A 286,221-nucleotide genomic window follows, 5' to 3' on the forward strand; every position below is an offset into this window, starting at 1 on the left:
CATATTTAATTCACAAAAAACATTTCTCTTTGTATGAACATTCGACTCACTTGAAATGTTCCCCAAGAGTTGTCCTTTTTAGCATATCCTCAATCATCATTACATATGTAGATGCTTTTTTAATGTCTTTGCGTAAATATGGTTCTCTTGGGCTTTACATAGTCCAGTATATAAAGTCCTCTACTACAATGACCATGCATTCCAAACATGCTAGCATAAATATGAGAGGTATCATCCATATCAACTCCTTAGGTGAAGGTGTTTCCAATTTCTCCTTTTCAATCCACAGATAACAATGTCATTACCATTAAAGGTCGCATCCACCCATGACTTTATGCATACATTCTACATCCTGCCCACATCATGCCTCATTGTGTCCATATTCTCCTCTTTCGATTTGAAGACATGTTTAGGTGCTCATTCCCCACCAACAAAAAAGTGCTTACATTCTTTCTCTTCATCCTTAACATTTCATTGCAATGCCAATCATGTTTTTTTTGCTTGTTGTCAATAATGCCGGCTTTTAATAAAAATATCATACTCTATTATAAATGTTGTCAACTCTTCTTCTAGTATGTTGATGGTTTCTTGTGAAGAAACTAATCCATTGATATCATGGTTTCTATTAGTAAGGCCATTGTTGCATTAGATTGAAAACCGTTGTTAATTTACTTACCTCATTCTCCATCTTATTATCAAACTCTAAAGTCCCCTGTAAGACAACATCCAAAGAGAGAGAGAGAGAGAGAGAGAGAGATTGCATGATTGCCCTCAAAGGTCGATATAAATTATGAGATCTCATTGTATTTTTTCGAGAAAGGTGTTCAAGGATTGAATTGAATTGACAATATGTGGAAAGGAAATTCGAATGTGATGAAGCATTGTATTAAAGTATGATGCTCAAACTCACGAACTTATTAATGTAAAAATATGTATAGATGATGAATCTCCTCATTATGCCACAATGTACATCTCACATAAAAGAGAATGTGGAAGCAATGGTGCATATGGTGATCAAAGAGATGAACTCCAACATATATTGGCGAGGGTGGTTCTCGCATTTAGAGAATAAGATGGCTTTGTGGTTTGGTGCAACAACATATGTGTTTGAACGTGTGAAATGTGAGCTTCCACATCTTTCTCTAGCTATTGATACATTGGTGTTGCGAAAAAACCTCATTCACAAAGGAATGTATTGCGCATAATCAAGAAAGTGCAATTCAACTCATTTTCCAAACCATTTGTCCACATGGAGCCCTTTTTCATATCATTTATTTCAATGGGAAGTGTGATCCGATCCTAAGAAGTAGGGCCACACACACATATGTGTTTGGTCGAAGATATGTGGAAAGCATAGACAAATGTGATCAAAGGCAGAGCATTGTATCAAAGTGTGATACTCATACTCCCGAACTTGTTTCGGGCAAAGTGCACATAGTTGACTACTCTAATCACTTGTGCCCCAACAACTCGTCTCATATTGCAATGCATATGAGCTAAGTCGCATGGAATCAATGGTTTAGATGGTAGACAACGAGATGGGCGCTAACATGTATTTATGCTTGCACTTACCCCGTTCGACGAAGAATATGGTTTTGTAGTTCGGTGCAACATATGTTGTAAATTGTGTGAAGCATGAGCCTCCATGTTTTCCCCGTGCCATGATACATTGGGGTTGGCAAAAGGCCTCGTTCAAAGAGGAATATAGTGATGCATCTTGAAGCAAGTGTGATGCATCCCATCTTCCATACCATGTATCCAACCATAATACAAACTTTTATGTTTATGTGTCTTTTGGATCTTTTTGCTTGTTTCCCATCCAATTCTAGGAAGTTCATGTGAGGGTCTTTTTTGAACCTTACACATATATTCAACAACTCTTTCCATGGCCATGGTTTCATTACGAAGTGTTATTGTCTCGAAAGTAGGAGGGTGTATGGTGTTTGTTTCTTGACTTGGGAAACTTCGTAGAATATACTTCATGATTCAAACTCTTTCTAAGTGGACTTATGGGTGCTACCACACACACACACACACACACACACACACAACATAATAGAATAGATGTTTTATAGTCCATGATGAGGCCAAATTTAACATACGGAACCAAATCAACATATCATCTTTTATGCGACTCCTTCAAAATAAGGGAATTTACTACTCTACAATAAAAACTCACGATATGAAAATAATGGACGCACATATGTGGTCACCCTTATTGTTGGAAATTTGAGTATGACACTTACATTATTGTGCTTGATTAACAAGTCATCGTATTCTTGGCTAATTACCCTATTCACACTAAGCATGTGATAAGTAAGCATTAATCTTCCATTAGGATGTTATTACATACCTTATTCACATTTGGGTGATGATGCCTTGCTACCTCAACACCTAAATTGTGTGAGCGAGTCCGAAGAAGTGTTAAGGCTCATTGAAAGCCAACACTCATGGGGGTGGCGAGATGTCAAAATTTCTACCTCTTCCTTGGTGCCTCTTGTAATCTATCCTCGATGATCGCATATTTCGTAGCATCACTTGAGAGCTAAATATAGCTTTTACTCCCCATCTCTTAAACCATTTCATCATATCAAGTACCGATCAAATGAGAGGATTTTGTTTTTATTAGTCTTTTGTACCTTACATCCTATGTTCCAAGCTTGTTTTGGCAGTCTATGATCATAAATTTTCTTAACTTTTGTAATATACTTGTAAATTCTTTGCATGTTTAGTACCTCTATTGGCTGAGCACCTATTTTTAATAGCAAATTCTTAGGCTTTTACACCCAATTGTCTATGCAAGAACATATTGTGGATTTCCTTTATTTCGTTCCATGCTCTAAGTAAGATGGTGCAGCCCCACATTTCCACTCCATAAAGCAACACCTGGACCACCATAGCATTGAATAACATCAATCTCCCTTCGCATCCTCAAGTATCCCTTTGGTTGCATTAATTCTCAAACATATAATAACTATTCCAACCCGCTTGAAGTCCATGCATTGAATGAGCTAATGCCACCCCACACTTCCATTCCATAAAGCAACACATGGACCACCATAACATTGAATAATGTCAATCTCACTACACATTCTCAAGTATAACTTTGGTTGCATTGCTTCTCAAACATATAATAACTAGTCCAACCTGCTTGAACTCTAGACTCATAACATACATTCCACCTATTTGACAATGGGACATTAATACCAAGATATTTGAAGCTTGACACCACTTGTATTGGTTCTTCCTTGTATGTAAAACTGGGGTATTATCTTGGTGTATTGCCTTTATTGCCATAATTTTTGTTCTATCCATGTTAATAGTTCCCTAATTAATTTGATGGAATGTGTCCAATACATCAAGTGTTGCATATCATCCAAAGTATATGAGAACAAAAAAAACATCACCACCGATCGACATATAGGATTGTAAAAATAAACTTGTGCATGAGTTTTGGATCATCCAATATTTCTTTTTCTATAGCCTTGTTAATTGTTTCTTCAACTTTATCAATGCATAGACCAAAGAATATGGGATAGGGTGGGCATCCTTCTTGACCCCCATGTTGCTCAAAAAGTACTTCGAGAAGCCACTATCCATTTTCAATTGGCGCCTTACTTGTTCATACAACATGCTACAACTACTCTATACTCTAATGACATTATGATCTCTATACTTTAAAAAAAAAATCTCACTCCTTGGTACAATGTCAAAGGCTTTCTCGAAGTCCACGAAACAACAATATAGCGTTGCACTTGAGTCAACTTTCTTACATGGTAACTAACTCTTAATGTAACCAAATGAGAGAGAGAAATTTGACCCAAAATCAGAGATGGAGATCGTTTTCCTATTTCTGAGATATTGGGGATTGCGTCATAATTGGGACATGCGCAACGCTTTTGTATTTGATGGTAGACTTGGAGTGAAAGCATATCTATGAAAGTTGAAGGGGGTACTAATGTGACAATTTTCTATATTGGAGCAAGTGGAAATTCTTTCCTTAGTGGAGTATTCGTCTTGCCTATTGAGAATTCAACATGTTCCACTATCCATGTAGTGTAGTTAGGGTGTGACCATACTCCATTGTCACACCCATTGTAAGTAGTGTTTTTCACACACATTTATTAATATAATTGTGTGTTTTCACCAAAGAGAGAGAGAGAGAGAGAGAGAGAGAGAGAGAGAGAGAGAGAGAGAGAGAATATCCATATATTATTTCCTTAAATCGATTTTTTTAAGGAAGGATGCTTGAAAATCTTAAAATTAAGGACGAAATCGAGATTTATAAAAGAATATTATTAGATATACTTTCAATATGTATATATCTCTATCCTCAATTTTTTTGCTATTAAATCTAACCATAGCCTGAGAGTGAACTCAAGATCTTGGCTATGTCTAGAAACCTTGAACTTGATATTAACACGAACTTTTGGGAAACGTTGAGTATAATGTTGTACTTGTTTTGTTCAACTGAGTCTGACCTATCCCAGAAATTGTACGATCCAATGTAACTGCATTGCCCATACATGTACATACATTATTAATCATCAACATGTTATCATCAATGCTCGATCTCGATGTGATTCATCACTCTTATGACACTTTGAGATAATCTATTTTTTGACTTATAATCATTGCTAGCATTTTTTGAGAAGAAAACCAAATTAGTTCGATCATCGACTAATATTCAAATTGCACCAAGAAATCTCGACACATTACAAGAATGCGACAAAATGCAAGGCATTTAAAAGGCAGACAGAGATACAGACCGTCGTTATATTATCGTCATAGAGACAGACAGGTAGGCATATAACTTTTTATAGGTGCACACACATCTTTATCTCTATCGTTGTCTCTGTCTCTACATACAGAATGTGTGATAATTGATGTGACTACACCGAACGCATCTAACTGGGTTGGGGCCTGTGGGGGGGACTATGATTGGACACATCTTTGTCCGGGATGAAGTCCACCCGTGGGCCGACAATGTGAGAGTACAGGAAAAGCGAAATCGTGGTGGCGGGGATGAAGGGATGGCATGACATGAGGTAACCTCTCTCTCTCTTCTCTCTCTCTCTCTCTCTCTCTCTCTCTCTCTCTCTCACACACACACACACACACACACACACACACAAATTACAATGATAAAGAAATGGAGGCACCTCACAAAATCCACCCCCTTGGGAGATTCACATCCTACCAAACTTTGTTTCTTCTATTGTTAATATTATTCACTACCAATAATACATACATTTTACCTTTAACCCATCCTTTACTTTACTTCTAAATCCTTCCCTTTGACCCAACTTCCCCTGTTTCTCTCTCTCTCTCTCTGATAACCAAAAAAAGAAAGGGAAAGCTTCCCCACTACTCACTTCAATCCTTCTCTCTTTCACTCTACTCCTCCTCCACCTTGTTTCTGTGTTTCTCTGCCATGGGCTCTTGTTTTAGTAGAGGATTGAATAGCAAGAAGAAGGATAACTCAGCTGTCATACATAGTTTACCATCATCTATGCCTTATAAACCTCAATATGTCCTTCAAGAGAAGAATCACAATCACAATCACAATCACAATCACAGTCACAATCACAGTGATGGTACTGAAAAGATTGCATCTGCGACAGATTCCGAAGCTGCGATGCCAGTGGCCAATGCCGAAGTTACTGCCGCCCCCTCGATTGACACTCCGACCCTCCTGCAGGTTAGTTGGATCAATAGATTTTTCTTCACCTCACGCACACACACACACACACACACATCTGCAAGAAAACGAAGAAGAAGAAGAAGAAGAATCGATCTCTTATAAATAAATGTCTTATGTGTGATTTAGTGTTCATTTCTTCTTAATTCCCTCTGGTTAGGATGAAGAAGAAGTGTCTCTACCTCTACCTTTAGAGGAGGATTTGGTGGGGAGCGAGGCTAAAGTAGAGAAAGCACCCACCTCTAAATTTAGTAGCACAAGTGGTCTAAAACGCACACGCTCATGTAATGAAGAGTCCATGTTGGTGGAAGCCAAAAGGAGATCTTTCCATGGAGAAGAAGGCATTGAAGAAATAGAAGAAGAAAGTGCCCCTAAGTTCTTGGAAGGACTTGAACTCATACCCTCTTCCTCAAGTTTGGAGCAATACCAACTGCAAGAGATTAACAATCTATCCGCCGGTTTCTTTGAGCTTAAAAATCGATACCTCTCTTCGTGCACACCGAATGCTTGTTCGGATCGCCTCCTTCCTCTTCTGCAGAAGCACCCCGATGCCTTGGCTATAACGCCTCGTGATTCTCTAGTGCGACCTCCTCTCGATGAAGGTGTTACCGAGAGCTTTGCTTCGACGCGATCTCAAACTCCTCCATCAATCGACTCAGATCTTCACTACGCAAAGGAAAGGAGTGGTAATGACACCGAGGTTTCTAATAGGTCTCCGATGGAATTTCTCGAAGAAGAAAAAGAAGAAGAAGAAGAAGAAGAAGAAGATTATTATTATTACTATGAGGATGAATCGAGCTCCGATGAATCAGAAACCTTTGAGTTTACGCAAGCCGTTTCGGAATATTCGCCTGGGAATAGCGGACACCACAATCGGAACCTGGTCACACTCGAGGAAGAGGAAGAAGAAGAGGAGGAGGAGGAGGATACAGAAGATGAACACGAGAAATGGGAGTTGTCGATTGTGTGCGGTCATCAAAATGGTGACACAGAAGAATTCGGTCTAGTGCCTTCGAGTTCTTATGTGAGGTGTGACGGAAACGAAAAGAAGATAGGGGAAGAAGGAGAAGAACAAGGGACATCTTTGAGTATGGAGGACATTATGATGCTAATGGAACGGAATGAGCTCGATGAGGAGACACTCTTATCTTTTCTAAGAGAGTCAGAAGCAAGGTGTACATTATTGAGTGGGCCGAATGCTACACCGATGTCTTGTCCTCCATCCGAAGTGGCATCGGAAGTGTCGTTTGAATTCAAGATCAAATCCACGGGATCGACCCCGCACTCGACACCCTCGACACCAATGTTATCGGCAGGATCAACACCGAAGAGGATCTCACATCTGAGTCCATTGGCATTGACACCTGATGAGATTGCCGAGATATGGGGAGTGTTTGAACAAAGACAACAGTTACAACAACAGCAAATGAATTCACCTTTCAAGCGTCTTTATTGACAATGTGGGTACCCTTAGAAAACCCAATATACCCATCCATCGATTCACTTTATATGATGATGGATATCATGAAGAGTGGTTTTCTAGGCACACTTACAAAAAGCTCCCTTCCTTGTATGTGTAAAGTTCTTTGAAAGTATAAAGTGTAACAGCTCATATGTATTTGTTTCAAGCTTATACAGAAAATCCCTTATAGAAAAACTTGTCTTGTTGTTGAAGCTTAGTATGTTCTCAAAGCTTATGGTGCACCTACACCACATAGATATTTGGGGACACTCTCGGGACTAACTTTCCGTTGGTTAGGTTATGTTGTGAATAATTCTAAAGGTATAACGTTTTTTGCATATACCAAAACAGGTTGAGCACATTGGCACACCCTCAAAAGCTACTTCTTGTGTTACACATCTGTTTTGAGATACTTTTAAACCTTATGTTCATATAAACCATAGCTTTAGCCAAAATAGGATGTATACTCTTTGGTAGCCTAGTTTATGTGAGGGCAATAATAATATCTATTAGTCACCATTTACGCTTATAGTTAATAAAGTGGCAAAATTGATTTCAAAGCCTTGTGGGGATAAATAATACTAGAATGTGCATTATCATTGCAACTCTGTGGGACATTTTACCAAGGCAATTGAGAATTGCAATAGAGCCTATAAGATTTGACAATCAAAACATGTAGTGTGTATCACCAATTCCATTTCAAATGTCAAACTTCTTTAAACTTCTAGTGACAAGACAACAAGATGTGAAGTTCAAAGCATCACATTGATGGAATGAATTTAGGAAAGAGGTTGTGTCTTTGCCTCCCAACCATTGTGTTACACCTCATGTCCCAATTGTGCATCAACAAATATTAGGTACTCATGGAGGCCATGTGTATGACAAGGGAGCAAATACGTTGCATGCACGTGACAAAGGAGACATCCCAAGTGTAGGTTGGCATTCATCATGTAATCGTACAATGTATCTTCTCAATAATCATTCCATATCCCTTCATGTAGCAAGGACAAAGTGGACAAGCAATTCTAGGTTGCCATTCATCATCCAATTCTACAAAAATATCATATCAATAACCATTATGTACCCCTTCAACAATATCAATATGAAAAGTTTGTTCGAGGCCCCTAAAGTTCAATTGGCATCAATTTGCACTTTGAAATAATCAAAAACGAAAGGTGTAACAGAAGGGCCAATGTGTTCCCTAGTCATAAAAAGCTCCCTATTTGTACAAATAAAGGGAGACATCTTTAGTAAAGATTGCAAAAGTACCAAGGTTGTGTCCTAACCACAAAAGCTCTTCTTGCATATGCATATAGTTTTCTGGATTCTTCCGACCTATGTTCATGCACCATAACGTGACCTAAATTACTTTTTGTACTGTTATCTCCTTGAAATTTTTTGACATTCATTACTCTCTAGCAGTAGCCTCAAGTCATTCTAGATTGAGTGCTTAATGTTGTTCATGCACCATAACATGACCTAAATTATATTTTGTATGGTTAGCTCCTTGAATTTTTTTGACACTCATTACTCTCTAGCAATAGCCTCAAGTCATTCCAGATTGAGTGCTTAATGTTGGTTTGGTCAAACCATGTATGATCAAATTTCAATCCATTAGAATTATGGACATCGCGTGTCTCTTCGTATCACAAGGGCACACATTTTTCAAAACAATATTATTTTAGAAACTTGTTGTTCCTTCTCAGACACATGGTTTGGTAGACGTTTGCAGAGAGTCTACATTCACATGCTTTTTGTTAGTGGTTTAGTTAGATTGTAATTCTTGGTTGAGATAAATGAGGGAAGAACTCCATCTAAAGTTTCTACGTTGTATATTTAGATTTTGAACTCCAAACATGAATGACAAAGACCCCTGTAGTTATTCAAGTGCATTAAGTCTTAACACTTTTGCCGTAATCACATTGTTGATTCATACGTACGCGAGAACATTAATTCAAGGCAACCAACAAAATCTTGTCATACAAAAAACTTAAAAGGTACAAGTTGCAAGTATGTTTCATAATTTACAATTTGTTGTGAAAGTGCAATGATAGAAACAACGTGTCTACATGGGACAAAGGTATGACAACAAAACATATAACATGTAAAAAAAAATCTTACCTACAATTTACAATGTTTAGATTGAAATTATGTTGTTTATATCAATATTCCATTCCTCACATAAATATATATGCTTTTAAGTTTTTATATATTTGCTTGTCGGTGGGAGGGGATATTGATCCTTTTTCTTGCGAGGTTTGTCTTAAGGGAAGTGTCACCATGTAATAAAGGGGTCAATGCATGTCCACCGTAGGATCAACCAAACACAAGATCACATAATGATTCATTCAAAAGTGTGAAGTGGAGTTAGGAAGGCACAATTATCCTTTTTCTTTCTAGGTTTGTCTTTTAAGGGAAGTGCCACCATGTAATGAAGGGGTCAATGCACGTCGACCATAGGATGAACCAAACACAAGATCACATATAGAGTCAAAAGTGCGAAGTGGAGGTAGGAAGGCAAAGCGATCCATTTTCTTGCTAGGTTTGTCCTAAGGGGGAAGTCTCACCATGTAAAAAAGGGGTCAATGCATGTCCACCACAGGATCAACCAAACAAAATATCACATATAGATTCAAACGTGTGAAGTGGAGTTAGGGTTAATAAACAATGCAAGATAATTCAGCTTTGAAACACATGATTGTCACCCGTGAATTACAAACATAGAACCCAAACCTAATACCCCGAGGAATGAGAAAGAGAAGGAAAGAAAGATATATAAACGGTCTTCTAAGAAGACCGACCAAATTCGGCCCATGAGAGCATGACAAATTTAACCGAATCGCCCCAAGTTTAGTGAGAATGATGGACATAGACTTCCACTACATAACCAAAATTTAAGTACATAATTTTTGGATCCCAAGCGATCCTAATGTTATTCCTAAGGTAGGACAGGACAGGACAGAACAGAGGAGCCTGGAGATTTCCTTCTGATTGTTGACACTACCTGATCGTGGAGATTTCCTTCTGATTGTTGTACTACCTGATCGTGGAGATTTCCTTCTGATCCCTGCTCACCGATTGAGCGACATCTCCTGCTCACCGCTCTAAGGTATGTATCTTGCTTCTGTGTGTGTGTGTGTGTGTGTGTGTGTGTGTGTGTGTGTGTGTGTGTTTCCTGCTGACATCCCACATAGAGTAGGATTCATCCGACCAACTAATTGGAGGCAAAGAAACAATCTTTCTTTTCCTCACTTTTGAAAAGAACTTCACAGGCATTATCGGTAGTTCATCTCGCAGACAAGCAATAAAATGCTTCGTATCAAAGGTATCCCCAAAATCACTAGACATGAACATAGAAGAGGAATGAATTCCATATGCATTTACTCCAATTCGAGGATGCAAATATGTATGCATGTGTATATCAGAGACCGGTTTTTTCACGATTACAATTGCACCTTTTTCCTATTCAATGTCCAGACTCTCTAAACCCCTTTTTTCATATTCAATCTCAGTAATACCCCTTTAAATGGTACCATTCTCCCTGCAAAGGTACTCTAGCTAAAGCTCCTCAATTGAGATATGTGCATAACTAGTATGTATTTTAGTGGTACTAGTGATTAATTTTGGACTATCACTATCATGGCTTTCTCTTAGTATACCTAGTTTGAATTGTGGATGTATGGATTGTCAAATATTCTTGGCGAAGTCAATAACCTTCAGCAATAAAGATTTCACCATGGTGTAGACTTGATTTTGTCTGTTACGACTTGATGCATAGGCAGATTTTTCTATTGGTTTAAAAGATAAATTTCTTCTTGGAATCTAGAATGATGCATTAATGATTGGCAACATTGGGTTGATGCATAGATTTGAAATCTTGGTGATGAACTTCTGCTTGCACAACTATGATGGAATTGTCCCGTTCTTGCTTGAAATTTCAATAAACATCATGCACAAGGAAGTCCTCCATCAGTTAGCCAAATAATTTGTTAAAAAAAAAGAACTTCTATAGGAATGTGCTAACGATTGGAATTTGGTGGATTGATGGATTGTGGAAATCTAGGTTGAGAAATCTTTACTCTTGATGATAGTACCCAATTGATTCCCCCAAGCAGAATGTGGTGGCCTTGTTGATGGTTTCGCTAGAAATTTACAAAATCTCATGCAATGTCACAATGCTTGGTTGATGTATGAATTAACAAAGTTTGAACCAAAAAGTTAGAACTCACTAAATCATAACTAGTATATATGGGTTCACTGGTACTAGTGATTGTTTTGGACTGATGGAACAATGCTTCTATCATCAATGGAGGGAGGGTTCTGTCAATTTAACTCAAATGATCTCATGTGGGGTGGATACGTTGCTATATATTATCTAGGACAACATAATGATTAGTGGACTCTCTATGTCCATATGTACATGGGGCGTCTTAAAGCCCATATGGTTGCATCATACATAAGGGTAGGGGATGAAGTGTGCCAAAGTTCAAGGATAGCCAAAGTTGCATATCCTTAAGTGAGTCGATTCACGGTGGCGTGGTCATAGAGAAATGCCCATTCATGCTTATAAATTTGGCCCCTAGATATGGACAAGAACCCACCACTTCCAACATGTCCGCTTGATAGGTTGAAGACAACTTAATAGAAAGTCAATGTGGATGCATGGAAGTTCATGGCCTTAGTATTTCCGAGGTTTACTGTGAGCCCCTTTTCACAAGGAATACCATAAAGGTTATTGAAATGATATTGTATACTTGCACGAGATTTAGGCACCAAGATTATGTCGTCAACATAAAATCTCACCATCTCCATGTTGCTACCTCATCTATGTAGAGGCCGAAGCAAGTAGGGGAGGAGAGCATATTTGCTTCGTAGAATGTTCTCTTATCTATTCGGAATGTCTTCTCCATATATCCATGGATATTATAGGTTCTTGGAGTGATCTAAGACTAGTAACAATGACACTAAGGATGGAATAAGTCTCTTTTGAACGTGAACATGAAATTCATGCATAATTTCTTCTCTTTGTCTTTTTTTCTCTTGATCGTTTCCTTCAATATTGTTTGCAATAGATCTGTTCCCTCACTTTCTTTTACATTTAAATGTGACTGCATGTGCAGTGTAGGCTAAATTCAGCTGAGTCAACCCACACTCATAAGGAAGCAATTGAGTTGTTGGCCAAATTTGGTCATAGAAGACGTTATTAGTTAATCTCTCTCTTTCTCTCTCCTCTCTCTCTCTCTCTCTCTCTCTCTCTCTCTCTTTGCGTGTGCATGTGAAGGAAGGAAGAAAATAAAACAGAGGAAAACGAAAGGAAGCCAACACAGAATAAAGCAGAGTGAAGAAGAAGCAGAAGACAAGACAGAGGATGCATTCCTTCCTCTACAGGCTCAATGCTGTCCCCACCTTCTCTGTGTTGGCCCTCAGCACCATTTGCTTCTCTGCTTCCATGACTGATATCATCCACACTTCCAATCCAACTGTTGATATCAAGGTAAAATCTCATGTTCCTTCTCCTCCTCTGCTCTCTGAAGATGTTTTATCTTTTTTCACTGATCTAGATTACTTTGACTACTTCTGTGTGTATTTTGTACATGGGTTTTGGATGAATCCGTTAGATCTGAACTCTTGTGGTGCATGTCATGATCTCAAATTTTAGGGCTTTGATTGTAAATTAGCTACCTTCTTTCCTAAAAATTGTTTTTTTATTTACTCTGCAGAGTGCATTGCTAGCTCTTTTATGTGTATTTTTCATTCATGGATTTCTGATGAACTGTTTGGGTGTGGTGGTGGTTATAATTTCATAAATTAGGCTTTTACTTACGTTAACATTATCCTTTTAGCTTATTGCAGAGGACATGAATTAAAGTTTGGATTTTATAAATGTCCTTAATTTCGGTAAACTGGAATCAGCTTTCTATGTGTATAAGCATCATTAATTGCAGAAAGATGAACTAGAATTTGGATTCTGTGCAAGGAACATCTTTGGAGAAATAATCCTTTTTTGAAGGTTTATTTAATCATGACTTGCATTTATCTTATTGTAGCTTCAGCTTATTTCAGAAATTTAAACCCATCCCTAGAATATGCCGAAAAGTTAAAGAGTGTGAACATGCTATGTAAGAAAGAGTCTCTAAGTGACTATCTAATGATTGTCTTGCATCAGTGAAATTCTTAATCACTCATCTAATTGTGTCATCACCACACTTACCATTACTGTTTCTCTTCACTTTTCTTGAACTTGTGATCAGGTTGTGAAGTTTGAAGGATTACGGAGGACGCATGGAGGGAATGATGAGGTGAATTGATTAATCTGTGCCTCAACTAGTACTTTATCGTAACTTTTTTCTACTGGGATGGAACTCGAGGCATTATTAGAAAATGTTCAATATGGATTCAAAAGGGTATTTTCATGTTAGCGTTATATATAGATGATTCCATGTCTATTAAACTTCTCTATGGTTGCATCAACTTCTACAGGCGAGGTTTCTATTTATTTCTAGCTTATCTTTGAGCTGAAAATCAGTGATACTTATCCTCTTTGACCATTGATAATAGTCACTTACTCTATAAAGGTAGAGTATATGTCCTGAAAGATGGGGAATTGCAATGTCAAGAATCCTGCTAGTCCTAGCAAGCAGCATTCAGAAGTTGACAAGACTATATATCTTTTTTGAAACAACATCTACAGGTCCAGAATCTATCGATCAAGATTTTATAATAAATTGTATTAAATGGCAAGTCGAAAAATTAAGAACGAAAGTGATTACTTCGTTTGCATGAAAGTACTGGAGAGGAATGGAAGATTGTATCCATGCATTTTGTGGATTACATAAAACACAAATGCAGAACCATTATTTGTGTAATACTGGATTAGGTTAACCAATTTATTAGCAAAGTGATAGGAGTGTAAAGCTAGTAGTCATTCTGAAGGGAGTATTCAAGAGGTTAGATGCCAATCATACCATTGATACAGTGTCAAATCCTAAGATTATCTGTTTGCAAGAAGGCGAACTAATAGGGAAGCATATGTATCCAGAGCAAAATTTGCATATAACAGCAATCTTCCAAGTAGGTGCAGTCCATTTATGCAACTGTTTCAGGCTTAAGCATTGGGTACCTTTTGCAGTTGATCTGCAAAAGGAAAATCTTTTAGCTACAAAGGATTGATTTCCTAGATATTTCTACCAAAAGGAACATCTACTGCTTATGTTAAACTGAGATGATGGAGTTTTATCTTCGGAGGCACACAAGCATTCCTTAAGAATGCTTAAAATATATGGAAAAAACCATGTGTAAGGGATAATGGTCAAAACTATCCCCTAAATATTGTTTCCCTTTAAAATCCTTAAAATAAGCTAATAAGATTGTCCAAATAGCTTACAAGCTCCGACTCATGGTTAATAGTAGAGTGCAGCTAGCATTATATGTCACAAATGATGAGACTGTGGGGTTGGGCTCTTGATATACCAAAATAAGGAGATAAAAGAATACCTGGTTAAGAAGAAGGATGGTTCCAAAAATAATTCCACATGTATCACTATCAATAAACGGTTGCAGAGCTAGAACTTCAGAGCTGTAATTTTAGTATGGCAACATCTCTCAAAGGGGAGGAATTGTTGGATAACATTGAAGTACGTGTTTAGTAGTATGCAAAGCACATGCTTTCATGATAATTACCCATCAGCTTGGCACATAGTTTGGATTCATATTGTTCATTCTTGTATAACATTTTCTATACATTAAAGTTAGAAATTTGTATGATCATAAGGTTTATTCCATAGCATTTGTTATCTAGAGGGAGGTTGTACAGTGTATTATGGCTCTATTTTGAAGCTTCAGGTAAGTGTTTGGGAAAATTTTCTTTCCTAATCAGCCGAGTCTCATGCATTATAAGAGGATACCACAAAGAGATGAAAATAACAGAGTGGTATATATATTGCTATCTGATTTTGTTTCCCAAATCTCTTTCAAATCATGTAGTGGCCTAGAGCAGCTTATAATTGTTGCAGTTTGATGCACTACTGTTTGACAAAAAAAAACATTTTTTTGCCAGTCTCAGATGTTACTAAATATATCGGCAGATTTGATGTCATTGTTTACATGGAACCCAAAACAGGTGCTCGAATGTATCCGTGCATAAAAATATTCAAGCCCCTTCCATAAATCCTTGTGTTTTGAATGGGCTTGTTTTTGTAATACTCATTTTCCACTACACTGCTTTTTGTGTTCGTGGCTGTCGAATATGTACTCCCAAGAATTCATGGAATCAGGTAAGGATAATCCTCTAAATTGCTGCTGTAGCTCTTAATGTGATTTAAAGACAATCCTCCCTGATGCTTTTGTACTGAAACAGATTTCATTGTGGGATAGCATTGTCACGTCGAAAAAAGATGCAAAAGATACAAATATTCGATGATTGATCAAGTAGTGCTTTGACATTGGATTACTTCATACTTCTTTTCCTATTAAAGAGTATATACATATTTCTTACATTGTGCACCAATGTTTGTTTTTCTTAGGGAAATGATTTACAAGATGTGGAGTTCAATCTCACAATGTATTGGCATGTTATGCCAAAAACGGGGAGGATGTTTGAAGGGAATAGTTCTCTTACTGGATTCCAGTTTCCAAGTAGCTATTTTTAATAGAGAGCAAAGGTTAGGGCAATGATCAATTATATATCTAGAAATATATGGGAACTGGCGTATTACTTCCAAGTTTGAGAACTCATGATCATACCATGTTTCTGTTAGATATAATCAATGATCAATCCCAAGTTGTCAATTTATCCCCATATAGTGTGCACATTTTGTGATAGTGCCCCAAATGAGGAGTAGCTATTGTGCAACTCGACCATATGGGTCGTTAAGGTGTCAATCTAGGAAGCCGTAAATGAGTAGGACACAATGTATTAGCCTACTGCGCTCTTTCCTAAATAGGATTGACACAATTAGAAGAATACTTTGTGGGCATGTTACGATATACTTAGTCTTGAAGTATGTGCCATTGACTTTAAGATTAGTACTATCTAGAACTAGATTGTATCTAGGGACCTGGGTCATATTAAATGACAAGTCAGTTGACGGTAAAGGAATATCTCCACTACTATCAACTGGCTTGCACATTTAATGTTACACTCAGACCAAACAGAGAATATAATCCACTCTCTTACACAGTGGTTGGGTTGATTATCAGTCCACACTAATGTTGTAGTGAGCTAGTCCAAATCCCATCTAAGCTCTAAGGTGTGAGCGCATGGGTGAACTACCATTGTGAGCGACCCTCATATGTAATAGAAGTTTTGTTTTCATATATTCATCTCTTTGATTATAACTGTATATACCTATCTAATCGATTCGCAATATTTCTAATAGTTTCATTAACGACAAGTTGTTAATATCGCTGTTTGAACTAAATTGTCTCAGTAGAAATAATTTTTTTCTAGTTTTGTACTACTATCGGGGTTAAGATTTTGAGTCAGTTTAGCATTTAGAAAGCCGGTGTGTATTGGGGAAAAAAGATTCTTCATAGCAAATTTATCTACTACTGCCATCACTCCTATACCACTACTGTGTATTTGGAGCCATACCATGTGCAACACTTCAAAAGTTTCACCACGGTTTGTATTTTGTTGATACACAATCATATCAAATTTTTTTTGTTAATTGTGATTGTCATTCTCTTGGAGGGAACATAATCTTTACCTTCATAATGTCACTGTATATAAATTCTTGCAGCGCTCTCCTACTCTTTTTGGCTTACATTGACAATAAATAGATGGGAGACTTAAGTTTAAAAAGCATATCTGATCATATGGATTAGCTTTGAACAATTTCTAATCCTTTGAAATAAATAGGTTTATGTATTGAATCTCAAGTATATATCGAGCTTTGTTTCGACTTTCATTACAATAATGTAGCTCCAAACATTCTTGTCATTCCTGAAATGTTTTATTATTATTATGATATTGGTGTTGTATAAAGTGGAAAGCTTATACAATTACAAGTATAGGCCCAATGGAAGCTATAGAAATTGGTTGACTAGCATTTAGTTGGATTGAAGATCCGATTAGGTCAATGAAGGATGCATAATGCTTTCTTATATACTTTCATTAAGTAATACTTTTAACCATTTTCTCATATAATGCTATGCATCTGAAATCATATTTGCCTCTTGTAAATTCAAGATCCCATTAGGGCAATTACTTCTAACCATTTTCTTAAATACGCAATGTGTTTGAAATCCTATTTCGGCGGAAAGTTGTTCAGTCATCAAGTTGTTTAGTGGAACTAGATTTGTAATTGATTAATGAACTTTTGCAAGAGATTCCTAGAAAGGCTTGACTCTATTGAATACGAGTTGATGAAACTAAAGAGGCCCTAGAGCCTATTCTCAAAGGAGAAATATTGCCCTACTTATAGCTTTCTCACTTGCCTCTAAAATCTATACAACCACTTGTATGATGTATCCCTAATGAGAGGGGGAAACAACCAATGATAATGTGTCAAGACATGCAAATAATAGTGTGGGTCCTACAATTCATGAGGTTTTGGAACTGGGGATGCCTACGAGTCCTAACCTCTAGGCAACATAGCTCATTGTTTGTTTCTTTTGAATATCTTTGTAATGATTCAGATGGATTGCCCTACTATGTACATGTACCCTGGAGGCGTCTTTTCAAGCATTAAATGAAAGTTGTCAAATATTTTAGACGACCCAATTGGAAGGGAATATTGTACCAATCCTAAATTCCTTCTTTCCTCTATGAACTCTCTCTTTTGAAGGGTGATGTCAAAGCTACAAAACCTTTATTTTGCATGAACACATATTGCCGAAGGCTCAAAACCTAAATGTTTTGCACAATACAAATTGTACCCCTGCATTTAGATTGTAGAACTTAACATAATGACCTTATTCGCGATGTATATAAGACCATGCTATAATGTTGTGCTTGAACATGTAATGGCTTGTTTTCATTTGAGAGAAAAATCTTGTTACATAAACTTGAATATAACTTTATCATTATATAAATCTTAGCAAAATGTCAAAGAAAGAAAGAAAAGCAAGGACTCTCAAAATCAATATTGGAGTAGATTGACGATGCCTTTCTTGGAGTAAAGGAGACACCTTACATTTTAGACATTCTATAACACTATAAATTTATCTAAAATTCATCTCGAAACTCTCTCTAGGTCTATTTCTTGTGGACACAAAACCTCTTAGTTGATATTGTTTCTATCATTGATTAATTTCTTTGTTCTCTCTCACCTCTTTCATTTAATATTTGGAACACAATCGCAATCACAATCTCTTGATCTTTTCTCTTACTAATCATTCATCTCAAGAATGTAATTTAATCGGCACACATCCAAACTTTTTGCCTAAATCATACAAGAGATAAACTCCCTCGCCGATTAGATTATGACCTTGTAATCATTTCTACATTTACAATCTCCTTTGTTAGCACATAATTTGTTTAGCAAATAGAATCCCTCATTCATTCCACTGTAATTTCATTATTCCAAATGTGATCTCTTAAATGCATGCATGATTGTTGATTTGAATCCAACGCTATCAACCTAGTGGCCCTTTAATGCCCCTAGCAAATGGAACATCAGAAACAATAAAGAGTAGAGGAATCGTTACTCGATACATATATGTATTCATGACCTCGATGGTGTATGAAATCAATTACATATATGAGTAGGGTATTCACCTTAAATTGAAGCACGTGGGTAGATAGTGTCCTCACTTTTCATTACTTATTGTTTCAAATTGTTTACTTATAATCTTTACTCAATATATCTAGTCATGAACTCAATAGTGCATGAATGCAATTACATAGTATGAGTAGGGTATTAGCTTAAAATTAAAATGTGTACATAGTGTGCTCAATCAAATCGCGTATAGAGCATTCTAATGGAAGTCCGAAGTAGTTGTGAATTACATGATTTCTCATAGCCTGATGCCATCATGGCCTCAAGCATCATGATATTCTCTTTCAAAATTATAGTCGATGAAAAATTAGTTATAATATAATGTTATCGTGATGAGGGGCTTGTAAGTGAAAACATAGAAAACGGTGGATTTACTAATAAACAATGAAAGTTCTTACATGTAAAAGTAGGAAAAAGACAAAAGAAATCGACAAATGACAATATTTGAAACAAGCAAGAAGGTTCCTACGAATTTAATGGAAGCAAGTATAGAAAGGGCAAAATAGAAATATAAATGTTTGATTTAGAAAAATAACGTGATCACTAAACCGCGTGAAATATGTATACAAAAGGCAATTTTTGTTTGCGAAAAACTAAGAAATAGTAAGCTAAGCATATGTCCATGCATCAAGACGTGCACACTCATACTTGCTCGAACTTAATGGAAACTTGAAGATCTTTTGAAAATACAACCAATTGCAGCCACAATCATAAAAGAACTAAATACATAGTAAAGGAGTGTGACCACACTCCCATTTAGCTTGTCGGTAATCTTATGCATTGAATGATTACGATAGAAGCTATACAATGCAGATAATAAATTTTGTTCAATTTGTACTAGCATGTATGATTCAACTATGATCTTGTATAATCTCATCATTCATGTATTAAATGATCATGAGATAAATAAGGTGATATATTTCATTTACATTCAATTTATACTTATTTATTTGAAGGCTAAATCATAAAAAATACGAACAACTACAATCAAACATAGGTAATGACTTATGAGTTATTAGCAACCCAATCTTTATATGGTAGAGTGCTACAAACGTAGATGAGTCCCCCAAAATGGGAAGTAGATTGATCAGCTTTTATAGCAATGGGTATTTTTTTTACAAAGAGACCAAGCTCCTTGACATGATGTGCCAAGATGACAAACAGGAATTTTGTATAAGACGGTTTTGGTGAGCCACATTTATTTCAAAGAACCTAAATGAAATTAAGCTAGATGAAATTACCATATTATTAGTTATACGATGATCATCATTGATTTTGCTATGATGCAACGCTATTATAACCCAATTGTCCACGTATGCATGCATTAACATAACTTGAACACACATTTGAACCTTGAAGACTATTATGTCATTAAGTTGGGCATGATTTCATTAGTTTGGGATGTCACCGAGAACATGAATAAGCTTTTTGTTTATGTTGGATAAACAACATATTGTGTGTGTATTGTAGCTAAATTTACCCTCTCTTCTTGGGTGTTATTATTGTTGTCTAGTAAGTATTGAAATAACAAATACTTTGACAATACTAGACCAATTGTATATTTAATAAACTAATGGCTGAGATCTTGTAGTTTTATGTAGTTCCCGACATATTTATCAATATTAACAATTTTAGATGTTGAGAAGTGCATACCTCCCTTACCTTGTTGCATGCATACCTCCTTTTTTACATGTCACCATTCTATGTATAGATGAAAAAAGAGGTTAAAAAATACTACATTAAGATTATTAGCAACCTAGTGAGTCTTTTCTTTGAGTATTGATAGAAAAACAATGACTTATACATGAGTGTTGGAGACTATTCGATGTTTTTGGATCATCAAAGATGTAATTTACTTGAAAACCTTGATGAAAGATGCCATTGCTAAATTCAAAGAACCCAAGTTTGTATTCAAGTAAATATACTAACATATTTATATGCATGTTGTAGGAGTGAGGAATTTGTTGCGCCACCTATTGAGACAAAATGATCCAATGCCAAATGTCAAAAGAAATTGAACACAATGCTAATTGGTAGCGAATCATGGCGAAAATAAAGTCTTACACGATGTTCACAACATTGAGGATTTGCCACCTATATATGTACAAACCATTATCATAAATTTCATCAAGCAAGACTTGTGACACCTATTACACTAAACACATTCATTTATTGTGGCATTTCTTTTATAAGAAAACCTATGTCGTGTGTTTCTCACCAGACACCAAAGGGAGGTCAAATATATTTTCGGTCCTTCACTTGTTCACATCCTCATGTCCAAAAAGCTCTAACTACAAAGAATTTGATAGTCCATCTTACGTTCATATTTTCTTTTCTTGTAGTACGAATAGTTCATTCAATTCTACGGATACAAAGCCGAACCAACATCGAAATTCCATATTTTCCTTCCTGAATCGATTGGAAGGTTCTCTTCGGGTTTGGGGAAAGCCCTTGGACTTTCTCCATCAGTCACTCGTTCCTTCTCTGCAACAAGACCTTCATTTATCTTGCCCGAAAAGATTATATGGGATTTGATTCCGTCCTCGCCTATAGACATTGACCTATCCATCATTATGCAAGTCTATGTCATGGGTAGAGGTTGATTGTGTCTTGTTGCTTTGGGCCCAATTCTTTTTTATTTCTTCATGGAAGTAATGTGATTGGTTTCAAGTTTCAACACGAATTTGTAAAGCTAGTTTTAGGATCAATCTTTTTCATTGAAACAATGCCGCCTTTTATAACAAATTTAGGGTGCATGATCTCCGACTAAAAAGTATATATGAAAAATAATTTATGCAATATATAACTCATATCTCAAGGATTTAACCCCCTAACGTTACGATTGAAAATAACAAGGTCCATCCTCATAGTGAAATATAATCTATGCTCATAAGTCTTTCAACCAAATTATGCTTTAGCATTGTAATGTCATGTTGCAAATATAAATTAATCTATTGTATGCATGCTTGAATTATGTAATGAGGAGTAACACAACACAACACAATCTTAGGTGGAACTAGTGAAACTACATCAAATGCCTTTAGTTCTCATAAAGTAGTTTCTATCATAACAATTTACATGACACATGTCTTTTTGTGGGGAAGAGACATGTGATGACATAGCCCCAAAATCCCGTGATTGTGGTGGAAACTCCACTTCTCTAGTAGCTGGATCCAATATGGTAGCTCATAATTGTCATCTTTACTTTAGAGAAGGCATATCTAAACTAAAAAAATGATGATCTGGCAAGAAGTTGAAATCAATTTACAAATTATTTGAAATGTCAAGTTCTGTGTTATTTATGAAAGCGTACATAATTTTGCAATATCTAGTTGTGTTTAGCACTTCAGTGAGGGCCTTCGTATTGTAGCCAATTCTTAGAGAGTTTTTATGTAGCAAGAGCCTCTATTGATGCCTTAACTCTCTATCACATGAGGGCGAAGAGCTGTTGCATTAACTCTTTACCACACATTTTTAGCTAGTTATAGTTTTGTTGCTCTTTTAACACTTTTCATCAACTTTTCATTTTACTCTCTCACTCGCACTCTTTTGTTCCACGGAAATGGTATGCACACAATTCAATGCATTGCCTGATGAAGGCAATGCAAGAGTGCATCTATAAAAGCTGGACTTTATGGAGAAAAGTGAAATGTTAGGGCCATATTTTAAAGAAAAACTATACATTTGCATGGTTTTGGATAATATACGACGACGACAAACCATTTCAAACAAACCAATAATGTGCTGATTGAGTTAAAATCCATGTCATAACGTTTGTAAACATTATGGTTTACCATTTAATGTAATTCCATAATGCAAATGAAGAATTGTTCAATTGCACATCATCGAGTCGTTTATCTTCTTTAGCCGGGGAGGAGGGTGTACATATATTAGTTAAATGTGTAGATTGTAAAGGGCAACGATTATAAATTGTGCTTTAAAATATTTTATTTTACACATACACACACAGACACATACTTTGCCCTTTGTTTTTATTTTATTTTGTATTCTTTGATAGTAGCCACTATAACTCAACAAGGGAGAGTAAATTATCCCAATTGAAGCCCACGATTGACTGGGGAATAACCTTACATTCCCCATGTCAACGATATGCCGTTAGTTGGCAATTTCCAAGGGCATTAATGGCTTGATCCATAAACATTCCCAACTGTAATGGACGTTGGGATATCACCATGTTAGCATCTTAGAAAGTCAAACAAAAATATGGCATTTTCAAAATCATTCACACATTTTTTTATGGTCTTGTCATTGCAATCGGTTTGTAGCAAGTCAATTCCAGAATATGTTTTGCCTATCTAGTTTTATTCTCAAGCAACACAAAGTTTATACTAAAAACAATGCCCTTAATTAGATTAGTTTCTCCTATGATCTTGTACAAAATATCAAACCTTGTAATATCATGACAATATGATCAACATTAGGCAAAGAACAAAACAATAAAAATGGCTTGATCCCAAGTTAATTTGTTATTTGGCACTATTGCTTGCGCTACAAGATTTCTAGTACAAACAAAACCCGCAGAGAGTAAGATATGGGCACAAGTCTATAAGAGCAATTGAAATACTAGAACCCTTATCCCACACGAAACCCTACCTAGCATTCAAGTGAAACTAAATAAGGGAGATAAGCTTGTACCCGACTTTTTTCTCCAACCATGCGATTTATATAGCATGCCCAAATGTAGGTACGTTCTGAAGCGTGATATCACCTAATGTGGGCCACAAATTGCACACACACACACACACACACACCCTTTGTTTTTATTTCCAAGTTTAACATCTACACGCATTTGCACGGAAGCCTCACGAACGTCCTAATGTGTAATAACCCACACGGCCTGGCCACATAGACATTTAACACCCATGAGAGTACTATGCACATGCTTCTAGCTACCACTATCTTCATGGAGCTTGTGAGGCATCAAGGTTGGAAGGCTGGTGTGGTTCGCCTCGCAACATTAGAGGGAAGTAAGTAAGAAAGGGGGGGGGGGGGGGAGGGGGGACACGAGCAACAAAATGGGAGTTGGGCGTAAGGACGTGGGAGTGTCAAGCATGGAAGGATGCTTGCTTGGCCAGTCGACCACCAAACCGGCCACATGACTGATTGACTAACCGATCACTTGACCGACCAACCACCTGACCAACCGATGGGATGAAGGCTAATGGGGGGGGGGGGGGGGACCGATACAAGAGGTCGGGATCGGTGGGCGGTTCTATGTCAACCCATCATCTGGTTGGGAGCTTGGGATATGGCAGAGATTGATGGATGGGACCCAATGAGTATGCTAATAAAGGAACATTTAAGACCTCCTCTTTTGCATGGGGTCCTCTTTCCATGGGGAGGTGTCACGATCACATACATGAAACACCCTCCCCTGTTCCTTTTCTTCATGGAAAAAGAAAACCATGGCAGTTCATCCATTCCTTCTCTTCTTCTTCTTCTTCTTCTTCTTCTTCTTCTATGTTGCATAGAAAGGTAAGAAATGTGAGAAGAGAGCAAGGAATTGGAATACCCTCCCCTCAAGCAATCCCTGCCCACATGGCTTCTCCAAAGCCTAGGAACAGAGAAGTAACATCAAGGTACAAACTCTCCCCTTCCCCTGCCCCTGTTTCCAGAAGGCTCCCTACTCCTCATACCCTACATAAATCAATAAACTTGAGCGATGCTCCTTCTCTACCATTGAAAAGATCAGTCTCTGCTGAGAGGAGGAGGAGTAGGAACCCATTTTCTCTAAGTAATGTTGTTGAAAGCAAGTTTTCTAAGAGCCCCTCCCGTGAAGCTTCCATTTTGGCTGATCCAAGAAGGTTCTCAGCATCGAATGAGGTGCTTTGGCCCTCCATGAAGCCTTTCTCAGGTGCTTTTTCATGTGACTTTTCAGCTTTGGGTGTGTCCAAAGGATCACATTTGTGCCCAGCAGTTGGTCAATCGAAATTGAGGCCGGTTGTGAATGGAAAATCCAGGTATGTCTCTGATCAAGCACTTAAACCTTCGGCAAATGTGGTGTCAAAGGCCCATGATTCTCGGGGGAAATTGGTATCGGAGCATAAGTCTATATCTAGGTTGTCACAAAATAGGGATCAATCAGAGAATGCTCAGCCGCGAGAGAATGATCATATGGTCGAACATGGTGATGGCGGGCAAGGAGGTAGGCATGGTATCAGGAAATCATTGAGTGGTAGTAATAGTAGTTGTAGTATAATGAAATTGAGGGGATCAGGGGCGATGGCTAGAAGTGTAGACTTCGCATCCTCAAGAGAAAAGTCTCTCAATAATAATAGTAGACAATCTTCGACATCTGGGCAATCGAAAACGAGTTCACGCCGAGAGAGCGTACCTCGATCCTTGAGCTCTTCTCGGGCTCATCAACAACCTTCTCTTGACGAAAGGCCAGTTAATTCAGCCAAGTCAAGGTCCGAGAGCAGGAAAGAACATTCCCTCAATGAAGGGGCTGCCACCCCAAAGAAGACAAGGTCCGAACATAGGGGCCGAATACAAGATTCTCCTCGAAGGGTGAGTAAAGAATCTGATAGAGATTCTCTACAACATGTTAAAGAATGTTGTAAGAATTTGGTATCGCTTGTGAGCTCGCATCCAAATGAACTTTTAGTGCTCCAGTCAGCAAAGCATGGCGGACAAGCTCTAGACCTGTCATGCAATGAAATGATAACACCAACTTATAATGCCTTGGACACCCGAAACGTATCATCAGGTGGGATAACTTCAATCGCATCACGTTCAGGTTTGTTGACACCTGGAAATGTCGTCAGGGCTAGAGTTGGAGGGACTACAATGTCAGCCTTGTATTCACAGGATACCACAGGAGAGAGATTACTCCCAAGGCTTAAGTCTTCAGGAAGTCCACAAAGATCCAACACATTCCTCAATGGAGCCATCTCATCTCCTTGGTCGATCATGTCGAATCGTCCGGTTTCAAGCTCTGTGCCACCTCAGCAACCTCAATCTCCAGTAAGATCCTCTCCTTATAGGAATATCCCTAGTCCATCAAAAGTAAGAGGAAGGCAACACGTGATGCAAAGCTTAACACAGACTAGTAGTGCTGCGGTGATGCTTAACTTTGGGGCTGATATGAGGAAAGGAAAGAAGGGATTGAATCAATTGGATGAAATCCACTTACACCGCATTCTTCATAATAGGTTGATTCAGTGGCGGCTTGTAAATGCAAGATCAGAAGTGGCAATGAATGCACAAAACTTTGCTGCTGAAGTAAGTTTTGCTTCCATGTATGTCTGTATCAGTATGTGTCAATCATTCAACTCATATTTTTCCAAGCCATGCTTGTTCCTAAGTAGTTAGAAAAATACTGTGCATGCTTATAACTTTGCTGTAACATTTAGATGTGATAAAGACAATCAATTCACTTATACTGAATCCTTTTTTTTGTATCACCGGTCAGAAAGCTTTATACAATGTGTATGTGAGGATATTTGAACTCAGATATTCGGTAACAAAAAAGAAGGCAAAGCTGCACCAAGCAAGACGAGCTCGGAGGCTGAATGCATTGCTTTCTATTCAAGTAAATCAATTTATGTATTCAAAGAGTTAATTGGCATTTATTTATTGTGGATATGATCCAAGACGCTAGTTTGGAAAGGGTTAAAAGCACTTTTGTCAAAATTGTGTAATTTGAGTGTTTGAATGTTTCATAATGGCCACACAGGAATACATATGTAAATGCAAGTCGAGAGAGGTTATAATCGCTTTTGTTGAAAGGTTTAACGTAAATGTTTGAATGATCAGAATGGCGATATGGATTACGAATTGCAAATTGAGAGAGAGAGAGAGAGAGAGACTTATATTTTGGTAGAGCACCATGTCTAGACTTTGTGCTTTGGTTGAAGTGTTGAGTCTCTTATGATTATTATTGCAGTCACCAATGCTTGAGGATTGGTTTAGCTTAAAGGATGAGCATATGGTTGCTTTGAAAGATGTCGTGAAGGCTTTAGAAGCTGCACTGTTACGACTCCCGGTGACTGGTGGCATCAGGGTAATAAAATTTTTTCCCATGTAAATAGAAAGTTAAGAGCTTTCATTCACACACCGGATAGCAACAAAAAATATACACAGGTTTAATGGAAGCTTCAAAACACACAGAGAGTATACGGGAGAGACAGAGAGAGCAGAACAGCAAAACTGAATTTCAAAAATACCACTCTGTATACATACAATGTCCTACAAAACACTTTTTATACAAGTCCATATATATATTATGTATGTATGTGTTTATAACATGCATTTATGTATTCAGTCTTTATTTATTTATTTTCAGGCTGATACTCTTGCAGTTAAAGCTGCCATGATCTCTGCATTTGATATGATGAATCTTGTCGAGAAATCTGTCACTTGTCTATTGCCGAAGGTATAGTTGAATCGTGTCTAAAAATCTGAGTCTGATGCAAATTTCCATTCTTCATAAGATGTCTTACTCTCGTCATGCTACTTGTCTTTTGTTCATGCAGACCGAAAAAATCAGTTCTTTGATTTCTGAACTAGGCCTTATAGCTGCTCAGGAAAAGGTATTATTGGAGGAATGTGCAACTTTGCTCGCAATGATATCTGCATTAGAGGTGAGGTGGCTTTGCATTTTCATTTGGTGTGTTTGGGACTATGGTTTTATATATTGAATCCAATGAAATCATGCTTGAGAGATGTGGTCTTCCAGGTAGAAGAAAGAAGCATAGAAACCCAATTGATCCAGTGTGAGCATGAGAAAATTCGTGTTCTCGGTCATTTGATGGATACTTCGGCCCATATACGGAGATAAAATGATCATTTCCTCCACTAAACCAAATGTATGCATCCATGCTAGGTTGCATGCTTATCTTCATCCCAAAGTTGCTATGTAAACATAAGTATACATGTGCATCCTCATCTTCATTCCAACGTTGGTGTTAGAATATATGTATGCCGATCTTCACTCCAGACTTGGTATATGTGAAATTCATGCATGCATGTCTTCAGTCCAACCATATCAGGTGCAAAATTGGGGCATCTCAACTCTTGAGCAAGCTTGGGTTACCTGGCCTACATGACGTTGTAGGCGTTAAGGATCTTCATTATCACATTTTTTGTGAACTGCAAGAAAATGGGGCTCACACAACCGATAGATCCATTTCTTGGGTTTAACTTGATGTAAATATACCATCGAGAGGGGCATTTGAGTGGCTTCTCAAGCTTTATTCAAGGCTCGAGTTTACACATCTTGATCAATTCAAGATTATCGATCAAGAAATTACCACTCTTGGCCACTTTTGGAGTTTCTTCTTTGAGTGTTGTATATATTTATCAGTCTCTGCTCAAATTTGTACCGAGTGGAAATGGACAAAAAGTAAGATTTGAACTGGTGGCATGGTAGGTAGATTGAGCTAACTGTGAGCATGTATAGGGAGGGTTTTTCTCAAATTTATATATGTTTGGATTACATACAAAAGGGAAACTTCTCTGCCACTGTCTTTTGATTTTGTGATATTGAAGGTTCAGATGTATGCATATAGGCACATACCCGTAGGCATTGTGGATTACCAATACCCCGTTTTTAACACATTTGTTCTGACCCTGAATCATCAAGGTTTCATGGTTCATATGTACTTGACCATGTTTGGCATGAACTATCTCCGATGATCATTTGAAGATAGGTACATCAATGAACAAGGTTGAACGGTATGCATTAAATGGTAGAAAGTCAAATGGGTATGTATGTGGAACCCATATCCATTGAAGACAAAGGGCCAACCATATGGGAATGTGATAGCTATGTTCATCTAATTGCGATGCCATAGGTACACAAAGCTTGCTTCGAAAGACTTCATCACCTAAATAAATTCATAAGGTCGTTTCAATATGTTGACTTGCATGTGGATATACTAATAAATTGTGATGTGTCAGGTTAGCACGTCTCATCTTCACTACAAGGGACCAGCCATGTCAATATCAATGAATTGAAAATCATTTGATTATCTACAATTACATTGTTCTATCATACTGAATATAAAATGCATGCATAAATCTATACATTCACATTCATGTTTTTTCTTAAGCTATTATGGAAAAATCGGAATATAAGGATGGCCATTCTTTTTATGCAAAAGATATGTTACATGTTCGTATGTAAGTATGTGCACATGCACACAATTATGTACACGTGGACATAGGCACTTGGATATTTAGAATGCAATACGTGCGTGTGAGAGTCAAGGATGATATGCATTAGTGATGTGATGTTTTTAACAAAGAAGTCTATCACCTTTCACATTGATTATTTCAATTATCCATGGTTCACATGTTCCTTGCTCCAATGTCTAGTTAAAATCACTTATATGGATATGGAGGCAAGCATTCACAATTGGTAACAATCATCCCCTTGAAACACATTCAAAATCAAATAATTCTCAATGCAATCACGTGTGCTTGAAAAAGGCCAAAACATTGCATAGGCATGGCCATATTGAATATCCAGTCAAGGACAAGTACATATGGAATTGGAATTGGTATGTTTATATTTGGGGGACATCTTTCTAGTAAAATTTAACTTATGTTACCATGCATTGCAAGCATGTAAGATGCAAAAGATACCACTCCCATAAAGAAAAGATTAAAGCAACAATAATGCAAACATGATTGAAGACATAGGATTATAGAACCATATTTTATTGGGCCCAAGTTCTCAAATAATCAATATACCACCAATTTGACATACCAATTACAACAATAATAGATCTATGCTCCCACACAAAATATTATACTTTGAATGGTATAAAGTCAGTAATATCAATGCCATTAGATATGGATGTTGAAAATAGGTGACAATACTTCTCATTAAAAACTTCACACTTGGGCTCATTCTTAAATGAAGGCATTTTGTATAGTATACTATAGCATGCTATGTGGAATGTACCTAAGCATCTTGCCATGCAACACGCTACAATTAGGAGATCTTGATTTGCTTGTGATTTATTGGAAAAAAATCCATTTTGATGATAGACATAAATTTGTATATAAGGTGTGCTCTCATTTCTTTGTAATAGTCTCATTGTTTCATGCATAGAATTATGTTTTTTTCTCGCGTTTTTACCTTAAAAAATGTTTTACCTTATAGTAAATAATGAATACAAAAGTATGGTATTTGCCATACTGGAATGTGAATGCACGTATGGTTCATACTATGGAACTTTCATGAATGATGAAAGTATCACATAGTCTAATTTGGTGATGAATGATCCAACTAGTACGACCAAGCAGGTGGATAATATTGATATACTTGAGGGAAAAAATTCTAAAAATAACCAACTATAAGTTAATGGTATGCCATCGCTCATATTTCATAACATTCTCGTTCCGTGCATAAAAATGAATTTGTTTTACATGCATGAAGGGAAAGCAAAACACTTATGTGACAAAATACATAAATAAGCATCTAAGAGATAATAATATAGATATGCAAGATCAACATTGCCCATGCAACAACAATAACGAATAAGAATGATTTAAGGAAAGACTTTGGATGCAAATCGAAGACAAAGAAAAATAAGGAATAGTATTGAATGACAAAAGTATGTTTCTTTGATTGAAAGTGCGATTGAGGCTATATATATCCCAAGAGTAATATTTTAACGATTATTTCCCCACATAATATGTTATGAGCAATCAACTTCAAAGAGTAGGCATTGAAAACTCAATAATTTGTGGTTATTATCAATGCAACGTCGTATTGCTTGAACATGTCCTACCACCACATAGTGTGGGCATATTGTGCAGCATCCAATTATTTTGGAAGAGTCCTTATCAAGTAAGGTTCTTCCAAAAGCTTTAATCTTCATTACTTTTTTGCGTTTCTAACATAGGAGTCTATGACTTACATTTTCTTCAAGAATTTAGAAAATGTAAAGAAATTTGAAAACCTTATTTAAAATGAGAGTTATGACATGAGTGGGCCGGGCCCCTCACCAAGAAAACGCATGATCTCCTAGCACGTTCATCGAGTACATGCAAACTAGGAATGTGGGCCATTGTCCCATGTGGAAGTGGTTGGATAAATGTCATACTTGATTTTATTAAAGTAGCTCTAACTTGAAGTACGTACTAAATAAAAAGTCTAGAACCAACTAACTTTCTTAGATCTATCAAAATAATAGTTCACTCTCTTTGTTATACTTGCACATACAATCATCAAAATTCATGTTGATATATGATGTTTCCCACACGGTCTTGGCTATGCTCGTACGTCCTTATCCGATTGGATGTTAACTCAAAAAGGTTTCTTAATACACATCACGATGGCTTTATAGATCAAGTATGCCCCAAAGTCTAAGAGCTTATGAACTATGCGGCTAGGTTCAATAGGTTCTAGGAGTCTTTTATAAATCCTAAAGGTTGCAACAAAGAGATGCTAGAATTAACTATTGCAAAAGTATGAGAAATTCATCGGGCCTCTAAGACATTATTAATTGTTTGTGGGCCTGCATTATGGAGTGTTTTTAGACCATTCATTTCTTGTAGAAACAATGAGGTAATGATACTTTGTAACTACAAAGTATATGACATGTTATCATGTTTATCCAAATGATGATTTCATGAAAAGAAAAAAACATAAATGAATATTTGTAAGAAGAAACCTCTTGGATCATACACTCGTCTTAAAGTTTTATAAAATGTCATTTTCAAGCTACGGAGATGGGAAAAACTTATTACCAAGTTTTCTTAAAAAGGGAAGTTGGGCAATCATAAATATCTTTGTAAACCTACTGTTTTATTGTCATCTCACTCGTAATTTTCATCATGCAAGGGCATTAGATGTTTCTACGGATCAATGAGCTAAGTCTATTGGTGATAGCCGGAGGGTGAGGAATTAGTAGCGAATAAAAGAAGGCATTCAAATTTCGTATATTTCTTCCTAACTAAAGAAAGCCTAAGAAAATGGCCGTTTTATATTCTTAAGGATGTTTTGTGTGTTTAAAAATTGAATGTTTAATTGAATTTAGTGATGCAACTTTAGGATGGATGATGGTGGAGACGCGGCATGGACCGTTTCGTTCGGTTGGGAGTGAGCGCTTTAGTGTCGATCATGTTTATTTCTCAACCCTAATCTATAACCATGGTATTAAAGATTATCGACTTACGAAATTAGGTTAGAGGTTCAATTCCTTGGGAGTTTTTGGAAACTTGATCATAATACAAATTTCAACGAACATGAATGAATCGTGCCAAAAGTATGTGCTCTATTTATGACCCCATGTTGCTTTATTTTTCTATGCTCTAGATCATATAAATACTCCTTTGAGGGATAGGTGGGCCTAAGAGAGGGAGCGAGTTTGTGTAATAAATTCATAGTAATCACGTGCTTTTGTGACAAGTGTGTTGTGCTTACCACTCCGCAACACATTATTTGAGGGCTTGCAATCTTGATTAGCAAGGGGACAAAAATGTTTGGCTTTGGCGCTGACACAAAAGAAAATTTTGACAAAGCTTTACGATGTCAATTCTGTTTTTTTAGAGAGAAAGGTTTTTGTAGGGACTTCGGTGTCATGAATACACTACATGTTATGCTTCTAGGGTAGTGTGTTAGGGGGGTGGTTACATTATGATAATCTCAAAGTGTAGAACATGCAAACCGAAGTGAAAGCATGACACATTGAAAGGACTTCAAATCATAGTAAAAGAAAAACAGATCGCATGTTAAGTAAGTTCCCGGAATCCTACATTTCGAGGGACATAGTGCAAGTGTAGATGCTCATGGTTGTGAACAGAGAAGATTTTTTATGATTGTTTCAGCTTCGGCATGGCATCATCGTTGCTTTTTGCAAAAACGTCAAGGGGACCTATTGAATGGCCTCTTCTCAACCAGAATATAACAATTAAACAAGACATTTCCTTTCCCTAGGAGACCGCCAAACCGATACACCCATGTGATGATTTGCTTGTAACATATGTGCTTTCAAGGCGAGGACTTCTTTTCTTTCTCTTTTTTACGCGGGAACTTCCACCATGAGTATCGAGTGCCGTTTTTTTGCGTGGGGCTCGAGATTGTGCGGATAATGTTTCATTGGTTGGACCCACGGGCATCTATCTATCTCTCTCTCTCTCTATCTCAAGTTCTTATTATTTTTTTTAACTTTCGATGAATGCTTTCTTTCTCTCTCTCTCTTTTATTATGGGTAAATACCCCATTTTTGTTGTAAACCAATTGTCTCATGGGCCAATTATGGTCTTAGAAGACGTTAATATATCTTTCTTTCTTTCTCTCTCTCTCTCTCTTTTATTGTAATTAACTTACCCTAGTCGTAAGTCGATAACACTACAAACACTGTCTCTTGGGTTCGAAACCCAATTTCCTCACCTCTCTATTATATACTTCATCTCAATTTCACTAGATGCCACTGTGGAATGTAGGGGTTGAACCCATGACCACCTGGTCTCCATTGGGCGACCTTATCAACTGAGCTACATCCATCTGGGCAACTCTCTCTCTCTCTCTCTCTCTCTCTCTCTCTCTCTCTCTCTCTCTTTCCAATTAGCTTACCCTAGTGATAAGTTGTTATACAACTAGCACTACATCTTGGGTTTGCAACCCGATTTCCTTACCACTATTATTCCATATGTACATATATCCTCTTAATTTACTCGGGGTTTAAGTCATGACCTTCTCGTCTCCATTGGGCAACCTTACCAACTGACCTACATTCATCTGGGCTCTCTCTCTCTCTCTCTCTCGCTCTCTCTCATGATTCCAGGAAACTACATACGGGCGGGTGGGTCAAGAAATTGGGCGTGCGCGTGAACATGTGGACATGGTCTTTTTCTTGCCATCCACTCGGAAAACAGTAGAAAAAAGACAGGGAAGAAAAAGGATTGAAGGCAAAATAAGAACATTCCGTCGGAGGGATGGACGGGAATTTGACGGCGGCTAACGGGCGTTTGACGGCGGCTGACGGCCGTCAACGTCAGCCGCTCTCTCTCTCCCTGCCTGCCATGTCTTCTTCTTCCTTGCCTGTTCCTCAGGCACAGAAAAAAGGCCCCATTAAAGAAAAAGAAACAGAAGAAGCATATAATACCCCAGGAATCCAGGCTAAAGCAGAGGTAACACAGAGATGAGAGAGATCCCTACTTATCCACACACCAAATCCATTCCTCTCTCTCTCTCCACCTGCGTCTCTGCCTCCTTCTCATTTCAGCCAACAAATCATTAGGAGTTCTGCCCATCCCGCTCTCTAATCCACCGCCTAATCCCCCTCCTAATCCCCCCCGTAGATCTCATTGATCCCCGCACCCCATTGCCTATCCGACGCCTAATTATGTGCACCACATGTCATTAGGGCTTTCTAACAGTATCCGATCCTTAACCATTCTGATTATCACCCCAATCATCATCATCATCATCATCTAATGAGAGCTTTGCACCAGATCTCATGAGAGCTTTGTACCAGATCTCAGTTTGAAAAACCTCCTTTTTTTCTGTGTGTGTGTGTGTGTGTGTGTTTGTGTCATGAGTAAATTTGGCTAGTTTCTCTGGAGCCATGATCGGATTACTACTGAATATGCATCTGATTTCCTTCCTTCCTTTCATCGTTTGATCGAATAATATACATACTGCCAGTTAGTTACATCATTACTATTAGTGGTCAAATAAAACAAATTTAGCATGGCGAACTCACATCCGGCTGAATTATTGCTGCCAAATGATCAATTTCTTTACTGTCAAGTAATCAGTAATACTGACAATCATGAAGCATCCGATCTAAGTAGATCCTCGCCTGATACTTGCTCAGCAGCGCCGGAATATTCTCCTGGGAGCATTAAGAGAGAATATACTTCCCCTTCAGAATATTCCCCCTCCACGAACCACTCTTTGGGCAAGCGAGATTCTCCGACAACCGAATGTCCACTGGATTCCCCTGATAGCATGAAACAAGATTTAGATTCCCCATCGCCTGCCATGATGTTATGGGCGGCAGCTGCCGGTGGTGGAGATTCTGACTCTAATAATTTAACAAGCAAGCACACTGGTGGTAACATAAAAAAGAGGTATAATCATCTACTGGATCGAAATGTTTATGTTTTGAGAGATTTCATGAGAGGGATCAACTATGTTCACCAATTAGTTAATGGCACTAATTAAACTATATGCATAAATTAATGGCATAAATTAAACTATATGCATAGATTCATGGCATTAATTAAACTATATGCATAGATTCATGGCATTAATTAAACTATATGCATAGATTAAGGAAGGGATTAGCTTTTCTTTGATTATCTTTGTGTTGCAAATTGATGCTGATTACTTTCATATGTATGTATGGACGTATCTAGGTTAAAGGCCCAACAGAAGAGAGTTGTTTTGGTGCCATTAATGGGACATGGAGATCATAACCTGATCAATGATCTGCATCATGGGTCGATGACTGTAAATAGAGTGCAGAAAGGTGAGCTCCCACCATCTGATACATGGGCATGGAGGAAATATGGGCAGAAGCCAATCAAAGGTTCACCATATCCAAGGTATAATAATCCCATTCATTCATCAATTCTGAATCACACATATGTATGTAGGTATGTATGTTTGCATGCATGCATGCATGTCTGTCTGTATGTATGTATGTATGTATGTTTGCATGCATGCATGCATGCATGTATGTATGTATGTATGTATGTATGTATGTATGTATGTATGCATGTTTGTATGTATGTTTGTATGTATGTTTGTATGTATGTATGTATGTATGTATGTATGTATGTATGTATGTATGTATGTATGTATGTATGTGTGTATGCATGCATGTATGTATGTATGTATGTATGTAACTTGTAAGTAATTAAGTACATATGTGTGTATGCATGTGTGTGTATGTACCATGCATGCTTGTGTGCATCATCATGTACACAAGCATATATGCATAGTGGTCATTAAATTAACTTGTAGTGTCCATCGTATGATGCATAATACCCATTCATCCAAGCTTAAAATGCCATCTGCTTTAATTGCCCAGGGGTTACTATAGGTGTAGTAGCTCTAAAGGTTGCTCTGCGAGGAAGCAGGTGGAGCGGAGCTCGTCCGATCCCTCGATGCTCGTAGTAACTTACACCTATGATCATAATCACCCTTGCCCTAGTAATCCCCACAAATCTAATTCAAAATCGTTGATTACCACGAATAATGTTGTTGCCGCAACACCACAATTGAACTCGGATTATACAAAGCATCTAGGCGAGGAGGTTGATCCCAACAACTTATTTTCCTCTATACTCAATACATCTCACACATTAGTGAATGACTCACAACTAGAGTCCACCTCTAGTCCTCTTGAATCCTTTATCAATCAAGATGATGACTTGGAGAGGGATTCCAACATTCTATCAAGAGTATTAATGAGTACTCAACATGAAGAGGATGATCATGTATTTGATGATCTTGGGGAGCTCCCTGAAATATCAGCCATTTTCAACAAAGGTTTATGTTCTACGAAAGATCGACTCTTTGTTATTGTCAACGATGGCAGTATAAACTACGACGAAGATGATCACTTATATGAGCCGTGTGGATTTTTATGTGCTCCTTCTACCATGATTATGTCATAGACAATTTTCCCTCTCGTGAAGGTGGGGTTCCATTTTATATTGGTTCTTCTTTACATGGAAAGTTCATTGAGAAGAGTTCATACAATCAAAAATTATTGGATGCATGGGTATGTGCTACAATGTTTTAAAAAACTATCAAGACACATGAGCCCTATAAGGAGGCAACAAACAAAGGTTGTTTTGTATATACATATTGATCATAATTCAACATTCACACAGTTGGTCAATGCTGTTATTTGTTGCATGAGAGCCAACTTTCTAACACATGTAAGATGATATTGTACCACTATATGTCTTTTATGTCTTGTGCATACAACATGTTAATTGTAGGTATAGCTTGCCGCTTGGCTTAACACTACACATTGGAGCTTGATATGTAGTGTACACGCACATCTATGTGTGTGACTCTCAAGTTTTATGACATAGTCACAAGATGCAACAATCTTTGCTCGCATGTAGCTTACCAATGATCACAAATGCCCCTTTGAAAAATGGGTGTAAACATACTTTGTAATGTTTGTTTCAATTTAAGGATAGATTTTTACCCTTGCAAATTGTTCATATATTTCCAAAGGATGGTTTGTTCTCCCTCTTTCATGTTCTCAATTCGTGCTTCTCAATTATTTTCCTTGGCTTTTCTTATTAACACTACATGATACTACATAACATGTTCAATTTTAGAAACAACATTACCAAATGAGATTTGTTGTCCTCACTAGCAATTGTGACCAATCTGTATGACTAACAAACTTTTGTAACAACTTTGTCAAATGCTATAGACTATAAGAAGAAATATTTTTGCTTCTTGTTTTAACCTCCAAATGTGCAATGACTCTTTTTTTATCCACTTCAAACTAGCATAACATAACGCTGCCCAAATACTATATTAAGTAGAAGAACAATGTATACGTAAATCCTAACTTTTGAATCCTAGAAGTATACAAGAATACTCAATGATACGTGAAAAAAGCCCAAATTCTCAGGTAGATTTCTTAGAACCCTTGAACCTCACTCATCAATTTTGTGGTAGTTGCATTTGTTTTAAGATCATTGGCTAGAGTAAGTAAGCCATCAACCTGGCCCTTTCACCACCATTATGGTTATATGAAGCAAAAAGCCTCATTGACTATTATCTTTTGTCGAATGTTTTGAGGTCCACGTAATTTCAAGTCTTTAGCAAATCATTTACTTAAGAATCATAATAGTTAATATTCATTGCACACGAGATGAATACTAGTTCAATATTTGCATAATTTATGGAGTGATTTTAGTATCATATGTGTGAGGATTGGAGAACATTTATGCCATTCAAGCATTTGAAATGTGATTATCTTCGCTTAACAACTTTATCATAACGTTCAATTGCAACCGCGAAATGATGATAAAGTATGTAATAATGCCAACTTCAAAAATAAATGGAATGGTAATATGAAAAACAATTATCTTCAAGAAAATTAAAGATTAAGAACTTAGAATCAATAACAACATAGTCTATTAGTAGGGTGGTTGATACACTTGTGTCAAAGAAGATAGTTTGGCCAACTTGTTGAATTAGGTAATTGTTCTTCATAACAGTATTAAATAGTTGTGTCTATTTGAAATCATAGTTTGAACTTCTTTGAAGATCTTGTTCCAATTTTTACTATATTATGGTGTACCTTTGAAATGCACATATTGGGGTTTGCAACACATTTGGAATATGAGCAATTATTCCATGTTCGATGGTAAGCATAGGGCGAAAGCTTATGTCAAGAAGGTTAATGCCATTCTCATGTGGAATTTTCGAATGTTGGAGCATGTGGGATCATTTCCTCAAATGCATGTTTAGGTTTTTTAAATAGGATGTCCCTTTGCCTACATGGGTGGAAAAGGCTAAGAACTGTGACAGTAGGTTTTACATGCAACTAATATAATTGTGTATTTTTATCCGGAGAGAGAGAGAGAGGATGATGACAATGATGTATGATCGGCATCTAGAGGCTGGCAACATGATCTATGGGACTTGATGTAAAAACACATCTCATGGTATGATTCTCCTGGGATAGATTAGGGAGGTAGGGTTCAATCACTCATTTGTAGTTCACCACTTCTCATCCATTTCCAAAGGTTGCATTTTGGGTTCTTAGAACACATGATTTTCTCTCAGTGAGTAAGTTAGAAGTTGGAGATCATCGCATTGTGTAATCATTGGCGGGATCCATGCTCCTTTGTCTCCTTTTCATACTTAATTATTGGTTGCCGACTTTTAGATTTCACCGTGGTAATCATCATAAATTTGGTCCTACCCATGTTGACTGGTGGACCATTATGCTCACATAAATCATTTTGCATTTTTCAACTTCGAGTAATCCAAAAATACGACATCATATGCAATAATAAAAAGCAAATGTGTAAACTACCCAATTATTGTTTTTTTCTTATGTTTTGGATGAGCTTTTCTATTACATATTAGTCAAACTTAGATATACGTGGGAATGTCAAACATAGATCTACGGAGGATTTTTGAAATGGTTGTGTAAAACATTGATTGTTGTGCATGTACAAATATTTTTCAACCTACATCTTGAAACCATTTCCAAACCATTTCCAAATATCTTGGACCCAACTAAATGAAATAATTTTCTTTTTGAGATATTTCCGTGGTATATATCCAATTTCCACTATAACATTGGGAGGTGATTTGATCACATTGTTACTTTCAACATGCACTTGTAAACTCTTTGAAGAGCATAAAACTCTAGTGGCATTCTTTTACCTAGTTTGCAAGGAATATTATTTGCTTCAATCTCCCATATATGGATTGTGCACACATACTCAAATTATGTATTGGGTTGTTTCAACTTTCATTCTTATAGTTATAATATAGAAACCAAGATTGTTGATTGTATATGATTCACTTGACAACTATCTCACCCCGATCCCAAAATGTCAAAAGCAAAAGCTCCTTGGACCAATATGTTCAAAGTCCAATATACTCTCGTTATTGGTAATGGAGCTACAAAGACTACATTAACACACGAGACACGAGTTGAATAGGATAAAACTCAAAGAATCTAGCCAACTCAAGAATTTGACTAGAGATCCAATTTAATCCAAGGAGAATATGTACATTAGCAAGTTCCCATTGGCTACAGGGTTCACACGTGACACACACACACAACTTGTATGATTAAATCATTTAAAAAACAAGAGTATTATTGGATATTAAGGCCCCCAAGAAAGAAAGAAATGTCTAGGTAGAAATAGAGACACGATACTCTTCGATAAGAAGAGATGCTCCAAGAAATGAAAGGGGTATTTGAAGAAATTTGATCAGTAGATTGGCATTACTAGAACAAAATTGAACCAGGTGAATCGAGTTTCCTTGAAGAGGCCAAGATGACTCATTCATTGGAGTTTCATTTATTATATTGTCCCAAAAGGATTTGAACCTGTGACCTCACGATATAGGTGTCATATTTCAGAGTGTTTTAGATCATTAAAATATTCATGAATTTTCTAGATTATTCTAGAAAGCTTCGGTATGTAGGTGAAATATATATGATAATCATATAAATATTTTATAACAGTTATCCTGATGATAAGGTTTTGAACTATAGCATAAGGTAATGGGCTCAAATTCTTTTGGGACAACATAAGTTTGTAACCATGACAATTAGTGTGTAAAAGCTACTCGGAAGAAACTGGATGCAAATGGGAGAGAATGAAGACCAAAAGGTCGCATTAAAGTTGGGGCATCCAAAATCTTTAACAGATGAGAGCTCTTGCCCTTTTATGCAAACCAGAACCCTAAAAGTTCTTCTTTCACATTACAAGCCCTTTGTGCATTAGCCACTGCTACCTAATAAAGTGTAGCTTCTGCTCCCCACAAATTACAATATTGGCATATTTGTTGTATACATTTGGCCTATGACGATTAGTTTAGAATGGAAATATTTAACCTTATAGGGTTGTTAAAACTAAATAATTTGACATTATTTCCGTTAGCACTAGGCTAGAAAAAAACTGAACCATAACAAACCTCAGAAACACCAACACCCAACATCCCACTCTAGTCCATATTAAAAATGTCAAATTCTCTAATGGAGAAGGACACTCGACAATATAACCAATACCTCCCCTTGCTAATGATAGTGACACGTCTATACAAATTAACCCCAAAACTTACGGGACATCCGGATGCCTATAACCACATAGATGCTTGAAAAATGGCTCGAAATTATGACCCTATTGCTGTTGTATTGGGCATTGCAACCTTGGGATCACACCACACCCGAGCTCGATTTTGGTTTTGAACCATTATCAAGTCATTTTAAATAGTGGTAATTTTGTATCTCATACAAAGTTGCAACATGAAACACCCTTCACAATTAGTTTGTAGGTAAGTGGTGGCATGTTGATGGTGTTTCCTATGCATAGTTGAAGGGCACCAATGTCTTGTGAATGTAACGTGCTGCATTTGTGCATGTGCAAGTGGAACCACTAAGATTTTGGATCAGGGATGGACAAAATATAAGAAATTAAATTAAGGAGATTTAGAAGATTTAAACCTATGACATTTATCTAACATGAAGATGATAATGACCTATCGCACCGTGTTTTGCACTAAATCCCAATGATTGGTGGTGATTTAAGTCACCCTCACCCTTCACAATCATCATCACTTTCTTCAGTCTTATCCTCATCATAATTATCACTACATTTTTTATGATAATTTTTTTCCCTTACATTTTTGGTGACAAGCATCATTCATATCAAATCCATTTTCAATTTTATACCTCATATCATTACCCATATCTTTTTCATTAAGCACGTCTTTATCAAACCCTACAATACATGTCTAATAAACCATACCCTAATCTTTATAAAACACACTTGTGACCAATATACTTAAAGTCTCATATAAATCATCACCATCAAGCATAAAATCCAAAATTTTCATCGTGGCTGAATCAAGGCTTATCATCATTATAATTATAAGCATAAAAAATATGTTGTTGACATCTTCCTTATCAATTCTTGGCACATCATTAACTATAGTTGCATCCTATCCTACATACTTCCTAGTTTAAGCTATGTTGTTATAAAACATCCCATATCTTCATCTACATTATTATATTATTTTATGTTACCATATCAACATATTTTTTCAATATTATCCTCACCACAAACTCTTTCCCCATATTCATAAAAATTCCCCATGATTATCGGCTTAAAGCAAAAGAACACTATAATTGCAACTTAATGCAAAATGGTTACCATCATCCTCTTGATGCTCATCCTCATCCGTATGATGCTTATCATACTTACCCTTAACCTTATTAGAATCAAAACTAGAATAACTACACAACTATTTTATATCATTACTACACACACTGGCTCTCATCACTATCATCATCATTGTAAAATTCCTTACCATTAGTCAACCCTAAACCCCATGAACCATTATCACTATCACAATCATCATCAACATAATAATTACCTGTCCAAAATACATTAACATAATATACATTATCTCATTATGATAATTGAACATCCAAACACATACTCATTGTTACGAACTCCTACTTCCATGAGTGTCAACATGATGACATTAAATATTCTTGAAATGTTTCTGCCCTCTATTGCTTCCTAAAGGTAGTCTAGAAGCAACCTTCAAATCCCTTAGTGCACAATGGCCATGCCAAGTGCTTGATCCCTCCTTCTACCTTGATCATTTCCTCCATGTTGTACATCAATATAAGGAGATCCATTCTTTGGAACTTAGTACCCCCATCTTGAGCATAACTAAAAGTGAGGAATGAAGCTAAAACTTACAAGTGAAGGCTCGTGATCATGACTCAAATCACAAAAACAAGAGCATGCAAGCTTAAGGAACTCCATTGAAAAAAGCTTTATGAATTTGTCAAAGGGAACAAACTAAAATGTTAATACTAACCCCTCACCCTTGAAGCATTGTTTCCTCTTTGATTAGTAGTGATATGTGAAAAGCTAGATAATTAAATTGAAAGAATGGTGAGGTTAGGAGCAACCCTTAGGATTTCACCCACGCACACAACTAAATACACAACATACATCCATTAATTATACGTCATGTATGCCAAAATAAGCTAGATTCTTATGCGTTCCATGTTACACCAATAAGGTAAAGATAACAACCCTCTTCGACACATGTACGATCATGATGATAATCTCCTTGGATATGTGGATGAAAACCTTGCTACATCTCTTAAATTATGATCATATTCTATGAGGCTTGGAAGATACAAGAACAGTTTATTTCTTAGAGTCTTTCATATATTACATAAAAATTGAATTAGGCCAAACCCTGAATAAGACAATCCACTTTGATCCCCCTTGATAGGCTTACACGAGAAACACTTGAGGAGAACCCAAATTCCTTGGCTATGGAATCAAGGGAGGTAGTGCCTCAATCTAAAATAATTGAAGTACAACGAAGAAGAAGTTCTATGGGTACCCAAGCTGGTCATGCCCGCTAAAAAACTCACAGATACTCCCCTTAAACCAATATATAGGCCTAAACAAATAAAGAAACCAAGTGGGTTGACATACATGGGGTCTAACTTAAATGCCTAAAAACAATATATCAAGCACTTGGTATGTTAAGAAAATTGTGGGGACTAGCCATGGTGATTACACCAATGTCGAACTTAGTTTTGACTACCCAAACATTGTCGAATCCACCAAAACTCAATGCCGCTTAACATAAAGCCCAAACAAATGAAATCTCACTTCGAGGATACAAAGACAAATCAATTATATAGGTTATGAACAAGTTTGCAAACAATGGGGATTATGACAAGTACCAACAAAACTCATAAGAGCCGAAGGGTGGTTCAATGGTCACATTCAATTTTGATTGCTCAAGATGACTTGGATAGACAAGAAAACCCATAATATACACATCTCAAGGCCAATTGTTAATTTCTCAAAAAAAAGGGTGGTTCAATGGTGGAGCATTTTAATTTCAAGTGACAACATGTAGCACTAGGTGTTAATAAGCACCATGGTTGCCCCAATACTCAATATATGTGCATAATAAACAAATGTGAACACAAACCAAGCTTAATATAACCAATCATACACCTTATTGAGATCCCATAGCTAGGATACCAAGGGATACAAAAGAAAGCGCAAATAGTCTATGAGTTAACAATGAAAAACTACCAACCTCCCAAGGAGCTTAATATAACCAATCATACACCTTATTGAAGATCCCTTCTCTAGGATACCAAGGGATACAAAACAAAGAGAAAATAATCTACAAGCTAACAATTAAAAACTACCAACCTCCTAAGGAGCTTAATATAACCAATCATACACCTTATTGAGATCCCTTAGTTAGGATACAAAGGGATACAAAAGAAAGTGCAAATAGTCTACGAATTAACAATAAAAAACTACCAACCTCCCAAGGTGATACCTAGGAGTCCCAAACAAGCTATAGTAAGCTTAATAACTTGGATGATTTCATATTTTAGTAGAGGGGGTAAGGACCCGATCCATAATAACCAACATGTGGGATGGTTCTCTCGTCAAGACGAGAACATTGATTGATGTCAGACTCAAGTCATAGTTCTTCATGCATTGGGTTGTCATGAAGTGCATCACATCACATGTGCATGGACAAGCATTGAGCCTCAATTCACATGTGGTGATCAAGGAACAAAAAATGGTAAAAATTGATTTTGGCAAGTTAGTTCTCACTCCCACAAACTCCAAAATAGATTAAGTAAACTACACCAATACACCACAACAAATAATTTAATGCCTAAGGGATAAGAGCATGTCACCACTTAGCATTTCAGCTTTACCTTACATTCTATTATAATTACATAAATAACATTTTAAAGTAGATCATTTCCTCATGTTGGAGGTGGTTTCATATTGTGTGCCATTGGCAACATGATATTGCCCCATGAAATTTGTCTTTGAAGGAGAGGAATGGTGTCATAAGCACACAAAAGGTCATATATTTTGGGAAACTCAAAACTTGTGACCACCTTTGTCATATATTAAATAATGTATGAAAAGCTAGATGACGAATCTAAAGAATGACAAGGTTAGAACCGAACCTTAAGAATGCATACATGTACACAACTAAAAGGAACAACATGTATCCATCAACAATAATCTCATGTATGCCAGAACAAGCCAAATTCTCATGCCTTCCATGGTACATTAATAAGGTGGAAATAACAACCCTCTTTGACAAGAGAACGATCATGATGATAATCTCCTTCGATATGTGTTCAATGGAAAACTTTCTACATGTCCAAAATTATTAGGATATCCTACGAGGCTTGGATGACGAAATAACTATTGCTCTTTCATATGCTAGATAAAAATTGCAATAGGCCAAACCCAAGTTTGTGCAATGGTTTAACTCTTAGGCATGTTCCAAAAATCCCACAATCTAAGTCAAGGTTGGTTCTTCAAGAGAAAATGCATGATCGCATCAAGGATAGAAGTGACATCTGGTTGTTCTAGGATGAATTGGCCAAATATTGGAAAAAGTTAATGTTTGTTGCATGCTTATGTTGCTTGATTGGTGTTCATGGCTGACTATCTCAAAGTTTGACTTAGAAATTAACTATAATCCTAGATAATTTTGTATACTACATGTTTTGGGCCTAGTTGTTTCCTATTAGACTTGAGCTAATACAAACAATTATAATGATTCATATGAGTTATGTATGCACCCCAAAGTGCTTAAGCTAGGCAACTAACTAGACCATGCAACCTCTTAAAAGGTATATGTGTAGAAAACATTTTGGTGGAGGTAATATGTTATTTTGTACAAAAGTTACATATGCAACTAGATCGAAGATCAACCTCTTAAAAGGTATATGTGTGGGGAGTCAACTTTGGGAGGAGAGAATATGTTATTTTACAGAAAAGGTTAGTATCTATAGAGAAACGAGAATTTGAAGATTCATGGTGGCATGTTGTCTATCGTATGCTCTCATTTAAATGCCCACAATTTGTTATGGGTCAAACATTTAATGTTGTCCCAAGGATGAAGTTTGAGACCTTGTCTATTAAAGAAATGGCCTTATGACTATTGATTAGGCAGGTCAAAGAATTGCAGAGGACATGATTTAACCCCCAACAAACTTGACGAGCCGAGAGCAACAAAAACCTAAATTTATTTATTTATTTGATAAAGATATCCTTTCATTAGTGTAAACAATTTACAAAGTTTTGAACTCTTACGTGATCGGCTAAGGAAACAAAAAATGTTAAATTACAATTGAGAAAAAGAGAAAGAAGAAGATATACATACATACATATTCTTATCTCCACCCAAAAAGAACGAAAAAAAAATCAATTGTCTCAGTCGAGGGAAATGGTAATCGATTATCCTTATGTTATTGAACACAAGATAGGGGTAATTGGATATGCCGATCGTAAATGGTATATTGATCCACCGATAGAGGATATAAGGTCACGTTGGAAGTTGTGGGAGTTGGCTAAAAAACCTTTGTTAAGATTAGATTGGGACCCAGTTGATTATCAATGGACAGATCCATTTACAAGTAACAACTATAATTTTTTCCAATATTTTGTACAGTTGGGAAGACATGTGTCGGATAGGCAGGATGTGTTACCATCAACATTTTAATATTGGAATCAACAAGCTATTATTCACCAATTCTTTGCAAAGTTCTAGGTTAACTAAAAAATGAGCGTATCTTCAGGTTGTGTTTGTTGTCATTTACAAACTGAAACTCAAAAACATTGTTTATGGGAATGCATTGAGTCTCAACTGGTATGGCAATGCCTCAGAATTTTTGCTAAATATTTCCCCCCATTGGTTTGGACGTCGCTTGTCTGTTATGCTTTCTATTACGACATTGAATCTATGGACCATGATTTTTATTATTATATAGAAAGCATATCCTTCCATTAGTTTTAAAAAGCATATAAGCTACAAAATACAAAATGATGGAAAGGAATTGATTACCTTCCCCAACCTGTCTTATGTAAGACAATGGCTGCCATGAATCCTTCGTTTGATAGACTTGATTGAGCACTTCCTCAATAGTTGAAACATACCATGAATTTGCATATATGCTCAAAGCAAATCAATCTTCCTCATCATATTCATATTCAACATATCCAGATACCACCTTTGGGTCATTTAATCCTTGACAAACTTTACATGCATCCAATATACCACCACATTTACAATGACCAAGCATCCTCTATTTTCCATATTCAACGTAAAACAACAAAGAATTATGGTATAGAGGTCATTTTGTATGCCTCGATCCATGATTTCAGCATGTATGAACATGCCTTCATGTAAAGCCATGTGATCGACACCCACCTTGAGGGATCTCAGCCCATCGAACAGTTTATATGCATTCGATAAACTTCCACATGTTGCATATATGGACCATGGATTTTACACTAAATCTAGAAGTGTTTGTGCACTACCATTACCGTCTCTAAAGTTTTTAGGGATAATGAAGGAAATCCAACCACTATGGGAGATACCGAGTAGTACGATTATATATAACATTTGGAAGGCTCGTTGCTCTCTCATTTTCCATTAAGTTAAAGCATCACTAGCTGAATTGGTTACAAATATTTGGTTGGACATGGTTCATACTCTGAAGGGTCAACATGATTGAATAGTTGGAGTTTCTGATGCTAAAACTGCTCAACGTCATGAGTTTCTTATTGTGTGGACAATGACTCCATTCATGACCTCCAAGAATGGCACTCCATTTCTGGCACTTTCAACCTCCAAAATGGTTGTTTCCGCTGCTGATCACATAGACTTCAAAATCACATAGACTTCAAAAGCTTGTAAATTGTTTACACTAATGAAAGGATACACAATGCACACACACACACATACATACATACATATGTACTCTAATCTCCACCCAAAACGAAGAAAAGAATGACTACATACATACATGCATGCATGCATACATACATACATACATACATACGTACGTACGTACGTACATACATACATACATACATACATACATACATGCATACATACATACATACATACATACATACATACATACATGCATACATACATACATACATACATGATACATACATACATACATACATTCATACATACATGCTCTTCTGATCTCCACCCAAAAAGAATGACTACACAAACACGTGACACACACAGAAAGACACGAAGGAAGGGCCTGCCCTTTGTCATGCTCCTACTCACTGGTCCCGCCCATAGTACTCTTGCTATCCAGAATCGGTAACGCTACTTTGGCCTCCATTCTGAATCTTTGTCTTGTTCTCTTTTTCTTGTTTTTTTGTTCTTTTTTTCATCCCCCATCTATCTTTGCTTGTGATCATTTCATTCAGCTCTCTGGCTCGAAGTTGCCCTATCAGAAGAATCATCCTTTTACTTAAGGTCTTCCTATCTCATTGTTCAGGTTAGTGAATCATCATTGCTATGTTATGTAGATAGAGATTGGTAGATTAGATTGATTTTGTATTCATTGTCAACAAAAAAAAAGTAAACAATCAAGAATGATGCTCGAATATGATGAATGTAACCGAAGAAGTGCAAAACAATAATAATTACCTAATATGACCCATGGCATGGAACGAGGAAAAGGGCATCCAAGGAGAAGAAGGGTAATCCAAATTTGACATAGTAACTAATGAAGGGCGTACAAGAATGACCAAATGTGAACTATGGTCTGAGTGTATGGCATATTAACGAGCAAATAACCTATGGCGCCGAAAAACTGGCATATTAAAGAAACCAAATGTGACCCAGGACAGGGACATATATGGAGTTTCTCCACTTCCATGAGAGACTCGGCTGGGTACATGTATAAAAGGTAGACGAATAAAGGGAATGCCAAGCGTCATTTATAATGATTCCATTTTGGTCAGGAGTTGGTAGAAGCTAGTGGCACTTGTAGGAATTCCTGATAATTATTATGTAACATGTTCATGAAACTAGACATCAAATTGATTTTTGAGAAGGGTTTGAAAAAAGGTGGAGGTTGTTTGTGAATATAATCCCAAAACAATGTGAGTGTAAATAAATATCTTGAAATTGGCACCAATTGCATATCCAATCAGTTACAAGTTGTGTATCAATTTAAGTCCAATTGGATGTCCATTCGGTCAGTAGTGCAGATTACAGTGAATTCTATCTAATTCTTTTCAATTTGCTTAGTTGGAAATTGGTTGTAGGTGAACTCATCTGGCTATTATTGGGTATGGAAGAGGAGCAGCCGAGCCAAGTGATTAAACTATAAATTAACTATTAGTTTAGAGCTAATGCTGAGAGTACAGCACAAAAACCTGCTTGAACAAGGAAATCATTCTAAGCATGATTTGTAGGAACTCTAAAATCGACAAAACTCTAGTTCTTGTACATATTAAAACCCCTAATTTTAACTTTCATTGAAAACCTTTCTGTTTAAACACAGTTGCGGTCAGTAACCATGGAATCAAAGAGAAAAAACTCAGTTTCTTGCTGTCATTGGCAACAAACACAATCAGATACGATGACTAATTGTGTTTGTAACCAGATACGTACAATCTGCGAGTAGTTGCAACAATTTCAATTACATGGCTTGCAACAGCTTTATTCCGAGAGTGCTTTCTATTTCTTTGTGTCAAGCTTTTTTGCGGAAAAATATTTTATGCTTTTATTGTTCCTTGTATTTTATGCTAAACCCTAAACCCTTTCAAATCACAAGTTTGAGCATTCATCTGTTTCCAGAAAGGTGAGATACTTCAACTCAACATTGTTCGTGTTATGTAAGAAAAGTGGGTTTGGGAGATAAAGACTCCTTGGAGTCAAGGTAGGGTCAAAATCTTGTTTATAATAGATAAAACAAGGCATCAGGATAATATTAAGTATTTAAGACTGGATTAGCTATATGTGATGATCTTACTTCTCCTCAATGTATTGATGTGTGCCATATCTAGGGTACTACTGAACTCTCACAATTCTTGTTGATCTGGATTCATATGATGTATCTTATCTCCAATAAGATAACAGTGTATTCATGTTTTCTTTGCAGGTCATAGACATACAACCATGGTTGTAAGGTGGGGTTTTCTAGGTCCAAGTCAAAATAATTGACTGGTTTCCTTTCTTTATCTCAGAATTTGGCTTTCTATAGGGATTCATTTATTCTTTCTAGTGCAAATATTGATTCTAAAATTAAAGAATCACTTACAAATTACTTGTTAACGTAAAATGTTGGTTATAATATGCACATGCATGTCTGTTTCACAATTTTAGACTGTGTTCCCTTATCGCAGAGTATGTCTAAGTCATGTCATGTATGTAGGAACGACCAACAGAAGGCATAGTTTGAAAGATGTCCATCAATATACAAAAATAAAGACATACATCCCATCTTATATGTGGTTACTGGAATTAAGCCTCTATAATGATTTTGAATTTATTGAAAAAACATCTATGGTATAGTTCATACCTTGGAAATTCTCATCGACAATATCAAACTTGTGGCTGTCATGCAGTTATCTGAAAATTTTCTTTGCTTTTTCATCTGTCTTATTTACACTGGCTTTATTTGATCCATTCCTTACCATTGCACAATTGATTAAGTCTATTTTGGACGTGTAAGAGACACACAGTAAAATTGTTGATTTTTGTATGATCTTTTCTATGGTTCGACATAAGTTGAGAACTCTCAAAAAGCTGAAAATTTTGTTTTATTTTATACATTATTGTTTGTTGTTTTGCTTTGTTATAAAGGTTTTCTCTACATCTCGTTTGCAATGTCAAACAGATATTCCCTTCAAAGAAAAGAAAACTTTAAGTTAATGTAAAAAGAATATGGCATATGCGACACCCTAATGTTGGGAACTTTTATGATTCAAGGAAAAATGCAACAATTTATGTCAAGAGATGAAATGAATGCTACAATCCAAGCAAAAAATGATGATCCCATTCATATTATAACCTTCTTAGATAGGTTGTACCTAATCTCTTTAAAATTAAGTTAAGTTCAATAATAAGTAAAAGAAATCAATCATCTTAGCAATCCACTCTTTGAAGCAAGACAAGTTCATGATGTGAAGGGAAACTGCCTATTATAGTTTGGTTATTAACCTTGGAAAGCAGACTAGCAAATTGTAGGTTAAATAAACTCTTCAAAGAATAGGTTAATCCTACAAATGACATTAAAAGTTGTGATCCTACATAAGAGTCTCTTTTTGCAATTAATGACAACAATTCTACCACAACCTTGATCTTTAGGAAAATAGGTGAAACTATTTTCGTTATGTTTCAAAATGAGCTAGAATCAATTCATTATGAACACACAATTGTGCAATGTCCATCCAATTAATTGCTGAGTATAGGATGTGCTCCATCCAAACATTAAGTAAGAGGATAATTAATGTTTCCACTAGAAACGTAATCCATGCTTGATTTTTTTGAGCCTCACAACTTCAAAGCCTTTGTGGATTTTTTGTTGATTTCATAACATAAAAAGCTTTGTTTTCATTCCAATTGAGTGAGGGTGGGAGAGATGGCGCTCTCTCTGTTCTTCTTCCTCCCCCTCCTCTGTTTCTCAGTCGGTACTTTTGCACATTATCTTTCGGAAACGAGAGAAACCCAACTCATCCGACAGATCTCTTGGCATAACCCAACTGTTAATTCTAGGCCACTGATCGGGATTCTGTCTCAACCTGGCGATGGCGATGGTGGGCTCATCATGAGGATGAAGGGATGGAACCAATCCTCAGTCTCGTACATTCCGGCATCTTATGTTAAGTTCGTTGAAATGGGCGGAGCACGAGCCATCCCTCTTCTCTACAATGAACCTGAACATGTCCTGCGCCGGGTTCAATTCCTAATCTCACCCTCTCTCTCTAATTTCATTCTTTGATATATGTATGTATGTATGTGTATTTATGAATGTATGTGTGTATGCTCATGTATATGCACATCTTTTGATATGTTTCTGTATGAATACATACAGATACATGCTTATACATATATACACACACGTACACACAGATAAATGCTCATATATACATACATACACATACATTGACTTATTGCTTAAAGTTAAAACCCATGTTTGTCTATAATGAGCCTTTATTCGGCTTCTAATGAAGCCTAGAGTTTTTCAAAGGTTGCAAAACTGGAAAATTGAAGAAACACCCAAGGAACCCAGAAAGTGCCACTTTGGGAGGGCATGTGGTAAAACACCAATTGGACTACCAATTTAGCTGAAATTTCACCACTGAAGAAATTTATATAAACCAAAGAAACATATCCTCCAGATTTTGGACCCACTACAGCTTCCAGGAAGCTAGAGAGCTCTTGAACAAGAAATTTGGCAGCATGTTAGCTGCAAAGATTAGCAAGGCTTTTGGTATTTCATTAATTATTGATTGGAAAGGATACATTAATATAGAGCCCAAATAGTAAAAACACAGCCAAGGGTTTAGGCATATTTGAATGACTAAAAGCTGCATGTAGAGAGCTTTCCAGGATACTCTAAAATGAGCAAATCAACTCGGAGAACTTCAGAGTTTAAACATTCTAAAACTATTCTCCAGCAGCTCTAAAGCTGAAATTTGGGTTCTTTATCCAAATATGTTTTTTAAATAACACAAACCTAGCTGACTCATGCTGCAAGTGTCACATCTTCAAAAACATCTTAGTCTAGCTTGAGTTTCCAGTTTAAGATCCAGGATTTACCTCGACCTCTACTTCCCTTGGGAAAGGTTGGCATAGTTGACCTTCAGGACTTCATGCGCTTCAAAGAAGATGCAAACCTTTAACTCAATATGCCTCAAACAGAAAGATTGATCTCCGGTTGAGCAAACTAGCCAGCGGAAAGCACCTTGAAGAAATGCTAGTTGAGATCAAATCCATCCCCACAATAGGCTTCTAGATCAGATAGAGATATCGAATATGGAAATAGCTAAGGCCTGTGAACATGGCATATGTACCACCAACAGTTGCCTAATTATTGGGCTACCAACATCCCATAAATACACACACACATAGAGAAATATACTATTGATCTACAGTATTTGTTAATCTTATTATCCACAGACAATATTGGAATGTGTGCTTGTGTCCTGTATATAGCCACCAAAAATCCTTGTTATGTGAATGATTCTTTAAATCATAAAGTTCATTGCAAACTTGGAGACATGCTTATTACAAATTAGTTTTTTTTTTTATCATCCAGAAATTTGCAGCAATTAATGGGATCCTGTTTCCAGGAGGACATGCAAGCCTGAAAGATGGTCCATTTTATGATACGGCACAAAAGCTTTTTAAGGTTTGATATCATTTTGTTCACTAGAACATGCACCATGTGTTTTTGTTACATGTGTAACATCTTATTCCTGCAGTAGAGACATTGTCTAGAGTAACTAAGTCATCTGTTTTGAAATATGTCATAATAATCTTTGGCCAAAGATATGAAGAAGATTTGTTGAACAATATATAAATACATATACAGATGGCTTTAGACGAGAATGACAATGGAAATTATTTTCCGGTTTTTGGAACATGTTTGGGATTTGAATTGCTATGTGTCATTGTTAGCCAGGTATCGATATTGCCAATGTTTCTAATTATGCTGTATAAAATATACCTTGATGTGTGTGCTGAGTTTTGTATATAATGCTGCCAAATTTTAGGATCATAGTGTTCTGGAAAGATTCTCGGCACAGTCTCACCCTGCGCCTCTGTATTTCAAAGACGAATTGGTAAAACAGCAAAACATGTTCAAATGGCAAGGATAGCTAAACCTACTTGTCTTTGAATTGTTTTATGACATGTTGTCTTGTCTTTTTGCATATTCATGCATATTCTCGTTTGCCTTTTGTTTTCTTTTTCTAAAAGTACATGCTCCCTTGTTCAAGGCATAAACTTGACCCTTGTTGGAAAATTATTCTTCTATGGTCTAGGTTTCCCCAAAAAATCATTGATAAAGTTGAAAAAGATAATCTTACAATGGAGAACCATCAGGTTTGTCTATAATATGAAGCTTCGTGAGTGTATAGAAAAATACAAGAGTGGTTAATAACTATATCTGAAGTATCTTTTGACAGTATGGTATTTCGCCAGAAAACTTCACATCAAATTATGCGCTTTCCAGCTTCTTCCGAATCTTAACTACAAGCCCTGATAAACAGAACAAGGTATTGAAATTGACTTTTAAAAATAAAAGTGATGGTTTCTTGATTTTGTACGATCAGCCACTTTGGCGTGCTTCATGTGGATCTATTCTGTAAGATTATTGCAGTACTAGACTGGGCTCTATGCATGGTTCAAAATTTCATCCCTGCAGGCTGAAAGATGAAGTTACCGTCAGATTTCTCGGGGACTGAAATGTGTTTTCACTTGTTAAAAGGTTAATGTTAGGGTTAAGGATAGGACAGGTTTTAGGGTTAGGAAATAGTTAGAGTTTTGGTTTTAGGGCTGATTGCCGACTATGCCAACCAAGGGTATTGAACTCCCCAACGAGTGATATTCTTTTCATTAAATAGTAAAATGGATTTATACATAGTTATGATGACATTGAGAATTATGTGTAGATATACGTATCAACCGTCGAAGGGCGCAAATATCCTGTTACAGGTGTTCAGTGGCATCCAGAAGTAGGTATTTTCTCGAGAGCAAGGATTAGTTTAACTTTGAAAATTTCTCCCTCCCCAACTTAGATTTTATCAAATGGGTTACAGAAGAATGCCTTTGAATGGGGGGTGTCAAGCATTCCTCATTCCGCTGAAGCAATCCAGTTGAGCCAAAGTGTTGCGAATTTCTTTGTAAGGTATGTGTGTAATGAATGTGGTTATGGATTCAATATGGTTGGCATCATGAAGTAAAAGGATTAGCACGAAATTATTACAAAAACATATAGAAGGTTTCGATATTGTGATTACGAAACAGAAATGACTGGCAATATAGCCTTAAATATTTATCTAATGATATGTGTGATTGACTAATCCCAGCGAAGCAAGGAAGTCTCATCATAATCCAAGTGGAAATGACGAGGAGGATTTTCTCATTTACAATCACAGTCCTTTCTACACAGGAAAAGATGGGTATATGTTTGTTATGCATTCCATTGTACCTCATCATATAAGAGTTTGCGAAATAGTTTCTTCTCATTTGTTTCTTCGGTGTTTTTTTTATCTTTTCCTTTCAACAGGGCAGGTAACTTTGATCAATTGTATGTCTTTTCACAACCCTAAGTCCCCAATGGAGACCTATTCTTCGTTGTATAATAATTTATTCACCATTGACTAAATTTATAAGGTTCAAAAAATTGATTGTAAACTCATCATTGGATAAAATATTATAGCATTGAAAAAGGTGAAGTTTGATACCCTGGTGAAATCAGAACTGCGGTAAAGTTTTTGGGTTTCTGGTCAGTGTCCCAATAGTATGGTTTGTCTGATAAGTCAGCAAACTTATAACATCGAAAGTAAAAGATGAGAAAAAAAAAAGTATTCAGTTCCTCACATATGAGATTTGTTCAGAACATAGCTATTAAATCACTAGGAATATATTGAAGCGTGTAAAGCTGTTCATGGTGTCAAGTTTCTATCCCCTTACGTTAAATTAAAAATTGTGCAGCTATTCTACATCCTCCATCATATAATGTTTCTCTTCTCGCAGATCAGGGATTAACTATCTGTGTGAATCTTTTGTACGTGCTTGTGTTTACCTCCAACATTGCAATGCCACAGCAAAAATACACTTCAACGTGCACCTTTGATTTGTATCATAATCACAGGAATACCATCTTTGTAATTTCCAACTAAAGTTAGATGTAGAAAATCTTCAACTTGTTACATGTCTTAGAAGGATAGGGGTCACCTAGTGATGTAGAAATAAGCAAATAATTTTCACCTTGTTTTTCCACTTTCTGTTGTGATTGGTTTTGCAACAAAAACATGGCTGGGATACATTCGTTCCAAGCAAGACAAATGGCAAAGCATATGATACGTTGTTTCATGGTACATAAATGTCAGCTAAATACGTTTATCCTTGAAAGGTAGTCACCGTGTAGTTGTAAGTTGCTAGATGTATGTAGGTATTTACTGTAAGGCTAAAAGGTTTATGAAGGTTTTAATGGGTACAGCTAGATTCAGTGTTTGCATGATTGAGAACTCATAGTTAGACAAGGTGATGCAATGATCAATGAGTTTTATTCTAAGTATTAGTTCACTCAAATCTGTGCTCTAATGGGTGCTCCATTTATAGATGTCAAAATATGGAACTAAGAGAGATAAAAAGCAAAGCCTCAAGCCCTAAAGTATTAGTTCAAGCCTCTACATAGCAATGGGCACAGTTTCGGCTCAAACTGAACCAAACCATTAAGCCTATGTATTATTATTTATTATTGGGTAAATGGGATTCCATATGTGGATCGGGGAGCGAGAAGATAAAAGACTAGAAAGCAAGAAGAAGCAGAAGGCGAAAAATCGAAATGCATTTTTACTTCTCATACAAACATATTATATGTACATACCATCCGGCGCGTACGGATTAGGCCACTTGGGCTCCGTAGGCCTATGTATCCCTTACAACGGGAACGAAACAAGCTCTCTCAAGCAATCTCCACGGACAGACAGCCTTCTAAACCTCTCTCTCTCTCTCTCTCTTCAAAGACGGAGACAACACTTAACACTTAAGAAGATGTAATCTCTTATTTGGTCTTACAGGCCATTTTGGCCTCTTAAAAGACGTTAATATATATATCTTTCTTTCTCTCAACCTCAGACTCTTTCTCTACTTCTTCCCTGAATCCCCTCCCTCTTTCTCCCTAAACCTCTTCTCTCTCAATCCTGCTCTCAAGCTTATCTATCTATCTATCTATCTATCTATCTATCTATCTATCTATCTATCTATGTATCATCATGAACCCGAAGACGAAGACGATGACCGCAAACCTCTACTTATCCTGTGCGTTAGAACATTGTATCTTCACTTTTCAAACATTTGTAAATACTCCTCACACTCGGAGCAATATCTCCTTTTTTGAATATATGAAAAACTTGAGGAAACAAACTTGAGCTCTGTTTGATGATGTGTGTATATGTGTGTCTCTTGTTGAGTATGGTGATCATTTTAGAATATAGCAGCACGTTGTCTTTTTATCTTTTCTTCACAAATGCAATAAATTTCTAGTCTTCGAGGTCCCCTTTTCATATGTTATGCAAGGGTTTTGGGAGGTATTCATGTGCATCAATTAATTAAGAAGAATGTTACAAAAGAGAACCGGAAATCTTTTTAGTTTTGAGGACGATAACTGTTTAAGAGAAAGATTATTATTTAATATCATGAGTACATCAATTGTATGTGGAAATCACTCTGTGGTAAAGATTCAAAACAGGAAAGGCATTGATCCATCCTGCTCAAATAAGACCATATCAATGTTGAATGTACTACAAGCTTATAATACTCATATGTATTTGGAGTTTGGTATACATGTCTTTGCAGTGCATGAGTAGGCAATTTCATTGGGCTGTAAATGCTCATTTTGCATTTGGTGAAACAACTCAAGCACATTCTTGCTCTGCCCCAGCACATTGTGCTACCTACAGGAGTTATCACTAGGCTTCTTTACATTGTAGAAAGTTATGGAAACCTCTAACTAAAGTGCCCCTTGGACATTAAATCCGAGTCTTTCTTTCCATGGCTATTATATAGAAGAATAATATACAAACCAACACCATGTCACCAACCAAATGCACTTGTTGGACTTCAGCATAGCAATGCACCAACCAACCTTGGATACGATGTCCAAATCACCCTATTCAACCCATACATATTAGTTATATGCTTCATGCTTGTAAAACATCTCCAAAACTCGTTGCACCACATGCATTAAGGTCATGATCTAGGAACTTTAGAAAACCTAAAAGCTTTTGTTTTTTGCAGAGGTATATGGATAGCAAGAATCCAACCATGTTTGCAATCACAATTTGTCTCATGGGTCAATTCCGGCCTCTAGTAGACATGAATATATCGATCTTTCTTGTCTCTCTCAATAGCCATAACCTTGCTAAGATGCTTGTCATAACTTACCTATGATTCTTGCGAAGACTCGAGGGGATTAGTGTTCTATCGCATGTTGGATTGAACATGAGGATTCAAGGGTGACTAGAGAAAATGTTACTATCAAGCTCTGGGGTCTTGGAGATCAACCTCGTTTCCAAAGCACGTGGGTAAGATATTGTCGGGGGTGTATCGGCTATTGTGTTAAGTAGTGCACTATGAAGTTCAATAGAATCATCGTATTGTTATATAATGTCACTAAATATAAGAGTGTCCTAAGTTAGTGTCCTTGATATATGTACATTATTCTGATAACCCTTTACTTTTTACATTTCTTTCCTTTTTTCTCCAAAAAACATAAGCTAATTCGATTAGTTATAAAATTTTTAAGCTGGTAATGTTTATATACAAATCTCATGTAAGGGACTTGATTAAACAAATTTTTAAGCTGGTAATGTTTATATACAAATCTCATGTAAGGGACTTGATAGTTCCAATCTTATGGTATTTATTTATTTATTCTTTATATTCTGAGTTTAATCAATTTAATTTCTTTACATATTTTAATGTACACATTGGTTTGTCTGTGTTTCATAGACTCTAGTCTAGGAGATCAAATCAAGCGATTGATTGGAATTCGAAAACTTGTGTCTCAAAATTTTTGCCGCTCCCTTCTGTTTTGTTTCTTCTGTGTGTACATTTGACCCTCGATTCATTTCGGTATTTATTTCAAATTCTTTACTTTCTCCGAATCATTCAACACAAAATGCTAATTCGCAAAGCATTTAATTTATCCTGTGTCTTATATATATCACAGAGTATTTTACCCTTAATTAATAATGAAGTGCTCTGTTATATATTGACATTAATCTTGTGCTAATTGAATTATAAAATGAACGTTAGCATGCTTAATCCATGTAGTCAGTGTGATCAGGATCTGAGTAAGATTAATTAGTCCTATTTAGTACATTCATGTTGGCTACATGTTAAAATGAATGCCCAGGATTAAGCTAATCAGAATGCATGTAGTTACCCGCCAATTAGTTGAATCTCATCCATTAATTATGGTTATGTGACACGGTTATAGTGAAAATCATCAACCCCATGGAATTGGGAAGTCGATTAAGGATCAAATGCACGTTATTAAGACCTAATTACGAGTAATTAATCGAATCTCAGCAGAGAATATAAGCAATGGTTTATAAAGAAAATATTTGTAAAACGGATGTATACAATAATAATCAATCCCATGATACAAACAGCACCAGTTTAGAGAATCAATGTCATTGAGCATATCAAAATAAGCAGCTCTGACCATGATTAAGATAAGACAATCGCAATTAGGGAAACCCGTGATAGTGATTATGGAGTGCCTCACTATCATTAAGCATGCTGCGAAAAATCATTTAGAAGTTTGTGGCCATGATGATCACTAATTAAGCATGTTATTGAGAGTCATTCAACAATTATTCCGCTGGCAGGCCAGATCAATGAGGACATGGATCAAGCACCTAACACTATCATTGTGCATGCTAATGATCATTGAAACTAGGATGTTAAGGATGATCAAGCACCTTTAATGGCCATGTCTTGATTACATTTGACCAGATTTAAAGGACTGATTAGTGACCTTTCACCATAGTTAAGGATGCTGATTAATGAAGATCATGTACATCCCTGTTTAGTCATGCACTGAATCATCTTGACGATGGCGACGATTGATTAAACACCTCCGACCAGACCTCGGTGAAGGCTTCGAAGATTAGGCCATGGAATGTGTCGGGGTTAAGGGCGAGGTAGCACTGCAAAAGCTCGACCATGTCTCGGGCAGAGTAACTGTAGCCTCCGGTAATGTTCTTCCGAGCCGACGAGCCGACCATATCCAGCATTGATTCCTTGAAATCCCGCGCGGGGTCATCGCTGAGCTTCACGACCGCAACACTGTCGGACACCCGGCATGAAGGCCGGACATTATGAAGATGATGATCATCATAACAATAATAATTTGTGGGCAGAATCTCGGTCCCAGGATCCATGTCCTCGCTCTCGCTTAATGCTTCTTCTTCTTCTTCTTCTTCGTCCGATCCGGCTCCATACTGTCTCGGGCCACGGCATGGCTCTCGAACCCGACAACCAACTGAACTGGATCTCGGGCCGGACAATCTCGCCATGCCTCTCGAATAATGTATGTGCCCGGCGGCCCCGAGAAGCCTTTCCTTGCATCGGATGTATGTGCTGCTCGACACATCACTATCTTTCCTCACAGAAACTCGGGCCTGCCTTCGCCTTAATTCATCGAATCCATGATCATCCTTCGTGCCATAGAAATCATGGCTATGATTAGTCGACAGATATGGATCGCCATGATGGACATTCATATCGGCATCATCATCATCATCATCATCATCATGACCATGGCCACCACTGACATTAATGGATCCATTATTATAATATAGCAGATCATTATTGCCAATTTTAGGCCTGGCTGGAAGAATGAATGCCCTACTGATTCCATCATCACCTTCTTGATGACCCATCTCAGACTCCCTTCTGCTCATGATTCCATCCCATAGGATAGGGCTATTATGTGTATAATTAGTGCTACTACTACCACTACTACTAGCCATAGTAGCATTGAGATAATTTACCTGCTCAGATATCCGATCATCATTAGCATTCGGTTGCTTACTCCTACAAATCTTGATGTCATGAGCTAATACTAACTCCCTCAATATTGCAGATCTAATTGAGTTGTGATCACATATCGCATTGCCACTACAGTTGTTATCCGCACTAATGTTGTTGTAATTATGAATGTTAAACCGATGGAGATCAACACCATCTTCTCCATGATCGTTGGAGGAAATGCTCGGCTGATTGCTGGAGATATTCGAGATCTCTGAAACGCCATGGTAATCCAAGGTTGTTGCAATCGAAGCACATGCCGAAGCTGGATCAAAGATTGTATCCGAATTCGTTGAGGTCGATATGGTCGAAACAGAATTATCCCTTGATTGAATATCATTCCCAAGATGCAATAGATCGCCATTGAATCGACTAAAATTAGTAGTTTTAGAGTCCATTGAATGCCTTCTTGCCATACCGGCATAATATTGATCATCACCTGCTGCAGTAGAATTGATGAGATTATGCGGAGTAGGGGGTGTGTCGGATAAAATAGGGCTATTATCACCATTAGCACATAATTTAGCATAGTATTTCCGTCTGCCTAATGGCTCTGGGTGCTCATTAATAAGTGCTTTTAATCTCCTCTCTAATTCTCTCACATCAAATCCATCCTTCCTATTCTGCTTATCATTCATGTCATCCTCCTCTGATCTAGGCTCCGCATGGGGCCAGGATCCATGAATCTTCAAATTACTATCATCGTAATATTCATCATCATCTATCAACTGATTAAACACACAATCATCATGATTAGTAGGATGATGGTATGACGAATGATCCGTATAACTAGTAGTAGCGTTATTACATTCTATATTTATGATATTGTTGCGGTTCATATGATCCTTTGGAGAAATACAAATAGGACTGTTGAGAATGGATTGATTAGGGCTAATCAGTGCTATGTTAGAGCTAGTTACTGACAGTTTTGGGCTAGTTATTAGGGTTTGTGAAAGAAATGGGAGATCCATGGTTTTGTGATTAGCACCATCACGGTTGTAATTAGGATCCAATTTCTTATTATCCTCTTGTTTATGATGATGAGTAATAGCCTTAGGATTACTAGAGAACCAGTGAGAAAGCTTGAAATGGATTCTCCCCATGTCCTACTAATATGTAGTTGATTAACTTAATTACTCTACTCAAAGTTTCAGAAACATTAGATTAGAAAAAATTGTATCAGAAAAACCAAATTGCATACCCTCATACTTTCACATACATAATGTAGGCAAAAGACTGAAAGATCTGATTAACTGTGGCAGCTTATAATTAGGAAATGATTAATATATGTGTGTGGGCATTGAATGCAGATACCAGACAGGCAGGCAGACAGACACAGGACTCAGGAGGAGGGATTAGCATCCTCCATTGAATGCAGGATTAGGGTTTAGGGCAAATGCATTTGAGTATTAATTATTATGAGATGGTGATGATTGGGCCCCTCTTTCACCCCCAAATTCATTGATTAAGATAAATCAGGCTAGGTATGAAATTTGAATGAAGACAAGGATGTGATTTGAAGGGAGGCCCTAGATTTGGAATTAGTAGCTAAATAATTACATAAAAGAATCATAGGGAGGGATGCATTCTGAGGCTCTCAAATCAAAAGGAATGGGGGGGGGGAGAGAGAGAGAGAGATGGAATAGCAAAAGTGAGTAATTAATAAAACAGTATATATAACCTTTGAGTAGTGGGATGTGTGTGTGCACTATGAATAAATGTGAAAATGACAGAAATGATTGATGTGGCAGAGAGACAGAGACAGACAGAGAGAGAGAGAGAGAGAGAGAGAGAGAGAGAGAGAGAAGAGCATATAATAGGTTAAATTAGATATATATTTGATGTATGTATGTATATAAGTAATGGTAGTGGTAGCTAAGTAGTAGTAGTAGTAGAAGAAGAAGTAGTAGTAGTAGAGTAGTAATGGATCTCCACACCTTCCTTTTGTCTCTCTAATTTGGTGGGTTGTCCTCTTATCTCTACATTTCTCATCATTGTTGTCTTGGACCCCATCATTAGTGGGTCAAACCTCCAAGATCCCTAGGGAAAACCCCCCCCATCTTTCCTCGTGGCGAAAACATACCAATCCACCCGACGAGTCTACCCCCTTGTGAGAGATCGCATCACATCAGATGCTCGCACACACCACACGTAATTGCTTCCACCACCAGTTGTATCTCAGACGTGATCCGATTATAATAGAACTGGAGAGTCAATTAAATGTATTTGACATGTTTGTTCGAATTCGGACCGGTTTGTTCCAATGCATGTCTACCATTAGAACAACAACCCTTACTAAGTTTTATGTAACTATGTGATTGTGACAAAAGGCTCCTAGGATTGTTCTCGAACACCCATCAATATCCAATACAGGATCCTTCCTATTGCATATCGACTCCCCCCTCTCTATATCTATCACATTTACGTCTACGTTCTTGCATACATAAAGTCTAGTTTTAGGACCAACCACAATATATTGTGTCGTGACAAATGAGCAACTAAGAATTTAATATACATTCTTAGTAATATTACGTCTAGTGTGGTCAAGGACCATGACAATATGACTTTGATAAACTAAGTTGTTTAGTGGTCAAGAGTTACCTTGAGGAATGAAACAAGGGATCACTAAAGATGGGAGAGGGGTTAGAGCTTAGCACTCATTGTATGTTTGCAAAGGAGGCAATGATTAAGTATGGAAGTTGGGAATAGCTTGGGCACATGCATGTATTTGTTTATGTCTTCATATTGTACATGGCTATGGATATGGATATGGCTATGGAAATGGAGATACTATAGCTAGAGCCTTTAGTAGGACTGATTGCCTCCGGTGAAAAATATTGTGTCTCTTCATGAATCATATCATGTGGCTCTAGCCTAGGACAAGGCTTAGGATAATGGTTATCACACATATAAGTTCAGCCATAACCATACTAATTATGGATGAAGGTTATCTATTCCACTTGGATCTGATTTGATAACATTAAAAGGATTCCTTTATTGGGCCAATGAAGTGCCTTTGTGATCTTAGCTAAATTTTTTATTCACAAGTGGCACTTATATGGTTCCCAAAAAATATGTTGCACTAGCTAAGAACTTTTAGTTACTTTTTCGCCAATACAATTAGGAAGGCCTGAAAAATGCAAGGACGATATAGTATTTGTTTGTATAATCCAAGGTTTAAATGTCTATTCATTACTTACTACAATTAGGACGGGAAGGCTTGTAAGGATTTGTTCGTGTCGAGTGCTAAAAAGAAGTTGCCCTTTCATAATATGATATCTATTCTAGGTTGGTTATGGAACCCACTTAGGCTGGTTTGGGAATCTACAACTAAGAGACTTGCGACTTGTTGAAAAACGTGTAACTTCAAAGTCTATATAGTGGGACCTTGATACAAGCTATCATCTATCTTTTTCCTTGGTTTCTTAGGGAATATATATCTCCATATTTCATCCTCACTTTATAGAGAATGAATATTAGGTAAAAGGGAACATAGAATATTGAATTAGGGAACATAGAATATTAGGTATAAGAGAACATAGAATATTGTAATAGGGAAGATACAATATTAGAGTAGGAACATAAAATAACGTTTTTGGTGGCGAAAGCAAGAGTAATAGAGACATCCAAGTTTAATTTGATATGGAGATGCATAGAGAAAGTTTATACCAGAGATGTAAGGCTTTCATTACTTCTAGCTCGAAGGTTAAATGTGATCTGTGACCATTGAGAAACATTTATGCTAAAATACTAGGTTTTGTGGAGGGGATACATGATTCTTGATCATGCTCAAGACTTTTTACTAGAGAGGTCGCGAGATGTCAAAGTAAAACGGATTTTAGCATTGGTCAAAGGTCAAATAGGACCTATGAGCCCAAAGTGAAATAGTTTGATTCTCGATACTAAAGAATTAAGCTAACCAATATTGTCATTGAAAGTAAAGATTAGCAATGTGGTAAACATAATGAGATAATTGTTTGTAGGGATAGGTCTAAATTATCGATGTGGTAAACATAACTTCTTCGTAAGCATAGTTGCATTGCAAATGGTAAAAAAAACTCGATATCCACAAAAAGCAAAATTCTAAGTTTCAAATGGTTGTAAAGAAACAATTTGGAATATATGAACTTTGCTTCATAATGCCTTCGTAGGCTAATGTATCCCAAGTGGGAGAGATGTGGAGACGCAATTCATAATTGTTATATAATTATTCATTTTGTACCAAACTAAAAAACTATTCATACATGTTAGAGCATGTCCATTTGTTTGCCATCTCCACTATTGCTTCCATATGGTGTATGTCACATTCTCTTTGTCATAAGATGTGGCTTTGGGGCATGTAGTTAGCAACTCTTTCCATGCTCATTATGCAGTCTCACAAAGTAGAAGCATGTATATCGAGTTTGTATCTTGACTTGAAGAAACTTAATAAAGAAAGTGTTTTTGGACATTTTCAAACTCTTTCTACGTGTACCAAATATGCAATCACCGCCATAAATCATTAGCGTTGGCATGACCCATGGGAGAAACAATCACCACAAGCAATCTCTTTAGCTATGTAGGTGCAAGATTGGAAAAAAACACTAAAAGTTGAATGATTAGTCTAAGTTTGTTTCTAAAATTCATTATTTGGATGATCCATTTGTTTGCTTATGTGATTAAGTAGACAAGCAAAGAACATTTGAAAAAATTATCATGCATAATGTGTTTATACGCAAGAATTCCAAAATGTTGTTCTCTTTGGATAGATTGATTTTGTTATTGTCTTTGGAAGCCAAATATGACCAATGGGACCAAGTCAAACACTTTCTTTTCACACACTATTGATTTGGGGATTTATCAAGGACTCTAAAGGTTTGAGAATTTTACCAACAAGCATAACCATTGAGAATGCACACTATTATCAATAGAAAGAAAGAAAGATATATTAGCATCTTCTAAAACCAAATTTGGCTCATGAGACAATTGCTTACAACAAAATGGGATGTGTACCCAATCATCGAAAATAAAAAAAATAAACATAGAGAAATGCACACACATAGATCTAGGTTGAAAAATATGTGGAACACAAACTCGAAAGTGATTGAACTATATTGCAAGGTGATATTTAGACTAATGAACTTGAAGTTGCTTAGAGAGAGAGAGAGAGAGAGAGAGAGAGAGAGAGAGAGAGAGAGAGAGAGAGAGAGAGAGACGAGTACCTTAGTAGTAAGCCAAGTTACCTTGAGATTTTTCATTTAATATCAAAACATTTTGGTATGATGCTAATTCCTTCATGCACCATCATCAATACTCCATAATGACTTTTCTGTTGAAAACCTAAGGTTGTATTTGTCTTACATGGTGGTAGTAATTGTCACTCGATGATGATCAACAATATATAACTAATGGTTTGTTGTTTAGACAATAAAGTTGGATTGAACTTCATTATGAAATGAAATGCTTAGTCACTTATGATTAGAAAGTGCTTAATACACATAGTTAATTGTTAGGCATAATCTTAAGGACCAATACATAGCTAATTTTAATGGGTTAAAGGTAGGATAATTGGGAAACCAATTATCCTAGGATTTGGGACAAACACATATGAACTTATGACACATGGGAACATATAATGGTATGGGAACCTTAGATATTTGGGTATATAAAGAGATAAACTAGCCACCCCCTTCATTATAGAATCTTGAAGCATTGTCGAGACTATTGATGAGGCTAAACTCTCTTTTTCAAATTCATTTTTCAACTACCAAGATATAATATAAGGTAATATTTGGTGGTATGGATCATCAATGGTATTTTATGTTTGTCTAATGTCTTATCTTGGGGGTAGTGAATGTGGTTACACACTATCAATCCACTATTTTCTTTAATATCTTCTTATTGCTCTCATTATTAGTTCGATTTGTATGTTAACACAACTAGATAAAACAAAATCAACTCAAAATAGCGATCAACAAGAGAGTGATAAAAGTGCCAAGGGGCACTACAACTGAGGGTTTATTGGGCTCTCGATTTAGGTTTGGGTCATCTTCTTCATCTAAGCATGGTTGGAATGGTAGCTTTGCTTTGAAGTTAGCAAAAACCTCATCCAAGATGCCAGGAAAGGATCTGAATTGTACTTGACCTTAATACTTAATACCAATGTGCTTAGTCTATTGTGATGTTGATCATCCAAAATGCTAAAATGGGTTTGATCTTTGGCTAAGAAGGGGTTCACCTCATATTGCAACCCCATCTACTCTAGTCAACATTTTGTAAATAATGCAATTACTATTTATGGGGAGAGAGAAAGAGAGGATGATAATGATATGTTAATGTTTTTTACAAGCTAGAGAGGTAGAAAATATTTGATGTATTCAATCTAGAAGTTCTTGTGGTTCTCACGTTTTCTTCTTTTAAAGCTTGCACATGACTTTTTTCCATTAAATTATCTTTACAAATTACAATTTCCACTTGTGAGAATTAATGTGCGACCTCTAGGTTCTTATTAGTCATGTTACCTTGCTACATAAAAATTGTGACAATCAATAATGTAGTTGCATCAATATTGCATCATTATCCACCAAATTTGGTATACAATGTCCCTAATCATGGCATCTACTAGAGAATGGCAAAATGTTATATGTTTCATCATTCATCACACAAATATTGCTTACCAACAATGGTACCACTATAAACCATAAATTGAAAGGGTTTGTTTATCCTTCATGCCTAACTAGAAAGAGTTAGAGAATGAGCACTTCATCTAAAACATCTCATGAAACAATAAAAATTGTTCCTTTTCTAGCTATTGGCATTGTCATTATTGCAATGGGTTGCAAGAAAACTTGAATTTAAAGCATTGTGCGTGAAACATCTAGATTCTAGACTTGGCAAGTTAGTCATTACATAAGGTCGCGTCATTTCAAATTTAGATTTGAATAGAATTTGCACAATAGGAATATGACTTTAAAGTGGAACTCTCAAACATTTAATTTACATTAAATCTTTACTCTACGTTTGATTTAGACCTAGAGTTTCTAAAATGAAGTGACACCAATGTTGTCCCTTTGATTGGAGAGTGCTATTCCATCATAAATTGCCTTGAAATATGCTCCTCAATCATACTATGTTTATTTTTTTGACAAAATCTATACAAAATCTAATGATTAGTGCTAATCACTCAATAATTCTCCTTTCTATTACGCACATCATCTCATGAATCATGATGTTTTAATCTCGGAAGTTATAAAGATTGGAACTCACATCTATGCTCGATGACAAAAATAGCTTTCAATGCTTTTCAGGAATACGGAAATAAGTACATAGAGGAGAGGGTTGCACAAACATGTGTTCACGAAAAATGTCAATGAGCAATAACTCAAACTTGTTGTTTGCTATCGATTGAACAAGAAGTGCTATCATAACGAGAGATTTTTGTTTTGTTTTAGGTGCTCACTTTCATTGCTCAAACGCATGGTAATTGCATTTGATAGATAGGTTGCAACTTTACAATTAAAGATGGGCAATAGCTCAGACTACAATATCGATAATTCAAACAATTATACACAATATACAGGACCATGCTTTTGTTGTGTCTTTTTAGTTACATGACCACATGCTTGGAAACTATTCTAATAGTTCAAGTATATCCATGATATTCAATTGATTTCTCTAGGTATGCTAGAATGACCACAAGTCCTAATGTCTTGCTGTATCAAAATGCGTGAAAGTATTCTTATTGTCAAGATGGGGAGTATATATTGATTTTACGTGGAAAAGTTCTTGTGCTTGTTAGCAATGCCCAAATGAACTACCATGCCCCCTATTGAACATAATAATCTTTTTCTTTGATAAAGTTGCTTATACATTCAAGCCAAAAGAAATTATAACATATACCCCGATTAATTGTCATGTTTAAGTTGCGTGCAAACCCAATTCTTCTTCACACATTTCATTAATCTATTCGACATAATCTACACAACATTTTCGATTTCCTTAAAGAATATGAATGTAGATTTAGTTCAAAAATACTTCTCTTTATGCACAAGTTTCCATGACCCCAAAATAGACATATTCTACACAAGGCTTCTCCAATTCACAATGTTGAAAGTTTTCGTATATTCGTTGACCAACTTGTTAAAATATGTGATTCAAATTTCAATGATGCTTCATATCCCCACCCAGCTAAACTATGGATGTAATGATTACAATGTACATATTTATTTGTGTTCGTAAAGTGCATGTACAATACTTGATCATGTCTTAATGAATCCACATTGATGTTGTCATCATGACATGTACATATGCATTGCCTCACTTGAGGTAGATTCCGGATTGTAGTTGCTAATATGTAATGTTAAGGAATTTAATATTTATAAACATAAAACTTCACTATGTATTGTGACATCAAGGTTCAATGTATAAATAAGCTAATAAACGGTGAGGCCAATACTTCTGTTTAAATTGGAAACTCGTTCTTGTTGGTGTAAGTCAACATTTGTTGATAAGGCTACACAAGACTATGTTGGGAAAACTGGTCCCTCTAGATGGGAAGAGTCTGAGGTGGATCAGTCGACCTCAACTCGGCCAAGTCGCATACGCACACATATTAATCGGTTGTGGCCAGTCGTTCCTCATTAGACTATCAATGCAAAATTGGATTGACATAACAATAATAACACCATATTTCCGATTGTGTTGTACATCTCATGAAACATCTACGTTCACAATGGCTATCATCCTTGTAATATCCCATTGATCATCCATCTTTCTTTCTTTCTTTTCTTTTTTTTTTCCAAAAAAAACTCCTTCCATTAGTTATAAAATTTTACATATGAGATTAATATATACAAATCCTTGTAGGGACGTGATAGGTCCATCTTATGTGGATGCTCACCGACTCAATAAAGGGGGAGGTCGACCATTGCTAGATGAAGGCTAGTCATTGTCTTTCAACTCCATCGGAGTCGCCCTTGAGGCCATCATATTGGATTTTTAGAGTGGCTACAACTTCACTCCATATCTCTTGCATTAACACTGTTGGTTGCGTTGTTTGGTTGGAGAAGACCTGTCTACATCATTGTTTCCATAGAGTCCAAAGAGTTATTGGGCTGACCAATTTCAACACAACTTGAGATTTGGCATTGATAGGAGTTGAGTGGACATTGTTGATGGTGGAGAAAAAAACCTCTTGTGCTTTTATCACCAAAGCCATCCCCTCCTGATGCTCATATCTGTTAATTGGGGCCTGCCATGATAGCCAACATATATTTCCCCACATGATTAAGCCTTGCACCTGGCATAATTGCAATAAACGGCCAACCCCCTGGCATATTAGATGGGCCTTTGGGCAGTCCCAGAAAGCGTGTCGGATTGATTCTATTGCATTTGGGCACACTACACAATTAGGAGAGCTAAGGTTCCCACACTACCATACACCAACCGGTAGTGACCTATGTATTAATAACCATTGGAAAGTGATGATTCACGATGCATGTTGTTGTTTCCAATTTTTTTTCCATTGGTGATAATTGTGTGAGGAACATGATATGTGTGCCAGACTTTTGCAACAGCTGGCTCTCAGGCGGTTTGATCATCCATCTTTCCTTGCCTCCCCCCTAAAAACAAAAGAAATACATCAAATTCACCAAATGTCACATAACTATATAGATGTCGCATTACAATAATAGAGCTGGAATACCACTTTGATAGTCTTTTGATTACCCTTGAACATGATGCCACTCCCTCTATATTAACCATCCCCCTTCTCATACATAAATTTAGGTACATGTGAAAGCCACGTTGTGCAAATATTTGCTTCCCAAAGCCCTTTATCCTTGAGCCTAGATTTAGTCACCCCTAATACACTAATGCAAGCTATAATGTTTTTTTTGGTTTATGATATAGGCAATACTCTAGGATTCAATTCTAAGCCTAAATTTAATGGTTTAAGGGTAGGATAAGTGGTAAATCATTTGCTCAAGGATTTAGGAAAAACCCATAAAGGCATGTAGGCTATGACACATCATAACACATGGTGGTATGGCGCCCAATGTGTTGTGCTATCAAGACTCTATTGGTGAGGCACAACTTTCTTCTCCCATTTGTTCATCTCAACATCCAAGGTATAACATAAGGTAATATTAGGTGGCACGAAACCATCATGGTATTTTATATTTGACTTCTTGCTCTTTGCTCAAGAGTGGTCGGTGTGCTAAAGCACCCACAAACCATTATTTCTTAGTCTAAATTACTTATCATTAATATTTCAATTCAAAATAGCTTACCACTATACATGCCATGTGTTAAAAGCATCACAATTTACAATATTCCACAGGTTCTAGTATATATGTTGCACCAAAGTGCAAAACCATTTTCTCTAAAGAAGAAAATTGCGATTCACAAGTGAGAGCCCATCCCTTTATATGTTATTCACACAACTATTTTAATGCAATATAACTCATTTTCTCTTTGATGTGAGATAAGGTGTTCATTGCATAGATGAGGAGACTCGTTGACTAGTACTTCACATTGACCTTTTTCAAGTTTGGTTTCCTAACAATGTCATATGATACTATCCTTACACTTTGCTCATAGTCACAATATGCAACCTTGATTATGACGCTAGTTAGTAAAATTCTTGAACATGATGAGTCACTAAACTCCAAATATGTTGTGTGAAATTGGTTCCATAGGTCATATTTGATGTCCAAGACAAGAATAGAATCTATATACTTAAATATCTAAAGATAAACTTGGCCCAATGAAACATATTATGTAGCATATGTGTAGATGTTGTACAAATAAAACAACACCAGTTAATATGGCATGGGTCTTATTATTATGGTGTGAAAATCTTGGAAGAGACCAAGAGGAGGACCAACATTATGCTGAGGGATGTTGTTGATGGATTCATGGGGTAGGATCCACATTTCATGATTCCCAATTTCTAGCACAATAATGTTGATAGTAAGAATTTCCAATTGAAAACATTGAGTCTCGTACGCCAATCCACACCCATAATTATGCATGGACACATCGAAGAAGATGAAAGACAGAATTTGAAGTATTGTGTGTGTAGGGAATGGGTAGTTCTCCAAAAGATAAATGGTACAAAAGATGGGATGTGGAATATGTAGTTATTGAGGAAAGATAAATGGAACCACTAAGGAAGAAGTGGAAAGATGCTAAAAGGATAAAATTAGAACGCTACAGTGCAAACATCAATCATGAAAGTTGGTTTCTATACACGACAAGAAGGCCTTTTGACCATATTCAACCTTACCTCATTACTAACATGAGTATTAACTCTTGTAGAGCCCTAACACTCCTTCACACTCGATCTCAACAACCTAGTATTGAATTTGCATTATAGCATCAAAATGCAAAGGTATGCAAGGCACATGTAAGGTAGGGCTAGTAGAGAATGAGTATTACTAGCTTTTTACATGCTCTTGCATATAGTGCAATTCGTGAAAACTATGATGATATATTATGAGGGGATGATGACTTGAGCATCATGCTAAAGAGAACACCTAGAAGGTTGAGCTCATTATTCACACATTGAGACTTGGTGCTTCAAAGTATAAATATCTCTTCTTAAGAAAGAGACACACATCAATAAAACTTTCTGTACTTAGGTCCCATGGGTCAATATTGGCCTCTTTATGGATGCTAATCAAAATATCTATCTTCCTTAACAATCATATCATATAATAAGAGATATTTAGGAGGAGTTTACCATATCTATAGACGATAGATACACTAAACTCCCCCCTAATTATATTACCATATTCCATGTCTTTTACCATATTCTATAGGCCTAAACATAATACGTAATATACTCGAATGCATTGGCAAACATTCTTTTTCATACGAATGCAAACAAATGCAATGTTATCAAAACATTCTTATGAAGCAGACTTTTATGAGGAGATGACGAAATCAGAAGCATTTTCTTTTGTAGGTGTCTGTTGTATTCAGTGAAGTATATTCCGAATTATTATATTTAGAAGACAACGATTCAAAACTTCAACGGAATGCGATTGAAGGAAACAACTCTAGGGCAGCAGGGAAAGTTTGGCTTGTACATATGCAACACCTACAGAGGCAGTGGAGAGTACTATTTTTTATTTAATGATATGTATTCAAAAGCTGTTGGGATAGATCAAGTCGGAGATGTAGTCCATAAGGTCTCGTTTCGTGATGTGGTGCCATGGAAGGCATTACTAGCACGATTGGTCTTCATGATAGTTCGAAGGTTTACAACATATGCAATGTCAAGGGATCATCTCAGATGAATAGTTGACATGTTGGAGCACTTGAAAAAGCGAAAAGAGGATCAAGGTGAGGATGCATTGATCAAGTCAAGAAGATGCAACTTCAATGAAAATCTGGAGATGAAGTCACATACATCGACTATTTCTTATGCTTCCTGTTTGAAAAATAGTCTACTGCAATGTTCTTATTACAGGATATGTTTCCAATTCAAAACCAGGTTGAATCTTGCATTGGAGCATTAGAAAAGGACAGAGAAATGTAGGTAAAGATTGAGGAGATGGGCAGGCTGAAGAGAAACCAGGTTGTTAACAATGCATTGCTTGATCTATATGATACGTGTGGAGTCTTACAAAAAGTACATGAACTGTTGGATATGCTTCCATTTCGAAAGGTAGTCTCCTGCAATGTTTTCATTATAGTTCAGTGTTTAAGCCAATGATTACAGGTGACAGAAAGAACATTCTTGAAGGTGTTCACTGTTCTTTGTACTTTTATACGATGACTCTTTGTAGATTTTATTGGTCTACCACGGCTACAACCCTTACAAGGTTGTTAGTGTAATCATTTTGTCATGGACGTACAAGTTTCTACTAATGAAGAAGATGTTTTTTTGGAAAACATTCTTATGTTATTTTTTTTACACTTTTTACCTTAACTTTATTACCTTAAAAAACAATTTACCTTATAATAAAGAATGAATACAAAAGTATATGGTATTTACCATACGTTGAGGGTGTTTACCATACTCGAATGTATCAATACTTCGCGCATGCGAATGCACGAATGGTTCATACTATGGGCCTAAATGAAGTTTACATACATACATACATACTCTTAGGCCTCCAGCAGTCCCGTAGTTTTTGTTCTTCGACAACTCCCCTCTAGATAACAAACAAACACTGAGCAGACAGTGGCTATGGCGTCTTCCAAGGAAAATTCGAAGCAGAAACGAGGGTCGGTTTCCTCCTCCTCCTCCTCTTCCAATTTTCCCATGACTCTGGAGCGTTTCGTGAGTACAATGTTACCGCTGATCGACCTTGAGAAGGTACCTTTTCTCTCCCCTTCTCTATCTCTCTCTATATTTTGTATGTATGCATGTATATCCTTGTGTACGTGTGTATGTATATGTGTGCATGTATGTAGTACATGTCTATATGTACGTACGTACGTACGTATGTAGTGCATGTGTATATATATATATATATATATATATATATATATATGTATGTATGTATGTATGTATGTAGTTCATGTGTATATATATGTATCTACGAATGTATCTGTAAATGATTTTATGTATCTGCATCATGATTTTGCTGCCATGAACTTGGCTCAAACAACGCTATAATCAATATATTTTTATCTCTAAGTGAATGCTTATAGATGATGATGTGCTTGGGTGAAGAGTATGGTGATGACCAATGACTGCTGATGCACAATGTTTGCTACAACTTGTGAATCCTAATAAATCTTGCGGGGTAGAAAGGTTTCCTAGTGATTTTGCAGTGGCTGCCACCATGTAGAAGAAGGCCAATCCATTGCATTCCAAATTTGGATGCTTCTAGTTACTGAACTTTGATATGCCGCGCACGAGAAATATATGTTTGCCATTCACACTTGAAGGACCCAGCACCATTATGTTTAGTGTAGCCAAGTTCATGATTTGGATGTATCATCATTCTCTCAAATATCGCGGACCAGCCTGACCATCATGGTTGAAAGGCTCATTGGGTGGAACCCATGTAAGAGTCGATTTCAAGTCTTGTTACAGATGCCCTCAATTAAATTGTGAAATTTAATTCCATTTTCTCTCAGAAATCTTGACCGACCTCTATCTTTCGCTCAAGTGGTGTTGGCAACATGGTTCTCATTTTATGACGATATGATGATGGCTCCAAGATGGATTATGTAGCCCAAATGGCAAGGTTACTCTGGATTCTCTTGCGTTTGTTGGTCACCAAAGATAAGATATTGGGAAAGTATTCCGTTCATGGTGGATTGCTTTTTGAACGATGCAAAACATATGTCCAAAAACAAATGTTACAACTCTCATATGAGTGTATTGATGCACCAAGTACGGGACACCCTGGTATATCGTTTTTTTACCCTGAATTAGCCTATTGACCAAGCATTAAAGCCTATATTGAAAGTTAATTCACAATATTCTCCTCATTAGCGTAATTCATTTCTACTAAATAACCTTTTAAGAATCATGCGCTGGATCAAGCCTTTATGACCCACAGAAATTCATTTGTAAAAGCATATGCTTTACCCACAGAAATTGTCTATGACCATGATACAAAGCTCTTTGGAGGTTTTTGAGGTGTAGTTGTTAAAGGCTGTCCTTGGATCATCCAGAATTGTTCTCATTATTCAGTTGCCCATGAAGACAACAATCAATCAGAAAAAGGGATATATGTTACCAATCTAGACATCTGAATGAATGCTTGCAATGTCTGGCCTAGTGGCAAATGACCATTGGTGATAAAAGGATCATGGACCCTATAAGTGGAACAATGGCTCTCATACTCATTATTGAATTATGCAGCACTGCTCTTCTAAGTTAAAAAACACTCTGCAGGCTGAAAGTTTCCTTGTTTTGAAGTAGACTACAAAAGAACAGTTTTCTATTCTGTGAAGATTCACAAGTTTTCACCGTGTGAGAACTTTCACATTGTAACACTTGTTAACAAAAAAAAGAAAGGCATTCGAAGGGAAGAACCCTGTTAAACAGAGGTTTTTTATGTTGCATGTGAACTTTTGCGATTCAATAAATCAATACAACAATATTTGTCTACAGGAGGCAGAGATTGCAGCGTCTCTTGATTCTATCACAGCCACAAACACACAACTCTCACAAAAACGGGGCTCTGCTATTTTGAATCTCAAATGCTCTGATGTTCAGGTTGCCAAAATTTAGAACCATTCTATGCAAAGAATTCAAGTCAAGGTAAATATTCCCCTAAGGTATTGCATATTTTTTTAGACAGGGCTTTTGGGCAAGACTTTATTAGAATTGCAATCCAATAAGGGAGATTTGCTTCCTCCACACAAGGTTAGCTTTATGAAACCTGAATAATTTATCATACTGTTGAAATGCATGATGCCATAACATTCAGTTCTGTGTCTTTATTTTTGTGTATGCAGTTTGGTCCTCATGATGTGGTAATTTTGAAACCAAACAAAGCAGAATCTAACAGCACTCCCCTTAGTCAGGGCATTGTTTATCGTGTGAAGGTTAGTTACTTTGTTGAATACACGTAACCGTTAATATTTTAGCACAGCTGTATTTTTCTTTTCTGTAGTTATATGATGATCGTGATTTATTAGGATGCGTCAATCATAGTTGCTGTGGATGATGTGCCTGAGGATGGTCTAAATTCACCCCTTAGACTTGAAAAAGTTGCAAATGAGGTAATCTGGAAATGATTAGAATGTATATTGTTTGCAGATATATTGGCACCTAAAGAAGAACACTTGATTTTTCTGTTGAAGGTAACTTACAAAAGAATGAAGGAAACTTTGATCACACTAAGCAAAGGCGTACAGACAGGACCGGCATCTGATTTAGTTCCTGTGCTTTTTGGTACAAATCCCCCTTTGTTTTCGAGGAACACTTCATCCTACACTGCATTCAATAAGTGCCTTGATGAATCTCAGGTTTGATGTTATTGCATCAATATTTCTGGTCATGGTGGCGATAACCATGTTTCTGTATGAGGCATAACATGGAATTATGCAGAGAAAAGCTGTGCAAAAAGCTCTTAATTGCAGTCATTTCATGCTTTTGCATGGTCCACCTGGAACTGGAAAGACGACTGCTGTTGTTGAGATCATACTACAGGAGGTGAAGCGCGGAAATAAGGTGCTTGCTTGTGCTGCTTCCAATATTGCAGTGGATAATATGGTGGAACGTTTGTCATCATACAAGTATAATTAATTCCTTGCTCGACTCTATTTACATACTCAACTGCATTTTAATTTTGTTCTATAGTCAGCTCAACGAGTTGCTCCTTTTGTTTGGATTTCATTAGTCCTGTGTCTCATAGGCCAATTTCGCCTCTATAGAGAAACATCAATATACTTTTTCTTTCCTTTGATAAATAGTCTATAGATAATGCAGGCAGTTTTTAAAAATCTCTATTTGATTGTATTGGTGCAGGTTAAAACTATATCTGATTGCATTGCTGCAGGTTAAAACTGGTTCGCATGGGTCATCCTGCAAGGCTTCTTCCACAAGTTCTAGAAAAGGCGCTGGATGCACAGGTATGTAAAGCTATTGATATGTCATCACTTGTGCATACACCTTATATAAGCTATGTGAGAAAAGAAAGTATGAAGTTGTGCATTACATTTCCGAGAAATAATTTGTTGATAATGCAGAAATGTACGAAACCATTGAACAAAATATGCTACTAAGTATGGGTAAAGACTAACAACATGTTTAACATTTTTTAATCTTAGAAGGGCAAAAAATATGTTTAGTAGCAGTTCCGAACCTCAAAAGCCTGGTTCTAGATAACTGATGTGATTTAGGCTAGCCATCTGGAATTGATGAGTATTTGTTTTTTTTAATAATCACAGCCTAGGGAATTTAGGCAATTTCCTATTAAGGTTTCTTTGTAAATGTTTTGAAGATCTTACACAAACTTAGTATGTTTTACGGATCTCTATTTCTGTTTGTTTTAAGTAAAGCCATGTGAGCTTTTGAACCTTCAATGGTCTGGAAGAACTGGAACTAATCATACTGATAATATGTACTAGGTTATGAAGGCAGACAACAGTGCTCTTGCAAATGATGTCAGGAAGGAGATGAAGGTGATGGCTTGTGAATGAGCTTTTTTCCAAATCAGATGCATTCCTTATTTTATGACTATGATATAGAAATATTCATTTCAAGGGGTTGTGGTGTAAAATGCTACTTTACTACAAACCCTTATTTTTCAAGTTAATCCTTGCAGGCGCTTAATGTTACACTTTTGAAGGCAAAAGATAAGAGAAGTAGAGGTGATATACGCCGAGAGCTGCGTAAGCTAGCAAAGGAAGAGCGACAAAGACAACAACAAGCTGTTTCAGATGTCATTAAGGACGCCAATGTTATTTTATCAACATTGACCGGTTCACTGTCTCATCAACTTAAAGATGTGTCCTTCGATGTTGTGATAATTGATGAAGCTGCACAAGCTTTGGAGATTGCTTGTTGGATGGCAATGTTGAAGGTCATATAATGTAATTTGAGCTTTTCTGTAAGATAGTTTGAAAACCAGCATGGGAAAATAACTCTTATTTTTTTATTGCAGGGACCTAAATGCATTTTAGCTGGTGATCACCTTCAACTTGCACCGACTATTCAAAGTATTGATGCAGACAAAAAGGGCTTGGGTAAAACACTATTTGCACGACTGTCTGAACTGCATGGAGATGCAGTTACCTCAATGCTGACGACTCAGTATCGAATGAATAGCCTCATCATGGATTGGTCTTCCCGTGAGATGTACGATAGCAAGGTATTCTGGAAAAATATGCACATTGACTTTCTCAGCTTTTAAATTTGTGAAACACATCCAATGTGTTGTATGTGTAGATTAAACTCTTATTTTTTGTGCACATAGCTTGAAGCCCATGAAAGTGTTGCAGATCATTGTCTCTTAGATATGGAAGGTGTCAAGCAATCAATACCTACAGAGGCTGTCCTGGTTATGATCGATACTGCTGGGTAATTTCTTGCCCTTTTTGAACCTAATAGAAATATGGTGGGATTATGACTGAGGATTATTTAATCAAACATCCTTATTTCTGAAGTTCATTTGCTTCTACTTTTTCAGATGTGATATGGAAGAGAAAAAGGACGATGAAGATAGCACTATGAATGAAGGAGAAGCAAAGGTTTCATTAGCACATGCAAAGAGGCTCGTAGAAAATGGGGTTAGACCGCAAGACATCGGAATCATTACTCCATATTCTGCCCAGGTAGATTCACTCTTTACCCAACTTTTAACATCAGTCTGAATGAGAACTGGAATGCTGACATGTTAGCCAGATAGATCCGATAGTATAAGATCAAGGTAAAATTCCCTCATTAGTTTCTAACTAATTGATTATCTGTATAATTCAGGTTGCTCTGTTGAAAATCATGAGGGGTGAAGAAAGGAATCTGAATGACATTGAGATAAGTACTGTAGATGGATTTCAAGGTAGAGAAAAAGAAGCCATTATTATCTCAATGGTGAGATGCAATAGTAAGCAAGAGGTATGAAGCCGATTAACATTATGCTATTATAACTTTTTCAATGTGCTATAGGTTTACTGCTTGTATGTGCACATGTCCTGATGTGCCGATTTTGAGCAAAATATTATTACCGTCTATTTCTCCTTCTGAAAGTTGGAAATAGAATGGTATGAGAAGCCCATTATCCTTGATGCCCTTCCACCTCTTGCCTATCAAAGTGAGGTTCTTTCACTTGGTAGGATAACTTGTCTAGAGAAGGATTTCCTGCTTAGATGTTCTCAGAAGTTCTTCCCTACTAACTTAGCCAGCTATAGACTTTTGTCTGTAAAATTATTTATTATGGGGAGCATTTTCTTGTTGGATTACACGTTTATACATATAGGATGTTGCCAGGGTTGGGTGACATTATAATCAACATAGTACCATTGTTTAGTCTTGCATTCTCATTGTTTTTTCCTCATGGCAGGTTGGATTTTTATGTGATGAGAGGCGAATGAATGTAGCTGTGACACGAGCTCGACGGCATTGTTGTCTTGTGTGCGATACAGAAACTGTTAGTAGTAATCAGTTTCTTAAACGTCTTGTAAAGTATTTTGAAGAACATGGAGAATACTTGAGTGCATCAGAGTATGTTCCATGATCAATATTATGCATGCAAAATATTCTTCATGATACTCTTTTTACCATTCATTAGTGTTTGTCATACCTCGGATTGGGGGAAGAAATATTAAAACCATTGGTTTAGGAAGAAAGTGCTCATAGTCATTGTTATGTCATGATTCCAAAGAATAAAGAAATGAAATTGCTTTTTCTATAATGAACATAACATTAGAACCATTTTTTAGCATAACCTTTTACTAGCACACTCGTATTATGTAGTGATTTCACATTGTGCATTGATAGACATGTTTGTTAGCTTTGCAATGTCTGCTTGTAATTCTATTTATTGATGAGATAAACAGTCATGTCGGCCTAAGAAGTTACTTACGCATTATTAACGTATATTTCTTATTCTGCACGTATTGGTTATGTTTGGTTATAACCAAAAAAGAAGTCACGTTGTGAATATGGACATTAACTTGATGAGGGGGATTAGGAATGTCAAGCCTCATGTCATGAATTGATAAGGAAAAAGAATAAAGTAAAGTTCATTCTCATACCATGGAGAGGTGATGAGAAGCAAATTTTGGGAACTTTCTTGTCAAGGTTTAAGGAATGTATTGGGTAAAGCCCATGTCATGCAACTTTGAAATGGACCAATGATCTATTATTCATTAAATGTTTCACAGCAAAAGCTGTAAGTAATGAATGAATATTGTCTCCTCTTGTGTACATCAATGGTTTGTTTCAAAAAAAGTATCTATGCATGTCATGTCTATGTATGTGCATTATGTCATTTCTTTCTTTTTCGATAATATGATTTGACTTGGTGCCAAACATCAACAATATCATTATGAGGTCACCATGAGCATTGAGCAATACCTTTATGTTGTAAAATTGAATCCTTCATTTCATATTTTTTCTATGATGTAGTTTTCTTCATCTCTTCAACATTGTTCTCAACTTTTGCACAACAGAAGAGAAGTAGGCTCTCCTTGTGAGCATGATTATAATTAGTAGACTAACTAGTCTCACTTGCAACCTAAGACTAGCAACTTTTGTTGCATTTTTAAGAACAATCTCTCGAATTTCCCTAGGTAGCCTTTGGTTAAGATCAACTTGAAGAGACTCTTGATGGAAATTAGAGAGGGATGCTAGAATTGATCTTGTATGAATGTTTGGATAGAGTTTAAAGAAATGATGTTGAATGGACACTTGACGCAACATATACAAAGACTTGTATTTCCCTTGATGTGATTCTCCTTTGAGTTGGGACACAAGGGAAACTAATACAAGCATACTTTGAGCATGAGGTCAAACACAACATAGATCAAACGAGTGTAAAGGGCAAATGTATATAACAAACCACCTAGAACACACGATGAACGCAATGCAAGGGTTTGAATGGTAATCAATGTGATTCATGTAGAGTTGTTCAGCACTTGCAACATCAACAATGTGAACAAGATCAAATTTAAACATCTCATGATTCGTCACGAAAAGATCATCATCACAATTAGAAGGTTTTGAGAGCGAATGCATGTGAGGCATTTGTTAGTGTTTACAGCGAGACAAAAGTGTTTGTGCTGTAATGTAATGTGAAAGCTCTGATGGCAATAGTTGAGTTCTTGGGCCGAGTGTAATGTGAAAGCTCTGATGGCAATAGTTGAGTTCTTGGGCCGAGTGTAATGTGAAAGCTCTGATGAGAATAGTCGAGTTCGAGGCACAAGAGTGTGTGTTTCGTCGACCGGGGTCCAGCTTAAAAAAGAGAAGTCTCCAACTTATCTTCACCTTCAAGAACATCATATCATGCAATGCATATCCACTTTTGGAGGAGAAAGTGGATGGGGCTACTTCTGTAATATTACATAAATGGAGACCCATTTTCAATACTCTTCACCTATACTTAGATCAGTCGAGAGCGACAGAGAACAAATTAGCACACTGACAGAGACAGAGACAGAGCTATGGCGGCCTCTACAGTTTCTTGTTCTTCCAGCATCTCCATAGACAGCCATCTTTCTTCTCAATGGAATCAAAAAAGGATTAGTAGGAATAATCAGCAACAGACCTTTGCTGGAAGATGTCAACATGTTTTCTTCCGCGGACATCATCAGATCCGTCCTCATCATCTTCATGTTCATAGTAATAAGAAGAAGATGGAACACCTAGTCCATGCTTCTGTAGAAGTCCCTGCTGCTGAAACTACCACTGCCTCCGCCATTGAGATCACCGAGATCCCAATTGAAAAGCGTACGGCTTTTTTTCTCTTTCTTTTTGATTTTTTAATTTGTTATTATTATCTATTTCTGCTCTATTACGAACTAGATACTTAAATCCTCAAGTTTGTGTTTTTGGGTTTAAGGTGTACTTCATAATAAAAAAGAATATGCATGAAAAATATAACAAAAAACCACGAATGATGGTGCTTTTTTATTATTGAAATTATGCATTTTTCATTTAACATCCAGAAGTTGTTGTTTTGTTTTGGAAATTCTGTAGATCTTCTTCTTTATCATTCTTGTGTAGTACCATGCATTCAATCATTTTGATTGTGTGAGTTCCATGACAAGGTTTTTTAGATCTTTTGTATTTATTAGACGGTATATCTTCTAGTTCATATTGTGTGTTATATTTTTTTTTAGCTCTGTTAGGGTTTGTTGTCCATATTGAAGATCCAATACTTGCATTATTTTGCTCTGTTAAGGTTTTATAGGACATGTGGTTCATCGTGTACATATATTGTTTGTTGAATTCTTCTTGTGTTTAGCGGTTTTAGTGTTTCCTTGACTGTAGTGCTTGTTGGACCCCTAAAAATGTTTTTTATGTTTTACAGGTTTTCCAGCTTTCCCTACAGTGCTTGATATCAATCAGATCCGTGATATTCTTCCACATAGGTATCCTTCCACTTACTTTTGATAAGCCCAGTTATTTCAATAGAATTCAAATCATATTGAAACCAGTTATATTGCGTGCAGATTCCCCTTTCTGCTAGTGGATCGAGTAATAGAAATTAACCCTGGTGTATCTGCTGTTGGAATAAAAAATGTGACAATTAATGATAATTTCTTCCCTGGACACTTTCCAGAGAGACCAATCATGCCAGGTGTTCTAATGGTTGAGGTAAGTTCCAAAGAGATGATTTAGTCATTCTAGTCTTTCCATTGATAACATAATAGCTAGAGTAAGTCATGTATTATTAAGCTGAATGATACATTTATTCTGATGCAATCTAGGATGCATGTGTTACATGAAGTGCTGAATGTGTTTGTCGCATGTTCTTATTTGGTGATGCACATGGATGCAAGAAGGTATGGCCACTGCTAAACAAGTAGGCTGAATGAATGAGTATGCATGCACTACAGAAGATGCCAAATGTGAATGAGTAGTGTTCTTATGCAATGTGGGATGCATGTGTTACATGAAGTGCTGAATGTGTTTATCGCATGTTCTTATTTGGTGATGCACATGGATGCAAGAAGGTATGGCCACTGCTAAACAAGTGGGCTAAATGAATGAGTATGCATGCACTACATAAGATGCCAAATGTGAATGAGTACTGTTCTTATGCAATGTGGGATGCATGCGGCACATAAAATTCCTAATGGACAATGCAATTCTAACTAATTGGTCATGTATCCAGATGGATTATGTGTACTGTGCAATTTTAGCAATTGTTTCATATTTCACCATTCAATGTAAAACTGTGTCCAAATTTGAATGAAGTTTGCAATAAGATAATGTAGGCAATGGCGCAAGTTGGAGGTATTGTGATGTTGCAGCCAGAAGTGGGTGGTTCAAAAGACAACTTCTTTTTTGCTGGAGTTGATAAAGTGCGATTCAGGAAGCCAGTGATTGCTGGAGATACATTGGTGATGCGGATGAATCTCGTGAAGTTGCAGAGGCGATTTGGAATAGCTAAAATGGAAGGCAAAGCCTATGTAGGTGGTGAGGTTGTATGTGAGGGTGAGTTCTTAATGGCCATGGGAACTGATAATAAGTCATAGGCATGCTCTCAACTCACTCTCGATTCTCTTATATTATTGTGCAAGATCACCCAAAAAATGGGCCATGCGTCATGTATTTGGAGAATAATAGCTCAAAAATAGTTCTGGAAGTTTGGGTACAAATCTTGTCAAACTTAGCTTAGGACTAGTATCATTTTTTTGTAGAACAAACTTATTCGATGTTCTAATCACGAATGGAACTGTTGCAACTTACAAAGAAATTAAAATCAAGCGTGTGAGCTCAGTATTCTTATTTGCACGAATTGTTAGACAAACATTCCATTTAGCACATGTTGATTAGAAATAAAGAAGTTTTTATATGGAAAAGATTGTGGATTTTGTTGTATGAAATCCTCTCGAAGAACGTTTGACTGTAAAGTTGTTATGTGATGCTCCTTTCCTCTTATCAACCTTGCTGTAAAAGAAAAACCTTTATATTAAATTTAGTCCATTTGAGATTGCATGTACATTAAATGTTGCCGTTGATGTACATTTAAGTAGGAAAATGCACACATCCATGTTTCATCCAAAAAAGACGAAAACAATTTAAATAATGGGTAGCGTTTGCATTAATTTGTCATTCATTTCGAGTGGAACTTTCTAATTTCTTCACGCATCCTGTATTTAAGTAAAATTAAACAAACCAGTACAAGCATCAGCTTGAATGTATGGACCCTTGTCTACGATCTCCAGAAAAGGGTCTCTTTTATTGTCCCCAGTAACAGTTAAAAGCCAAAGAATTGTTCATCCGCTTGAAATATCACAAAGGTAAGTGTTTAAGTTTCATAACAACCTTAGCATTTTGAGTTTTGAAATGCCACATAAAGAAAAGTAGGTGTGGTATGTTTCAATAGTTACTTTAATGCTTTGTATGCTTGACAATTGTGTACATTCTCTTTCGGATATGCATAAGTAACACTTTCATGTTAATAATCAGGTCATAGGAAGTAGTTAAAATTTTGGTTTCATTGTGCAATTACCTTTTTGAGTAGCGAGTGAGAAAATGTTAGCCATGTGCTCGGGTTATAGTTACCAATAGCAACATGACCAAATTAAAGAGAGTTATTGGGAACACAATAAAATTTTAGTTGGATCTCATAATCGATCCACCATCTTCACACACTGATTCTTGAAAATCCTAACATTCTGTATGAAATATCATCGAATGGTTCTGTCAAATACTCATATGCCTCTGTTAATATATGATGTCAATTCTCTAGTCTTTCCAGCAAAAAATGGTTTTTAGTGCCACTGCATATGATATTTAAGGAAAAGTAAATGCTTTTTCAGTGCCACGATGGCATATGATATCTACTGCATAATTTCCACAGAATTGGCATTACCTAGAAGTTACGTAGCATGACTCCATGGTAAGAGTTGGAATAATTTATGAACCCAAGGATTTTAAATGCATCCTCGACTTTCATGCATGAAGTTAATTTCCTAAGCTTTAGAAAGGTATCATGTGAAGTTCTTTTCTCAGATATGAACAAACAAACAAGATAATTGAATTTAGCATGACAATGCACTTTTATAAGCTCTTTCTCCAGGAACATATCCATCATTGGAAAGATTCTCCCAACACCTGGAAGCTTATATGCCTTAATTGAACTTAGTAAGTAGACTTTGCTTCTAATATGCACATCATTACATGTATATAGCTGTACAAATGGGCAAACAAAATAGCCCTTTTTAAGTTCCATCACAGTGATTACATATATAGTTGTACAATGGGCAATGTGAAGTTGGTTTCCGAGAGAAACGGTATGATCAATGACTGATTGTGGACTAAATCATGGTAAAATTGATACTCAGCTACATAGTCATGAAGATGTAGTTCAGCTTGTTGGTTTGTATGGTAATGATGCTTAAATCCAGGAGCTTTCCCGAATCCAAAAACGCTCACTTTCTCGCATATACCAAGGGCTAACATGATGGCTTGGAAACCTGAAGAATAATGGAACATAGGGCCATCATGGGCTTGTGCCCATTCCTGGATACTATATCTGCTTGTTTCGATGAAGTTCCGAATCGAATAATACTTCACTATGCGAGAAGACAAGGTGTCGAACCTAGGGTCAGTGACGATGACGATTGTGTCACCCATCATCATTGATGAACAATATGCAACATCCATCAAATGAATGAGTTGGCAAACATAAAGCACAATGGCCACGTGTGGCCCATACGGTCGGCATGAGCACCGATAGCGACGAGAACAACTTTGAAGGATGTTGCTATTGATAAAAGCAATAGTGGTTTTTGATCCGACTTGAGCCTCGAAACCAGCAGTAACCGCATTATTGAGCCGGAATACTGCGTCGTGGCTATCAATAAAACCACCATAGCTTGTTTGATTATTGAGCAAAATGCCACTATTCCCAACTACTGCACAAGTGCTGTATCGTCGACCAAGGTTCACATTTGTATACCCCTTTTGAATGTAATTTCTATCTATAGGGTCTTTTACGGACCATAACAGGGAGTTCATAACATGAGGCTCATAATGTTTTCTCTTCACCCAATCCCAGACCAACGTCCGAAACTCTGGCCAAAAGTCCCGGTATTTCAGATCAAATGGTATCTGAGGAGTTAAATTTGCCTTATCTTTCTTCCTTGTTGAGGATTTTAGGTCTCTATACCATGCACTAACAGAAGACCCATCATTTACAGATGATGGTGAATCTTTTGTTCTCATTTGTGCTTCAAACCTTGGATTGTATGCAAGCAAACCAAGGCTTGTCTGGCTATGGTGTTCTTGCTTTGGAACTTTGACGAAGAAACAGTGGAGGTGCGATAACATACCCACCATGGCAAGAAGAAGCAAAAGGGAGAGAAGTAGACATGAAAAAGAAACCTTAGCTTTTCTTGCACAGAAAAAGAAGGGAAAGAATAAAGGAACATATTGCTTCTTCATAATCTTCTTCTTGTTCTTCCACAGAGCGTCACATTCCATCATTTTGATGCAGATGGGGGATAGATTCAATGGAAACAGAGGATCCCCTGTTTTTTTTATCCTCTGTTTTTTGCTGTCTTTTGAGGAGTTTTTGGAAAGAAGCAAAGGAAGGGGTTGGGTTTGGTTTGGTTGGTTCTTTACATGTTTTAATGCCATGACTTGGGCATGTGTTATACATACATATAACTAGTAACTAGTAACCAGTAACCAACAACAACTTGAGTGTCCCTTAGGGCTGGCGGGCCATGACACATGCAATCACTTGTTCGGTAATTACAACTTTCGGAACCAGTTTCGACTTCTAGACTCTTTTGAACCAATGCCAGTCTTTTGACATTGCCGAGGCCTTCTTAGCCTCTTCTCGTTTTTTCTTGCCCCCGTCATACCATCTCCAGATATTATGGCAAGAGTTGTTACTCTATCTATAGGTACCATGGCAAGGCTTGTAACTCCATCTCGATATCCTCCTCGCACGTTGTGTTTGTGGATATCTATGTGCAGACTCGTTCATAATTGATCAATGTATTTTTAGGGATGGTCGGAAAGATAGGAATCATAATCACGGATCCATATAGTATAGATTGGGTAGCTTCGAAGATGACTTTGACAAACTCTTATCACTTGTAGTTTGGGGAAGAAGTGGTGAAACTAACTCTCTCTAGTATCATTGGTATTAATGGCCATGCTTATTATGCTTGTGTATCACTTATCTCTCTATACCTAGGACATTGTATATCCATGAAGCATACCTAGGATGGCTTTAATATTGCCTCCTACCCAAGGCTATGTGTGTGTGCTCGTAGTATACCTCAATTGAAACCTCATTTTCTTATTCTACTACTATGATCTCATTTATTCTTGTATATCCACTCATTCTTTCTTACCACGAGTAGAGATCGAAACATCATAACTTATTTTGTTAATAATAACATTGTCGAATAATGGTTATAACCTAACATAATGGTCACAACAATGCACCTTTTTGCATGTGCATCCACCTTCTCATAGGCATCTAGTTTATCCCACATGTTTATACTTGTGTGCAAAACTCAATTTATAGTTTATTACAATAAAGTAAATGAAAATAATCAATGGTTCCATACAAACAAGGGAGTGTTTATCGATCGTTATAATGCCTTTCTTAATACTAGTCCGAACAAATCAGCATGTTTTTCTTGAATCTCCATCTAAGGAATAAATGTATAATAGTTGTGAATATCAATGAACCTCTCTTCTCTCTATAAGATGGCATTTATTTTTGTAATGGATATATATGTATAGGCCTAACTACCCAAAATAGTAATAATACACTTTTATCCATGAATCATATGAAATGTGTAAGGCCATCTTCCTCTTACCTAATGGACATGTGTTTTCCTGGATTTTTTATGCTCAAACTAGTGATAGGTAAAAAAGACTTTGGGTTCCCGAGCCTAACAAGTTACTTGATATGAACTTTAGTTAAGCAATTGTAAGCTTGACTTGTTATGGGTGTTACATATGGTCGCTCCATTCATTTTTTTATTCCAAACTTTGGAATGTTACTAATTGGCATGCACTATCACTCATGAAACACACTATATTATTTTACATTCCATTGGGAAAGGAAATTTATAAATATCAATAATGTACAAATTTGCAAGGTGCAGGGTTGTAATCAGCCCATTATAAAATAATCAGAGGCATGCAAGCAAAGCATGAAAATATATTCAATTGGTTGTATAGAAATTACTAGTAAGATGAGAAACTCAAATCATGAAAAACATTATCCAATGACCACATCTTAAGTATGAATTTATGATTCATAGAAAACAATGCATTTTGCTCATTTACGATTAATATCTATATAACTCCTAGTTTGACGAACAAACTCAACAATAAAGTATAAAGGTCTATTTGTTGTACCATGAAGTTGGGTAATACTATAAAACATATTAAAAGCTGTCACAAGAAATGTGTCTCTTTCTAGCCCATATTGTCCCCCACAACTGACGCTTTTAAATTCTCTCTTTATTTACATTTCGCACACTCAATAGCGCAGAATGCTGTGATGGGTGTTATTGCCAGTGGCCACTATCTTTTTCTCTCATTTATAATCTTCAAAGCATTCAGCATTCCAACTTAATGTTAGTTGAACTTGTACTAGTGCATTACCAATCTAATTTATCATTAGTTGAACTTGTACTAGCGTGTTACCAAGAACTAATTTTCATTCCATCCTATTCTCAAATGCAAAAATCCATAATATGTGCTTTTAACTTTAGGTATTAAAGACAAACATGGAAATTGTGTAGGATAAATGAAATAAATGTACACTTAATATAACTTGTGTCCTTCACACTATTTATGCTTACCAATATTATAATCCAAAATATAAGAAACAAACCATACATTGATCTCATATTGAGTTTATGTGGAATGTTGTGATCTGATAGTTTGTTCAAAAGTTGCTCCAACTCCCACATTCTATAATTCATCGTGCCAAACTTGGATATAGGAATAAACAAATTTCTTAGGCTTCCATTCTACATACTTTTGAATAGTTCTTGAAATCTTGAACTATTGGGGGTTATGGCATGTTTGGCATACATGAGAACATATGGACCTTAATACTCTTTGTTGCGCACAAATATATATCAAAATCACAATTTGAGGCATCACGAGATCTTTGTATGTCTTTGTGCCCAACAACTGGCCTTACCTTTTGAGTCACATTAATGTTTGGCATTCATCGGGCATGAATACATACAAAGCAATTGAAAGATGGGTTACTTTGCCAATTCCTATGATTGGAACCTCTAGGATGTTATCACCTAAGATCCAAGTATCTAAATCGGTTAGGCATCATATTCATATTGCGTTGGCCCTCTCAAAGTCTATAAGATCTCGATCAAGATTCAAAAGTCATCTAGCTTTGAGCTTTCTATAGTTTATCCCTTTGGAACATGGGTACCATCAGCACTCTAGGAGCAGTCTTAGTTGAGTGGATTTCACTGCTAAAAGCACCACAGCACTCTAGGAGCATTCTTAGTTTACTAGATTTCACTGCTATAAAAGCACAACAAATATATGATCAACACCTACAAGCTCCAAGACTAGATTCCTCCATATTGTTCCTATTGATATTGAGTAATCTTATTCGAAGAGAGAAAAATGTTAAAAAGGCTTCTCAACAACCACCATCACACATACTTGGTTACCACCTATACAGCCACATTTAAATACATACATTCATTCACTTTCCACACCCATTGACGCTCACAACAAACTAGTATTGCTAGTGAGTAGCCTCAAGTCGTTCTTTTCGACATTGTGCCACATTTTTACGCTTCATTATGCTTTGATCCACTTAATGGCAAGGTATCAGAAACCTTTGATACAAACATTTTTTAAAGACACCACTCAGAATATTTGTCAATAGAGGGATATTAACCATTTGATTCTATATCTTTAATGTGAAATTCTTTAACATGATTTCATGCAGCTATTTAGGCCACGGTACCTTTGGTCTTCAAATGAAAAATGGATGTACATGGCTATATTCCATATGCTTAACCAGTACCACAGATATGCCAATATTTCTTTCTTCATTTTGATTTTCAGTGCAAATAGAAGCTATTCATAGCATCAGCCTTGAAGCTTGTTAGAGCAACATTAAGAATTAAAAAAAACTGTCTTCTAGCAGATGGCTTTCCCAGGCAAATAACTAGCCTCATAATTAAGAATTTGGAAGATATGTGATCATCATACAAATGTTAATACATAAACAGGAATGCTTAGAAAACTGGATATAATTATTTATACTCAAACGAGGTTGTGCATTCTCTCTACTACATTGCAATGATGCAATCGACAGGAAATTTCCAGTTATTTTACCCCAAAATATTTTACACGCACATAGTTATCCCTGATATGAAACTTGGAGAACATGTGAAAATGACAAGAGCAAAAACTCGAAGGCAAACACCTAGCAGAAAATACAAGAAGCATTGTATCTGGATGATTGAAATTCCTTTTTATATGAAGGGTTAGCTGACAAGCTGAATTACTAATTTTACATGGCAAGCAAAAAAGATAAGAAAAGTGATGCTCACAATAACCTTACTGAATGTTGAGCTGAAATCTGCAACATGATGATGAACAGATAAGCACTTGATTTCTTTCCTGGGAATTTTGCCTTGAACCATATTCAATCAGATCTGCAACTGAATGTCACTTTGGAATACTGGGGAGGTTAAGTTGGTTGCCCTTGACTACACCTTTGAAGGATACTGGAATGATAAACGAAAGATATGTTGGCTTTTAAATATAGACAAAATCTCCAAGTTGAGTTTCAGGTCTGACACATAGCAATGGTTCTTTCTGCTATGCGAATACTGCTCAGTCTTAGGGTTTTCGCATGCTATCATGTGCTTTACATTTTATAGATGTGATGATCTTGCAAAGAATCTGAAGTATGTACAAGCAGATGAATGGTTATTCATAAAGTAATGTGCTTTAGTATGGTGGTGGACATAGATCCCTTTCTGGGGCAATAGAATACATGTCTGTAAAATGGTCTTGAAGATGTGGGTGTCATGAGCTACTCCGTGAAAGATAAGCAATAAATCATTTAAAAATCTCATATTCCATTTGCTTGAAAGTGCATTGAAGCTCCAGGCAGCTTGACTCATAGATTTATAATTGTTTTCAAATGATATGAAGGTGAGAAAATCCAGATACAATAGAACACATTTTTACAGTTAATCATGCATTTTTTATTTTATTAGCCAGTCATGTCACATTTGTATCCAACAGCCGGACGTGTCACATTTTAGCAATTGAACCTTACAAATAGGATCTTCAAGTCTGAAATGTATCTTGTATTAGGTAACGTTGTTGTGAACTTCACAACAATGTTCTAATCAAATGTATTTCAACCTGTTGGCTTATTCCATACCCTAATTGAGGAGGTCAAATAACCACTAACTCAACAACTAACAATCAATGTTCACAAGCACATGCATATGTTCGCACCTATGTTGTTATATGCCTACCGTGAAAACAATGATTTGTTTCTGATCCATCACCCAAAGAATTTTCAATCATGCAAAGCTTATTACAGTCCTTCCTGTTTCAATTTAGCAAGTTTTGCGTGATTCCAAAAAAATTCAAGGAAAATCACGTTATTCCACTTCCCTTTCCAAATAAGCAAAGAAACGCTCACAAATATGCAATGGAATATGGTTAAGCAATCCTCCTTTAATTTTCTGGTTTTCAAAGAGCATCCACTGTCAGGTCCCACATCAGTAGGGAACTCATGCCTAGTCAAGCACAGAGTACTCCAGATTCCAGTCCTACATTCCCAAAGGAATCCAACTAGAGCACTCAACCATTTCCATCATTCTAAATTCCTATTTTGGATCCCAAGGGTCATCCTGATCAACCATTTCAGCAGATAGAATCTGTTCTCATTGGTTCAGTCTCAAGAAGAATGACCTCTCATGTTCACAAGTAGTCATGGGCCCGGTTTAGGCTCAAACCGAATTGAACCGTTGAGCCATGTTTTAATGGTTTATCTGTTCCTATGATTAAACGGTTTGGTTTGGTTCAATTTGGTTTTAAAACTAAGGTTTATCGGTTTTTTGTTAGCTTTTTTTTCCTTAAAGGTTTATTAGTTTAATGGTTTAATTAAACTTTTTTATTGATTTAATAAATTTAATTTAAATGCATATTTATTTAATGGTTCAATTAATATTTTTTATTGATTTAATTAATTTTACTTAAATGCTTATTTAATTCAATGTATTTTTGTTAATTTAGTTTGATTTAAATGGTTAGGTTTATATTCTTTTATTAAATGGATCGGTTTGGTTTCAATTTCTCCAATAAACAGTTTGGTTTGGTTTTTGCTTTATATAAATGGTTCAGTTGGGTTTGGTTTCAAGGCAAAGATACCGAACTGAACCAAAACCAAACCGGGCCCATAGCTATTCACAAGATCAAGGCATTCTATCTTTTGTGAACAATAGTCTGGCAGATTTTTGTTCTCATGCCATTCATACTGAATATCTGTCACATCACCCCCACATTTGGTGTTAGGGGAAGGTGGTAAGAGATTTGGCAAATCCAAAGATATAGCATCTCATCATAATTGGCTGCTTCAAAAAATCACTTATGAGATCATAATGTTTGTAATTTAGGAGTCATTCATATTTCAATGCTATCAATCATAGATCATTGCAGTCAATCATCATTGATTTATTTCTTCAGTTGGACATGCCACATTTTTTTGCTCAGCAGCTGGTCATGGCACTTCTAGTGATCAGCCTCCGTAATATAGGGTCTTCATATAGCCAACGTAATTGAGAAAAAATACATCAGTTAACGTGATCATAAAAACCTCACCAAAAAAGTATATATCTTGATCTCAACAACCATCATGAAACCACATGCCATCTTTGGGCACTCAATGTGGAATAATCGTCAAATACCCATTTAATACCTCATAATCATTTGCCAAGTATGGGACCAGCGTAAATGCCCACAATTAGATACCAACAATAAATCTGGTTTAGATAAACAAAAACTCTCGGTAACTAGGTCTGAAACGTTTGCTTAGGGAACATCAGTTATGGGGACAACTATGTGCTCTATCACAATAGAATATTGTGGCACCCAGGAAATTTCTATCTTTTCCTGGATTGATAAATAGTTGGCTCAGTACTTGGTATTAAATCAATCAAATAGGCGAGTCAATCAAGATTACTCAGTGAGCTTGAAGGTAGACAGTGGACTTAGACCACACAATGCTAGTCATAGAATACACTTTCTCATTGATTTATGGTGTATGCTTTATACTTTAGCCTTTACACATCCATACGTTCTAGCTAAAATTTAACCACCTTTTGTTGTCTTACCTCTTAGTTCCTCTCCCTCTCTCTATCCTCGTATTGCCTTTTCTGAACATGGTTTTGAGAATTCGTAAAATAGATCAATCATGAAATGTCATTATCATTATATTCAGTGATCTTTTTATCATTGCTGATTGATAACTGGTTCTGGACAGGTACTGAAATAATTTTCTGCTTACTGAGTTGCAAAAGTGAAGTATTGACTGCTCATGACATCAAAACCATGATGTCATATAAAAATTAAGTATTTCAAGTGCATCAAAAGAGGGCTTAATACGGTAAATTCCAACTAACAACTTGACATGACTCTTTGGTGGCAAAAAATTGCTACAAAAGTAGAGTTTTCAGCTTCATATTCACCATATAGAAAAGGGTTTTCACTTTTTTGCATATATATAAATATTCAGTGGTATATCAGAAAAATTGCCATCTTGATATCAATTTCAGAAACCTCATTTCTACTTCAAATAAATGTTTAAGACCCTTTACAAAAAGATAAGATAGGCCTCTGGATGATACATTGCAAAAAGGACAAAGTAACCTCTGGCTAGTGTAACAAAAAATCCACACCTCGTCAATGCTTGAAAGTTGAGGGTTCAGGGAGTGTTATTGGGCCGCTTCTTTGGTTCTCTTTATCGAGCAATCTGTTTACTCTCTTCTTTGCACAATACTCTCGATCAAAATGCTTTACCTGTTGATTTTTATGTTAAATTTTCTTGTTTTCTCTCGTTTTTTTCGTTTTTTCTGTGAATTATGAGAATCTCATTTACATACAAAAATAAAACTAGAAGAAATCTGACATATTATTTTTGAATACAACACATACCCAAGTGAGCCGACAACTCTTTTCATACTCTTTTCGAGCTTTCCGACATGTCGCAGGGTACAGTAATCCTACGGAGGCTATTTCTGTAGGAGTGATATGCTTCTGCTTCTCTAAGCACTCATAGAATGTGTCTCTAGCCTGAAAACAGAAGAGAAATGGAAGCATAAAAAAACAAAACAGAAATTCTAGGGTTTCAAGTATAGCAAAATTGGAAAACAGAGAAAACAAAGAATGGTTTCGGGAACAAGACAGAGAGAAAGGAGATGAGTTGGAGGGGGAATGGATGACCTTGTAGCAAGCTGTTCTGCCACGAGCCAAAACGTCAGAAGCGATCCCCGTCTGATGTGCTTCCATCGCTGCGATCGTCAAGTCTAATAATTCTCTGATATGTCTATGTGTATATACGCATAGTACATAATATACTCGAATGCATTGGAAAACATTCGTTTTCATACGCATGAAAACGAATGCATATGTTATAAAACATTCTTATGTTATTATTTTTTTTACACTTTTTACCTTAACTTTCTTACCTTAGTAAACAATTTACCTTATCATAAACAATGAATACAAAAGTATGGTAAATACCATACTCTGAGGGTGTTTACCATACTCGAATGATTTAATCATTCGGGAATGCTAATACACGTATGGTTCACATTATGTGTGTATGTGTACATGTGTATGCGTATGTGTCTGTATGGGTGTGCGCGTATGCGTATGCATATACGTATGGGTATGTCGTGATATGTGTGTAACCAAGATGATCCGTACGTTCTTCTTTATTTCCCCAAATGCCCTTGAATTCCCATTATTTCCCGAAATGCCCTTGGCCGACCTTTAGCACTTACTTGAAGGCATGTCGCACAAAGACTTGTTGACTTGTGTATATTTTTTTCCCTAAACATGTTCGTGAGTCTGAGTATCGTTCTCTATTATAGCATGCACCCCCTTTGATCACATTTAAGTTTGCTTTCCACACGTTGTCAATATGGCCCTATCCACACACACACATTCCTATCACACTCACAAAGTGCACTCTCAAATGCAATGTTCATTTATAAAAATCTAGAACATTGAGGATCAATACACTCTACACATACATTGAGGAGTGTTCATTGATGCATGGAAATCCTTTCATACTCTGCATATAAATGACAAGTTAGAATTTTTTTCTTCCTTGAGAGGGGGGCGGATTATATGGGACCAGGTGCAAGTTTTTGGGCACTCAACCTCTATGGTATGGTCCTTTAATCCTCCCAAATGGGAAGGGGCATTTACGAGGCTTCAAGTGACGGTGGGGATAAGTTGACATTTGTCTTGTGGACGATTTCAAGACTATGATGTGGAGGAAGATGGCATTATATATAGATCAACGACACAACTAGAGACCTCGCTTATGACGGATCTAAGTGGATCATCGACCCACAAGTTGATGCAGTCAAGGAGCATTGGAAATTGAGATGTTTTGAAAAGAAACCCTAGACAAGGTTGGAGCATTGGACATTGAGATGTTTTGAAAAGAAACCCTAGACAAGGTTGCAATGAGATCTGGGGGAATATTGGTGGAAAGTGTTGGAAATCAAGCTCGTACTTGGAAGGACTTGAACACATGCCATATGTGTTCATACTTATTTGGTTTAACCATCAAGCCATTAATGGTTTGTTACATTGCATTATTCAATATTCAATATTAGTTAATGATGAATGCATGTAGTATATGCATGCAAAATACATGTGTGACAAGTGGTGTTCATGCAAAAGTCCTTCACAAGTATAAGAAAAGGCTACACGGTCTTGTTAATATAGAGTTTTGAGTGGAGCATAGTTATATGTGCAAGAGCTCTTCCTCCCTATATTGTATACACATCCAAGTTTCATTCTTATATTATAATAGCTTGATTCTTCCCTCTATATCTACATCATTTGTTTATGTCTATGTTCCTATCTCTACACATATATGTTATTTGTTGATCTTGGGGGTCTATTACGTGTTTTGCCGTGCATATAGAGTTGCCAAAACTCTAACAAGGTGTGACCGTGCAGAAAAAAGGTTCCTACGATCATAAGCCAAAACTCTAACCTAGAAGGAAATCGTAGGAAGCAATTGACCCCATCTTCCCATCCCCATGCTATCATCTAACACGAGAATGGCAATAATCAACCTCTCAACACTTGCATGTTGATAATTAGATAAATCAATATAATTAATTTGATTAAGCATCCTCGCCTTCAATAATATAAAAGGTTAGACAATCAATTTGTCATAAAGGCTCATTTTTTAGCCTTGAATGTTTGTTCTAGTAGTGAGTTAGCTCTAGTAATGAGTAGAGTATAGCTAAAGGGGTAGTGGAGAGATAGAAAGAAAGAAAGAAAGATATATTAACGTCTTCTAAGACCAAAATTTGGCCCATGAGACAATTGGTGTACAATAAAATAGGGTGTCTACCCAATCATAAAAAACAAATAAAAATTTAAATAAAACTTAAGCTAAAGGAGTTCTAGTATTTGTACAAAAAGTGTTATGGTGTAACATATTCGATAAAGGAAATGACTTTGTGCTAGGCCTAGTTTCATTTCCATCCAAGCCTCTCGAAAAGAAGTGGGAGGGCACATACATGAACTGTTTGTTATGCTTCTCGTTTGAAAGATAGTCTATTGCAATGTTCTTATTACAGGATATGTTTCCAATTCAAAACCAGGTTGAATCTTGCATTGGAGCATTAGAAAAGGGCAGAGAAATGTAGGTAAAGATTGAGGAGATGGGTAGGCTGAAGAGAAACCAGGTTGTTAACAATGCATTGCTTGATCTATATGATACATATGGAGTCTTACAGAAAGTACATGAACTGTTGGATATGCTTCCATTTCGAAAGGTAGTCTCGTGCAATGTTTTCATTATAGTTCAATGTTTAAGCCAATGATTGCAGGTGATAGAAAGAACATTCCTGTAGGTGTTCACCGTTCTTAGTGCTTTTATACTATGACTCTTTGTAGTTTTTATTGGTCTACCACGGCTACAACCTTTATAAGGTTGTTGGTGTAATCATTTTGTCATGGATGTACAAGTTTCTACTAATGAAGAAGATGTTTTTAAAAATAAAAATAAAAGTGGGAGGTCAAAGGGTTTCGGTGTGGGTGTGACCCGTGGTCCCAATGTAGAAGGTACCCCAATCATAGCTTCCAGGCGGTGTAGCTCACGTTCCCTTACTTTCTTAATGACTTCTACACCACATCGAGTTGTTTGAAACCTGGCATTCGAGGGCGTTTGGTTCTTCTTTGGTTTTCTGCTTCATCAAGGAAGAGGCCGAGTGGTGCAGGTGTGTCCACATTTGTCGTCTCCCCTATCCCTAAAAAACTTCATTTGTTACATGTTGGTGAATATTAGAAACGTTATTGTCAACATTTTGTGGTATATTCTCTCTATGGTGTTTTAGCTCTAAGATATATCTACCTAATTTCTTTATATCTAAAGTATGTAATAGTTTGGGGAGGGTGGGAGAGGGACCGAGTATGTCCCAAAATTTTGCCCTTATCTCGACGTAAGTTGGACACTTGCATGTAAAGTGGTACTCATCCTCTATCTCTATGTGACATAATCTACATATCCTTTCCTCTCTAGGGACTCCATTAGAGAGAGAGAGAGAGAGAAAGAAAGAAGAAAGAAAGATATATTAACGTCTTCTAAGGCCAAATTTGGCCCATGAGACAAATAGGTTACAACAAAAATGAGTGTTTATCCAATCATCAAAACTAAAATAAAAGAAAATAGCTTAAGCTAAGAAAGTTCTAGTAGTGTACAAAACTTTGCACTAAGCCTAATCTCATTTCCACCCAAGTCTCTCAAAAAGAAGTGGGAGGTCAAAAGTTTTTGGTGTGGGTGTGACCCATGGTCCCGATGCATAGAGTGCCCTAGCCATGGCTTCTAGGCGGTGTAGTTCACATTCCCTTATTTTCTTTATTGCTTCTACATCTCGTTCAGTTGCTTTGAAACCCGACATCCGAGGGCGTTTGGTTCTTCTTTGATTTTCTGCTTCATCAAGGAAAAGTCTGAGTGGTGCAGGTGTGTCGACATTCATTGTCTCCCCCTGTTCCTTAAAAACTTCATTTGTTATATGTTGGTAAACATTAGCAACATTATTATCAACGTTTTGTAATTTATTCTCTCTGTGTTGTTTCAATTCTAAGATGTATCTACCTAATTTCTTTATATCTAGTGTATCTAATAGTTTAGGGAGGGTGGGAGAGGAACCAAGTATGTCTTGGTATTTTGCCCTTATCTCGGCATAGGTGGGGCATTTGCATGTAAAATGGTACTCATCCTCTATCTCTATGTGGCATAACCTACATATCCTTTCCTCCCTAGGGACTCCATTAGTACGTCCATTCTCAATCTCAAGTTGGTGAGATGATATTCTAAGTTGATCAATGGCAACCCTTAGTGCATGTGGTAAGAATACATCTAGATATTTTGGGCGCGTGATAAAACCTAACTCAGAGAAGTGCATAAAGTGTTCCTTATAGTACGACATTTTAGATGGGAGTGGCTCTAGTGGGGTGATCCATTTATACCGAGTATAAATTTGCCATATTTCTTGGTGTATTACTTTATTACGGTCCTCACAAGAGATTAAAGTGTTATCAGTCGTGTGGTCGTACTTAAGGGGGGGGAGGTTAGTAATGTCTAGACCGTTGGCAAGAAGCCAACTCACCATCATGCCATACCATGAGCTAGTTTAGCCGGACTCATACAGTGCTCGAGAAGCCTTAAAGGCTTGGTGGGATATTCTATCAAGTGGTTGGTTATGTAACCTGTGTATAAAGACTACCAGTTGAAAAAGTGCTTCTACTAACATAGGGGGTAGAGTGAACTCAGCCCTAATAATGTCATGTGGGACCGACGATTTGCTTCGAAGTTGGCGTGATAACATCATCACCAATGGTCTCTCTAATTGCGCCCACATGAAAGATGGTAGTCTTGGGGCCCAAACCGCTGATGCATACATGAGAGAGGGAGTCACTAATGAGTCAAAGAGCCACCCTTTAGTTCGTGGCTCTTGGAAGTATGCTTGGTGGCATTGTCTCTCGAGGAGTGAGAGGGATGCATATCCTCTTGTAAGTCTATCCTTCGCTGGTTGTGTCATCGAAAATTTACCTGAGCGGGCACTGAAAGTGACTTCGAGATAGACATATGATCCAACCACCTCAACTAGGCTATGGGAGATAGTTAGGTGACACTTAGCTCTAACTTGGGCCGACGTGTGGAAGATAAGGACTTTCGTTTTCCCTAGATTCACTACCAATCCTCGTTGTGTGCAAAAGTCATCTAAGGCATTGAGGTGCCTTTGTAGGTCGTGTTCGGATTCAGAGAGCAAAACTATGTCGTCTGCATAGAGCAAGATACGCACCTGCGTATCCCCAAGGACTACTCCATTGCCTCCCTTACGAGCAATAAAATCTGTGATCTCATCAATGTAGATCCCAAAAAGAGTTGGAGATAAGGGGCAACCTTGTTTTACACCAATAGTGCTAGTGAAACTATCGGATATGCCGCCTGGGCATCAAACACACCCAGACACTTGTTCATATAGTGCGTAGATGGCCCACACCATGTCATCTGGTATCCTCAAGTTCTTAAGCCTATCAAACAACCGCTCTCTAGGGACCGTGTCAAAGGCTTTGCGGAAGTCCACAAAACAACAATATAGTTTCTTCTTGCGAGCCTTAGTCTGGTCAATCAAGCATCTAAGTGTGAAGATATGGTCAATAGTGGAGAAGGCTCGTCTAAAGCCAGCTTGTTCAGGTGCACGAAGATTTAAGGTCTCCATATACTCGCTAAGCTCTGCCTCCATTACTGCACCATATAATTTAGCAAGGGTATGACCTATCATAATGGTCCTATAAGTATTTGGGTCCATGGGGGGCCCCCCCTTTATGTATGAGGGCCACTGTGTTCATGGTCCATTCTGGTGGAAAACCCTCTGCGAGGGCACGATTGAAGATTAGAGTTAGCAAGGGAGCTAGGCACTCTCTCGCGTATATGATGTGTTCTGCTAGCAATCCTGTGTGGTCCATGGACTTCCTATGTTGTAATTTCTTTATGACCTTCGTGACCCTAGAGATCGTGAAGAGTGTCTCCACAGTAGGTCGCGGTGTAGAAGGCATTGGAATGGGTGGTTGGTTTGGGATGTGGTAAAGTCTCTCTCTATAAGTGTGCCAAGTTTCGGGATCTTCGATGGGTGTTTGTGGTCTTGGTTCCCGTAATCTCTTCCATGCAGAGAGAGAGAGAGAGAGAGAGAGAGTGTGTGTGTGTGTGTGTGTGTGTGTGTGTGTGTGTGTGATCTTAATGTTCGATGTTCCCACTAGTCCTTTTTCATCAACTAAGTCTTGAGAGAGTATGTTTAAGTTTTAGTTGTTAGGTTGTAACTCGTGTTTAAGTATTGTGTCTCCCTAACTTCGAAATTCATACAAGATCGACACACAAGAAACGTTGTTACAAGCATGACCGTAATCAAAGTTCTCTAACCTTATGGTTTGTTGAGGCTAATTCATAAGAAATGAAGGGTAAGTGTTGAATCATTCTCAATCATATGGTGGGGGATAATTATAGAGCGTTTCATCACTTGATTACATATAAGGAAGCAATGAAGTGTAAATGGTAATGGGAACATTTTAAAGATTGGTATTTTTATAATGTATTTATAAGTTGCATGAGATGTCAATAATAATCCCATTTCCATAATACAAAGAGGTTGTCAAATTGGTTCCACATTGCTACAAGTTTAAGCATACATGTGATCATTGATGACAATAAATCAAGGCCTATATATTGGTATTTGATTATGTCAACTAGAACAAGCTTCTTTCGCATGCATTTTACAATTCTATATTGAATAAAAAGGTTTTCCAACAAGCAAGTCGTAAATTGTAATACTACACATGTCAATATATGGTTCGTTTATGAAACACATAATGCATTTGGTATATTAAGTGACTGTACAAATAATTTATTGTTTCATTACAAAGGAGATATACTAATAGTATTCTTAATAATATTTTTTCCAAATAGGATGTTGCTTCCATAAGTCTGCTATATCTTCTAAAGGTACAAGCTTGGTTTCGGGAAACAAGAAATAAGTAAATATTGTCATAACAAACACCCAACCAGCAAAGAAAAAGAAGATTGATGCTTTGAGGTGGCAAAGCATAGCTAGAAATGTTTGTGCTGTTGCAAAGACGAAGAGCATTAATACACCAATATTAATACTTTGACCTAGAGGTCTTATTTCCAATGGAAATATCTCACTAGGCACAATCCAAGCCAAAGGACCCCAAGAAAGTGAGAAACACACACAATATAAACATATAAGGATTACGCCAAGTATGCCAAATCCTTTTGATACTGTATTGTGGTCTCCTAGCTTCCATTGGAATAAAAGGCCTACAAGAACCTACAAGATAAATAAATATATTAGTTTATAGTCGATAACATGTGAATTGGATACTTATCCAAGTTAGCATGATTAATTATTATGTAAACAATACAATTCACCTACTAGAAAATTAATAAGCGGACCTTTTTTAATGCATTTATGGTATATGAACATCCTTAATGTGAAATATAAATATGAAGTATTCTAGAAACATCAACATGGTTTGATGAATCCCTATGAACCACCATACATTAAACATTAATTGGATAAATGTTGGAACCATGAGTTTTCTTTATAGTTATCTACACTCACCAAGAAAAGGAACATTGTGATTCCACCATAACAAAACAATATTCGTCTACCAAACTTGTCCAAGACAAAGGCTGCAAGGATAGTGCATCCAATGCTAATGACACCAAGAATTACTGCAGAGTAGAGAGATGCATTGTGTCCAAATCCAAGTGTTTGAAACAAAACCGGAGAATAAAATGTGATGAGGTTAATTCCAGTGACCTACATCAACAACACAAGAAAATGCACGTGCCATTTAATATACTATCAAAATCATAGCTTTAAATTAATGTAGCAATATCATCAAACATAATAATGCTAGAAAAGTTGGGGTAATATATGAAGCATGAGGTTAGTAGTTTCATAACGTTCAGGAGATCAATAACTTACTCACAAAGAAAGCATTGATATATAACATGTTAATGCATCAATTGACTCATTGAATATTTCAAACTCACTACTTAAAAGATTTAAGTGAAATTACTTATTGCTTATAAACTTGACTCATTAAGTCCTTTTAGCATAATATCAAGTTAACCTCACAAGTGTTATAGTTCGGCATCGGAATAGCAATATGAACGTTGCAACATTACAAAACATTTGATAAGAGAGAATTAAGTTTAAGTTCTTTGTTTGTACGCACATGTTTATTTAATGACATGATTTCCATATGTGCTTGTAATAGATTGAACGTAGCATCTCACTATTAGTTGATTGTGGCATGTGCACATAAGTTTATGTATAATTTGTTGTAGTTTTATTGAGAAAAAAAGAATCTCCAAAACCTTGAAGTCAAGACCCTCTACATATTGAAGATTTAGTGTTCTAAGATTAAGGTATTTGGTCAACAAAAATCATGATTAATGGATGTCTTGGTAAATATATAGTCTTCAGCTGAACAGTAAGTGATAGCTAAACGATCCACCTTTCAGTCCAATGTGTCCAGAGTATTTGAGATATTTTTTAGCTCTCCAGTTAAGTTAGACAACTAGAAAGTCAAATTTTCTATGTCACATTAATGGCTTTAAAAAAGTTCCTTTCAAGTCGTAATAAAGTTTGTATCCTATAAGTTATAACTATGTCATTCATGAGTATTTAACATCATCTCAAGCTTAAAACTTTGAATATAATCTAAACAAATAAGTACCTATGAACAACAAGAGTGAATCTCTAGTGAGCATCGTTACAGGTGGATTCAAAGATAGGGTTAGGCAAACTTGCACATTAGTTGTTTGAAGGGAGGACGAAGCGGCACGAGAATACTTCTCCGACTTGTGGCATCGTAGCCATCAGAATTAATCGCGGTCTCAACAACCCACTTGACTCGCACCTTCACCAGAAAATCAACCGACTCCCCAAATTTGTTCTGTTTAAGCTTAATGGTTTATCTTCTAATCGTTCAATGTTTCACTTCTCATTGTTGTCGTTGTATCTAACCAATATATACATTTGTAACCCTATTTTATAAAATGTTTTTCTTTGCTTAATCTATCATTTTTGGGCTAAAAAGAGACTCATTTTTTGTCTTAATATTGTGAAAATCCTTCATAATTTCATTTTCCTTGTGCTAATAATGTATTTTGATCCCAACCTCACGTGTTAATCATTGTTCAACTGGTCACTCCTTTCGAGTCTTAAGAGCCTTTGAGACTTATGAGCCTTTGAAATGGTAACTAGTTCCTAGACTTGACTTAAAATTTTGATGTGATTTATCTTCATTGTCCATTTTTCTAATAGCTTCTTGTGGCAAAATGTTAAATTGCTTCATCAATAACATGTTCACTTTGTGAATATCTTTAGGATGAATTGAAACTATCATCATACCTGCTGGAAAAATGGAATGCAAAAGGCCATAATTAATTGAGGACGATATTTTCGTTGAAGGATATCTCTCCAAGGTCGTTGTGCAGTCTTTGATGTCTCCACTGCTTTAATAATATCATTGAGTTCATCTTGCACATCATGGGTTCCTCTTATCTTTTGTAGTACACAAAGAGCTTCATCTAGATGTTGCCTTTGTATGAGGCTACTTGGGGAATCAGGCATCCAGACGGAACCAATGGTTATGATCGATGCCGGAACAAACGCCAAACCAAGTGACAACCTCCAACCATAAGGCACGATGTTTCCAGTTCCGTAATTTACTAGAAAAGCCGCGGTTCCCCCCATTGTTATTGTTATTTGAAACATTGTTGTCAATTTACCTCGAAGTTTTGGTGTTGCCATTTCTGACAAGTATAATGGTACAGCCTATCACCAAAAGAGATCACAAGATAAATTCTTTTTGAAAATCTATTTCTTGAATGGAAATATTGATTACATGATATCAAATATCAAAGTGGACTTCATCAATAAAAACAATAATTTGTATAGTCATAGTGCAAGGGATGATAATACGTATATAAATCCATATACAAACATACATAGTTTTCCATTGTTGCAAAATATTAGGTCTCTAAGTAGACATATTCTCATTGTCTAATTCTCCAATGAAATTCACATCATGGTTATCTTTATATAACATATCTCTTTGGAGTGTCAATCTTGTATACTGTATATCTCCATGATTTTTGCTCTTAGATTGTTCATTCTTAACGGCATGCCTAATTCATAACAAATGACTATTTGTTTCGTAATAGTAGAATCTTTAGGATATAAAGATGTCCATTTTCCACAATCATGACCTATGATTGGTTTATGCATCATAAATTTAGGATTATGTTTTATCGATTGTGTTTGGGATTAAGAAAAATGTTGGTTTATGTTGGGATATCAATTACGAATCCTTAATGCTTGTCGGCTATTATCTCGTCATTGGTCTTGAAACATTGGGATAAACAATGTTTCTTGCTATACTAACACTGCATAGTTTAAGCATGATTTGGGATTTAGGTGAGCATATAAGTCTAATATTACAAAATGATAAAAGAATATATATAGGGTTAGAGAGACAAGAGTGGGGAAAGATAAGAGGGATTAGGGGACTAGAGAGTGAGGATATTTGTCTTGTATCCTTCTAATTCTAATATATATCCATGTATACTTTGAAAGAACAATTATGCCTTTGCATCAAGAGTTTTGGAAAATGTGATGCATGAAATATTACGATATGTTATCACCCTTAAAAGAAGACACAATAGGTCTACCTCTGTTGGTAAGGTCTTATTCTATAAAAGGATCATGTGATCTAACGCAATATTCCTAACATTCCTTACCATTACAAGTTACAATCATGATACGGAAAAATTAAACCCTATGTATGCTTGTGACCATGTGGCTGAACATTAGTGTGTTGGATAATGAGATTTCAAAACATGCCTCGAAAGTTGACACCCAAGTGTGACCTTGATACACGAGGTTGTAGATTTTTGGACAAAAGTAGACTCCCAAAGGCAAGCTCGATGGCCAAGGCGATAGAGTCTACACCAAGCCATTGGACATGAAACCAAGAGCTCTTGAACCCCGAGTGTGTACTAGAAAACATTTTGGGGGGAAAGAGGGAGAGAGAGTGTGGACTAACTTGGCAAGTGAAACCGAGGCCGATGCCAAGGGCGATGCGACCGGCAATGAGCATGGACAAGTTTTGGGCGGCGGCATCGATGACGGAGCCGAGCAAGAAGAAGACGGCGCCGATGAGAATGGAGGCCTTGCGGCCATGTGTCCGGGTGATGCGGGACGCGGCCAAGAGCGTGGTGAGCAGTGCGGCCATGTAGAGCGAAGACGTGAAGAGTGTCAGAACCTCGCTGTCGAAGAGACAGTAATTGTCCGTTTTCACATTGTGCCGCTTCTCGTACACGTCCGGGAAGAACTTCAGCAAGAAATCGTCCATGGACGTCACCCCCCCTTGTAACCAAACAATCAATCATATGTATTTATATACATATACATACATACATATACATACATGTGTGTGTGTGTGTAGATTTAGGGTTTTGGATTCATGAGGGGAGAGTAGATTCTGAAAAAAAAGAGAAAAGGCAATGGATGTTCTTCTTGATCATTTATTTACCTGAGATTCCTAGATCATAGCCAAAGAGGAGCCCACCACAAGATGCAGTCATGCAGATGAACATCAAGAAAGGGGTAACACCGCTGCCATTAGGACCCATTATGTATATTAAATGCCTAATTCCTATCCCTAATCTCCTTAAAAATAAAATTTAGAAACCTAATCCAACCCTACCTCATAGAGCACTAACATAACTTTTTTAATTGATCTCCAGTATCTAATCGGGATTCAAAGAACCCTAATCCCCATAATCCCAAGTTGTAGGTAGAGAAACCCTAATCATTTATTTTCTAGCATTGGCATTCATATGCTGCACTCCAATCCCAGCTACTAACCCAATAACTCCAATAACCTGACCCCAACAATCCAACCCTAACCCTAAGCCTAACCCTAAGCCTGGCAATGCAGAAGTCAAGTGCTCCTGCTGAAATTGGGTATCTTCAAAGGGTCTGAAGTCATGTGGTTCCATTGAACTTGGGTATTTCAGTTGTCTTATCTGTAGGTGTCTGTTTTTGTTGTGTAGCTCAATGTGTGACTGGTGTAGAGTAAAAGCTTTTGGCCCACACCTCCTTTCACACTTTCCTTCTTGTTACCACCTCCTCCTATCCACATTTGACAATTACCCGAGATCTTGCCCGCCCATATCTAGTCATCATTCCGTGACTCGTTTCTTGAGTCATACACCCATTATCTTATGCTGTCTCACTTGGAACACTACAACTCTTGATCCATTCACGGCGAAATGTTGGACCACTACCTCTTGCTCAAATGCCACGACTCTCATGACAAATAATGGTATCTTGTCAATACACATGACACCTCCCTTGTCAACATGTCGTAACTCGATCGATAACAAAAAATAATATCTTTTTCCAAATAACATGATTCGATGACAAATGATAGTACGTATTAAATGATGTATACATAAAGTGACATATATTAGTTAGTTACCCCTCGATTACTTCTAGGGATAGATATATATTTGACTAACATGATTCCATAGAACATTGAATATGATTGCTGGGATAGGGTTGCAAACTTGGGTTCGATGATAAGATATAAACCACCAAGCCAATAAAATATAGAGTTTTGCCAAATCTTTTGGAGATTTTGAGGTCATTACTAGTTCAGTACACTAATGTTGCATGTAGTTTAGGACGAGTATTATCCGTTGTAACAATTGTGCGTGAAGTGGGGGTTTGAAAATTTGAATCCACAACTTTAGGTTCCTAGCTTGAATGTCTCCTAAAAAAGTCCTAGTGTGGCCATGACTTTTATGAAATGAAGCAAAGAGATAGAGAAACATGTTAGGGTTATGACAATCCAAATCCACTTAATAAGACAAATCATGTCAATTTTCTATGGCCATCCATTACAAAGGCAAAGAACACACACACAATTTTCTTTGTTGGAGCAAGTAGAAATCCTTTCCTGAGTGGTATGTTCATCTTGTTTATTGGTTGGGTAGCTCAATGTGTGCGTGTGTGTATGTGCATGTTTGCACAATAACCTCGTTGTTACGAGATGTCTACCACTTAGATGGTGCTCCTTATCAAATATTTCGAAAGACAACAAGGGGAGTCTATTATTTGAGTTGTTTGATACACTATATTTGAATAAAGAAATAAAATAGTTCGTTGTTTGTCTTGTATACGTGTAAAGTGCTTCTACAAAAATTAGTAGTTATTTATCACAATGTGTTTTTTACTTGCCCATAGTAATCAAACAATTGACATCCGTAGACACAATATTACCAATGTAGCGACTTCATTTGGTACCTTTATCTCTCTCTCTATCTCTCTCTCTCTCTCTCTCTCTTGGTAAAAGCACACAATTATATTAATTGTATGTAAAATCCACTTAGTTACAACACTTCTTAGTCTCCTCTACCTATCATATACCTATGTAGGGAGAGGGACGTTCTGTAATGCTACTAAAAAACCTGAATATGCATTTGAGTAAATGATCCCCACATGCTCTAACATCCAAAAATTCCACATGAGAATACCTTTAAGCTTCTTTATATAGGCTTTCACCCCATGTCTATTATCAAACATGAAAGCATTACGCATATTCCAATTGTATTATAGACCCCAATAACGTAAAAATTGGAACAATATCTCCATCTCATCATTTGATCCATTTTGAACATAATGAGAAAAAACCCATTGTTGAGGTCTCAAACAACAATAGGTTAAAACTTGCCAAATGTTCAATAAGTACTTCCAAATGGTACACGCTATAGGAGGACATTTAATGAACCTATGTGTACTATCCTCCAATGGAACGGTGCAAAAAAACAAGTGCCAAACCCTAGTCCTCGTCTCTTTAAGGCCGAACCTAATGGGAGCTCACCAATCATGACTCTCCATATGAATACCTTTGCACGAAATGGTAGATGGGAATGCCAACCATGTTGTAATATTTTCCACCACCTTGCAACTGACTTATTTACATTCCACACCTTCGTTGCTTTAGGAGATAGCCAAGATATTGATGCCATCACATGATGACACAATATATTTGTAGTGACCTGTAATAAGCGTGTACCATCTTGTAACCGCCATCTCTCTCTCTCTCTCTCTCTATGATGTGAAGCAATCGTGGCCATTTGATGTTACTTCCTCCCATCATTTACTACATGCACAAACCTCACACAATTTGACATTAGACACCAAGCCTAGATTTGTAGGCACATGCATATGTTGTATGCTTAATGGTAAGAATGACCTCATGAAAATTCTTGAGACATGCAGCCACACCCTCTCCACTAGAAAAGGAGATTGCCCTTTAATGTTATTATTGGTTCCATTGGTCATGTTACTAAGTTCTAACCTTCCAAGGATGTTAAAATATCAATATAGACGTCTTTCTCCTCCAATAGAAAACAAAATTTTAATATGTAATCTCTTATTTGGATACATATGCCATTTTTACCCCTCTCTCTCTCTCCATATAAATGGTAATGGTAACATTTTACGGAATGTTATTTTTATATTGTATTTATAAATTGCATGAGATGTCAAAAATAATCCAATTTCCATAATACAAGGCAGGTTGTCAAATTGGTTCCACATTGTTACATCAACATGTTTAAGCATACATGTGATAAATGATGAAAATAAATCAAGGCCCATACATTGGTATTTGATTATGTCAACTAGTAATACTACGCATGTCAATATATGCTTCGTTTATGAAACGCATAATGCATTTGGTAGCTTAGGTAACAGTCGGCAACGCGAAACCACGGCTAAACGGTTAAAACGGTTTGGTTTGGTTTAGGTTCACGCTTTTTTTTAACGGTTCATTTTCAACGGTTAGAAACCGTGATTTAATGGTTTTTTAATTTATAATTTTTTAAAAATTGTTTTAAAATCTACTGAGTGAGCAAGCTCAACATGGGCCGGATTGATTGAATAAGTGGGGTGCCATATCGGTGAGCTGGATTCGGAGAACCAAAACGGAAGGCCAGATCCGAAGAGCCAGACCCACGTGTGAACCGATAGGCTGTTAGAGACCTACACTCGTAGACTACTAGGTAGTTAGTGTCAGTAGCTCAGTACGAGCATTGAAGTACTTGTCAATACTTCAGTCGGTCCTTTATGGACTTGTATAAAAATGTGTTTCGTAGAACATTGGATGTACAGAGTTTTAGAGTAGTTTTTTGAAATTAAGTCTTTCACTGTTCTGCTCTCTCTGTCTCTCCTGCATACACTGTGTATGATTCAAGCTTCCATTAAACATTGTCTATGTTTTTCTGTTGCTATCCAGCAAGCCAATTTGTCTAAGCTTCCACATATTAACTTTTACATGGTATCAGAGTGCGGGGGTTGAGAACCTCAACTGCCGACAAGCGATTCGTAAAAGACAAACCCAAATCCAACATTCGGTAAGAATAGACAGAAGAAGGTATGAACAGAGGGATGGCAAGCTCACTTGCTACTGAGAAGCTCGATAGAAATAACTATGCATCTTGGTCGTACAAGATGCACCAATATCTACTCGGACATGGATATTGGAGCTATGTCAAGGGAGCAAATGAAGTAGCGTTGGAACCGACATACAAGGACTTCCCGGCATGGGAACAAGGAGCGAGTAGAGTGTTGTACTACCTCGCGCCCTGTGTGCACGACCAAATGCTCGACTACATCAGAAACACAAAGTCGCCGAAGGAGGCATGGGAAAATCTTCGAAAGATTTTCACCACAAGTACCACGACACAGAAGTTGCAGCTCTGGCAAGAGCTAAACGATATTCGACAAAGGGACATGTCAGTCACCGACTATTCCACCAAGATCAAGGAGAGGCTCCATCAACGTGACAGTGGACAAAGACGAGATGGTGCAGATCTGCCTTGGTGGTCTAGCGCGTGAGGTATGGGCCTATCCGGATAGCAAGTTGCATCCGGGAGAAGCCATTGCCCTTCTTCGACTTGCAATCAATGCTAATGGTCGACGAAAACCACGCAAGTGGGTCGAGGACCACTCAATCAGACAACCAGATGTTGTACACAGAGGCGGATCAACCCCGTGGGCGTGGAGAACGAGGTGGATCGACATGCAATAGCGGCAACCAACAAAAGTAAAACCAAAGGCACAAAAATAGTGCCAACAGAAATTCCGGACCCTCCACGAGTAGGGGGAGTCAAGATGACGTCGAAAACTGGGAATCAAAGGCCAACACAGAATGTTGGTATTGTGGCAAGAAAGGTCATCGAGGAAGCGAGTGTTGGAGGAAGCGTGCTGACACGGATAAATCCTGATCCTGCAAGGCCGGACAAGGGGGTCAGTATAACTCGCACTGCGTAGACGGATCCGGAGGATCCGGAACCGGGAAGACTGAAAAAGAGCCCACCTTTGTGGAAGTGCAAGGCGAACTCGATGAAGAAGACCACTTCCAGATCGGAGGAAGTGTGGTACTTTGACTCTGGAATGTCTAACCATATGACGAACCATGAAGAGTGGTTCTCGTATCTAGAAAAGCCGGAGCAACCGGGAGTTGTTGAAACCGAAGATGACACTCCGCACCCGATTAAGCATGTCGGAGAAGTCCCCCCCCTGCCACGTCGGACAGAGAGGGAAGCTCATGAACGTGTTGCACGTTCCGACAATTACGAAGAACCTTGTGTCAATCAGACATATCGTTGACCAAGGGATGCAGTTGCGATTTACGCATCTAGGGTGCTTCATCAAGGAAGAAGGCTAAATAATCACACAACGGCCCCGGGACGAGAGGATGTTTATCCTCAACGCCAATGACGTTGGTGCCGCTCTATTCGCGAAAGGACAGAAGGTCAAGTTGGATATCAACTTGTGGCATAAGCGGATAGGCCGCGTCAATTATCAAAGGCTTTAGGAAAATGCAATCGAAACGAATAGTTCTTGAATTGCCGAAATTCAGTGGTTGGAAGGCCCAAATTTGTGAAGCCTGCCAGCTTGGGAAGCAACATCGGCTTTCGCTCTCCACCGAAAGAAACCGAAGCCGCAACAAGCTTGATTTAATATATTCGGATGTATGGGGACCGACACAAAACGTTAGTCTTGGCGAGAGTCGATATTTCGTCTCCTTCATCGACGACTACAGTCGGCACACGTGGATCTATCTCATTGAGAATAAAAGCGAAGTCTTTGACTGTTTCCGGAACCTGCAAAGTCTTGTCGAACAGGAAATGGAAAGGAAGATAAAGTGTCTACGGTTGAATGGCGGAAAAGAATACTTTTACGGCCAATTCAACAATTATCTACAACAAAAGGGAATTCGAAGAGAATTTAGGTGTAGATACACACCAAAACAAAACGGTGTGGCCGAGAGAAAGAACCGGTCGATTGTGGAGGCAACAAGGGTGATGCTTGAGGAGAAAAGCATGCCCAAGTTCTACAAGGCAGAGGGGGTCTGGACGGTTGTCTACATAGAGAACCGGATCGAGGATAAGGTATCAACACATGAGCTATAGTATGAGCGGAAGCCGAATTTAAGGCACCTTAGGGAATTCGGTAGCATAGCCTATGTGCATGTGCCAGATGAGAGGTGGAGAAAGTTGGACCCGAAGTTAGAGCAGTGCATACTAGTTGGCTACTCTCATGGGCAGAAGGGGTATAAGTTCTATAACCCCTAGACTAAGCAAGTACAAGTTGAGATGTTGAATTTGACGAGTCGGCATCTTGGCACTCTCTACCAACTCCAACCCCCGACTCCGACCCAATTCTGGAAGATGAGGCTAGTGCATGTGCCAGATGAGAGGCGGAGAAATTTGGACCCAAAATCTGAGAAGTATATACTAGTCGGCTTCTCTCATGAGTAGAAGGGGTATAAGTGCTATGGCCCCCGGACTAAGCAAGTACAAGTAAGCCAAGATGTCGAATTTCACGAGTCGGCATCCTGGTACTCTCTACCGACTCCAACCCTATTCCGGAAGATGAGGCTAGTGAGCCCGAAAAGATCCAGGCAGAACAAGAAGAAGGATTTTGTACTCTAGACTAGAGTCTGAATTCATTCAGTTAAGCGGTCCGAACGAGAGATTGAGTTGGAATGACCAATCCAATGAAGAGTCAGCAAGAAGCGGAGACTTGGTCGTGCTCTCCCCATGCAAAGAACCGAGGAGACGGTTCACTCACAAGGAGAAGGGTAAGAAGAACATGCCGGAGTACGACACCGACAGAGATGAGTAAGATCGGAGCGAATCCTTCTCCTACTTCTCACTTTTCATTATTTTAGCATCCTCCTCCTACCCCTCTTCTCATTTTTTGTTTCTTTCTATTTTTCTACTCTATCCTAATACCCTCCCCATCGCCTTTCGTTTTTGTTTTAACTGTACCCCTCACTTTTATACTCCTACCCCTCCCCTTACTTTTCCAATTTTGTCTTTCTACCCCTCCCCAAACTTTAAATTTTATCATTCTACCCCTCCCCTTATTTTTTGACCACCCCTCTCCTCCCCTTTCATAATTTCAGAATCTAACTTCTTACCCTTCCCCCTACTCTTTATAATTCTCCCCTTGCCCGTCCCCGTACTTTTACATATTTTCCTCATACCCCTCCCCCTACTTTTTATAATTCTCCCTTGCCCCTCACCCTACTTTTACATATTTTACTCGTACTCCCCCCCTTACTTTTATATAATTTCCTCCTATCCCTCCCCTCAATTCCCTCCCTTTAAGTTTTATCTCATGCCCCTCCTCACTTTCTTCCTATTTTATATTTATCCCACCCTAACTTTTATGTCTTCCCCTTAGCCCTCATCTCAAAATCATTTTTCTTCTAAATCTCACTTTAGCCTCCGTTCTTTAACTTTAATTTCATTCTACCCCTCTAAATTTTACTTCCTACTATTGCCCCATTTTCTAAATTTCAATCTACCCCTCCCTCCCCCTTCCCTTTTTCTAGATTTTTACACATACCCCTCCCCCTTCTTATTTCTAGATTTTCACTCATACCCCTCGCCCTTCTTTTTTCTAGATTTTCTCTCATACCCCTCCCCCTTCTTTTTTCTAGATTTTCTCTAATACCGCTCCCCTTTCTTTTTTTTAGATTTTCACTTATACCCTCCCTCCTATTTTTCTATGATCACCCTACCCCCCCCCCCCCCCCAACCTCTTTCCATATTATTACTTTACCCCTCCCTCTTTCAATATTTTATTCTACCCCTCGCCCCATATTTCTAATTTTTTATTCCTACCCCTGCCCCCTTTTATTCTTCTAAATATCACTCACTCTACCCTTTCTTGCTTTAATTTAATTTCCACTCTACCCCTCCCCCCTTACTTCTAAATTCATGCTTTCTACCCGTCCCCTCTCATACCCCCATCCTTTTTTCAAAGATCTCTATAAAAGAATTTCCTACCCACCACTATACATCACCCTCCCTAACTCCCACATCACACATTTTCAACTAAGCCCATAAAATATTTTACCCCCCACCAAATCCATCACTCCCCCTAAACTCCCACGTCATAAAATTTGACACCTCTCTCTCTCTCTCTCTCTCTCTCTCTCTCTCTCTCTCTCTCTCTCTCTCTCTCTCTCATCCCTATATAAACCCCTCAAATTCTACATGGTCATGTGCACTAATTAGCTCTTTAGGAGCGAAATTAGTTTGCCACATCAACCATTTCTTTGTATTATCTTTTAAGTTCTTAATATGAATTAGTTTTTAGTGTATCCCTCCCTCCCTCCCTCTCTCTCAGTATGTCTCTAATTTTGTAGGAATTTTTAGGTCTAATAATTAATAGTAATAATATGTGTAATCTCTCTCTCATAATGTTAGTGTTCTAGTATTTATATTTTCTTCTAATCCTCATTAGTATCTTTCTCCCATTTTATGCTTAATCTTCTCCCTCTCCATGCTATACACCGATGGCACACCATTCCACACTCTTTGTTTACGACTTAACGGTCAACCAACCCTAAACCCTAAACCCTCTGGAAAGAACGAAGACGGACCTTCGGAGACGAAGTCCGAGTCAATCAAACAAGCCCTCAAATCGGCTAATGAGAAGTTACACCGATCAACCCGCTGGAATAACCGCGTAAAGAGGTATGCGTATAATGAGTACTTGGCGCATCATTATGCGTAAATGACCAAGGTGGCGGAAAGTGAGTGAGCTGGAGAGCTACGTAGAAGCAGCAAAAGACACAAACTGGCATGCCACGATGGAAGAGGAAATGCAGGCACTCGATGCCCATCGATTCCTATGTAGTTATGGTCCTAATAATTAGTGTTAGTAGCTCAGTACGAGCATTGAAGTACTTGTTAGTACTTCGGTCAGTCCTTTATGAACTTGTATAAAAAGGTGTTTTTTAGAACATTGGATGTACAGAGTTTTAGAGTAAGTTTTTGAAATTAAGTCTTTCATTGTTATGCTCTCTCTATCTCTCACGGGTACACTGTGTGTGATTCAAGCTTCCATTAAACCTTGTCTCTGTTTTTATGTTGCTACTCGGCAAACCGGTTTGTCGAAGCTTCCGCATATTAACTTTTACAAAATTTAATATTTTTTATTTTTATTTTTTAAAAGTTTTTATAAAATAATCTTTTCATTTTTAAGCATAATTGTCACATCTTAAGAACATCTTTAAAATTTTGAAAAATTTCAAATTAAAATTTTGAATTTTAACTTAAGTTGAAAAGTGAAACTGAACCACGAAACCGTAGGGTTTATGGTTTAACGGTTTGGATTTTTTTAACGGTTTCGGTTCAAGTTTCAAAATTTTAAAACGGGTTTTGACACTCTCAAACCGAACCGAACTGTTGCCGATTGTTATTATTAGGCATTTAGTGACAATACAAATAATTTATTGTTTTATTACAAAGGAGATACATATATGAATACTTTTCTTAATAATATTTTTTCCATATAGGATGTTGCTTCCATAAGTCTGCTATATCTTCTAAAGGCACAAGCTTGGTTTCCGGAAACAATAAATAAGTAAATATTGTCATAACAAACACCCAACTAGCAAAGAAAAAGAAGATTGATGCTTTGAGGTGGCAAAGCATAGCTAGAGATGTTTGTGCCAACGCAAAGGTGAAGAGCATTGATACACCAATATTAATGCTTTGACCTAGAGGTCTTATTTCCAATGGAAATATCTCACTAGGCACAATCACAGCCAACGGACCCCAAGAAAGTGAGAAACACACAACATATAAACATATAAGGATTACACCGAGTATGCCAAACCCTTCTGATATTGTATTGTGGTCTCTTAGCTTCCATTGGAATAAAAGGCCTACGAGAACCTGTAAGATAAATAAAATATATATTAGTTAACGTTGATAACATGTGAATAAGATTTTCGCATGATTAATTACTATGTAAACAATATAATTCACCTACTAGAAAATTAATAAGTGGTCCCCTTTTAATGCATTTATGGTATAAGAACATTCTTAATGTGAAATATAAATATTAGGTATTCTAGAAACATCAATCTCATTTGATGAATCCTATGAACCACCATACATTAAACATTAATTGGATAAATCTTGGACCCATGAGTTTTCTTTATAGTTATCTACGCTCACCAGGGAAAGGAACATTGTGATTCCACCATAACGAAACAATATTCGTCTACCAAACTTGTCCAAGACAAAGGCTGCAAGGATAGTGCATCCAATGCTAATGACACCAAGAATTACTGCAGAGTAGAGAGATGCATTGTGTCCAAATCCAAGTGTTTGAAACAAAACCGGAGAATAAAAGGTAATGAAGCTAATTCCAGTGACCTGCATCAACAACATAGGAAAATGCATGTGATGTTTAATATACTATCAAAATGATACCTTTAACTTAATGTAGCAATATCATCAAACATAATCATGCTACAAAAGTTGGGGTAACATACAAAACTCTTGCATAACGATAGTAGTTTCATAACATTGAGGAGAGCAATAACTTACTCACAAAGAATGCACGGATATACAACATGTTAATACACCAATTGACTCATTAAATATTTCAAACTTACTACTTGCAAGGATTAAATAGTTATTGCCTATAAACTCGGAGTCATTGATTTCTTTTACCCTAATATTTCAGATTTCAAGTTAACCTCATAAATGTTATAGTTGGGCATTGGAATATCGATATGAATGTTGGCAAAATTATAAAACATTTGATAAGAGAGAATTAAGTTTAAGTTCTTTGTTTGTACGCACATGTTTATTTAATGATATGATTTGCATACGTGCTTGTAATAGATTGAACATAGCACCTCACAATTAGTTGATTGTATCATGTGCGCATAAGTTTATGTATACTTTATTGTAGTTTTATTGAGAGAAAATGAATATCCAAAACCTTGAAGTGAAGACCCTATACATATTGAAGATTTAGTGTTCTATGATTAAGGTATTTGGTCAACAGAAATTCATGATTAATGGATGTCTTGATAAATATGTAGTCTTCAATTTAACACTAAGTGATATATATGCTAAAAGATTCACCTTTCACTCCAATGTGTGATGTGTCCAGAGTATTTGGGATATTTATTAGCTGGCATGTAAGGTTAGAAATCTAAAAAGTCAATTTGTATGTCACATTAATGGCTTTGAAAGGTCCTTTCAAGTCATAATAAAGTTTGTATCCTATAAGTTATAACTATGTTATTCATGAGTATTTAACATCATCTCAAGTGTTAAAATTTGAACATATACAAGAGTAACAAAATCTAAATAAATGAGTATCTATGACCATTGAATTTAGCCATGACCAAAATTTCCATTTTAAATTTGAATTGGAGATTGAAGGGTATGCAAGCATTTTACATGCACAAAAAAGCAAGACAATGACACATGAGAATCAATGCATGTCACTAAAGGTGAAGGAACAAGGACTAATAGTGTGTTACCTAGTGGACTGCACATCGAGTGACAAGGGCATGCAAATGACTACATGACTCATGAGGTAGTAGGTATCCTCGTCATTATGAGATGAGAAGCATTTAAATATCCTAAGTAGAGAATGTAGTAAGATGGAATTCAATTTGGATCTCATGCATGGACTGTAGTCTGTGACTACTAGTAGTTAATGGATGTTCTTGTCAACACTCTCAAAATATGGAGAACTTGATTGTGGACTAGACAAATTCTTTAGTTTTTGAAGGGTAAAAACTTCCATTTAAAAGAGCATTGCTTGAATTGCTTTTCTAGCAAATATTAAGAGTTGTTTTGATGGGGTAAAATAAGTCTTACCACAATCAATTTGTACCAAGTTATTAATGACTAACCATTTATCCACAATAAATCTAAAAGGTGAAATGTGTGCCTTGTTTCCATGTGAGAATAACATCCACTCAATCTTGTATGTCCTAAATGCTAAGCTGCTCTTTGTTGTTGAAATTTGAAAATGAAGCCAAGATTTAAAGAAACTCTGGTGTACATTAAGAAATATTGCAAAAAACATTCAAACTTGAATTTAATTGCAACAACGATTTGTGTTTCTATAGAAATAGCTAAAGAGAGTGTTACAACAAGCTAAGCCAACCAACCCCATGTAATTGATGCATATGAACAAAAACGTTGAATGTCAATAACTATACCATTGAGTGGTCTCACAATAAAATTGGTGAAGGTGGACTATATTAGCTATTTAAAGGATCAAACGATGACCAATTAAAGTAAAGTTACGGAAAATGAACTCACTTTTTTGTTTGTAGATGGAACAAATGAATTCACAAGGTTTTATTGGAATGTTTGTATGTTTTATATGACTATATTCATTAAGTTGAAGTGGCAACTAGTTCCTAGACTTGACTTAACATTTTGATGCGATTTATCGTCATTGTCCATGTTTCTAATAGCTTCTTGTAGCAAAATCTTAAATTGCTTCACTAATAACATGTTCACTTTGTGAATATGTTTAGGATGAATTGAAACAATCATCATACCTGTAGGAAAAATGGAATGCAAAAGGCCATAATTAATTGAGGACGATATTTTCGTTGAAGGATATCCCTCCAAGGTCGTTGTGCAGTCTTTGATGTCTCCACTGCTTTAAGAATATCATTGAGTTCATCTTCCACATCTTGGGTTCCTCGTATCTTTTGTAATACACGGAGAGCTTCATCTAGATGTTGCCTTTGTATGAGGCTACTTGGGGAATCAGGCATCCAGGCGGAACCAATGGTTATGATCAATGCCGGAACAAAAGCCAAACCAAGTGACAAACGCCAACCATAAGGCACGATGTTTCCAGTTCCGTAATTTACTAGAAAAGCCGCGCCTGCCCCCATTGTTAATGCTATTTGAAACATTGTTGTCAATTTACCTCGAAGTTTTGGTGTTGCCATTTCTGACAAGTATAATGGTACAGCCTATCATCAAGAGAGATCACAAGATACTTAATTTCTCTTTGAAAATCTATTTCTTGAATGGAAATATTGATTACATGATACCAAATATCAAAGTAGGCTTTATCGATGAAAACAATAATTTGTATAGTCATAGTGCAAGAGATGATAATAAGTATATAAAGGTATGTATGCTCATGACCATGTGGCGGAACATTCGTGGACTCGATAATGATATTTCCAAACCGTGTGGGGGGGTTAATAAGAAACATGCCCTTTGACAATCCCTGAGTGTGACCTTGATACAAGGTTGTAGATTTTTGGACAAAACTAGAGCCCAAAGGCAACTTCGACATCCAAGACGATACGTTCTACACCAAGCCATGAGACTTGACACCATGGAAACCATATATAGTAAATGTGTGTAGGTAGCAAAAGCTCCCCGATCTTGAGTGTGCACTAGAAAACATATGGGTGAGCACGAGGGGGAGAGTGTCTGGGGACCGACCTGACAAGTGAAACCGAGGCCGATGCCGAGGATGATACGACCAGAAACAAGCATGGTCAGATTCTCGGAAGCGGCATTGAGGATGGAGCCGAGCAAGAAGAAGATGGCGCCGATGAGAATGGAGGCCTTGCGGCCGCGTGTCCGGGTAAGGTGGGACGCGGCCAAGAGCACGGTGAGCAGTGCGGCTATGTAGAGCGAAGACGTGAAGAGTGTCAGTACCTGGCTATCGAAGAGACAGTAATTGTCCGTTTTCACATTGTGCCGCTTCTCGTACACGTCGGGGAAGAACTTCAGCAAGAAATCGTCCATGGACGTTACCCCTCCTTGTAAACCAAACAATCTATCAGTCAATCAATTCACCATTTCATCACGTTATTGATTTGGTTCTATATATTTATATGTAGATTTAGGGTTTTGGATTCATTTACCTGAGATTCCTAGATCATAGCCATAGAGGAACCCACCACAAGATGCAGTCATGCAGATGAACATCAAGAAAGGGGTAACACCACTGCCATTTTGACCCATTATGTATATTAAATGCCTAATTCCTAACCCTAATCTCCCTAAAAATAAAATTTGGAACCTAATTCAACCCTACCTCTAGACCACTTATACCACTCTAGTATCCAATCGCGCGACTCAAAGAACCCTAATCCCCAGTTGTAACTCTAGAAACCCTAAACTCAAGCTGCAAACTCTAGAAACCCCAATCCCCGGCGGAGTTGTAGCTCGAGAAACCATAATCCCACGTTGTAGCTCGAGAAACCCGAATCATTCATTTTCTAGCATTTGCATTCATATGCTTGCTGTACTTCAATCCCATCTACTAACCCAATAACCCGATAACCTAACCCAACAATCTAACCCTAGCCCTAGTCCTAACCCTGGCAATGCAGAAGTCTCAAGTGCTCCTGCTGAAATTGGGTATCTTCAAAGGGTCTGAAGTCATGTGGTTCCATTGCAATGGGATATTTCAGTTGTCTTTATTTGTAGACGTCTGTTTTTTGTTGGTTAGCTCAACTTGTGACTGTTGGGTAGTTTAATGTGTGACGGTTGAAGCGTAACCTTTTGGTCCACACACCTTTCGGTTTCGACACATTCCTTCTTTTTACCACATCCTATCCACATTCGACTTTTGTCGAGATCTCTTGTAATGCTCACCCATATCTAGTCATCAATCCATAACTCGTTTCTTGAGACTTCGTATGAAGTCATAAACCCATATGTTCAACTACTTGTGGAATTCAACATGTCCCACTGGCCATGTAGTCGTATTGTTGACCATACTGTATTGTGGTACAATTGTAGCATTTTTCACCATGTCCCACTATTGGTGCAATTCAAAATATCCCACTACCCGTGTTGTGGTGACTTTACTCAATTGTGGTGCCGTTGTAATGTTTTTCAACATGTCTCACAACCCCATGCAATTGTGACCATATTTAGTTGTGGCCCCATTGTAGTATTTTTCACACACTTTACTAATATAATTGTGTTTTGAGAGAGAGAGAGAGGTTTGGGGTTGTCAGGAAGGATAGTATATCGGGGTATGATTTGTCGTCACCATGGATATCCAATTGGGGTGGAAGTTTCTCATGTGAAACTTATTGAGTGGGTATCCAAAAGTTTGGGGGTCTCAATTTTGGCCTTTTCATGTACGACTTAAGGTGGTCCAATTGATTATGGGCTTTGTGGTATCTTATTGTCTTCCTTTGCTCCCATGGTCAAAGAAAGCTCTTGAAATGTTGTCACGCTCGATGAGAATGTTGTTATGGAAAAGAAAAGGGAAAAGTGCCTTGTCGTGGTTGGCATGGGATCATGTTTGTACTCCGAAGCATCTTGGTGGGGCATCAATCTTGAATCTATATGAGCATATGGTGGCTCGTTGATTTACTTTCATTCGATTTATGTTTGAAGGTGTACAACTTTGGACAGAAATGGTGGCATACTTTATAGAGAAGAACGGAATCAAGCTTGGAAACATGAAGGTTGAAGCGAATTGGTGGAATGTAATTAATTCTGATAGGGATGTCAAATATGTAGGGTCTATGATAGTTGATCATTTGTTGACATCTTGGCAAAGTATGTTAGATTTTGTGGAATGGAATCCCCCACAAGAAAGGGGATGTGCCAATTCATTACAAATGGAGGTTTTGGCGACATCAAGGTTGTTGAGGTGGGAAGGTAAACAAATTCTTAACCTTCGATTTAATCAAATGGCTAGATTGGGTTTGGTAATAGTTAAGGATGCTATGTTGGTTTCATGAAGAAGATTAATGGCTTTTCGAACAATAAGATCAACATTTCGTATTCCGAAAGCTTATAACTTTATTTGGGATAAGTTGCAACAAATACTATCTTCGCATGAGGCAATTCTTGATTTAGATGGGCGATCTCAAGAGCTTGATTGGAGGTTTGTTGGAAATAAGAGATTGACTATTATCTCAACGAATATTGTTTATCACAAGTTGATTGACAAACATAAGTGGTTGGAAGAAAGGGTTATAAAGATATGGGGTTTTCATAAGGCTACCATTACTTGGTGGCTTCATGTGATCAAGGTAGGTGGTGTTCTCGATTGATGCTACAAGCCAAGGTATTTATTTGGAGAGTTATGGTTGGAGCTTTACCATTAGGGGATGCATTAAAAAAAAGAAACATTACTAAAGGATTGTGTTTCTTTTGTTCGGTGGAATTGGAACATAGTAGGCATCGATTTACTTCATGCCCGATGGCAAGGATGGTTTGGAGGTGTATCAGTTTAGTGTGGTTGTCTCTAACCGGAGTAAGTCTATCTTCCTTCAGTTGGGTTTTTGCACATATGGAGAACAATGAACCGATGCCTCATTTTCAAATTATTTTTGAGTTCTTGAGGTATTAGGGGCTATGGTTCAATTGGAATATGCGGAATGCCTTCATTTTTTATTCACAAGTTGGGGTGAGAAAATATGTTCTAAAGCTAAAAGGACTTCTTTTGTGGCAATTGACAGTGCTAGAGAAGTCATGAAATCTCACCCAAGAAGAGAGAGAACTCTGCAAGGTCACATATCATCATATTTGCCATTTGAATTGGTGTGTAGGGTGGCATTGAGTTTGGTGTCGTAGTATTCTTTAGATCCCTAGATAGAAGGGTTCTATAATTTGTAGTAAGTTAGTCATGGTGGTGTTTTTTCTTTCGTAATGAAAGCCATTATTTACAGAGAGAGAGAGAGAGAGAGAGAGAGAGAGAGAGAGAGAGAGAGAGAGAGAGAGAGAGAGAGAGAACACCTTCACTTGGAAAAGGGCTTAAGTTAGGACCAAACAAAGGATCTACCTCTATCATCACTGATTTTATGCAATAAGTTATCCGATTGCTTTTATATGTTGATGATGTGGTTCCCTTTTCATATGATGTTGATTGTATGTGGTGTTGACTTAGAACATTAGAAGGCTTTTGCCAAAGTAGGGAACTAAATGTGAATGTGGTAGATAAAACCAAAATTATGGGAGTGCGAAACATCCAACCTCATCGATACGCAACAATTACATATAAGGCATAACATGTACAATTTATGCAAAGATTCAAGTATATTGGCATTCTTGTACCCACCATAGTGCTTTTGGTCTAGGCCTCAAGTTGGTTGGAAAAGTTATGATATGTCGGGGAATCAATGCAACCAAAGTGATACATATTTATTTATTTATTTATAAAATATCCTCCGTTAGTATTGAAATTAAAGTGGCCAGAGGCAATGTACAAAAATAGTCCAATAGTCCAATAGTCCAATCTTTCTAGGTAAAGATAATTAAATTTTGCACAACCTAAAGTTGCATTCTCTCATAAAGCTAGAGAACATCATCACCATTTCCATGCTCACCATATCGTGATATTAACAAATGCTTGCATGCTTCCACAAACTTTCAACATGGAAACAAATGTTATAACATTAGGTTGGGCACCCTCCAAGTGCATCATTTCAAAACATTCCAAAATGCTTCCATTGGTATTTCTATCTACAACTTGCATACTTCCACAAACTTTCAACCTGGAAACAAATGCTATAGGAATAGGGCGGGCACCCTCTAGGTGCATCATTTCAAAACATTCCAAAATGCTGGTGCAAGGAGATGCCTTTTTTCAAGGTCAGTCAAACACGTTCCATTAGGGAAAACGCTTATTTGGCTATTTGTTGTGAAAATTGAAGAATTTTTCTAAAATTTGTCTTCAGAAGAGCATCAATCTCAATGTTCATCACCAAAAGGGATGTTGTTCTAGATTTTGTCAAAAGGTCCAATGCGCTTCACTTACACCACTCCCAAGAACAAATACTTCTTAATATGTGTAGGAGAACTATCATCTCTGGTGCAACTTCAATCTTGCCCTTGTTATCCAATAAAAGTAATCTTGTATTAGATGTTAAATGCATGAATTCTACCATGTCAACTGATCTGATCTTAAATCACCATCAAGAAAGAAGAATACTACAACAAGATCACGACGATGTTTTCCCATTAGAACATATGCATTTTTAATGCAACAACTTGCTTTTTCTACTCCTGAAAATCTCGAGTTAGAAATAAATACAAAACTTTATCTTTCTCATCTCTGCTCAACTTAAAAAGACTCATTAAAACATTCTTGTGTTGTAAAGCAAGGTATAACAGTGCACAATTTTTGGGATCCTTTTTAGATGAGTATTGCACTCTAGCTAGCTTCTCCATCCTCACACGTACCTGACCAACATCAGTTAACCAAAAACCGATTCCTAATGTTCGCACGACTTGCCATGCGTGTTTATGTAGATGCACTCGGTATGAAAGGTCACTTCTCTGTCTAAAGCCATGGTCGTTTTCAACTGCTCTTGTACTGCTATAGACAAGCCTCATGCCTCATATCGGTGGAGGAAATACCCAAAGTGGTGGTTGATACCTCAAACGTATACCACCATTAACCATGCAAATAACTTCATCCTTTCCCATCTCTTCTTAAAAACCTCTTACTTTCGTAAGACTAGTCTAAGATCTGAAACACCTTTGATAACATCATATTCTCCTTTTGGTGTATGCACAACATCCACAACATTCAATTGACTACATCCACAACATTCCATTGAATTTGCTGAAATATCCTTCAACATCTACTAGTCCACAAAAACCCTATAATTATTGAACTAATTGTCTCCCAAACCACTCCATTCTAGACCGAATTAATAAGCATACATGGCAACACTTCCTCAACATATTGACCTCTTGTATATAATGCAAAGTTAACCTTTTCTTTTTCATAATCTTGTACCTCATCCTTAATATCAACCCACATCACTGCCCCCCATTTATATACTTTAGAGCCATAAACCTCATGCAAGAGACGTAAAAACCTTTTCCAAACCAATTTGGCAGCCATACATGACCAAAATAGGTGATTCCGCGACTCCACTTCTAACCCAAAAAAAATCACACATCTTATCCACATCTTTACAATACATCTAAAACCTAACAAGTACCGCATAATTAACAATCAACCATCTAAATAGAATAATCTTCTTTGGAATTTGCATAGCCCATAACCATTTCCAAAATGTTGTCATGTGAGTATGATCAACATTATAAGTCAACCATGTTGTAGCTGTTATCACCCATTGAGGTACCCTATGTTGTATCATCTCCCTTCCCAATCGAACGGAAAACTGAAAAAACGGAATTGGCCTAACATCCTCCCCAGAATATGATGTAAGTAGCCACTTCCATTCCCCTGGGTCCCATTCCAATTCATATAATGGTTTTTTCCCCACTACCCATAGATCCCACCATGGATGAACATCATTAGGATTAGGGTCAAGGACCCAAACCTTATCTACCTTAGCTAGAATTCTAATAGGTTTTAATATAGCCTCAACCAAACATTCATCTTCCTGGGGAATCATCCGTAATCGTCCATCATGTAGAACATCATAACTTAAGAAAGTATCATCATATCTAAGGCCACAAACTCCAAGTAAAACCTGAAAAATTGAAAATAATCCCACCCACTTATGACAATTAGAAAGTATATTATCCTGCAAGGGTAACTTCAACTTCCTTAACTCATCAACTATCACCTTTCCTCCTCTTATTCCTCTATACTCTTGTTGAATAATATGAGTAGGGTTGTGAACAAACTGTTGCCAATTACTAAACGATGAGGCAAAAGATAAATCCACGTGAGCCCAATTTAATCTGACTCTCCTCCCCAACCAAAGTGATACTAATGGATGGGAGCTGAAACTAATGTTATTTAATTTCATGGTAGTGCAATACTTACTTTATTGAATAGAAACGTGGGAGACTCTATCCCCCTTAATGCATGGAATGAGATTTAGAATGAAGCAAACAATTGGGAGTTAAATCGACCACACTCTACAAGCTTATGCTCATTGAAATAGATGTTCAACTTGTAGAGACATTGGTGCTACAAAGGATATAGATGCATTAGTAACAATTACAAAATACACCTTGCTTAAAATGTTGGAAGTAAGCTACAAAAGAATCACAAGAGCAAAAATTCTCTCATGTGATTGGGTAGTTGATGTTAAAAATCGTTTAAAACATGGGGTATAAATGATCTCTTAGAGATTTCAAGTAATGCTATGAAATGTGGAGTTGTCAAGGAAAGGTTAATGAAACCACTAAGGAAGAAATGGGAAAGATGTTGGAATATACATTACAAACATCAACCTTGAATGTTGGGTTCAATATAAGGCAAGAAAATTGATTGATCTTATTCAACCTTATCTCATTACTAACATGAATGTTTAGTCTTGTAGAGCTCTCACACTTTGTCAGACTCGATCACTCAAGCTCGGTATTGAAGTTGCATTATGACATCAAAATGTGTCAAATATAAAGGCATGTAATGCATGGAGGAAGGACTAGTAGATGATGCACATCACTTCGTTTCTACATGCTCAACTAGTATAATTTGTGAAAGCTATGATGACACATTAAGAAGGGGCGAGAACTTGAGTGTCACACACTAAAGAGAACACATAGAAGGTTGACTTATACATGTATGCCTTCCTCACAGTGAGAGTTTGTGCTTCGACATGTGAGTGTTGCTTGTTAGGAAGGAGACATGTATCAAGAAAACTTGTACACTGTGGTTCCATGGATCAATATTGGCCTCTTTGAAGCTAAAATATATCTACTCTAATATGATGGAACCTATACATAACCAAAAGTGAGGTAAGCACAACTTTGACTTTAGTCCTACTAATGGATCCTATACATAACCACGGCTTAAGGTAAGTTCAACATCGACTAGTGCGTCATTTTCAAGTCCTCTCTATGAGAGAGAGACTAGAGAATTGTATTGTCTATTGATGAGTATGTGTGACAAACTCTAAATTAAGAAATTTGGGGATTTCTCAATTTATAGTTCGAAAATACTTAGATCTAAAATAGTTAACTGTTCATCAATCCCATTCCCAAAAGACCTAGATTTTTGTTAATATAAGACAATGACAAATTATCGAGACTCAAACATTCAACCGAAGAATAGAAAACAACACAATCCAAATTGGATATATATTGACGACATATTGAAAGCATACCTACGTGACGACATCCATATAGCTATGGATTTGAGGGAACTCTTTGTGTAGAGATTCAACTAATAGGAGGTCTAGGGTTATTCGTCTAGACATAACAATAGAGTAGGGTAGAGATTCGAGGTCTAATCGAAACACAAACAACACAATAGAGTAGAAGCTCAAGGTTCGCCAGTTGTTTGATTAGGCATAAAGAAGTAAGAGAATTCCCGATGGATGTAGTTCGAGCTGCCGTGGTTGGTTGGTAGTCAGGTGTTCGAGTCCTCGCGACATCTAACTAACGAAAGTCTTGTGGGACATGCACACACACACACACACACACACACACACACACACACACACACACACACATCATGACAATAGAAAACCTCTGCTTTTTGAAAAACAACTCATGCAAAGCTTCCTCTTGTGTGTGTTTTTTTTGTATCCTAAAGCATTGCTTTTGTTCTCCTTCTTGCACTCACTCAGCTATGGCATGGAGGGCTTCGTCCATGCTCGCCCTCTACACACCCATGTAAGTCTCTCTCCCTCACTCAGCTATGCCATGGAGATTCTAATTATGATAATTGAGAAATTAGTAGGATAGAGAGGAACAGAGTGATTAGAGCAGATCACGTAAAATTCATCAAGCTAGAGACAGAGAAGAAACCCTGGGGTTAGAACATGAGTGATTTGAACTCAAATAATCAAGTAAAGCACAAAAGAAGGACTTGGATCAATCCCCGTTTAGATGGAAACAATTGCTCTGTTTTCCTAAACCAGGGTGTAATTATATATATGCGCGCCCGTGTGTGTGTGTGTGTTATAAGGAGAAATTACTTGAGGAGCAAAAGAAGGACAAAGTGATTTAGAAGACTTGTATCTTCCAGTTAAGACACAAGTGATATAAGATGGGTCTTCATCAGTCTCTGCTCTTACACATCACACAATGAGTACAAAAAGGCAGAGTTATTGAGGCATATAATCAATCTAGAGACAAAAATATCTCTGATCGTACTCTCTGGTATCACGTGGTTAAAACTATATATTTATGGTTCACTTATTATTCCTGTTCTTACATATATCACAAAATGAGCAAGTGACTAACAGTGTTTGATTCGAAGTCGGAAAAATAGAGAACTTTGGATCAAACCGTGTATGCCACTTGGGTTTTGGGACAGCTCACAAAAGTTAATGGAATGTTAATATTGACGATTTATGAAGCCATTCTTGCTACATATAAAGAAATAGTAAGAGCTATCGATAAAATAAACTTTGCTAATCTCCATCTTTGATCAAAACATCTTTTTTATTGAAAATCGTGGCTGCTTTAAGTCAGAAGAAAACATAGGACTCCCAGGGGAAGCATGTGTTTTTGAATCTAATTATTGACATTTTTGCCTTCCACATGGTCTATTTTACTTCTAAAAGCATTCAAAAGAAGTAAAATTTTATATATGGTGATGGTTGCAACCCCATGTAGTACACGGGTAATAGATGTATCCTGATGCTTTTTCTTAGGCAGTTAGTCATATGTTGCCTGTATTCTACTTGAATTAATCCATGTATTGCACATGCCAGGTTTTTATCCAATCCTTTGACAGAAGTGCACAGAGAAGATTTTCTTGTCATGGGTTTCTAGACAGCAAGGTACTGTGAAACATGGGATTAGTTTCTCTTTTGTCATCGTATTTATTTATGAGTATTGTTAAAATGTCTTTATGGTGAGCAGGATTCGTTGGGATCCAAAGTGGTTTACAAAGAGTCAAATAGGCAGTCAAAAATTTCTTGTTTGAGATCTCAGCCTCCACTCACCAAAATAGAGGAATATCAATGCTTTGCAGATGTGCAGGTATCTTATGTATGCATGCATAAATTAAAATATTATTGAACCGTTGTCATTCTTTATGCTTGGTATATCATGAATGATACACATGACTACCACTTCTGTAAAGATTAAATCATTTCCCTTTCTTTGGCTCACATATAACAAGCATAATTTGTTCTTGCTTACTTTAAGGATCTAGTCTCTCTTGAAGGCAAGAAAAATGAGCTGGAAAAAGAACTTGGTCGAGCTCCAACATATAAAGAATGGGCAGGTTATGTAGGATGCTCAATTTACAATCTTTATGCAAGGTAGTTTCGTGTCATCAAGTTATTAGTTATTTTGCAGATCTTTCACATAAGTCTTCTATAATAAGCTAATTAAAGGACGGAAATTAAATTGTCAACTTATAGAATTGGAAAAGGGAGGGCTGCAAAAAGGAAGATGATAAAGGCAAATCTTCCTCTAGTTTCTTTCATTGCAAAGGAGTTTCAGGGGCGGGGCCTTTCTCACCGAGAGCTTTTCCAGGTATATCTTGTGCATATGTATTATTTCTAGTTCATATTCTATTGTCAAATAGACATGCGATGGTGGTGGCATTGCCAACCTTAGAAAGAGAGAAAAACAAGCTGATCCTTAGCTATACTTGCATTTATAATGCATGTTGAGTATTCTCATTGATAAGTGGAAAATGAGTAATGGGGATGTAGATTGTCTTCATAATTGATCAAGCTACTAAAATGTAAGTCAGTAGAGAAACATCGAGAGAGATTTGCTATTATGAGGAATGAAATAAGGAGGAAGATAGCATGCTGGTTAGGTACTACTTTTAATGCAATCATGCAGAGAGTTAAGCCTTTTGTAGTTAATAGTGAAGGAAGGAAATTCTCTTTTTTGGTGATGATTGATATTTTTCTTTCATTACCAGGAAGGAGCCAAAGGCCTTGTGAAGAGCACCGAAAAATTTGACATCTCTTTTGATACAAAATTCTCCACATACTCTTATTTCTGGATTCGACAGGTATACTCTGGAAATTTGTAATATTGATACTTGGAGTTTGTGGTTGAATATTGTTATATTTTCTCTTTGTTTTAGTTATTTGAATATATACAACTTTCAAAAGATTTCACATTATTTACTGGGTTTTGGTAAAGCAATTATAAATATGAAGATGCATTAGATTTAGAGTTGTTGATAAATCCTCCCGTAAGTTGATACAAGGTGAACTCTAATAGTCTGAATGTAGTTTATTGGCAAGCAAAGAATTCTAGTATATGTTTTCTATATACATCATATTTCTGGTCAACAATCTATGAGTCTGTTAATTTGGAAATCTTGGGGTTAAAGAATTCAGAATTTCTTACGAATCCTGTAAGAGCAAGAGAATAAAAACATTCACTTGGTAAAATTGCTTGAATTGGTGTCAAATTAATTTTGTTGAAACAGTTAATTTTTTGAATACCTAAGGTGTTCTAATTAAAAAGATTTTGGAACTGTATTATTACAAATTGCTTGAATTGGTGTCAAATTAATTTTGTTGAAACAGTTAATTTTTTGAATACCTAAGGTGGTCTAATTAAAAAGATTTTGGAACTGTATTACCAGAAAGAAAACACTTGTTTCTGAAAGATAATGTACGTGTCATGTGCTACATCTGACTGCTGTTTTTGTTTCTTGAAACATTTTGAGTAGAGAATGTCAGCTGCAGTGTATACATTACAAAATTTGTTTGTGATGGCAAGATCAGCACAGAAGACAGCAACGTATGTGTTGCAATGCAAAGATGTAAGTGATACTCGTTAATCAATCAAATGATCCTCAAATAGCTAAGTTTGTACATGCTTGTTAGTGATGAATTTCATACTGAAACCAAGATCCCAGCTTCAGAAGGTACAAGAATTCCATGATGATCAATTAACTAAACCTTAATACCTTTCTAGCAAAGGTATTCCTGTTGAGGTTTTCTACATATTCCTAAGTGGGTAGTAATACGACAACCCTTAGTGATCAAGAAAATGTATAGACATGCTTCTTGAGACTCTTTGATTCAGCATATGGTATTTGTTGGTTATGATTAAACATGAAATCAAATGAGCTTTATTTCTGATGTTATAATGAAGCACCTCATTTTTCAAAATCACAATTTTCATGGAATGATGATTGGTCGTTATTGTATTTAAAAGAAAAATTATTATGACCCAAAATTTATCTTATCTAAATTAATTGCAAACTGTCAGGAATTTCGGGAGATAAATGGAAGAAACCCATCTATGGATGAGCTTTCTGCATTCTCAAAACTAAATAAGACAAAGGTAAGCTGAGTCATCGATCTCTATGTAAAACACAAAACATAAGCCATGAATGTAATCTTTTATCTATTCATATAATGGGGTATCTAGATATACTGTATATAATATAATAGCCTTTTCTTACATGACCTTTCTTCTTTAATAGAAGTTTATAGTAGTTATGTCTTTAAATGTTTTTTCAGATAAGAGAATCATTATATGTGGTAAGATCCTCGAAAGCATTGAATTTCCAATTCAAGGATGATGAGAACCGTTCAGAAAATATGGATCTTGAGGATGTGGAAAGTGATCTATCATGGATGGTATGTATTGAAAACTTTTCTGCAAATATGGCCGTTTGCAAACAAATGGCGTGTTAAACCCCAAAAACATTTGCTATAATCCTTGCTCTCAAGATTTTTCTGGGTGGTGCTTTTATTATTATTAAACCTTACGTATATAAATAACAATTCATTTGTTTGCTGTTTTCAGAAGTTATTGCAGAATGAGTTGAAGGCTGAGCTGAGAATGATTTTCAGTCAACTAAGCTCCCGTGAGTTGCAGGTGTCGACATTTTTATGGCATTGGTTCATTTCTCTTTCGACTAAACTCTCTACAAACTTATTACCATTTAGCTTTATTATCATGTAGAGAAGTCAAATTAAGCAGGTTATATCTTTTGAGGTAAACCAAGGATGGAAACATACAACATGAATGCTGTCATGATCTTTTTCTTTCGCGTTCATTAGTCTATTCTCTCTCTCTCTCTCTCTCTGTGGCTGTTGGGTTGGTGATTTGCACACCATAGCATGAAAGTCATAAATTTCAGAGAACCCACTCAAGTTCCATCCTCACCATAGGCTCCGGCTCGACCCCATAGGTTGTATATTGGTCTCCTGTAGAAGTTATGTAAATAAGTGTGAGCCTAGCATAGTTAGGTCATATATACTTATTACTGATACATAGACTTTGCTCAGTTTAACAACGTTATGTTTTGCTAACAGGTTGTAAAAATGAGGTATGGTTTGTTTGGAGGCTCTCCTCTAAGTCTTGTGCAGGTGGGTGCATGCCGTTGGTTTCAAAGTATTCTTACGTTTCGCACCTTTTTACTTTTTGAAATAAATCAGATTGTTCATTCTTAATATATATTGTGAAGTTCTGTTTTCCTGAGTCTTTTGTAGATTGCAATAGCTTTGGATGTAAGTCACGAATCAGTTAGAATGGCAGAGGTTCAGAACTTCGCTTTTTTTTTTTTTTTTTTGCTGTTTTAACAAAAAGCTAATCATGTACATGAATTTACTACTAATGAGATTGAATGAAATATACAGAAAAAAGCTCTCCGAAAATTGAGGAGTTCTGCAGATGTGAATGGTCTCCGTCATTATCTATGGGCTGCAGAAAAGTTCAGAACAGAATGATTTTTTAAATTAAATTTCCCTCTTTACACCCATCTAGAGGGGAGGGCCCCTTGATTGTTGGGAGGAATCTTTTTGCTATAATTCTGCAAATTCAATTCAAATTCAACAAAGCCATATTTGTATGAACGATGATCCTATAAAGAAATAAATAGTGTTGATATTTATGGAGTTTGTCTGATTCATCAACCACTCTCAAAACCATAATGTATTATTATATACGATATAAGTTTATACTGCATCAACGCAATTACTGGTGGACGTAGACAATTCTTGCTCATGGTCATGAGCAGGCAGTAGATGGGGGTAGGGCAGACTGTTTGATCTGAAGCTTTAACAGACATGAAACGATCATGAAACAGACATGAAATCAAGAAAAAATTCGTGCCAAATAAACTGACAGGTTCTATACAACGTACTGTAGAGACAAAATCAGATATATGACCATTGAATTGCGTAGAAACAGGCAAGGGTAACAAATTTTTGAAAGTTAGAACTTAGAATAGATAACTATTTAAGGAGTTGTTGGTGAATGCACAGGTTCAATCAACAAGCCAGTTGAAGCCAATACTAGAGCCCAGAAATTAACATGTATTCAAGGTCTAGGTATTGTAACCACAAAGATGCAATTAGAGGTGATATCATTATAGCTGTGGTGAAAGCAGCAGTACCAATATGCCTTTGAAAAGGTCTGAACTAGTAGGGAAATGAAACAAGATAAACAGAATGATTCTCATATTTGATGCCAACTCAATTGCTATGTAAATCAGGAATGAAATCATAGACGAACTCAAATTTTTGGTTCAGTTGCCAGTGAACCAAGATACAGGCACAACTTGGAAATATACTGTGTGAACAAGAATGTAGTAAATACCATACATGGAAGTGTGAACACAGATTTAAGTACCCTGATATTGTACTGTTTCACAAGAGAATCTTGGTGATGTACTACTATCATTGTTTTGCATTTGATCATAGATACATTACAACCACCACCTTGCTGTCATCCATAGGCCATACTTAAAGAACAACTAATGTTAACATTTCAACTAAGCACCAAAAATATACCATTGGAAAATCCACTCACGCCAAGATTACAAAATATAATAGCAATCTTTACCCATTGCCAGATGTAAAATATATAACAAGCTCCTAAACATCCTAGAGGAAGATTGCCCCATATCAAAATTTCACAATTAAACAGTTTCAATTTCAAGACCATATGCTTGGAAGTAATCGCGAAATTCTACCCACTCAATATCTCCATCTCCATTTGCATCGAGTTTACTGAACATATCATCCAATAGCTCCTGCAGACGAATATCAATTTCAAGCTTTCAGGTTACAAAGAAATGCTAACGAATTCTTCCTTATACAAGATGGAAGAATGAATGTATTTGAAATCATCCTTGGAAAATAATTTCATTTCATCCAGATAGTGAAATCAAAATTCTAAAACAGATTTTTGGACATTCATGGGAAAAAAATGTATAACATCTTGGTTCACTTGTCCAGGGCAATATGTTCTAGAGTGCGACCAAAGTTGCCACTTGAATTCAGGTTTGAGGGAATCCATCAGAATGAAGCCAGACTCTCCCGCAGCAGATCCATAGTCCATCGTTTTGGAAAGCAGGTAGTCCGCGCGCGCACACACACACACACACACACATATATATATATATGGAATTATGAAGTTTCATTTCTTGAGAGGATTAGAGCTTTACTTTACAAACCTCATTGCTAGTAGCAGCTTGCATTAGACATTAAATTACCAGGATATTCAGCCATATTAAGCTAATATATCATATGCTTCCATGAGGCGTTAAATTAATCAAGATTATTAGCCATAATAAGCTAATATATTATGCGCTCATTTATTATTATTTGACATTAAGCGTTTATTCCAACTATAACATGCGTCTGCCTATGATTTTCTCAATCTACTTTCTGGTGTGATTAGGAGCATCAGATTTAACTAAGCATACACAGGTAATTATGAAACCTTTTGAATTTTTAATCTATGAGCATATTTCAATTATTTTTTCAACTAAATATATCAACCTCAGGCACATTGCGATGACCACATTTTATCTCCATTAGGTCTTCCATCATCATCATTAATTCTGAACGACTAAGCTTTGCATCAGCATCAAGGTTGTATCTATCCCAGATCCTGCATTTATGAATTAACATACTTGTTACTAGTTGGGTTCAAATGCTCTGTTTATTGTTTGGTCATAAATTCAAGGATCTAATGGGAAGGACCTTCTTAAGTCTCCTATCTGAAGCCTAGACTTCTCCAAATGGCAGAGAAGATCCTTGCTACATGAAGCCCATGATGCAGACAAATAATCTGAAGATTGCATATGAATGAGACGTGATACAGTACGGTTGAAAGCAAATTCTTCATCTTTTTCTTCATAAAGGGAGTTCTCTCCCTTCAAAATTTCCTTCTCGATACTGAAAACAAATAAAGCAAAATTTCATGGCAATCATGGTAAGTATTGCTTACTGATAATTTATCTAAGCATACCTTGTCATATATAAATCCCTTGGATCCACGCTTGCACTAACTACTAGCTTTACCCTCTGTTAATAAAATTTATATCTTGAGTATAACCTGATCATCATCTATTCTAAATTCCACAAGAATGTAAATTGAATGACATTAATTATGTTAGCTCTGCGAACTGCTATAACTCATCAGAGAACTCACATGAGTAATCTCCCAAATTGAGAATAAAGTAGAATTATTACAGATAGCACACATGATATATATATATATATTATGATGATATTAGTTGCCGTTAATATTAATCAGATAGATGGTCAATATTATGATCTCAATACTCCCAAATATCAAGAATTGTAATGGGTATACGCAGTTTGTTCATTAAATTGATTTTGGCTGCCAGGGAGTTTACTGTATACAAACACTCATATTACCTGTGCATTGAAGGCATAATTTAAATCCACCTTTTCTGTAAATTTCCTATTCAATCTGTAATTACCCCTTAAAATTGTACCCTTATGTATGTTAAAGTTGTATACTAGGGATCTAGAAATAAACTTATATTTCACATGACAGAGTATACATTTCATGTGTTTCAATTTACGCTTAAATTATAAATTTCTACGGATAAATAGCAGTAGCATCTAATCTTGTGCACTCTAGTTGTGCGAGTTCATAAGAAAGAAACATCAGAAAAGTTTTTATACCTGTTCGTAAAGGACATCAACAAGAGTAATAAATCTCCTTACCTAAAATGAATAAAGAAGAAGAATCACACCGCATATAAATATCTAAAATGGGAGCCATATTTTATGGGATTCATCTAAAATGATCATCAATACCATCTCATTGTGAGAAGAAGTCAATTGAGGTATATTTGCTATAAAGAGGGTATGGAAAGATGCAGCAATGGCAACATAATCTGATGCTCCTTTTGGCAAGCCACAAAGGTCCACAAAATCAAAATAGGCAACACCTCCAGCAGCCTTTGGAACTGAGAAGCATCAAACCATAAATACTCATGAAATGGAAGAATGCAAAAGGAGCGTATTCAATCACCAACTAAAATTTGGATCCATAACCTTGGATCGCTCGTGAACCTTGTCTCAATACAACAGGCTCTATAGGTCGATCATCTGCTAATCGCATAAACATGTTTTCAAGATCAGAGGCAGTCTCTGCGTTCAAAGGTTTGTACCAAACAGTACATAGTGCACTGTAGAAAAGTATACGATGAGCTACTTTTTCTAGAGCATGAGTAAGTTTAATAGAGACACATCTGTTCCAGAAAAATAATCAGCACAAATAACTAACCTTTTAGTATCTGGGGGTGAACTTATCAGTCGGTAGTCTATACATGTAGGGTTGAAGGCATGAATCTCACAACTGCGTTTTATAATTTCAATACAAGGCAAAAATAGATCCCTTTGAAGACCATTCTTGTAGAGCTGCCAAAACAAAATATAACTAGATGCATCACAGAAGATACCAACAAAAAAGTGCAATTAGCACAACGGCAAATGCAGAGAAGGAAATCTATTAATTAAATATACAACAGGAAAATGAAATACAAAATAATGATTATATTGTAAAGACAATACTCATTTCAAAAACACCTACTTGGTCTTATACATATACCTGTGATATTATCTTTTCTTAGCTCTTATTGGATAGTCCAAATTAAGGTAAGACCAGGAAACACATGTAAGGATATAATCAAATAATTCCCATCTCAAGTTATTCAGAATCACTCTACATCTAGGATTATTTTAAATAGATCAAAATGTTACCAGTGACATGGGGTACAGTATGATAACATCACATGTTTATAGCGAGGATTCCTCAATCTTTCTTAAGAGCTCGGCATCTGAATATGTGTAGACAAGGCTTCATATCACACAACAGGGCCATTCCTATCTCCATTTTTTTAAATACATCAACATCTAACTACAAATCATAGTTAAGATTTGGATGAAAATTGCATGAATAAATGTCAACATAAATACTTGCCTCAAGGTTTCTAGTTATTCCATCTTGGCTGTTATAGTCTATATGAGGATAAATGAATTAGTGTTGTCTACAACCCACTAATCTCCATCTACACAATTATATCAGCTGCTTATCAATCTCAAGATTTGGATGAAAATTGCATGAAACAATATCAACAAAATACTTGCATCATAGGCAAAAGCATGAAGCTATTTCATCTTGGCCATTTGTCAGCAATGGATTCATTTCCAGTATATGCTAGGAAAACAATTCAAGAGATTATCAAGTATAATGTTTTGGAAAATGTCATTGACTATTCATAATGATGGGAAAGTGGAATCCATTTCACCAAATCCACTGAGATGTAACAACAATTTCCCAGGATTCCTATAGAAACATTTAAGCTCCAATCTTACATATTAGAAACGGAAAGAAAAGAGGTTGATGTCTGGTGCATTAAATATGAAATCCTAGGATTTGATGGATTATTATCTAAGTCAATCATCAATATATGCAAAGAAAAATATGCGCAAATAACCAGTGCTATCTTTAACAGAAATCCTTCATATTTGTCCGTAATACACTTGTGCTTTGAGTGCTTGCGGCATTTTATGTTGCATTAGAAAGGTTCTTATCGTACCTTTTATGATTGTTCTTTGTGGATGAGCTTGTGGGGCTGTACTCTTGTCCTTCAACAACTTTTCCCTGTGCCTTGAGTTCTAGCAAGAAAAGTCCCAAGCACCGTCGGTCTTCATGTTCCATTACCTTGCGTCGGTAATGTTATCTCATTCTTATTTCATAAAAGACAGTATCATGACAAACATGGTGTTTTTCTGATTCCACTCCTTGATGATGCAATTGGCAAATTCTTTCTTCTAGGGGTATTCGTGCATATATGCCTACCTCAATCTCTACCTGATGTGACGAAGTTTGATCTGCCATACACACTACACAGCGCATAGGATAGATATATGTCCACATAAGATGGCCTGATGATGAATCCATCCTCCAATGTGTGTAAAAATTGAGTTTTATAATGACCCATCTTCGTACCAAATGATAATTTGCGGTTAGTCCATGTTATCTTCTTTGCCAAGTTAAGAATATCAGTTCGGATCACTCTATTCTTTTCCACTTCAGTCATTTTTAGATGGGGATAGTCCAAGCTATATTGGAATGGAGTGCATTTATGTTTATGCCATATGACTTGAACCAATGTTGTATACAAACACTACCTAATCGGTACGAAGGTCATAATAAAGACGGATTGTCTTCCAATGCTCGGGATGATATCAAGGGAGAGTTGAATGGGAAAGATAGTGCGACAGCAAACTTAGCCATGCTAAGACTTAGTCGTCTACCGATACAGTTGCGTGGGAAAGATAGTGGCAGATAGGAGAGAGTTGAATGCTAATGAAGCTAAGGAGCTCTTTTAACGACTAGGAGTGAAGCTCTTCCTTATGACTGCTTACAACTCAGAAATAAAAGAGAAAATAGAGCATGGGCATGGGCTCACAATCAAGGCTATGGTCAAAGCCTGTGATGGAAGAGTTGGAGATTGGCCCTGATTATTGCCTTATGCCTTATGGGCAGATGGAACTATAGAAAATGCAGGGATCTAGACCAACTCTCACACAACAAGATCACTTGGAAGAGTTAAGGAAATATCAGTAGATTAGGAAAAAACGAGCATTGATTACAAAGATGTAGAATGGTTTATATAACCAATTTCTACAGGTAGGTAGAAACCCAACAGTCACTTTATTAGGTTCACACTATTATAACTATATTCACACCTAACAACTACTTAACTAGGTTCATACTATTCTAAGTATGTTCACACCCAACAATTACTTAACTAGGTTCACACTATTATAACAATGTTCACACCAAAGCTTTCATAGGATACACATTAAGTGTAACAAACCCCCCTGAAGTGAATGGTGTGGACTTGAATGTGGTCACTATCTAGGTGTTGGAGAATGCCCAATTCCTTGTGAAAATATTCAAACTTTTCTCTTGATAGAGCTTTGGTGAAAATGTCTACAACATTTTCATGAGTTGGTACGTAGACCAAGTTTATCTCTTTAGCATGGAACTGCTCCATAGGAGAGGCTGAAATCCATAGTGCCTTTGATGTAACAGAAAACTCGCTTGGCTGCTTGCCAATGCTTTGTTCCAAGGCTGTGCATAAACATGCTTAATTGCGAAACAGCATATTGAATGTCAGGTCGCGTGTTGCACAAAAATATCAAACATCCTACAGCTTGCTGGTATAAGAGTACATCAGTTGGTTCTCCTTTGTCTTGGTATGAGAATTTGAATCCTGCTTCTACAAGAGTGGAGATTGGCTTGCAGTCTTCAAACCTGAATCGTTGTACGAGCTTCTTGATGTAGTTTCCTTGACTGAGAAAAATGCCCCCGTCAACAGTAATAAATTGAATGCTGAGGTAGTAATGGAGATGACCAAGATCTGTAAGTTCAAATGTCTTAATAAGATCAGCTTTGAAATCTACAATTTCTTGCTCATCAGGTCCTGTGATTAGCAAATCATCAACGTAAATCACAACAATTAGTAATTTTTCTCCATCCCTTCGAACATAGAGAATGCTTTCAGTTGGGCGGTTTACAAAACTGAGTTGAAGAAGATGAGCATGAATCTTTGCATTCCATGCTCGAGGTGTTTGCTTCAAGCCGTACAAAGCTTTATGTAACCTGCAAACTTTAGTTTCTACACCTTTAATGATAAAACCTGGAGGTTGAGCTACATAAACCTCTTCTTCTAAATCTCCATTTAAGAAGGCGGTTTTAATGTCTAATTGGTGAACCTTCCATCCCTTACCTGCTGCTGCAGCAACTGTAGCTTTGATTGTAGTCATCTTTGAAATGGGGGCGAAGATTTCTTTATAGTCTATCCTCTCTTTTTGGGAACAACCTTTTGCCACAAGTCTTGCTTTAAAACAATTAATGCTTCCATCCGCATTACGCTTGACTTTGTAAATCCACTTGGTGGCAATTGCTTTTCTACCTTTAGGTAGATCACATAACTCCCAAGTGGTGTTCTTGTAGATGGACCCAAGTTCTGATTTCATGGCTTCAACCCAATGGTCATGTGTTAATGGTCAAGAGTATGGTAACAAAGTATCAAATGCATCTGGTTGATCAACAACTGGCTCTTCGGAGCAATCCACAAGTGGTTGAGTTGCATTTTCAGCAAATATCACATCTCGGCTGATGATGATCTTACCTGTAGTGGGCTGAAACAACCGATAACCTTTGTTTTCTTTGTTATAGCCAACAAAGATGCATTTTGTTGCTTTGTCTTGAAGCTTATGGCGTTACTTGAAGCTTATAAAGGTTGTTGGACAAACTACTTGTTATGACAATGATATCGCCCTTTGTACGATCATGCATTGTGCATTTGTCATAGAGAAAATGGACAAGGTTTTTCTTTATGCCAGGAACATAGAGGACATTGTTCAAGGTGACTACGTCTCCATTGACAGCTGTAATATGAACTTGACCAATGCCTTTTATGATGTAAGAAGCATTATTTGCACAAGTAACAGTGCCCGCCTTATGGCAAGCATCTTCAAGTGTAACAAAGAAATTTTTACAAGAAGTTATGTGTTTAGAAGCACCGCTATCAAAATAACAAGCATCCATAGAGTCACTTACCGATAAACATACGTCATCCTTTGAGGGATCATACATTGTATGTATCGAGAATGCCCACTCATGTTGAGCAATGTCTGCTTCTACCTTCATACCAGTAGAGGTGGTAACATTAAGACCAGATTGTTTTTTCTTCTCTTCACTAGCTTTCCTTTTTCGACATTCGCTAATATCATGGCCTGGTTTACGACAATAATTGCACCTTATCTTCTTCTTCTCATCATGGAAAGTCGAGGCATCATTGCCTTTAGAAGGAAGGTTATTTTGTTTTCGTCCTTGTTGGCCTTTGAACTTGGAAGGGGTAACAAAAGCTTGATCACCACTATTAAGAACATCTCAATTTGCTAAGATCCTTGATTTTAGTTCCTTGAAGTCCTTGATTTTTGTTAAGAATGCGTCCATGGATTCAGCTTCTTGCATCCTTGTTTCTTCAAGTTGTCGCTTAAGTATAGCGACTCTTGCTTCATTCGTTTGAGCATACAGGTTCTTTAACACATCCCATGCACTTTTTGAGGTTGTGCAAGATCGGATATGTCGAACAATGTGACGTTTGACCGATAATGCGATGAGAGCATGGGCTTGAGCGTCCTTAACATCCCACTTAAGTTGTGAAGAAGTGGATTGTTGAGTGGAGCTTGAAGCATTGTTTGCGTCCGTTCTTGAAGGGGAGGGAGAGTTTGGAGAAGAACTTGAAGTTGGACGTTCATCGGATTCGACGACAATGTCCCATAGTTGCTTTGCTACCAGTACATGTCTCATCATGTACGCCCACATAGGATAGTTAGTACCATCCAACTTGTCTTCAGCATTAAGCATACTGAAAATATTAGTTTGCTCAGCCATTGCAGAAGCAAGAAATATGGATGAGATATTGCAGTACTTGGTGGTTATATTCACCAAAATGTAATAAAGCAATATAATATTGAAGAAATAGATGAGAGAGATAAGAGTTACTCTGATGTGCTGAAAACTTATTTTGTTGTGGTAAAAACTGGTTGCTGTAGTTAGGGTTTAAGACTACTACAAAATTTGTTTTGACTGTACCTCCAAAACCAAAAATCTGATTTGACCGTACAGGTAGTCAGAAGAATCGGCTCGTAATCTACTTTTTGAAAATGTGAAAATAGGGAAAGATCGCCTTTGTTGCAACTTTCTGTTGTTTGAACTTTCGTTGTTGTAGATGGAGAGGTTTGATGTCTTCTTAGGTGGGAAAGAGATCAACAAAAAGATCTGTGTATGCCTATTTGGAAGGATAGGATAGAGAAAGCAACCTAAACTTGCTCTGATACCATATGTAGAAAATGCAAGGATCTAGACTAACTCTCACACAGCAAGATCACTTAAAGACTTAAGACTTAAGGAAATATCAATAGATTAGGAAATGATGATCGTTGATTACAAAGATGTAGAATGGTTTATATAACCAGTTTCTACAGGTAGATAGAAACCCAACAGTCACCAAGTTCACACTATCATAACTATATTCCCACCTAACAGCTACTTAACTAGGTTCATACTATTCTAAGTATGTTCACACCTAACAGTTACTTAACTAGGTTCACAGTATTATAACAATGTTCACACCAAGGTTTTCATAGGATCCACATTAAGTGTAACAGGAACCACCCACAATTCAATGCCAAGGTTCATGCCAACCGAGCTCATGTAGGAGCAAAAGCTGGTGATACACTTCCAAGAGACGATCACCTCATGGGAAGCGATGTTATCGTAGGAGAATGAAATAAGCCGAGAAGAGCTTCTGACAACAAGGATAAGACAACTAGAGAGAAGACCAGAAGACTTCCAGTTGGCACTGGGAGGTTTGAAGCTACATGGGTCAAAAACAAGTGTAGATTCAACAAGACACACCGACCGTGCCATCCCTTTGGTTACCAACCCACCCCCCGACCACATCCCCCCACCTTCTAGTAACCACCACGCCCGCACAAACCCATGTAAAGTAAAGTAAAAACTCCACACATACAAGAGAAGGGTAAAAGCATAATAGAGACCCCAAACCTGGCCCCGAAACACAAAACCCTTAGAAAACCTGCCCATTCCCACTCATTTTGAAACTATTTGCCAAGGCTCTATCTTAAATACGGTTCTTAGGGAACTACTAGGAAACGCCATAGAGCCCAGGAAATGCTTCACAAATACGAAACCAACCTCAAAGAAAACTTTATCTCTAACTCCCTTCGCATTAACCCTCCTAGAATAACAAACAACAACGAAAACCCACAAAACACCCTTAACCAAAAACTCAACGATCTCACATCCGAGTATCATAGAAACTGCAGTTTAACCGTAATAGAAGCACAAAAATCCCTAGCAATGAGTTTCACGGAAACCATTAAGAATTTCCCTAGCATAATAGAAAAGAAAATCCAAGGCATTGTAACATTGCTCTTGGATATCCCTCTTCACAACCTCACCACACCAATGGGAAGAAAAACTCCAACATTGGAAAAACGAAACTCTTACTAAGTTTAACAGCAACCTAGAAAAAGACACTTTAGAATTTAGCATACAAATCTCACTAGAGGCTAAAACTAAAGCAGCCAACAAATCGGCCTAAGACACCATCATATCCAAGTCTATGACTGTGGACAAGAAAAAAACAGTAAACACATTAATAGGTAACGGTTTAAAAAAAATCAAGAACCAAGTAGATAACTATCTCCAACACTTTTTAGACAAAATCAATAAAGAGAACCCAAACTTTCGTCCAAAAAACGGGGCACCGCACCTGCCAAAAAATAGGGGTGCCCCAAAGACACACAACCATACAAAAACACCACATATCCCCCACTATCCCAACCTCCTTCTCAAAAGCCTAGTCCTTGATCCCAAACTGTGGGCAAAACTATGCACATCCCATACCCCATACGCACCCAACATTCGTCCCTATGAGTGCACCACCCTTCACCTTCTTATCTCCACTTATGACTCAATCGAGCCACCCCCAACTGCACACCCCCACACCTTCAAACCCACCATACGATCTCTCCCAGGACTGCAGTCCCACGGCCTGCACCCTATCTCCGACCCTCAACCTATCCCCACACCACCAACACTCACAGTACAAGACCAAAACTAAACCCCTACCAAAACCACACAAAACACCTAGATATATAGACTTAGGAAACTACATTGGCTCCCACTTCTCCAACCATCACTCTACCTCAACATTCTACTAGGTAGGCAAACCCTCCTAACTAGAAAATAGAATCACAAATTACTCACTACACAACCTTAGCTCCTTGCACCTCCCTCCCTCCCAAATCAAACTCTTAAATTTGGGACTAGATTTCATCCCCCCACCCAAAACCATTAAAAAACAACACCTAATAAATGTCATCACATCCCTATATAAAACCTACCATCTTAGATTCTTTTTTAGAAATTCTACAAACCTTATCTCCCCATTTAGAATCCCAAACCCTAGTTGGAATCCCCCACCCCCACCATACATTACCCAAACCATCACATCTATTGCCTCCGCATTCCCTCCCCCATCTACTACACAACCTCACTCCGATAAAAAGTTTAGAATCACACTGCAAAACCTAAAAAACAATCACGACATAATCATAACACCCACTGACAAAAATCTAGGCACATGCATTCTCTCCAAAGAGTAATATCTTGAGGAATGCTTTAGGCAACTTAATGACAAAAACACATATACCCCAGTGGAAGAAGTCCCCCTTAAAACTCTCCAGCGCCGGCTCGAACACCTGTCTCAAAGCATCTCCTCACCTCTCTAAAGAGGAAATTAGGTTTCTCCTTTTGAAACCTAAACATGGCTTCCACGTATGCCGTTTCTATATCATCCTGAAAATCCACAAACCCAAAGTAGGACGCCCCATTTGTGCTTACAACGACTACGTTTTTTAACAAGCCTCCAAATGGTTACAACATCTATTACAGACCCATCCTACTATCCAAAAAACAACACCTTAAAGACTCACAAACACTCATTGAAGACCTAGCACACCACACCTTCACCAAATCTTTCACACTCTTTACTTTTGACATAGTATCATTATATCCTAGTATACCCACGGAAGGTCTAATAGTCTTTAAAAAAACATAGTATTAGACCTTCCGTGGTAGGTATACTAGGATATAATGATACTATGTCAAAAGTAAAGAGTGTGAAAGATTTGGGGAAAGTGTGGTGTGCTAGGTTTTTCACGAGTGTTAGCGAGTCTTTAAGGTATTGTTTTTGGATAGTAGGATGGGGTGTAGTCCGTCTGTGCCATCTGTGGTGGCGTTTTTCTGCTGTTGAAAAAACAAATTTCTGCGTGTTTTCTTTCTCTACGCAGTTTCAGTTGTGTTTTTTTTCTGCTTCCAAGTCGATTCAATCCTAGAAAAAGCCTCCTTGAGTCTTCCAAGACATTCCTATAACCCTCAGAAATCATATTTGCTTCCCTTTTCTCTTCACTTGTTCATCTTTCAAGTCAAAGAGGTACGTTATTCCCTTCAGCAGTCCATTTTTTACATCAAAACGTGTTTATCCACGGCCATGGCTGAGAACAACGATGTATTTCGAATGCTTGCTGTTGAGGATAAACTAGATGGAACAAATTACCCTCTTTGGGCTTATATGATGCACCATGTATTGGTAGCAAAGGGGTTGTGGAATGTGGTTCAAGGGGCTGAAAAACGTCTTGTTGTTGAGAACACTAATGCTGATGGTACTGATTCTGTTGAGGATGTTGATCATCCTGCTCATGCCCATGCTACAGTTTCTATTGTACCAACTGCAGAGCAACTTTGTTGGGATGGCAGAGATGCTCAGGCACATGCTTTGATAGCTTTGTCTGTGAAACGTGCCATTATTCCCCATATTCGCTCTTGTAAGACAGCAAAGGATGCTTGGGATACTCTTACCACTTTGTACCAAGCGAGAAATGAGGCTCGTGTTGCTTATCTCCAAAAACAATTGGAGAGCGAGCACATGAATGAAGGTGATTCTATGGACAGTTTTCTTACAAAAATCAAAGATGCAGACCATTCTAAATGGTCTTCCTGATTCATATCAGAGTTTTGCTTCTACTCTTCGTTTAATGATGAAAGGCAATCCCAATGCCTTATCATCCGAGGAGCTAGTCTATGTTTTGTTACAGGAAGATCAGTCTAGGCAAAACAGGTCTATTATGCGTGTTGCAGATCAAGCTTTCCTAGCTAGTCAGAAGGGCAAAGGTAAATGGAACTCTTCTGCTAGCAAGCAAAGATTTGCTAATAATTCACAAGTGAATGAAAAAAAACAAGAGCAGAAACAAAAACTGTTTTGCAAATATTGTAAAGGAATTGATCATATTATAAAGAACTGTCCAAAATTGGCTGCAAAAGAGGCAGGACTCGTTGTTGCAGAAGTCTCTACACCAAAAATAGAGTCTGCAAATCTTGTGCAGAATGAAGAATGGGCATTTACTACTGTTTGCAGTTTTGACCCATCTTCACTTGAACAATGCATGTCTGTTGTACAATCAGATGTTTGGTACTTCGATAGTGGGGCAACCAAACATATTACCTCGCAGCGCAATTTCTTCACTTCATTGGAGCCTGCCCCTACAGGGAATACTGTCACATGCGCCAACAACTCATCTTATCCAGTTATGGGTGTTGGTACGATCATTTTGACTACTGCTGATGGTAGTCCTTTCATCTTGTCAGATGCTTTGTTTGTGCTAGGGATCAAGAAAAATCTGTTGTCAGTTTCAGCATTAGCCAAGGTTGGCTTGGTTGTTAAATTTGTTGATGACAGGTGTACAGTTCATGATTTGTCCAATGGGGATGTTATCATTGCTTCTGGCATTTTATGTTGTGGGCTGTATAAGCTCATAGATTATGAAAGATCTATAAATGATTCAGCCTGTGCAATACAGGATTCTCAGGCTATTTCAGATGCAAAGATTTGGCATGCATGCTTGGTCATCTGAATTTTGCAAGTTTGCTTCGCCTACAAAAATCTGAAATGGTGTCCTCCTTGCCCAAACTTGAGGCACCTCGGAAGCATGTTTGTGAAGGCTGCATTTTGGGCAAAATTCACCGTTCATCCTTACCAAAAGATGGTTCAGTTCGAGCTACGCAGAAATTGCAGCTTGTTCATAGCGATGTCTGTGGTCCTATGCAGACACATTCTCTTGGGAACTATCTTTATTTTGTGACTTTCATTGATGACTTTTCTAGGCATGCATGGGTATATCCATTGAATGCAAAGTCCGAAGTGTTTCTGTGCTTCAAACAATTTCTAGCTTTGACTGAGAATTTGTCATCATGTAAAATGGGCACCCTGCGTTCTGATCGAGGGGGGGAGTATATGTCTTCTAAGTTTAATGCATTTCTGGCTGAACGTGGGATAAAACATCAGTGCATAGTGCCATATACACCTCAACAAAATGGAGTTGCTGAAAGAAAGAACAGGTCACTCATGGAAATGGCGAGGTGTATGGTCAAAAGTCAGGCCTTACCACATAGTTTCTGGCTTGAGGCTGTCATGTGTGCAGCATATGTACTTAACAAGTGTCCCACTAAAGCACTGCACTCTATCACTCCATATGAAGCTTGGCATGGCCAAAAGCCATCTGTTGCTCATCTGCGTGTTTTTGGTTGTTTGGCATATGCATTAGTGCCTAAACAACAACCCAAAAAATTGGATGATAAAGCAGTGAAATGTATTTTTGTAGGATATAGTTCTGAAAGTAAAGGCTATCGTCTGTATCATCCACAATCTAAACGCATTTTGGTTAGCCATGATGTTGTTTGTGGAGGATGCAATTCAGCCACTTCTTTCATGTATGAAGGAGACATCAGTTAGCTCCAAAGATGTGTATGACACTTTGTTGCCTCTGTTTACAAGTGGACAATTAAGTGTTGACCCACTTGAGGCACCTTCTCAGCCTTTGGAAGTTACTCATAATGATGCAGATCATTCCATTTCTGATGCAGATCAGTCTATTTCTGATGTAAACTTACATGATGCACTTATTAATGAGAGGGCTGATATAGAGGAGGCAAAGACTGTGCCTAGATGGCTGTTGCAGACTTTGCAAGACAGTAAATTGGATTTTCCTTTGCTATACCGTACTCGTTCAAGTTATCATAGTGCTTCGTTTGCATCAGATTGTTATGCAATGGCTGCCTCTAGTCTTTGCAATGAGAATGAGCCTGTTTCTTTTGATGAAGCAAAAAATTCAAAAAATTGGATGGTTGCTATGCAATCAGAATATGATGCTATTATGAAGACTGGTACATGGTCTTTATGTGACTTGCCTCTTGGCAAGAAGGCTATTGGCACTAAGTGGGTATATAAGCTAAAGCGTAAACCTGATGGAACAATTGACAGGTATAAGGCTAGGCTTGTTGCGAAAGGTTATGCCCAAGAAAAAGGCATTGATTTTGATGAGACCTTTGCTCCCACCTGCCCTATGACTACTGTTCGTAGCATCTGTGCAATTGCAGCTCATCGTGGTTGGAATGTACATCAGTTGGACATTAAAACAGCATTTCTAAATGGTGATCTTCATGAGGAAGTGTATGTATCCTAGCCCCGTGGTTTTGTGCAAAATGGGCATGAACACAAAGTGTGCAGGTTGCGAAAGGCATTATATGGCTTGAAGCAAGCACCACGTTCTTGGTATGAAAAGATACATGCCTATTTGATTGCATTTGGGTTTGAGAATAGTCCAACTGAAAGCACCTTATATGTTAAGCATGCTGATGATGTATTTCTGATCAAGGTTGTGTATGTCGATGATATGTTGCTCACTAGTCCCAATGAGAAGCATATTGCTGATTTTAAGGCTGATTTGCATGCCTCCTTTGAGATGTCAGATTTGGGGCATTTGCATCATTATTTGGGCATTCAATTCATGCAAGTTCATGGTGGAATAGCTTTGTGTCAATTGAAATACATCGACACATTATTACAGCGTTTTGGCCTTGAAGACTGTAAACCTATTGCCACTCCCATGGAAACAGGTTTACGTTTGAGCCTTCATGATGCTGGAAATGTATTTGATGCTGTTCTCTATCAGCAGGCAGTTGGATGCTTGCTTTACTTATGCATAACCCAACCTGACATTCAGTTTGCTGTCTCTCAGATGAGCAGGTTTATGCATTACCCAGGAGTTAAGCATTGGCAGGCAGTTAAGCGCATCTTTCGCTACTTGAGTGGTACCTGGTCATTTGGGTTGTTTTATCCCAAGGGGGGATCACTACCGCCAGACCTGCATGCTTTTTCTGACTCTGATTGGGCTGGTTGTTATGACACTCGTGTGTCCACAAGTGGTTTTTGCTTCATGCTTGGTAGCTCATGCATATCTTGGTTGAGCAAGAAGCAGCCTACTGTGGCCACTTCTAGTTGTGAGGCTGAGTATAGGGCAACTTTCACAGCTACAGTTGAGTGTGTGTGGCTCAGACGCCTTTTAGCTGATTTGGGTGTTGGTCAGTCTTCTGCCGCCACCATCTTCACTGACAGTCAAAGCGCAATTGCAGTTGCGAGGAACCCTGTGTTCCATGTGCGACTAAGCACATTGAGGTGCATTATCATTATGCCAGGGAAAGGTTCTCTGCTGGAGAGATCAGATTGGCTTATGTGCCCACGCAGGAGAACATTGCAAACCTCTTCACAAAGGCTCTGCCTAGGGAGAAGTTTGAAGCTTTCCACAAAGCTTTAGGACTAATCCCATTTGTGGATTCATCTCTATCCACATAGCTTGACACTTGTTTAACCATGAGTGTCAGCTCCTTGTTCACCGCATCACTCCCAAGGGGGATTTGTTGACATATTTTGGTAGTGATGTGTGTGAACACATTTAGGACAATAATGTGTGAACACACTTAGGACAGTGATGTGTGTGAACACACTTAGGACTACAGGGGCATTTTTTCCCTCTTTAGGAGGTTTTTTCCCCCTGTCTAAAAATACTCTTGTAACCCTAAAGTGGAGTAAGCTTTTTGGGATTCAAAGCAAGAACCCAACAGAAAATAGTGAAAGTGGGAGGGGTACAGTAAAATGTAGAAGAGAGGAAGGAAGCGTAGAAAGTAAAAACAGTAAAAGTAGAAGAGAGGCAGAACTTTGAAATTTTCTCTCTACCCCTCCCCCTTTCCCTTCTATTTTTCACTCTAATCCCTCCCCCCCCCTTTTTTCTTCTTTACCCTCCTATTTCTCCCCCCTCTCATTTAGCTTTCACTTTGTTATTTTTTCACTCTACCTCTCCCTTTTCTTTTCTAAATTTTCACTTTACCCCTCCCCCCTTTTCACTTCTAACTTCACTCTACCCCTGCCCTCCTTTTTTTACCTCTAAATTTGCGTCCTACCCCTCCCCCCTTCTCTTCTAAATTTCACTCTACCCCTCCCCCTTACTTTCCTCTAAATTTCACTCTACCCCTTCCTCTTCTTTTTTTAAATTTCATTCGACCCCTCCCTCTTTTACTTCTACATTTTTTACTTTCTACCCCTCCCTCTCTTCTAAATTTTACTCTGCCCTCCCGTCTTTTATTTCAACCTTTTTCTCTCTAGAATCTGTAACGCTTAAAATGCCCTCTCTCTCTTCTGCTTTTCCAAGATATTCCCTCTTATTCCTCATTTATTGTGCATGTTTGATAGTACAAGAGTCGCTTAACTACCAAAAAACCATTTCACACATGTTTCCCAATTTTGTATAAATAGGCTATACCGGCCTCTTTTGTAATAACTTTACTTTTGCTGCTAGTTGCAAACAGCTCTTTGGCTGTGTCTCTACTTTTTGCAACTATTTTGCTACTGCTGTCTAACAACCTTCTCACAACTTGATTGTATCTATTTTTTCTTACAACTATTCCGTTGCTGCTATTAACAGCTTCTCTCACAGGAAATGGAAAAAAGAAAGAAAGAAATGGTTGGCTACTCAAAGAAAATTGAGTTGAGTAGAAGAAAGAAATATGAGTGGAGGTTCTGGAGACTTCACAGCTCTACTACCATGTGAGAAAACTGTTATGAACAATTTTAAGATCCCAAAGAGGCAAGCAGCAGCTTATTAATAAGCCTAAACAAGAACTATATTTCTTCGTGAGGCTCGAAGTCTTAAAATACAAAAATGAGAGTGGGTTTCGTAAACCATGCATTTATAAAAGGAGATAAAATATTCCTAGGTACATAATGAGTTAAAGTGGTGGAAGAGTGGAGAGAAAACAATGCATTAAATGTTGTAATTAAGTAGAGATAGGTTCTAAAAGTCAACTATAATAAATATTGGAATAAAATAAATCTTGACAGAGAAAATGTGTAGAGAGAGATTACAGAAGGGAAAGATCAATTTTGGGGCTGCCACTCTCCAACAATTCTCAATGTTCATAGCTAAGCCCAGATAAAGATGACTATGCCTGAACTTATGAAAAGAGATAGGAATACCTCATCTGGTGCACGATTTGATGATGTTACGATCACTGCCCCAAGCTTATATAAGACTTCCAACACGCGCCTGAGTATCAGTGCATCAGCTATATCAATAACCTATTAAACAACAAGCAGAGCATAAAGTAAAGTTAGGTGATCAAATAATCCAAGGTCATTATGAATTTAGATGGTGTATAATAATCTGGATTCAGTTCTATTTTTCTGATACAATGTATGTGATAAATAAATAAATGCATATCATGAATTTATATCATTTAGGTTTTCTATCAGAATCTCTATGACCTGACAGCATTAACAACTTTGGAACCCAATTAATCTATATTAATAGAAAAATTGCATCAAATATTCATCTCAGGAAGGAAAACTGTGTTAGAAAAATAAATAAATATTAGATATATGGAGGAAAAACTAACATACTTGGAATTCATCAAAGCACAAAAGCCATCCTGCATTTAGAAGGTCCTCTGCCACAGTCTTGACAGCATCATCCCTTTTCATAAGCTCCTTCAGCCTTGTCTCATGTAACCTAGTCTCCCAAGCGAAAATGCCTCAACAAAGTGTGCACAAAAAAGAAAAGAAAAAATAATGTGCAGAAAGTGCAACCCATGCCAAAAGTCCTTCCTGATGCAACCTCATGATTGTTTGGTGCATATTATGTAAATAAACATTATTAGAAAATTACAATAAAAGAAAATAAAAAGAAGTGTTGATAAAGTGTGATTGGTGCCAACAATTCTTGCCGATGCAGCCTCGTGATTGCTTTATGCATATTTTATAAGTATACACTATTAGACCATTACAACAAGGTTTAACAACCGTATGCAGATTTTAACTTACCAGATATCACCATAACCAATTTTTTCTCCAATCCATAGTAACATGGACTAATGGAATATGGCCAAAAATGAAGAAACATTCAGGATTTTCCTCAAATGTCTCTAGAAACAAAAAGACAATTACTAGATTGACATGTGGACATTTGCACCATAGGAAGAACTGTAAAAAGCAGACAGATCCATTTATATTTTCAGCTTCAGCTAAAAACCTTACCTTCTATGCACATCCAACATGAATTGATGGAAATGCACCCGACGTTTTCTTTTAACCGGACTGCAATGATAGAAAATGTCAGCCACAAGTGATTTTCCAGTACCTACCCCTCCATAAATATAGACCCTACACACAATTAGTAAGAAAAACTAAGTTTAGCATTATCATTAGAAACAGAAAAACTTACTGATTTCTTACGGCAAGTTATAAACACATAACTGGTCAAAACTACAATATCAAGACAGATCACCTCAAAAATCAAATTTGTAATACTTCTCGCCATAATTAAGATTTGCAATATTGCCGTCAAAGTGAACATTGTCCGTAGCAAATTAAATTTAGAAAGAAAGGAAATAAGATATTTTCTTATGATAAGACATGAATTTTGAAGCGACGTGAATTTGGAAGGCATATGTATCTGATCATGATAATCATTGACACCTAACCATTCTACTTTCTTGCCTTCTTATGACAGGGAATGAAGAGATATCTGATACAAACCTACAGTATTAATCAAACATAATACACACACACACACACAAACATATTTCTTACAATATTGTTATTCATATGAACATGAATCTGCAACAAGAGCATTTTAGTCAAAAACGTGAAAATCCTTCATGTTCACATTTCAAATCTGATTTTCAGAACTTTGTCAGTTTAAATTGCTTCATAACCTTCAAGGTAAAATAAGTTACAGAATTTTGGAAGTGCAAATTACTCTTCCAATTCAATCCATTGTCCAAAAACATCAAAGAGATATTTACTCTAATACCTTGATGTTTTCTACAATTCAGTGATGTTTTCTGCAATTTTTAATTGCAAAGCAGTACTTTTGTACATTCAAAAACAATTCAATATTGGTGATTTTTCAAAAGAACTGAAAATTACTCTAATATTAGGGAATTTCTAAATATTTGCAAGAAAACATTACCCTAATACCTTTAAGTTTCAACAAATCAAAGCTGATTTACTGCAAGTATGAATTACTCTATTGCCTTTATATTATTCGCAATTTTGCAGGTGCAAATTACTCTTACTCCTTTTACTTTCATGCCTTCAAATTTATGGTGCGCTATGGGTTATTGTTCAAAATTTTCTGATACAACTTATTCTAATTTCTTCAAATTTTCTAAAATCCAAAGGTGATATCTCAAATTTTGCATGAACAAACAATTCTATTAGTTGCTGAGTTTTCTACAATTCAAAGGGCATTTCTCTCAAATGAAAATTAATCTAATGCCTTCTCAGCTTTGAATCCAAGGCTGAAATTTTCAAATTTTTCCAAGTGCATATTTATGGTTTTCATCTTGCACGGGAGGAATACAAGCACCATTTTACAGTGAATTGTGGTTTTTGTTAGCCTCCAGACGTTATAAATGCAGATAACACAACTTTAATTTCAGGAGAAAAACAAAAACGAGAGGATTACCCGCGAGGTACCAGTTTCTTTGCTGATTGAAATGCACTAAAAATCCTTGATAATGAGAAGATTTTCGTTGAAGAAGATGACAATGTGGGAGGAACGTAATCCTTCAATTCTCTGTGAAGACGATCTAACGGCCGTAAAGCTTCAACTTGATGTTGATCGAAACGTATGCTTCCTGAACTGACGAGATGATTGTAAGCTTCCATGGGAGCTATTCCATCGGGGATGCGGTCGAAGCAAGAGGCTCCATGCACATCTCTGCAGATGAAACTGTAGCTGGTCCGAAGCAAGGGGCGCCAGGAGACGGCAAGGACAAGCTGGGCCCCGTGTCTGTGCATCTGTTCTACGAACGAAACCGCAGACAAGATCACGAGAGAGAGAGAGAGAGAGTGTGTGTGTGTGTGTGTGTGTTCTTCCCTCAGTTTCTAAAATTCCACTAAATACCCCCGCCGTTTCGGAAACGCCGAAACTGCAGTGCCCGTTTCCGAAACGGCCCTCCGAGGTAGTCCTTTCTAGAACGTCCAGAAATACCCGTCCAGCGTCCACGCAGCTTCCGTCCAATTCCACACACACATACATGCCTATACATATATATTAGGAAAAAGTACCAGGATACCCCCTGGAAGTTCGTCTATTTACCAGAATGCCCCTGGAAGTTCCAAATTTATCAAACTACCCCTATGTCCAAAAAATTACACTTTATAAAGTAATTATACACTCAAATCTACAAGCCCTATTTACCAAAGATGGAAGAAATGGACCCGAACTAGCCCTATTTACCAAAGATTTGAGTGTATAATTACTTTATAAAATGTAATTTTTTGGACATAGGGGTAGTTTGGTAAATTTGGAACTTCCAGGGGTATTCTGGTAAATAGACAAACTTCCAGGGGTATCCTGGTACTTTTCCCTATATATTATTATATATGACCTTGACTTGAAACCCCAATCCTTTTCTTCCGATTTCGAGATCGATACAATACCCCCTCCATTCTCCCATGAGATTGATAAATCGATACAACCTCTTCCTGTGTTGCCAATGAAATCCCTTGATGTTTTGCTGCTAGTATGCTTCCTTACACCTGTGAGATCCATGAAACCACTATATATATACGTCCTCGCAAAATCCTTAAGTCCCTCCCCCCTCTGTTTCTTGAATCTTCAAAATCCTTATACTATCGGGAGATCCCTGAAACCCCTATGCCTCCATCCTCACGAAATCCATCCCTAAATGATATCACTATATATCAATAGAGCAATGGTACAAGAGATTAACAGACACTTCTAAAAATTTAGCTTGACCTTTTAGACATTAATCACCCCGTGGTTGCTCTTCAAGATACAAGTAAAGGACCTTGCATCAATGTTATATTTTATAGGTGAGCTCTTTGACCTAGAGACGAAAAACTATTAAATTGAGAGAGAAATCTCTCCTTTCTATGCCTACATAATAATCAAGACATGAGCAAGTCCTTCGGTAAGGAATTACTATGCTCTCTATTGGATGATGATACCCATATAAAAAAAGAGGGTCCTTCGTGCCATCAGACAACCAAGTGTTCTACATATGAATAGTGAGGAATTTTAAGTGGATCACTTCCATCAAGTAATTGTCACAAAGATGCCTTAATTGTCTTCCAACTCCCATGTCTTACACCCACATTCTAAATGAAATATGGGACTTATAGATATCCACAATTGTGAGTCCAAACACATGTCTCGCAATAACAAAAATCCATGAGTTGACAAGTCCAATATTGCAACTTCCCCCAAGTGCCTAGGGATTGTGAGGGAAAACATAGGTAGTACAATTAGGGATCGGCAATGGCTCGGCTCAAGCCTAAACCGTTTGGCTTAGCCGGCTTGAAAACGGCTTAGCGGTTTAGCGGCTCGGTTTAGGCTTGAACTTGCCTTAACGGTTTGAGCTCGGCTCGGCTTGGCTTGAGCCTCGCCAAACCGGCTCAAGCCGGATAAACCGTTTAAGCCGTTTATAAACTTTAGAGAGGGGGAGAGAGACAACAGACAAGGGGAAAGAGAGAGAGAGTAAGGGAGGGAGAACTACATAGACGAGGAGAGAGAGACAGAGGGAGGGAGACAACATATAAGGAGAGAGAGAGAGAGAGAGAGACTACACAAACGAGGAGAGAGAGAGGGAGGGAGGGAGACAACATATAAGGAGAGAGAGAGAGAGAGAGACTACACAAACAAGGAGAGAGAGAGAGAGGGAGGGAGACAAAATATAAGGAGAGAGAGAGAGAGAGAGGAACTACATAGAGGGGAGAGACAGAGAGACTACACAGAGGGGAGAGAGAGAGAGAGAGAGAGAGGAACTACATAGAGGGGAGAGAGAGAGAGAGACTACATAGAGGGGAGAGAGAGAGAGGGAGATGAACTACATAGAGGGGAGAGAGAGAGAGAGGGAGGGAGAGTCGAGACCATAGACGTGAGAGAGAGAGAGAGAGAGAGGATTTACATAGAGGGGAGAGAGAGGGAGAGGGAGAGAGAGTCGAGACCACAGACGTGAGAGAGAGTGGGAGGGATCATCTGAGAGAGAGAGGGAGGTAGGGAGAGAGAGAGAGAGAGAGAGAGAGAGACGGAGGTTTCTAAACCGGTTTAGCATAAACCGGTTTAGCCTAAACCGGTTTGTGAACCGGCTCGGCTCAGGTTTGAGATCCTGTAAACGGTTTAGGCTTAGCCGGTTTGGCTTGGATCAGGCCAAACCGGCTAAGCCTAAACCGAACCGTTGCCGATCCCTAAGTACAATAATGAATATATGTGAGCCATTACATGTGTAGATAAGTCCAATATTGCAACTTCCCCCGAGTGTTGGGATTGTGAGTGAAAAGACATGTATTGCAATATCAAATATATTGTAGATAAGTCCAATATTGCAATCCCGGCCCCCACAAGCACTTAGGGGTTGTTATATGCTTCCATGCAACCGTATGATGATCCCCTTCGTATCCCCGTTTCTCCACAACAAAGGTCAAAGCCATCACAAAATGGAATGCCAAACTTTTTAGTTCATGGTAACAATGATAAAAATATATAATACCATGTGTCCCATATACATTGTACAACTTTATAGTGTACATGAATCAATGACTAAGATTATGGCTCCCAAGACATGAATTTATTCCACAAATTGCTAGTCATTCAATAAATTGGGTATTTGTAACATTCACTCGCAATGAATACCCCCAAATGTGAAAAAAAGAGTCATTCCCAACCACGATTCAAGGTATATAATTTGTATACATTTTCATTCCTTTTTTCTTTGATTTGCTACTAAAGATTATATAGTTTATACATTTGCAAATAGTGGTGAGTACATCACATTGTGCTCCACACTAAATATTTTGTTTGATAGCATCCCTAGACACACAATGTTGCTTAATGAATTTGTTGCTCAATTACTTCATTGTACTCATAACCGTTGTCACGATATTCCACAACCGCGTGTAGGATCCGAGGCGGGATCGTAGGGGTTTTGAACTAGGGAGTTGAGGAGAAGGAATAAGACACGAAACGGAAGCTTATCTCAAGAGGAGAGGAGAATGAATATGACATGAAGATTGAATAAGAGATGGATGGAGGCAAAATACTCAACAAGTTATATTAAGAAAACACAAACGAATACAACCATGGCAGCATAGGCCAAAACCCAACAACTACAAGAAACCCTAACTGGATAAGTAAAGTAAAGAAGATGAATAAGGAAACCCTAACCCTAAACCGAAATGGGAAGAAGAAGAACCCTATAACTATGTGGTATACCTTTCACACTCAAAAATAGGCAACCCCTTCACAAGTGACCCCTCACTCCCTTTTATAGTAGTAAGGGGTAAGCACATTACAAGAGGGAGTCAAATCCCCTTTCATTTAATGGGGAATATCTCCCTTGATCTTAAATCGGCGGGCCTTAACTCTCTCTCTCTCCTATCACATTCACTCTCAATGCCCACTACTCATTTTACTATACAAAGTGCACATCACATTTATGCCTCTACGAACTTCAGGGTGCACCTTTTGCACCTTAGATTATTACCCTTCCCATTACATTTTGTTTACTTATTCTTATTACACAAATTTACAAGTGCATGTGCAATGTTGCACATCCCCATTTTATTTGTCCCTCCTAGTTTTCTCACCGTAGCCGGAAATCTTCACAACACCGTGGTTTAAGAAATGGTCTTGTACTCTGATCGAGTTGAGTGGAATCCTTAGACCTTACAGAAACCTGCGTAATATGATTTGGACACATCATGATCAATGTTTTATTTGCACAATTTCCAAAATGAGTGAGTACACAAATTGGTGGTCTTGGACTATATGAAGATTGCAATATCTTTTTGTTGTTCATGATTAGTATTGGGTTTAGAGGAGTTCAATGATAAATAGAGAGGACTTAGGAGTGTGTTGATGTACAATGGGGTCTCAACCACCACTAATTTAAGTACAAAGGGGAGAAAATCAGAAAATGATTCACTTACACGGAGACACAAGATGTTAGCGTGGAAAACCCCAAAGGAGTAAAATAACCACAAGAGCCCATAGACTCCGAACAATTCACAATGAGAGGCAATACGATGAAACTCACAGGCAATGACCTCGAGCTCGTCTTCTTCGCATACAAGCGGTTACAACAGAGATGCTCTACGCTTCTCTCTCCCTCACGATTACAACAGTCTGTAAAACTCTACGATCTCACACACACACATAAAAGTTTTCCCTTAGTTATCCTTATATTTATACAACTTAGGACTATTTACAAATATGGCCTAAATAAGCGCAGGTTGCAGCACAGAACCTATTTACATATGTAGCCTTTTTTGGATGCATATCCAAACTCAATTCGAACGCCAATCCGGATCCGGTCTTTCTTTTCCTTCGAATCCTACTAATCCGGCTTGACATGTTCTCCTTCCCATTCAGAGGGACGTGTTTTCCCAACAAACTCCTCCTTCACTCTAACATGGGGTGATTCGTCAATCCGACCCGATGTCGACGTGTGTCCAGATTCTCTACCGACAACATATTCGTCAACATGTCTGATCCGTTCTTCATTGTGTTGATCTTCATCAAAGCAAATTCCTTTTCTTCTAGTAGCTCCCAAAGCCAATGGTATCTCCTTTGGATGTGCTTGGTCCTCGAGTGGTAGGCGCCATTCTTTGCAAGGTGGATGGCGCTTTGGTTGTCACAGTAGAGTAGGAATTCTTCTTGCCGATTCACCAACTCTCTGATGAACTCCTTCATCCAAATTATCTCCTTGCTAACTTCGGCAACTACCATATACTCCGCTTCCGTGGTCAACTACGCCACAGCCTTCTGTAGCCTCGACTACCATGACATGACTCCCCCAGCATAAGTCATTATATACTCGGATGTCGGTCGACTGGTATCTACATCGGCCAACATGTTCGAGTATGTAAAACGTTCTAATATGGGATTACTTGAGCCAAATCGGAGGCACGTGCTCAAGATGCTTTCAGGTACCAGAGTATCCACTTGACCGTTGCCCAATGCTCTTTGCTAGGATTGCTCATGAATCAACTAACGACTTTGACTACATATCCGATGTTCGGCTTGCTACACACCATTGTGTACATGAGGATTTTGACTGTTGAGGCACAGGGTACCTTCATCATCTCAGCTTTCTCGAACTTTGTCTCCCATACAACTTAAACTTTGTCGAAAGTGTCGAACCGATCGGTTTCGCGTTGTCCATGCATAATCTCTAGAGAACTTTTGTCACGTATTTTTCTTGTGACAACCACAACAACTTCTTTGTCCGGTCTCGGACAATGTGCATTCTAGTATTTGCTTTGCCATATCCATGTCCTTCATTGTGAATGACTTGCTTAGGGCCTTCTTTAAGCTTCCAATTTTCCTCGGGTCCTGACCGACAATCATCGTGTCATCAACATATAGCAGGAGGATGAGGAATTCTCCTTTGTCATATCTCTTCACAAAATGTAGTGGTCAACATGCGTCTTGTTGAAGTCGTGTTCTAACATGAAGGATTTGAACTTCTAGTACCACTGCCAGGGCGCTTGCTTCAGTCCGTAGAGACTCTTCTTCAACCGACATACCAGGTCCACCTTTCCCTTCTCGACGAATCCTTTCGTTTGCAGCATGTATATATCCTCTTCGAGATTACCATACAAAAACGTCCTCTTGACATCCAACTGTTCGACTTTGAGGTCCATGCTAGCCGCAATGCTCAACACTATCTAGATGGATGTCATCTTGACCATCGGGGCAAATAATTCATCGAAATCTACACCCTTCTTTTGTCGAAAGCCTTTTACGACAATTCTTGTGTTATATCTAGGTGAATTCCCGTCATCTCTCGGTTTTAGCTTGTACACCCACTTGTTCCGAAGTGCCCTCTTTCCTTTCGACAACTCCGTCAGCTCGTATGTGTGGTTCTCATGCAGGCAATCTCCATTTCGTCTTGTGTGGCACTCAGCCACTTTCTGTTGTGGGGGTCCCTCTTTGCTTCCTCGAAGTTTTTCGGCCCCCTCATCCGGTTAAGACCACTCACTCTTCATCCGGGAATCTTCGAGGGGCTCTTCTCTCTCTTAAGGGATATCTTCTGCCTCCATTCAACGTAGTCAACTCCTGTTCAACTTCTTATGTTGGCTCTTCTTCTAAGTCTGATTTGGATCCGCGTTTGGCCAATTGTCTTCTTTCGACCTGTTCTCCTCGTTGCTCAGTCAACTCTCGTGTTCGTATTCAACCGACTGGTTTGTATTCGACTCTCGACTGGCCTCCGACCAATCCGATTCCCGGTTCGAATTCGCTCAACTCCCCTTGTTCTTCAGTCAGGGTTCGACTTCTGACTGGTCAGGAGGATGTATCTGACTTCTCTTTTCCCCAGTCGGCAACTGTCTTTTCTTCCATAAAGATAATGTCTCGACTCTGAATCACTTTCTTCTTAGCTAAGTCCCATAACCGATAGCCAAATTCGTCTTCTTTGTATTCGAGAAATATGCATGGTCGGTTCTTGGGATCGAGTTTCCCTCTCTGGTCCTTAGCTACATGAACATAGGCCAAGCAGCCGAACACCCTCAGATGCCGGTATGACACATCCTTCCCCGTCCACACCCTTTGTGGGATATCACATTCTAAAGGAACTAAGGGAGACTTGTTTATCACATAAACATCCATCTTCAAAGCCACAACGTAGTAGGTTTTCGGTAATTTTGCATGTGCCAGCATGCATCAGACTCCCTCCATCATAGGCCGGTTCATTCTCTTGGCCATGCCGTTTAGCTTCGGGGTCTTCGACATTGTGTATTCCAACTGGATTCCTTGAGACCAATAATATTCCTGAAATTCCCCTCGGTATTCTCCTCCATTGTCTGTCCGGATGGCATTCAACTTTTGTCCGGACTCTCTCTCCGCTCTTGCCTAGAATTCTTTGAAGACGGACAACACCTAGTCCTTTGTCTTTAGTGTGGAGACCCATGGTTTCCGACTGTAGTCATCTATGAAGGTCACAAAATATTGTGCACTAGCATGTGACTTTGCATCCACTTGGCATAAGTCTGCATGCACAAGTTCCAAATCGCTCTTTCTTCTCATCGAGAGGTCTAGGGCAAAAGGAGGCCCTATTATGTTTTCCGGCCAATCAATTAGGGCATTTGTCCAAATGCACTTTCCTCATCTCCGACAGGAGTTCTTTTTTTGCTAGCATTTGCATTCCTTTCTGGCTCATGTGACACAACCTCTTATGCCACAACTCTCCGATTGTGTCGGCTGCCGCATTTACTTGGTCCTTGTTCAGTTGTGCATGCAACACATATAACATACTTTGCTTTTGGGCACAGACCACAATTAAGCTTCCCTTGCAGAATTTCCAAGTGTTGTTCTAGAAGGTACCACTGTAGCCTTTGTCATCGAGCCGTCCAGTTGATATCAGATTCAATCTTATGTCCAGAACATGGCAAACAACTTTGAGCACCATTTTGCAGTCTATCGATGTCAGCAAATGTACATCTATTATCCCGATTATTTTGCATGTGGCGTCATTTCCCATCTTCACATATCCATGATCTCCTGTCTTGTATTATGAGAAGCATCCTCTATTTGGGGTCAAGTGAAATGATGCACCGGAATCGACCACCCATGTCGATTCTTCGCCGACAAGGTTGACTTCATTTTTTTCACTAATGAACAACAACTCCTCTTCACTCGCAGCGATTGTTGAAGTGTTCTTTCTGTCCGGGATTTACTTCGGTTCTACACCATCAACTCCCCCGTTATCCTTCTAATAGTGTTGGAAATTTTTCTGGAAGTGCTCGGCTTCCCACAATAGAAGCACGTGAGCCTCCCCCTTGACTTCAACCTTCTCCCTGACTTCTCTTGGTTCTGGGGACTTCTATTCTTGCCTCTTTCCCGATTTGTGTCACCTTCCATGACTCAAGCCTTCGGGTCGGATATTGCCTCTCTATACTTCCGACGAGCTTCCTCATTCAGCAGGCTCAACTTCACCTTCTCTAGGGATAAGGGCTTCCCTTCCGGTCTGGTGTTGCCTAAGATGACAACTAGCATCTCCTAGTTGTCCGGAAAGGATCCTAGCAGCAATAATGCTAATATCTCATCGGCTAGAGATACTTCCAGGGAGGTGGTTTGGTTGATCAATCCCAGGAAGGCATTTAGGTGCTCCACCATGTTGGAGCCATCCTTATACTGGAGTCTCACGATCTTCCTGAAAACTGAGACTCTATTCACGACATTTTTATTTTCGAATGTAATACCAATCTTCTCCTAGAGAACATCTGCTTTGTTCTCTTCATTAAAGTTGTTGTATAGATTCATGTCTATAAAACATCTTATGTACGTTGCGGCCTTCAAATGCATGACTTCCCAAGTTGATGCATCGATCTTGTCGGGCTTGGTATTCTCATATTGCACCGACAACCAAAGAGCTTTCCATACCAACATGTCTCTGATCTTCAACTCCTACACTGAGTAGTTGGAGCTAGTTAGCTTGAACATTCCCCTGATTGTGTCTTCCATTTTCTTTCTCTTGAGGGTAATGAACCTTCGCTCTGATACCACTTTGATGTAAAATGGGGTCTCGGCCACAACCGAGATTTAAGTACAAATGGGAGAAAACAAAAAATCAGAAAATGATTCACTTACACGGAGACATGGGATGTTAGCGTGGAAAACCCCAAACGGGTAAAAAACCACGGGAGCCCACAGACTTCGAATAGTTCACTATGAGAGGCAATACAATGAGACTCACAGGCAATGACCTCGAGCTCATCTTCTTCGCCTACGTGCGGTTACAACAAAGATGCTCTACGCTTCTCTCTCCCTCACAATTACAACGGTATGTAAAACTCTAAGTTCTCACACACAGATATAAAAGTTTTGCCCTAGTTATCTTTATACCTATACAACTTAGGACTATTTACAAATATGGCCTAAATAGGCGTAACACAAAACCTATTTACATATGTGGCCTTTTTCAGATGCCTATCTGAACTCAATCCGGATCTGGGTTTGGTCTTTCTTTTCCTTCGAATATGACTAATTTGGGTCGTGTTCTCCTTCCCATCCGGAGGGACATGTTTTCCCAACATGTGCCAGATAGGGTAATGTGGTAGATAGAATTGTTGAGTGTCTATGATTACATTATTGGTGTACATATTGGACTGTAAAGACACTTTACCTAACTAATGTGCTTCGGAGAGTAAATATGACATGATGCATTGCAATTGTTAGAAATTTTTTTGTATAGAGAAACATATCACCAATCTCAGAAGTCCATACACGTGTGAAAATTTGTATCAACATATAAAGCTTTATCAAATTGTCATACTTTTTGTTAATTTAGCTATTTAAATTTCTTAAATTCTATATTGCCAAGAGTTTAGCATGGACCCACCCTCCTTATATGGGGATTTTTGTGCTACTTTTGATGGAAATAAGCATTTGACATATTCATGTGGTATTCCCTAGTCTCTCAAAAGTTGCTTTGATCTCCATCTAGCAAAAGGCCAATAACTACATTTAAAATCTCATTGTCAAGTTAGAAAGACAAACAAATTGAAGAGCACATCTTGTGAGCAAGCATCCATGATAATGCAATCTCTACAATGTTTAAATGAAGAAGGATGAAACACATTTCATATGATTTTCATACATCAAAGACAATCACTAAAGTAATTGGATTTCCCACAAATGTGCTCTACTATTTCATAATGAACATGAAGTGTGTCTAAAGATGGCATTTAAATGAACAATAGTATATTATCCAAACTTATGTTTGATTGGATATCAACTTATCTAAGTGAATTGCCATTTGAGCAGTCAATTAGGTTGTGTTACGAGGGGAGATATCTTGCTAACTTAACTATTTCTTAGAGCTTTAAGTGTAACCTTTCACATTCATATGGAGGATCCATATTTATGGATTAATCTAAGACCACCAACTCCACCGACTCTTATATTCACATGTTTTGCATTTTTATGTCAATTCAATCATGGAAAATAACTTATTTCATTACGTCTTTATGTCCTTGTCATAGCCAAAAAGCACTTTAGTTTTATGTGGTTCTTCTTGAGACAAAATTTATATTTATTGTAGTTTTGCCCAATTCCACTTGCCTTTAACTCCCTCAATGCTTTCTTTTGTATGTAGAGTGATGTCTAGTCCTCTCACCCATCATATATGTATCCATAGAAGACCATCATATATTCATAGAAGAATGAATGCTCATTGGGATATGCAACATATAACACTTCATTTTAGCATATTCTAAAAATTCTAGATAAAATCTTCACATACATTGGCTCACTAACATATGCAACATATAACACTTCATTTTAGCATATTCTGGAGTTTCTCGATAAAAACTTCACATACATTGTAATGCTCATTGTGTCACCAAGCTTGAAACTAAAACATGATATATACTTTTGGTGGTAAATCGGCAAGGTTTATGAAACTAATTCCATTATAAGGCACAAAGCCACAAAATGATTACAATCGCAGCCAATTAGGCCGGACCCAAGCACAACTAGAAGAAACAATAATGACTAAACATAGAGAGAAGGAAACCCTAAACCTTCTTAACTACTACGGTAACCACGATGACCAAAGGAAAACCCTAAAACGAAATATGGATAAGATGAAGAAGAAATACCCTAACGGTCTACCTCTAACGACAAAATCGCAACCCTCTGAATGGTGCCTCCTCACCCCTTTTTATAGTGGAAAAGGGTAAGCTTATTACAAAAGAGAGGCCAAATATTCTACTCTTTTTCAAAGAGGAATATTTGCCTTGATTTTAGGAGGAGGGATTGATGGGGCCTTAACTCCCTCTCCTCTCATTTTCACACACACACACACCACCATGCCTACAACTTATTATACCCTTCCATGCACTCCTCTTTTCTACGTGTGCACATGCACCTACGTGCACATCACATTTACACATCATGAACTTTTGTGGTGTACTTTAGCACCTAACATTTCCCCTTTCCTTTTACATTTGTTTTCTTATTCTCATTTACAATTACTAAGTGCATGTGCAATGTTGCACATCCCCGTTTTATTTGTCCCACTTGATTTTCTCACCATAGTCGAAAATCCTCACAACAACGTGGTCCCTATTGGAGAATGGATAGGTAAACAAGGAGGTTGAATAGCTTGCCCGCTCTATCTTGCACCTATCAAGACTTGGAGACATTGTTTGTGGGATTGGCCTCAAGCTTAGAGGGTATGGGATAGATTGACTCGCCTCCTAGTTGCCTAGGAAGTGGAAGGGACAACATCGTGGAACATAGTGGCCTGGATCAATCCCTTGGCTGATAGTTGAACGAACGCCTTCAACATAGGCAACTGGTGCTATGAATGCACAAGAGGTAAACTCGTGAAGACCCGATTTGACAAAGCCTTGAAGACCACATCCCCTCGTTTCGGGGAGATTGCAATGTTTATCGTAGGCTTCACCCTTTGGTATGTGTGGAAAAGCATGTTGCCTAAAGGTCTTCCAAGATTTGGTACTCCCCCGAAGGAATTGATTATGAATAATTGGTTCGTGATTATCAGCTGCCTATGAGGGGCAGTTGGACGAGGTTTGTGCCCACTCATATGGTCATTGCTTGTTTACGCTTTTGGAAATAATGGAGGAACACACCGATGGTGACGCAAGGAGGAAACGACCCGAGGTGGATTGGGCTCCCATTGGCCAACGATGAATGTCACTAGTTTATAGCTCTAGGTACCTACTTACATTAAGTAGAAAGTATGGAAGGATATGTGCATAGTATCATATTCTTGAACTTGGCCAGGGGTGATCCTTGATTTATGTGTATAGTTTTTCTATAAAAATCTCTCCTAACTAATGGGAAAGTAACCCCTTTTGGAAAAAAAAACATGATATATACTTTAGGAAGGCATGAATTATGTTCACAAAGGCATGATAAATCTTGTCTTAAACTTCATTTTACATCGATTGTATTGGTTTATCGATATTTTCATATTTTCATCTCTCCCCATTATAAACATATACATGTTTAGAAACGTCCAGTCATGATGGAATCATATATGTCTAAGAATATGTCTTGTTGGGCCTATACAATCATTAAAGTAAGATCTTCTATACATTATATTTTTGCACCTTTTTTATGTGCCACTTTCTTATCCATATTATACATGTCTAGGTATTTCAATAGAGATCCATAACTTTTAGCTTGTTATTACGTTGGCCCATAAAAGTTGCGTTGGGATGTTCATGTGCGGCGTAAATGTCAAACAACATGCATTTCATTATGTGATGAGCAAAAATTCCCATGATATTGTTATAATAATGCATGAAGTTTCCAATGTTCAATCTAAAGTTGCCTTTGCAAGATGTTTTTCTAGCCATTCAGTAATTATCGTATGGACATGCATAAATTGTTATTGAAATAATAAGATGTCCTTATTATTTCAATTTATAAAATGTCATCATCTTTAGTACCATAGTATATGACATATAATGTTCCAAAGGGATTCGAGGTTTTAGGTGTATGGTAAATATCACATTCCTAAGAATGAAGAATTGAAATTGTTGCTATTGTGGCGAATTGTCCACATTCATTGATTTATATAGGAAAAGTAGCGTCTCTTAAGAAAGGTTGGGAGTGGAGATTGAAGGCTACACGTGGAATTTGATTTCAACATCAAACATTTGACCAAGTCCCCAACCATTGTAAAACCCAAGGTTATGACCTTGATGGACCCCAAACTAATATATGACATTTCCATGAATTTTCATTGACATAAGCTTTTTAAAACAATAGCCATTGAGGCCAAATATATAATGCTCTTCTGACTGGTCAAAATTTGAAAGGGTGGGACAGAAATGTTTGTCAATGTGTCAATGATTACTAGCAAGAGGTTTATTGTTTTTCTACATACAAATGAGGTAAAGCAAAAGAATGAATTTGACCCAAAAACCATGGGTAGAACCGTAGAAGCATGCACAAATTACTTTTAATGGAGTTTCGACATTGACAAGCTACACATTTTGACATTTTAGTGTACCTAGGCTAGTAGCCTTGATCATAGCAAATGGTAGTTCATGAATTTCTTACTTCTTTCGATGATTAAGAGAGTGGAGAGTCAAGAATCAAGCTTTTCATACTTTGTTCCATATTTAGACCCGGCTAACAATATAATTATTCCTTCTAGAATGCATTGAACATTTACTAATTATTAATAGAGGACACACTATAGCATGGGGGAACCGTCAAAATGACATTCTATAAGAGTTTTTCTTTGCAAGTGACCATTTGCAAACCTTGTGCCGTATATAAGACATAAAAAATACTCTATTTGAATACGTAGACCATTTTAACTTCTAGAACTTAATATTTGCATTTTCATGGGATTATGAGACTATTATGTCTAAATGTAGATAGTTTGAAAATGTCTTGAAAGTAATTTTGTAGTGAGTTTACTTCTTGACAAATTTAATTAAGAAGTACCTTGAAAATATTGTCAGATCATGTTCTGTACAACCATTGGTAGGGAAATTGATTTTAAATGTATTTAGTCAAGAAATATGTTGGAGATATCATTGAATCATGTTGTGCACAATAATTTGAATGTAATTTGGCATACAATTTGCATGAACGAAATCATTTGTCCTTCATAAGTTCCTCCCCCTAAAGTTTTTGTGGATCTTAGGAGCACATTGGATGGATGGGTCATTGGCATTTTTCCAACTCGATTCATTTGTTACTTATGTACAAGAAGACGATTTGCCCTAAGAGAGATGGTTAGAGAGAGATGATTCAATATTTTTCTATGGTTTATGTTATCACAAACATGTTTATAGCTTGGTGAAATACATGAAACACAATCCTTCTAATAAGAATATATATATATATATATATATTATATGTGTGTGTGTGTTTATTAGATTAATTAATAAAGTCTATTATCCCGCAAAGATTAAGAAAGTAATAGAATTAAACTCCCATGAATACAAACTAAGTATTAAGTGTGCTACATCTAAGTAAAAGGATATTATCCTAGATTTTAACAAAATAATAGACGTGAACACCTAGATTGTTGTTGGCTCATTGTTTTGAGAACCCTAGTTTGAAATGTTATGGTAAAGCCTAAATTTGAGGAAGAAAAAACGGGCCTATTTCTTTATATTATTGAACGTTTTCATAAAAATAATAACGAGTTGTTTTTACTGCTAATTCATCTTCGTAATACACTAATACATTCATATACACAACAAATGCACCAAGTTGTCTTATGTATGCAATGTGTAAAGTTCATGGTTAACAATGCAAAAATATATGTATACCGAAGAAAAAGTTGATACAAAAGGCTAGAGGTTCCCTTTCGAGGAAAAAGTTCATTATTTACATGAAATGGAATATACTCCAAGAGAATACGAGCATCAAAGGAGGTTTCTTACAAAGAATGGGTTGAAGAATAGAATATCCTGCAAGCCTTGAGGACAAATACATCAAGATCATGAAATATCTATTTGGTACGACTCGACCATGTTCACCTTTTTTTAAACTCGACCATTGAAGTGAAGCTTCATCTATACTTTCCAAGCCTTAATCATTATAAAGTTCATTTAAAAAGAAAGAATCCAGCTATCTCCAATTATTTTACAATGCATAGCCAGCAAAGAGACGATGTTTCTTTCTTTTCCTTTTTGTGTGTTATTAGGAGGGCTCATATGCTGCACCCCTCAAGTGAAAATACTTTTCATATTTTTGGCCAAAAGATGAGGGGCGTGAAAATATATATCCTTGTCATGATTATGTCGAGGCTAGTCTTGTCATTTAGAATTGCTCGTTTAGCAATCTTAAAATCTAGATAGCAACCTCTCTCAAAGCATGCATATGTAATTAAAGTAGCTATAAAATGCCATTAGTCATGTGATGCTAGTTGTAAATGTTTATATCCTTCGTCCCAGTTCCAACATTACCTTTTTTTAATGTTGTAATTATGATTTTATCGATCACATTATATTACAATGAGTTGTTTCATTTAGCTACCCATGTGCTTCTCACCTTTTTCATATACATTAAAAAAGTGCATTTTTTAAAATTTCCTACGCACGATGCATGGATTACTAATAAATATATGATGGAATGCCAAACTTTATGTGGTTGATCAATGTGGCATACAAAAACAAGTTAAACAAGACAACCTTTTTTTTTAAAAGTAAATGGCTATAGCGAGAACGAAGGTAATGATGATGTATTATCAAAGAAATAAGGATTTGATTAAATAAGAGGAGGAGACCAAACACTTGTCGTGCTCTCTTGGGAGCGGGGGTTGAACCAACTGAACGATGGTTCAAATGCATTGTTGGTGTTTTATTGACATCACTCTTACCATTAAAGAGTATCGAGAGACGACGACAAGAGATTTATAAATAAGTCTCTCAAAATTTCAAAATGTTGACGTTTTTCTTCTTGATTGTTGAAATGGAACTCTTGATGGGGTAAGGGGGGAGGAGGGAGGAGGGCGATTGATGAACCACATCTGAAGGTATTATTGCCTTAATGTAGCTACTATGGGTGGGTTGAGAGAAATGAGAAAAGGACATCTAGTCGAGATCTATATGACCTTTTTCATTTTTCTATCGATTCCATGGTAAGACTTGGGCAAACGAAGTAGTGCAAGAGGAATGGGGAGGGGGAGCCCACAATTAAAGAAATGGGTTGTAGTCTTCTTGGCGCGCTGTTGCTCGCGAGATTGCGATTGAAGTCTCGGAACAAGAGCCCTCTTTGAAAGCTCCCCTCCCTACAAAGTCCCATTCGCATTATAACCATTGGTTGGCCAAATGTCGAGACCAATAAGGTCATACAATGGTTTCAAACACGGCCCTAGGCTCCCCCCATCCCTTCCCTCCCCGAGTGACTCTTCAAATGATCTGATCTAGAGATAAAAGGATCGACCAATATGTAAGATTGTTTTTAGTGAATGGTGTTTTGGGAAGGGGTGTTTGTTAGCTAATTAGGGGAGGTTGCTCAAGGGTCAAGACTTTTGGTGACTTATATGTCCCTCCTCCCCTCCAAATCAAAGTCAAAAGAAAGATTATAGAAAGAAGAGAAAACAAAGAAGGGTAAAAAAACAAAAACAAAATGAATGAATTGGTCAATCAATAGTGTGTATGTATGTATATATATCATATATGTGTGTATATATATGTGTATGTATATATGTATGTATATACATACATACATACATACATACATATATGTATGTATATGAATAGTGTGTATTATGTATATATATACATACACATTAAGGAAGGTAATTAGCATCCTATTCATACTATTAGGCATTTTTAATATCTTGTTGAGATCCAATTTGTGCACCCTGCAAGGCTTCTAAATCATAAACGAGGATCTAATTTTGTCTTCTCTATATTCTTGGTGATTAGGCTGCTAGAATATAATTAGTAGCATCATATTCTGATCTATGCTTTGCACATTAAGGAAGGTAATTAGCATCAATACTCAGACTATTAATGCATTTTTAATATCATATTGACATCCAATTTGTGCACCTGCAAGGCTGCTAGATCATAAATCAGGATCTAATTTGTGTCTTCTCTATATTCTAGGTGTTTAAGCTCAAGAACAATGTGTGTGATTTATCTGTCATAATGGAATCTTCTCTGTCGTCGAATCATCCGTTGATTATCACTTGATCAACGATAATCACAGGTTCGTAACTCCTAATCATCTGTTGGTCATTCATCTTCAAACTTGGGCGTCATTAAGTTTTACTCATGGGTGTCATTAAGCTTTAACCATATTGGGTGTCTTTAATCCTACTCATCGGGCGCATCATTCGCCTCAATCATGTGTCATTAAGCTTAATGTTGGGTCACTAAGCTATAATTATAGGCCATTAACGTTAATTAATGTGGGTCATTGAAGTAAATCGTGTCATTGACTGTTATATTTGATGGGCGATTCATCTGGAGATCAATGCCGACGATTGATACATACCATCTGCTGATCAAATGCATTGTGAAGCTACATAATTAGCTTAACAGTGAACCACTAATCTTATAAAACACCGATCAAACATTGTGTCAAAGAATGATAAGCTTCTCAAGTTCAGCTATGTAAAATCGTTTCAAGAGTTTTTTAATTGACCCGACACACAGAATTAACCTTAGTTATTAAGCAGTTGATTAAATGTGGGAATGGTTTCTATATTGATTTCAAATCAACTATCTAATTATTGCAGAACCGAGAATTGATTTGGGCGCAGGGGAATTCCATGAAATTGCAATGAAATTCATATGATCTGCGATTGCCCGGGCATCATACATCTGCAAGAGATCAAGAGGAGATCTGATCGGGAAAATCATAATAATCATCGTCATTCAACTCAACAGAGCCAAAAAGCTTATGATGATGAAGCAGAGCACGGGATCAGCGAGCGATCTGCTGGTGAGTAATAACGTGATGATGATGAGGCGGAGGCGGATACAGAAGCTGTGTTACGATGTGCGGATCAGCCTGGTGGGTGGGATACTCACCATGTTATTCCTGCGGAGCTGCCTGAGTGGGGGTGAGATGGCCAGTCCATTGGATGATCTGCGCCAGCTCCAGCGTGGCCGCAGAATCCTCTTCAATGCCATATTGATCAATAACATGTCTTCTGTCTCATCAGATCATCGATATAATCATCATCATCATCTCCCTGCCCACCACAGAAATGCAGATCAGGACCCCCCAATTATCCGCACTTCGCAACTGGAGTCTTCAATCGCTCATCACTCCATCATTTCCAAAGATTCACTAATTAAGCCCCAAATTCAGCTTCTTCTCACACCTCTTAGTAATCCAACATTACCACAAGCTTGCCGCTCCTCGAGCTCTGATGAGCTCCAGCCGTATCGCAACTTCGCTCTCAGATCGATCCAGAACACGATGGAGTATTGCCGCTTGCACGGGATCGAGATGCATTATAATTATATTAAGAACAAGAAAATGCATCCGAATCCATACAATGATGATCGGAAAGATGGGGGAATGAATGACTACAATTATATCATGGCACAAAAATTGACAAGTATCCACAGAGCTGTGAAGCAAGCCATGAATATGTTGAAATCTGATGATTCAGCAGAAGATGAAGATATTAATAGATCTGATAATAGACTTTCCTCGGATCGGGGATTAGCTAGTGCTGATTGGATATGGTGGATAGATGGGGATGACAAAACTGTCATCTTCACCAATATGTCCATGGAGCTTCAAGTATCAGAGAGATATGGTGATAATTACAACATGGTAGTTTTCTCAGATGATAGCCTGAATATAAGTAACAGTTATGGTAATGGTGAATCTGGTGATATTGATGAGCAACACTATTATAGAGGTGGTGCTTTGGTAACTAGCTTATTGATCAGGCCATGTCAATGGTCTCTGGATGTGCTTGATCTATTAAGGAAGCGATTCATGACAACATCACCATCTTCTTCGTCGTCATGGCAACTCATGACTAAGCATGGATTAAATGCTATGGAAACATTCTTTCTGAGGAATGAATCCTCATCATGGGAGATTAGTAGCAAGATCTTCTTGGAATCAAGCTCAAATAGCTCACTTTATGGTGTGGTTAGGAATGGTCTCTATAGCCAAGTAGATATTGCCGAGAGATCTAATCAGCCCTTGTTCACCCATTTCAGATCTTGCCACCCACATTCTTTCTGCCTCCCTCATGATCAATCTATTCAGAACCAATGTCCAATCCATTTGATAGAGAGGGCATTTAGCGTTTCTCAAGATCAAAACCAACCCAACACACTATCAGCAGATAAAGTAAGCTAGGGAATTACGCATCAGAAACTATTTTCAAGTATAGTAATGTATATAAGAAATACAATTATATTCAATTCTTCATCATACATTGTCATGGTGCTAGTATTTTATATAACTAGATACAAGTAGTGCTTCCATGTCTTCTTTATTATGACAATCTCCAGAAGAAAGTGCATTCGTATATGTATATACATACAAACAGATACCAATTTTTGAGGCCAAAAAAATCAACAAAGAGAGTTTTTGTAACTATATTGAGACAATAAACAGGCCTCATTCTTCTAGGCTGCATGTGTGATTGTAGTAATCCCACTCTCAGTGACTTCGCTGAAAACATTTGTTGGGATTTCTTTGTTAATAGTATCAGTAATGAATGGGCATATTCAAAATTGTGTTTCAAGTCTATGTCTTCATCTCTATATTGTTGTCATAGAATACATGGACTATAATCATCTTTTGATAATGTCTACACTGGTGGTTGGAATTAAATCATTCCATGTTTGTCCCTATGAATATACAGTTGGTAAGTTTGCCCTAAGTTTCCATCTCCATTGTACATACTCTCTTTTTTTTTGAAATGAGAATCACTTGTTTGCTCCTATTTATGTGAACGAGATTTATTTTGTATCCCTTGTTATACCATCTTGATGAACGCAAAAGCAAAGTCATATCAAAATCTCAAGAATATCCTCCTCCAGAACTACTTTAAAGGGCAAATGCTTTTTCATTTAACATTTATACCCCTCGACAATCTTTTGTATTCTCATGATATATATATATATATACAGCTCAGAGTTACAATCCTGAAAACGGGTTACGGATAAAGCCAATAAAAAAATCAAATAATATTCCCATATTGAATCTCTATTAACTGAATTTGCGAACGAAGACAAGCATATCTTTGATGCTATAGTTTCTTACGAACAGCATATTTAAGCCTCATGGTTTCAACGTTTTCTGCATCCTCTTGCATACCAGAAGCTGAAAAAATATGAGACATAAAGGTGTAAGCCGTAGCACAACTATTATCTAGTTGTATAATCTGATCAAATGCCAATCTCCCGAGAGCCACATTACCCCATGTTCTACAAGCACTCAATAAGGCGAGCCATAACATAGGATAATCATACGATGGGATCACTTCAATCACTGACATTACCTTCTCAAAGTGGCCTGAAGATCCATACACTGCCACCATACAAGTATGGTGGTCTACACTTGGAACAATACCATACATTTTTGTCATATTCCCGAAAAGCATTTCTGCTTCACCCCATAGCCCCACATGACTACATGCTGTCATAGCACAAAGGAACGTGACTTCATTTGGAACAATGCCCTCGATATGCATACATTCAAAACAGTTCAATGCCTCATAAGCTTTCCCTTGCTGGGCGTACCCTGAAATCAATGCATTCCATGAAACTACATCACGAACAAGAAGCTCTTCAAGGGCTTCTCGTGCTTGTGCCAGCATACCACATTTTGAATACATATCCACCAAAGAGTTACCAAGCACGATGTCTGTATCCAGCAAGCCTCTCCCCATAATTTCTAGGTGAATTTTCTTGCCTTTGTCAACAGCTCCCGTGTCTCCACATGCCTTCAAGACACAAATGAAAGTTACAACATCTAGACAAAACCCCTCACTTTGCATCTTTTCAAAACAGTCCAACGCTTCATGACATTGGCCTATTTGAACATATCCTGAAATGACCGCAGACCAACCGACCATCGTACGAAGAGGAAGATCTTCGAGCACTTCTTGGGCTTTTGTAAGTGCACCGCATTTCACATACATGTCCAATAAAGCATTTCCGATTACAGTATCCTTCTCTAATAAGCATCTACCTACAATGTCCTCATGAATTTGTTTGCCCTTTTCTATAGCTCCTATACTGCCACATGCCTTTAAGGTGCATATCAAAGTGACCACATTCGGAAACAAACCCTCACTTTGCATCTGCTCAAAACATTTGAGAGCTTCATGACCTAGACCTTGTTGGGCATACCCTGAAATTAGTGCAGACCAAGATATTACATCTCGTATTGGAAGATCTTTGAGCACTTTATTCGCTTTTGACAGTGCACCACATTTTATATACATATCTACCAAGGCGGTGCCGACTGTAATATCCATCTGCAACAATCCTCTAGACACAATGTCATCATGAATTTGTCTTCCCTTATCCATATAAGCACCTATTTTACCACATGCCTTCAGAATGCAAATGAATGTGACTGTATCTGGAGTTACACCTTCACTTTGCATTTGGTCAAAACAATCGAGTGCTTCATGAAATCCCCCGTGTTTGGCATACCCTGAAATTAATGCATTCCAAGAGACCACATTACGAAGAGGTAGATCTTCAAGAACCTGTTGTGCTCTTGTAAGCACACCACACTTAGCATACATATCCACTAGAGCAGAGCCAAGCATAACATTCTTCTCTAGAAAACCCCTAGTTAGGATCTCATCATGAATTTGTTTGCCCTTATCTATAGCTCCTATGCCAGCACACGCCTTCAAGAGACAAGTGAAGGTGACCACGTTCGGAGAAAGTCCTTCACTTTTCATCGCCACGAGGCAATCCAATGCTTCCTGACCATGTCCTTGTTGGGCATACCCAGCAATGAGAGTTGACCAAGTGATGACATTTCGAAAAGGAAGCTCTTGGAGCACTTTGCATGCATATGAAAGCATTTGACACTTTGCATACATGTCTATCAAAGCATTTCCAAGTACAATGTCCTTCTCCAGCAAGCCCCTACTAACAATTTCATCATGAATTTGCTTGCCCTTCTCTATAGTTCCTATGCTTCCACAAGCCTTCAACATACACGTGAAAGTGATTGCATCTGCAAAAATCCCCTCACTTCTCATTCGTTCAAAGCTATCCAATGCTTGATGGCCTTGGCCTTGTTGAACATACCCTGTGATCAATGCATTCCAAGAGACTACCTCCCGAACATGAAGTTCTTCGAGAACCTTTTGTGCTTTTGTGATCTCACCACATTTGGTATACATATCAATTAAACTGCTTGCGAGATAAGGACTGTTTTCAAGTAATTGTCTTTCCAAAATATCTCTATGGAGTCTCTCTCCATTGTAAAGATCCTTCTTCTTTGCACAAGACTTAAGCCATGCTACAAAAGTAGCATTTGTTAGTCTTCTTGTCATATTATCCCCTTGGGTTGATGTATGCGATCCCCCCATTTCTCTTGGCTTTCACTCATGATGAGTGCATGTTTTAGAATGATTTTGTAGTGAAGTGTGGTAATCTAGAGCTACGTTTCTGTACCAAAACCACTGAAACAAGCCTTCATATGTTATAGAACTAGCATAAATGCCAGTTGTATACCCAGAGAAGATTGAGAAATGCAATCCTAATCATCATACCATATATACGGAAATAAGGTTATCCTATCTAGGGTAAGTATAAAAGAAGGCACCTCATGCTAAAGGCACGATGTGAAAGCCTTGCCTTCATATGTGCATCAGCATTTGTAATGCTAATTAATGTATATACATGGCAATGCAGTAGTAAAATATGGGTTGTGATGGTTTAATGTTGATGTCATTGTAAAAGTATTCATGCATAACATTATTCATAGAGGCACTGACCTAATATGTGTCTCCTAAAAACCTTTCATAAATTCAAAGTTCTAAAAACCCAAAGAGTTATATAAGCCAATAATGCCAACAAAGAAGAAGTTGGAAATTAATAAAATATCACTTTTCTCATTTACAAATGGTAATTTCCAATCCAATTTGCACAAGAAAAAGGTTTATAAGATAATGCTAAAAAACTGCCCTTCAAATCTAAGTTCTACAACCGAATGAGCTATGAAGCAATGTAAATAATGAAAGAGATAGAAAGTGGCATTTTTCCTCTCTTCATAAGCAGCTTTCCATATTCAATTTCCCAAATGCCCAATAAGGTCATAAGGCGGTTGTGAAAAAGGGTTCACAACTTATGAAACATCACAGAAACCTCTGATGTGTGCACCCGATTATTATATCTTACCACTGTCACAATGTCAATCTATACATGCTATTTGGTAGAATTGAAACTCACAATACTGAGGAAAACCTATGAGGCATTCTGAAGCTTCCGAAAACCTATAGGTTGCCCCCATAAATCTAAGCTATTTTTCACAAGATAAAAGCATTATACCTCCATTCTTTCATGCATTCACAACCTTAAAAACAGAGATTCTGCTAGGATGACAGGAAACAGAACATGTGGTGCATTCCATTGTATACATGCAATATACTTCATGGATTTACTAACCTCATCGCCCGAATCATCAGAAACCATCTACATATTGTAGCTCAATAAATCAAAGAGAATGGCCATGGAGATTACCGGAATTTCCACACTATTTCACCAAATGCCTTTGTTGTCTCTTTACAGTTTTCACACTATTGTCCTATCAAAAACTTAGGGCCATCTCGGAAGATAAATAAAACCTCGTTTTTTACACGATGCATATGCCCAAGTGTTTCGGTTGTATAACGAATTTATATAAGTTTGGGTCTATGGCCAACCCCACAAGTAAATATTCTCTAAATGTTTTTGTGTTTGTAGTTAGCTACGCCATAGATGGTGCCATGGGCATTGTAAGAAACTTATACAGAGACGAGATTATCTGTGGAGATTTTGGGTCATTAGTAGGTATTCACGTAGATCAATTCTTCATATGGACAATACTTAATCAAACAACACTGCATGATCCGGATAAATCTTATAAAAATGATTAGGTATCATCGCACAAAGCTTAATCCAGTAGCAATACATGATTTTGGCTTTTAGACGGGAATTTACCTTTACGAGAATGCAAGCAAGAGTAAAGGTACACGATGTGAGAAGATCTTATTTGATGGTTAGTGAACATGACACATGGGTAGAAAAAGGATACTTATTGTTCAATTGGCGCCACATTTTTTATGATCATTTTTCTACATCAATGATAATATTTTTCTTACTAAGGCAACCAAAAGATGCTTGTCTTGCAAATTACATTTCTGCCAATTGTACATAATTTACCCAATTGCAAGGTGAGGAAAGTAATTGTCATTATTATGTATTGCCAAATTCCTATATCAAAACAATACTTCAAACCTTTTCAATACATACGTTGATAATCCATAAAACCTAGAATAGTACCATGAGCCATTTCACATTTGGGGCACCCTTGGTTCTCGATCACCATTACATTACATACATGCATTATCGATATCTACAGCTCCGTAGTGGCTAGCTTTGGCATGGGGCAACAAGCATTTCCATGCTCCTCACGGTTTGCATAATTACGTGGATACCCCTCAGATTTAAGTAAATACCCAAAACACCCATCTGTCTGCCTGCTTCTTAAGAGTACCAAATCTATCCCTCTGTAGCTATCTGGTATGGAATCAAATTGTGCACTCATGGGTGCTTACCTCAGGTATGGTTTCTCTTCCTCTTGTGAGAATAATGGTAATAGTGATGGTGACGATGATGGTGACGGCGATGGCGGTAGTGATGATGATAGTCATAATAATGACAATAGTAGTAAATATGAACTTGACATTTTGGACATGGAGAGTGAAATCCCTTTGCAGATTTTCACGATCTGAGCTTCTCTGCTACCAATCAATGGAGAAGATCAGATATGAGAATGACAAGGAAGATCTTAACTTAGTGGGCATTATCAAGGAATGTGCCAATAAGAAGGATCTATGCAAAGGAAGTAAAATCCATGCTGAGATCTTGAGGAATGGGCTCATTGAGAAGAGCCCTTACCTAGCAAACAATCTGATCAGAATGTATGTAAAATGTGGTTCAATTCCAAAAGCTAAAGAAGTGCTAGAAGAACTTCCTATCAGAGACATATTATGTTTCAATGCATTGATAGCAGGCTATGCCCAACAAGGCCAAGGCTGTGAAGCTTTGAAATGTTTTGAGAGAATGCGAAATGAAGGTATCTATCCAGATGCTTTGACATTCACTTGCATCTTGAATGCTTGTGTTAAAACTAGAGATATTGGAAAAGGGAAACAAATTCACTATGAGATTATGGATAGGGGACTTTTAGAGAAGGATATTGTGCTTGGAAATGCTTTAGTCAATATGTATGCCAAATGTGATTTGGTTTCAAGGGCAAATCAAGTCCTGGAAGAGATTCCGGTTCGTAATGCTGTCTCTTGGTCTACACTTATCGCATGTTATGCTCAACTAGGACAAGGTCATGAAGCATTGAATTGTTTCAGACAGATGCAAAATGAGGGTCTCTCTCCGGATGCAATCACTTTGACTTGCGTTTTGAAGGCATGTGGAAACATGGGAGATATAGACAAGGGCAAGGAAATCCATCATGAAATTGTAAGGAAGGAGCTATTAGAAAAGGATGTTATAGTTGGAAGTGCTTTGGTGGATATGTATACTAAATGTGGTTTGCTTGAAGAAGCATGGAAAGTCTTAGAAAAAGTTCCTATTAGGAACGTTATATCTTGGTCTTCAGTGATTGCAGGGTATGCTCAGGTAGGGCAAGGACATGAAGCAATGAACTGTTTTGAACAGATGAAATATGAAGGCCTACATCCGGATGTGATCAGCTTTGTTTCTATTCTTCAGGCATGTGTTATAATAGGAGCCATAGACAAGGGCAAACAACTTCATGATGACATTGTGAGAAGGGGATTGCTGAAGAAGAATGCTTTGCTTGGCAATGCTTTGATAGATATGTATGCCAAATTTGGTGTGCTTGCAAAAGCAAAGCAAGTGCTTGCAGAGCTTCCTGTTCGGGATGCAGTCTCTTGGTCTACACTAATCGCAGGGTATACTCAAGAAGGACAAGGATATGAAGCACTAGAATGTTTTGAGCAAATGCAAAGCGAGGGTTTCTCTCCTGATGTTATCACTTTTATTTGTATATTGAATGCTTGTGGCAGCATAGGTTCTATAGACAAGGGTACAAGAGTTCATAATGCAGTCATGAGTATGGGATTTCTTGAAGATCTTGTGCTTGGCAATGCTTTGATGGATATGTATGTGAAATGTAGTGTGCTGGAAAAAGCACACAAGGTGCTCAAAGAACTTCCTGTTCGAGAAGTGGTATCATGGAATGTTCTCATTGCAGGGTATGCCACAAAGCAAGGGCAATGCCACAAAGCACTGAACTGTTTTGAAAGGATGCAAAGTGAGGGACTTTGCCCAGATGTAATCACCTTTGTTTCCATATTGAAGGCTTGTGGTACCAGAGGAATGATAGACAATGGCAAACAGATCCATAGAAAGATCTTGGGTAGGGGCTTGCTAGGTAAGGGAACTATGCTCGGCAATGCTTTGATCGATATGTATGCAAAATGTGGTATATTTTCAGAAGCTGAAAAGGTTCTCAAAGGATTATCTGATCGAGACGTAGTCTCTTGGAATGCACTAATTGCAGGGTATGCCCAACAAGGACAAGGTAACGAAGTAGTAAATTGCGTTAAATTGATGCAAACAGAGGGTCTGTGCCCAAACACAATCACTTTCCTTTGCCTCTTGAAGGTTCTCGGAAGGACGCAAGCCATAGACATGGGCAGAGAAGTTCACGATGATATTGTGGATAGGGGTTTACTGGACAAGGATATCAGAGTTGGAAATTCTTTGGTTTATATGTATGGGAAGTGTGGTATGCTTGCGAAAGCACAAGAGGTGCTAGAAGAGCTGCCTATTCGAGACGTGGTGTCTTGGAATACACTAATTGCAGGGTACGGTCAACAAGAGCAGTGTCAAGAAGCATGGGATTGTTTTGAACAGATGCAGAATGAGGGCCTTTATCCTGATGTAGTTACCTTCATTTGTATCTTAAAGGCTTGTGGGAGCACCGGAGCAATAGATAAGGGGAAACAGATCCATGAGAGTATCATAAATAAATGTTTGTTGAGGAATGATATTGTTCTTGGAAATGCGTTGGTCAATATGTATGCCAAATGTGGTGTGCTTGCAAGAGCTCGGAAGGTGCTGGAGGAGCTTCCAGTACGCGATGTAGTCTCTTGGAATGCACTTCTTGCAGGATATGCTCAACATGGGCATGGTCCTGAAGCATTGAACTGTTTTGAAAAGATGCAAAACGAAGGTCTCATTCCAAATGTTGTCACACTTTTGTGTGTACTAAGTGCATGTAGTCGCTCAGGTCAATTGAATGAGGCCCAAATGCTTTTCAACAATATGACCACTAAATATGGTATTAATCCAACTTTGGAACATTATACTTGCATGGTAGTCATTCTTGGAAATGTGGGGTGCTTTGACTATGTGATATCAGCGATTGAAGGGATGCCGTTGTCTGATTCTCTTGCAGTTTGGCTTGCAGTATTGTCCGCTTGTAGAAAATGTGGGAATGTGAAGCTAGGTATGTTGGCTTTTCATCAAGCAATGCGATTAGATGGCAGTTGCTCTGCAGCTTATGTGCTTATGGCTAACATTTTTGCATCTGCCGACATGCAAGGGGACATGGATAAAGGTTTCAACATGTACGATTGAAAAAATCAGTCTTCGAATAAGGGAGGAAATAATAGATTGTAGATGTAACATATATGCAAAGAAGAGTTATCGTTCTCCTTACAAGAACAACATTTTACAGTGAATATGCACTTTAAAACATTTTTAGATTCATGGAAAACAAGATGTGCCACATGGGTTCAGTCAGAATTCACTATGCATAACAACAGTGTTTCAGCGAAAGACACGAAGTGAACGATCCACTTTTGATGTATATGGAGGAGACTTGTACGTAACGGCCCACGGCGACTAACATAGAACCAACATTAATCCAATTTTATATCATAATTGTGAAAGCTAAGCTATGGCTGCAGCATGTATCCCAGCCATGATTAAACAAAACATGTATATTAACCTCTAGAAGTGTATGGACATAAATACTAAAGTCATGACATCCAAATGATAATTTTTCTTGGAGCTCTAATCCATGTGTCAATCAATCTTAAGGTATATTATTTCTAATGATTCAAAGTAAGGTGCTTGCTAAGAGGGCCAAAACCTAGAAGTTCATATACGCTATAAAATGGACCAAATAGAGTTCTAATTCATAAACATTATTTGCTGTTTTGTAAAGAGTACTTGCAAATTACAAATAAATAAGATATTGAGAATTGACTAGATATGCATATAGAGTTACACTCAAAGATATATATGTGTCAATATAAACTTTCTATTACATATGAGAATTGCTCACAATTGTACTCTTACCTTAGAGCTTCAATGGCATCTAGGCTCGTCGACTACAGAGTTGATTGACATAGATAAGAGTCACAATAGTTGTGTTAGAGAGAGGGAGGATATCAAGATTCTGTAATTGGTCTTATTGTAATTTGTCACATTAAATGCGCAAATCAATGGATAATAATGGGGATATTCCTTATCTATCAATTGACTTATTGTTTAATTTGACTTAGCTTCATAGATACAAGCTAGTGCTAGATAATACTTATATTCAAGTCAATGGAACATATATTAAGAGTAAGGACCTCTTAACCAATCAACAACACATCTATCCTAAATACATTCTATCTTACTCTTATCTATGGTTTCCCACATTGACATCTCATTGATCACAATAGGTATTCATCATTTGGGGTGTGGCTATCACAAAATGTGCACTCTAAGAATACATGTGGGGGATAAACTAACAACTAGGGGATGATCGTTGGCTATCTCTAATAAGCTCTACTATTTTGTTCTAGAGTAAGGATCTCTTCTTTGCACATTTTGGTTTATGTTAATATTTTGCGGGAAAATCAAGAGACGTTCAATTTTTGCTATGTTGGCTACGCATTCATTGGAAACATATCCTCATGGTGTGAAGATTGTGCATAGTTTCTTCACCTCCAAAAGTGTAGTGCATTATAGATTCTTTTTAGCATTAGTGCCTTATGGCCAACAAGGAGTGCAAGTCAGTACACCGCTCGAATACGGAGCATGTCCACTCTCGATAGCAATGGCCCCTTGAAACCATTACTATCATGGATGTAACCAGAACTTCCCGATAGGTCACCCATCCCAATATTGTTCTAGCTCAAGCACGCTTAACTAGCAATGCTTGAATGAAGCATCCAAACAACCACAAAACTCATGGCATGTGAGTTGCCAAGGTAGGTAGGAATGTGCTACACATTGATCCCCGGCAAGTGGTTGGCGGTCACCCGCAAGTGGGTGGTATACTAACTACAGACATCACACCTAGGTCTATAGCGTGGTCCGTATTCCAAAAGTGTAGTGCATTATAAACATTGGGAAGGTTAACTCTGCAGACAATACACACATTCTCCGTCATTCACTTAATTAGAATTCCATGACAACCAGCCCATGGAAGGTAATGGCAATGACAATTAGATACAATAGAAGCACCATGAAATATGATGCTATAAAACGCATGGAATCCAAGGAGCTAAGGATGGGGACATAATCACAGTGATTTTTCGAAAGCCCATTGGCACCAAAAAACTATGTAGTTGTGCTCTGAATCAGTTGTTGGGCAACAGAAGCGTGCTGTTGGGGTTGGGGATTGGGGGGATTTCCTATAAAATAGCACAAAATTCCATTGGGTTTTTGTGCAGCATCCCTTTCTTGATTTCATCAAGCTTGTGTATATAAAATAAAAGAGCACAGAAATCCTGTACACACCAATGTTTGACAGGTTTATTTGATACGAGTAAAGAAAGCAGCAATGGTTTTTTTAATCATTGGAATCCGTTGTGTAAAGGAGGAATAAATCCTCCTCCTGACAAACAGGCCAGATCACTAGGAACATTCTCTGGTGTTGATCTCATATATCAATCGAGTGGTAAAAATGCAAAAATGCGTTCATAAATGTCAGATTGACTGACTTTCATTGATTTTCGACAGCTCGCATCAATATTCCCAAACAGATAAATTACTGACACACCATTGAATTTGCTCACATTCATCAATTTGCCAGTCGCAAATCCAATGAAAAATTACAAACTACTCTACTGAGTTTGGTGATATTTTTCTCTGAATTAAATTTCTCTGCTCCTTTCATGCATAAAATTTTGATAAGAGAGAGAATCACAAATTTGGTACAAACACAAGGAAAAACCACATTGATTTCTTTTACGGTGAAGTATACCATTCCAGGAACAAAACACGCACAGCTTTAAAAAGTCAGGTTTTTTCTACTCGAATCTATAGACGATCGTGAAACGCGTGAAAGCTTTGTACTCGTCATTAGACGGCCCTGTCAGGGTTTCGAGTTATAAATATTCCAGCAAAAAAGGGTATAGTGCTCAATCATTACAGCAAAAAAAAATTTAAAAATCACTCATGGGATCTGGGTCGAACTAAAAAAGGACTCGTTAGAGCTTCCGGTTGATATATTTTGGGGCAAAAGTAAAATATGTAACAGAAACGCACAGGGGTTTAGGGTTGAGGGGGTTCAGGATCAAGGTTTCCAGTCTTTAGGTTAAAGGTTTGGAACCGGGGGGGTTCAGTATTAAGGGATGAGAGATTAGGGTTTCAGTAAGTAAAACCGTTCGCTAGGGATTAAGGTTTTAACCATTATGCATATAGATTTGACCTTACTTCGGGGATATGGTCTAGGTCGTAAGCATCTAAGACGTTTGTAGGGTTTTAACCATATGAAAAACCCGGTTCTGGATCATTAGAGGTTAATCATATGAGGGTCATGTATCAATCATCTCAGAAGTAGCCACCCAGAGAATGAGGGGATATGTCGCCGATATGAAGCTGTTGTTAACAAAGAAAAGAAAACAATAGAATAGAATATGAGTCTTAGGTAGAGAGAGAAGAAAAAATGGATGGATGGATGAATGAATGATTACCTGTGTAAGATGTGGGCGATGGTAGAAGATACATTCTTGATCTTCACAGAAGGATGTCCACAGCTTCATGTACAAGCGTTCTGCTGTCTCTAGCAAGAAAGCCAAGAAGAAACCCATATCTTTCTCCTTTCTTTCTCTCTCTTTGAATGCCTGTGTGTCCGTCTCTCTCAATCTCTCTGCTCTGTATATTTCTCTGTTTCGATGTAGGAGTGAGAGAGAAACCTGCCATTCCATTCATGTGGGGTGTAGGTGTATATATATATGTACATATAGAGATAGATAGATATGGTTTTTGTTTTTGAAAAGAAAAGAAAAGAAAAGAAAAGAAACCCTGTTTTCTTTTGCTTCAAAACCCAGCAAGCTTCCATTATCATCATTCCAGCGTGATTCAGAGAGAAACAGAGAAGGACAGACAGACAGAGACAGTAGAGAGAGAGAGAGATGATGGGTACATGGATAAAATATAACTGCCTTTCCACATTCTCTGTACATTCAGACATACATACATACATACATACATACATACATGGGCCATCATCATCATCATCATCATCATCATCATCATCATCATCATCTGTGTGTGTGCTTCTTTCTGTGTTTGTTATCTCTCCCTCTTGTGTCTCTCTGTCTCTCTGTCTCTCTTGTTGTTATGCTACTATTGCCTATGTCATATGTCATGGCAAAATTTTATGTCGGTGTCATGTTCCTCATGTTCCTTTTTCGTTCTTTCTTTCTTTCTTTGTTATTAGAAATTAGGTCACCCTAGCGGTAAGTTGTTATGCTACTACTGCCTATGTCATGTTTTCTTCGTATTCTCGAATATACGTTTTATGAGTTTTTGATCGTTTCTTTTTTGCTTTCTTTGTTATTAGAAATTAGGTCACCCTAGTGGTAAGTTGTTATGCTACTACTGCCTATGTCATGTTTTTTTCATATTCTCAAATATACGTTTTATGAGTTTTTGAACGTTTGATTATAATTTATAATGACATATTTTGATTCAATCTATATAGTTCATACTCATGTTTTTTTGTAAAGTTCTAAAGTGAGGATGATAGAGACGTCTTGATTCGCATCCCAAAAGTATACATATGATACAATGTAAATATTGCAACCATACTTATGTTGGTGATTCACAATGGATTAGAGTCCACTTATTGGGATTGAGAGTGAATCAATATATAATATAGACCTTAGTCAATCCAATCCAACTTTGAGATTATTTACCATACACGTTTGATTGAATCATTCTCGAATGTAAATGCACGTATGATACGTATGGTTCATTCTATGGATCATGTATGTATGTATGCATAGATTGACCCATGCGTGATATTCGTGGTATTCTCAATACTCAATATTCATAATATTCGAGAATACACCCTCTGCGTGTCTCTCTCTCTCTCTCTTTAAACCCTAATCCCCAAAGAGAAGGAAGTGACATGTGTATGGAGTATACATACATATAAGCATGTATGTATAGATATACTCCATCCATACATGCATATAAGCATGTATGTATATCTGTAAATTGTAATAATGTATGTATGTGTCTTCTTCTTCTGCTTCTTGTGTGTTTGTGTATAACATATAAGCATATATGTATGTATGTTGTTGTTGTGTGTGTGTGAAGTCAGGTTCCTAGGATAACTTCTTTGCTTCTTCCTCCCTATAGATAATTAAGAAAGGATCATTGGGGAGGGGGCCCTATTTCATGTGTTCTATTAAAAAAAAACCTTGCGTCATCTTGGCCGCCTGCCCACCCATCATGTCCTTTTGGGGGTTGTTTGTTCTGTCGCGATCGATATTCGCACCCCTACATATCATTGCAACCCCCAACAATTGCAATACATGGATCCTACACACACGATGCCTATATTATCTTTGGCAATAATAGTAAGTGGCGGCGATATAAGACCTAGAGGTGAGAGGGGTGAGGTTGCTTCATGTGTGGACAATGGAACCCATACATGAGCCTTTGCTCCCAACTGTTCTCCTCATAGACTAACTATTGGTATGGCATAGGATATTGATCCTCCCCATAAAGTAAAAGAGTTCAATGGAGAAGTTATTAGATCTCTTTTAATGTCATATGGATTCTCATGTGCATGCATGTATATATGTATATGAATGGGATTTCTAGGTTTCTAAAACTTGAGCTTAGGTTAATCTCCAAAAACAAGGTTTGGGTTTCTCAATGGCTTAATCATTAAAGTTGTTCCTTGACCTCTAGATTTAATTGCACACAACCTTGAGAAACCATTTCACAATCATGGAAACCCAAGAAGAAAAACAAGGTTTGGGTTTCTCAATGGCGTAATCATTAAAGTTGCTCCATGACTCAAGATTTAACTGCACACAACCTTGAGAAATCATTTCACAATCATGGAAACCCAATAAGAAAAACAAGGTTTGGGTTTCTCAATGGCTTAATCATTAAAGTTGCTCAATGACTCTGGATTTAACTGCACACAACCTCGAGAAACCATTTCACAATATGAGTGGCTTAGATTTGTGTGAGTGACGCATTCTAGCCATATGTGGATGTCGATATGTATTATGTTTGCTAGATGTCAATACTTTGTCTACTTATTTTCACATGGCATTGTCTAAACCCCTTACAAAAAATTTGGCTATTAAATGTTTTAGAATATATACTCAATTATGTGTGGCATCCCATGTGGGGACTCGAAATGTTTTTATCATTTTAAGAATGAGCTTGTTCAATTCCAAAAAGGAACTAATCCGATTTATTTAATTTTGTCTTATTTCATTGGTTTACTCAAGTGTCGTAATATTTGTGTGTGTGATTAAATTTTTATTTTGTTTCTTAAGTGGAAGTGTTTTAAGCATTCAAGGCTATTTATTTAATGAAAATGGATGTGTGAGCGACATGAAAAAACAGTAGCAAAAGGCATGAATGTGAACAAACTCAATGGTATCGGGCTTTGTGATTAGAGAAAATGACATTTTCTTCTTACATGGATTGCAAAGCAAAGCAAAAGAAAAGAAAAATGATGATTATAATGCATGACAATTATCTTTAGGGTCATAGTTGGAGGAGAATGTCTATGATTCAAGAGGTGGATAAATAGGAGTTTTGATGTTGTTGGATTGCCCATCAATGTCTTGTGTGTTCCTTTAAAGATGGCACACTTACTTTGTGGTCATTTCCAAAATGCCACATGTATTTGCCGAAAAAAATATGGGCGTTCACGAAGATAATGATATGATTAGGAGCTCACATTGTTGGACATGGACGATCATAATTATATGTACAATAGATGTCTATGGACAAGGATAGATGGTTGTGGTTATGCATGGTTTTTTCATGCATGCATCATTAACATAGCATGGATGTGTCATGTATTAGTCATACATCATGCATGTGTCATGGATGGGCTACGAGACAAGATAAAATTTTGAACTTTTAAGAGCTCCCCAATCTTGGTCAAAAGCTTACCTTCATGCATGAAAGGCCTCATGAATAAGGAATCTCGCCTACAAGAGTCTCCCCTAAAGGCAATTTCCCACAATATTGAATACCCCAATATGAGGGGGTTTTAACCTTTCCCCTTTGTGAGCTCTTAAACTTTCCATATCACACACCTAGAGCTATAAAGTATGGATGTATAAGGCATAGCCTTACTCTATGTATAAATGAATTCGTCATTAATCGAAACATATTAGATTATATTTTTTCATCAACCCTTTTGCTAAGCTTATGACTCGTGCTTCTTTATAGATGTCTCTATACTAGGAATAATGGTATAAAGTCATTCATGTAAAGTGTAGTACTAACATATTGGTAAACGATTAGAACGTAAAGCTCCGCCACATTGTGCAAGATGTGGTGGGCGATTGGAAATGGTTTCACACTTATTATGGAATTGCTCATTCACTACAACATTTGTACAAAGACTAAGTGCATCTCTTTATCACAAATTTCTTGGCCAAAGGTTTGGTAAACACTTTTGGCTATTTGGACAAATTCCGTGCGCCCTATCCAACCATGCCTATTTTCTCCAATGGACACGATTTTGGGCACTATGGACCATTTGGATGGCTCGCAATAATAAAGTCTTTGATCGAAACCAACTCCATGAAGTTAGCTTTTTTAAGCAATCCCTTAGGCAATCTCTATTTGATTGTCTGCAACTTAGAGACATCATAGTGCAAATTTACAATCTTTACTTTGAGTGCTTTAAAGCTTTTTAGTGTCTAATCGACACTTGTACATTTTTCTTTATTCTTTGTGGGTTTTCACCTAACTTTGAGGTTTCCCAATAGTAATAAAAGTGTTACTAAAATAATAATAATAACTACAATGACTTTGCGTGATTAGAAGTTGTAAAATATACTCATTCTCAATTGTAATTGATTTCTTAGGTTAAATCATTGTTATAATCATAGAACGTAATATTCGTGTTCGTGGAGGCATTCAAACATTTGAAAACGTACACGTTTGAAAGGGGAAAAATACGTGCTCCTTTTTTTTTTCTTCTTTTCATTTGTTTTCATTGCAAATTTAGCCCATAATATAGACCATAGTTAATCCAATCAAACGTGTCAAACCAATCCAACTTTTAGTTGATTTACCATTCACGTTTTATTGAATCAAACGCGAATGCGAATGCACGTATGATACGTATGGTTCATTCTATGGAACTTATAATTGTGAAAATGAAATTAAACATCGCATTTGCAAATTATCAATATTTTGGAAAATTATCCTTACCAAGTTACCAACATGATGGGTTACCTTTCATGTTCCCCCCCCCCCCCCCCCCCAAAAAAAATAGCTACTTTCCCATTAGTTAAGAGAGATTTTTATAGAAAGACTATACAAGAAAACGAGGAATCACTCAATACTTTGGTCTTAAAGCATTCAATGAAAGGCTTGAAGGCAATGCATATAAATAATGCAACTATTCTATACTATAACCTATAGAAAGGTTAAAGATGATATGTGATGTCATGACTCATGACCCTCTAGTCATGCTCCCTCTTACAAAATGGGAGCACATGTGGTGAAAGAAAAATATGAGAATACAAAGCAAAAGGAATGAAAGTGATATAGTGTGTTTAAGGCTTGTCTTCCCAACCTTGGGGCATGCCAATACAACTTTAGGGATATTATGCATTTCTAGCCCTGTTTAGCACAAATTTGGTGTTGTGTGTCCATCTTTATGCCTAGGGACATCTCAAGATAGTTCCACGATGCTTATCATGGGGACGTACCACCCCCCTAAGAGACCAATCATCATTCTCAACAATGACTACCGTGCCCATCTTTGACTCCAAGTAACATGGAGCGGATGATGACCTCTCTAAGACACCAAAATTTGACAAAAAGTGTAATTCATAGACTTGTTCTCTTGAATGTCTACAATACAATGAAATCTTTAGTCAAGTACCAAATAACTCTACAGTTCCACGTTACCATTCACCGCATTGATCATAGTTTAATTAGTGCAAGCATGTGTAAGAGGTTATAGGCAAGAGGAATGTAGAGCATAATTGTTTTGAGGTAGGACACTTTTCATAATCACTTAGTCATCTTGTTGATCTTCGTCCTATTCGCGATGTCTTTCCCAATAGGATGACAATGTGATTTTAACACTTTGCCTTGACCACTTCTAATCTACATACTTCTTGCTTATGACCCCTTTGTGCATGTATGCACAAATTGGAGAAAGAATACCATAGACAAGTAGGAACAAGACAACATGAGTCCACAAATGAACACAAATTTTTTGATAAAAAATATACAATAGAAGCATATGTTTGCTATCTTACAAAAATATACATAGTTATAACTTATTCCTATATCGATCATTACATGTTATGTGGTTATCCACTCACTTAGCTTCTTAATGATTTGTTCCTTGGGTCACCTAAATAAGGGTTTCTTTCTCGTACTAAATTGGTCTTAAATTCTAATTCTAGGCTAAGGTTTAAACCATAGTGTAAAGAATCAGATATAATTCTTGTGTAGCGGAAGAGATGTGTGTTATGTGTATGTGTGAGAGGAATTAGAGAAGAGAATAGAAACACAAGATAGATAAGCTAAAGAAATGAAATACTCAAGAATAAGATGTGTATATTCACAAGTAGAATGAGAAATACAAAATGTAGCATTACAAGGAGTCACAACCGACTAGTATGAAGTATGAGGAGGGTGCTTTATATAGAGTCACCCTCTCTTTTCATTAACTTACAACAACCACTCTCTCTCTCTCTTGGGGAATGTGAAGACTCGTAGTCATGGGGAATATGTAACTCATTAGTTATGTGTCATAGAATATGATTCTATGACACATAGTTAATGTGTAGAGAGTAGTGGTGTGACTCTTGACCTTTGAGTAATCATAGATTCTCAAAAGTGTGTTCACACGTTGTGCTATGTTGAGCTTGATTCTCAACACATACAAATGATGTCATGGGTAATAAAATTTGTGATACCATTCCCCTTCTTTGATGTTGGGTTCCATTAGTCATGTCGCACAAAGTGGGACATTAGTTATTAAGATATTGCTAATAAATGTTTGATACAAGAATTGGAGTATCAACAATATTCCTTAGAGGCTTGTAAGTGTGACCATGGAACTATATAGCCTTACCAATATGTGAGGTAGTATAATTTGTTATCCATGATCTTAGGGACCAAAATCACTTACAACCTCTGTAAATCGCCGGTCAACAAGCTCAACTAGAGGTAGGGGGTTAGGGACACTTGATCTAGAATAGAACTTGAAATAAGCATAAAACTTAATCAATCTAGAAGGCAATATAATCCATCATTTATGCTTTTGGAGTACAAAATAACTTTAACCTCACACTCTAGTCCATTAATGAACTCTGACGAAATAAACCGAGTTTGAACCAAAAGCATGAGGCACCAACAATGACATACGAACACTATATGGAAATACACATGTGGCTCGAAATTTAGACAAAACACAATGTAATCGATTTGGTTAAAGATCACAAGTGAACCAATAATTTGTTGATGTCACTTACCACATGGCTCAATAGTTTTCACATTGTATTGTAACAACCACACATGATCCCTACCTTAAAACCTTGTCGTCATTTCACGAATATTTGAGATGATGATGATTTCGAGGTCAAATTGGGGTTTTATAAAATCTTCAACAATAAGACTCTTGGAGACAAAAAAAATAGGGTGATGACATGGGTTTACAAGGAATGGAATTATTATAAACAAATTATACGAAATGTAAGACGTGAACCTAGTTGTCTTGTTGTTAGCTAATGAAACAACAAATACGCCACTCTAACATTTGATTGATACATTTGGTTTGTCAATCCTTCAGTGGATGATAACTTGAGGAGAGCTGACAAAAAAATACGAATAACATGAATAAATGCTTTAAAAACTATGACATGAATCGTGGCCCATGATTGCTAATAATGTCATCTAGAAAACCATGTGATCTTGGAAACACCTTCACATAACCAAAAGTGACGTTTCCTTCTTATCGATGGTCTTAATGTAGGGAAGTGTACCATCTTTGTAAACCGATCCACCACTCTCCAAGTGACATCAAAACATTTTTGTATTTTTGTCATGCATGCAAACGAGACAAGCACTATATACAATGCAATAGAATAGAAGATGAGGAACAAGACCAAGACCAACGAGATACGTTTCTTATTTTTCTCCTTCACACTCTTTTCATTAAACAAGTCTTTATTTATAGGGGTTACTAATAACTTCGTAGGACAAGGTTTCTTAAAAGAACACATTATCTCTTAATTACTTTGTTATTCAAAAATACGTGTTTGTAATTTAGGACAACTACCTCTTTGATGGAGATTAACCAACTTGTACAAGTTCGTACATGCTCATATAATGTTACTTAGTATGTAGTATATAAACCTTTTCCTTTTAACTTTTCAAACCAAGTTTGAACCAATCGATAAGGCCTTCTCATATGTATGTTCTCCGCATATCCATGGGCCAACTCCTACATAGTGGAGGTTGACTTACTAGTGTACACAAGTGAACAAGCAATTTATTGAAACCCTTTTCATGCTATCCAATATATACACTTTACATGTGTGTTTCTGAAAGCAATTGATCACATATTCGATAATTGTCTCATTGCAAATCCATTCATGATGCACGACGAATACATCAACGGTTAAGACTTTGAGATGGATCAACTGGCCAATCAATCAATGTACAGAAGTGAAGGAGGAGCGATCACAAGGGCCTCACAAAGCCAATCAATATACATGCACTATCAACAACTTTTCGAATCAGGTTTCTCAAATACAACAGAGTGTTGTGCTGCCTCGAATGAAATTCTTCATTATGAAAACCTCAGTGATGGTGAAGATAACCACCATGATAACGTAAGCATGCCAAGCTCTTCCTTTCTTGTGCGTGGTGTAAAGCTTGAATTAACACGGCCAATGCCCATGATGCATTGCATATACTTGCGTGTATGTGTGTGTATGTATGTACATATGTACGTGTATATGCATGTATGTATGTATGTACTTATGTACGTATGGTATGTATTGTAGGTATCATGTATGTATGTATGTATGTATGTATGTATGTATGGTATGTATTGTATGTATTGTATTGTATGTATGTATGGTATGTATTGTATGTATTGTATGTATGTATGTATTTATGGGTGTATGTAGAGATAGATAACAACTCGGGTGATGAAGAATATATGAGAGCCACATGGGGGCACATTGAGACAGACAAATAGAGAAAAGAGTAGAATAGAACAGAATCGAATAGTGTAGAAACAGGGTAGAGCATATCAGAGCGTAAGTACTCCACAGAGTAGAGAGGTTTCCTCAAAAGCTTTAATCATGGCTGTATTTGTTTCTCCTTCTCCTTCTCCTCCTCCGTTATGTCTCAGGATCAACTCAGAAAATACTCTGCCTCGAAGCTTTTTTCCAGGGCGTCTCTCCATGTCGAATTGGAGCATTAGGAGAGATGTAAGCGTTTTCAAGAGGTCTATTGGGCTCACAAATGGTTCTTCCTCCAGAATCAGGCATGTTTTTACAGAGAAGAGGATTTCTCGGAAGAGTCTCATTTTCTGCCAAGCAGGAAAGGTAAGGCATTCTGCCTATATGTGTAAGCTTGATTAATGGTGATTATTTTTAACGGCTCTTCTTTGCATTTATATGTCTTCAAATTAGTACTAGTGGTTAATCCCTTAATTCTACTAAGGTAAAAGGTTTATGACTATAATTACACTTCGGTAATGATTGGTTTTCATTCTTATTTTACTAAGTGAAGTTTTTCTGAATATGCATCATTATTGGCGTAATGGTAATTCTTCTTATTTATGTGTCTTTAGGAGCATCGGTAATTATTATCCCCTTAATTCTACTTGGGAGAGATTTTTTGCATGTGGACTAATAGAAGCTCCTTGTACTTATATTTCTTAGGATATATTGTTAATGATCGACAAAAAAATGTTCTTTGCATCATTAATCATTGTATACATATTTCTGTTGTCTTAAAAGCATTGGTAATGATGGTATACATACTTAATTAACCATAAGGTTTCTTGCATGTATGCTTGATTAGTCCTCCATCATTGAAATATTGCATGAGCGCAATCTACATGTGTGTATACATGAGGAAAGGTAAAGCTTATTAATTACAGCATTGAGATTTGGAATTATGGTATTTCGTTATATTTATATCGCTTGAAAATTTTGAAATTGATTGTGTAAGACTTTTATTCAACCCTCAAAAGAGATTTCTAATTTTATCGAGAGAATTATTTTCTGCATGTGAGCTTTGTATGTAATGCATTTGTATCTCTTAACAAAATGATTGAAAATGATGGCGTGTGTGACTGTATAATTTGCTTTGCAGATAGACCAAGCTGAATTTACAGAGATGGCTTGGCAAGCAGTGGTGGCATCCCCCGAAGTTGCCAAAGAAAGCAAACATCAGATTGTGGAGACAGAACACTTGATGAAAGCTTTACTAGAACAGAGAAATGGATTAGCCCGGCGCATTTTTGCAAAGGCTAATATTGATAATACCGAGCTGCTTCAAGCTACAGAGAAATTCATACAAAGGCAACCAAAAGTAAGACTTGATTTTTAATGGTCTTACGCTTATTTTGAATTCGATCATGCCACTTGAGTGTGCTTATATGTCCAACTCATAAATTGTAGAGATTTAGAATTGACTTTGAACTATGGTATTATGCTGCTAGAGCTTACTTTTAAATCATATCAAGGCATCCATTCTGGAGGTTCACACTCAATTTTGTACAATCTTACGCCATTTGCTTTATGTATCACTGTTTCTTTGTGAGTATATCAACATCTTTGCGCTATTGATTAACTTATACTGACTCATTACGTCAAAAGGTTTAGATGAATATCACTCTTTTAACCCTTGATAGTTTTAGATGAATTATCACTCTTTTCTTGTCAGCATATTAACATGTTTGTGTTGTTAATTAACCTTTATATTGGTCCATTAGCATTAGAGGAATAGCTGAATATCATTCTTTTCTTGTGCATATATCAGCTTGTTTGTGTGTGGATGATTAAGCTTATACATGCCTATTATCTCTCGAGATTTGGCCGAATTGTCACACTTTTCTTGTGAGCATAATTAACGTTATGAGACTAAAGTGTGCTTAAAAGAAACAGGTAATAGGTGAAAACAGTGGGTCAATGCTAGGACGGGATTTGGAGGCCTTAATTGAAAGGGCCCGAGTCTTCAAGAAAGAATATGGAGATTCCTTTTTATCGGTTGAACATTTAGTTCTTAGTTTTTCAAAAGACAAACGCTTCGGGCTACAGTTATTCAAGGATTTTCAAATCAGTCAGAAAGCTCTGTCGACGGCTATCCTTGCAATTCGAGGAACTCAAAAGGTTATAGATCAGGGTAAGGACACTATGTAATCCAGTGCTTTTTCTATGTAAATGTCAAAATTGAACACTATTTTTTGTATCACCAATTTATATAATGTAGATCCAGAGGGAAAGTATGAAGCTTTAGATAAGTATGGGAAAGACTTGACTGAAATGGCAAGGCAAGGAAAGCTAGATCCAGTTATTGGAAGAGATGATGAGATTCGGCGATGCATTCAGATCCTGTCGAGACGAACAAAGAATAATCCTGTCCTCATAGGAGAGCCTGGAGTCGGAAAGACTGCCATCTCTGAAGGGTGCATCTTTTAGAAAATTTTGTTCTGATTTGCTTTGTAGTTCCTTTCTTTTACACAATTGTTCTTTTTGTATTTTCAGGCTGGCTCAAAGAATCGTACAGGGGGATGTTCCACAAGCTTTAATGAATAGAAAAGTAAGGTTCATGATTTTACCGTATCTCTATTTGAATTTATGTACAGCAATAACTCAACTTCTTTTTTACTATTGACTCACCTTATATAGATTTATTAATGATGCCATGTTTGCCCAAAGTGTTTCCATTTTATTCATGAAACTGTCTGACTGAACTACTGCTCAAAGCCATTTGCATCTATGGATTTTTTACTCTTTCCAACATCTTCAAGTGAATATTTGTGTGTAATGGATGAAAATGCTGCTTTTGAAATGTTTTCCTATGTCCAATTTGAGTTGTCTTGCATATGCTCTCCCTTTCTTACTGTTTGAGCAGATGGACTGAAATCAGTTCTGATGAGGTTGGAGGATGCATGCATTCAGATATGACTTTCTTGTAGAACAGAATTTGTGATTATAGAGCTCTGGTGCCAAATTGTATGATGCTTAACGTATTTTTCTACATTTCACAGATTTTTTAATTTGTTGACATCAACAGCAATTTTATACAATTTAATTTCTGCTTCTCATCTGCATTGCCACCCTCTCTGAAATATATATATATATATATCCTTTTGATATATGTATCCATCCTATTTTTTTTACTCTTTGCAGCATGATAATTTACTTCCTTGTTTGTATGTATCTATGCAATCTTTCTTTTCTCGGTTGCAGCTAGTTTCATTGGATATGGGAGCCTTAATTGCTGGTGCAAAGTATCGTGGAGAATTTGAAGACAGGCTGAAATCAGTACTAAAAGAAGTTACAGATTCGGATAGTCAAATTATTCTTTTCATTGATGAGATACATACTGTAGTAGGGGCAGGTATTAATAAGAGGGCAAATTTTACATCTATAATATCCAATTCAAGAGTAACCATTTAGGGTGTTTTTCTTAAGTTCAGGTGCAACGAGTGGGGCAATGGATGCTGGAAATTTACTAAAACCAATGCTCGGTCGAGGAGAATTGCGATGCATTGGAGCAACAACCCTTGATGAATATAGAAAATACATAGAGAAGGATCCAGCATTAGAAAGACGATTTCAACAGGTTTATGTGGATCAACCAACGGTATCAGATACCGTTTCCATACTTAGAGGTCTTCGTGAACGGTATGAGTTACACCATGGAGTGCGAATATCAGATAGTGCGTTGGTTGAAGCAGCAGTCCTTTCAGATCGCTATATCAGTGATCGCTTCCTTCCTGATAAAGGTGTGCATGGCTTACATTATGAAGACAGTTAACTCTTTGTACGATCGTTATTTTCAAAACAACCATTTCTATTACCCAGTGTTTGGAAAACTTACGATTTTTCTCAAAAAATATAAATGAACCCTTGATTTTTTCAAAGCAACTACTTCTAATCATCAAGTATTGCAATTTACATTGTAGATACATCATAGATTCTTTTAACTTTCTATGAATTATGTCCAATATAAGTGGGGAGTGTAACCTTCCCATTTTATGTAACCAGGCCCTCTAGGAAATTTATGTCTATAATCATCTGCCAAGTTTGTCTCGGGATTTTCTGAATCATGATATTGATATATGCTTTCATGCATGCACGTGTCATCATCAGTACATAGGTTGACAGGAGAACCAAGTAGACCTCCAGGAATCTAAGGGGTTTGAGGCTTATTGCACCTTTGGTTTCTAGTTCAGTAAACTATGCCTTGCAAGATACTTGAGCACATGCATGCCTTGATGTTCCTCATTTGTTGGTCTTATATTAGAGAGATAAAGCTTTTCAGTTTTCTTTGGTTATTCATCAGGCTTAACCTCCATGCTATTTTTATTGATAAATGGTTTACCTCCGTGGATCTAAATGTGAGCTGAGGCCATCTTTCAATTATAGTCCCTGTGATATAACAGAGCTCTAAGAAATGTGACAATAATAATGTGACTATAAGAACTTCTGCAATTGGTGTAAAACATTTAGTTGTTCTCTTCGTGTGTTTTATGTGGTATAAAACCTGCAGAAACGAGTCCAGTTGGTTAATGTGTGGTCTTTTCCGTTCCTTACAGCCATTGATCTGGTTGATGAGGCAGCTGCGAAGTTGAAGATGGAAATAACTTCAAAGCCTACTGCCTTGGATGAAATTGATAGATCTGTGTTGAAGCTCGAGATGGAGCGACTCTCTCTCACGAATGATACAGATAAAGCTTCACGAGATAGGCTTAGTAAACTTGAATCGGAATTGGATCTCTTAAAGCGAAGACAGAAGGAGCTTGCGGATCAGTGGGAGCATGAGAAATCAGTCATGAGTAATATTCAGTCCATTAAGGAAGAGGTGCTTCAAATTTTCCAATTTAGAAAGAAAATTGTTTTAAAAAACAATATGAAGCAAAACAATATAGCATTTTCTCATAAAAGTGTTAATAGATTTGAATCATGCAATCTTACTTCTCATGAGATTCCTTGTTTTCTGATTATTAGTATTATTATAATGAAGTTATTATTATTATTTATTTCGTAAATGGAGAATAGGTTGATCGGGTAAATATCGAGATTCAACAAGCTGAACGCGATTATGACTTGAATAGGGCAGCAGAGCTCAAATATGGAAGCCTAATGTCACTTCAAAAGCAATTGGATGAAGCTGAGAAACTACTTGTAGAATACCAGAAGACAGGCAAGACAATGTTGAGAGAAGAAGTGACGGGTAATGATATCTCAGAGATTGTTAGCAAATGGACGGGTATTCCGGTTTCAAAGCTTCTACAATCAGAGAGAGAGAAGCTTCTCTACTTGGATGTAGAGCTACATAAGAGAGTGGTTGGACAAGATCCAGCAGTTAAGGCAGTTGCAGAAGCAATCCAACGGTCTAGAGCTGGACTTTCTGACCCAAATAAGCCGATTGCAAGCTTTATGTTTATGGGCCCCACAGGGGTAGGGAAGACGGAATTAGCAAAAGCTTTGGCTTCATACTTATTCAACACCGAAGATGCATTGGTGAGGATTGATATGAGCGAATATATGGAAAAGCATGCTGTCTCTCGCCTGATCGGTGCACCACCAGGTTACGTTGGCTACGACGAAGGAGGACAGCTCACTGAAGCAGTCCGGCGAAGACCTTATGCAGTTATTCTCTTTGATGAAATTGAGAAGGCACATTCTGATGTGTTTAACATTCTCCTTCAGATCTTAGATGATGGAAGAGTGACTGATTCTCAGGGGAGGACAGTAAACTTCAGTAATGCAGTTATTATTATGACTTCAAATATCGGGTCTCAATACATTCTGAACGTAGAAGGTAGCAATGGATCAGCAGAAAGCACTTATGAGGCTATCAAAAGCAGGGTGATGGATGTTGCTCGTTCAACATTCCGGCCCGAGTTCATGAACCGAATCGATGAATATATTGTGTTTCAACCACTTAACCGTGATCAAATCAGCAAGATCGTCAAGCTTCAGGTAAAATTCTCTTTGGGATCATATGGCCTGGAATGATATACATATTTTCATATCAGGAATGAAGTGTTTGCACAAATCCCTAATACCTATACATACATTACATACATATATATATAGGTTATATCTATATATCTATCTATATGTGTGTGTTTGTGTGTGTATATATTCATATCGATATATAGATATATCCATATATACATATATATACATATATATACATATAGATAGAGATTTAGCACATATATTTCATTGGGTGGTATAGACATGCATATTTTGCTTTTTGTGGCATGAACAGATCGAGCGTCTACAAAAGAGGTTGATAGAGAAGAAGATAACTATTAAAGTGAGTGATAGTGCCGTACTTCTCCTCGGGAGCTTGGGTTATGATCCGAATTATGGGGCAAGACCAGTGAAACGTGTTATCCAACAAAACTTAGAAAATGAATTAGCAAAAGGGATTCTGAGAGGGGACTTCAAAGAAGATGACACGATATTCATCGATACAGAGTTATCTGCCATATCTGGTGACCAGTTTCCCCAGCAAAAGTTAGTCTTTCATAAGTTGTCAATGCCAGAGTCTCTGCAAAGTGTTAATTGATGGACATTTATATATACTAGCTCTAGCGCCTAAAGCTATATATAAATATATATGAGGAAATATATGGTTGAATCAAAAGTCCTGAGTTGTAATTGGATTTGAAACACCGAGGTTGGCTTATTATAACATCAGCAGATATTTTATGACAATTGAGTCGCAATGACCACCCATACATATGATTCGTCTTGCTGCCTCACTCGGGACATGCGATAAATTTGGAATGATGCTATAAAGATTAGCATGGCCCATGCGTGCAAGTATGACATGCACAACTCAAGAAATGATCTAATGTTTATTCCCTCCCAAGTTTGATCTCATTATTGGCTCAATCCCATCCCATTTATTGTATATAGCAAAATGGTCCTCGCCATTGGCTTGACCAAGTTCTGTCAAATGTGTTTTGTATAAGTGAGTGAGAAACAAAGGTAGGAATAGAGAAAAAAACTTGAACGTAACTTTTACCAATGAGGAAGAAGAAATAAGACGGCACAAAAGTGGGCATCTATAGTCTTTTATATTGTCTCAGCCTGAATCACATTGGGGTGGGCACAAGGTTTTACATTCAAGCTTTTCCACCTTTGTATTCTTTTAACGCACATAAAGTTGTGTGCTTGTAGCCAATGTCATTGAAGCCTGTGGGACGTGTAACATAGTTATGGATGATGGTTTGATTGAAACCAAACCGAACTGCTAAGACATGGTTTGAGAAGTGTCAGTTCTAATACAATTAAATGGTTTGGTTTGGTGTTAAAAAATTAGAAATCAGTAAATAATGTGGTTCTAAAACTCGGGTTTAACTTTTTGCTTAACATTATTTTTATTTTCCTAATGGTTTTTGTTTATTGATTTAACTACTTTAATGTGAATGATTTGGTTTATGTTTGTCAATAAATGGTTTAGTTTGGTATCAACTTTTCCCTAAATGGTTTGGTTTTACGTCCATAGTTAGATTAGGGTGGGATGAATCATGTACCAATCATGGTTTTGAAGTATTATTTATGAAATGAGGGTAGTATGATCATACTCAATGGATTCCCCATCAAGAGTCTGATAATTTGGCACCCTTGATGATCACTTATAGTGCAGTAAAAAACTAAGGTTGGAATTCCAATCAAATGTAAGTATTTGGATATTTAGGGATGCAATTTGTCTATATGAGTATACATGAATGTTGGATGAATTCATGTGTAATACAATGAGATATTGTACATCCCTCTAACGGGAGGAACTAAATTCATATAAAAACAAAGTGGGGTTTTCATAACTCTAATTTAATTCGGTCAATCATAAGAGCTAGTAGAAATCATTTTTAAAAAACTAACTGGACACTTGTAAGTATATATTATCTTTCTTAAGCAACATCAAGTTGGTTGAGAGCTAGGTCACATAGAGAAGTATTTGCCTCTTCCCAATAAATGAATAATGGGGACAAGTAAGCCTTTGCATGTCATGTGATTGAGGGAGTGTAGCCCTAACACCATGATTTCCCTATAAGTAGCCAAACATAAGGGGAGTGTAGCTCTAACACCACGACATTGTTGACACTAGACGTGTCTTTGTCAGCTATTATGAGATGAAGGGCTGACTAGTACGGAAGCGTGTGTGGATCTTATTGTGGAGTTAGCAAGCAAGCACAAGATGGAGATACATAGTAGTGTGCCTGTTCAAGAAAGATACAAATAGATAGATAGATTCTATTATCGTCTCTGGAGGTCAAATATGACCTATGAGACAAAAAATATTACATCTCACGTGATACCCGTGGAAGTGAGTGGCGACTCTTGATGTTCAAGAACTTTACCAATGAATGTTGCAATCAGGAGGGCGCATTGTGGTTGTGAGAGAAATTCGTACAAGGATTGGGCTTGGTTGAAGATACGTGGAAAGAATGGTTGAATATGATCAAAGGCAGAGCATTGTATCAAAGTGTGATACTTAGCCTCTCGAACTTATTTAGGGCAAAGTTTGCATAGCCGACCACTCTCATCACTTGTGCCCCAACCCCCTATTTCACATCGCCAATGCGTGTGAACTAAGTCACATGGAAGCAATGGTTCAAATGGTAGATAACGGGATGGGCTCTAACATGTATCGATGTGTACGGTTTCCTCGTTCCGCAAAGAATATAGTTTTGTAGTTAGGTGCAACATGTGTAGTATAATAATGTGTGAATCGTGAACCTCCACATTTGTCCCATGTCATGATACATTGGCATTGCAAAAAGGCCTCATTTACAGAGGAATCTAGTGATGCATCATGAAGCAAGTGTCTTGCATCCCATCTACCAAACCATTTTTCCATATCTTACATTTAAACGGAACACAAAATTTTTTATTTTTTATTTTTCCCACAAAAACTACACTCCATTGGTATTAAAATTAACAATGCCAAAGTCCATCTACAATTTGTACATAATAATTTCCACCCCACAAGTATCTATAAAAAAAAGACCAAATATAAACGATGGCCTTTGGCAAGATAAGGCTAATTATATGCATGAAAACTCTCTCAGCCTTAGCAAATTTTTTTGATTTTATACGTCTTTTGGATCTTTTTGCTTGCTTCCCATACAATTCTAAGAAGTCGATGTGAGGAACTTTTTTGAACATTAAGCATGTATTCAACAACCCTTTACATGGCCATGAACTCAATGGAAGTGATCTCGTCTCAAGGAGGAGGGTGTAGGGCGTTTGTTTCTTAACTTGTAGAAACTTTGTAAGAAAAAGTTTTTAGACATTTTCAAACTCTTTCCACGTAGATTTAGGGATGCTACCGCCCCATACTTCCACCCCATGGAGAAACACCAAAGTGTCGAAAATATATTTCTTGAGGACCCAACACTTAATATCTTTATGATTGCATGTATTCTCAAATGCATAGTATGCTCGCTTACCTGCCTCTAAGCGGCGTGTAGCACATTCATTCCATCTATGATTTGAAGGAACTTCAAGGCCAAGATATTTAAAGCTTTCCACACATTCAAGTGGCTTATCTCTTTTTTGGCTCTTCACAAGCATAATCTTTGTTTTAGAGCTATTAACACTTAATTTAGAATGCATGCAAAAAATTTCCAATGCCTTTATAAGCTTTTGTGCATCCCCTAAAGTATCTACAAAAAGCACTATATCATCCACATATAGCAAAAGCATAATTACAACATTCCCAATCACAACTTCTTCAACACATTCTTCCTTTATAAGCTTGAAAACCATTTCTTCCAATTCATCAATGCATAGACCAAATAGTGTTGGTAAGAGTGGGCATCCTTGCCTAACACCAATAGTGCTATTGGAAAAATCTGAAAGTCTATCTCTCATATGCACACAACATATAACCTTTTCATATATTCGAGAAATTGCAAGCATATATTCACTTGGCACCTCGAGTTCTTCCATTCGCCTCCAAAGATGCCTACGATGTACCATATAAAAAGCTTTCTTGAAGTCTACAAAGCAACAATATAAACCTTTACATCCAAGGCGACTTTCCTCCATTAATACTCGAAGGGTGACAAGGTGATTGATGGCGCAATAGTGTTTTCGAAAACCAGCTTGTCCATAAGCTCTCTTACCATTTTTTTCACCCCATGCTCTTATCTTTGATTCCATTATACATCCAAATAGTTTTGCCATTAACAAGCCAACCATGATGGTTTGATAGATGTTTACATTATTTATATCTCCACCTTTATGTATAGGTTTGATCCAATTTGTAGTCCAATCATATGGCATACCATGTTGCAATGCATCATTAAACATATCGCTTATCCATACATGTGCTTCCGTTCCTATCCATTTGAGCATTTCAACCTTTATACATTGAAGATCGCTTGCCTTTCCAAAGGCCAATTTCTTAAATCCTATGTATATATTTTCAATTGTAAAGAAGGGAGACATATGTGAAAGAGAACCATAACAAATCATCTTTCCGGCAAGAGATAACTCATATAAATTCTTACAATGCATAGACAAGTCAAGAAGAGTTAAGTCACCATAACCCTCAACACGTTTCCTCGTTAGATTTCCCCAAAATTTAGCACATGCATGTGCTTTGCCTTGCGTTTCGAGAAATTGTTGAGTAACTTCCCATAGTCTACTCTTTCTTTAAATAAGCCTTTTATACTCATGCAAATGGTTTTGGTAATTTTCTTTCTACCTGACTACATCCAAAACCATAAAGCACTTTTGAGCTTCACGACATTCTTTATCAAACCATTTTTTCTTTGAACTACATTTCTTGATGCATTTCCAAGATGTGCGGTTGGTCTAACGAGCAATTTCCAACTTGAGGTGTGATGAATAATACAATATGAAGTTGTACATCCGTCTAACGAGCAATTTCTTCATACCAAAAACTAAACTCATGTACAATAGAAGAGGGATTGTCTTAAATCCAATTAAACGCGGCCAATGGTAAAAATTAACATTTTCTCTTTCGGATTTGCTTTTGACTTCCAACTAGGAGTGCCTCATAAAAAATCTAATAATCTAACGGGGTTTTGGGAATAAAACTGTGGTACCGAGTTTCTGTTTTCTTTGTAAAGCAACATCGAGATGTTTGAGAGCTAGGCCACATAGAGAAATACCAGCCTCTTTATGGTAAATGAGTTGTGGGGACAAGTAAGCATTCTCATGTCATTTCACCGAGGGTTTTTGGAATCAAGTTGTGTTTCCAAGTTTCTGTTTTCTTTGTCAAGCAACATCGAGATGTTTGAGAGCCAGGCCATGTAGAGAATTATCGGCCTCTTTATGGTAAATGAATTGTGGGAACAAGTAAGCATTCTCATGTCATGTGGTAGAGGGAGTGTTGCCCTAAAACCATGATTGCCCTACATGTACATAAAAGCAAACAGTTCGCACTCTAGGTTGAGGGCTCCATGTGCTTAAGCCGAAGCATTGAGGTAATAAAAAAGGCCCAAGGTCCAACATGGATTCACACAACTCTCTTTGAGCACATGTAATAATATTGCCTATTTATTTTATCACTTGCAATGAATAATATGGCATCCTTGTTTCCTCTTGAAAGAAGCTCTAGTTATATTGATCATTGCTTGGTAGGTTGATGAATCTCGTAAGCACGTGGCCACGACATCTTGGGTCTATTACTAATTCTCAATTGAGAAACAAGTATAGTTGCTTGCTAAAGAATACAAATTTATACGCTAGTCAATTCCAACGCGTGTTTAACGCCAAAGTCTTGGTGTAAGCAGAAAGGGTCAAAGACCAATAGGACTCGCATGACTCTTGAGAACTGAAAATATGCAATAATATTGTCCACTTATTTTGTCGATTATGATGAATAATATTTACAACCATAGATTGACATATTCGCATTCGTGGGGTTTCTTATTCGAATACAAACAAATACGTATACGAATCCATAGTCAAGTATTCGATTTTTTTAAAAAGTACATGAATTCCCTCCTTTTTAGTTTCCTACCAGATAGGAAAGGTGACTTGACAATAAAAAGGGAACTTGACAGTAATAAAATTTTATAGTAAATGTAAAAGTATTCGTTTTAATTTTGTAAATAAATAAAATAAAATAAAGGTTCATTAACTCCTCACTTTCTATTCTCTTAAAATTTATGGATATTTTTATGTGACATTAAAAATGGAACTTCATACTAATCATATTTCTATAATAAATATAAAAATAGTCTTTTTTTCTAAAATTAATTAATTAATATAATTTAATTAAATAAAGGTTCATAAACTCCCCCTTTTTTTATTTGACACTATAAAGGAGAGTTAATACTAATCATATTTTTATAATCTATTAATGAATGATTGTTCTTTTCTTAGTGAATTTATTTATTTATTTTAATTTAAAAGAAAATTTAATTAATTAATTTTTCGTATATTTATTTTTTAAAACGAATGGTTTTATAATATTCTTGGGGCCATTTCGTATTCTCGAATATTCGGGATATTGCGGATGAAGAATATCACAAATATCACACATGTCTCAATCTACGTTTACAACTTTGTCTTTTTTTGAAGGAATATCTTATTATCATAACATCAATGGACAAGTTGTTTAATAGTATAAGCACGTGGCCACAACACTGTCTTTGGATTATTATCGATCCTTAATTGGAAAACACCATGCCCTTGCCTAAGAATATTCTTCGACATGCTAGACATTCTCAACCAACATTTGAATATGTATATCATCCGTGGATGTTTTTCAAATATTTCACAATTATGTATTGTTTTTGTTACACGTTTTTCTTAACATCACACATAGAACATGCTAGTCATTCCCAACCAACATTTGAATATGTATATCATTCGTGGATGTTTTTCATATATCTCACGATTATGTATTGTTTTTGGTACACGTTTTTCGTAGCATCACTCGGAGAACGGGCAAAGCGCTTGACTTTAAGGGGCGTGTATTGCATCCTTGACACCATTATGCATCGAGCAATTTGCATGTCTCTCAATGTGTGCATATAAGTAGATATCAGCCAAACCACACACACACACACAAAGCAAGGACTTTAACATCTAGGACGCACACACAAATAATCTAAAGTGAATATTGAACAACCACTTCATAGAATGAAGCACCAACTCCATGACTTTGTTAAGCTTGCAATTGTAGTGACTCTTCTATTAGAGTTGATGAATTGTGCCACAATTGGCATGGCTCAATCAATCAATGATGAGTTTCTAAATGCTCACAATGTCGAGCGGGAAACATTGGGAATTCCACTTCTTGTGTGGAATGACACATTGGCAACCTACGCTGAGCAATATGCCACAAGCCAGGATACACCCCAAGGTGGTTGCTCCGGTGCATTGGTCCATTCTGGCGGTCCTTACGGTGAGAACCTATATTGGTATTGGACTAGCGTTGGCACCCTAGCAACACCTAGTCAAGCTGTGAGTGATTGGATCTCGGAGAAGAGTGATTACGACTACGAGACCAACACTTGCACTATTGGGAAAGAGTGTGGCCATTACACCCAAGTGGTGTGGGCTAACACAAGTCGTGTTGGATGTGTTGCTCATGCATGCACTTCCAACCCTGGTGCAACATACACCATATGTAGCTATGACCCCCCCGGAAATGTCTCTGGTGAACGCCCATATTAAACATTTGTGTGATCATTATACATATACACCCACTACCACTTGTGCCCTACACCACCCTCCTAAATAACGTCATGATTGAGCTACAATTTACCCACCTTCGTTTTTATGTAATTGCATTTGTATGAACTCGTTATGATTACTCCACCTTATTTCGTTGTAATTGCTCGAGAAATTGTTGTTATTTAGTCAACTAACTCTTGTCATGTGTCTAAAATAATTGCTAATCTAGAGAACGTAACACCACCACTTAGATATTGTCGATGGTATGGATGATGACGTGAAAGTCTTTTGAGTTTTTGAGAGAGTGGGCCCTGATCGATCAAAATGACGCTTTCCGTCGATACATGAACTTCAGTGTTTTATATTTTGAGACATAATAAAAAACATTAAACTTATTATGAATGGTACCCGTAACATTCGTACTGAAACATTACAATAAAGTTCCATGTAAAATTACCTATGTGCAAGTAATTGTGTGCCAAATCATTCTGAATGGAATAAGTTTGTTGAATGTTGTGCAATTGTCTTTCCCCTTAGAAGTTTTTGTTGTTTCTAAGGATGATGCATGGAGAACACATCTTTTCTTGGTTAGAATTGTGTTTCCCTATCAAGGTGATCCTGTTACGATATCCGAAGGTCGTTTTATCCTATGGTTGGTAAAAATGAGCAAGGGTGGTGGTTGAGCAATACTTGTAAGTTTGAAATTTTATTTACTATGGGACATAAAACTTAAACAAACCTTTCATGTCCTCGCTTAGTTTAACGCATGTATGAACTTGCGTTTTCTTGGTGCCAATATCGTGGAGGAGTGCGAGACATGTAGCATACGACGGGTACGTTATATCCCCCCAACCTAATGAGCGCACAACCTTAGGTGTGCCTTGTCAAACAATGCAAAATGTGTCGTAGCCTACGAAGTCGAGGATAGTGGGAAATACCAAGAATGATGAGGGTTGGTTGGGTGAGACGTGGATATCCTTGAGTCGAGGAACAGAGTGGAGTATGTGGGAATATGGACATGGCCAAAATGGAGTGGAAAATACAATATATTCTTTTGGGTGGGGATGCAAGCTAACGAGGTAGACGGTTCGCATGGGTGGGTGGGGAGTAGAAAGGTTTGTTGCGTGCATGGTCGGGTAGGAGGGAGTGTTTGATAGGCCGTGGGTGCATATCACTAGAGTTTGATGACGGAGTGTGACGAGCCACTAAAACTCATTCTTGTTGTTTGAAACCAATGGCGAGCGATGTGATAGGCAAAGAGTGGGTTGGGGATGGGACGAGGGGGGGGAGGGGAGGGGAAGCAGGAGGGGAGGGTCGTTTTACGTCCATGGTTAGGGAGGAAGGTGGAAAGATATTGAACCCTGTATTGGCCATGGTTTTGAATTCTCCTTGTTAAAATGAGGGTAGGATGATCGTTCCCATGGAGAGACCAATCATTTCGCACCATTGACCATCACACGACTCTAGTTGAGGACATGTAATGATATTGCCTATTTATTTTATCACTTGCAATGAATAATATGGCATCCTCGTTTCCTCTTGAAAGAAGCTCTAGTTATATTGATCATTGCTTGGTAGGTTGATGAATCTCGTAAGCACATGGCCACAACATCTTGGGTCTATTGGTAATTCTCAATTGAGAAACAAGTGTAGTTGCTTGCTGAAGAATACAAATTTATACGCTAGTCAATTCCAACGTGTGTGTAAAGCCAAAGTCTTGGTGTAAGCAGAAAGGGTCAAGGACCAATAGGACTCGCATCACTCATGACCATTAAAAATATGCAATAATATTGTCCACTTATTGTCAGAACCAAGAGAGAAGGTAAAGTGATAGAAGAAAGATATAAAGAGATCACAATAAGAGGAATGAAATGATAAGAGAAGAATGAATGTTTTAAAGTAGAATAAGAATGGATACAAGATAGGCGATGAGAGCTTAAGATTGGTGTTGATTCGAATTGGTTTTGAGAAGAATTGTATGTTCATATTTATAGGTTCCTATAGAATAACCTAGTGATTTCTATAATGTTCTAGAATGTTCTACGCCTAGAATATTCTAAAATGTTCTAGGATGTTCTAGAATGTTCTAGAATGTTGAGAATCAAGCTCAACTTGGTCTAGTGTGTGAACTCACCTTGAGAGTGAATAGACACTCCAACGGTCAAGAGTCACCATTATGTCACCTCTTTGTATTCTAGCATTTAGTATGAGTCATAAAATCATATTCTATGACACATAACTTATGAGCTTTCACATTCCCCATTCTCCATGAGTCTTGTAGTTAATGAAGAGAGAGGGTGACTATATAAAGCACCCTCCTCCCACCTTATATTTAGTCAAGTCTTTCTCCTTTGTTATTATACTTTTACCTTGCGTATTCTCTGTGTCTTACTCCTTGTCTCTCTCTCTCTCTCTCATACACACACATAACTCACATCTCTTCCGCTTCACAAGAATCATATTCGATTCTTTACATGGTATCAAAGCGATTTGGTAGCTCGATCTAGCTCATTCGCCTCATCGTGATCGTGTGTTGTGCTCTACGCCGATGACCAAGAACCGGCTCATCGCTATCATAGCTTCGCTACATAGCTTGCATTTGAAGAGAGAAGAAGAAGAAGAAGAAGCATCGACATAATGAATACTCAAATGGGAAGCGCTCTCCCTACCGAGAAGTTGGATCGAAACAACTTCGCATCTTGGGAGTACAAGATGCACTAATACCTTGTCAGACAAGGCTATTGGAGCTACATCAAAGGAGAGCACGAAGACCGACCCGCCGAAGCGGCTCCCGGATACATGACATGGGAGCAAGCCGCAAGACGCATGATGTATTGCTTGGCGACATGTGTTCACGATCACATGCTCGGCTACATTCGCGAAGCCAAGACGCCAAAGGAGGCATGGGAAAATCTACGAAAGATTTTCGCAGCGAACACAACTGCAAGAAAGCTTCAACTCTGCGAAGAGTTGAACAACATTCAACAAACGAACATGTCCATCATGACATACACCTTAAAGATCAAGGAGCTTTGTGACTCTCTCGACTCGATAAGTGTAAGTATAGATGATGATGAGATGGTGCAAATATGCCTCGGCGGCCTCACACCACGTTTGGCGCGATGGGAACTGCCGTTCTATCTCCCTCCTTCTTCGAGCCCCAATCAATGCTATTGGTCGAAGAAAACCACGTGCGTACAAGGTGCAATGAGTCGGAAGGCCACATGCTCTACACGCACTCGAACGGAGGAAGAGGATGCGGATGAGCGAGAGGCCGATTCGGCCAAGGACAAAACGGACGAGGTTTGACCTACGACAACAACTCCCAATTTCGGCCGCAAAACAGAAGCCAACGAGGAACCTTCGCAAGAAGGGGGAGCTTCCACTTCGGCCCGAGCCGTCAAAACACAACTGAATGCGAATATTGCAGAAAGCTCGGCGTGTTGGGGAGAAGGCCGTGTCGATGCGGAAGATCAAGTAGCATTCGATTCTGATTGAGTACTTGCGTATGACAGAAAATCGAAGATTGTGCACAGAGATAGAGAGAGAGAGAGAGGAGGCACAAAAGACTCTTTATATTGCAATAGAAACAATAATACAACCCAACCTTACAAAAAGGTTACAAGGTCACTATATATAGTGACCGACTTAGGGCAACTACCATTTATGCTAATTACACAAATGGCCCAAACTTGATCTATACAAAGGGATAGTGTGAATACGTCCATTATACACTTGTATTCGACACTCCCCCGTAATGGGCGTATACATGGGTTATCTAAGATTACAGGTATAAACCTAGGTTCTTGGACATATCAGTTTTTGTTTGAGTCGGTAGGGTCCGAAGGCAGAAGACCGAACTGGTCGGGTCGGAAGAGTTGAAGCCGATCATTAAGGAACTGATGTCGGTTGTCGGGAACCATCCTGCGCTGTGTCCGGCTCTAACCGGACTGGTTTGTCGTTACGCCCATCTGATGCCGAAGGGACCGAAAGCGGTCTGCCGAAAGACACTTGGTCATTCCATCTGCGACATTGTCGGTTGTGGATATTTTCTCTAGACCGATTTTCCCTAAAATGACGCAATCCCGAACGAAGTGATATCGAACGTCGATATGTTTGGAGGCGTTGTGGTGAACCGGATTTTTCGACAGGGCAACAGCACCTTGACTGTCGCTATAGACAACTGGGGCCGAGTCATGGTCGACTTGCCGAAACGTGTGTGCCAGCCGGCCGAGCCACAAAGCTTCTTTTGCAGCGTCGGACGCAGCTACATATTCTGCTTCGGTCGTTGAGGTCGCTGTGCACTCCTGAAGTTTCGACTTCCACGAAATTGCTCCATTGCCGAATTTGAAGCAGTATCCAGTTGTTGATTTCCGACTGTCTATACAGCCGGCGAAATCCGAGTCGGTGTAACCGACTACGCCTGAGGTTCGGTTCGGACCGAAAAGAATGCCGTGGTCTTTTGTGCCAGCCAGATATCTGAACACATGCTTGACTGCGTTCCAATGCGATCGGCCAGGATTGTGCATAAATCTGCTAATGACTCCTACGGCATGAGAGATATCAGGCCGTGTCGCGACCATCAGGTACATAAGGGAGCCGACTGCCGGTGCATACGGTACCGACTTCATATCTTCCCCCTCCGAACCGGATGTCGGGCAGTCTCGCTGAGAGAGCCGAAGATTCATGGGGAGCGGGGTTGAAGCAGATTTGGCTGATTGCATGTTGAAGCGTTCCAAGACCCGTCCGATATAGTCGGTCTGGGACAAAAAAAGATGTCGTTTATCACGATGCCGACTAATCTTCATGCCGAGTATGTGTCGTGCCGGACCGAGGTCCTTCATGGCAAACTTCAACCGCAGTTGCCGAATGAGATCGGCAAGTTCGCCCGCGTGGCGTCCAGAAATTAGCATGTCGTCCACGTAAATGATGAGGAAGATGGGTGATCCATCTTGAGCTGTGTTGGTAAAAAGACAATGGTCCTCATCGCTTTTGGAGAAGCCGATCGATTGGATGAAGTCGTCGAACTTCTTGTACCATTGTCGCGGTGCCTGTTTCAGGCCGTATAGACTCTTCCTGAGTCGGCAGACTAGATGTTCTTGGCCAGTTGCCACGAAGCCTTTTGGCTGCTCCATATAAATTTCCTCTTCAAGATCACCATGGAGGAAGGCTGTTTTGACATCTAGCTGAATCAGCTCCAAGTTGTCGGCTGCCACTACGCCGAGTAGAAAACGAAGGGTTGTCATTTTCACCACTGGTGAAAAAATCTCGTCGAAGTCGACGCCATATTCTTGTCGGAAGCCCTTCGCAACTAATCTGGCCTTGTACTTTGGGGTGGTCGAATCAGACGTCTCTTTTAGTCGATAAACCCACTTGCAAGGAAGAGCACTTCGATTCTTAGGTAACTCGACCAGGTCCCAAGTCTTGTTTGCCCGAATGGAGTGCATTTCCGACTCCATCGCCAGATGCCAGGTGGTTGAATCGACAGATGTCGATGCTTCTTCGTAAGACGTCGGTTCGCCGGCGTCGGTGAAGAAAATTCCAGGAGAATACCTCTCCGGAGGTTGCGACAGTCTCTCGGATCGTCGGGGTATGACTGGACTGGTCGCATCGGGTATCGAGGTCGGATGGTCCGAAAGCGAATTATTCTGCTGTGCCGAGTCGGAGTTGTCCGAGTTGGTAGTGCAAGGTTCAGCTACCCGTGAAGCTGACCGTGTGTTAAGAGCGGGGCCTTCTTGAAGGGTCGGCACATCGGAAAATGTTACCCTTCGGACTTCGATCGGTGTTTTGACTGATGGATTCATAGCCGACTCGTTGAACACAACGTCCGAACTTCGAACGATTTGTCTGCGTTCGGGGTCCCAGAGTCGGTATCCCATTTCGCCGTCTGATCCATATCCAAGGAAAATGCATTTCCTGGACCGAGGTGCAAGTTTTCGGCGATCATCTTTCGGAATAAGGGCGTACGCCTCGCATCCGAAGATCCTCAGCTTGTCGTAATTCGGCTTACTGCCGATCCATAGTTCCTGAGGAATTTGAAGTCCTAGAGGTCTACTTGGCGACATATTGATTATGTGTACTGCCGTGAGTAGAGCCTCTGCCCAGAAGCCATCCGACAGTCCGGAGTGTTGGAGCATGGAAACTATCCGTTCTTGGATTGTCCGATTCATGCGTTCGGCAATCCCGTTTTGCTCCGGACTGTGTGGTGCCGTAAATTCACGTCGGATGCCGCGTTGTCGGCAGAATTTGACGAATTCTTTTGATTTGAACTCTCCCCCATTGTCGGTCCGAAAGCATTTCAGTTTTCGGTCAGTTTGATTTTCCACCATAGTGAGCCAATCGGAGAAGATCGAGAAGACACGATCTTTGGTGCGAATTGGATAAGCCCACACCTTTCGAGTCGAATCGTCAATGAAACTGACGAAGTAAGAGGCACCGCCGAGAGACTGATGCGGCATTGGGCCACAGACGTCCGAGTGGACTAAATCGAGAGGTCTCGTTTCTCTTGGTGCTGATGTCGGGTGTGATGCGGCTGCCTGTTTGCCATACTGGCAATGTTCGCAGAATTGATGGTCCGAGAAGGAGAGTTTAGGGATGTATCTGGCTCTAGATAGGTGCGTAATGCCGGCCTTGCTGAGGTGTCCTAATCTTCTGTGCCATAGTGATGACACAGGAATATCAACCAAAAACAGGTTACCCTCTCTGAGCGTAACATGTAACGGATACAGTGAGTGTATCTTGGGTCCTCTAGCAAGCAGGAGGTTCCCCCTGTGGAGTGTCCACCCTCCCGAAGAGAAACCGGCACGAATGCCGTCTTCATCTAGTTGTCCGACTGAGATCAATGGCCTTGAGAGCTCGGGTACATGTCGGACATTTTGAAGTACAAGTGTAGAGCCACCTGCAAGGTTGAGCTCTACTGTGCCGATTCCAATGATGTCACAGTGTTGCGAGTTGCCGACTCGAACTGAGTCGGAGTGACGGATCGTATATTGCCGAAATTGGGATCGATGAGGAGTCACGTGAAATGACGCGCCCGAATCTAAGAGCCATGTGCTCGATTCTTCAGTCGTGAGCAGAACTTCTGATCCGACTGGATTTTCGATTGATAGTATATTCGGGTCGTTTGGTAGCACATCAGCTGAGAAGCTAACGTAATTGATCTCCTCATGCCGGCCACTCTTCTTGTCTGATTTCTGAGACTTGTCGTTCTTGTTCTTGAGTGCGCGGCAGTCGGCTTTGATGTGTCCGGGTTTCTTGCAATAGTTGCAGATTCGGTTATCCCGTGACTGGCTCCGTCTTCGCTGATTGTTCGGCTGCCGTGAGGAATCTCTTCCTCGTATGTTCGATCGGTCTGTCGAACCTTGTACTACATAAGCGTCTTCTGTTGAGTCTTTGGCGAAAGACTTTCTCCGAGCTGCTTCGGTCAGGATTGCGCTCGTGACTTCGGAGTATTTAACAGCCGTGGTTGACGCGTTGCACACGGTTGTGACGAAAGTTTCCCATGATGAGGGAAGGCTGCTCATGAGTATCATTGCTCTGAGTTCATCCTCGATTGTCGTCCCCTGAGATGAGATTTGGGAGCTTATGCTTTCGTACTCATTGAGATGTGCTTGAACCGAATCTGATTCTTTCATCCGCAAGTTGTAGAGGCGCCGGATCAGAAACATCTTCGTTGCGGCGACCTTCTTTTCGTAGGTGTCCGACAGTGTTTTCCACAGTTCGAATGCTGTCGTACACGATTGCACCGTAAAGTATACCGATTCCGATAGGTGCATCCGAATCGTGGCGCGGACGATTCTGTCCAGCTTCTGCCACTCGATTGGTTTGTATCCTTCTGGAGGTTCTTCATTTTCGATGGGATCGATTTGCCCCTTGACTATGAGATAGTCCTGCATTTGCTCCTTCCAGAAGTTGAAGTTCGATCCATCGAAGTTTCGTAGACTCATTTCTGACGAGCCGGATGTTGATGCCATCAAATTTGGTTTCGGTTGACGAAGCTCGGTTCGGAGTTGACTACGAACCTTGTTGGAGTGCGGCCGGTTGGCTCACCCGATATCGTTCTAGTTGGATTTGAACCCGAGTCGGTTCGGCTTCGGATATATGTATTGTTGAACTTGCTCGAATTGACTCCGGTAACCTGAGGGACAGAACCGACTGGTCTTCCCGAATGTTGTCGAGTCGGAGTGAGCCCGGTTCGCTTCCAAATACCGATTGTCTGGACCGATTCTGCTTCGGGTGACTGTAGCGACAAGAGAGACGGATCCAACTGATCCTCCCGAATGTCGATCAGCCGGATGAAGCACGAATTGGGGTTGTTGTCTTGAGACCGATCTGCACCGAGTGGTTACAGTGAGCGGCGAGCAGCGTTTGATGACCTCTTCGGATGCCGTTTGACCGAGTGGAGCACGATCGTGTCAATGTTGCACAAGGGGATTTCAGCTCGAGCGGTTACGATCACAAGGAACAGAGTACAACCGGCTGGCTTACTCCAAGCGAAGATGATCTAACGCGATGAGATGCAAGCCTCGTTTTTTCTTCTTCTTCTCTCTTCTTCGAATGACGCAAGAAACCGAATGCTGTGCAGGCGGTGATGACGGCCGACAGCGGGTTGAGGAACCAAGCTCTGATACCAGATGTTGGGGAGAAGGCCGTGTCGATGCGGAAGATCAAGTAGCATTCGATTCTGATTGAGTACCTGCGTATGACAGAAAATCGAAGATTGTGCACAGAGAGAGAGAGAGAGAGAGAGAGAGAGAGGAGGCACAAAAGACTCTTTATATTGCAATAGAAACAATAATACAACCCAACCTTACAAAAAGGTTACAAGGTCACTATATATAGTGACCGACTTAGGGCAACTACCATTTATGCTAATTACACAAATGACCCAAACTTGATCTATACAAAGGGATAGTGTGAATACGTCCATTATACACTTGTATTCGACACTCCCCCGCAAAGAAGAGTGCCGAAAGAAGATGCACGAAACGGCTTCCACAAGCCAACAACTCACGAATTACGCGTTATCACGAAGTTTCGCGCTTGCGTATAGAAGGGGCGGGACCACGGGGGTCTTGGACTAGGGAGTGATAGAGCGTAGGAAGCCGACTTCACTCCGGTCCCGGCTGCGCTGGTGGTGGCGCGAACCGGAGCGATTCTGGATGCGTATCAGTGGCTACCAAACACAAGAGAGGAAGAGAGGGTGAGAACACGTGCGCAACGCCGACACAACACACACCTCTTATGTACAGGAAACATAGGGAAGGGAAAGCAAAGCACCCGACACCGATAGAGACACGAATATGCACAAACCCTGTATATATATATATATATGAATATAAGAGTGAGTTACAACTCCTACTCCGACTCGGACTGAGGTAGGCTAGGTCGCAACGGCAGTCTGCTGCCAAGCTGCCGTCGGGGAGCTCTCGAGCTCATCGCGCCGAGTGGAAGCAACCTACAACAGGGAGAGATACCACCTCGGCCGCGAGCCGGCTACGCACGGAAGAAGAGAAACTAACCTAACAGCTTGCCGTCATAGCTATTGCTCGACTCCTCGAGAAGGAGCAGAAAAGAAACGAAGAAGAGAAAGAATGTAGCTAACACTAGAAAGAAACACAAAATGGTATACCCTTAAGACTCAAAATGGGCAACCCCTCAACAAGGGACCATCCCTTCGTTTTATAAAACAAGGAGAGGGATGCGTTACAATGTGGGATAAATCCCGATTTACATGGGATTCTTCGTCCCGACTTAACTCCTATTATTCACACAATTATACGAGGGTGAGTGCACATGGTGCACCCCGCCGATGTAGCCAATATTTCTCGGTTTCCGCCTCTGGCCGAAATTCTTCATGACATCCGCCCCCACCTAATCGCACGTCCACCGGTACGTGCCAAATCCGGTGAAGGGTGAGAAATTTCGGCCAATGAGAAACCGGCCTTCCGTAATCCGCATCCCGGCTCGCGGCCAGTTTGAATCGTCGGCCTCGGTTCTTCCTTTGCACTTACCTCCCCTTAGGCTCGTTCGACCCGTCGATGGGTCTTTCGCCGCGATCTCCGTAGTACGCGTACTTCCGTTGGCCCTTGTTTGGCCGTATGCACGCCCCGCTCTTCGCCGTATGCCCAATGTCCTCCGCTTGAGGAACGCCCGTAGTGGCCCACTTGGCCTCCGTCGACCATTCGTGTTGTCCTGATTGCCGTCCCATGTTGTTTCGTGTTGCCTTCGTCCTCTCGCCGCCACCTTCCTTCTCCATGGTCTTACGTCGCCACGCCTGTTCGAACCGCCATAGTCTTCGGAACGGTGTGGAGGATCCTTCTCTCGCCTTCTACGTGGTACCTCCGAACCGCGCAACCCATCTTACCGACTCCCGATCCGCTATCTCGTGTCGTCGGGTCCTGTTCTCCTGTCACCACCGATCTCTCCTATAGGACTCACGCCGGCACTCGGGCCGACAGCCGTATCGGCGTGAGGATCTCCGTAGGACCGGTCTTTGTTCTCCTCTTGCCGAAATTCGGGTGTCTTCTGTCGGAGTCCTTCACAACTCTCCTCGTGTCTTCCGCGTGGCCGGGTCTTGCTTTCGTGTTGCCGGGTCCCGTTTTCTCGCCGCCACCAACCTTCTCTCTCGGTCTCATGTTGCCATGTTGGCCGAACTGCCGAAGTCTCTGGTTCGGTGTGGGGATCCCGTAGGACCGAACTTCCTTATGCCCACTGACCTTGCCAGAAGATTTGAGATGGTTCGTAGCCGCCTCGCCAGCCTCATACCTCCTTTCCGTTCGTCGCTTCTGGTCATCCGATCACGTTCTCTTGCCGACATCGATCTCTCCTATAGGACTCACACCGGCACTCGGGCTGACAGCCGGATCAGTGTGAGGATCTCTGTAGACCGCCAATCCGCAGTTTTCCGCTCTTGTCCCCTCGCCGCCGCCGTCAGTATCTTGGTCTTACATCGACCGCGTTGCCGACTGCCGAAGTCTCTAGATCTGGTGTGAAGGATCCTCCTAGGGCCTCCAATTTGTCTTCCCGACCCTGCCAGTCGGGCCCGTATTCGGTTCGTGGCCGCCTCGCTGGCCTCATACCTTCTTTCGCTCTGCTTTCCATCGTCCGATCACGTTCACCTGCCGCCACCGTCCTTTCCTATAAGACTCACGCTGGCACTCGGGCCGACTGCCGGATCGGTGTGAGGATCTTCGTGGGACCTGTCGTCTCGGTCTTTGGTTGCCCGCCTTGCCGCCACCACCGATCTTCCCTCTAGGTCTCACGCCGGACCTCGTTGCCGGTTGCCGGAGTGTCTAGAACCGGTGTGTGTAAGGTCGTTGTAGCACCGCTTGCCGTCTTCCCGACCTCCGCATCGGCCTCCTCGGCTGGTCGCGTTCTCTTCCGGACACAGATCTCTCCTATAGGACTCATACCGACACTCAGGCTGACAGTCGGATCGATGTGAGGATCTCCGTAGACTGCCCATCCGCAGTTTTCCGACCTTGTCCCCTCGCCCCCACCGTCAGTATCTTGGTCTTACGTCGACCGCATTGCCGACTGTCGAAGTCTCTAGATCTGGTGTGAAGGATCCTCCTTGGGCTCCTCATATCCTTGACCCTTCTCTCGGGTCTTCCTTCCTTCGCAAGCCGAGAAGGTGGCTCGCTCCACACCCTCTCCCGTGGTACCGACGTACCGTGTTCTCGGTCTCTTCGTAGGCTTGTTCTCTTCCTCCCTCCCGGAATGGTTATCTGGGAGTTCGCTCTGCCTGGTTCTCGTCCGAGTCTGTTCATCCATCTCCGGATTGTCGGGTCCCATTCTCCTATCGCCACCGACCTCTCCTACAGGACTCACGCTAGCACTCGGGTCAACAGCCGGATCGGTGTGAAGATCTCGTGGGTCCGGTCTTCGTTCTCCTCTTCATCCCCCGTACTTCTCCCGAACTCGTCGTCGCTCTCCTTCCTTCCAATTCCCGACCATCGCCCGATCGGTCTTTCTCCCCATGTAAAAGGGGGCGGCTCGTCCCGCACCCTCTCCCGTATCAGCACCTTCATGCCGAATCCGGCCCCAATCGAACAATCCACGACGGGATTACACTCCACCCGTATCGGAGCGTCGCGCAGTTCGGTCCCCGGTCGGGTCATTCCTTGGTCTCTTCGTCGACCTTTTCGCGGGCCATCTCCCATCCATCTTTGTTGGCATCGTGCCATGACTCCTCGATACCGTCATCCATCTCCTCGGTCTCACTTGGGCATAAGTCCCCGAACGCCGAGTTCTCCGGAACCGAGTTCGAGGGCTTTCGTCCGCTCCTTCCCCGCATCGTCTCTCTGGTGATTCTTGGTCTCTTGCGGCCGCCTTCCTCCTCTTGGGACTGACGTGGGCACTCGGGCCCGACTGCCGTCGTCTCGGGAGCAAGCGTGGGAAGACGCAAAGAATCACTCATCTTTTTTTCGCCCTTGTTCATAGCCATCGACTCTTCGTGGTCGGCGGTCGTCTCCTTACCGATCGCGCAAGCCCCGTCTGGGCTTGCTTCTCCAATGACCGGGGTTTCGGGCTGACACGTCCGACACCGCTGGTTCCAACGTTCCAATCCCGCGATCGGTATCTTGGCCTCGTCCTTGGCCATTCTATGTCCGCAAGTTGAGAGGGCGTTTTGTTCCGCACTCTCTCCCGTCGTACTGTCGTACCGATATTCCGTCATCGCGGGGGCACGTCCGTCTCCTCAGTCTCGGCTTGCGGCCTCGATCTTTCCTCTTCCTCGAGCATCGCCTCGAGAGCTGCGTACGCCTCCGCAATTTTGGCCCCAACGCCGACGCTTGCCGACTCTCTTTGTCGTTCGGCCTCTTCCCGCTGTGATGGCACGCCGTCGCGTGCCTTCCTTTTAGCCTTCTCGGCTCACTCATTGTCTAGCCGTTGGCACACCCTTCCGACCTTCGACCAGTCCTCCGTAAGCCCATTCGCTCCGTCATCGTCTTCGAGCTCAATCCCGATGGCCTCCCGTTCCGTTCGGTCGATCGACCTGACGAACAATAGGACTTTGTCCGCCCCCACCAAACCTTGTTCCCGCTTCGGGAGCCAAGCAAGTCGTCGCTCGAACTCTCGGAACGCCTTCGTTGCGCCCCGGTGGGTCTTTGCTGATGCTACCCACTGGTCGAAGTCATGTCGTCCCCGGCTCTTCCATTGTCCTCCATATGCCTTAAGGAGCGCCTCTTCAAAGGCCTCCCACGAACTATGAGCTTCTCGGAGCTCCTTCACTTCCGCGTGCATACGGACGGCTACGACCCGATAAAAGAACTCCAGCCTCAACGCCTCGTCAACGCCACGCACTTCCATTTCCACGTTGTAGGCTTCCAAGTAGAATGGGACCTTGTCCTCGTTGAAACGACCGACTCTTTCAACCACTCGCTCAACCGCTTGTTGCGCTACTTCTCGCCTCATCACCACTCGTGCAGACTCCAACACCACTTCGGCCACCATCTCCGCGAGGTCATCATCTTCCGACTCCATGCTCCCTTGCCGCCCTTCACGTCGGGTTCACCAAAGATGTTGCAAAGTTTCGCGCTTGCGTATAGAAGGGGCAGGACCACGGGGGTCTTGGACTAGGGAGTGACGAAGCGTAGGAAGCCGACTTCTCTCTGGTCCCGACTGCGCTGGTGGTGGCGCGAACCGGACGCGTATCGATGGCTACCAAACACGAGAGAGGAAGAGAGGGCGAGAACACACGCGCAACACCGACACAACGCACACCTCTTATGTACAGGAAACACAAGGAAGGGAAAGCACCTGACATCGACAAAGACACGAATATGCACAACCCTGTATATATATATATATATATATGAATATAAGAGTGAGTTACAACTCCTAGTCCGACTCGGACTGAGGTAGGCTAGGTCGCAACGGCAGTCTGCGGCCAAGCTGCCGTCGGGGAGCTCTCGGGCTCATCGCGCCGAGGGGAAGCAACCTACAACAAGGAGAGATACCACCTCGGCCGCGAGCCGGCTACGCACGGAAGAAGAGAAACTAACCTAACAGCTTGCCGTCATAGCTATTGCTCGACTCCTCGAGAAGGAGCAGAAAAGAAACGAAGAAGAGAAAGAATGTAGCTAACCCTAGAAAGAAACACAAAACGGTATACCCTTAAGACTCAAAATGGGCAACCCCTCTACAAGGGACCATCCCTTTCTTTTATAGAACAAGGAGAGGGATGTGTTACAATGTGGGATAAATCCCGATTTACATGGGATTCTTCGTCCCGACTTAACTCCTATTATTCACACAATTATACGAGGGTGAGTGCACATGGTGCACCCCGCCGATGTAGCCAATATTTCCCGGTTTCCGCCTCTGGCCGAAATTATTCACGACAGCGCACAATTCCGACTACAAAGAGTATAGCGGAATGTACGGGCACAACACCGACTACGAAGATCGTGGCGGAATGTTCATGATGAAACATAGAGCAAACTCTATGTCAGCCTCTACCTCAACTAGTGCCTCCGGTCCGGAAGACGTATGGTTCGTCGATTCCGGTGCCTCGAACCATATGACATCGCATCAAGAATGGTTCCGAGAACTTCGAGAGCCGAACCGACCCGGCTATGTCGAAACCGGAGACGACACTACGCACCCGATTCGGCACATCGGCAATGTTCCGTTCGGAAAAGAAGGTAAGCAAAATTACATTAAAAATGTCTTGCATGTACCGACCATTACGAAGCTTTTGGTCTATGTCGGCCAAATTGTAGAGCAAGGGATGCAAGTTCGATTTAATCAAGGCGGTTGCTTCATCGAAAAAGAGGGTCGACTCATCGCACGCGGACGAAGAGAGGGCCGAATGTTCATTCTCGACTCACATGAGATGAAATCGGCCATGTTCGCAAAGGGCATGAAAGCCGACTCCGACATAGAGCAGTGGCACAAGCGAATCGGCCACATCAATCTCAACAAAATCAAAGCAATGAAATCGAAAGGAGTCGTCATCATACTCTTGACATTCAAAGAGAAGGAGATTGAAGGTGTATGCGAAGCGTGCCAATTCGGCAAGCAACACCGACACCCATTCCCGAAAGAGCGGAACGTGAGCAAAGGTCTACTCAACGTAGTCCATTCCGACGTATGGGGACCAACACAAACAGCTATATTCGGCGAATGCTGATATTACGTGCTCTTCATCAACGACTTCTCCATGCACACATGGATCTACCTGATGCGGCAAAAGAGCGAAGTGTTCGGACACTTCCAAATATTCAAGAATGAAGTCGAGAAAGCCACAGGCCGACATGTACGTTATCTTCGACCGGATGGCGGCAAGGAGTACTTCTTGGACGATTTCACGGCGTATCTCCAAAAGGAAGGAATTCAACGAGAATTCACTTGCCGACACACTCCACAACAAAACGGAGTAGCTGAGCGCAAAAATCGGCACATCCTCGAAGTAGCGCGGGCCATGATGAACGAGAAGCATATGCCCAAGTCATATTGGGCCGAAGCTGCAAATATAGTCGTCTACCTAATGAACTGATGCACAACATCCGGCGTGCACGAGGTCACTCCGCATGAAAAATACTTTGAAAAGAAGTCGGACTTATCACACACCCGGATATTCGGCGTGATAGTGTTCGTGCACATCCCCGACGAGAAGCTTCAAAAGCTTGACCCGAAGTCGGAGAAATGTATCCTCGTAGGATACTCACTGGAGCAAAAGGGGTACAAGTGCTACAACCCTTCAACTCGAAAATCTCGAGTAAGTCGAGATGTCGTTTTTTACGAGTCCGCATCCTGGAACGCACCAGAGACAACTCCGACTCCAACTCCGCTCGACCCGGAATCCGCCGAACAAGAGATAGAGGATGAAGATCGCCTTACGTGCATGTTCGAAGAAAGTCCGATCACGATCCGACTGAGTGGACCACAAGAGCCTTTGAGCGATCAAAGCACATCACGGCCTAGCCTGAAGATGGACAAAGGCAAGGCGAAAATTTCGGAATACGAAGACGATCGCTTCGACGACAATGAGTTGACTCACTCACTCGACAATGAGTTCAGCAGCTTCGATGTACCAATCGGAGCTAAGAAAGCCCTCATCTCTGCAAATGAAAAGCTCCGTCGCTCCACCCGTGAAAAGAATCCGGTCAACCGATTCGGCTACAACGACTACATGGCATATCACTATGCCTTTATAATGAAGGTGGCGACAATATGTGAGATGTAAACTTTTTCCGAAGCAGCCAAGGATCCACGATGGATCGAAGCCATGAATGAGGAGATGCAGGCACTACGCAAGAACAAGACGTGGGATCTCGTTCCCACCTCACTGCACAAAAAGGCGATCGGATGCAGATGGATTTACAAAGTGAAGTACAACACTAACGGTTCCGTCAACCGCTACAAAGCACGACTCGTAGCGAAAGGCTACGCCCAAACGCACAAAGTTGACTATGAAGAGACCTTTGCCCCGATGGCAAAGATGACGATGGTACGGACCGTGATAACGCTTGTCGCGGCGAAAGGGTGGCACCTCCATCAAATGGACGTCAAGAACGCCTTTCTCCAAGGCGAATTGGAAGAGGTGTACATGATACAACCACCCAGCTTCAACTCGAGCACCCATCCGAAAGTTGTATGCCGACTCAAGAAGCCACTCTACGGCCTCAAGCAAGCACCGCATGCTTGGCATTCGATGATAACGCAATATCTTCATCAAATCAGCTTCCGTATCTCAAAATCGGACAACTCCCTCTACATACGAAGTGATTCCGCCAGTCCGATCGTCATCATCTTATATATGGATGACCTAGTCATTGGAGGTGAGCATCTTGTCGAACTCAATAAGGTCAAATCCCTCCTTTCCGACAAGTTCGAGATGACGGACATGAAGGAGCTCCACTACTTCCTCGGCATCGAGGTAATTCGGACTTTGACCGGAATCATGATCTCTCAACGGCACTACATCCTCAACTTGTTATACAAGTTGGGGATGGCTGAGTGCAAATCCACGGCAACCCCGCTCGATCGCAATCTCAAACTGGATGTGAACTCCGACACCAAAGCGTGTGAGCCGACTCAGTATTGGCAACTCATCGGGAGTCTCATCTACCTCACGATCACTCGACCCGATCTCAATTATCCGGTCGGTCTCCTTAGTCAATTCATGCAAACACCGCGTGATACTCACTTGGATTGCGCTAAGCAAGTTCTACGATACGTGAGTGGCACAATGAATTGCGGCATCCTCTACAAGACCGTGATTCCAATACGACTCGAGGGGTACACAGACGCCGATTGGGCCGGCTACAAAACCGATAGAAGATCAAACCTCCGGATTTGTTTTCTTCTTGCAGCGGAGCAATATCCTGGAGCAACAAAAAGCAACCAACCGTCGCTCTTTCGAGCATAGAGGCGGAATACAAGGGCACGGGCAATAGCTGCATGTGAAGCTGTATGGCTCAAAAGGATACTCAAGGATCTGGGCGTACCCATCAAGAATCCGACTTCCCTTTACTGCAACAACATGAGCAGCATCTATTTGGCTTGAAACGCTGGCGATGTCGTCCTACAACACATTAGTACCAATCTTCAAATGGTCGACATCTTCACTAAAGCCTTAGTAGCCGACAAGCTATGGCAATTCATGACCGATCTCGAATTGACGATCCCTGACCTGCCAAGCTTGAGGTGGAGTACTGAAGACGCTACGCAATAACGCGTGGATTCCGCAAACCGCGCACAATACGCAATAATGCGTGGATTACGCAACCGCGAAGAGCCAATCTACCGCGCAAAGCCACGAAGAAAGACGCAAGCCGAAGCGCAGACTTCGCAACTACGCACAACGCAAGCTGGAGCACAGATTCCACAACTCCGCATAAATGCGAGTCGACGCGGACTCCGGAACACGAGTCAAAGCGGATTTCAGATACCGTCTGAAACCCGACTTGAGCTTAAGGGGGCGTGTTGAGAATCAAGCTCAACTTGGTCTAGTGTGTGAACTCACCTTGAGAGTGAATAGACACTCCAACGGTCAAGAGTCACCATTATGTCACCTCTTTGTATTCTAGCATTTAGTATGAGTCATAGAATCATATTCTATGACACATAACTTATGAGCTTTCACATTCCCCATGCTCCATGAGTCTTGTAGTTAATGAAGAGAGAGGGTGACTATATAAAGCACCCTCCTCCCACCTTATATTCAGTCAAGTCTTTCTCCTTTGTTAATATACTTTTACCTTGCGTATTCTCTGTGTCTTACTCCTTGTCTCTCTCTCTCTCTCTCTCATACACACACATAACTCACATCTCTTCCGCTTCACAAGAATCATATCTGATTCTTTACATAGAACATTTACAATATCAGTCTATTATAAGAAGTAGGTTTATTATTTTATATAATTATATGCTATATTAATGGTTGGGTTCTTGATTATGTATTATAAGGTCTTGGGTTCAAGCCCAAGTGAAGCCACATAATGTTCACGAATTCATGACACTTACTTTGTCGATTATGCTGAATAATATTTACAACCATAGATTGACATATTCGCATTCGTGGGGTTTCCTATTCGAATACAATGATAAATAATATTTACAACCATAGATTGACATATTCGCATTTGTGGGGTTTCCTATTCAAATACAAACGAATACTTATACGAATGCATGGTCAAGTATTCATTAAAAAAAAAGAGTACATGAATTCCAACGTATTTAGTTTCCTAGGATATAAAAAAAGGGACTTGACACCAACAATGTGGGTTATAAATGTTCACCACAAATGGTCTTAGGCTTTAGCTAATATGTATGTTAGAGACTAGAGTTCATATTCAAATGGTATACGTAATTTCTTAGACGTTTATAAATATATGATGGTGATGATGCATTTAATGGTTGCATCATCATCACTTCCAAATAACGGGATTATCCAATGCGACAAGCCTTGTGTGACAACACATAATTTGGAAATACCATATACAATCTTTCTTACGATGTACGCAACCAAGGTAGTCGAAAACATAGTTCCATCAAATTCTTGCATGATCAAGTTTTGCTAGGACGGGTGTTAAATGTGCCACCTTGAAAAAAGCCATTTTTAAACAATGCAATTAAATTATATCGTTATGAGAATCTTTTCCATACTTAGCAAGCTTTGAAGATCCAACAACAAAAGGTGAATTTTCAAACTTGAAACTTGAATTTGAAATTTGGATGGTGGATTTGAAATGTAGGTCATCAATTAAAAATGTGAATAAAATAAATTTCTAGTGTTAGAAATTGAATAATAAATTTGTTTGATGCAAATAATCTTGAAATAATAAATCAATTATTTCATACTGAGTTTTGGACTTTGCCTGATCAAATTTTATAGAACTTTAGGCTTTAATATACAAAAAGCGTTAGTTGGGCTCAATATTGAAATTTGTGGGTCACTTACACCCACAACTCATGGACATATCTTTTGACGAATTCATTGTATTTTTATGTATTATTTCATGTTTACACAAATAAGCAATTGCAAAATGTTTTCTTTTCATATACATTGGGAACCTTCAATATAAAGACATTCATCATTGTGTGGTTGGAATAAGTGTCTCTGTGTTTACAAAGAGCAAATGTTTATCCATGTTATGTTGGTGTTTTGGCAATTGGTCATTATTCTAGTCATTGTAAGGTTGGATGAGGTAGTATGTTCCATTTATTATTGTATAAGTAGTAGTTTTGGCCTTCTTGGCAAACAAACTACAACATATTAGTTTGACATGCTAAAAACTATAGGAGGATGCCAGAAACTTACTTGCTTCATGTGACTTCTCAACTTTGTTATGAAGGCAAAACCAATATTGTGAGACTTTGGATTCTTGTTGAATTGCTATTGGCTATTGTGTGGTGATGTTATAATAAAGCAACAACATTGTTTGCTTATATGACATGTGATTGTAAGTCAACCATATTGTAATGGTCCTAACAAGACCCACAATGCCATCCATGTAAGTGGTATATCAATGCTAACAACTCACCACTACCCTAGAGATTTTTATGCAACTAATGGGGTGACAATTAATTTTTACAACTTACTTCGTGAAGAATAATACATTTTGCATCTCTTTAAGGGATTGATAAAACATTGTATATTTCTAAAGAAATGAGCATTACATCATCTAACCTCTACACGGACTAACATGGATACAACATACATAATGTTTTGGTATATGATGGCATATTGAAGCCCTAAACTTGAAGAGAAGCAATTTAACATCCATGTTTCTTGAAATTCACATTAAAGGCAGGTATGACGCGAAGGGTCTAATGCTTGTGTTTCTTGATGTTCACTAAAGGTGGGTGTTGGGAAAAAAGTCAACCCAAATCAAGATGCGTACCTTTTTTTTAATGGAAGTTGATTATCCACATGTCAAGATTGTTTGTTCTCTTCATGCATTAGCCGTAAGTATGGAAATTTTTTGACGACCGGATTGTCTTTGGAGTTGAAGTACCTTCATGCTTTGTAAACTTTACTCTCTAGTATGCTTAGGACTATATGCATATTGTGTTGTCAAAAGGAAATGAGTATCATGCTAGCATAATCTAGGTATGTAGATGACTTCAAAACAAGTAATGATTGTCAAGTGACAACAACAATAGATTGGCATTTGGCTCATGTAATAGTGGGTGCACAATATATTGTCAACATCAAAGGAATGTAACTAAAATCAATCAATACTAAATTCAAACGAGTATGTTGTTCAAAAAAGGTTACTAAAATCTCAATATTTGAGAGTATTTATTCAAAAATATCTGATAGTATAGAGGCATGAACAATGTACACCATAAAAATTCAAAATTCAAATGTGGCTCTAGAACCATGTGAATACTACAAACTACATGAAAGTTTGGTTGTGTTTTGAATAATATTGAACCCGAAATGATATCTAGTTTTCCAATCCAGTTGTTGGGAACTTTTGGTCATAGAAAAGTAAGTCTTGACCTTCATAGTGCTCCATGAAGGGCACAAGCATCATCAATGTGGTGATGTTACGTGACAATGATTTCTCTTAATGAAAACAAAGGGAATTTTATAACTTGTCTACAACCTCGATGTAACAATTTCAATCAGGAAATGATTTGCCCCTTTACCATATAATGATTTTACTAGGTGTCTTGGTTTGTTTCCCACGAAGTTGGTCCACATCATCAACATGATTTGTTATTAACTAATCTCTCTCTCTCTCTCTTGGTGAAAACACACAATTATATTAATAAATGCACCGTGTGTGGAAAAACACTACTTAGAATGGGTATCACAATGGACTATGGTCACCCAATAACTACGCTACATGGGTCTTGGAACATGTTGAACTGCCAATAGGCAAGACGAACACTCCATCAGGGAAAGAATTTCCACTTGCTCCAACAAAGAAAATTGCCACATTAGTACTCCCTTTGACTCTCTCTCTCTCTCTCTCTCTCTATCACACACACACACACACACACACACACACTCTCTCTCTCTCTCTCTTACACATGATATACTTGAAGCTTGTCTTTCATCATATCTTGCTATTTCAATTCATTGTCTTAGATCTTGTTAAAAACGAGTTTATTTACATGCAAGACGAACACTCCAATGCTCCATCAAGGAAAGAATTTCCACTTGCTCCAACAAAGAAATTTGCCACATTAGTACTCCCTTTGACTCTCTCTCTCTCTCTATCACACACACACACACACACACACACTCTCTCTCTCTCTTACACATGATATACTTAAAGCTTGTCTTTCATCATATCTTGCTATTTCAATTCATTGTCTTAGATCTTGTTAAAAACGAGTTTATTTACATGCTCTCTTACGAATGAATAATACATAATGCTTGTCTCTATTTGTAACCACGGAAATCATGTTGGAAAATGAATGAGCTCGGAGTTCGAACACAAAAGGAAGACACATGAGCCATAGAATCACGTGTCTGGAAAATGGCGGGGTGGAGCTCAAGGAAACATGTTGGAAAAACGTGGATGTATGGGCGATGCTTCGAAAGGAATCGGCAAAGGAAGACATCAAACCCCCGTCTTTTGCTTTCAAGACCAAAAATCCTGTTCTTTCTCAAATTCAACAAGTGATATGTTAATTTTCTAGAAATAATACTCTGCTTTGGGAGGAACACATCACCCTTCCAATTAAGTCGCGCAATGCTTTTAACTTAAAAGCTTCTACTACTAACCAACCGATCGGGATAAAGAAAAAAAGGGCGGGAAACCGTTTTTTTTTGTTTTGTTGGCGTAAAACAAAAGGAAAAAAACCCGAAAGTTTTTTGGGCGGGAAACGAGAAAAGTAAAAAAGCAAAAAGCAAAAAGCAAAAAGCAGATTGCTTCTTTAAATTAAAAAACATACGAAATCTCGGAAAAAGCAAAAAATTCGCTTTTTGCTGGGTTTGAATTTCGAAAGAGGAGGAAGGCGAAAAGGAACAGAAAAGAAGAAAGAGACGCAGGCAGGAAAGGCAGCAGAAGGAAGAATTGAAGGAAGCAGGAGCAGAAGCTGCAGAAGAAGCTGAAGAAGAAGGAAGAGCAGGAACGTGGAAAAGAAGAACAAAATCGCGGATAAAGAAGGAAGAAGAAGCGACGTGCATACGAAGAAGGCAAAGAAGAAGTGGAATCGGCAAGAAGGAGAAGAAGACGAAGACGAAGCATTGCTGAGGAAGACGATCGCAGAATGCAGAAGCTCCAATGGTAAAGCAGAAGCAGAAGCAGACATAAGAATAGCAGAAGATATGAGTCTTTTTTTTGTTACTTCGCCCCTTCTCTCTCTCCGATACCATCGCCATCGCCATTCCTTGACTGATGTAAGTATTGTACTTCTTCCTTCCTCATCCTGCAATCAATGCCCGAAGATCTTATTGAAACTTTCTTCTTGCCTTTCTCATGAACCACCTTATCCAGTCTTCTTATGAATTACCTGCATTGAACGACTGAACAAGTGAAGAATTTTTACGTATTCAATCATTTCCACGTCTCCTTTGCACTTGCTTCTCTCTCTCTCTCTCTCTCTCTCTCTCGCTATCTCTAGCTCAGTTTTCTGTACTACTGTTGAGCCTTCATTGCCCTTTCATTTCTTTTCACTTTTCTGAATGACTGTATCCAGCCATCATCATTTCCTTCTCTCTCTCTATATATATGTCTGTATGTATGCAAATGTATGTGTATATTTGAACCACTGTGACTAGTCATATTCTCGACAATGCGTCATTAACTAAGATTCTTTCTTTATTTATTTCACTGCTTATCGTAACATTGTCATTTGTACTTTCTCGCCTTAAATTCTATAACTGTTTAACTTAATTTGCAGGTACAATCCAGAGAACACGAAACATAACATCCACAATATACTACATGAACACTCATGCGCTCTTTGCTCTCCAAAATCTTTCTTCATACATGTTTTCTTCTTGATTCTCTCTTATATTACTAGCATCGGAAATTAAGTGGCTCTACAGAAGCATCTACACACTCAGACACATTTCAATTATATTCTTGATATACACCAACAATATAACGTCTCAAACGATATACAGAAGACAGAACTTGCGCATATACTCCACACTCGAAACCTTTGGCATAAGGTCTACATCGCAGGGATTTTTCAAGGGAAGCTTGAGTATCGTGCTCAAAATTTGAGAAGAAATATGGATTGGTTTTTAGGCTGCTTCTCATGTAAAAGTATGAACAACTCGACTAAACAGGTTAAGGCAAAAATAAATCTCACCTTTTTCCATTTTTTTTTATACTATTCTCTTACAATTTCCTTAATTTTAATACTCTCGTGCATCTTGTATGATGCAAAATAAAGTTGTAAACCACATTTTGAATGTTTGATGATTTTTTTATTATGTCAGGAGCAGAAGGCTTCTAATTGTATAGCTGTGCATTCTTCTTCTTCACAAGGTAGACGTTATATAAATAATTAAGTTCATTCTCTGAGCGCTTTGCTATTGATCATGACTGTTGCCATGAATTTATTAGGGGGTCAAGCAGATGCTTTGAGACACAAACTTCCATTGCAGAGATTCTTTCCTGAATCAGGAAACGTAATTAAAGAAACTTCTGCAGGTCAATCATTGCAAGGGAGAAAATGGGAAGAAGCTCTATATGACCTCAACAAAAATATTGGAAGAGAGAACGGCAATGACAGAGTAACAACATTTAATTATTTAACGTCGATTGTGTCCACCTATTTCTAGGATCTCAATCAGGTTATGGATTTGATGTATTTTGATATTATTACAGGCTCTAAGTTTTCATGACTTTGAGAAACCACATACGCTTAGAATATTGTTTAATGATCTCCATAATGCGTCCGAGACAAATGTTGTCGAGAGCCAGGATTCAGAGTTTATGCACAATTTTCTCAGAAGGTTTGATATTGATGGGGGTTCTCTGGTTGATTCTTGTATGAGAGATAATGTCAACAATGGGTAAGTAAACATATAATTTAAGGATTTTATTTCTCCTGATATAGCGATAATGACTGTAATGTTTATGGATTGCGTTTAAAAAACAGGCCACAAGTTGATCTTATCAAATTTTTACAAGACCAGTCGAATTTGAAATATGGTGGACCTCCAGCCTTTATCTCTCTGGGAGATAGACCTTCCTCAAAAAAGGTTCTAAATAAAGAAACAGATACACAAAAGACTTTTGTTACGATTTCCAGCATATCTAAATCCTCAGGATTGCAATCTTCGTTAAATGTTATTGATGATATTCCCTTAACCCAGCAAGATGATGTTTCTTTAAGTGGAATCACTTCTAATTCAAATGAAGATATTGAACCTGACACAGAGTCAACCAAATCATACAGAGATGTATCTTCTTTTAATGGAGAAAAAACAAAATGTGTATCAGCCAAAAATGATGTCTTTGAAGATGGGGCATTGGCTACACTCAAACATGAAAAAGCAATCTGCAAAAAATTGTTTTCTTCACAATTAGGTGCCAATCTTGATTTTTTGTCAGATGTTACACATGCACAACCTCCATTAGAGCAAATGTTCAACTCGCCATCAAAGAGTACTGAATGCAAAGAACACTTGACTCCCTCAAGAAGAAATTTGGATTCATCAGAATTCAGCACACCAAATACTCTTTCCGAATCACTATCACCACCAACTTCAGTGCATTCAGAACATTCTGAATCATCATGTTTCACAGAAACCATGTCTAATGAGCAAGTGTGTTCCACGTCATCAGCCTCCTCTTCACAAGTAGAAACACCAAAATCAATTCAAAGCTCAATATCCATTGAAGATAGACCCATATTAGGAACTGTTGCAGCCCATTGGAACAACACATCATCATCAGCACAAAAGTGGTGGGATGGGAAAGGAATTCCAAACTCCACTAATAAATACAAAGAGGTAGCAATATATGTGAGAATGCTATTTGCCAGAATACTGCTAATTTGTTGGTTATCTTAATATGTCAGAACTGTTTCTGGCTCCTGAAAATTATTGCAATCCCCTGCGATGTTTCAAAACTTGCTATTACAGCCTATATAGGTGTAGCATGGCGTAGTTTTTGATAACATAAGCATATTCTTGTAAATCTTCAAGAAGTCAGCATATATTAGGGGTTTTTTTCCCGTTACATTGTGCTTTGGATTCTAATATTTGAGGTCTTTTTTTGCAGGATCAAAAGGTCAGTTGGCATGCTACTCCATTCGAGGTCAGGCTTGAAAGAGCATTGTCCAAGCAAAAGAGAACCTTCCAAAAGTGAGTTGCAGTTTATGCTTGCTTAAATTAACGCTTCAGGTTATTTGGACTTAACATTCTGAAATGACCCGAGTTGTTAATTCCCCATAAAAGCACCTAAATGTCTTATCTCTCTTGTTCAACCCTAGGTTTTGAAAATAGGATGACTTGAAATTTTAATTACTTGAATAACGTAGCAAAAACTAAATACAATCCGTGAGAAGGCATTAACTTGGAGCATCTAGGGGAGTAATGGAATCTTAGGGCCATTGGGCTAATTAAGTAAATCATTAGTGTATTTGGTAAGATTTACAGAAACAAGAGTAGCATTTTTTGGGGGGTTATCAGTGTGTTTACCCTTCTTCCTTTCTTTACCAGTACCACTAACTTGGGATACGATGTCATACATGTACTCACATTGATTTCATTTTTTGTATCAATTAGGAAGCTTTTCGATGGACCAGTGGTTACCAATAGGCAGTCATGCCCATTTGGATCCTCAACTTAAAGATTGGGGAGCAAAAATTTTGAAGCTTGATTTGAGCTTTCAATGTGAAAGAAAGTGTATATAATTAGATGATGGTTAGGCTAGCATTGACATGAAGTATTATCCGTGAGACTCGCTTATTTTCCCTAAATGAAGGCAGTGATGTATTTCATCAAAAGATACCTACGAGCTTAAGTCAGTCTCTCGCTGTCTTCATCTGCCACTCATCTCTAGTTTAAGTGTTTTGTGCTCAACATATATAACCTATCTAGACTTGCATTTTTGTAGAGTTTTCTCACGCTCATCGCCGAATCATAATCCAATGGACCTACTATTCTGATGATTAATTATTAACTAGAAAGATCAGTTTCATTTGACAAACCTTGATCAAAATGCCAAAGCCTCTTTGGCTCGTTTGCAATGTGATATGTTGTTATGCCAACAGCATTTTTATTTGTTTCATCAAGGAAAGGGGGAATGGATAGAACAGGTGTCAAGTTCTTACCACATCATTCAGATTAGAAACTGTTAATGATTGGAACTTTCTTGTTGTGGTCGAGAAAGCCCCTATCATTAAATGTTTTGAGCTGTCAATGTCAGGTGATGCACTTCTTGTTGTGGTAATGTACGTGCAGTAATTTCCAACAATATCATCCTGTATAGATTGATTCAAATTAAAGGCTCTCTAGATAGCACTGTTTTGGATGGGAGGCTTGACATACCGTACTTTGTTCAAAACACTGTTGGTCCATGAATTCTGAAATAACATCATCTCATCTCTTGCCTATTCATTTTCTACTATTTATAAATCCTAGGTTGGGATACACGAATTTAATAAGACACACAGTATGAGATACCTCAAACACAGGGTAGGATACACACATTTACATCCCAAATTTCATGAAAGTGCTCATGGGTAGAAGAAATGCTCCAAAGTAACTATGGCTTAGGTAGCACTACGTTTCAATGGCTTTGTTGTCTTCCTTTTAATGAGAAGCAATTTCGTAATCTCAGCAGTTATGTTCAAGGGATTTATTTCTAGGGCATTTTGTAAGGGTTAGGTGTTGTGAGGTAAATTTTGTTGTTAAATAATAAGCTACAATTGTTTTCTTTACCCTTTGTAAAATGGTAGTAAGTATTTGGAAAAGGACGCCATCTGTGCAAAGGTTACTATTACGTCTGTATGAGGTCAATGTATTATGTATCATTGTGAAAAGTTTTGGAGCAAATTGTCGGGTTGCATGATCTCCATCTCAACAAAAGCATGACTATTTAAAAGTAAATGCAAAATTAAAGAACCTCGTCCACAACTTCACCATCATGTTTTTTATATTAAGAACTTTCCTCGTTCTAATAAAAAGTAAGCTTGCAAATCAAGAACAAAATTTGCTAGATGAAACAAATTGATGGCTACATTGTTTTTCCTTAAATTATATATAAAGGTTGTGCAAGTCTTTGATACGACGTGTGAAGTTGATGATGCTTCCTTATTGTGCTTTAGCACGTTCTTCTCGAAGCTTAAGAAAGTTTTGTCAATTTTGCTTGATTCTTGTAAAATATGACCAATACAAGGGATTGGTTAGTTCTATTTGCGGATAGTTATAGGAATAGACCATGCACGCTTTTTCTAGAAACATAGACATTTATTCAAAACATACTTTCATGTTTTCCCCTACATCATATTTGCAAGTGATTCCTTAGAAACAAACCTTGAGCGCCAATGTAAAAATGACCAAAATATGTATTATCCTAAACTTTTAAAAAAATTGACCAAATCATCTCTCTTTGTCCACATTTGATCCGCTTTCTATGCATTGTCAAGCCGGTGACTCAACTAGCCAACGTGACCCCACACAAACTATCGGGATAAATGTTAGAACCCTAGTTTCGTGTGATGGACATATGCAACCTCTGAGGGCGAAAATAAAAAACCTATATCCATCTTTCATACTCACGACGGATGGGCTATTCTAGTCCTTGTGTCCAAAACGTGTAGATGTTCTAGAAGGGTATTCCGGTAATTATGAAAATTGGGGGAGGAGGGGTACTTGTATAAATACACAAAACCGAAGCAATTCAGTGTTCAGTGAAGCCACCTTTCGCCTTCTTGGAATCTTCTCCGTTCACTCTCACCTTTCTTCTTCTTCTTCTTCTTCCTGCTCCTCCGCCCGTTATGGCTATGGAGGCTGGCTGGAGAGCTCTCCAGTTCACCACCAAAGCCATTGATGCTTACATCAAGACTCTTCTAGTCGACAAAGTCACTATTGACGACGAGAAACCTGCCCCGGTTTACCTTCTCGACGAGCTCTCGGAGATTCTTAGATCTTCTTCGATCGATCTCATCCAAGAAATCGTAGAGTATACGTTTCGCCGTCTTCGTCACAGAAGTCCTATTGTCAAGAGCAAGGTTATTTGTTATTTGTTTATATCCTTTCTTTGAATTCGAAGCTTCCATATATATATATGTGTGTGTGTGTGTGTGTGTGTGTGTATACATATAGATATACTAGGTAATATATACTAGATGTACATGCATAAATATGTTTCTGATTGTTGCAAGTACTAGGTAATATTGTTGTAGCATGGATTTATCTTTGTATGTGATTCCTCTGTTTAAGAACAAGTTTTGTTTGTTCGCATGCTTTTATTAGGTCTAAGTTTCCATAAATAAATAAATAAATAAATAAATATACTAATGTTTTTTGGGAACAGAAGGTATAGTAATGGCATAAAAGTTTATTTGGAAATGTAACTCCCCTTGTAAATCTCAAGGTTTTACCTTTTCAGATTATTTTGTCGGACAATCTAAAGTCTATATATATCTGTATGTGTATGTATATGTATATGTTTTTAGTTGTATGCATTTGGTATGTGTCTATATTTGTGTCTGTACGTGTACATGCACTTGTGGGTGTTTTTGAGAATATGCATGTATGTATATGTATTATATATCTATTATATATGGTTGGTAGAAATAGGAGATAAACACAAACTTGCCATGGATTTATTTTATGAACAAATCTAAGTCCTGTATTGAACCACAAAGTTGGTTTGTTCAGATATTCTTTTTGAAGGTATTTCTGATTGTTGAAAAAGATATATATAGTTGTAGATGCGATCAGGAGTGACAAAATGGTAGTGTTTTTGAGATGAAATACTAATCTTTAGGTATTTGAGGTAAAATTCTAGTATTTCTGTGGTTATAGATGTTATCTAGCACTAAATGTACTGAATTATTGTTGGACATAGGAGATGGCATGTAATCTAGAAGTAAATATACTTAAATTATTGTTTTGAACACTTCAGTCAATTATCCCTTTCATAACAGAATCCATAAACCAGACGTTTATCATAATTTCCAATTTTCGAAAATAGGAATTAGAGGATGTGAGACGGGATCAAGTAGCAAATGAGATGAATTCTAAAGGTTCAAACATATAATTGATTTTATGCCAAAATCGATTAAGCCAAATTTTCTCTAGTCAAGCACATGGCTCATGTCCTCTTTGTCCTTGCTCATGGCTGTATTTTTCTGAATAACAGGTTCTTCGATTCATCAAGTACACTGTGGCTAGAGCTGGGCCACAGTATAAGAAAGAACTGCAACAGCATGGATATTTAATCGAAGAGCTTTTTACTTTCCGAGGAACCGTCGATCCTATTAAAGGCAATAGTATAAACCTGGCTGTGCAGGATGTTGCGCGTGAAGCTTTTAATACCATTTTCTCTGCTGATACTAGTCATTCCACCTGTGAAAGTACAAGGGGACGGATTGAAGGTTTTGGCAGTGGTAGTTTTTCTTGCTCCAGTATTGGTTCTGAAAGTTCTTTCTCAAGAAAAGACAACATTGATACCACCTATGGTAGAGAAGAAAATTCTAGATTTGTAATCCACAAGCAGGATAGCCAATGTAGAAATGAAAACATGAATCACAAGTTTTCAAATGAACATTGCAATCATAAGATTTTTCTTGAACAAAATATGAATGTTATTCCTCTCGATGATAAAGTTGTGACCAATGCTAAATCTCATGTGGGCCATGCACAACCTACATATGAGCACTTACGGTCTTTTATGTCAAATGCACAGCTGGCCGGAGGTTTGAAGTTTAAACTACAGTCTCCGTCTTGGCAGGTATGGGTTTAGAACAACAGTAAGCCAATATCTCAACTACAAAATATTAAGCTATTCAGTAGTAAATCCTTAATTTATTTGTAAATTTGGAAAATCTTTCAAATATCAGTGGTAAATAATTTCCGACAATTTAAATTTGCCTCTCCACCTTGCTTTGCTGCAATCATTTCATTCTATGCTGACCTTTGTCCAGGAACGACTGAATGCAGCATGTTTATTGGAAGCTATCTTGTATCAAAATGATGACAGCCTTGTAAAGACTTTACAGGCAGAAGAAATGTCTATTCAATGTTCTCTCAAGGAATGCCTTCTTTCTCCTCAAGCAGTATTAAGGGAAAAGGCAAAACAGGTAAATTTGTTTCCATGTAAAAACGTTATAGGGGAAATCTCCAAAATACCCAAAGTTTTTCTTTATTTCAATGTCCCTGGTCAACCCATGAAAGATATAAAAAGGGGACAAATTGATCATATATTTGCTCAAATAGCACATGCGACTGAGAAAAAGGTACAGTGATCATATTGACCAAGATTATTTGGGAAAATAAGGAAATACTTTGTGCCTTATTTTGGAGTGTACCTAAATTACTTGTTGAAAGACTCAAAAATGTTACAAGCTGATATAGCATGCAGGTTATTGATCTTCTTTCAGTTCTGAAAAACAAAGAGAAGTCTGTAGAATCGTCAAGTCCTTTCTTCACAATAGATGTTATCCGGGAAGTAGACACAAATAGTTCTGCCTTGTCACCCTCAAGTGTACATGTCCATAGTTGGAAGGATGCCATTGAATTGCCTCCTCAAATTGAGGATGGATTGAAGCTTCAGATCATTGAAAAAGACACAGTTGCAGATGATCCTTTTCATGGAATGCATGCCCGTGATTCATATGAATCATTAGTAGTGGACACTGATCTTTTAGGTGGTTTCACAGAATGTCACCATATCGAAGAAACTCACACAAATTTGGATTTTAAATCTACTACTCATGGGTTGAATAATATGGAAGCAGAAACTAAAAGAATGCAGTCTAACCTGTCAGATTTTACAATGCAATATTCTGTCAGCACGCAAATGATATTTGAGGCAAATTCCCCATTATATTGCAAACTAAAGGATGATGGAAACAATTCCTGCACAGATACTTATGGATCTTTACAGACTAATCTGTGTCCAGGTGGCGTAGAGGGTTTTTATGTTGATACTGATGTTATAGCCTATAAGAAAAAAAATGCAGGTGGTTCTAGACCAATGCTTGATGTTCATCGCCAAGGGTTTGGTTGTACTTCTATTGGTGCGGGACTTATGAATCATGAAGGCAATTTTGATTTCATTTCGGTATGTCTAGTATCTATTTTTTTCTCCTTCTCATTAAATACTTGGTGTTATCATAATTACATAGAATGTCCATCTACTTACATGAAAAATACTCAATTGGATTAGGAAGCAAAAAATGAAAATATACATGAAATGTTGAAGACTGAACTTCCTCCAAAATTTGAATCCTCTTCTCCATGTCTCATTTTTTCTGAAACCGAGTCAGGGATTGCCTCATGACCTGTTTGATTTATCAGATAGTTTTTGCTTCTACAGAAGATATTTAATTGGAGATACAACTTGTGCATATTTTGCTCCAATGGCATATGGCACAACAATAATTTGGCTTATAGATGTTTTTTAGGTTGTGAAAATACTACCATCTCGATATCAAGTTGGTTGCATATTTTGCTTCAATGGCATATGCCACAACAATAATTTGGCTTATAGATGTTTTTTAGGCTGTGAAAATACTACCATATCAATATCAAGTACCAACTAACTTGTGAAGTGCATGATGTCATGAAAAACTAGTGAAAGGAAGGACGATGTCCGTTTTTTAATTATTAATCAATAAATAATGTCTGGTTTTCAATATTTTGAAGGTAATAATGTGTGGATGAATATTCATAATTATTTTCTGCTCATAATGATTTAATTATTATACAAATCTGGTAAAAGATTACATTTATCATCTGTTTGTATGATTTTCACACAAATCTTATGGACAAAAGGGGCCAAGTTTGTTTACTTAGTTTGTGGTGACAACCAATTGCAACATGGTTTATTTTAATATTGCAACATTGTTTCAACATGGTTTAACTTGTGCAATTCCGTGTTGTGATTCCTTTTTATGTCCTTGTGCAGGAATATCTACATACAAATTTGGGTTTTAAGACAGTGAAAGAAAAGTCTTAACTTAATGACTAGATTCTGGAATAGCTACATATATCAAATGACCTGCCCAAGCTAGAGAACTCACTCCGAAAAGTCTGGCTATCTCTCGAACACAAGCTGGTGAATTTTGGGCCAGACGTGAGGACGTAGCACCTGATAATAGTCTGATTGATATCTTTGTTTAACCGAAATCTTCATCCTAGAACAGAAATAAATGCGGGAATTACAATATATGCTAGACCTATGGGACCTAATAAACATATATGGCACGTGACTCCTTAGAAGGGAATTGTTACTCTGGTGAAACTTCGACCTGAAAATAATGCACACATATACTCACCCTTCTTGGTGGCGATTTGAGTAACATGTGCAACATGTCACCATATTTCTTGAGATTTGCATTATATGTTTATTCTGCTGAGGAGTGAGTGATATTTATCCTCCACTAGGTTTTCATTTCATACCTAAATGTGCTATCGAGTTTGAGGAAGCGTAAAAGTAGCAAGATCGGGTTAGATATGTTTTGCTTCCAACATTGAGAGTTAACATTTGCAATATAAAATTGTAATTTCGGCATTTTTAATATCTTGTCACCTCATCTGTAGTGCTTTTAGTAATCAAATCCAGTAATCTATCCTTGATTATCACGAGCTTCATATCAATCACCAAGCCATAGCAGAGGATATTGCTCTTTAGTTCTTTGTAACGTGCGCCATACGTTCCAAGCATGGTGTGATAAATAGTGATTGAGCATATTGATTGGTCAATGTTAGTTTATGGCTGAAATGTATAAGTGCTTGTGGTAAAAGAGGGGTTAAAATAGGCCAATTCTGAATGTATTTCCATGGATCCATCACATGCTTTCATCAAGAGTCATGTCAATGTGTGTACAAGAAGCCAACTATAATTTGTCATAATATAGTCATCTATTTCATGTGTCAAATATGATGCTTTTACATGATCAACAACTTCCACATCAATTGTAGCATTTAAATCTCCAACAACCAACAAATTTCCAATCTTCTCATATGTAAGAACGTTGGAGCAAGTGTAAGAAAAAGAATCATCACGATTTAGTTGATACAAACTATTGTAGTTGTATACTTATGATGGATGTAACATGTCAAGTAAAGTTTATTTTGCATATTATCTTTTGCTTTCATCATTCTTTTGGCTTGTATGTAGTTTTCCAAATCCTAGTGATAAATACATGTTATGCCAATTTCTTCTAGTGTGGGGCCATATAAATTTCATGATGTAACCATCCATATTAGGTATATGCTTGGCTTCATGTTTGATTAGAAATCGTAACTATACCTTGAGCTACTACATTGCTTGATTCTTAGCCTGCATTCCATAACTATCCTCTACAATTACAAAACATGATTTTTATATTGGTCAGTCATAGGTCATCACTTGCTATGCATTTTGAGCTCATTTTCTCGTTGCCTAGGCTTGTCCTACTCATTCTTTGTTACCTGGGGTTAGGTATTTTGTTACAAGTTGAGCTCATTTTCTCGTTGCCTAGGCTTGTCCTACTCATTCTTTGTTACCAGGGGTTAGGTATTTTGTTACAAGAAGTTTGTATCATTTAGATACACCTCGCCACTACCCAAAATGATAACTTTTCCCATATAAACTAAGCATGTGCAAATGACAGGTCTACGTTTTTCTCTTTATGTCGTCTTCTGACGTTTCCATGAACGGAATATGCATTCTTTGGTTCATCTTCTTGCATTCCCCTTAACACCAACATTTTCTTTCCTTTCTCTATCATAGAGTTTTTGCATCTAATGTATTCTTTGAAGTGGATTCAACACTAACTTTATTAACATTTGCTTTACATGTCTTCTTCCATTTTGACATGATTGCATTTTCTTTTGCATCAAGGCTAGATTTCATTTCAACATTTGCTTTGATTATCAATTCTTTCTTACCTTCTAAGATAGTCATTTTGGTCTCTATTTTGAGCACTTGAGTATCTTGGGTTTAAAACTATATTTCAACTCTTATTTCAAATATTTTATCTCCATCACTTGGAAATCTATTGTATGTTGAAGCATCGTTTCCCTCGCATTCGTATGCACTTCATTTTATAATTTTGTCATTGTTTCTCATAACAACATACACAGACGCAATTGTTTCAATAGACAAGGAATGTGAACTTTCCTACACATCATCAACAACCTTGGATGCCCCTAGATCCATGCCTGACTATATATCTCAAAGTTTTATGAGCAATGTTCAATATATGATCCATTGGTGTTTATATTTTATTTTAGCTTACATAGAAATCTATCAACACATCATCAACTAGATTAGATGCCCCACAGTCCATGCTTGACCCTATACCTTAAAATTCTATGATCATTGTTTAGTATATGATCCATTAGTGTCCCAATTTGAGCATTAAAGCATTGAAAATTATTGTCTCAACTTCTAGCTTAAAAATATGCAAAAAACAATCACACTACCATATTCTTGTGATGAATTGTTCCTTTAGCAATGGTAGAGAGAGAGAGAGAGAGAGAGAGAGAGAGAGAGAGAGAGTTCTTGATTGGAATATGAAAAATGCAACGAATATCAATTTCAAACAAATTTACCCCCTACCACCACCGTAGGTCCATTTATTGATGAACTAGAATATTAGCTTGCCCTATAGGTGGATGCCATGTTTGCTATTGGGTAGAAGCAGATTGTGTATTAAAGGATCTATACACCTTTAGAGCAAAACAAACAAGATAAAGGTAAAAGTAATGAGATTGTGGGGTATTTTATATTAAAATCATTGAGCAAGTGAAGGTAAACCTTATATCTTGGAATATATCTCCCTAAATGACCACCATATATGGCAATGTTCCCTTTAAAAAACACTTGAGAAAACATTATTTTCCATGGTTGCAATCTCAAGGAGACTAATTGTAGCAAACAGAAAAGAGGCTGAAAGTGGATTTTGCAGCAAAAACATCAAAATTCTGTTGGAACTAGAAACTTTGTGCCAAAATACTTCTCAAGGGTAAGAAAAACATGGACAAGGAAAGATTGATTCCAAAATCCCCAAAAGGTCAAACAAATACACCCAGCTGTTCTAGCAACTAACTTCATGGGCTAACAACATGGCATTGCAATATGTTATGGGCATCAAAGATGAGAATTCAACATTTACTTACTATGAAGGTAGATAACAAAAAGGAAATACATACTTACACACGCTGCTGCAGGAAACAGAGGGCCAGTCTCAGAATTTTACTTAGGGATTGATGTTGATTGATGTGGATTGAAGGTACACATTGGATTGATGTGGAAGTTGGCCAAGCACACAAATTACTTAGGGAGCTTAGGTCTTGTTTGTTTCACAAGAAATCCCAGATCAGGACTGACAACACAACAGACTAGAATGCCCATTTTTCAAAGAATCGAGATACTACCATGGGATCTCTTCGAACTGCTCAAAATGCCTATATCAACGACGGCAACCCAAAAAATCCATCGATCTTTTTACATTGCTTGATGAATTTGATAATACTGAGGCATATGGCCTCCTACCATCAGCTGTTTTGCCTTCAAACCTGACATCTGGTTCGTGATTAATAACAAGCTCATGTCAGTGACCTTGTTGCAATGGCAATCAATCAGAATTATTATGGATGTTGTCAGCTTCATGTCAGGGGGCGAGATACAAATTCTACAACTAAGGAATAAGACAACATTTAACAATGATATGTGTTCATAAAAGGCAGCAAAAAATTAAGGCCCATAACTTCCTTTAAATTATACTTTACAGATTTCCAGTGAGATCAAAGTTATCAGCCAATCTATACAGCACAAGGTTTTCCCAAGAAGAGCCGAATAAGCTTTTGCCTCCAATTGCAAAAGTAAGTGCCCATATCAAGAGCACTGCAGTATAAATAACAAACCCAATTGCAGAACGTACAACATCTGGAACAGGTAAACAGTCAGAAATAACATAAGAATCCTTTAACTATCCATGACCTGAGCAATAAGCTATAAAACTTGCAATATTCAAAGGATAAAATATGATAAAGGAAGAGCTATTATGTTTTAATGATCTCTAGTGGCAGATGACAAGTAGACAGATTTACTTTGGTTGCATATCTTAACCATCATAAAAGTTTCAACTCCAATCAAAATATTATGATGGGTATATCTGCCAACACACAGTCGTCATAGGCAAACTTAAACTCTAATAAAGACAACCGCATAAAAAAGATACCAACTGTTAGAATCTTAATTAACATCAAGCAAAAAGAAGAAGGAAAATAAGGAAGAAAGGGATCCAGTCCACCAAACCACCCCCTAGCGAAGGTGAGACACAGATCCATGTCCACTGGTGGTGTCTCATACCACTGTGTATGGACATGGATCGTACCTTGGGTTTGAAGGAGGCACACGTGTATGAAGCTAGAGCTTTGCCACACTGTCAGATCCTCTATCTCAAAACAATAATATACTTCATATCAGAGTCATGCCTAACCATAACAAGCAATAAGTTGTGGTTTGCAAGTATTATACAGGTTTGTCAAATACATAAAGAGCCTTTTCTATAAAAACAAAGATGACAAGCACGTCACGCATGATGGAAAATGCTAAATCAAGTTATGCTGAAGGCATATATGTCTACATTTAAGGATACTGAATAGATTGGAAAGAGGAGCCAAGGAATTAAAAAGGGACTACCTATGTCCAACATAACAGGTAAGGAACGACAGAGAACAAGCAATATACAACTATCAAAATGCTTCTTTTGTCCAACGCTCCCAAACAAGTTTCTTCAAAGATTTGAGATTCCAGAATACCTGTATCAATTACACACAACTATAGCTTTGATATTCTCTGTTGAATCTTGGTGAATGAATATCTGCTCTAAATAATTTCCTAAACGATTTGAGTGTTCAATAGAGATGACAAATTTAATAAAGAATACATAACTGTAGCTTTTCAATGTAGTTATTGCTTGAATAGTCAAATGTTCTGGAAGATTAGAACTGGCTATCCTATCAGGTCTAACATAATTTATAACTGCTCATCTTAAAACTTCAGTGGGAGTAACAAAGGGAAAACTAGTTTATTTGGCTTCATCAAAGGTGAAGGTCTGCAATCGATCTACAATAAAGACGATGTGATTATTCTCTGAGTAAAACTGGCTACCCTATCAGGTCTAAGATAATTTATAACTGCTCATCTCAAAACATCAGGGAGAGTAACAAATGAAAAAGTTGTTTTAATCTGGCTTCCATCAAAGGTGAAGGCATGCAATCAATCTACAATAAAGACGATGAGATCAACACTTACTCCACATGAAAGAATGAAAGAAAGATACATTAATGTGTATCAAAGACTATATTTTGATATGAGAGTTACAAAGGAAAAACTTGTTTTTAATCTAGCTTCCTAAAATAAATGGTGCAAATATACAGCCTGAGTAATCCTCTGGGCAAAGAGAATTTTTATTAATTCACAAATAGAGCCATCTATTCAAAAATTGAACTTAAATCCTTTGGTCATTCTATTTTGAGAAGAGAAGACATTCCAATATGTTACAATTAAACTTCATAGCTTTTCTCAGGAAGATCTTTTCATTTATTTAAAGATTGCACATCAATCCTTGATGGCCACTCCAGTTTCTTTAAGAACTTCTGATAAAATATTATACCAATTTCATTTTCTTTTAGACACAGCATCCATGTAGGACAGTGGCCTGCTATAAATCTAAGATGAAGATGATGTGACTATTCTTCAAATTGCTAATTGGCTAAATCTGGAAAATTTCTTCCGAAAATCTGAAGAATGCATAGAAGTGGAACAACCTTGCACTGAGCTGGAACAATCCTTCACATAATTGGAAGCATCTTGTATAAAAGAAATGAAGAATCTTGTACAAAAACTAACAAGAATCTCGAAAACATGTACAGAAACTGAAGAATCTAATACCGAAATTGATGAACCTACTAAAGATTCTACTACCAAAGAATCTTGTACAAAAATACCAAAATTATCTTCAACAAAAACGAAAGAGCCTTCTAGAGAAACTGAAGGATCTAAACATTTGCACTAAAACTGGAGACTATGAGAACGTTTAACAAAAAACTAAAGAATCTTCTATAAAAATAAGAACCATTTTGCATGGAAAATGAAAAAACGGTTTTGTAAAAACTGACGGATCTAAGAAACTTGCACTAAACTGCAGAATCGATGTAAATTATACAGAAAAAATGAATATGAATGATACAGAGACATTATACAAAAAGATCCCGAAAAGCTTAAGAATCTTGTTGTACACATAAAAAACTGAAGAAAAATGATATGAGAGAGAGAGAGAAAGAAAGACGAGATGAACACTTACATGATCGAAGGAAAGGATCAGGATGATAGCTTCGACGGAGGATCGGCCAGAAGTAGAAGCAGTTAACAAACCAAAGCCAAGGAAGAAAGGCGAATCCAGCATAGAAGAAATTACGAGCTTGCCTGCGCGCCGACTCTGTGTCCTGTGAACCTAGGCCTAACGGACCATCCACAGTCAGCCATCTTATCTCCTCTCTCTCACTCTCCATCTCCCGATCAGGAACTGATGACAGAGCAAAACGAAAAGGATGATGAATCAGAAGAAGAAGAAGAAGAGGACGAAGAGGGTTAAGGTCAAGGTCAAGGTCAAGGTCGGACAGGTTTCACATGAGGGCCTTAGTAAATGTAGTGTTGTTCAATAGAGCAAAGCAAAAAGGAAGAAGAAGAGGGTCAAGGTCAAGGTCAAGCAAAGCTCTCTAATCTTTGGTTTCACATTAGGGCCTTAGCAAATGTAGTGTTCAATAGAGCAAAACGAAAAGGATGATGAATCAAGGGAAGAAGAAGAAGAAGAAGAGGATGAAGAGGGTCAAGGTCAAGGTTAGACAATGCTCCCTTATCTGTGGTTTCACATTCTAAGGTCTTAGTAAATGCAGTGTTCAATAGAGTGGATGTGGTGTCCTGCACTCTTGTTTGACCCTTTGAGTGTCAAGACTGGCCCTTGTTCCTTTGCGGGTATTCAGAGCCTTACCTAGCCAACATTTTAGTCTCACATACAACATACCCACACCACCTACTTTGACATGACATTGTTATATCAAGATATTCCTTCATTTTTACGATAGGACCCTATATGTTTTTAGTGTTCCACATTGTGACAGCTTCTACATTATCATCCATAATTTAGTTGTGATGTGAGGAAAGACCTATCAATTGTTAGGCTGAGATAACCCACGATGGCAAGTTTCCCATGTTGGTAATAAGCTTAGTTTCATGATGTGGGAAAGAACCCAAATCCCTCGTGTATACATATATTCATTGCTTGCAACCATTATTTTCCAACACTAGCATGTTTTCTTCTACAACTTGTGTCATTTATCATGAGTAAAATTCCTAGTGTAATACAAAAGGAACACTAGTTATGTTTCTAAAATGTCTACCAAAGACTGATATGATCTATGGGACATGATGTATCCCATGGTGATGATGAAGCCAGAGAGAGAGAGAGAGAAAGAAAGATATATTAATGTCGTCTAAGACCAAAATTGGCCCATGAGACAAGTGGTTTACAACAAAAAAGGGGTATTTACCCGATCATTGAAAGAAAGAAAAAACGTAAGCTAAAAGAGTTCGAGTATGGTACAAAGCATGTTATGGTGTAACATCTCTCAAATGGCTTTGTACTAGGCCTAGTTTCATTTCCATCCAAGTCTCTTGAAAAGAAGTGGGAGGTCAAAGGGTTTTGATGTGGGTGTGGTGCATGGTACCCCAACCCTAGCTTCGAGGCAGTGTAACTCATGTTCTCTTATCTTCTGAATTGCTTCTACACCATGTCGAGTGTCCACATTCATTGTTTCCCCCTGTCCCTGAAAAATTTCATTGAGTACATGTTGGTGAATATTAGAAAGGCAATTGTTAACATTTTGTAGATATATTCTCTTGATGTTGTTTTAGCTCTACGATATATCTACCCAATTTCTTTGTATTTGGAGTATCTAATCGTTTAGAGAGGGTGGGAGAGGGGCCAAGTATGTCTTGGTATTTTGCCCTTATCTTGGTGTAGGTTCACTTGCATATAAAGTGACACTCATCCTCTATCTCAATGCGACATAATCTAAATATCCTTTCCTCTCTAAGGACTCCATTAGTACGACCATTCTCAATTTCAAGTTGGGGAGATGATATTCTAAGTTGTCCAATGGCAACCCGTAGTGCTTTTGGTAAGAAAGTATCTATATATTTTGGTTGTGTAATAATACCTAACTTAGAGAAGTGCATGAAGTGTTCCTTAATAGTATAGCATTTTAGATGGGAGTGGCTCTAGTGGGTTGATCCATTTATTTCGAGCGTAAATTTGCCATATTTCTTGGTGTATTACTTTATTATGGTCCCCGTGAGAGATTAAAGTGTTAGCAATCTCATGGTTGTACCTAAGGGGAGGTAGGTTATTAATGTCTAGGCCATTTGCAATAAGCCAACTTACCACAATGCTATACCAAGAGCTAATATCTCCAGACTCATATAGCGATCGAGATGCCTCAAAAGCTTGACGAGATATCCTAGCTTGTGCTTGGCTATGCATCCTATGAATAAAAACTACAATTTAGAAAAGTGCTTCTACTAACATTGGGGGTAAAATGAACTCTGTTCTAATAGTGTCATGTGGTACTGTTGATTTGCTTCAAAGAGCAATATTACTAGATGTGTCAACAATATCAACCATGGATATCTATGATGCAATAATTTATAGAGCATGATGGTTATCAATGAACCTCAAAAGTTGTTGAAATTTGAAGATGCTAAATGATGGTTATGTTTAGATTTATTTGGGAGTGTAAAGAATAGGATATGATTCTGTGCATCAGAAGGGATGTGTGTGTGTGTGTGTGTGTGTGTGTGTAGTAGAGAGAGAGAGAGAGAGAGAGAGAGAGAGCACAATGTTATATAGAAAAACAAAGAACTGTATTAACAAGAACAAGAATGAACCAACAACTACAAAAGAGGAGAAGGTGAGAAGGTGCTTATGTAGTCACCTTCTCTCTATATTCTCTCACTACAACCATCCCTTGATAAGGTGGAGACTTAACTACCAACTAAGTATGTGTCATGGAACCTTATGACACACTAGTCACTATACTAGGAGGTGGGGTGTTCACACACTTAGAGTATACTAAGGTGTGTTCCCACACTAGGGAAGTTGAGTTTGATTCTCAACAGGGAGAAATTACAAGATATACCATTGTTGCATGGATCTTTGCAAATGGTGCTCCTTGGTGGATTGGTGGTTAAAGGATGGCACACGCTTGTTACATGTCAATACAAATATATCATATCATCGTGCAATGACGTCATTATCTTTTCTATCACCCAAAGCAAAAAAAAAGTGGTACGTATGTAAGTCAAATACAAGAAGGTGGCAAATATTACAACGTGGTGGAAATTCCCAATTGCCATTTTATGTAAAGGTATTCATATGGAGAGTTAATATTTGGTGGGCTCCCATTAGTTTCAGCCTTAAAGAGATAAGGACAAGGTTCATGTATGTGCTACATTTGCATCATTCCACTTCAGGACATCGCACATAGGTTCATTAAATGTTCTATAGCACATATAATTTGGAAGTACTCATTAAAGATTTGGCAATCTTTAACCCATTGTTATTTGAGGCCTCAACAATGGGTATTTGTTCAATATGTTGAAAATGGTCCAAATGACGAGCTAGAGATATTGTTCTAACTTTTATAAGAATGGGGCTTTCACATTTGATGGTAGACATGGGGTGAGAGCCTGTGTGAAGAAGTTTAAAGGCATTCTCGTGTGGAAATTTTGGATGTTAGAGCATGTGGGGATAATTTCTTATGGGTTTACAAGATGTCTCTTTCCCTACAAGTGGGTTTTACATACAAGTTACAACTAATAGAATCGTGTGCTTTTACTAGAGAGAGAGAGAGAGAGAGAGAATTATCGAGATATGTATGGAGTAACAGAGAGGTGAAATTTTTGGGTCTCAAATCCAAGATACTAGGCTTATCGTCTAACAAATTACCACTAAGGTAAGCCAATGAAAAGAAAAAAATAGAGTGCATGTGAATGTATACATATGTCTATGATAAAGGTCGGCATAGACATGAGGAAGGTCATACTTTAACCATACGGTCCTAATGCCATACAATGAAATAAGTTGGATTTGAACATAGGTCTACATTCTAACAAGAAAAATGCACACAAGCAATGTCCATGCACACACACAAGAGAGTGTGTATGAACCCGAGGATACCGGAAGCAAATGTCTCAGGTTCTAGAGGAGATGGATTAAGCTCGGGAAGGATCTTGTGGATCAATTATGTAGGTGTGGCGAGACACTACACTACGCTACACACACAAACACACATGATGATTCATTTGATGGTTTCGGGGTGTGGATCGAGATGAGACGGGTCCAAGAGTGGGGAAAAGAAAAAGGGGTTTCAAGATTGAAGGCTTTTTTGGTTCTTTTTTTATATGGTATTTTCTCGTGTAGTTCCCCCGGAGCCAGCCAGCGAGAAGGGCTTTCTGGTCACGTGAATCTGACACTTTCTTTTGATGCATAGGCACGTGGTCCTCCACATATACCTATCTATCTATCTATCTATCTAAGACTATACCTTTGTTGTCTTTCTTTACTCCCCATTTATCTGGGTAGTGAAGACCATATTCTTTGTCATGGCCAATAATGTGGTAAGGCTTGCTTTCTCTTCTCCTCCTCACATCTGCAAACAGGGCAACCTGCAGCAACACGCCTCCTCCTCCTCCTCCTCCTCCATGTAACAAACTAATGATTCCATAACTAAACTTTATGTTTTTTTATTATGTTTTCCATTCATGGCTGCTTTGTACTCAAATCACCCCAGAGTTTCATACTTGTCTCATATGAATTCCAGATCCAGGCTCAGCATCCTTCCATCAAGTAGAAGCAAGAAAGCAAGTTACCATTCAAGGACTTTGATGATGGCAGCCGTGGGATCCTCCGAACCTGGTCAAGACTTGAGCGGGCGCGAGGCCCCTATTCTCGTGCCCGACACCGAAGCCACAGTAGGGTCCAAGCCTAAGTCTGAGCAACTCACTCCCCATGACATGTGGACCTGGAACTCTGAAACCCACTGGAAACATTGGCATGGACTTTGGACCATGTACAATCCCCTTGAAGGCCCACACGTTTTGAAGTCTTATAAGTCAGTGAGGTCCTTGTGGCCCGTCGATAAGGACAGGGTTCACCTCTACCATCGCAATCAATGGTATGCCTTCACCGGTTATGAGCACCAGGACATGAATTGGGAGTTTGGTCCTTGGGCTATGTATAAGTATAAGCATAGCTTGCCTAATGGTATTCTGCATCCCAACTCGGCCGATCACCGCATGCTCCAATTTCAAAATGGCGACCTCGGCTGGGTCCAGCTTGCTCTAAAGCCCAATGATCCCAAATGCGTGGTTTTCAATGAGCTTCATTTCATGGCATGTATGTATGTATGTATGCGTGCATGTGTGTGTGTATGTATGTATGTATGATGATGATGTTATTGTTGTGTTCATCAGCTCCAAATGCAAGGATGCCGGTGATCATGGGGTACGATTCAAAAGACCAACTATCAGTTGCATTGATGGTCGAAGAAACAATGGATTCAGACAAAATACCAGACGATTCGTGGAAAGGAACTCTGTGGAAGCATAACTTTGATCCCATAGATGAAAGGAGAGATGAGCCCAAGGGCATTTTCATTGGAAATGAAATGAACCTCACCTCCTCCCTTGTAAGCACCACAAGGGAGGCCCAATGGAAGGGCTACAGAGGGGGCCTAAGTGATGATAATGATGATTATACATTGGTTCATTTGCCAAATCAAGTCACTTTATGTGCTCCCAAAAAGGCTCTTGTTGGGAGATCTCACTCTTACTACGTGTCTTGGGTGGTGAATGAAACTCAAGTAAGAGTTCTTTCAGTGAGTTATTTTGCTAATGGAAGCCTTCACTATGTTAAATCTGGTACCTACAACAAAAGTAGCAAATAATGTGACCTAACCTATATGTATATTCTCAAAGTAGGTCACTATCCCATAATTATTCATGACATTGCAGGGTATATATGCATGATACGAATGATGGCACATGTGTTCGTGCATCATATGCTACCATGTAAAATGTCTACAGATAACGTTCCTTGCTTATGTAGAGTAAAATCTGATATCTTTTTTCTACCTTTGACTCTACTAATCCTCTCAAACCATGCATGTTGATTGATCTGGAATGGATGATGTAGGCTATGACATGAAAAACTATCGAATTATGTCTCTATATGCGAAATTTTGAGCCTCTAAAAAAAATTTTATGATTTTTTTTCAAAATTATTGGTAATAACTTATCTTAGTTGTAAGGAAACAAAACGTTAGTGCAAGATCTTGAGTTCAAGTAAGAAGTTTTACACAACCTTGGTTGAAATATGAGAAACTTTGGGCTTGGATTAAGTGGGACATTTTGTAGAGTGCCAATTAGAGAGATAACTCTTGTACATTGTATGGTCCTCTCTATTGTGAATAGTGGAGAGATTTTGTCCATTGCTTGTTACTCTTTCCTAAATTTCTCTTATAGAGGCTTCAGTGATTACACCAAATGTTGGTTTTGCTAAATTAGAATGAAAATTCATTTAATAATAGACTATGATGTACTAGGCACACAAGGAAGTTAACCAAAATACACATGGGGGGGGGGGGGGGGGGGGGCGGATATCGTGCCTCCAAAGGAAGATGAGTTTGGGTTCCAATTTATGGGAGGACAAATATTTCCCTATGGTAGAGTCAAGTCTTGTATGTTTTGATTCAAAGACAAAAATTGAAGTTGATAAATGGGAAAAGACTTGCAAACATGCTTGATAAAGACTAGGAAGATCTCAACCAACTTGTAGTGTTCTAACATCACATCATAAATAACATCTACTTCTTGAGAGTAAATTGTCAAAGCTTGGAGAAGATGCGGAAGAAGTTGTGCAACACATACAAGAACATAATATCCAACAAGGTCTAGTCCATGCGAAGATTATATTCATTGAACAACTGAAGAGGATGAAGACGAGCTTGAACTTGGGGATGCAAGTTGTTGTTGGGATAAGGTAGAGTGACACCCTTGTAGAGAGTGTGGTAATCACTCATATGTGTATTGATGGATTGAACTAGCATCACCTTATGTAATTTCCACTCACTCCACATTATTAACTCTTAACACCTCAATAGTTAATTTAACACATTTAACTAAATGGCTTACCCTACATCTCAAAACAAATGGACTACTTTATTAGTTGATAAAAACACACACTTACTAACTAAAGAACACCACTCTCAATACAAGGTAGAGATCAAATACTTGAGATAGAAAGTAAGGGTTTGAGGTCCTACTTAGGGTGAGAGTCAAAGCATGAGAGAGAAGGGGGTGCACATATGGAACCAATTTGCCTTTGTCTAGATTACATATTAACTGGAGTATTTCTCGCCGCATCTGGGATTTTGACTGTCTTGGATAACAAAGTATCCACAATTGGCAACGCCTCTATTTTTCAACACCCAAGTTAATGAATGAGGAGTGAATATTACAAATACCCAATTTAATGAATGAATAACTAGTAGGCATATGTTATGTATAGTTTTGGCCATTTCATGTACTATGTACAACGCATTATGGATCCCATGATACTATATTTTTTGTCGTTGCTACCATGAACAAAGAAGGCTTTGCATTTATTTTTGCTATCGCTTTGATATTTATTTTGGAAAAACTGAGATATTGTGTAGAACACATCTCTAATGCTTGGGAGAGCTGCAATAATGGGCTCTTCTACACAAATGTTGGTGCATAGATTTTGGTTAATTTCCTGGATGTCAATAGTCAAAATTTCATTGAGGGTGTAGCACATGGGAGGAGGATGATTAAGGCTCACAACACAATAATGGGCTCTTCTACACAAATGTTGGTGCATAGATTTTGGTTAATTTCATGGATGTCAATAGTCAAAATTTCATTGAGGGTGTACCACATGGGAGGAGGATGATTAAGGCTCACAACACATCATGGTTACCCAAGGACATTTGGAATGGCCCCATGGGCCATGGTTCTTTTTATTAAATAACAATTTCGAAGACTAGACTTGATGTTTAATTAGTCACATTCATTGATCCAAAGTTAGAGTTGAGACTCCTAACTTTCTCTCCCATCGCCTATGGAAACTACTATAGTATTAGCCAAAACCTCTCTTTCTCTTTGAGTAATCAATGCTTAAGCTAGTGTTGACTCAAATAACAAACACATAGGCTTTCTTGCCTAGTTTTAATCTCATTATTCTAAGGTCAAACCAAATTTAAGCTTCTTACTAGAAGGTTAGAGGATTTGTGTTTTGTTTTGCAAGTTACGACATTCGAGGTGGTGTGCATGAAGGGAGAAAAGGACGGAAAAATCAATGTTTTACAAGAGGTCACGATTCTTATTGAAACGGAGAGCATTCTCAAATGTGATCCAAGGTAGTGGAAATTAGTATTAGATGGAAAATAATAACATATTGATTAGTGGATATGGTGATACAAAGTGAAAAACTATGACGTTAAGAAAGAGCACAATGAAGGAGTAACGTTAGTTTATTTGAGAAAAGGGTAAGAGATCTTTCAAAAGTTCATACTGGGAAAAGTTTTATAGCATTCATATAATGCTTTTTGACTCTTTTGCCATGGAACATGGATACTAACATGTTCGTCTAGAAAATGGATAATACTCAATTGTACTAAAAATAAGGTGATGGATTGGTATGGCTTGTTTGTAGATGGCCACTTAACCACATGATGCATTGACGCATGCAATTCAACATACTCAAACATTAGTATGATTAAAAACATTAACAAATATTAGAAATCCCAAGTGTCTAAATTTACATGTTGCACTTTTTGTTCTTTATGTGCCACACAACAATTTATGTAAATCATACTTCAGTTTCAAAGATGACTCCCAAAGGAGAAGAATGACAAATCTCCAATTGCAACACAACAAATCTCCAGTTTCAAAGATGATTCCCAAAGATACTCTCCAAAGGAGAAGAAAGGCAAATCTCCAATAGTAAGGAGACACCAAGCACATATGATTGACATGAAATGCCAAACATCCACATTTTGTTATATTTTTTTGCAATAATCTTTCTTCAGTTGAAAGAAATTCTTGTTCAGCAATCAAACTATCCTTACTGTAAACTACTTAGCCTTTAATTTGAATAAGGTAAGTTTCTGTCATTATCTGTAGAGCACCTGTCAGATTATCCTTCCAACTCATGGCTAGGTTAGGAGCACCGTCCACCACAATGTTTGTTTTGAGCTTCTAACAGAGTACTGCTAACTTCATATTCTCAAATTAATTTGCACATTAACAAATACATAGGCTTTTCCATTGCTCGCATTATGGTACCCAAAATTATGAATTGATTATATTGAACTGTCCAAATTCAATATTCATCCTTCAAAGTGAATTTGACTGTTTTTCTTCCTTTTTAATGTAGCTTTGTTCACCAATCCTTTACACATCTTTAACTGAAAGACATCTCACTAACCAAGTCATACGAGGAGCCTCTTCGAACTGGATCTTTCCTGTCATTATATGTATGCTCAAAAATAGAATTTGATCATAAGACAAACTACGAACAGTGTAATTTCTGGCATCATCGCAATCCCATGGTTGAGCTAGTCGGTTAGAAAGGCATAATAACATGACAAAATATATCCATGTAGCTTCTTTCATAGGTTGCTCAATGAAATACAAAGTATGATACATCATCAATCAGATGCTCAGGTAGTGATCATGCTCTAGCTCTTGTTCATGTTCATGTTATCAGCTATTTGTGCCAGATATTAGATGCCCAAATTTCTTCACCATCTTTCAGAAGGGGGTCTTCGAGGAGCCACTATACATTTCCTTGTGCTATGCTCTCTTGGCAATATTCCATCAGACAGACTATCATTTGCATTAGGCAAATTTTCTCTCTGGCGCCAAACACCACTACTTCTGCCACGCCATTGTTCATTTGTGCGATCAAGATTAACTACACGTTGTGTTTGCTTGTATATCACTTTACCCCCTAACTTATCAGTCTTTGTACTCAAAGATGACATGGCTTTCACAATACCTTCCTTCTTTTGTTTGTTTATCGATGGTCCTCCTGCCTGCTCAGTCTTCCCATCCAAAGAAGCCAAGGTCTTTGCTAAGTAGCTTCCTTCCTTGAAATCACTATGAGTCAGGGTCTTTGCTAAGTAACTTACTTCCTTCAATTCCCTATGGGTGACTGACCCTAGCTGACCCTTTGAGCTCTCTGGAAAAGAGGCTACTTTTTTATTTACTGGGGCACCAGGGGGATTTGGTGATAATCCTCCATCATGAAAAGGCATTTGTATGCACCACTTGCCTTTCAGTGTAACTTCAGATCCCTGCTTTTGAGTACTTACTAGCGGGGGAAAAACACTAACTTCATTTATACCAGATTCAAATGCCACTGGCAGTCTACTATTTACTTCAGGTGAGTTACCCTCTTCATTGGATAGTGGTAGTAGGTTTCCTTTCGGCCGCTTAGTTTTCTTCTGCAGTTCTGCTTGAGCATCTCTATTATTATCCAACTGCAAGCACGCATTGACCTTTTCTTCAATCAGATTTTCCATAGCACTCTTTGCTTCAGCAGAGATACCCTCTTCTATAATCAGAGGAACAACCTTAGTCTTTTCCGTCCTAGTTTTATTCTTGGTCTCACTGAACTCCTCTTCAATTAAATTTTCCATGAAGGGCACCAGATCCTTAGTTCTTTCTTGACGAACATTTTGCAAATGTTGTTTTCTACTCTTTGAATATATACTCATTGATGCCAATTTAATCACTGTGGTTTTCTCCAATGGATTTCTCTTGACTCTATATCGACCCATTTTTGAATGGACTTGTACTAGCCAAGGTTGTAGACCCAAAGTTTGAGATTCTAAAGGCCAGAGAAATATAGCATCAAGCAATTCCGGTAGATCACAATCTGACCATAGGTTATGGAGCATATCAGCAGCAGATTTGAAAGCTTTGAAAATCATATTAGATGAAGTTCTTTGTACAGATCTTGCACAGTTCTCCGCACGATCGAACGGGTCCTCAACCTACACACATGATGCCAGGACAAAGGATTATGCGTACAACCATTATAATTCTTTAACCAAAGGTGGAAAACATTTATAAAGCAATTGCATACAGTCATTGCAAATTGCTTGTTCCTCCAATCTGTGCATGTTGAGGCCCTATCACCCCATTTTCCACTGAAAGTACAGACAGCCAAGCCTTCTCTCCAGAGCTCTGTTACTGCTGAAAACTACAAGAATCAGCAGTTTTTTTAGTAATGCGTTACATTAAGGGTACAAAACCTCAATGTGAGATGAAAAACATACAAGAATAAATTACAATGGAATAACCAGGAGATCACCATATCTGTCTCATGATTACAAATATTCAAAGAAGAGGATACATATATGCTCCTCTACATTGTTTGAGGCATAGAAAGAATGTAGAGATTAAGACTGGGTCTCTTACCCTTTTAATGAAAATAATGTCGTATTCTTTAGTTTTAAAATCTGTATGAGCAATATATTCCAAACTAGAATATTGTCCGTACACCAAATGTAGACAAGAAACATACTCATGCCAATGGGCTTGTAATGTGAAAGGGCAAGAGCTATCATGTAAATCCAATTTAGGGCTAACATTAGGTCCTCATCCTCTCCCCTTTGCGTCCACTAAGGGCTGCTTTCCTCCATGTAGCTTTTTTACACTAATTAATTGGGATGTACATGTCTTTTACTCATCAATGATCTATTTAATTGAGACATTGCATATGTTTTCTCATATAATAATTATCTATTAAATTAAGACAAACATATTTCTTAATTGGTGTAGTTTAGGGGTGTGTTAAAGTTAATTTATCGTATAAAGAAGCCTTTGAGGCTTCCTCCGTTGTATGGAGTGTACAGATAGGTGCTTTTATGTGTTAAAGTATGACATGTTCTTTGCGACTGTGGACTGCTCAATTCATACTCTCCCCCTTTACTTTCCTAACTCTCCCACTTAATTGATAATTATGCAGATAGTTCATATCTAGTAACAGTTTTCTTTTTAACTGCAAGCAAGCAAAAATGGTAGAATGTCAATTGACCTGATGTGGTCTACGATATAACATGGCTATTACACACTTTGAACCTGATTTCAACAAAGTCCTAGTCATGGTCTAATTGATTGCTGAGACCACATAAACTCAACAGGTCACAACCTTTGGATCTGATGGACATTAAAATATAGAGTATAAATAATGAATATTGCAATTTAAACAAAAGACAGGCTAGCATCTTCACCAAATACGGAATCTCTGCAGTTGACAACTTTTTTTATATGTCGTGCTAATATTAACATCGCTAGACCAAACTAACAATTTCATATAGAACATAAATAAAACAAACGGTAAAGATCAAGGAGAAGAAGAAAATTAGAACATCCCACCAACATAGTGCCATGTACGCATACATAACGATCCAAAGCATACCTGGTTAAAAAATGATGTGAACAGCTCTGCAACAGTGCTTTTGTTCTGCCTGCCAAACTCTTCTATGATGAATGGCTGGATTTTCCTCCAACAATCATCCAAAACCTTCTCAGCACAATTCCGTGGATCTACGCATAAATTAATCTTAATAATACTCCAAAATTCCAACACACATGAGCATCTGTAAAGCATACTTATCATACTTGCCTGATAACTGTCTAGCAACATCTTCATCTAAAAGTGCATTAAGTGGAGGTAATATTGGTGGTGAACGTGTCTGAAATGTACATCACCAGCATATATCATGAAAAAAATTCATATGGACTGATGCTAAACCGAAATATATACTTCTAATGTTAATATGTTGGTTTTCACAGATTACTTGCAAATGGAAGATAGCAAGCAAGCACAATGCAAATGAGTTCAATGTGCCCGCCTTTGGATCATTAATGTGATTTGCCTTCGCCCAGAACTTAACCTACAAGAATCAATTTAGCATTTAACATGTGCTTCATATTTGAAAGTATTCTAAGTTAACACAGAAATGTCAAAGATAATTGATTACCAGAAAAATCAAATCACGACACCTTGAATCTATCTCACCAATCCAGCGCAATAACCGTGACTTTAGTACAGCCACATTATTATGAACTGATACGTCGCATGATATATTATATTGCATATCTTCAAAGCTAACGAGTGGCACACGTGCACCTGGAACTAACATAACTTTCCGGCAAGGAGCTAAGAAAAAGTATGCAGCCATGAGGTTAGATGCTTAACAAAACCCGGCTTCCAAAATTAACCCTCCTTACAAAGCAAGATGATATAAAGACAATACACCTCATAAGATTCTTTCCTCGACAATTGAAACAAAACTTTCAAGTTCCACAACAATCAAGTCTTATGTGTATGTTTATATGAAAATTAAATGTGTATATACTTGTATGCATAGAAGTATGTTCTGTCATGGACACAAAAGGCCAATAACAAAAAATAAGACAAGTGCCAAAGTGTAATGAGCCACCTTTATATATCACATTATTCATGAAGGAACGTAGAATTTTGACTTTTTCTCTTTTGCTGATCTTTTCAAACACATACTTGTTGGACAACTCTAAAGATAGATCCAAATCTGCCCATCGAGAATAGAAATTGGATTCAAAGGACCCAAACGCACTAAGTCTTGCTCCTGCATTAGATAACAAACAGCAGCCATACATATATGAGTGTATTATATATGTATATACATATAAAAAATATGACAACCGCCAACTAGTTTGCCCTATTCATATCAATGCTAAAATGTGGATGCAAACTGGGAAGTCAAACCTAACCAACATGTGCACTGCCTTAGGAGAAATATATACACGCATAAGTAAAGACTTTGCTAATTCCATATAACTTTCAGAAACTTGCCTTGGTAATTCTCCATATTAGTAATTGCTGATGACAAATTATTGAGAATGTTCAACCTTGCTAGATAGTCAGCTTCCTTTGGCTGGAGTTCAAAAGCAAGGTCATCAAGAAAGCCCTGAAATTCACATATTAATTCACTTTGACATGCTCCTGTATTATACTGCCTCTGAGACTCCATTTCAACAGCTCGCATAGGCAAATATGATGCAACAGTATCATCATCACTAAGACCTGTCGAATAGCACATTAACCAATTAAGCATAAAGCAGAAGATACTGAGATGGATCAGTGTCAAACACTTACATAGTTCATCACCAACTATTCCAAATTCAAACTCCATTTCTACAATTTTAAGTTTGCAGACAAAATGGCAGTCTGATTGATGGACTACAATGATTGATCAGATTCTGATTTGATATTCCAGTCAATAGCGTTCCTGCAGCACAAAATAGAACGTGCCAAGATAATCACTAGAACCAGGAAATGATAAGTTCAATTTAGCCACGTTTACAGATTTTTAAGACTTCACACTAGTTTTCCAAATACATTCTGCACGAGCTTCTGTATTTCTAGTTCTTGGAAGTCCAGCATAATTAACGTACAAAAAGGTACACATGCTTATGAAAATAATCCTATGATCCTTATGTATGGTTTATATGTACAATTATGATTGTCGGATATTAGGATAGAGACTGAGGTGAATTTATTGTAGACACTTTATCGCTTCATACTTATGTTTCTAAGTAGATTTATATGCATATGTACATTGCATTACGTATATACACAACCATGTCGATGGATCTTAAAAATGGCAGAGAAAAACAGAGAAATGGTGGATGGCCTTCAGATACATGAAATTTTAACAAGTTATACTACTTTTCCAGCAGATTATGTAGATGTGTTTGCAATCTGTTTACACGTACAGACATATGTGCATATGTATGTAGGTAGGTAAGTATGTATATACGTATGTATGCATGCATGAATTTGTTAAGACTCTTGCACTTATGCATTATATGAGGAACACAAATGTGTGTGTATATGCAAATAATGCCCGTGGATACAAGACTATAAGATATACTTATGACACAAATGGGATGTAATGCATATGTAAACGCAACAGAAAAGTGAGGTTCGTTTTACGAATCAAGCAGATGTTGAGATATCCTACAGAGAGAGGAAATACGTGCTAATTGTGAGCATGCCTTCTGTAACGTAGGATTCCTGGTAAAGCTGAAAATCAGCCGGCATACATAGTGAGCAGAGATTAGGGCAGATTCTGTATTACTTCAACACAAGGGAAAAGGCGACAGATGAAAGAATTTAACCTGTTGATCACTCGCCTCTGAGACAACGTCGAGAATACCATGGATTCTAAGGGCAATACCTCCCCGCCTTCTGTCGTTACAGTGCTTCTTCGTCTTCGTCAGAACAACGCATGGATTCCTTCCTCCTTGCTTTCGGTCGTTTCTTTCTTCCGGCGAAAGGGGGGAAGGCCATTGGCCGGCCGCCGGTAAATCTCTATGTATTTGTTGGCCGGCCAAAACTTGGTTAGCCCTCGGGGCCTCGACGGACGGACGGACGGACAGATAGACTCACTGATCGGACATCCATGCTCGTGTTTGTTGAACAAAGTCCTCGGACACTGAACAACCACTATTGTGCCTCTCATGCAAAAAAACTCTAGAGGGGCGCCGATCAAACCGCTCCTCGGAAAATCCACACCCGATTGATGAGCTACGTAAATTGTTTGTAAGTTTCCCGAGGAATGGAAGTAGGTATGCTATGTAAGATCTTTCTAACCAATGAAGATCCAATCAATCGCAAAGAGGTATTGCTTTGCATTTGGTTCAGTTACTCAATGCACAGACTAAAATACTTGTTGATGTTGCTAATATGTCACAAAAGCATTTGTCCGAAAACAATTCAATACAAATATGAATCACTTGTGGAAATCCATCTTGAGGTGGCATAATCTCCCTAGTCATTATCTCATTAGACAATCAGACACAGTCCCCTACATCGGATCGATCGAACAAAGCATCCCCAATAAATAAAACGAGCTTTTCTAACTTACCAATTGCTTGGTTATGTTGAAGTCTTCTTATCTTCTCAAATTCATAAGAGTAGGTCAACTTCTACTTAACACTTTCCCAGATAAAGAAGTAAAATGTCTTTTACATATCACAATATTAATAAGACTATATTTGAAGTTTTTTGAACAAATGAATCACAATGTTACATCACTAGGTATATTTAATCATTGACTCTCTTTGTTAGTCATAGCGTAAACCTTAAGTCTCCATCGTAAGCGTTTGAGCTCAACTTCTTGTACATGGGTGTGGTTAATATCTTCATTTCATTAATAAGAGTTGTTGTCATTGTTGATTTCTTGTGTGGACCTTCCTTTAATTCAATGAATGTGGTAACAAAGGTTAACACTCTTTCATTAATGTAGTCGTCATTTTTTTATCATGTATAAGCATCATATCATGAAGGTGATTTGTTAGCTAGTTCCCTCTATTGGCATGCTTGGGAGCGGTTAGCCCCTTATCTCCCTTATCTAGCCAACACAATTTGTTTGCCAATGGGACTCTCATCATATGTTAAATAGGTTACATGGATAATTACTTTAACAAGACTCACTTGAAAATTATGACTTGAGTAATATTTCTAGTGCCACATTCTTGGGAACATGCTTCAAAATCATTGGTATGACAAGAAATGTAAAGAATTGTATTAACAACTTCATACAAATGTAAACCTTGGGAGATTACACAACAAATAACTTATGAGGAAACAGAATGTTGGGACTTATGCATGCTACCTCTTCATGAGCAATGACTCAACCATTTGTAGAAACATACCCACGTTGACTCTCCAACATTCTATCTTGACCCTATCAAGAGGATAAAGTGAAGTCATGGATGCCTAAGCATATCTAAGAATTAGTTTACAAGCACGAACAAGTGCTTCTCTACAACTCAAGCGACTGAAGATCCACTCAAGGACATGAAGCTATAGCCATTCTAGAACAGCGCCACCATCCATACTTCCAACATATCTATGGCAGCTCTATGGCATGCCCCACTATAAAGATAATTTCATGAACTTCTTCAATGATGGATTCATATAGAGATTGAGGTACTTGAACAGTCTACATGCCCCATACTGCACGTAAAGCAATTGGCCAATCAGAGTTTCCTCCCAGCAACTAGAGATGAAAGCAAGATCAGCAATAAGCATACCTAGAGCTGAAAGATTTTGCAGATTATGTGTACATTATGTTTATGAATAGAGAGACTCCATGTTGGCTCTTTCCTTTCATTATGTGTATGCTCAAAAATAGAATCAGGACATCTTGCAAAAGACTATGGATCATTCCAAGCCCATGGTCAAACTAGTTGGTAAGAAATGCATAATTATACAATGAAATGTCCATATAGCTTCTTTCATCAGTACCACAAGCCTCCAATAATGAAATACAACTTATGATACAGTAATCAGTTATACAAGTGTTCTTGATCAAACACCACTACTTGTGCCATAATTTGAACGCTGTTGTTCATTTGTGCGATTGAGTTTGACTACACGTTGTCTTTGCTTGTATATCACTTTATGCCCTGCCTCATCAGACTTTGTACCCGAAGACGACATGGGTTTCACAATACCTTCTTTCTTTTGTTTGTTTATCGATGGTCCTCCTGCCCGCTCAGTCTTCCCATCCAAAGAAGGGAAGGTCTTTGCTAAGTAGCTTCCTTCCTTGGACTCACTATGAGTCAGGGTCTTCGCTACGTAACTTGCTTCCTTGAATTCCCTATGAGCGACAAACCTCGGCTGGGCCTTTGAACTCTCTGGGAAAGTTGCTCCTTGTTTATTTACGTGGGCACCAGGGGGCTTTGGTGATAATCCTCCATCTTGAAGTGGCATTTGTATGCACCGCTTGCCTTTAAGTGTGGTTATATTTTTATCTTGAACCTCACGTCCCAGCTTCTGAGCACTTACTAGTACAGGAAATGTATTAGCTTCATTTACGTTAGGTTCTGATCTCTCTTTTGTTCCAACATTTTCTACCTTTACGGATTTTGCCTCATTCAGAAAGCCAAAGGTTTGCAGTTGAAAGCATCGAATTTCCTCTTTTTGCACACTATTTTCCATTTTCGACATCTCAATCAACGTAGAATTACGCTTATGTAGACTTAGGATTTCTCTTTCGGAACCTGTGTCCAAATCATCACAAATGGTTTGGTTACTAGCTACCTTCCTTTCATAAGGATATTCACAATCTCTTGAAGTATCTTTCCTTCCTTTCAATATTGCTCTCATCCTTTCTGCTCGTTCTTTGCCATTTTGATTCTTTTCATTTGTAATCTTCATCTCTAGCTGAGAAACTACTGTTTCCAACTCTATCACTGTGTTTTCAAGTTGAGAAATAGTGATCTCCTGTGCCTTCACTTTGACTTTTTCCAGCTTCAACTTTGATATGAGGTCTATATTTTCCTCCCCAAGTTCCTTCAAATCACTTTCGCGTTCTTCAAGATCTTTCGTAACAACATCTACCATATTCTTTAGAGCTTCATTTGCTATTTTTAGCCCTGTAATATCCAACTCATGAACTAAGTTAGTATCTTCCAATTCCATCTTTCCCTTCAATAACTTTTCAAGCTCTTGTTCTTTTGCAAAGACCTTGTTTTCTAATATCTCATTCTTGCGTATTTCTTCTGAAAGCGTCTTCTTTAGTACATAAAGCTCTTGCTTCACAGATACTCTCTTCTTTACTTGAGCTGAGTTACCCTCTTCATTGGGCAGTGGAAGTACCTTTCCTTTCAGCCTTCTAGCTTTCTTCTGTAGTTCTATTTTAGCTTCTCCATTATTATTCAGCTGTGAGGACAGACTGAAATTTTTTTCAATGGGATTTGTCGCAACATTCTTTACTTCAGCAGAATTACCCTCTATACTGGTCAGTGGAACTACTTTCTTTTTACCTGTCCTAATTTCATTCTTGGCCTCTACTTTACCTTCTCCATTATTATCCAACTGCAAGCACCCCCTCAATTCTTCTTCAATGGGATTTTCTACAAATGGCACCAGCTCCTTGGGTTTTCCTTTATGAGCATTTTTCGAGTATTTGCTGTTTGATGTCAATTTAACCGCTCTGGTTATCTCAAATGTATTTCTTTTGACTCTATATACGGTTGTTTTTGAATGAACTTGTGAGAGCCAATGTTGTAGACCCAAAGATTGAATGTTTAAAGGCCAGCAAAATATAGCATCAAGCAATCCTGGTAGATCACAAACTGACAACGGATTATAGAGCTTATCAGCTGAGGATTCAAAAGCTTTGAAAATCATACTAGATTCTGCATCTTGTACAGATCTAGCACAGTTCTCAGCACGATCAAATGGGTCTTCAACCTACGCACATGCCAAAACAAAGTATTCTTGAGAACAATCATCATGAAACTTTAACCAAAGATGAACAATAATTATAAAGCATGTTAAATAGCAGTAGAGGGATAACATACAGTCATTGCAAATCCCTTGCTTCTCCACTTTGCACATGTTGAGTCTCTATCACCCCATTCTCCCGAGAAAGTACAGACGGCCAAACCTTGTCTCCAAAATTCTGTTACTACTGAAAACTATGAAAAACCAGCAGTTTTTTTGTGATACGTTACATTATTGGTAGACAACTAGATTGAGATAAAATCACACAAAAATAAATTACAACACGAAATGACTAGGAAATCATTATATATCATGTCTAGAAACATAGAAAGAATATAAAGATTACGATCAGATCTCTTACACTCCTTCCTAACCCTCCCCCTTTATTCGTAAACTTGTGGATAGTGCATTTTCTGTTATGTTTATATTCCTAACTGCAAGCAATTATCACAATGGATCTAATGTAGTATAACATATAGCTATTACAGATTTCGAACCAGATTTCCACAAAGTGGTAGTCATGTTCTAATTACTGCTAAGACCAAACATACTTGGCAGCTCACTCTTCTGGATCCAATGCAGATTAGAAGTTTGAGTATCATAGAAAACATTGCAAAACATTGAGTACGAACAATGTGTGTTGCAGCTTAAAAGCTGGCTCCAATAGCATACTAATACATGGGTATGGCAATGAATATTGCAGAACATTGCGTAAGAACAATGAATATTGCAGCTAAAATGCTAGACCTGATGCAAATTAATTTATATTGAGAACAAACAATGAATATTGCAGCTAAAATGCTAGACCTGATGCACATTAATTTATATTGAGAACAAACAATGAATATTGCAAAACATGGAATAAGAACAATGAATATTGCAGCTAAAATGCTGGATCTGATGCACATTAAAATATTGAGAACAAACAATGAATATTGCAAAACATAGAATAAGAACAGTGAATAATGCAGCTTAGACACATTAACTGAATGAACCAAAAAGAGAGACAGACAGCTCCAACTACATAAGGAATCTCGTGATAGCACTTCAACACAGCATCCCCAAATTAAGAGTTCCAGACACAACATAAATAAAATAAAGGATAAAGACCAATATAAGAAGAAAAAATAGACCCACCAACAGGGAACCATGCATGCATAAGTACACAAAGCAAACCTGGTTGAAAAAAGATTTGAACAGTTCTGCTACAGTGCTTTTATTCTGGTCACCAAACTTTCGTATGATGAATGGCTTGATCTTCTCCAAACAATCATCCAGAACCTTATCAACACAATTCCGAGCACCTAAATACGCATTAACTTTAATAACGCTCGAAAAATACATCACCATCTGCAAAGAACACTTATCATACTTGCCTAATAACTGTCTAGCAACATCTTCATCCAAAATGGCATTAAGCGGTGGTAATATTGGTGGTGAACGCGTCTGGAATGTATATCATCAGCATAACTTGAGAAAATTTCACGTGGTCGGATCCTAAAGCCAAATTTCTAATGTTTAAATGTCACTTCATGGCTTACTTGTAAATGGAAGATCACAAGCAAGCATAACGCAAATGAGTTCAATGTGCCCGCCTTTGGATCATTTATGCAATGTGCCTTGGCCCAGAACTTAACCTACAAGAGTAATTTTTGCATTTAAAATGTGCTTCATAAGCGAATGTATCCTAAGCTAATTCAGGAATGTCAGAAATAATTGTTTACCAGAAAAATCAAATCACGACACCTTGAATCTATCATGCCAATCCAGCGGAGCAACCGTGATTTTAGTACAGCCGCATCATTTTCAACTGATACATCACATGAAATGTTATGTTGCATATCTTGAAAGCTAATAATTGGCACACGTGCGTCTGCAACTAATATCGCGTTCCGACCCAGACCTAGGAAAAGCATAGACTAATGAGGTTAGGTGCTTGATCTCTGGCTCTTTTTCAAGGTTTTCCCTCCTCTAGCACGACGAGATAAAGACAATATATCATGGACACAGAAGCCAATTAATAATAATAAATAAGACAAGTGACAAAGTGTAGGGAAGCACCTCTACGTATCACATCATTCAAGAAAAGCTGTAGAACTTTGATTTTTTCTTTCTTGCTGATTTGCTCAGAGGCATATCTGTTGGACAGCTCTAAAGACAGGTCCAAATCTGCCCATCGAGAAAAGAAATCGTACTCAAAAGACCCAAATGTATTTAGTTTTGATCCTGCATTTAAACATAGGATCAATTTTAGCTGACACAGGAAACGGAATTCACAATATGTGTGTACATCACAAGAAGCAACAACCAATTATTCCTTCTTATTCGTATCAATGCTTAAACGTATGCACAGACTTAGGGGCCAAATCCAACTAGTCAAGGAGAAAAAGCTACATATCTATACAAATACTGTATTAATTCCTTGTAAATTTCAGGAACTTGCCTTGCCAATTCTTTGTATTATCCATCGCTGATGTCAAATTATTGAGAATTTCCAACCTTGCTTGATAATCAACTTCCCCTGGCTGGAGTTCAAAAGCAAGGTCATGAAGGAAATCCTGAAATTTGCATATTAATTCATTTTCACATGCTCCTATATCACACTGCCTCTGAGACTCCATTTCAACTGCTCGCATAGGTAAATCTGATGCAAGACTACTAAGACCTGTATGGTAGAACATTTGCCAATTAAGTAGATACAGAAAGCAGAAGATACAGAAGTGGATCCATGTCAAATACTTACATGATTCATTGCCAGCTATGCCAAACTCAAAATCCATTGCTACAATTTTTAGTTTGCGAACATAATGACAGTCCAATGGTGGATAATGACAATTCTTCCGATGGCGATCTGATATCCTGAGCTATACCATTCCTGAGGCACAAAGAATCACCAAAGAGATAAACCGGGAAATGATAACAAAGCAATTTGGCCATGTTTACACATTTTGAAGACATCTCACTACTTTTTCACGTGGGCCCTAGAAGTGTTTCTGCATAGGTCGCATATTTGAGTTTCTCCATAATGCGTGTACAGAGTATACATGCTTATGCACGTGGCCTTTAATCTATATGTATGGTTTAGAGCTAGTACAGGATAACAAACTGCAGCGCATTTCTTGCAGATGTCTTATCACTTCATACCGGTTTTCCGAGAAGATTTATATGCATATGCACGTTGAATTATGTATGTGTACAATTATGTTCATGAATGTTATGACTAGAAAAGAAAAACCGAGAAAATGCAGAGGGCATTCCAGCACGTGAAGTTTAAAGAGATATATTACTTTTCAGGCAGATTATATATGTGCGTATCAAATGCATTTGCAAGTATGTACGTATATGTCTGTGTTAATTGTCAAATATCCGTTTTTATTACAAACTTTTGAGAAAAGTCTGTAGGACAAAGATGTAAATACCCAAATGTAAAAGAGGCATAACGCCATTGAATAAGTATTTAGCTCTTCGTCTTCACTTTCCATCCTAAGCCTGATTTTAGTTTTTTCTTTTCTTTCTCTCACCTTCATTAAGCCTTGACTTCAACTTAAGCTAGAAGCACAGATCCTAAGTTGCCATGTTAGGTATTTGAGCTTAATCTTCATTGAGCACGGTTAGTTTCATCCAGTTAATAAGAGTGTGGTGTTGGTATATAGATTTCTCATGTTTTCTTTACTAGTTAAGTAATTAATTAGCTTAAATATCATAGACTAAGTCTGTCATGAACACGTTTATTAGCTATTTTAGTTGTTAGATTGGGTACGAGAAGACGTCTTGCAGCTGATCTAGTTCACTCCATCAGCACTTTGCAACAACTAACCAACGAGGCATATTTCATGATATGGTAAGAAGGAAGGACCCTTTTTTCTTGACATTCAATCTCTTTGCACTTATTCACAGTATAAGATAAACATTAAGGTATGACCAGACCCTTTTAACTTCACAAATCTGTTTATACTTATGCTATAAGCAAATTATGCTTCATCGATACAAGACTATAGCATGTAATATGTATGCATGAAGTGTATGTACATAGATAGGATGTCAGGCATATAAATGCCACTTTTATACAGGTGAAACAGAGAAGTGAGGTTCGTTTTACAAATCAAGCGATTGTTGAGATTCTCTACACACACACACAATGTGTGTGTGTGTGTGTGTGAATGTGCCATAATTGTGCGTATTAAATTGTTTACAATAAGTTTCCAGTAAACCTCTAAATCAAACGGAATACAGAGTGAAAGAAATTAGGGCAGATCCCATACTATTTCAACACAAGGGAAAAGCGGTAGATCATAGAGAGAACCCGTTGATCACTCACCTCTAAGAAGACGATGAGATACCAAGGGTTCTAGGTGCTTCTTCTTCTTCTTCGATTTCTTCTTCTTCTTCTTTCTTCTTCTTCTTCTTCTCCTTCTTCTTCTGAACAGCAACAAGCCTGGATTCCTCCTTTCTTTCAGTCATTTCACCTTTAGTTATTCGTTCTTTCTTCGACTTATTCGTTTCTTTCTTCTCCGTCTCCTTCTCCTTCAGGCTTCCGGCTTCCGGCTTCTTCAACATAAAGCGTGGATTCCTCCTTTCTTTCTGTCATTTCACCTTTACTTTTCATCTTTCTTCGACTTATCCCTTCTTTCTTCTTCGTCTTCCGTCTTCTTTAACATAAAAGAAGCATGGATTCCTCTGATCTGTCGGTGTTTTCTTCTCCTCCTCCGGAAAGGATTATGGGCTCTTTCTTCCTTTTAACCTATCGGAAATCGGTGTCACCTGGTCCCCAAGTCAAACACCTTAGGTCAAGTCAAGGTCAGACTTCTGGTCGAACATCCATGCTTATGCTCCGCCTCTAATCCTCAGACCCCCCGGTAAACTAAGTTATGGATGATATGTTTTCTAGGCAATTTAAGTGACGAGCATTGCATTCTTCTACCGAATAAGTTATTGTGGGCCACAAATAATTCGTTTACAAGCTAAGTTTCTTATCTGAAATCCACATTGATGTTTTGCAATAAGTCTTTGGTTGTGAAAAACATGAACAAATTACCTGTGAAGATCCATGACAACAAGCAATTGAGATATGTAATGTAAGATCTTACCCATGAAGATCCAATCTACATATATCATTAGCTTATTGCTTTGCATTTGGCTAGGTTTCTTCTAAAATGGACTAAAACCCCATGTTGCTATTTACTAATATGCACAAAATCATTGGTTGGCAAACAATGTGATTAAAAAAGGAATCACCTTTGGCAATCTATTTTGATGTGGCATGCATGATAAATGACAAAGGAAATTACGTCAATAGACAACCAAAAGCCAACACATCCTCAATTCATAATAAGGGCTTTTCCAATTGACAAATGGATTTACATACTATGGTCATGGTTAGACAATGTTCTACCTTTCAATTGTGGCATGATGGCATATAACAATATCATAACACGTAAGGGTATATCAACTTCCGATGCTGAGAATGTACATCTTAGTTGACTATTTACTTTTAAGAGAAAGAAGCAATCCGTCTTTAACTTGTAATGGTATTCAATCAATTATGTTTGAAGTTTGTTCAACAACGTTGCATATTAAATATATTGTTATTGCATTGAAGGATTAATTGTACAATGCTTTTATGTATTAGGACAAAAGGAAATTTGGCCTTGACGTTGTCAACAGGTATGGGTACGTTGTAGGAGGAAGGTGTCAAGTATCATTGCATTCATGAGATGATTGAATACGGGTATTTTGTAGGAGGAAGATGTCAAGTATCATTGCATTCATGAGATGATTGAATACGCTTGTCACAAAGTTGCAAGTCAATAACCTTTGCTAATTGATTTGTTTGGAAGCTTTGGAAGTCAATACACATTAATAGCTTATAAATGCTTATAACTAAGAAATAAAATGTACACAAAATAAGGCTGTTGTTTAAACTTTAAACATGCCATTGCATGATATCACTTTTCTAAACTCCAACCGAACATTGCAAAACTAATAGATAGAGAAAATTTTAAACAACTCTTGTTTCTAAAGTCTGGGGATTCTAGTATATTCAATTGCCGAAACAAGTCACAAGCATCTCAATAATATGAAATTTCGACCCTCAAAAGAGAGCTTTTTTACAAGTATAGAAGTTAAATCTATTCGTTTGACCTTCAAAAGGCCATTTTAGAATTATGACATACTGGTTTCAGATGCCTAAATACTCTCTATAATGCTATAAACAAAACACAAAACTGGATTGGAATAGTTAATAATTCACGACTTTTGTACACTGATGTATGTAAAGATCATATTAGAATCCTTGTTGCAAGTACTTGCTAAAATCTCTCCATGGATTACACATGCAAATGGAGGAAAACACAAACGATAAAAAAAAAGTGCTCAATTTACTCTATATAACATAATATCACAAACTCAATATAGCAAATTAGCAGACATTTACAACAGTATTCAAAATAGCATTAAACTAGATCAATTGTTCTAAGATGAATTTGTTCAATATAGCATAGAAAAAAAGAAACTAGTCAATACTTTTAATTTAAATCCAATCCTTGACCAATCAATTTCTAATCAGCACACCATAAACTTTGGGAAGAATCTGCATTAGGGAGAAGAACACTTCAATGCAATGACACCAAAAACTAATAAGATAGAATATACAATAAGCATGGTAAGCATACATATGTATGTTTTGTATACCTTATTAGTCAACATTCACATTCACGGCTTTCTCAAACTTATCCACAGGGAGAGTTGGGATATAACCCGAGAGAGGCACGTGATTACTCTTGAGACCCTCAACGATTTGATTGAACTTTTCAGCACAAAAGAGCGTGGGTGGAGCGGCAAAGTGCACGGCCTGGGGTGCATAAGGCAGTTTCAAGAACTGTTTCCAAGCAGTGAACGTGAGTTCTTCAGCAACCGGTTCATAGATTGCATAATAGGATTTCGCAGTCTCCACTAACCCATTCTTCTGAAGGTCCAGCACAACTGACTTAACTGCCTCTGGGACTTGCTTTGCAATGCCATATGCTTGAAATGACTTATCTTTGATAGACTGAGGAACGACACCATCAATCACTCCTACTGCATCGTCCACCTGTTAAACCAACTTGGAAGAAGATCAACATTAAGGCATTTCTCAAGAATATACGAATAGATAGATGTATAACATGGTGCAACATACAATAATGTGGATCAAAAATATAATGCTTGTATAGTCTACAATTAAAACAGCATGACTAGCCTAAACACATGTAGCATCCAAAAGCCATTATGTACAAAACGTCAAACTGTGTTGATAAATTGCCTCTAGAAAAACAAGCAAGAGAACATAAAATTAAAAGTACAGTCTGTATAAGGCACAATGCGCATATATAGATGTAAATAACAATAATAATGACATTTTATTTGGACGTCTTCAAAATGTCAGACACTTGGGACATCAAAAAGAGTTAGAGAGCAAAACAATAGTAACAATCGATAACAATAGATTGATTAAAATGGGAGGTTAAGTTCCCCTGAGATAATAAATTTTGGGGTGAGAAAAGTCGAGAAACTAGCACAACTTTGAGGAATGGAAGGCCTACATAATGTACAATAAAATAAGACATGGCAAGAAAACATGTGAGGATAACAAGGACCTGAGCAAGAGTCTCTCAGAAAATCCAGTATATATACGTTCCTCACAGAGAAGTCAATAAAGGACAAACTGGCCTTTAAAAGTCAAGGCAAATGATAGTTGCCTATCAACAGGATTAAATGAAAGTAACAGCAGTAACTTCAACAAAACGTAAACATGGAGCTTGAGGATCAAGTTCCTCTCCTGTAAAATATTTCCAATAGATCCAGTAAAAGGAAGAAAAAACAAAAGAAAATATTCTGAAACCCGAAGAAAAAAAACTCATAATTTCCTATCCTTTTCATGCATGGAAATGGAACTTGATCAAACAGCGACGAAGAGTGCATGATCAGATGTCTTTTAACTGAAAGAAGACACAACACATAAATTTACGAAAAACGAAAACACCATGAATGATCATGCGAACGGATATTATCTGCATAGAAATAAATCAGCCTGCTCCAGAAATAGAACAATAACATACAGAAACAAACAAAGTCCTACCTTTCTGTGGGCATATAAACAAAAAGAAACAACCACTGATTTACCTTTCTGCCAACATATAAACACAGCAATTTTCATATGGTTTTTCTTAGAAACAAATCAACAGGGTAAGAAACAGAAATAAACATCAAATAAACGCAGAGTTATCCTTTTTGTCAACAATCAAGAGAAAGTATTTCATACATTTTGCTAGAAATGTATCAACAACCAACAATAAAAACAAATACTCTTACCTTTTTGTCAACAAAGAGCAATATTTCATATGGTTTGCCTTCTATTTTCTGATACACGGGCCCAACCACAGTTTTCACAGTGCTCTCTACGCTGTGAACACCGGGCTTAAGGGGGCCTGAGCTATCCTTTGCAAATTCGTAAACGTTAGCAAGGTACTTTGTCGCCTTATCAACAACTATTTCTGCCACACCAAGATATTTGAGCCCTGATTGCTGCTGCTCGGTCTTCAAAAACAAAAAGGGAAAGGAAAAAGCGATCAAAACTTCATCACGATCATAAGCATGGACGGAAAAGAAAGAATCTATGAAAAATTCACGATCATGAGAGATAATAAGAAAATCTAAGTGTCGTAATAAGATGAAGCTATGAATATCCTGAGTAGTCTTGGATGTTCGGTCTGCAAAGAGATAAAGAGGTCTAAACATCACAATAATAATAAGTATGGGCGACAAAGAAGAAGTTATGAAAAGTTCAAATTCCTGAGAAATAATAAGTATATCTAAGTTTCGTAATAAGATTAAGCTATGAATATCCTGAGTAGTCTTAGATGTTTGGTTTGCAAAGATAATGCAGAATCCTAATACAACGAAGCAGAAAGCAATAACAGGATCTAAATCCTGACTATTAGGCGTGCAAAGATAAGATCTAAGAATCATAAGATGAAAATGCTACAAAATACCTTGAGCTTTGACTGCTCATTGTGAGAATGAAAAAGGTCTCATTATAGTCATAATAAGAAGAAGATACGAAATGTTTTGGGTCCGACAGCAAACAAATTATCTAAGCATCATAAGAAAAATTAGATGATATGACAATTCCAAAATGCCGTTCGGAACATTTAATATTATTTACAGAAATTAACTATTTTCTCCCCCATTCATCGCCCGGGGGATTAATGAGCATTTCGAACATGCCTTCTTCGTATCAAAAGGATCTAATTGACAAAGATAACAAAGCTCTGTGAGAGGAAAGAAACGACAATACACTTCCAAAATACACGAAAGAGATAGAAAGTGCAAAGATTTGTATCCTCGACTGTCACGTATACAGTGTCCGGGAATGATAATAGGAATCGGCATCGAAGATGGCCACGGTTCAAAAAAGATTCTTAAGTGAACGTAGAAACAGATGCACAGAGAGAGAGAGAGAGAGAGAGAGATGAAAATCGACAGAGCAACAAAGAGTGGAGAAAGAAGGAGAGAATTTGAGCTTTCTGCTTACCTGTTGTTCTTCTGAGTCGTTAGAAGCCATTAGGAGGTTGGGATGGGGAGAAAGCGAAAGCCGCAAAGATCGATGGATGAAGGCCTCTAAAATGTCTGCACAGGTTCGATGGATGCAAAAACCCTAAGATGTACCTGCAAACAACAGTTCGAGAAGAAGAAGATGAAAAGGGAGCAAGAAGTGCAGAAGAGAATGTTTCTTTAGGAGTTTAGTCTATACATACATAACCATTGATAGCGCCTGCACGTTGCGCACCCAAAAGGCGGAGGAGGCCCAGACCAGCGGCTGCCAGAGCATCCGAACCTGCCACGTTGGTGCGGAAGGCCATTTAACTTTGCGCGCCACGAGTTTGGTGCTTCCGAGCCTTAGGCTCGGTACATCCCGAGCCCACGAAACTATACGAGCCTCAAGAGCCTGACACGTGCCTTCTTTACTTTTATTCCTTTTTTTTTTAACTTTTTGTATGGAGTATATAGGCTGTATTTATTTATTTATTTATTTATTTATTTATTTATTTATTTATTTATTTATTTATTTATTTATTTATTTATTTATTTATTTATTTATTTATTTATTTATTTATTTATTTATTTGTTTGTTTATTTATTTATTTGTTTATTTATTTGTTTATTTATTTGTTTATTTATTTGTTTATTTATTTGTTTATTTATTTGTTTATTTATTTATTTATTTATTTATTTATTTATTTATTTATTTATTTGTTTATTTATTTATTTATTTATTTATTTATTTATTTATTTGTTTGTTTGTTTGTTTGTTTATTTCTTTATTTGTTTATTTCTTTATTTGTTTATTTGTTTATTTGCGTGTTTGTTTATTTATTTATTTATTTGTTTGTTTGTTTGCTTGCTTGCTTATTTTATTTTCTTATTTGTTTTTAGTTATTTTTATTTCGTTTATTCATTTATTTAAGTGTCTGTTATTTATTTATTTGTTTGTTTGTTCATTTGTTTATTTATTTGTTTCTTTCTTTGTTTGCTTATTTCTTTCTTTCTTTCTTTGTTTTTTTATTGTGTTTAGTTATTTGTTTATTTATCTATTTATTGTGTTTCGTTACATACTTATTCCTTTCTTTCTTTCTTTATGTATTTATTTATTTATTGATCGATGATTAGGGGTCACATGTGATGGACATTTATTTGTTCATGGCTTCTACCTCGTGCATACTTTGTTCTTTGTGTATTTATTTATTTATTGATCGATGATTAGGGTTCACATGTGATGGACATTTATTTGTTCATGGCTTCTATCTCGTTCATACTTTGTTTTGGCTCACAAAAGATGGCTCGGAAGTGTCGAGATTGTAACGCATTTTTGAATCATGAGATGATAGATAGTCACGAGAAGTGTTGGTCAAAAATGATGTGTTGTTTGAGGGTATTGTCATCTCTTTTCTTTCTTGAAGCTACATGCTCGTGTTAATGTTCGTTGAATCCAGTCCTCTCCTATGATTTCCCCATTTTTAAAAGGGAAAAGTACCAGGATACCCTTGGAAGTTCGTCTATTTACCAGAATGCCCCTGGAAGTTCCAAATTTACCAAACTACCCCTATGTCCAAAAAATTACACTTTATAAAGTAATTATACACTCAAATCTTTGGTAAGTAGGGCTAGTTCGGGTCCATTTCTTCCATCTTTGGTAAATAGGGCTTGTAAATTTGAGTGTACAATTACTTTATAAAGTGTAATTTTTTGGACATAGGGGTAGTTTGGTAAATTTGGAACTTCCAAGGGCATTCTCGTAAATAGACGAACTTCCAAGGGTATCGTGGTACTTTTCCCTTTGTAAAATGCGTTTTTCCGTATGTATACTTTTCTTCTTTTTTCTTTTTCTTTTTCTTAAAGAAAGATGCACCTTAGTATATTACTAGAAAACTCTACATAGAAAAAACAGAAGGAGACATTTCCGTATGTATACTTTATGTTAACATAGGTTAAATCACTTTCAATCGGACTTGGTAGTTGTGAAAAGGGAGGAGGGGGCACACAATATTTTGCGCTTTTGTTCACACATGTTGAGTGGGTGATCTTTCCATGGGAGTTGAAAATGAGGTCATGCTCATTGGTAATCTTCTCTTCTTCTCCCATTATTCATGTGTAGATTGGTAGGTAAATCTCGGTATCTGATGGAACGGAAACATTGTATTCTTATAGATTGCACCATTCATGTGCATATTGAGTAATTGTTAATGTTTATTGTATGGGAACTAAGATACATTAGTACATGCTAAGGTAGATGAATTAAGGAGTTATGATATTCATTTGCAGGGTGACCTCTAATAGATAATTAACTATAAAGTTGTCCTCATTGAACTTTATCCTCGTCTTCTATTTCCTCGTTCTTCACATGCTAACTTAGGTAAATTAAGGAGTTGTGTTATTCATTTGTAGGGTGACTTTTGTGAGAGAATTAACTATAAAGTTGGTTCATATTGGATTTTGCCCTCTTCTCATATTTCCATTTTTTTTATCAAAATATTGCCATGTGGATAGTATGTATTCATCAACACCATCCATGATTCTTGTAATTTCAATGTGTGGTGCAACAAGGTATAGTGTGTGCAAAAGAAAGGATCACACAAATAATCCAAACCAAACAATCTCTTGTGTTTTATTGTGACAAGATTGCTAAACATCCAATTCAAAAAAGCTATTATTGTAAGATATTTATCTTATGGTCTATGAACCAAGGATGGGGTTGTCAACCTGCTTTTTTATGTTCAATCATATATTATAGAATGCAAATTTACATTTAATGTTTATTTGTGTGAGGTAACAACTTGACAAAATTTATTTCTATCATGCATCACACTGATCACTATTTGTGTATGATATATTGCCCATACAAATAGAATTAAGTCAAGTGACTAAGTCGTTGAGAATGCACTTATTATTAGTAAACATCATTATAGCAAGCAAGAACTAGGCTAAGTATAATATGTGACGCCCAAACATTTTGTGGTTATAGGTTTGTGACCAAAGAAACATTATGTGCAAGCATCATGCATTGAACCCAACCTTTTAGTTTTAGATTTGTTAGATGGATTGATATAAGTGTTTGCTAAAAATATGAGCATTAGGTCTATAACATTAGTGAAGAAGCTGTTTTTCTGTTTTTTATTATGATGAGTGAGTATGGTGTGGGAACAGAAGCATATTTTCATGACTAAGATTTCGCTGATAATTAGCAACATGGAGAGATGGTTGATGTCAATTGAATGACGCAGGTTTTATTTTTCATTACGATGATTGATGATGGCAGTGGGGATTGAAGCATGTTTCCATGAAGAGAGGATAAGTGAAGATGGTGCAACGGCCGAAGCATATCATGAGGAGATGTGGAAATTGTTTACGCTTAATTTGTTGTTGTTTTTTACAAGCCTTTGATGGTAATCGATGAGATGTTTGATGCGAACTTAATCAAGCAGTTTTTTCTTTTGACATAAGAATGAGTGGGAAGCATATTTTTCTTGAGGAGTCGCTACTTGAGGTAGTTGATTGTTTGTTCTTCATTACGATGAGTGATGGGGGTGTGGGAATTGAAGCATATTTTCATGAGATGAGTGTTGATGGGTGGGAGTTGAAACAGATGATGAGATTACTATAATATCATTTTGTTCTCATAGGTACATCGTTTGGGAGATTTATATATATATATATATTATGTTGTTCAATAGGACAAATACTGATGACGGTAGAGATTGAAGCATATTGCTATGATGAGAGGAGGAATGATGATGGTGTGGGGGCCGAAGCAGGTCATGCGGAGAGGGGGAAATATTCTAGACTCATTTTGTTTGTTATTTGTATAGGAATTGGGTGGTAATCGGCGAGATGACTGATGTGGACTGAATGAATAAATTTTTTCTGTGATAAGGATGAGTGAAGATGGTGGGGGGGTTGAAACCGACTATCATGAGTGGGTGAGGAAACTTTTAGACTAATTCTTTGTTGTTAATACAAGATTTTCGTGGACATTGGCAAGATGCTAATCGGCGAGATGGATGATGTGGACGAAAGGAAGAATTTTCTTTTGTGATAAGGATGAGTGAAGATGGTGGGGGGGGGGGGGTCGAAGCCGACTATCATGAGTGGGTGAGGAAACTTTTAGACTAATTTTTTGTTGTTAATATAGGATTTTCGTGGACATTGGCAATATGCCAAGATGGTCAGCTTATCAAGATATTGAATGAAGAAGATTTTAGGTTTTCTCATTATGATGGGTGTTCATGGTGTGGCAATAGGGATTGAAGCATAATAGTATGATGAGAGGATGAGTGATGACGGTGTGGGAGCCGAAGCAGATCGTGAGGGAGGAGGAAATAGTCTAGATTTAGTTCGTTTTTAGCTGTACAGGAACTTCGTTGCTGAACTTCATTGGGAAACAACAATCTAGGTTGGCTATTCAACCAACGCTATGAGAGCAGGATCTTATATTCGAATCAAAGACCTATGAATTAATTATTTTCCTTTTTGAAATGTTACAAAGAGTCTGACAAATCCAATGTAAGGCTCTAGTGGGGAAATTTATTATAAGAGGTTTGTTGCCTGGTGGGGAGCCTTGGAAAAAACCTTAAGGCTGAGAATGGTTAAAGTTGTGCCTTCTACCGGTGGCAATTGGAAAGATAGTATTAGATGGTGGTTTTTAAGAGATTTTAACCAGTCCATTGTTGGGAATCAACGCTTCGATTCACCTTCTTCCCTCGGCCACAACCGAGTAATCACGGATCAATGCAGCAGAAAATAGGAAATACAGAGAAAGACACGATACACAGGGATTAACGTGGAAAACCCTATACGGGAAAAACCACGGGAGTGCGAGACTCCAAACCAAACTATGCACAGAGAAATATACAATGGCGAGCTGCAAGGCAACGACCTAGAGCTCGCTGTCCTCGCCACAGGCGGCGGAAATACACAGAGGCGTCTACCTCTTCCTCTCTCGCGCTCTATCTCTCTCTCTCTCTCACGGCTGCTCCCTCTTCACTCCTCTTGAGTGGAAAAACAGAAAAAAATGGGTAGCAACAGTAAAACTGTTTGCCCTAAGTCATATTTATACATATATGACTTTGGGGCTATTTACAACTATAGCCTCAGGGGCCCATAGCAGACATATTCACGGATATGTCCCTGTATTCGGATCGCTCTCCGGGTACATTCGTCATCCGGCACCGAAGCCGGGGTCTTCGTCATCCGGATCCGAAACCGAAACCGGGCTTGTCGGCATTCATCTCCGACATCCGACCATCCCATCCGAAGGGACCGTGATCCCAACAAACTCCCCCTTCACTTCGGCATGGGATGTCTCTCCAATCCGATTCTCTTCCGGCATGCTTCCAGCTTGTCGGGTGTGAGGACCTTGGTCAGCATATCCGACCCGTTCTCGTCCGTGTGGATCTTAGTCAGCACGAACTCCTTGTCTTCTATCCTTTCCCGGATCCAGTGATATCTTCGCTGGATGTGCTTCGTCCGGGAGTGATAGGCCGCGTTCTTTGCAAGGTGGATTGCACTCTGACTGTCGCAGTAGAGTCGGTACTCCTCCTGCCGGATACCGAGCTCTCTAATGAAGTCCTTCATCCATATTATTTCCTTGCCGGCTTCAACAGCCGCCATGTACTCCGCCTCCGTGGTTGACAGCGCAACCGTCTTCTGCAGCCTCGACTGCCATGAAACAGCTCCCCCTGCATACGTCATCACATACCCTGATGTGGACCGGCTGGTATCTGCATCAGCCGACATATCCGAATCGGTAAAGCCGTCGAGTTCGGGCTTTCCGGAGCCGAATCGGAGGCACACGTTTGCCGTGCCCTTCAGGTATCGGAGTATCCACTTGACCGCGTTCCAATGCTCTTTGCCGGGATTGCTCATGTACCGGCTCACCACTCCGACTGCATATCCGATGTCCGGTCTCGTACACACCATGGCGTACATTAAGCTCCCGACGGCTGAGGCATACGGCACTTTCATCATATCCTCCTTTTCAGCCTTTGTCTTGGGACTTTGCTTGCTGGACAGCTTGCAGTTTGCCGGGAGGGTCGATCCGACCGGTCTTGCTTCCGACATGTTGAACCGGTGAAGCACCTTCGTCACGTACTTCTCCTGTGACAGCCACAACTGCTTCTTTTTCCGGTCCCGGATGATGTGCATCCCTAGTATTTGCCTCGCCGAACCCAGGTCCTTCATTGAGAAGGTTCGGTGAAGAGCCTTCTTCAGCATCCGTATCTTGACCTGGTCCCGTCCGACGATCAACATGTCGTCCACGTACAGGAGGAGTATTAGAAAGTCTCCTCCTTCGAACTTCTTCACAAACACGCAGTGGTCGGACTGCGTTTTGAGGTACCCTTCGTCGGTCATGAAGGAGTCGAACTTCCGGTACCATTGCCGGGGAGCCTGCTTCAGTCCGTAAAGGCTCTTCTTCAACAGGCATACCAGGTGCTCCTTCCCTTTCTTCTCGAATCCTTCCGGTTGCTGCATGTAGATCTCTTCATCGAGGTCACCGTGAAGGAATGCCGTCTTCACGTCCATCTGTTCTACCTCGAGGTCCATGCTTGCCGTTATGCTCAGCACCGTCCGGATGGAGGTCATCTTCACTACCGGGGCAAATATCTCGTCGAAGTCGACGCCCTTCTTTTGCTGAAACCCCTTCACCACGATCCTGGCTTTGTATCTCGGGGGATTTCCGGCATCTCCCGGTTTCAGCTTGAACACCCACTTGTTTCGAAGTGCCCGCTTTCCTTTCGGCAACTCCACAAGTTCATATGTGTGGTTCTCATGCAGGGAATCCATCTCGTCCTGCATGGCACTCAACCACCTGCGGCTCTGGGTGTCATGCTTTGCTTCTTCAAAGCTCTCCGGCTCCCCTTCGTCGGTTAGCAGCACGTGCTCTGGTTCCGGAAATCTCCGGGGGGCCCTTCTCTCCCTTAGAGGATATCTCCGTTCCGGAGCTTCGGTAACCGGTTCTTCCGATTCTTCTTCATCCGAATCCATTTCGGGATCGGGGCCGGTTCCGGTATCGTTTTCATCTTCTTCGGCCGGTTCTGTTTCTTCACCGTCTTCGGCCGGATCCTCGAGTGCTAACCGGTCCCTTGCCGGTCGGGACTGCTCCTCGTAGAGTTGATCCTCACCGATCGACTTGGAGCTCTTTACCTTCTTCTCCGACTCCTAGTCGGCGAGTGTCTTGTCCTCCATGAAGATGATGTCTCGACTCCTGAATATCTTCTTGTCGACCGGGTCCCATACTCGGTAGCCGAACTCGTCGTCGCCGTAACCGAGGAATATGCATGGCCGGGTCTTCGGATCTAGCTTTCCTCTCCGGTCCTTTGCCACATGCACGTATGCGAGACACCCGAACACCTTCAGATGCCGGTAGGACACTTCCTTACCGGTCCACACTTTCTGCGGCGTGTCTCCATCCAAAGGCACTGAGGGTGATCTGTTTATCACGTATGTCGCCGTCGACATTGCCTCAGCCCAAAACCCCTTGGGTAATTTCGCATGCGCCAGCATACTCCGGACCCTCTCCATTATGGTCCGGTTCATCCTCTCGGCCAGCCCGTTCAGTTCCGGCGTCTTCGGCACAGTAAACTCGAGCCGGATTCCCTTCGAGCGACAGTACTCCTGGAACTGCCCCCGGTATTCCCCTCCGTTATCCGCTCGTATCGCTTTCAGCTTCTTGCCGGATTCCCTTTCCACTCTCGCGTGGAGTTCTTTGAAGACGCACAACACTTGGTCCTTTGTCTTCAACGGTGCCGTCCACAGTCTTCGGCTGTGATCATCTATGAAAGTTACGAAGTACTGCGCTCCGCCATGTGACTTCGTTTCTACCTGACACACGTCGGTGTGCACCAACTCCAATGGTGCGCTACGTCTCGTCGGTGGCCTTGAGTGGAAGGAGGTTCGGTTCTGTTTACCGGCCAGGCAATCGGTGCACTTCTCCAGGTGCACATGCTTCACTGGAATAAGGTTGTCTTCTGCAAGCCTCTTCATCCCCTTCTCACTCATGTGGCACAGTCTCTTGTGCCACAGCTCACCGGCAGTGTCGGCTGCCACATTCAGTTCTTCCGGACATAACCGGGCATTCATCAGGTACAGTGTGTTGACTTTCCGGGCCCGAGCCACTATCAGGCTCCCCTTGCTGAACTTCATTACGCCGTTCCGGATGCTACCTGTGTAGCCTTCATCGTCTAGCCTCCCGGCCGAAATCAGGTTCAATCGAACCTCCGGAACGTGTCGGACATCCTTCAGCAGCATTTTGCATCCGGTCGGGGTTGTCAACCACACGTCTCCGATGCCGGCAATCCGGCACGTACCTTCATTTCCCATCCGAACACAGCCATGCTCACCGGCTGTGTAGGATGAGAAGTATCTTCTCTCCGGGGTCAGGTGGAACGATGCTCCGGAATCGACCACCCAGGTCGTCTCATCGCCGGCAATGTTTAGTTCACCTTCTTCGGTGATGAGCATGATCTCCTCTTCACTTGCCGCGAGTGCCGTCGTTCCTTTCCGGTCCTGTCCTCGCCGATCCGAACCATTCCGGTCCGTGGCTCCCCGGTATGCACCGTTTCTCTCCGGTGACTTCTTCGAATCGGTGTTGTCGGTTCCATTGTCTTTTCGGTAATGCCGACAATTCTTTCGGAAGTGCCCCGGCTTCCCACAGTGGAAGCATGTGGGCCTTCCTCTTGACTGCGACCGGGTCCCCGACTTCTCCCGTCTTTGCGGACTCCGGTTCCATTGTCTTCCCCGATCCGATTCGGTAAACAGCATCTTCGGGTCGGAGGCCGGTTCCTTATCTCTCCGACGCGCTTCTTCATTCAGAATACTTGTCTTTACCGTTTGTAAGGACAAGTTATCTTCGGTGCACGAGGTGCTGAGAGTCACCACCAAGTTCTCCCAGCTTTCCGGCAATGTACACATCAGGATGATGGCTTGCACTGCATCCTCCAACGGGAACTTGATCGCCGCAAGCTGATTCACGAATCCCATGAACGTGCTTACGTGTTCAACCATACTCTCGCCGTCCCGGTACTTGAGATTCACTATCTTCCTCATCAGGGAGGTCCGGTTCAACGCATTCTTCCTCTCATAGAGGCCCGACAGCTTCTTCCACATCTCATATGCGTTGGTGTCGTTCGCCACATGTTGTAGGACGCTTACATCGACATATTGTCGGATCGTCGCTACGGCTTTCCGGTTCAGGAGCTTCCACTCCGACTCAAGTACCCCTTTCGGTATTTCCGACCTGTCAATCGGTTCGTACAGGTCCCGAACAATCAGAAGATCCTCCATCTTGATCTTCCAGTCGGCGTAATTCTGCGCATTCAGCACCATCATCATCGGCTGCCCGCTGCCGCCGCCTTCCATTTTCTGCAACAGTCGCTCTGATACCAGTTTGTTGGGAATCAACGCTTCGATTCACCTTCTTCCCTCGGCCACAACCGAGTAATCACGGATCAATGCAGCAGAAAATAGGAAATACAGAGAAAGACACGATACACAGGGATTAACGTGGAAAACCCTATACGGGAAAAACCACGGGAGTGCGAGACTCCAAACCAAACTATGCACAGAGAAATATACAATGGCGAGCTGCAAGGCAACGACCTAGAGCTCGCTGTCCTCGCCACAGGCGGCGGAAATACACAGAGGCGTCTACCTCTTCCTCTCTCGCGCTCTATCTCTCTCTCTCTCTCACGGCTGCTCCCTCTTCACTCCTCTTGAGTGGAAAAACAGAAAAAAATGGGTAGCAACAGTAAAACTGTTTGCCCTAAGTCATATTTATACATATATGACTTTGGGGCTATTTACAACTATAGCCTCAGGGGCCCATAGCAGACATATTCACGGATATGTCCCTGTATTCGGATCGCTCTCCGGGTACATTCGTCATCCGGCACCGAAGCCGGGGTCTTCGTCATCCGGATCCGAAACCGAAACCGGGCTTGTCGGCATTCATCTCCGACATCCGACCATCCCATCCGAAGGGACCGTGATCCCAACATCCATTGATATTTTTCGCCAAGATAAGTTTTTGCGGGGTATCATGAAGGCATGGTGGGACTTGAAACAGTACTTAGTCAAATCTCTACCATCATGTAAGGAGGAATGGCTGCATCAACCCCTCATATTGAACCCACTATTTACATCAAAAGATGGGGTAATGTTAGGGAAGAGAACTAGATTGAATTGGGTTGACTTTGATAAAGGTGAAGCTAAGTCAGTTGGGAATTGGGTGACTTTTTCTTCTTCAGCGATGGAAAACAAAACCCAAGTTTGTAGGGCAATTTGGGGAGGGAATATTATGTATTCAGAAATGGATAGAGTCTTTACAAGATCTTCCTTTCAACCTTCTCAAACTAGTATGTTTTGGTATGGTATGTTTTCATCCCTACATGTATTATTGGGGGTTAGGGGTTATAAAAACTCACACGAATGCTTGTACTTCGATGTTTTGTCTTGTGGACGACTGCATTCTCTCTTTGTGGAAGACGAAATTGTAACTCGAGGGAATAGGTTGCCTATTCGTGTATTATGGAAGAAAGATAAAAAATGGATATTGAACCCACATCCAAATGATGTAAACAATATCTCTAATTTATGGGTCTATGAGACTAAGCCCATTGATCGCCTTTTGTGGGATTGCAAATTAGATCAACGCAAGGAATGTTAGGTAAGCCAATCCCATTCTTTCAGTATTCGGTAAAAATGGGTAGAGAAATGCTAAGGAGAGGTGTGATTGTTACACCAACAACTTGTAAATTTTGGAGACTTGGTAATGTAACAGATTCTTGGTTGAATGCTTATTGGAAATGGTTATGGGTCATGCAAATTCCTAAAAAGGTCGTGTTATTTAAATGGTTGTTGATACATTATGCCATTCTTGTGAAGTCATGGATGCGGGGACATTGTCAGGATTTAAAATGTGACAGTTGTGGTTTTCCCATTGAATCGGTTTACCATGTTTTATGGATATGTCCTATTGCTAGAGCAGTTCGGAAAAGAATGTTGAGAATCTTATATCCTATTTATGGTAGGCAAGTGTACACATGGGGTTTTGTGAGATGGGGAAGATTGGCCAAGGAAATTCAAAACTATGAACAAGAGTATGGTGAGTTCCTTCTCCTCTTCGATGGGAGACATGTATTGGAGATCTCAGATATTACATCAATTCGTTGTTTGGAAGAGGATATGTTCTGGTGTACGATATCTTCTCTAGTCGTTTGGGTATTGTGGAAGGCTAGATATAAATGTGTATTTCAGAAAGTTAAAGAAAATGCGGTTGACTTAGTCAAAGAGGTATGGTTAATGCTCGTACACACTTTAAGAGGTCAATATGATGCAATAACTGGTGAGCCTGAGGTTGTGATTTGTAGACAACAACAGTTTTGAGAAATTTGGAAAAACGTTGAGGTTTTCATCTCTTTTGGAGAAAGAATAAAGTGGAGATATGCTCCACCAAGATGGCTTTTTCCACCCCCCGTCTTGGAACAACTTCCATGAGGGCTTGTGATACTTGACATTCTGGTTGATGTGGATATAACTGTTGTAATATATTGTATGAATTCGTTGTAGCCTTTCAACATCTTTCCATTAATACCAATGTGAACCTTCTTTAAAAAAAAGAAAAAACAAGAGTCAGACAGATCACCCCTAGATGAATGTATGTTGTTGCTATTGGAACATGCCATGACCGTAAATGGAACTGTTGATTTACATGTTAAGGCATCAAATGGACTTCTGGTTGTTGTTGCTCAGTCACCAAAGAAATTTGCAGAAATGTGTAGGTT

The 286,221-nt window shown here is 38.2% G+C and overlaps 24 protein-coding genes, 3 long non-coding RNA genes, 1 other non-coding gene and 3 pseudogenes across 37 annotated transcripts; 18 read left to right on the plus strand and 13 right to left on the minus strand.

Moving 5' to 3' along the window:
* Positions 1 to 5,393: 5,393 nt before the first annotated feature.
* Positions 5,394 to 7,393, plus strand: LOC147853480 (uncharacterized). Its single transcript, XM_087332662.1, has 2 exons — positions 5,394 to 5,701; positions 5,862 to 7,393. Exons 1-2 carry the CDS (start codon positions 5,435 to 5,437, stop codon positions 7,155 to 7,157), a joined length of 1,563 nt encoding a protein of 520 aa, XP_087188788.1. The 5' UTR covers positions 5,394 to 5,434; the 3' UTR covers positions 7,158 to 7,393.
* Positions 7,394 to 10,146: 2,753 nt separating this feature from the next.
* On the plus strand, positions 10,147 to 16,326 carry LOC147853481 (signal peptidase complex subunit 3A-like; annotated as a pseudogene). The gene is made up of 7 exons (XR_015531224.1): positions 10,147 to 10,272; positions 12,289 to 12,657; positions 13,415 to 13,462; positions 15,220 to 15,281; positions 15,383 to 15,436; positions 15,520 to 15,590; positions 15,686 to 16,326. The product of XR_015531224.1 is annotated as a signal peptidase complex subunit 3A-like (transcript).
* Positions 16,327 to 24,330: 8,004 nt separating this feature from the next.
* On the plus strand, positions 24,331 to 28,763 carry LOC147853482 (uncharacterized). 2 transcript variants are annotated; one of them, XM_087332254.1, is made up of 7 exons: positions 24,334 to 26,128; positions 26,319 to 26,438; positions 26,793 to 26,909; positions 27,192 to 27,281; positions 27,382 to 27,489; positions 27,585 to 27,727; positions 27,890 to 28,763. In XM_087332254.1, exons 1-6 carry the CDS (start codon positions 24,365 to 24,367, stop codon positions 27,684 to 27,686), a joined length of 2,301 nt encoding a protein of 766 aa, XP_087188380.1. In that variant the 5' UTR covers positions 24,334 to 24,364; the 3' UTR covers positions 27,687 to 27,727; positions 27,890 to 28,763. The 2 variants fall into 2 exon arrangements, 1 of the variants encoding a protein (XP_087188380.1); XR_015531175.1 differs by lacking the exons at positions 27,585 to 27,727; positions 27,890 to 28,763 and having other exon boundaries at positions 24,331 to 26,128; positions 27,208 to 27,281.
* Positions 28,764 to 34,051: 5,288 nt separating this feature from the next.
* Positions 34,052 to 61,529, minus strand: LOC147853483 (uncharacterized). 2 transcript variants are annotated; one of them, XM_087332140.1, is made up of 2 exons: positions 59,545 to 61,529; positions 34,052 to 34,297 (listed from the first exon to the last, which is right to left on the minus strand). In XM_087332140.1, exons 1-2 carry the CDS (start codon positions 61,334 to 61,336, stop codon positions 34,254 to 34,256), a joined length of 1,836 nt encoding a protein of 611 aa, XP_087188266.1. In that variant the 5' UTR covers positions 61,337 to 61,529; the 3' UTR covers positions 34,052 to 34,253. The 2 variants fall into 2 exon arrangements, with proteins under 2 accessions (XP_087188266.1, XP_087188265.1); XM_087332139.1 differs by lacking the exon at positions 34,052 to 34,297 and having other exon boundaries at positions 58,738 to 61,528.
* LOC147853484 (putative WRKY transcription factor 65) lies at positions 34,540 to 36,720 on the plus strand. The gene is made up of 3 exons (XM_087332141.1): positions 34,540 to 34,939; positions 35,228 to 35,416; positions 35,905 to 36,720. The coding sequence occupies exons 1-3, from the start codon at positions 34,557 to 34,559 to the stop codon at positions 36,491 to 36,493; spliced, it is 1,161 nt and encodes a 386-aa protein (XP_087188267.1). The 5' UTR covers positions 34,540 to 34,556; the 3' UTR covers positions 36,494 to 36,720.
* On the plus strand, positions 47,654 to 50,046 carry LOC147853485 (uncharacterized). The gene is made up of 3 exons (XR_015531176.1): positions 47,654 to 47,762; positions 47,873 to 47,943; positions 49,558 to 50,046. It is a non-coding gene; the product is annotated as an uncharacterized LOC147853485 (long non-coding RNA).
* LOC147853486 (gamma-glutamyl hydrolase 1-like) lies at positions 50,989 to 54,912 on the plus strand. The gene is made up of 10 exons (XM_087332291.1): positions 50,989 to 51,354; positions 52,720 to 52,812; positions 52,996 to 53,085; positions 53,177 to 53,271; positions 53,447 to 53,507; positions 53,591 to 53,680; positions 54,077 to 54,139; positions 54,224 to 54,312; positions 54,494 to 54,586; positions 54,694 to 54,912. Exons 1-10 carry the CDS (start codon positions 51,040 to 51,042, stop codon positions 54,734 to 54,736), a joined length of 1,032 nt encoding a protein of 343 aa, XP_087188417.1. The 5' UTR covers positions 50,989 to 51,039; the 3' UTR covers positions 54,737 to 54,912.
* Positions 61,530 to 73,322: 11,793 nt separating the features above from the next.
* LOC147853487 (DNA-binding protein) lies at positions 73,323 to 79,540 on the plus strand. Its single transcript, XM_087332525.1, has 15 exons — positions 73,323 to 73,539; positions 75,295 to 75,399; positions 75,481 to 75,549; positions 75,642 to 75,731; positions 75,825 to 75,908; positions 75,990 to 76,154; positions 76,237 to 76,424; positions 76,688 to 76,760; positions 77,259 to 77,312; positions 77,456 to 77,713; positions 77,795 to 78,001; positions 78,107 to 78,210; positions 78,320 to 78,464; positions 78,610 to 78,744; positions 79,190 to 79,540. The coding sequence occupies exons 1-15, from the start codon at positions 73,411 to 73,413 to the stop codon at positions 79,361 to 79,363; spliced, it is 1,980 nt and encodes a 659-aa protein (XP_087188651.1). The 5' UTR covers positions 73,323 to 73,410; the 3' UTR covers positions 79,364 to 79,540.
* Positions 79,541 to 81,246: 1,706 nt separating this feature from the next.
* Positions 81,247 to 83,579, plus strand: LOC147853488 (uncharacterized). The gene is made up of 4 exons (XM_087332517.1): positions 81,247 to 81,576; positions 82,160 to 82,220; positions 82,302 to 82,446; positions 83,070 to 83,579. The coding sequence occupies exons 1-4, from the start codon at positions 81,291 to 81,293 to the stop codon at positions 83,328 to 83,330; spliced, it is 753 nt and encodes a 250-aa protein (XP_087188643.1). The 5' UTR covers positions 81,247 to 81,290; the 3' UTR covers positions 83,331 to 83,579.
* Positions 83,580 to 84,816: 1,237 nt separating this feature from the next.
* LOC147853489 (beta-1,6-galactosyltransferase GALT29A pseudogene) lies at positions 84,817 to 86,405 on the minus strand (annotated as a pseudogene).
* A 7,211-nt stretch (positions 86,406 to 93,616) lies between these two features.
* On the minus strand, positions 93,617 to 94,400 carry LOC147853490 (Cytochrome c oxidase, subunit Vib family protein). Of its 2 annotated transcripts, none has more exons than XM_087331854.1 (3): positions 94,294 to 94,400; positions 94,006 to 94,143; positions 93,617 to 93,870 (listed from the first exon to the last, which is right to left on the minus strand). In XM_087331854.1, exons 1-3 carry the CDS (start codon positions 94,357 to 94,359, stop codon positions 93,754 to 93,756), a joined length of 321 nt encoding a protein of 106 aa, XP_087187980.1. In that variant the 5' UTR covers positions 94,360 to 94,400; the 3' UTR covers positions 93,617 to 93,753. The 2 variants fall into 2 exon arrangements, with proteins under 2 accessions (XP_087187980.1, XP_087187981.1); XM_087331855.1 differs by having other exon boundaries at positions 93,791 to 93,923.
* Positions 94,401 to 100,996: 6,596 nt separating this feature from the next.
* On the minus strand, positions 100,997 to 106,235 carry LOC147853491 (hexose carrier protein HEX6-like). The gene is made up of 5 exons (XM_087332389.1): positions 105,739 to 106,235; positions 105,250 to 105,572; positions 103,554 to 103,979; positions 101,751 to 101,951; positions 100,997 to 101,456 (listed from the first exon to the last, which is right to left on the minus strand). The coding sequence occupies exons 1-5, from the start codon at positions 105,836 to 105,838 to the stop codon at positions 101,052 to 101,054; spliced, it is 1,455 nt and encodes a 484-aa protein (XP_087188515.1). The 5' UTR covers positions 105,839 to 106,235; the 3' UTR covers positions 100,997 to 101,051.
* An 8,747-nt stretch (positions 106,236 to 114,982) lies between these two features.
* LOC147853492 (hexose carrier protein HEX6-like) lies at positions 114,983 to 120,003 on the minus strand. The gene is made up of 5 exons (XM_087332533.1): positions 119,467 to 120,003; positions 119,039 to 119,361; positions 118,129 to 118,554; positions 115,766 to 115,966; positions 114,983 to 115,480 (listed from the first exon to the last, which is right to left on the minus strand). The coding sequence occupies exons 1-5, from the start codon at positions 119,564 to 119,566 to the stop codon at positions 115,076 to 115,078; spliced, it is 1,455 nt and encodes a 484-aa protein (XP_087188659.1). The 5' UTR covers positions 119,567 to 120,003; the 3' UTR covers positions 114,983 to 115,075.
* A 6,928-nt stretch (positions 120,004 to 126,931) lies between these two features.
* On the plus strand, positions 126,932 to 132,281 carry LOC147853493 (uncharacterized). Of its 2 annotated transcripts, none has more exons than XR_015531215.1 (13): positions 126,932 to 127,120; positions 128,167 to 128,235; positions 128,318 to 128,437; positions 128,606 to 128,721; positions 128,824 to 128,938; positions 129,339 to 129,431; positions 130,104 to 130,196; positions 130,649 to 130,723; positions 130,903 to 131,022; positions 131,192 to 131,263; positions 131,351 to 131,579; positions 131,704 to 131,757; positions 131,881 to 131,928. XR_015531215.1 is itself a non-coding variant. In XM_087332568.1 (13 exons), the coding sequence occupies exons 1-13, from the start codon at positions 126,998 to 127,000 to the stop codon at positions 132,115 to 132,117; spliced, it is 1,188 nt and encodes a 395-aa protein (XP_087188694.1). In that variant the 5' UTR covers positions 126,937 to 126,997; the 3' UTR covers positions 132,118 to 132,281. The 2 variants fall into 2 exon arrangements, 1 of the variants encoding a protein (XP_087188694.1); XM_087332568.1 differs by lacking the exon at positions 131,351 to 131,579 and adding an exon at positions 132,028 to 132,281 and having other exon boundaries at positions 126,937 to 127,120.
* Positions 132,282 to 133,208: 927 nt separating this feature from the next.
* On the minus strand, positions 133,209 to 153,587 carry LOC147853494 (uncharacterized). Of its 2 annotated transcripts, none has more exons than XM_087332458.1 (12): positions 153,187 to 153,587; positions 151,752 to 151,877; positions 151,119 to 151,227; positions 150,696 to 150,797; positions 135,941 to 136,074; positions 135,709 to 135,842; positions 135,469 to 135,620; positions 135,334 to 135,375; positions 134,648 to 134,703; positions 134,380 to 134,574; positions 134,176 to 134,287; positions 133,209 to 133,424 (listed from the first exon to the last, which is right to left on the minus strand). In XM_087332458.1, the coding sequence occupies exons 1-12, from the start codon at positions 153,519 to 153,521 to the stop codon at positions 133,311 to 133,313; spliced, it is 1,611 nt and encodes a 536-aa protein (XP_087188584.1). In that variant the 5' UTR covers positions 153,522 to 153,587; the 3' UTR covers positions 133,209 to 133,310. The 2 variants fall into 2 exon arrangements, with proteins under 2 accessions (XP_087188584.1, XP_087188586.1); XM_087332460.1 differs by lacking the exon at positions 153,187 to 153,587 and adding an exon at positions 151,539 to 151,585 and having other exon boundaries at positions 151,752 to 151,878.
* LOC147853495 (uncharacterized) lies at positions 144,820 to 145,331 on the plus strand. The gene has a single exon (XM_087332052.1). The coding sequence runs from the start codon at positions 144,822 to 144,824 to the stop codon at positions 145,329 to 145,331; it is 510 nt and encodes a 169-aa protein (XP_087188178.1). The 5' UTR covers positions 144,820 to 144,821.
* LOC147853496 (secreted RxLR effector protein 161 pseudogene) lies at positions 148,238 to 149,262 on the plus strand (annotated as a pseudogene). The gene is made up of 2 exons (XR_015531227.1): positions 148,238 to 149,042; positions 149,153 to 149,262. The product of XR_015531227.1 is annotated as a secreted RxLR effector protein 161 pseudogene (transcript).
* A 16,403-nt stretch (positions 153,588 to 169,990) lies between the features above and the next one.
* LOC147853497 (putative xyloglucan 6-xylosyltransferase 3) lies at positions 169,991 to 172,605 on the plus strand. Its single transcript, XM_087332094.1, has 3 exons — positions 169,991 to 170,179; positions 170,304 to 170,406; positions 170,939 to 172,605. The coding sequence occupies exon 3, from the start codon at positions 171,103 to 171,105 to the stop codon at positions 172,528 to 172,530; it is 1,428 nt and encodes a 475-aa protein (XP_087188220.1). The 5' UTR covers positions 169,991 to 170,179; positions 170,304 to 170,406; positions 170,939 to 171,102; the 3' UTR covers positions 172,531 to 172,605.
* Positions 172,606 to 172,881: 276 nt separating this feature from the next.
* Positions 172,882 to 175,876, minus strand: LOC147853498 (pentatricopeptide repeat-containing protein At3g09040, mitochondrial-like). Its single transcript, XM_087332093.1, has one exon. It carries the CDS (start codon positions 175,736 to 175,738, stop codon positions 173,429 to 173,431), a length of 2,310 nt encoding a protein of 769 aa, XP_087188219.1. The 5' UTR covers positions 175,739 to 175,876; the 3' UTR covers positions 172,882 to 173,428.
* Positions 175,877 to 177,880: 2,004 nt separating this feature from the next.
* On the plus strand, positions 177,881 to 181,479 carry LOC147853499 (pentatricopeptide repeat-containing protein At2g39620-like). The gene has a single exon (XM_087332312.1). It carries the CDS (start codon positions 177,975 to 177,977, stop codon positions 181,035 to 181,037), a length of 3,063 nt encoding a protein of 1,020 aa, XP_087188438.1. The 5' UTR covers positions 177,881 to 177,974; the 3' UTR covers positions 181,038 to 181,479.
* A 2,521-nt stretch (positions 181,480 to 184,000) lies between these two features.
* On the minus strand, positions 184,001 to 184,585 carry LOC147853500 (uncharacterized). Its single transcript, XR_015531216.1, has 2 exons — positions 184,376 to 184,585; positions 184,001 to 184,280 (listed from the first exon to the last, which is right to left on the minus strand). It is a non-coding gene; the product is annotated as an uncharacterized LOC147853500 (long non-coding RNA).
* An 8,541-nt stretch (positions 184,586 to 193,126) lies between these two features.
* LOC147853501 (chaperone protein ClpB2, chloroplastic-like) lies at positions 193,127 to 200,015 on the plus strand. Its single transcript, XM_087331992.1, has 10 exons — positions 193,127 to 193,483; positions 194,259 to 194,477; positions 195,053 to 195,290; positions 195,378 to 195,573; positions 195,653 to 195,707; positions 196,361 to 196,511; positions 196,591 to 196,899; positions 197,713 to 197,978; positions 198,176 to 199,102; positions 199,398 to 200,015. Exons 1-10 carry the CDS (start codon positions 193,238 to 193,240, stop codon positions 199,698 to 199,700), a joined length of 2,910 nt encoding a protein of 969 aa, XP_087188118.1. The 5' UTR covers positions 193,127 to 193,237; the 3' UTR covers positions 199,701 to 200,015.
* LOC147853502 (U6 spliceosomal RNA) lies at positions 199,891 to 199,995 on the plus strand. The gene has a single exon (XR_015531239.1). It is a non-coding gene; the product is annotated as a U6 spliceosomal RNA (small nuclear RNA).
* A 29,586-nt stretch (positions 200,016 to 229,601) lies between the features above and the next one.
* On the plus strand, positions 229,602 to 233,388 carry LOC147853503 (uncharacterized). Its single transcript, XM_087332677.1, has 8 exons — positions 229,602 to 229,620; positions 230,120 to 230,513; positions 230,667 to 230,715; positions 230,794 to 230,963; positions 231,058 to 231,245; positions 231,332 to 232,187; positions 232,459 to 232,541; positions 232,965 to 233,388. The coding sequence occupies exons 2-8, from the start codon at positions 230,457 to 230,459 to the stop codon at positions 233,026 to 233,028; spliced, it is 1,467 nt and encodes a 488-aa protein (XP_087188803.1). The 5' UTR covers positions 229,602 to 229,620; positions 230,120 to 230,456; the 3' UTR covers positions 233,029 to 233,388.
* A 1,771-nt stretch (positions 233,389 to 235,159) lies between these two features.
* On the plus strand, positions 235,160 to 239,927 carry LOC147853504 (protein MODIFIED TRANSPORT TO THE VACUOLE 1-like). The gene is made up of 5 exons (XM_087332406.1): positions 235,160 to 235,414; positions 236,551 to 237,141; positions 237,335 to 237,490; positions 237,772 to 238,473; positions 239,320 to 239,927. The coding sequence occupies exons 1-5, from the start codon at positions 235,181 to 235,183 to the stop codon at positions 239,368 to 239,370; spliced, it is 1,734 nt and encodes a 577-aa protein (XP_087188532.1). The 5' UTR covers positions 235,160 to 235,180; the 3' UTR covers positions 239,371 to 239,927.
* LOC147853505 (uncharacterized) lies at positions 239,069 to 239,531 on the minus strand. The gene is made up of 2 exons (XR_015531190.1): positions 239,413 to 239,531; positions 239,069 to 239,325 (listed from the first exon to the last, which is right to left on the minus strand). It is a non-coding gene; the product is annotated as an uncharacterized LOC147853505 (long non-coding RNA).
* Positions 239,928 to 243,073: 3,146 nt separating the features above from the next.
* Positions 243,074 to 246,018, minus strand: LOC147853506 (gamma-secretase subunit). Its single transcript, XM_087332536.1, has 2 exons — positions 245,714 to 246,018; positions 243,074 to 243,288 (listed from the first exon to the last, which is right to left on the minus strand). The coding sequence occupies exons 1-2, from the start codon at positions 245,919 to 245,921 to the stop codon at positions 243,128 to 243,130; spliced, it is 369 nt and encodes a 122-aa protein (XP_087188662.1). The 5' UTR covers positions 245,922 to 246,018; the 3' UTR covers positions 243,074 to 243,127.
* A 4,030-nt stretch (positions 246,019 to 250,048) lies between these two features.
* Positions 250,049 to 251,600, plus strand: LOC147853507 (uncharacterized). Its single transcript, XM_087332622.1, has 3 exons — positions 250,049 to 250,172; positions 250,290 to 250,864; positions 250,942 to 251,600. The coding sequence occupies exons 1-3, from the start codon at positions 250,072 to 250,074 to the stop codon at positions 251,412 to 251,414; spliced, it is 1,149 nt and encodes a 382-aa protein (XP_087188748.1). The 5' UTR covers positions 250,049 to 250,071; the 3' UTR covers positions 251,415 to 251,600.
* Positions 251,601 to 254,524: 2,924 nt separating this feature from the next.
* On the minus strand, positions 254,525 to 260,864 carry LOC147853508 (uncharacterized). 2 transcript variants are annotated; one of them, XM_087332379.1, is made up of 10 exons: positions 260,728 to 260,864; positions 259,703 to 259,835; positions 259,400 to 259,630; positions 259,008 to 259,172; positions 258,546 to 258,724; positions 258,363 to 258,458; positions 258,188 to 258,257; positions 257,981 to 258,108; positions 256,643 to 256,759; positions 254,525 to 256,550 (listed from the first exon to the last, which is right to left on the minus strand). In XM_087332379.1, exons 2-10 carry the CDS (start codon positions 259,737 to 259,739, stop codon positions 255,294 to 255,296), a joined length of 2,280 nt encoding a protein of 759 aa, XP_087188505.1. In that variant the 5' UTR covers positions 259,740 to 259,835; positions 260,728 to 260,864; the 3' UTR covers positions 254,525 to 255,293. The 2 variants fall into 2 exon arrangements, with proteins under 2 accessions (XP_087188505.1, XP_087188506.1); XM_087332380.1 differs by having other exon boundaries at positions 260,743 to 260,840.
* Positions 260,865 to 262,777: 1,913 nt separating this feature from the next.
* LOC147853509 (uncharacterized) lies at positions 262,778 to 269,534 on the minus strand. 2 transcript variants are annotated; one of them, XM_087332377.1, is made up of 11 exons: positions 269,403 to 269,534; positions 269,166 to 269,353; positions 267,591 to 267,722; positions 267,291 to 267,512; positions 266,909 to 267,073; positions 266,572 to 266,750; positions 266,389 to 266,484; positions 266,224 to 266,293; positions 266,024 to 266,151; positions 264,925 to 265,041; positions 262,778 to 264,814 (listed from the first exon to the last, which is right to left on the minus strand). In XM_087332377.1, exons 3-11 carry the CDS (start codon positions 267,625 to 267,627, stop codon positions 262,925 to 262,927), a joined length of 2,904 nt encoding a protein of 967 aa, XP_087188503.1. In that variant the 5' UTR covers positions 267,628 to 267,722; positions 269,166 to 269,353; positions 269,403 to 269,534; the 3' UTR covers positions 262,778 to 262,924. The 2 variants fall into 2 exon arrangements, with proteins under 2 accessions (XP_087188503.1, XP_087188504.1); XM_087332378.1 differs by lacking the exon at positions 269,403 to 269,534 and having other exon boundaries at positions 269,151 to 269,169.
* Positions 269,535 to 271,209: 1,675 nt separating this feature from the next.
* On the minus strand, positions 271,210 to 274,581 carry LOC147853510 (Rubber elongation factor protein (REF)). The gene is made up of 4 exons (XM_087332608.1): positions 274,419 to 274,581; positions 273,197 to 273,421; positions 271,538 to 271,937; positions 271,210 to 271,436 (listed from the first exon to the last, which is right to left on the minus strand). Exons 1-3 carry the CDS (start codon positions 274,446 to 274,448, stop codon positions 271,542 to 271,544), a joined length of 651 nt encoding a protein of 216 aa, XP_087188734.1. The 5' UTR covers positions 274,449 to 274,581; the 3' UTR covers positions 271,210 to 271,436; positions 271,538 to 271,541.
* Positions 274,582 to 286,221: the final 11,640 nt, after the last annotated feature.

Source organism: Azolla caroliniana, unplaced genomic scaffold (assembly GCF_043228905.1).
Source record: "Azolla caroliniana isolate FFs.n. ecotype wild unplaced genomic scaffold, voAzoCaro1.0.p SCAF_16, whole genome shotgun sequence".
Lineage (NCBI taxonomy): Eukaryota > Viridiplantae > Streptophyta > Polypodiopsida > Salviniales > Salviniaceae > Azolla > Azolla caroliniana.

What these genes read in the sequence shown, in the direction of transcription:
- LOC147853480 (XM_087332662.1), top strand. Translation starts at nt 5,435, where the DNA reads ATGGGCTCTTGTTTTAGTAGAGGATTGAATAGCAAGAAGAAGGATAAC. An exon ending in ACACTCCGACCCTCCTGCAG is followed by an intron (nt 5,702 to 5,861) that starts GTTAGTTGGATC and finishes CCCTCTGGTTAG; the next exon opens with GATGAAGAAGAAGTGTCTCT.
- LOC147853482 (XM_087332254.1), top strand. Translation starts at nt 24,365, where the DNA reads ATGTTGCATAGAAAGGTAAGAAATGTGAGAAGAGAGCAAGGAATTGGA. An exon ending in CGGTGACTGGTGGCATCAGG is followed by an intron (nt 26,910 to 27,191) that starts GTAATAAAATTT and finishes ATTTATTTTCAG; the next exon opens with GCTGATACTCTTGCAGTTAA. An exon ending in CAATGATATCTGCATTAGAG is followed by an intron (nt 27,490 to 27,584) that starts GTGAGGTGGCTT and finishes GTGGTCTTCCAG; the next exon opens with GTAGAAGAAAGAAGCATAGA.
- LOC147853484 (XM_087332141.1), top strand. Translation starts at nt 34,557, where the DNA reads ATGGCGAACTCACATCCGGCTGAATTATTGCTGCCAAATGATCAATTT. An exon ending in GGTGGTAACATAAAAAAGAG is followed by an intron (nt 34,940 to 35,227) that starts GTATAATCATCT and finishes GGACGTATCTAG; the next exon opens with GTTAAAGGCCCAACAGAAGA. An exon ending in AAAGGTTCACCATATCCAAG is followed by an intron (nt 35,417 to 35,904) that starts GTATAATAATCC and finishes TTAATTGCCCAG; the next exon opens with GGGTTACTATAGGTGTAGTA.
- LOC147853486 (XM_087332291.1), top strand. Translation starts at nt 51,040, where the DNA reads ATGGCGCTCTCTCTGTTCTTCTTCCTCCCCCTCCTCTGTTTCTCAGTC. An exon ending in CTGAACATGTCCTGCGCCGG is followed by an intron (nt 51,355 to 52,719) that starts GTTCAATTCCTA and finishes TTTATCATCCAG; the next exon opens with AAATTTGCAGCAATTAATGG. An exon ending in TTACAATGGAGAACCATCAG is followed by an intron (nt 53,508 to 53,590) that starts GTTTGTCTATAA and finishes ATCTTTTGACAG; the next exon opens with TATGGTATTTCGCCAGAAAA.
- LOC147853483 (XM_087332139.1), bottom strand. Translation starts at nt 61,336, where the DNA reads ATGGGGAGAATCCATTTCAAGCTTTCTCACTGGTTCTCTAGTAATCCT.
- LOC147853487 (XM_087332525.1), top strand. Translation starts at nt 73,411, where the DNA reads ATGGCGTCTTCCAAGGAAAATTCGAAGCAGAAACGAGGGTCGGTTTCC. An exon ending in GCATTGTTTATCGTGTGAAG is followed by an intron (nt 75,732 to 75,824) that starts GTTAGTTACTTT and finishes GTGATTTATTAG; the next exon opens with GATGCGTCAATCATAGTTGC. An exon ending in TTACTCCATATTCTGCCCAG is followed by an intron (nt 78,465 to 78,609) that starts GTAGATTCACTC and finishes TGTATAATTCAG; the next exon opens with GTTGCTCTGTTGAAAATCAT.
- LOC147853488 (XM_087332517.1), top strand. Translation starts at nt 81,291, where the DNA reads ATGGCGGCCTCTACAGTTTCTTGTTCTTCCAGCATCTCCATAGACAGC. An exon ending in CGTGATATTCTTCCACATAG is followed by an intron (nt 82,221 to 82,301) that starts GTATCCTTCCAC and finishes TATTGCGTGCAG; the next exon opens with ATTCCCCTTTCTGCTAGTGG. An exon ending in CAGGTGTTCTAATGGTTGAG is followed by an intron (nt 82,447 to 83,069) that starts GTAAGTTCCAAA and finishes AAGATAATGTAG; the next exon opens with GCAATGGCGCAAGTTGGAGG.
- LOC147853490 (XM_087331854.1), bottom strand. Translation starts at nt 94,359, where the DNA reads ATGGAAGCACATCAGACGGGGATCGCTTCTGACGTTTTGGCTCGTGGC. An exon ending in GCAGAACAGCTTGCTACAAG is followed by an intron (nt 94,144 to 94,293) that starts GTCATCCATTCC and finishes TTCTGTTTTCAG; the next exon opens with GCTAGAGACACATTCTATGA. An exon ending in AGAGTTGTCGGCTCACTTGG is followed by an intron (nt 93,871 to 94,005) that starts GTATGTGTTGTA and finishes AAAAATCAACAG; the next exon opens with GTAAAGCATTTTGATCGAGA.
- LOC147853491 (XM_087332389.1), bottom strand. Translation starts at nt 105,838, where the DNA reads ATGGGTCCTAATGGCAGCGGTGTTACCCCTTTCTTGATGTTCATCTGC. An exon ending in CTATGATCTAGGAATCTCAG is followed by an intron (nt 105,573 to 105,738) that starts GTAAATAAATGA and finishes TTTGGTTACAAG; the next exon opens with GGGGGGTGACGTCCATGGAC. An exon ending in GCATTCCATTTTTCCAGCAG is followed by an intron (nt 101,952 to 103,553) that starts GTATGATGATAG and finishes TTGTTGATGTAG; the next exon opens with GTCACTGGAATTAACCTCAT.
- LOC147853492 (XM_087332533.1), bottom strand. Translation starts at nt 119,566, where the DNA reads ATGGGTCAAAATGGCAGTGGTGTTACCCCTTTCTTGATGTTCATCTGC. An exon ending in GCATTCCATTTTTCCTACAG is followed by an intron (nt 115,967 to 118,128) that starts GTATGATGATTG and finishes TTGTTGATGCAG; the next exon opens with GTCACTGGAATTAGCTTCAT. An exon ending in TCACAATGTTCCTTTCCCTG is followed by an intron (nt 115,481 to 115,765) that starts GTGAGCGTAGAT and finishes TTTATCTTACAG; the next exon opens with GTTCTCGTAGGCCTTTTATT.
- LOC147853493 (XM_087332568.1), top strand. Translation starts at nt 126,998, where the DNA reads ATGCAAAGCTTCCTCTTGTGTGTGTTTTTTTTGTATCCTAAAGCATTG. An exon ending in CAAAACTAAATAAGACAAAG is followed by an intron (nt 130,724 to 130,902) that starts GTAAGCTGAGTC and finishes ATGTTTTTTCAG; the next exon opens with ATAAGAGAATCATTATATGT. An exon ending in TAAGCTCCCGTGAGTTGCAG is followed by an intron (nt 131,264 to 131,703) that starts GTGTCGACATTT and finishes TTTTGCTAACAG; the next exon opens with GTTGTAAAAATGAGGTATGG.
- LOC147853495 (XM_087332052.1), top strand. Translation starts at nt 144,822, where the DNA reads ATGGCTGAGAACAACGATGTATTTCGAATGCTTGCTGTTGAGGATAAA.
- LOC147853494 (XM_087332458.1), bottom strand. Translation starts at nt 153,521, where the DNA reads ATGCACAGACACGGGGCCCAGCTTGTCCTTGCCGTCTCCTGGCGCCCC. An exon ending in AAGAAACTGGTACCTCGCGG is followed by an intron (nt 151,878 to 153,186) that starts GTAATCCTCTCG and finishes AATTGTGTGTAG; the next exon opens with GGTCTATATTTATGGAGGGG. An exon ending in TCACCCCCAGATACTAAAAG is followed by an intron (nt 135,843 to 135,940) that starts GTTAGTTATTTG and finishes ACTTTTCTACAG; the next exon opens with TGCACTATGTACTGTTTGGT.
- LOC147853497 (XM_087332094.1), top strand. Translation starts at nt 171,103, where the DNA reads ATGATGATGAAGCAGAGCACGGGATCAGCGAGCGATCTGCTGGTGAGT.
- LOC147853498 (XM_087332093.1), bottom strand. Translation starts at nt 175,738, where the DNA reads ATGGGGGGATCGCATACATCAACCCAAGGGGATAATATGACAAGAAGA.
- LOC147853499 (XM_087332312.1), top strand. Translation starts at nt 177,975, where the DNA reads ATGGTTTCTCTTCCTCTTGTGAGAATAATGGTAATAGTGATGGTGACG.
- LOC147853501 (XM_087331992.1), top strand. Translation starts at nt 193,238, where the DNA reads ATGGCTGTATTTGTTTCTCCTTCTCCTTCTCCTCCTCCGTTATGTCTC. An exon ending in TCAAAAGGTTATAGATCAGG is followed by an intron (nt 195,291 to 195,377) that starts GTAAGGACACTA and finishes TATATAATGTAG; the next exon opens with ATCCAGAGGGAAAGTATGAA. An exon ending in TCGCTTCCTTCCTGATAAAG is followed by an intron (nt 196,900 to 197,712) that starts GTGTGCATGGCT and finishes CGTTCCTTACAG; the next exon opens with CCATTGATCTGGTTGATGAG.
- LOC147853503 (XM_087332677.1), top strand. Translation starts at nt 230,457, where the DNA reads ATGGATTGGTTTTTAGGCTGCTTCTCATGTAAAAGTATGAACAACTCG. An exon ending in CCACTAATAAATACAAAGAG is followed by an intron (nt 232,188 to 232,458) that starts GTAGCAATATAT and finishes CTTTTTTTGCAG; the next exon opens with GATCAAAAGGTCAGTTGGCA. An exon ending in CAAAAGAGAACCTTCCAAAA is followed by an intron (nt 232,542 to 232,964) that starts GTGAGTTGCAGT and finishes TGTATCAATTAG; the next exon opens with GAAGCTTTTCGATGGACCAG.
- LOC147853504 (XM_087332406.1), top strand. Translation starts at nt 235,181, where the DNA reads ATGGCTATGGAGGCTGGCTGGAGAGCTCTCCAGTTCACCACCAAAGCC. An exon ending in GTCCTATTGTCAAGAGCAAG is followed by an intron (nt 235,415 to 236,550) that starts GTTATTTGTTAT and finishes TCTGAATAACAG; the next exon opens with GTTCTTCGATTCATCAAGTA. An exon ending in GCAATTTTGATTTCATTTCG is followed by an intron (nt 238,474 to 239,319) that starts GTATGTCTAGTA and finishes GTCCTTGTGCAG; the next exon opens with GAATATCTACATACAAATTT.
- LOC147853506 (XM_087332536.1), bottom strand. Translation starts at nt 245,921, where the DNA reads ATGGAGAGTGAGAGAGAGGAGATAAGATGGCTGACTGTGGATGGTCCG. An exon ending in TGATCCTTTCCTTCGATCAT is followed by an intron (nt 243,289 to 245,713) that starts GTAAGTGTTCAT and finishes TACCTGTTCCAG; the next exon opens with ATGTTGTACGTTCTGCAATT.
- LOC147853507 (XM_087332622.1), top strand. Translation starts at nt 250,072, where the DNA reads ATGGCCAATAATGTGGTAAGGCTTGCTTTCTCTTCTCCTCCTCACATC. An exon ending in TCCTCCTCCTCCTCCTCCAT is followed by an intron (nt 250,173 to 250,289) that starts GTAACAAACTAA and finishes TATGAATTCCAG; the next exon opens with ATCCAGGCTCAGCATCCTTC. An exon ending in TGAGCTTCATTTCATGGCAT is followed by an intron (nt 250,865 to 250,941) that starts GTATGTATGTAT and finishes TGTGTTCATCAG; the next exon opens with CTCCAAATGCAAGGATGCCG.
- LOC147853508 (XM_087332379.1), bottom strand. Translation starts at nt 259,739, where the DNA reads ATGGAGTTTGAATTTGGAATAGTTGGTGATGAACTAT. An exon ending in TTGCTATCTTCCATTTGCAA is followed by an intron (nt 258,258 to 258,362) that starts GTAATCTGTGAA and finishes TGTACATTTCAG; the next exon opens with ACACGTTCACCACCAATATT. An exon ending in TCACATCATTTTTTAACCAG is followed by an intron (nt 256,760 to 257,980) that starts GTATGCTTTGGA and finishes TGATTCTTGTAG; the next exon opens with TTTTCAGCAGTAACAGAGCT.
- LOC147853509 (XM_087332377.1), bottom strand. Translation starts at nt 267,627, where the DNA reads ATGGATTTTGAGTTTGGCATAGCTGGCAATGAATCAT. An exon ending in TCAAATCTTTTTTCAACCAG is followed by an intron (nt 265,042 to 266,023) that starts GTTTGCTTTGTG and finishes GGTTTTTCATAG; the next exon opens with TTTTCAGTAGTAACAGAATT. An exon ending in GCAAGGGATTTGCAATGACT is followed by an intron (nt 264,815 to 264,924) that starts GTATGTTATCCC and finishes GCATGTGCGTAG; the next exon opens with GTTGAAGACCCATTTGATCG.
- LOC147853510 (XM_087332608.1), bottom strand. Translation starts at nt 274,448, where the DNA reads ATGGCTTCTAACGACTCAGAAGAACAACAG. An exon ending in ACGACTCAGAAGAACAACAG is followed by an intron (nt 273,422 to 274,418) that starts GTAAGCAGAAAG and finishes TTGTTTTTGAAG; the next exon opens with ACCGAGCAGCAGCAATCAGG. An exon ending in TGCTCTTTGTTGACAAAAAG is followed by an intron (nt 271,938 to 273,196) that starts GTAAGAGTATTT and finishes TTGGTTTAACAG; the next exon opens with GTGGACGATGCAGTAGGAGT.